The 216,287-nt window shown below is 34.2% G+C and overlaps 5 protein-coding genes across 6 annotated transcripts; 2 read left to right on the top strand and 3 right to left on the bottom strand.

Moving 5' to 3' along the window:
• Nucleotides 1–3,272: 3,272 nt before the first annotated feature.
• Nucleotides 3,273–14,821, bottom strand: LOC123562368 (biorientation of chromosomes in cell division protein 1-like 1). Its single transcript, XM_053525423.1, has 2 exons — nucleotides 14,731–14,821; nucleotides 3,273–6,784 (listed from the first exon to the last, which is right to left on the bottom strand). Exon 2 carries the CDS (start codon nucleotides 6,749–6,751, stop codon nucleotides 4,490–4,492), a length of 2,262 nt encoding a protein of 753 aa, XP_053381398.1. The 5' UTR covers nucleotides 6,752–6,784; nucleotides 14,731–14,821; the 3' UTR covers nucleotides 3,273–4,489.
• An 8,702-nt stretch (nucleotides 14,822–23,523) lies between these two features.
• On the bottom strand, nucleotides 23,524–38,310 carry LOC123556367 (U4/U6 small nuclear ribonucleoprotein Prp4-like; the record flags this gene model as incomplete). Its single annotated transcript, XM_053525422.1, has 8 exons — nucleotides 23,524–26,541; nucleotides 27,197–27,246; nucleotides 29,831–29,949; nucleotides 32,092–32,199; nucleotides 34,317–34,439; nucleotides 36,108–36,200; nucleotides 37,284–37,407; nucleotides 38,244–38,310. Coding segments are annotated over 8 exons (843 nt in total), but the record flags the coding sequence as incomplete, so codon positions are not given.
• Nucleotides 38,311–69,524: 31,214 nt separating this feature from the next.
• Nucleotides 69,525–87,155, bottom strand: LOC128549120 (core histone macro-H2A.1-like). Of its 2 annotated transcripts, XM_053525420.1 has the most exons (12): nucleotides 86,626–87,152; nucleotides 84,224–84,328; nucleotides 83,152–83,229; nucleotides 82,048–82,152; nucleotides 78,639–78,716; nucleotides 76,814–76,921; nucleotides 76,362–76,424; nucleotides 75,871–75,966; nucleotides 75,294–75,384; nucleotides 73,672–73,761; nucleotides 72,880–73,054; nucleotides 69,525–70,181 (listed from the first exon to the last, which is right to left on the bottom strand). In XM_053525420.1, exons 1-12 carry the CDS (start codon nucleotides 86,707–86,709, stop codon nucleotides 70,022–70,024), a joined length of 1,233 nt encoding a protein of 410 aa, XP_053381395.1. In that variant the 5' UTR covers nucleotides 86,710–87,152; the 3' UTR covers nucleotides 69,525–70,021. The 2 variants fall into 2 exon arrangements, with proteins under 2 accessions (XP_053381395.1, XP_053381396.1); XM_053525421.1 differs by lacking the exon at nucleotides 78,639–78,716 and having other exon boundaries at nucleotides 86,626–87,155.
• A 17,363-nt stretch (nucleotides 87,156–104,518) lies between these two features.
• LOC128548803 (uncharacterized) lies at nucleotides 104,519–130,902 on the top strand. Its single transcript, XM_053524286.1, has 4 exons — nucleotides 104,519–104,817; nucleotides 122,075–122,199; nucleotides 122,368–124,098; nucleotides 130,856–130,902. Exons 1-4 carry the CDS (start codon nucleotides 104,519–104,521, stop codon nucleotides 130,900–130,902), a joined length of 2,202 nt encoding a protein of 733 aa, XP_053380261.1.
• Nucleotides 130,903–150,391: 19,489 nt separating this feature from the next.
• LOC123556425 (uncharacterized) lies at nucleotides 150,392–186,151 on the top strand. The gene is made up of 7 exons (XM_053525419.1): nucleotides 150,392–150,439; nucleotides 156,434–157,007; nucleotides 157,221–157,379; nucleotides 159,778–161,007; nucleotides 161,784–161,862; nucleotides 165,676–165,759; nucleotides 182,131–186,151. Exons 2-7 carry the CDS (start codon nucleotides 156,447–156,449, stop codon nucleotides 184,821–184,823), a joined length of 4,806 nt encoding a protein of 1,601 aa, XP_053381394.1. The 5' UTR covers nucleotides 150,392–150,439; nucleotides 156,434–156,446; the 3' UTR covers nucleotides 184,824–186,151.
• Nucleotides 186,152–216,287: the final 30,136 nt, after the last annotated feature.

The following is a 216,287-nucleotide window of genomic DNA, read 5'->3' as shown; positions in this document are numbered from 1 at the left end:
ATTTATTATAAATTATTAACTTTAATCCTTTTTATATTATCAAATAGCAATGACTGTGAAAGCTACCTATTTACAAGGTTTGGTTTGCATACCTTTTCCCTACTGAATCTATCGCTTTTCTGTTCCTGAATCCCTATAAAATGAAACATATATAACACCCCCTTAATGCAAAAAGGTACCAAGTGCCTTCTTTATTCATATGCTCATGGTACCTTTTTGCATTAAGGGGACGATAATTGAAAATGAGTACCATTTGGTTTTCATATGTTTCAGATATGGCCATCTCAGGTAAAACAGTTTAGACATCCGGAATAGTAAAACGAAACTAAGTCTCGTCGCATTAAAAGACATACAGATGTTAGTCGTCAAACTACAAAATTAAAAATTAAGAAGATAATCTGTTTTAACAGATACGAGTCGTCTGTGTACTTTCGCTTTAACTTAATATTCAATTTCACTTATAATGCCGTTGATAATATCGTGTTTTTTTCCCCTTTTTCTCAAATTTAGCAAATGTTTCAATAAATCTACTTTATAGCAGTGTACATAATGCCCAGCTCTAGAGTGCTATTAAGACAGATAGAAATTAAACCAACATGCCTATTCTATACATTAACAAATCATTAAAGTTATATCTTGCCGACTCATCTAAAATACACTCTGAAAAATGTTTGTCAATAACATATCAAGACAACACTGGAATCGAACTATATAACTAAATATTTTATTTATTCTGTTACATTATATCGACATTTTGAAAAAATGTTCAATATAGCATCATATCTAAGGACAAATAAAGCTGAAACAGTGCTGGTGACCTAGTATTTTTATTTCATTTTTCAATACATCATAACATAATCTTGTAACACAGAACATTTCATCAAAATCTATTATTGCGAAAAATGACGAAACTGTCGCGAGCGTCTTTAATGTATAAAGTGCATCTATTGTATAATGAGTAATTCGCTCACTTTTCATGGTAGATAACATTTGTTTTAAATTGCATTTTTCTTTGAATAGATTCCAACATGAAGTTCTGCAGTTTCACCGCGATAAATTCAAATTATTTCAAAATACTCAAGTAACTTTTGAAGTGTTGTTTGCTTATATCTGTCAGCTATATATCAAAGCAACTACAGACTTAATAATATATGATTTTTGCAAGGTATCCTAATAAATAACAAAGAATATTGTTCAAAAGGGAGTAAACAGTTGCAACTATTTTAAAATAATGGGGAAAAAAAGCGTTATTCTTATTGCCTTTTGACCAATATCTTATATACTCATGTTTCTGACTTTATCATTTTTTTCAGTGTCATATGCATTCTCCGTGTCAAACTTGATGGAAAAAAATGAAGTCGCCCTAGATCTAGCTGTGGACGAGCTTAAAATTTAGTACAGATCTACTGGCAAAACGAAGTGCTGCTTTAGAAAATTTGTTGAAATACCCCAATAGTTATGAAATTGAATGACAGATCTATAAATGTTTTGTTTTTACTTTGTTTTAAATGTAGCATTCTAACATGTCTCGATTTGCTTTCCAGTTGAACAAAGAAGGAAATCAAGCTCTGTATATTCCGCGATAAACAACGGTTGAGGCGCGGACCGGTAAGAGCATTATGACGTAAATAATGACGTCAAATTGCCGCATGATGCCCGATCCTCGGGTAAATGAAGTAGATGAATCCATCCTACAACTTTATTTTTATTGAAATATGTCAACGGGCATGTCAAAATGAAAACAATCTATGCTTTCTTTTATTTATCGTCCAAACTACTAGCCTACTGTTCATCGTTCAGATGTTTCAGTATTAACTGCGCGGGCTAACGCCCTCGTGGTTCAATTCCTATGAACTCTGAACCGTGGTAAATTAGACTATAAACCACTCGAAGACCTTGATTATTTGATAAATAAACATCGGTTTTCTGGCTGTAACACAATCATAACAAATAATGATATTAAACAAATACAAAGTTTTCAGATATTGTTTCAAACATGTCTTACATGTAGGCAACTACAAAATAAATCTATTTTTTAAAATACGCATTTTAAAAAAATCCTAATTTTGAAGGGAGGTATTTACATAATATATCTTTCTGCTCCTGAATTATACATTTAAAGACACTGATTCTGGTATGCCAGGTATGTGGCCTATGGGAATGATAAGGTCTGCGTATTGGTGGTAAGGGCCAATACACAAGACTGGACCATTGATAGACTTGCATCTGTTTATTATAATAAGCTACTGTATAGCTACTGTGCAGTACATAAATTACAGGTGATATTTCTCACCTTCAGAGCAAATCACTTCTCACCTTTATAACGAGTTTAGAAAGCTTGATTGAATTAGGGCTAAATAAACAAAGTGATAAGATACAACAATGTTTTTTCATATTTTTAATATTCAAGTTTTTTAACATTTACATTTCATCATTGCTGTGTTTTTTTTGTTTTTTTTTTTAATCAAATATATAAAAAATGCATTCAGGCACATAACTTTTAAAAATAATAAATTATATGTGTATTTTGAATAATGATATCTCTTTATTGCTGGATTTTATTATACATAAAAGAGTCGTTATTTAGACAACACAAGGGGAATTATGCATTTTTAATATATAAAATCTTTCTGTCCATATTCCATTTTATCTATTAAAAATGCATCTGAACGCTTCTTTAATTTCTAATAAAATCCAGCAATTATCATTTCTTTTTCTGGTTTTATTTTGTTACTTTTGATAAAAAGATCATAATCATTGAATAAACAAACTTTTAATTTCTTTTATTAAATTTTAAGTAATTATTTAATTGTTAAGGAGTGAGAAGAATTGCTTCGCTATAAGAGTTATTATTTAATTGGTCGGGACATTACTCAACATCAATTAAATTAATTTTGTGTACATTCTAAAAAAAAAAAAAAAAAAAAAATACAGCATTCCAATCAATAAAATGCAAAACACAGGAAATAACCAATTTATCTGTAGGCAATAAAATTTATGATTCTCTGACAATAATTAGGCTACATGTCAAGTCTACAGGGGTTTTATTGACCCTTATCAGACTGGACCAGACAGGATCTTGTATATTGGGGATTAAAAAGTCTGGTATTTTTTATTTTTTTTTTTTTTGGGGAGGGGGGGGGGGGCGGGGGGGGGGTCACTTATATAGGAGATTTTCTTTGCCTTTAACAGAAGATAATTATGATAACAGTCAGTCTTTTTAAATGGAATAACTGGGATAGTTGAGGAAACATTTTATGAAAAGGCAATTGATTCAGGCTAGTTAGTGTCAGACTCTGATACTTGAGAATGGAATTACGAAAATGACACTCATGATAAAACAAGACAAAATATTATCCTTATAGCATTCCTTCCAGTAACAGGTGGACTAGTTGTATATTCCTGTTTTGAAATTGTAAAATTCTACATTAAAAAATGGTAAAATGTTGCATTTTAAGTTTTTTTTTCAGAATTCAAATTCTGAGCCAAATCAGGTTGATAAGTACATCCTACTAGCCTTAATAATTTGAGTTTAGGTAGGGCTGGGGATTTAGTGGTCCTACCCAAAACTTTTTTTTCAATTCTAAAAGAACAAATAAATGGTGCTTATTATGCCATTTAATAAAACAACATATGAGCAAATCAGGTTGAATGTACATACTACTCTCCTGGACAATTAGATGTAAGTAGAGGTGCTGGTTCAGGGTTCGAGGAAGTTTGAAGCTCTACAACACGAAACGTTGCATTTTAAAGCCATTTCTGACAGAATGTATAGATGTCGGTCTATGAAGTCCGTTATTACCTTTGGTAAAGGCGAGCTTTTTACGATGCGAAGAAAGAAAATTTCACCGTAATCTTGAGAAAAAAAGCCCTGGTTACGTTAAAAAGCAGAACTAGCATGATATTGCACTAAAAGTATGCTGTGAAAAAAGAATTACCCTTAAAAATACATATTTGTGCGTTCCAATTTGAAAGTACATGCAGTCTCCGGGTAACACAAAGCTTAAATGAATAAAATCTATATGCGATGACAACAAAACTGATTAACACAAAACGCAATATATGTTTGTTTGTTTGTTTTTGGTTAACGCTGTTTTCAACAGTATTTCAGTCATGTAATGGCGGGCAATAAACCTAACCAGTGTTCCTGGATTCTGTACCAGTACAAATCTGTTCTCCGTAAGTAACTGCCAACTTCCCCACATGAATTAGAAGTGGAGGACGAATGATTTCAGACACAATGTTGTTTATCAAATAGTCACGGAAAACATACACTCCGCCCGAGGATCTAACTCATGACCCCTCCATCCGTAGACCAACGCTCTACCTACTGAGCTAGGCGGGCGGGCCACAACACAATATAGATGATAAAGCAAAGATATCGATATTTTTTCTTTTCGTCCCAAATTTCAACGAATTAGAAAAGGCGAAATATTCAGATTTTAACACCAGTTTCCTCGTTACTGATTTGTACGAAGCCGTTTTTCTGTCAACTGAGTTTTGGCTTCTTTTGGTTAGTTTGAGATGAAATGTCGATTTCTTTCTTTCTCTTGCGCTCGACAGAAAACTTTTTAATATTTCTTTTCTCCTTTACTTCTTTGTTGTTCGATTTTCTCGCACTTTCTAGTCCTGTTTTATTCTCAACTTTCAAACTAGCACATTTGTGTGATCCCTCTCTTCTTTTAAGCTTCATTTTCATCTTTCTTTCTTTCTCTTTCGACTTTCTATCACTTTTCACTTTTTCTTCTGTCTCCACTTCCCCAATATCAAACCTTTTTGATTTGTCTCTTCTTTTCAGCTTCGCTTTCTTCTTTGTTTCTTTCTCTCCCGGTTTTCTCTTACTTGTCAGTTTTCCTTCTATCTCTTTATTCTCAATATCACACTCTTTCGATTCATCTCTTCTTTTCAGCTTCATTTTCTTCTTTATTTCATTCTCTTTCGATGTTCTATCACTTGTCAATTTTTCTTTCCCATTCTTACGCTTCTCGGATTTCTCTCTTCTTTTCAGCTTCATTTTCTGTTTTCTTTCTTTCTCTCGATTTTCTATGAATTGTACACTCTCAATTTTCTTATTTGCAATTTTGTCTGATTCCTCCCTCTTCTTCAGGTCTGTTATCTTTTCTACTTTTTTCTCTATCGATCTTGCATCATTTTCAAATTTTTCTTTAACATTCATTTTCACACTTGCACACGTGCCTCCATTTTCTTTTCTTTTCATAACCTTTTTCTTCTTTACAACGTTCCCTTTTGATGATTTACCACTCGTTTCAACTTTACTAGGCAAAACATCAGCTGTACTACTAAATGACTGCTCAGGATGATCTGACGTAACGTTTTCTGATGAAAATGTTAGATAGTACATTACAGGATTGCCCTCTTTGGGTTTTTCTGGAAATGTGTAACGTCTCCTTTTTCTTTGGCTATTAGATGGGCAAACATGTCTCACGCTAATTTTGCCACCCTTTTCCAATTTTCCGAGAGGTTTCGTCCTGAATAAATATGGAGTATCAATCCAAACAAAATTGCTTATTCGGCATAATTTTACCTCTTCTCGGCCCTTGAAGTGTTCATATACGGTGTTTGCGACCTTCTCAGGGTTGTCCATATTTCCGAGATTTATTTTTTGACCTTTCCGCAGAATGTAAAATTCTGACATTTCCATTCCGTCTTCTACCTGAGAGCATCTGTTCATCGATTCTTTCATTGATTTTACTCCTTCTATGTGGTTTGTTATGTAAATTATATGATAAAGAATGTCATTGTTTTCTCTTCTCATTTCAAAAGTAAGAGAAAACTTTGTTCCAGTTTTCTTTTTCAAAAATTGTTCATAATTTTTTGCGATAACCTTAGCCCTTTTCAACGGTAAGACTTCGTTCGGCTTTTCGTATGACCTGATAATGTTATCTACAAAGTCGGACAAGCTTTCTTTATCCCTTTCAGCAATTTGCTCCAGATCTATTCCAAACAAAGCAGCCACACCTTTTGGATTTCTCTTCACCTGGCGGTTCACATAACTACTCATGAAATTTATAAGGATATCATTTCTAGGACCTGGTGAAAATCGTTGAACATTTCGCATTGGTGTTTTCGTATATCCAAATGGATCAAGGAAAGTCAGACTAACTACCCCGCTTTTTTCCAGATCAGGAGGTGGCTCAAAAGTTTCGAAACTACCGTTAATGATCCTGACATGGATGGAAAACGGATGATCGGTGAACGAGAAGTACGTTTTGTCATCACTTTTTACTCTCCCATATCTGCACGACGGGTAATAACTTGCTATGAACCTTATTAGTAATATTTCAACATTACAGGTTAACTCTTTGTAATTCTCGTTATTACTTTCAATAAATATCAATTCAATATCACAACTGTCGTCAATTCTAACAGATTCCATTCTGTTAGATTTGCTAAGGCCTCTAAGTTCAGTCTCCGGATTCTTGCAAGATCCTTCCCATCCCCAGATAACATTGGGCATTTTCTGTTTCCTATGAGAGAAACCCAACGCAACCATAAGCGCGATCAGTGGTGATCCATACTTTTCTATTTCTGCAGGCCACTGGTACTGCGGTCCATATCTACCAGCTCCAGCAAACGCATCTATTATGATTGTTTTGTAAGCGTATTTTACCTTTTCATATTGAGTCTTTGCAATGTACGCTTGCAAATACTTTTTATACATTATTCTTTTCATTAGTCCATGTATGGTGTCTTTTTTGAAAAAATCTCGATCCATCTTTTTATTCGCCATGAAGAGCTGATTTTAGATCGGAATCAAAATCACCTGAAGAAAAGATAAAACTTCAAAATTTGAAAAAGCACAAGACGGACCTGATCATGCAGTAAGAATCACATGGACAGAAACAATTACCTTTAAAACTAGAAGTGTCCAACCATTACTCAAGGGCGTTCCAAACAACCCACACCTAGGAAAATAGATGAAAAAGTTAAAATTAAAACATAAATTTCACTTTTAAATAATTCTCAACTGAATCTGTTCTCATTAACGCAGCAAGTAATTGTTTTTAAGTCTAACTACAATTCGATGGCATTTTTATTATCTTTATTAAAATGCAATATAAAAGCCTAACCAAAGCAAACGCAAGCAGAACAAGATGGTCCTTCGTCACTCGACAGGCCTAACAAACTTGAAAGCAATCTCGTGTTAATTAAAGTTTGGAAATATCCATCTACATATTCTTGACATAGCGTTCAGTTGAGAAGAGAACACATGGTAATGCTATGATTTCAAATTAAATAAAGTATTACGTCTTGTGTATTTTTACAATCCCTTGTCAGCCGCAGATATATCTAATAGATCTTGCTTTAAACAAATACTGGAAAATACTACACGCTTCATCTCTTGTTTATGAAGCTCTAAGAAAATTACTGACCCCCCCCCCCCCCCACACACACACACACACACGCGCGCCCCCAGAATTCTCGAAGTTAATGGTGAAAACATTTAAAGCTTCACTCTCACAGTTGAACATACATCTGGAACCCTCCCCACTCCTGGAACAAAATTGTAGATCCGTCCCTGCGGCAACCCAGTTGTGAAACGAGTTAAGTTAAGAGGGTTTTTTCGGTTGAGTTGAAGTCCAAGGAATGTCCGTTTCGATGCGAAGGCACCAGTTCCCAGCATCCCGTGTATGACGATCTTGAAGGACATGAAGAGTGCATTGGATTATAATAAAATAAAAGCCTCTGATTTAAACCAGTTTTAGATAAATGAATGCATAAAAATTGATCTCCGGGCATCATCATTTCCTAGGGGCGTCTGTCCTCTTGTGCCTTCGGGACTCTTGGAACACCACCGGACCACTTTAAAAAAGACGGGGACGCCCCTGTGAATCGAGTCGTCTCCCTCTGTGTACGGTACAGTATGCAAGTTACGCTAGTAGGTCACCCTAATACAAATGCATCGGGTTTTGCGTATATTGACCAATATCTGTTGTTTGAACAGACAAAGTTTTGTTTATTGTGTGATAAGGCCAATATATAGCATACAGTAATCGAACGATAATTTGATATTTGTAAACAAACACAGTCGACCTTATTATTTACCAGTTTAGGTAAATCACGCATAGACGATATGGATTTGTTTCTCAAACTGAGACTCGATGAACGAAGTACTGTATTAGTGCAATGGGTTAGGTCGCTAGGTATGACACCCGAGGTCCGGAGTTCGATACTGGACTGAAGTATACTTTGTACCTTTTTTCAGCATAGATACAATGCCGGGTTTTCAAATGGCTTTAAAAATAATACGGTAATAGATCTACAGCATACACGGGTACTTTGTGAACGTCCAATTTTCACCGATGGAATGTAAGTACATTACCCCAACATTATACACTAACATACCATTCCATAGTTCGAAATGGCGAACATTGAAAAAAGCTTCTGATGAGCGATTTCATTATTCTGAAATTCTGAAAAGGACACAACTGACGATTCTGCAACAGATACAGCGGACTAGCCGGAAATGAAATGGATTTTACTGATTAAAATTTCATAGATATTAAAACAAGTTAAAACAAAATAGAAAAAATAGAGAAAAGAAATACACGTAATAAGATAAAAAAAGAGACGACAAACTGAGAATCAAACTGAAATAAAACAAACAAAGCAGAGCTACATAAAACGTTTCCTTAGAAAATAAGTGAGTGAGTGAGTTGGGTTTTACGGCGAATAGACACAAGATGGTCATACATCGCCGAGGAGAAGTCATATTGCAAACACCAACTGTAAAGCATAAACATTGATGTAAAAATGTAAAGCATATGTAAAAATATCCATGTAACCTTAGAAAATAAACCTCTTGCGAGTTTCGAACTCGTGTTATTTTAGCACTGCATTTGAAAACGGACAGCTTAGCCATCTGAGTTATTTCGCCAGTCAAGTAAGTGTTGATTTCTATTTGACAAGTATCGTATGAATTCCTATCTGCCGTGACATCTGACCAACCTAAATTATCTGTCTTAGACTCGCCTGACATTTTCGCACCATTTTTATTATCGTTCGCCGACTGAATAGAAAACGATAACGAAAACATTATCGGAAAAGTCGATTACGTCTTCATTTGTAATTCAGGATAACTTCGTGGTAAATCAGGGTTTTCTTTACAGTCAATACATTCAAAAGTACTTTAAGGCATCGCCACAGTCACAACTCAGTATCAGTTCATATTTTCAGGCAGAGTATTTTTCTCTTGAAAATTGCACTAAAGCCTTAACAGCTGGTCAAATTATCATCAACATAAGAAGCATATGATGATTTATAGTACATATGCCATTTGTAAAATGTTAGAGTCTCGTTTAGACCGAAAGTTTACCCCAAAATATTGAAATTTTATGTGCAGTCAAACTCCAATATAAAAAATATTACAAAGACAAAATTTAGTTAATTTCATAGTACAATATGTATACTGCAAACTCTTATGGATTTTTGTCGATATTGTTCCTGGTTATTGCATTAGACACAAAAAGACAACCCCATGTAAATTTAATTGTACATGCATCACTGACCACAGGTAGCCAGGTAAACCTATACATAATCCTATAATATCACCTGTTTATATACATGTAAATTATGTGTGAACAGATAACACAAATTGGATAAATTGATGGTGTTGGGATTTTTATGTATAATTCAGTAATCAGGTAAAATTTCAAAAAAATTTCTGAAGACTTTATTCTTCACAGTCTGCTTTACAATTGGCTGTAATTATCTTTGAAATGTATTGAATATATATTGAGTTTGACTGCACGTAAAATTGCAAAATTTTGTCATAGAAAAATATCGAATAAAGGCATAAAACAGGTAGTGAAATGCACATCCTTTTACTTGATAATGTTCACATAGATATTTAAAACATAATTATGACAAATTTATTGACTTTATTGTTACCACTTAATCATCTTTTATTTTCATGAAAATTTGCATGTAAAATTTTGAGTCAAATGGCCGCCACTGTAGGCGATGCCTTAAGGTACTTCCGCAAATTGAAATTAGAAATTCATGTGAAAAATCAGAATCCTCGAAACAGCTTTCGAAATGCAAGGACACAAAAAATATATGATAAAAGTTGAAAAGGTATATCTGTAGGTAAACTTGCGAGCATGAAAGCTACGTTGAACCCCATCTCCACAGTGCTTTGGAAGAAAATGAGTGAACATTTTTTGTGCAAAATTTCGGTATCGTATGTAACCTAAATTGCTATAAAATATTTATTTTCAAATCAAAGAAATGCCAAAATAGTGCATACGAGCGTTACTTTTTCAAGAAAATGTCGTTAAACATTCTAATGCGCAAAACACGTGCACAGTTTTTCTAAAATATTTCGCCGCCATGTTTATTTCAAGGAATTAAATATATGATTGTTCTTTTACCTCAGATTTCCTTACTGAAATATATATGCCTCCTTATTCACGGCTAGAGATATCCATTTAGTATAGTTTAGCACTGCCCGATCTCCTTAATCTGTTACCGATCCTTTACATTTAAAGAATAAACGCAATGTGTAATGATAGCTTTTCGCTTTACACACCACCTTTGGACAAGAAAGGCATTTCACTTAAAATTTGTAAGCATCCGCTGGCAAAATATTATTGAAAGATCGGAACTTTTTCTAAAATAAAGTTCAATTTCAATCATTTTCAAAAACTGGAAATATTGCACATTGTGTTGAATACATAAATAAAACAAAAATCCCCAAAATAAACCATTTTAGAACTTTTCCGGGAACTATAAGTTTCAGCCGAACAACGCATTTCAGGATGACACAAAACTGGTTTCTCTTTGTAAACAGTGTCAAAGTTCACCTGAGGGACATTGCTGAAAAAGTAAAAGTGCTTACTTGTTTCAGTTTTACATCCTGTAGAAAACGATAAACTTTCAACTTTAAATGCATATATGTTCTAAAATTATTCCAATATCAAAAACCGTCCGATCTTTTCCGTGAGAAATAAAACGAAGCAAATTTAACTATTTGTTTACACTTTAACCATGTGAAATTAAAGGCTTGACTATCACGAGACTCCCATGCATTTTGAACCTCGTGGTGAATAAACTGAATTTACTTTAAAGTATGGTGTCTCAGTTGAGCCAGTTATTTGTTAATTTCAGAGAACATACATTAAAGTGTGTGTGTGTGTGTGTGTGTGTGTGTGTGTGTGTGTGTGTGTGTGTTGTGTGTGTGTTTGGGTTTAACGTCTTTTTCAACAATTTTTCAGTCATATAAACGACGGTGTCTACTTGTAGCAGTGAGCACAATGCTCAACTTTATAGTGCTGCCTCACTGGAATATCACGCCGTAGACACGTGACATGATACCCTACCTAGTCACATTATACTGACACCAGACTGTCCTAGCACTATCCTCTTAATGCTGAGCGCCAAGCGAGGAAGCTGCTAGTACCATTTTTTACGTCTTTGGCATGACGCGGCCGGGGATCGAACCCACGACCTCCCGCTCTCGAAGCGGACGCTAGATACCACTAGGCTACCGAGGCGGTTCATACATTAAAGAAGTGCTTATGAGATTATGCATGTGTGCGCATATTTCAAAGTCTACTTTATATTAACGACTATAGAAAACAAGTGTGCACTCGGCAAATAGCAAGTCTATTATTTTCAGGTGTATACTGAACACTGATCCTTATGTTTGTACTCGTTATCCTTGGTTTCGTAGACAGTCTTAGTACTGGACCGCTGCTTCCGCTGTCAACACCGCAGTAATATAAAGTCAGTGTCCATTTCTATGCCGGAATTTTCAATACACATTTATTATCAGTTTATATCTATGAAAGTGTGAAAAAATATTATTGTTTAACAAAGAACAGTAACTTTTGAGATCTTTCTGATTTTAATCATCAGGTTTTCGCCTGAAAAGTTCAACTGATTGCATTTTGTTTGTTTTGTAGTTATCTACAATTGTATACAAATTGTATTACCTCCTAACATATTTGGCTGTACATTTTTGTCTGCGATTTATTCTCACTGCGTTTTTAAAAACATGCTGCATAAATTCTCTAATACCGTGTTCAGACTACGTTTTTAATCCTACATTAACTTGGGTTTATTTTTTAAACTCGTTTGCGTCCACACTATATGTGGTGTAAAACGTGAATTTTGTAAAGGTCAAGTGGTTTCTGTAATGTAGCATTAAAACTACCTCGGGAGGTGGTTTTAATACTACATTAAAAAATAATGCTACATTATTTTACAAATGTGAACGCAAATGTGGGTTACAACTGGTTTTACAATCCCAAATCTACAGATCTTACCTTTTGGAGGACGAATACCATGTGTTTCTCTTTTGTATCAAACAATTGATGCTGTGGCTGGCAAAAGTTATTGGACTGTTGTTGAAACAAAAACGTTAAATTGCGATATGGAGTCATGCTGACGCTCAAAATGGATAATAGATGGAATGAACAGAAATTCTTAGATGAACAAAGAAGTTTAAATATTGATGACCCCTTCTTGTTTCTGTTAGCCTCAATTCTTTGTAACCTTTTTTGCTTATTGAAAGATATTTGGTGACTTCCAACATCCAAAATTGCATGTCTGTATTTAAACCACATTTCTTTGCCTAGTGTGGATGCAAACTAGATTATTTTTTGATGGGTTTTGAATGTCAAATACCAATTATAGCCAATTAGTGCCTAATAAAAATAAAACCGTTCTGCTAGTGTGAACACGGTAATAGTGTATAAAAAGTCGATAGATCAAAACTGGTTAGTTTACGACGCATGAAACATCTAATAAGGAATCTCTATAGGCCTACACATCGAACTTGTCCCGGACCAGTATGCGGAAATACTGTGGCCCAATGTTTCAAGATTGTCTAAAATGTTTGCATATATCGTGATAAAGCAAATATTTCGATTGTTTTTATAATTAATAAATATAAAATCACGTATATGTGAGAAAGTTACGTTAAGTAATTTCGGTAGTTACCGCAAGAAGTTTCGAAAATTCCATTTGCTCCAAAGTTTCCTTGAGATAAGCAGCGTGTAAGTCGTAAATTCTACTGTAATAAATTAAACCTTTCTTACACGTGCACAATCCTTTAAACGAATTTTTGATCATTGCCAAATCTTGGTCGCATTAAGTCGGAGACTTTTCTTACAATTTTAGGCAGTTTGGTACACCATACATAGAAAAATCAGTGTGTGCACATTGCACTACTTTTATGTATGTTGAAAATAGCAATATGTACAAATGTATTTTCGTTTTAATACATGAAGTGGTCAGATTTGAAAACAGATTTTGTAATAAGTTAAGTTCTATTCAGTAAGACAATTCTCCTATGCACTAATTGAAACTTTGAACTAACTTTTGCCATTCATGAATTTTTAATAAAGTATTTTGAAAGGATTTATAATCTAACCAAAAATTTGGAAAAATACAGGTAAAATATCTGCTTTGTTTATTTCCAAATTTTAGTATCACTTTTTATACAGCTACTTTTAGTTCAGGTCTTGCAAACTGAGCTGTTTTTGTGCTGCGGAACAGCTGCATTTGAAAGCTTTGGTTCACTATATTTTCACACCTCAAATGAAGGTCACTCTAAATTCAAGATGGCGGAAGTACCTTAAGTAGTACAATTATTTTTTCACCGATAATGGTTTCACAACCCGATTCCCCTTTTCTCAATAGTAACATTTAACATGTTATTGTCAAAAATAACGTGCAAGAGTAGTATCTGTAAAATAATCAAAATTGAAACCATGACTGATTATTGTGGTGAGTCATCCAGTTTCACAGAAATCCACTCACCAGCTAAAAAAATAAGAGCCCGACAAGGAAAATTATATAGATTATGGTAGCATATCAAGATAATAGTGTAAACTTTCCAAGAAAACATTTCAGAAAAAACATGATCTTTTCTAGATAATCTGTTTGTTTCTTGAAAATATTTTAGCGCAACATTTCGCGTTAGGGCTTAAAACTGCCATGAGATACATGGTAGATATCACGATAATATTCTAAACTAAAAGAAAAGTTGTGCATTTTAAGAAAACTTTATCGCAGGTAAATTATTCTTTTAGAGATATCCTTATGTTATTGAGGTGAAGTTTTCAAGAAAGTCGAAATATCAAAATCATCGTCGATAGTTATCAAGATCTTGCTGATAAATCACAGTTGTTCGAACTTGTTTTTTTTTTTTTTTCATGATAACATTTTTAAGTACCGCGATAGCTAACTACATAGCCGTCTCAATGCAGAACTATGCAACCATTATGGATTTATGAAATACAAGTTATAAACGCATGAACGACCAAACCTTTTACAAAAAACTCCCAATTAGAAAATGTTGTACAAGGTACAGCTGTACCAATGAATTATAAAGGAAGTAAGTAGTGCGAGTCTTTCTTAATACATTTTTCTCTTAAAGCTTTATAAACGAAGAAAGTGCCAGAATTCTTTTTATTAAATCGCCTTTTCAGGTCAAAAGCAAATCCACTCAGCGGAATAAAAGTATTTAAAGTTCTAAATAAAAAACCCTATTAACACTTTTTTGAGGGGTGGGGGTTATTGGGTGGGCATATTGTGTGCTATAAAGTGCGAACCTCATAAGTTTACGCGGTACGTTACGAAACTCTAAACTACTATGAAGCAGTGCAATATGATAAAAATGTCATGGAAGATTTCTCGACAGTTTAATTTTGGGCATGCTGGTCCGCAGTCTCCATCATTATTTCAAGTAAAAAAATTTACCTGGGCTAAAACAATAATTCCTTCAAATGATCTTTTAAAAACGCACACGTTTATCAGCACCTCATATGATCATTGAACAAGGAAGAAAATAGCCCTTGCTTGAAATAACTGCGCAATAAAAAGATAAAAAACTACTTATGAAATTTATACCTATGATTCTTAAAGGTGGTCGATCTTATTTTGATGAAATAACGGACAACTTTACGTCTAATTACTCCTCAATTACGCTGAATATTAGACTTTCAATGTAGTTTTTCTATCCTGATTGTCCACCAAAAGTCTTTAAGCATACGTATAAACTTGATAATCATCCGTTGTCCAGTGAATATTAAGAATAACTATATACGTTTGTAAAAGTATCGTACAACTGTACAATTTTAATTATAATTGACCACCTTTAGCTACGTGTGCATTTTTTTTTGTTTGGTTATCAGCGGGAAACTTAAACACTGCATTAATCATCACGTGGCGATGAACAGAAAACAAAACCAAACCAAATATTAAAAGGATGTCATGATTACCCTATATCGCTCACCTTTTAAATTTGGCCTTGGAATCATCAAGATAAACATTCTGACCAAGTTTCATAAACTTAAGACAGTTCTGCAGCATTAAAAGGCTTTTTCTTCGATCTGAGTGTTGGCCTAGATTTTTGCCCCACATGACCCAGTTTAAAACCTTACCTAGGAATTATCAAGATTAACATTCTGACCAAGTTTCATGAATATAGGGTCATTAAAATGGCCCGAAGAGTGTTAACAGATTTTCCTTTGGTCTGACCGGTTGTCCTAGGTCTTGATCCCATATCACCCAGTTTTAAACTTGGCATAGGAATAATCAAGTTTCATGAAAACATGGCCATAAATGTGCCCTCTAAGGTGTTAGAAAGCTTTCCCTTAGAGTTGACCTGGTGACCCTGCATGACTAAGTTTCTATCTTGACCTAGAGATCACTAAGATAGAGATTTTGTGCAAATTTGTATCATATCAAAACTTAATTAACAGATTTGGCTCTTACATGGGTCAATAAAGGGTCTCAAGTCCGGAACCTACGCCTGTATCTCACGGATTCATCATGGAATCTAAGACCTATTCACGGGTATGAAACGTTGCCTGCGGCACAAAATGTGCCGCACTGAAACGAAGGCATCGCGCTTCCGACGGCGCAGGCATTGCGCAGGATGTTTACAAAAATAACGAGCACGGTGAGTAAAATTGAATGTTTTTGGTTATTGTCTTGTTACAGTAAACACTTTTTAGAAATCGGGGAATGCAGCGGGATGTAGTTATGTCTTGCCGACAAATCCATGCCCAGTTTGTGAAGATATATGTAATATTGTTATTTTGCGCGTGTTTTTCATCGGATACAGTAACGAGAAAATTACAAAAGCAGTGAATATTCCGAGTCATTTCACATCCTGCAGAAAAAGGAATGGTGTATTTTTGTAGTATATTATAAAAAGACATGATATCTGATCGATTGAGATAAAATACATGTCAAGGAAAAGGCATATCGCCTCGTTCTGCCGATTTTTCAGTCCAGTGCCGCAGGCATCTCAATGGTGCCGCAGGCATCGCGAGGGGCGCAGTTATCTTGAATACTATTTCTAGTCAGTAGTATGTGTAATTTCGACCACCTAACATGTATTAAAGTACAAAAAAAAAATCAATAACAATGTTGTTCCTCCAGTTATTGTGTAAGACAAATCTTCTGAACCCGAACTTTGTAATATTAATAGCTATTTTAAGAAGTTTGCAGTATTTTTTCTCGCTGTTTTGGGGAATGGGGCCAGGTCGCTTCCAGCTGGGAAAATCACGTCATTTTATATCGAACTGGGATTATTTTCTCCTAAAATAACAATATTCAATTACCAAAACATTACCATTAGTAACAATCATTGTTGCTTACTTCAAAGCAAGGTATGAAAACCAGCATTGGAGAACAAAACTGTCATAACTTTTGTCATTTTTCAGCCAGTTTTGATGTTTTTGTTTCAGCATCAAGTATTGTTGTTTCTATTTTCTTTACAGTTTTGGTGACTATTTTGATTAGCGATGAGCTGAGTTCCCCCACCCCCACCCTAACAAAAAAGAAAGAAAAACGAAAAAAAAAAAGAAATGGCAAAAAAATCACTGTTTTGGCTTTCCGCAAAAAAGGAACGAAACAAGACAAAAAAAATCGTAAAAACATGAAACTTCCCTTAAAACGATACTGTTCACAAATTTTATGTGGAAAAGAAGCAAATTATGAAGTTATCGAATGTTAAGTATCTTGTTAATTTTATATTTTCAGATGGATGTTCATTCAGTGTGTATTTAAAGGGAAAAGAAAATGATTTAGAACTCCTTATGGTCAGACGTCAACTTTATGTGTACAGTCATTGCACAGACCTAAATCATATTTGAACGACAAAGAGTGAGTAAAGTACGTTAATATTTTGTAGAATTTCAGAAATAATTAAAACAAGTTAAGCCCCTTTTTGGAGAAATTTTTCGAAAGATCTCAACTTCATTGGTTCTTTTCCACACAAAACTTGGGAACAGTAGTTTTAAATATTCTTCGTTCGTATTTAAATATCTTGACCTAACAGTAAATTTGGTGCTGATGTACTGTTACAGAAAAACATGGCGCGAGATGAGCCAAAGAAGTTTCATGTTTTTACGATTTTTTATTTGTTTTTGCGTTCCTTTTTTTTGGAACGCTGGAACGCAGTAATAGCGATTCTCACCAATACCTTATGTCTTTTCTTTATTTTTTTTTTGGGGGGGGGGGGGGGGAGATTCAGCTCACCGCTTATAAAAAAAGTACGCCCGAACTGTAAAGAAAAAACTCTTGATGCTGAAACAAAAGCAAAAAAATTGGTTGAAAAATGACAAAAGTTATGACAGTTTTTGTGCTCCAATGTTGGTTTTCGTACCTTGCTTTGAACTAACTATCAATAATTGTTACAAATGGAAATGTTTGATAATTGAATATTGTTATTTCAGGGGAAATAATCCCAGTTCGATATAAAATGACGTGATTTTCTCAACTGAAAGGGATCTGACCCCATCCCACAAAACAGCGAGGAAAAATATTGCAAACTTCTCAAAATAGCTATTAATATTACAAAGTTCGGGTTCAGAAAATTGTGTCTTACACAATAACTGGAGGAACACCATAATGGTTTTGCTTGATAAAGGTAGATCTATATTGAATCTAAATTTCATATTTAAAAACATGCACAATTACTTCATATTGTTTATTTGATGAGGACTTTATACATTTGAAGTAAATACCTAAAGATAAATCATTTTAGTTAAAGTTGTCCATAGGATATCTATTATGGAAAAATATTTTTTTTTTTTGGTACTACAGGGTTTTAATTGTATTATTTCAGTGATGAGACAACTCAGGCTACCGAGGCTGTATTCGATCCAGCTCCTGTGCGTCAAGAAGAATGCCAGCCACCAGTATCAACAACTTCAACACCAAAACAACGGAAAACGCTGAAAGCTAAACACAAGATTGGCTTTGAATCTGCATGGACATTGACCAGACCTTGGTTATACAGCAAACACGAATCGGATAGCAATGGGTCGTATGAAGTAATGTACTGTCGTCTGTGCCAGAAACACAAAACAAAGGGGCTCAACGGTAGTGAGGTTTGGTCACAAATAGGCTGTCGCAGTCTCAGGCTTGATAAAGTTACAACACATGAAAACTCGGACCAGCATCAGTCAGCAGTGAAACTAGAGACCGAGAGTCAGTTAAGTATTGAACAGTCTTTCAGTGATAGGACTCCATTAAATGAAAAAGAATTTGAAGCCGTAGTTTGTGCTACAAAAGTGGTTCATTTTCTTGTAAAACACAATATTCCACACACAACAGTTTATGAGGACTTTATTAAGTTTGCAGTGGAGGAACTAAAAAGCCCAGTTCTTGCTAATCTGTCTCACAGCAAGAATGCGAAGTATACAAGTCAAACCACCGCTGATGAACTTCTTTCTGCTATGTCACAGGATATTGAGGAAACATTAAGAAAGCGCGTCACATCTAGTCCAGCATACTCAGTTATGACAGATGAAGCAACAGACATTGCCAATAGGAAACATCTGGCCTTTTGTGTAAAATATGTAGATTCTGAAACAGGTGATGTGAATGTGGACTTTATTAAAGATGTTCAGGTTGATGATGGAAAGGCAGAGACAATTTTCAGTGAAACCAAGGTGCTTGTTGAGGAAGATCTGAAGTTTGAATCATTTGTAGGCTTTGGTAGTGATGGATGCAACACAATGGTCGGGAAAAAATCTGGTGTGTCAACCCGTTTGAAGGAAATTAAACCGGACCTTATAACTGTACACTGTCACAATCACAGACTTGCACTTGCAGCCAAGAACAGCTTTGAATCCATCAAAGAATTTAGAGACACTGACGAAGTGCTATCTGGTGTGTATAAGTACTACAAATCTTCAGGTAACCGGACACGATCACTGGAAAAACTTCAGAACATTCTAGATGAAAGTGATACTAAACGCATCAAACAAGTGGCACACACCAGATGGCTGTCCCATCTTGACGCAGTAACCTCACTCAGGGATACATATCCAGCAGTGCTGATGGATTTAGAAAACTGTGAACAATCCGGAAATGATCGTGTAAGGATAGGTTCTGGGCCATCTGCTAGTGGACTGAGTAAGAAGTTAAAGTGTTACCAAACTGTGCATATTATTCACTTCCTGTGTGATGCACTCAGACCTGTCACACAGTTAGCTTTAACATTTGAAAAGAACAGTGTTGACCTATCCGTCATCAAACCACGAATGGATGCTGCCGTCAGTACATTAAGAAAACTTCAAACTTCAGATGGAATCAGCTTGAAGAAGGCAGAGAAACTTATGACAGACTTTAACATCACCCCGACTGAAGAACAAATGAACCATGTGAAACAAGCTGAGCATAAATTCATTGACAATCTCATTGATAACATTGAAATGCGTCTAGAGAACATTGATATCGTTGACAGCATGGCTGTCTTCACTATGCAGAACACAGAATGCTTTGCTGGTAATGATGAAATTGAAATACTGGCCCATCACTTTGGATTAGATATAGATCAGTGCCTTCTAGAGTGGGACCAGCTGAAAAATGTGGTCAGAGACATTGATAAACTTTAGTAAAGACAATTAGCAGTTTGAAAAACACTGCTGGTGACATCTTCCCTTCCATTGAAAAAATGTGTGCAGCTGCAGCTGTCCTTCCACTCAGCACTGCTGAAGTTGAACGAGTTTTTTCAGATGTGAATAGAACAGTGACTGATATAAGGAATCGTCTGAAGGTTGAAACAACAAACAAACTGTTGCTAGTTCACAAAGGTGACAAATACCTTGACTTTGAAAGAACAGTCAGATTGTGGCATAAGCAGAAGCCCCGTAGAATTAATATTTAAGTTAAAGACTGCTGAAAACTAGCTGAATTACTTGATATGACTGTATCTGTACTTGAATACTGATAAAATGTGTGACAATTTAACTGTTTTCACTTTATGAGCTTGTGAATTTTTATGAATATTCTAAGCTTTGCACATTTAGCTTACCACTCTGTCTTTAAATTTTGTTAAATTTAAGGGTTTTGACAATTGACTGTTTTTACCAGAAAATACTCTCAATATTGTCCAATTATCTGGAAGTTTTCACAGTATCACAGTGCTTTTTGTATGATTTTTCAAAATAAGTCACTAAAGGGAGATAATAGAAACATTGTTAAGTTAAATGATAACATATTTGTTTGTATCTGTATCATAATGTGTACTATATGTAAATAATTCTTTTGATGTTTTGCAGTACATTTAAATACTTTAAAGAACTAGCTGAATTAAGGTTTTCACTTAAGTATCACAGTGCTGTTTGTAAACATGTACTTTTTCAAAACAAAGTTACTAAATGGAGATAATAGAAACATTTGCAAGTCAAATAAGTTAGTCAGTTAAGTTGAATGATAACATATTTGATTGTTATTATGTGTACTATATGTAAATAATTCTGTTGATGTTTTGCAGTACATTCTGAATACTTTTCACTGAAATATTGAAGACAAAATTGATACAGCTAATTTCATCACAATTAGAATTGCTAGATTACATTATATGAATGCTAATTTTGCAAAAGATATGAAATTATTCAACTGATTAAAGAAATGAACTGTATAATATTGTATTTGATTGTAATCCTTACTTCAATGCAAGGGAAGCAACACCATAATCAGGTGTAATTGTTCTAAAGCCCTCTCAAACAACATGTTAGAAAATGCCCTTCTTTCCTAATCGCGGTACGGATGCCCCCTGCCCCTTTTTAGTAGCACCCTGCCCTTTTTGAGCCCTAGAAATAACACTACCATTGTTATTGATTTTTTATTGTACTTTAATACATGTTAGTTGGTCGAAATTACACATACTACTGACTACGATGGTATTCAAGATGACTGCGCCTCTCGCGATACCTGCGGCACCATCGAGATGCCTGCGGCACTGGACTGAAAAGTCGGCAGAACGAGGGGTTATGCCTTTTTCTTGACATGTATTTTATCTCAATCGATCAGATATCATGTCTTTTTATAATATACTACAGAAATACATCATTCCTTTTTCTGCAGGATGTGAAATGACTCGGAATATGCACTGCTTTTGTAATTTTCACGTTACTGTATCCGATGAAAAACACGCGCAAAATAACAATATTACATATTTCTTCACAAACTGGGCATGGATTTGTCGGCAAGACATAACTACATCCCGCTGCATTCCCCGATTTCTAAAAAGTGTTTACTGTAACAAGACAATAACCAAAAACATTCAATTTTTCTCACCGTGCTCGTTATTTTTGTAAACATCCTGCGCAATGCCTGCGCCGTCGGAAGCGCGATGCCTTCATTTCAGTGCGGCACATTTTGTGCCGCAGGCAACGTTTCATACCCGTGCTATTGTTGTTAAAAGATATTTTGCAAGTTTATATCAAATCGAACCATAAATAAAGTCTGTATATGACTGCAAAAGCCGAAATAGCAAACTCTGGCCCTTCATGGCCCCATAACTCCGGAACCTATGAACCTATGAACCAGTTTTCGAACAGAACCGAAATATTACGCCAATACAAGTTGTATGCAAGTTTGATTAAAATCGAGCGCAAAATGTGGTCGCTATCGTCTTCACAAGAATTAGCGGACGGGCGGATGTGCTACGGGTGGTTACAAAAGCTCATTGTTACTACGTGACAGGTGAGCTAAAAACAACAAACAAAACAATAACTGGAAAAAACGGAAACCTACACTATGCAATATTCACGACACAATGTTTCCAGTTGGAATTCAAATCTTTAGGCTGCATTCTAAGTGTGATCTTGACTTTTATTTCAGGGCTCTAAGTCTTGTAAAGGATATGTTACCTTGTTATTTATGCAAAGCTATTTAAATATCCATCTGTGTATGAAGAAAAAAACAGATGTGATCTAAAGTGCAACTATGAACTTTGAGCTTGACGTTAATTTTTTGTCTTACCATGGTGAATGTTTTACCAACTTACTTAAATATCCATCTAATGTAGTACACTCTAAGTATGAACTTGACCTCGTTGGTCAATTGAGTAAAGATATTTTGAATTCCAACCAAGCAAGACAAGATTCTACACCGGACACGATTTTCAGAACACAACCACGGATGAACTGACCTCCACTAACGAACACAGATAATACTTTATGCACCCCTACCACCACAATTTTAATTGTGTGGGTATAACGGATAAAACTTCTATAGGATGAAGTAGCTGCCTCAATGCTGTCATGATCTTGGATCGATCTTCCAAAATCAATATCGTTTAATGCAACAATACTGCCTTGTATCGCTCACCTGTGCACCACAGATGATTCAGTTTCGAACCCAAAGACTACTCCAAAAACAAGACAAACATTATTTCTAGGTTCAGATCAAATGGAAAAAGTGGCACCTGCTCTCTTACCTAGTGTTTCACCACATACAAATAACTGTCTTAACCTCGATTTCATCATGACAAATTCTGACCAGATTTCACAGGTTAAAAACATGCCCACTACACATGCTACAGTACTGACAATGTTTCTCTTAACATTTGACCTAATGACAGCTTTTACGACCATGTCGCCCATTTCCGAACTTAGCCTTGATGAGGACAAACAAGCTTATCATGGTCAATGGCCCTACACATCGGTTCATCGCCAAGTACCTATACGCCAAGTTTCAAATCAATACCTTGAATGGTTATTATGTCCTTGACACAAGTGACCGACGTATTTGCCCTTGCTGTAACTTTGACCTCTGACCTACCGACCAAGTTCATGCGCTAAAATTCAGAGCACCAGAGGGGTTAATGTGGCGAGTAATATTCAACTATTGCACCCCTTAAATCGTCTCATCACCACCCACCTGCCTTGAATACCTTTGAAGGTGTGCTCTAGAAACAACATGCAAAGGTCAGAATTGACATTTGAACTCAGGTTTGTGACCTTGACTTTTGACCTACGAAGCAAGATCATAAGCTCTGCACGTCTCACCTATAAGTCTGAGGTCAATACCTTGTATGCTTACTAAGTGGTACTCTGGAAACAAAATATGATGGGCAGATTAACCTTAATGTAATCTTGACCTTTGACCTACCGACCTTTTTCATGCGCTCACGTCCCAAGCACGAGAAACTTAACCTGATTTTAGGGGTTAATATGGATTGTAGTACTCCTCAGATCTTCTCATCAGCACCCATCAACCTTGAATACTTTGGAACTTGACACAAACGTTTAGAAGATTTATTCATATTTTCTTACAAGTACATGTATTACAGTAATACTATCGTAAAGATACAGGACTGTTCTTTTTTAGATACGGGATACAAGCTTTTAGGTCATCTAAGCTTATTTTATCACTTCAAGTGCCACAGAGTAAATAATCTAGATGTAAAAATACACTTGCAGTTTGTGTGATCCTAGATCAAGTATAAACATTTAAGTCCTTTATGAATATATTTGAATAAGCCAATGGCTACATGTCTGACATTGCCCAGTGGAATCCAAACAAAATCTCAGTTGCTCAACTTCAGATGCTGAATAATATTCCTGCAAGGTTTCCAGACTATATGTCAATTTCTATTTTTAGAAATATGCAACACAATACTTAAGGTCCTTTAAGCTAATGTTTTCCTAAGTCATGGGCCATAACTCTGGTCGGTCTGAGTAAAATCCCAGAACAAAACATTTGATGATTCTAGGTCAAGTACATTTTTAGATATGCACAACAAATATTCGGACATATGGACAAAAGTAAATTTAAGTGCCCCTAACCCTTCCCTCCCCCTCAAAAAAATATTGTGTGGGTGTAGGGGAGCAAAATATGTGAAAAACACAAAATATTATCATTCAGATAAATACCTATTTTATTTTCTTATCTTTTTTACCTGATGTAATCAATAATAACTGATCAACAAAATATCTGTCTGATGAGGCACAAACCACATTAAAATACTGGAACAATGCACAACAAACTGCCAAGATGCAACATTTTTTAAAATGACATTTACATTTTGGAAGTCATTCGATCATAATTCATCTAACAAACTGAATCAAAAAACACTTTTGCAGAAACACAATCAAGTGCAGTTTTCACCCTTCATAAATAAATGCCATTTGATAAATTGAAAAGTGTAGAATGTAAATTTACAAGACAAGAGGGCCATGATAACCCTGAATCACTCACCTGAGTAACATGAGCCACATATTTCAAATGGCAAACTGATGCTAAAATATTAGAAAGTAAGTCAGTAGGTCAAATTCATGGTCACTGAAAGTCAGTTTTAAGATCGGTATGCAAAACTGTACATGTCATCAAAATTTCAAGGCTGTATCTTAAAAAAAACAAGAAAGTAGGTCAAGGTCACAGTAAGGTGACCCGTAATCACTTGGGTACATTAGGTAAATATAATAAAACATCCTAGGAATTATGATCTGATAAATTTTAAGGTATTTTTCCTATAACTCATATAACAAGTGACACCCAGGGTGGGGCCCCTTTTTACCCCAGGGGCATAATTTGAACAATTATGTTAGAGGTCCACTAGGCAATGCTACATACCAAATATCAAAAGCCTAGACCTTTCAGTTTCAGACAAGATGATTTTTAAAGTTTTCTCCAATATAAGTCTATGTAAAACTTGGGGGCCCCACCCCAGGGGCATAATTTGAACAATCTTCATAGAGGACCACAAGGCAATGCTACATAAAAAATATCAAAGGCCTAGGTCTTGTAGTTTCAGACAAGAAGATTTTTAAAGTTTTTTCCTATATAAGTCTATGTTAAACTTGGGACCCCTGGGGTTGGGCCTCTTTTCATCCCAGGGGCACAATTTGAACAATCTATATAGAGGACAATTAGATGAAGTCACATGCCAAATATCAAGGCTCTATGCCTTGCAGTTTTGGACAAGAAGATTTTTAAAGTTTTTCCTTTCGGTTGCCATGGCAACCAGCATTCTGCATGGAATGAAATTCTTTGAAAAATTTTGAAAGGGGACCACCCAAGCATTATTACTGTGAAGTTTGGTGCAATTCTGCCCAGTGGTTTTCAAGAAGAAGATTTTTTTAGAATATGTTGACGGATGGACGCCTGACTACTGACACCGCACAACGCACGACGGACATTGACCGGTCACAAAAGCTCACCATGAGCCTTTGGCTCAGGTGAGCTAAAATGGCTGCTCAGAGACCTGTTGTTTACTATTTCCTTGACTAAATCTTTGAAGCATTTTCTTATAGCTGGGTCCGTTTAGACATGCTGCCATATAAAGCATATAAGCCAACTGTAAACAGGAAAACACTAAATGCTGAAAATCTACCTTTCGTGTGAAGAAGAAATTATTCAAAAGTATTTCATTCCTTTGGCATAAAAGTTCAAAGTGTTCGTCTAAATGAATCATTCGTGTGGAAATCATTTTTTGAATTTTAAATTGTAACTATAACAGTGATGGAAAATCTACTTGGCATTCCAGAAACACAGAATATCCCTCAAAAAATATCAATTTGTTTTGTTTTGTTCGATTTAACTTCACACCGATTATAGGTGATATGGCGTCTTTCCAGCTTTACGTGGTGGAGGAATTTTCAGTCCCCAGGTACCTCTTCTGGCACTATTTCATAATGGGTGGGCACCTGAGTAGAACCACCAGCCAACCTTCCATGAGCCAGCTGAATGACTTGCTCTAAGGAAGAATTCTTCTTTCCAAATGAGGTTCCAACCCACACCGATGAGGAGCAAGTGATCTGAAGTCAGTGACCTTAACCACTTGGCCCCTTCAAATGTAATAAATGATTTCGCAATGTTCTTAAAGCCACTAGCACTATTATCTGTAACAGATTCAGTATTGTTCCAATAGTCTTTTGCACTCTAGGCTCTACATCATGTAATGTACATTGCCACATTTGCAATTAACATTTCTAGACTTGTATTCTTTGTACACTGTTTTGCTAGATTTTCCTTCTCTAGTTACATGTACCAGTATATATACCAATAACATTATAGAAGAATACTTTACAATGGGTTTGTGTTTTATTATGTCTGGCCCATTTATGTTTGGTACAAATAATTGCTAGCAGTTAAAATCTATCATAATCCACCTTTGACCTCAGAGGCCCACAGTTTAAAAGTTCTATCAAATGACACTGTTGCTATGTATTGTAGGTCCGGGGAAATGTCGACACCCATCACTTTCCCTTCATGTCCAGCAAGCGTTTTGATTGGTGCTCCGACCGGGTGTGCCCAAACCTGCAAACAAGATTAGGTCTATTTTTAGAACTGTGGTCTTTCCTTTCAATTTTGTTTACTCAAGGGGAGGGGGCATGAGGAAGGTTAAAGATAAGACCTACACAATCTAAGGTCATATACAACACTCCAGCTATTTCATGGTGAAGGAAGTGGGCATGTGCCCTAACGGGCATTATTTCAGCCATGGGCAGGTACCTAGATAGAACCAGTAACCTTCAGTAAGCCAGCCGGACTGCTTCCTCACATGAAGACTTCTACACCATCAGTTTTTGAACATGGAATTGTCTCCATTTAAATGCATTTTAAAGAAACTTTGTGTTCTTTGATTGTTTATAACTTAGCAATTTTTGCAATAATTATCTCCCTTTAGAAAAAATTGCAGCCATTTCTAAATAGGATATTTAGCAAATTCACAAAATCAGCATAAATTAAAAATTCTAACGATACTTTTTGTCTTCTGCCACAAATGTGAAAGTAACATATGCTACAACGTAAGGAGCTATATCAATGAATAAAATTTAATGGCACTGCCAAATTATGACAATACCGGTATTGTGACAGAAAAAAAATGTCTTATCTACAGCAGGTTTTTACTAGATTAGTATCAGGAATGTACACTTAAGGATTCTGGTAAAACTGTCAGAGAAACACCAACCTTGGCTGTAGAGTCATATGATGCTGTAACAAGATATCTGCCATGATTTGCTGAAAATAAATATCATAGTAATACTTTTAGCATAAACATCTATAAGACATTAAAGGGATGATACAAGTATGCAATGATTTTCCAACAAAAAAAATATAAAATGTAGTGGACACCTTGTGACGATCTGCAAATTCTGTACACTTCAAAACTCTTGAGAGGAGGAGGAAAGACGGTACATTGGTAGTGATAGAATACTAAAGAGCAAGAAACTGAATGCAACAAATTTTTTTTTTTGGTGTGTGTCAGGTTGGGGGATCTTTTTTTATTACTGGGGGTGTAATGTAGATCATTATGGACACGAAACATGATGGGCAGATTTGACCTTGCTGTGGCCTTGCCCTTTGACCTACCACCCTGGTTCATACATGTCTCATCACTAACTATCTACATACCAAATCTTGAATGGTTAAGTAATGCGCCAGAAACTAAATATGATGGACAAATTTGACCTTTGAGCTGAATTTGTGTTCTTGACCTTAAACCTACAGACCAAGTTCATGTTCTCTGCACATTGTCTCATATCTACCTACCTACACGCCAAACTTGAAGTCAGTAACTTGAATGGTTAATAAGTTTTGCTCTGCACATGAAAGATTTGACCTTTGGGCTTAATTTCTGACCCTGACCTTTGACCAACAGACCTGCTTCCAGACCAGACACAAAATATTGTGGACATGTTTTGACTTTTTAGCTCAATTTGTGACTATGACCTCTGACATACAGAGCAGGTTCAAGTACTCTGCAAAGTCATCGTCTAATAGCAATCTACCTACATACCAAGTTTAAAGTCAATACTTTTAATGGTAATAAAGTTGTGCTATGGACACAAATTATGACAGACGGACGGACATATTGACACGCTGTTACATGATACATCCTGTTTTTTCCAAAACGGGCATATAATAAACAAAAAATCAAGGAACGCTGGACTTAGGAGCTAGAGCAAAAAGTTAACTGAATTTTAAGGTTATACTGCACTAAAATAACAAGAGGACCATGATGGTCCTGAATCGCTCACCTGTCCCAACATGACCCAGTTTTGAACTGAGTATGACGTCGTTTTTTTTTCTCTATTATTTGACATAGTGACCTAGTTTTTGAGCTCATGTGACCCAGTTTTGAACCTGACCTAGATATCATAAAGATGAACATTCAGACCAACTTTCATACAGATCCCATGAAAAATATGGCCTTTAGAGAGGTCAAAAGGTTTTTCTATTATTTGACCTACTGACCTAGTTTTTGAAGCCACGTGACCCACTTTCGAACTTGACCTAGATATTATCAAGGTGAACATTCAGACCAACATTCATACAGATCCCATAAAAAATATGGCCCCTAGAGAGGTCACAAGGTTTTTCTATTATTTGACCTACTGACCTAGTTTTTGATGGCACGTGACCCAGTTTCGATTCGAACATTCTGACCAATTTTCATGAAGATCCATTCACAAGTATGGCCTCTAGAGAGGTCACAACGTTTTTCTATTTTTAGATCTAATGACCTAGTTTTTGAAGGCACATGACCCAGTTTCGAACTTGACCTAGATATCATCAAGGTGAACATTCTGACCATTTTTCATGAAGTTCTTGTGAAAAATATGGCCTCTAGAGAGGTCACAAGGTTTTTCTATTTTTAGACCTACTGACCTAGTTTTTAACCACAGTTGACCCAGTTTCGAACTTGGCCTAGATATCATCAAGACAAACATTCAGACCAACCTTCATACAGATCCCATGAAAAATATGGCCTCTAGAGAGGTCACAAGTTTTTTTTTATTATTTAGCCTACTGACCTAGTTATTGATGGCACGTGACCCAGTTTCGAACCTGACCTAGATATCATCAAGGTGAACATTCTGACCAATTTTCATGAAGATCCATTCAAAAGTATGACCTCTAGAGAGGTCACAAGGTTTTTCTATTTTTAGACCTAATGACCTAGTTTTTGACCGCAGCTGACCCAGTTTCGAACTTGGCCTAGATATCATCAAGATGAACATTCAGACCAGCTTTCATACAGATCCCATGAAAAATATGGCCTCTAGAGAGGTCACAAGGTTTTTCTATTATTTGACCTACTGACCTAGTTTTTGATGGCATGTGACCCAGTTTCGATCTTGACCTAGATATCACCAAGGTAAACATTCTGACCAATTTTCATGAAGATCTTGTGAAAAATATGGCCTCTAGAGAGGTCACAAGGTTTTTCTATTTTTAGACCTACTGACAGTTTTTGACCGCAGTTGACCCAGTTTCGAACTTGACCTAGATATCATCAAGATGAACATTCTGACCAACTTTCATAAAGATCCCATGAAAAATGTGACCTCTAGAGTGGTCACAAGCAAAAGTTTACGCACAGACGACGGACGCTGCGCGATCACAAAAGCTCACACTGTCACTTTGTGACATGTGAGCTAAAAATTGAGCCGCACCGTGAAAAAACCAAAATAGTGCAATTGCGACCAGCATGGATCCAGACCAGCCTGCACATCAACACAGTCTGTTCAGGATCCATGCTGGTCGCAACTGCACTATGTTGGTTTTCTCATAGTGCAGCTCAAATGGTAATTATACATACGTTGAAATTTGACTTTGCTAATGAGATTTTTATGAGCTGGTATAGTGTATACACATCGTCTCTGTCTTATGTCCCAGATTTTTGTAGTATTGTCCTCACTTCCTGTAGCAAGATGGTACCTGTAATAACAATAACTGATTTTTACTTTCCTACATTTTAAGAGCCATACGGCATCATTAAAATCACCCTATATTTGACGAAGTTTCATAATTTCTGTTCCTCAAGGGGCATGGAGTACATTCAGTTTTACTCTATACCAGCCTCCAACTTTCCACCTCTAACACTGTCATCTCAGCTCATGGAGATCACCGGACCCTTGAGAAAATCTCCTCCCAGGAAGAGGACCAGTTACTAAGTTACCTCTCTAATCTGGTCTTTCTGACTTACTGAACAACTACTGATCGAAATATTTTAAGCTTATAAAATGTATACCTGTTCAACTACATTGTACAAATTATCTTCTTAAAGAAGATAGTTTTTTTGTTTTTGTTGGGTTAAATGTCACATGGATATACTTATATGTCATAAGGTGACTTGCTAGCTTTTGACAGTTTCAAGAGACTCAAGGTGCCCATCTTGGCATAATTCAAGGCTTCAGCAGGCACCTGGATAGAACAACTAGTCTTCCGAGTAGGCACCTGGATAGAACCACCAGTCTTCCGTAGGATGGATGCCTGCCGCACATGAAAAATTCTTTACCCCAAGCATGATTTTCAAACACACAGCAATTGAGGGCAAGTGCATCGAAACCAGCAAGCTTAACCACTTGGCTACAGAGGCCCATCTTCATTGTACAAATCATTGTATATTGACTGGCATTAATATTTCAGCTATGAAAGAAAGAACTTTTCAGCTTTCAATTCTGGAGGAAAACTTCAGGTGCTGCTCAGGGAATTTTGTTCTGGCACGAGCGGGCATCTGAGCAGAACCACAGACCTTCTGCAAGCCACGTCAAAAATTCATACACCCAAGTTAGGTTTCAAACCCACAACAGCGAGAGGCAATCTATTTGAAGTGTATACTGTGTAATCATTTGATTTCTTTGGCATAAGATTTCATGGCACAGTCCAAAATGGCTATTTCATGTGGCTTAAACTCAAGAGTGTCAAAATTCGAAGTTAACATAGGAATTTTCTTCGTTTGTTGCAATTTAATTTTGTAGTTTGACATTACTTTTAAATTTATGGAAATATTGCCCCATTAACCATTAGCCTGCTGGCTTCAAGTGATTTTGCCTTTGCCACCAGTGCAGACCAAGATCAGCCTGCACATCCGTGCTGGCAGATCATGGTCTGCACTGTTCACTACCAGTATTCTGTTAGTGAATTTTCAGTGAACACACCTTCAAACAAGTATGCTCATGAGCAGAATGTCGAGCCCACCAGCTATCTAAGTGTGATCCTGACCTTAGACCTAGGGACCTGGTTCTTGCGGATGTTCATAATGGTGAACATTCATGCCAAGTTACATCAAAATCCCACCATGCATGAAGAAGAAATGCTCCAGAAAAACTTCAATTTGACCTTTGACCTCCAACTGTGACCTTGACCTTTGAGGTAGGAACACGGGGTTTGCACAAGACACTCCTTCTCATTGAGGTAAACATTCATGCCAATTATAAACAAGATTGAGCCATGCATGTCAAAGATATGGTCTGGACAAAATCGGATGGACAGACGCACGCACACATAAACAGACCCGCCAAAAGTGACGTCTAAGTTGAACTCACCACAAGCAGGCTCGACACAATAATAAATGGTATTACCCAAATTGAATGATGGACCAGTCCATTTTAGAAATTTAGCAGGGTTAGGGTTAAGATGAACCAAAGTAAAAGGAAAGTCCATGCAAGAACACTCTTAACCTCATTATAATATCCATGAAGCAGTTCACAAGAAAAGGTCATCTAAAGGGTTTTCTATTCTAAGCTCTCAAAACAGTGAAACTTTAAACAAAATGTTTCTAACCAAGTTTGGATTCCATCCATTAAGCTGTTTAACCTTTAGCTTGCTCTATTGCTAATCATTAAATCTGGGCTAAACAATTTCATTATTCAAAGGGGTATTAAATAAAAATTTACTAACTGAATAACGAATAGTGCAGATTATGATAAGCCTGCATAGCCGTGCACGCTGATCTTGGTCTGCACTGTTCGCAACGGCAGAATCACCTGCAGCCAGCAGGCTAAAGATTAAAGAAAACTGTGAACGATGCAAGCCCAAACACCTACTTATACATCTTATAACTAATACTCTTTTTACCCATCTGGAGCAAAATCAACTGCAAGGACAGATTTGAGATGTCCCTCCAAAAACATTATACATCTTCCAGTTCTAAGGTCCCATACTCTTCCATAAGCATCTAAACCTCTGAAATAAAAACAGAACAATTTATGTAAATGCGTAACATTCACAATAATTTCATAACATTAACACTGCTTCAGCATCTGCAATAATAAACCTATATAACCCATGTGTTTACAATTTTTATAAAATGAACTTGCACGGCTGTGATATTGTGTAAAGGCCAAGTTGTCCAGATGTCACAACTCTCTACATACTTCATATATGATATATGTGCATTTTACTTGACGTTACCCAGGCACTCCCTATTCCACACATCCAGTAATCTCCAGAATCATAACCTTTCGGTTATGTATGAAAATGCTTCTGCTGTGATTTCTGGTTATGATGGTTTTCATGTAAAAACAGTGATACAGGTAAGGAATTCTTACGTTTTCCTTCTAATATTACTATAAATTAAAAATCAGCGAATGCTATTCGATGCACGATTGAACAATGATTACATACATACTAGATTTTCCGTGCAGCTACTAACTGTTTGCTTCCTGTCAACTTCAGAAGTTGTACACATGATGACATTTCAGCGTTTCTGTGCCACCCATACCGCTTTTTGCTACTGTTTTCGAACATATACGTTTTCTTGTGGCAAATAGTCAGCGTCAGTCTATCAATGTTACACAAACGTTTCAATTTATCCCCACAAAAATGTGTGAGAGCGTTGTTTAGGACGAAAATATTGCAGTTTATAAGGTGTTATGATTCGGTTGATGATGTTATGACTCTTCAAAGGGGGTTATGATTCTTTGTAAAACAGTATCTGCTGAAACGGAATGCATGAATCGACATACAAACCCTGGTCCGATGACGCGGGGACAGTGTACTTTCGGTCCGAGAAGTGAACTCTGAAAACTAGCTGGTCCGTCGGACCACAAAAAATTCAGGTTGTTAAGAAAACAAACAAACAAAAAACAGAATTGAAAGACGTAGTTTAGTTTAATCATATTTTATTCTACATATTTACAATAACAGTTCATATATACAGCATAAAGAAGTAAAGCAAAGACGACTGGGCAACAAGTCTTTACAACATTAATGAATGCCTTCCTCTAAGATTTTAAACAGCAATGACAGACATGCTGCAAACACATTGCAGCTGAGTGTCTTTTTCAATTCCACGTCCCTTAATTTTAGAACACATTTTTTAATATTTACTTTAAATGTTGTTCTTTTTTTCTCTTTTTTGTATATGTGGTACTTTAAAGAAAGAAGTAATGAGAATTGAAAGTATTGAAATTTCCTACAATATAATTTCTAATATGAAAATTTAAAGCGCGACTTTATCGTAAAACAACTGAGATAATGGAAATGATATTATCAACAACAAATAAGACATTCAATGTAGTCATGGTAATCTGCACAACCATGGCTTAATTTTGCTTTTCATGACAGAAAAGTTTTGGATTTCCTACGGCAGATATTGTTAAACGTGAAATCATAACCCCCTTTGAAGAATCATAACATCATCAAACGAATCATAACACCTTATAAACTGCAATATTTCCATCGTAAACGACACTCTCACACGTTTTTGTGGGGATAAAATGAAACGTTTGTGAATAATTGATAGACTGACGCCGACTATTTGCCACAAGAAAACGTATGTGTTCGAAAACAATAGCTGAAAGTGGTATGGGTGGCACAGAAACACTAAAATGTCATCATGTACACAACTTCTAAAGTTAACAGGAAGCAAACAGTCGGTCACTGCACGGAAAATCTGGTATGTATGTAATCACTGTTCAATCGTGCATCGAATAGCATTCGCTGATTTTTAATTTATAGTAATATTAGAAGGGAAACGTAAGAATTCCTTACCTGTATCACTGTTTTTACGTGAAAACCATCATAACCGGAAATCACAGCAGAAGCATTTTCATACATAACCGAAAGGTTATGATTCTGGAGATTACCGGGCGTGTTCCAGTTGCTGTCTTAAACTGACGATTTTGTCATTTCAAAGATCTATAACTTCAGAAGTTGGAAACATACAGTCAATTAAAACAAGTGTTCAAGGAAGGAAAATCACAACTGTGAATGTAAGATATAAATTGTAGTTTAATAATTTCCATTTGTGTATGAAATGTCCAATGCCAGCCAGACAACAAAGAAACAAACAAACCTACCCGGTTGCTGCTAACGCTCCATCACACTGAAAACAGATATCATAGACTGGTTTACTGTGTCCTTCTTGATGTAATATCTCGTCCTGAGCTTCAAGATCCCACAGTCGCCATGAGTTATCAAAACTATAAATAGAATACCAATCATCTCTTTGACTAATAACCTCTCCCTCATTTCAAAGAATTACATGTTACTTTGAAAACAACAACCTTCTTGGTATGTGTTTCCATTCTTTACTACAAAACGTATGAAAAAATGAATCAAGTCATGATTTGTATCACATTCTTTCATCTTGAATTTCACAAATATTTCAAACCTCAGTTAAGGTAGTGGATCAATAATAATGATAATCTGCAACTTCAATGCGATTTCTTACTTTCTGTGTCAAATTTCAGCATTACTCGACCACAAAAGCACAATTCCTTTTCATTACAACCAGAAAAGGCCGAGATGACATACGAAGAGTGTTGATTATTACTGCCTGTCCACAACCTTCACTGAGTTTATGAACAAGTATGCAATAATGCCTTACATTTGGAGAATTCGTATTCGAATGGAAAATGTAGATTCTCATTACAGATCTAGTACAGACGAACTCCGTTAACTCGAACCTGTCGGGACCAACAAAATTCGTTCGAGTTAATGGTTGTTTGAGTCATTGACCAATATATTATAAAAGAACTTGGTTGGAATCTGATGTTTCGATCGAGTAAAGGATGGTATCTGAATTATAAATAGGAGTTCCAGCAAACAAAGTTTGACTGTACTTAAAATTAAATGGAACAGATAGAGTCAGTAAGTTTCCATATTTACATGTCTATTCATAACAAGTGTGATATCATCATAATGATGAACAAGAACTGTCAGAGGACAGCAACGCTCAACTATTCAAAGCTTTGTACTGAATAAATATTAATCGAAAAAGGGATAATTTTGTAGAATTGAAAACAGGTTATGGAACCTGCTAAAATACATACAGTCAGAACATGGACAATTGTTGAAGTTTCAATCATTCATTATGGTACTAATACAGCTTACTCAAAACTAACTAAAACTGCAAGTCAAAAGGCATAATTTTGTAAAATCAAAGTAAGTATGACCACACGCATGTCAGTCACTACAGTGATAGTGTGTAAATTCATCATTCCATTAATGTACTGAATACCACTTACATATAACCTTACAAAATTGCAAGTCGAAAGGCATAATTTTTAAAAACAAAAGTTATGGAACTTGCATGTAATCATAGACGATGCAGCTTTTTTACATCAAGTGGTACCAGAACTGATTTCAGTGAAATATACAAATAAGATATTTTTAAACACTAATAGTATAAAATTTTTGAGTACGTAATGATTTTAGCTTTTAGCCTATTGGTTGCAAGTGATTCTGCTTCTGCAAAAAAGTGCAAACCTAGATCAGCCTGCACGTCCCTCTGCAGGCTGATCTTGGTCTGCACTGTATCAGAAAATTTTCAGTGAACACCCCTTTGAATAATAAGTGGTACTGTCCAAATTGAAAAACTGACAATTACATTTTAGAAACTAATGAAAGAAAATGCAGTTGCTCATTCAGATTTAGAAGATACCCTTATTAAGGTAACCAGGGCACAAAGGTTATAACACAGACTTAGGAAACCAGTCTCAAAATGAGAGCATTTCATTGGTTGTTTCTGAAATGATATTAGTAATCGACCAATGGAAATGTTGCATTCCTAGACTGGTCCCCAAACTCAATTTAATAACACTGACTGGCTACAATTTCCAAGACATTGGTAAGGGAAAACAACTTACCAACATGTGGCTAAAAATCTGCCCGATGGGTGATACGCCAACCTTGATACTCTGAATGGTGCATGGCCCTCAATATCTGCCACAGGTTCATCTCTGAAATAGCAGTGGAGAATAAAAACAGAAATCACAGAAGAGTGGATAAAAAAGTTTCATCCTATTTCCAAATAACTTGTCTACTATTTATCAACAGTTTATTATTAAATCTTGAAAATAATGATGTCAAGTTAATTTACAGCTACCAGAATTTTTTGCTTATTCTCTGCAAGTACAATAGTGAAAGGTAAGTACAACCAACACTAGGCAAATCTGCTAGATGGTTTGCCTAATAGTATATGCCAATGAAGCTTACACAAACAATGGTGAGTAGAGAGTGACTTGACCTCAGCAGACTTCAATGTACAATCGTTAACTTTTCTATACTACTACAGGGCTCCAGATAATTTTTCATGCCATTAGTTTTTCACTTCTTGATTTTTTTTGCATTTAGTTTTTTCACTACCAAATTTTAAATTCAATTAGTTTTTTTTAAATTTTCAATTACTATTTTTTTTTGCAAAAAGTTTAACCTTTTAGTTTGTTGTAGGAGGGAGCGTGTTTATCATTCATTTAATAACGCTTGTTTTACCAATAGGCCATTTTCCATGACTGAGGAAATTTTTCTGTTGCATTTACTAAATGATTTAGTCCACTGTGTTTCACTGACTTTTTCTGACCAGAATCAATGACATTTGACGATCTCTGATACAATTCCATCCCTGATTTCTTCATAAGATTTTTTCGTTCTTGTCACAAAATGAATAATAAAAGGAAATGCGCTGTCAGTTTTTTATTTTTGCTCATCTTCACTTTCTTACTGCTGGCACCATATTCGCAATTTCTTAGAAGGCGAGATCATTCTAGCATGCTAATAACGGCACGGTTCGGGTATTATCGCTGACTTGCATTAGTGGTGTATTCATAATTCAACACCATGACAAAAACATCAATGTTAACATAATGATCGGAAGATGGTTGCTTGGCGTTTTTAGTGATTTCAAGGATTTTTGTTTTTAACGGCAGGTTTTGGAATTTAATTCACTACTGATGAAAATTATTCTGTTATAACGATAAAACGATGCTTATCTGGAGCCCAGCTACTAGTACGACTAGTCTAGAGTCTATGAGCATATAGCTTACCCCACAAGATTCCAGAGTTTGACAGCCCCATCCTGGCTACAAGACGCCATACAACACGCTGTGTCTTCTAAATCTATAGTAGCGCGAGGATGGAATACTATTGCACCTACATTACAGTTGTGACCTGCAAAAAGTTCATAGATGTATTAAACATGTTTGTTACATGAGACTTTCCTGTTTCTTTGTTTCTCAACAGTACTTCAGTTATGTAAAGGACTAAAAATGACAAGTTTATTAATACACATGTAGTTTGTTAGAATGGATTCTGTACCAGTGCTGCCAAGTTCTTTACAAAACTACTTCAGGACAAACAGAGAATGAGAAATAACTTCAGATACTTTATAATTCTTTTACATTATTGAGAAAAGCACGACCCCTCTTGGGAGTTAAAAACTTGAGATAATTTTTCTTATAAAACTATCTGCTGAGCTAGCATAGCAGGTTTTCAAAAAAACATGCGAGTTCTATGCAAACAAATGATTTTCAGGGAAATCTTGAGGAAAAATTATGAATGCAGTAGTGGACACTTCCTGTTTGGGGAAGAATTTATGTATTTTCCCTATCTTCCTGAATAGGAAAATTGTAACTTAAACAGTAACTTGCTTCTCGATTGAGAAGCAAAATCATTATTCCTTGATTTATTTCATTCGAAAGGCCCTGTGTGTGTAATATGCTTTATTGAACTTAAGACAATTTATCTATTTCTACTGTTAAATCTTTTTAGCACTCTATTTTTACTTGTTTACATTAAAGACATATTAGAATCAAAATATTCTAGTACAGCCATGTTTTATCACACCTCAATAATACCAATCTGTTATTTGCCATGCATATAATTCACTCAGACTGCATCCTCATGAAATTATTCTGCAAGTGTATAACTTCATAGTATTGGTTTGATATGACTGTTCAAACATGGTTCTGCATATATTAATTCTTAAATAATCCGATAATACTAACCTCTAAGTGTTCTTATCTCTGAACAATCTGGCACTGACCACAGCTTACACAGGCCTGACCTGTAATATATAAATACAGTTTTTTACAACACATAACTAAGAAGTGTAATCTTTTTAAGTTACTTTTTTTCCATATAAATTATTCAAAGGAAGAATCCTTGCATTCTTCTTACAATTATTGCAGAAAAAAAATGAATGCTTCAATCTTGCTGAAGACCCAACCATGCTTACAACCTAATCTTGCCAACAACTTGTACTCGCTGACAACCCAATCTTGCTGATAACTCAGATTTGCTGACAACCCAATCTTGCTGACAACTCATACTTGCTGACAACAGTCTTGTTTGACAACCCAATCTTGCTTTCTTCCAACAAACTGAATATCATAATAACAAGTTTCTGGAAACTAAATCTTGCTTACAACTCTAGTTTTATTTGCCTCTTGATAACTTGACTTAACAGGACAAAACAAAATCAATTAAATATTCTAACACGACCTGCAAATAACCTACATACGTGTACAGCAAAATTTATCTCGGGTTATTCTGCAATATACCACTCGCATGCAATGACGCCATCCGACCAGGGTGCGTAGCGCGGTCATAACAAGAGCTGTCGGATGACAGCGCGCTCGACTATTCGAAGAATTGATTGAAGAATGGGGTCAAAATATTTCCATAGATTTTCAGACAAAAGAAATTAATGGATTAAACAAAAAATTTTCCTGTATTTGTGGATTTCGATTAGTCTTGCACTAAGTGGCAATGTGTGACCATGATGGCAAATATGTTATTAAGTTATATGTTAGGCAAACACAGACTTGTATGAAAAGTTTAACTAATTTCCAAGTCCAAAAAGGGTCATAATTCAGTCAAAATAGTTGACAGAGTTATGTACACTTGCCTACAGATGGAAATCATGTTGATATACTAGTGTTAACAGTTTCAAAGCCACAGTTCAAATATTTTGACAAAAATGTCAAAGTCCAAAAAGGGCCATAATTCAGCCAAAATAGTTGTCAAGAGTTATGTACTCTTGCCTGCAGATGGAAATCATAATGATAAACAAGTGTTTAAAGTTTAAAAGCCATATGTCAAATAGTCTTGACAAAACATGGACATATATGAAAACAGAACCAATTTCTAAGTTCAAAAAGGGCCATAATTCAGCCAAAAAAGATGACAGAGTTATGTACTCTTGCCTATTGATAGAGACTATAATACTGAACAAGATATAAAAGTTTCAAAGCCATATGTCAAACACTTTACACAAAATATAAACTGGTACGAAAAACTTAACCAAGACTTCTAAGTCAGAAGGGGCCATAATTCAGCCAAAATGCTTGATGGAGTTATGTACTCTTGCCTACAACTGGATATGGTGATGGTAAACAAGTGTTGAAAGTTTCAAAGCTTTATCTCAAAAGACTTTGTCAAAATATTGACTGGTACGAAAAACTTAACCAAGATTTCTAAGTAAAAAAGGGGCAATAATTCAACCAAAATGCTTGATGGAGTTATGTACTCTTGCCTACAACTGGACATGATGATGGTAAACAAGTGTTGAAAGTTTCAAAGCTTTATCTCAAAAGACTTTGCCAAAATATGAACTGGTACGAAAAACTTAACCAAGATTTCTAAGTCAAAAGGGGCCATAATTCAGTCAAAATGCTTGACAGAGTTATATACTCTTGCCTATAACTGGACATGGTGATGGTAAACAAGTGTTGAAAGTTTCAAAGCTTTATCTCAAAAGACTTTGTCAAAATGTGGACTGGTACGAAAAACTTAACCAGGGTGTGACGCCGACGCCAACGCCAACGCCGAGCAATATGTTACAGAGCCAATGTATTTTCGTCTTTAAATATTTTTGTATTACACCGAAAATTACTTATCTGTATTAGCCCTCATATATGGAAAGTACCTTTTTTATGAAATAAGTGCAATTAATATATAAGCAACAATTTCCAAAGGGAAATAAAGAAAACTTTGTAGAATCACAGACACTTTGAGGTCAGCACCCATAATCTTCCCAATCCACTGCAAACCTTCAGCCAATATATGTTCGCCTTTTATAACAAACTGGGCACATGTATTGATCATACAACAACTTCTGTTACATTTTCAACATGTACTCTCAATGCTCAGAAAAAAACTTATTGCATTTGTAGCAAATCGTATTTTTTTAAAACATGCTGAATGTTTTACAGAGCATATTCAATGTTTGAGATATGTTCTCAGTGTATTTAAAAAGACTAAAACTATTTTCTGTTATCTGGCAGGGGCGGGAAAGGAGGGGGTTTGCCCTCCAAGTGTCTGTGTGTATAATAACACTTTTTATTCAGAATTTTGGAAACTTTGGCTTTTTTAACAAAGTCATTCAACTTAAGTTCAGTCATAGATACAACTAAATGTTGAATAACATTACCAACTTTTAGTAACATCTCGAAACCGATAAAGCGGGACAGATCTACCTATCATAAAAATCAATAAAACCAATAATCCGATATCATCGCTATCGGACGGATTCGTTGATTTCCGTACTAATTGTTGTTGTTGTAGTAACACGGGGGAAAAATCGATAATTAACATCTTTGGTCATTATCTGATGCATTTACAGGCGGGTGGTTTGCTAAACGATGTACTTGAATTGAATGAAGTTTTGGTAATTATTAAAGTGAAAATCAGATCAGATTCTGGGATATCCTTGCTAGAATTTAAGCAATTATAATATTTTTTGTTTCAAAATGAAGTTGATTAAGCTTTGTATTATAAATACGGAAGTCGAAAAATTATATAATACTTTATAAATTGTCAAATAAAAGTAATATTTAAGAATATGAATATGTTATCTAAAATATTTAGAAATCGTTACATTTTATACATCAAACACATAGATTTACTTTCTTTTTAATACATGAAACATCATGCTAACGTATATCTATGTACAGAAAAGAAATATTTACGCACAAGGAACTGTCTGTAAATAAAATAAATATTCAAGAATACGAATATGTTATCCAAACATCGTATATACTTCCTCTATACAAAGAAGTATAAAATACAATTTATTTTTATAGCTCTTTGCTCTATACGCGTTTTCTTTCACATATTACGAACATTAGAATATGAGCTTTTGATTCTAAAATATTTTCAAAATTCTAAACCACTAACGTTTTTCGATTTTCATCGCAAAAGGTAGTAAAAGCAGCAAATTCTCATGTATTTCTATAACATAAAGTTTGTCAGTAATTAAGTTTTGAAGCCTTCATAAGAAATATAGCATTTTTTTTTCAAGACATCTAAAAAGTATTTTATTGTCGAACGATCTGGAGGCCGGTCGCTTTAAAGAAAAAGAAATATAGAAATAAGACTAAATACTTAACCCTTACCATGCTGAACACGATTGGTTCTTCCTTTGAAATCAGTGTAGATCATGATCAGCATGCACATGCGTGCAGACTGATATGATCTGCACTGTCTGCCATTCAGCCAGTAACTTTTTGGTATGCACCCTTTTCATAATTAATAGTAATGTCCAAATTGAAAGATAGACAAGTTCATTATTGTAATTTAGCATGGTAAGGATTTAGTTTCTTATTTCGTGCCTAAATAGAAATATCATATTTGCGTGACATGAATAAGTACTGCTGAAAAATACTACTACCATAGTATACTTTAACTATAAATATATTGTTACAGAAAAAAAAACATTTAATAACAATAACTTCATCAATATCTCAATTTTAGAATAGCAGACTTAACTAAGTAATAACTTAAGATTTTTCGTGAAATTTGGGCCAGGTTCTTTACTCAGTAAATATTTACGGAAAAACCCTATTAACGATGTGAATTTTAAATTTGTACTGATTCTTCCTACTGTCATACGATTTATGAAATAAGGGTAAAAATCGTAAAAACAAATTTCATGAAAGAAAGGGAAAAGACTATATAAAAACAGAAGAAAGTGAAAAACATATATTACAACGCAAAAACCATAAAACAATAAAAATACCTCTCACTTATAGCAAGTGGGGTAACATATCTTTTATGACCCGCCTTGAAACAACACTGACCGGATATTGTTTACCCCTAAGCAATATTGTAATACACAATAAAAGTCAAAGGGTAATTTTAAGATATTTGTTACAATTAAATCAAATAATAGATATCGCAATTTTTTAAAACGAATAATTAAAGAATGTACTAAAAACATGCATTAATTTAAGAATACAGAATAATATATATAGTCCATGAGCCAGTCCCAGTAATTTTGGCCAGCGGTACCATCCGAGGGGATTAAAGCTCAATGCTATTTTTGGATAGGTAAGCATCTGACAATTCAGAAACTATGTGATAGCATTGCAGTGGTGGTAGCTTTTTGTGAGTTATTAGCCGTGCAGTAACCCCATCCCAAAATAGACTTTCATCAAACTTCTGTTATACATAAGAAGACTTTCTATTTCAAACTAATGGTTCTCTCTTATTTTTGACTATATTTGCTTCGAAATTGATAGACAAACAGCTCAGTTTATGTATTTTATGGATTTTATAGAACTGTTGTTGAACTATTGCCTCTTTAGCGTTTAGTGATTGCAATTATAGACACACATAGACCAGTGCTTAAACATAATTAAAGAACACAAATATTGTTTCATAATATGCAGTTAGAAAGGTATTTTGCTCATTCTTGAACTAATATGACAAGTTTAAATACATAGAGTATAAGGCAGTAGAATTCTACAGATCACAAAATCAAGATGTCTGCCATTGGCTGTTGGGGCTCTTGTAATTTACGGCCTATTAATGTGCGTTACCTACTTGTTTGAAATTAATTAATACTTCTATAAATGATATGGAACAGAAAAGTATGAATATCGTTAAATCAAAGCAATTTCTGAACTAGTTTTGATATGTTAAAGCTATAATTAGACAGTTATTCGCAGGCCATTAGTTTTTAATATCAAAGTCACCTTGTTGTTATTGTAATTTACGTGACAATACACATGTAGACGCAAAATACAAAATATGTTGTTTAAACATGATGTTTTACTATCTGATCTATCTAAAAGGTGCATACTCATGCCTACTTCTGTATCAGTGTTCTTATGCTTAAACAGTAAACATTTTTATGCTGCATAATACCAGATGGTACTTTTATACAGTAAAATACGTTACCATGAAATCAGGATTTTCATAATATTTCATATAAACATGATAAAGTGGAGTTTTGTTGTCATCATTGCTCATGAAATATTTCCAATTCTGCGGATGGTTTGGTATTTTTGACCAGAAAACAGAACATAACTGAGTTTTGTTGTCATCATTGCTCATGAAATATTTCCAATTCTGCGGATAATTTGGTATTTTTGACCAGAAAACAGAAGTGTTGGTGCAGTTCCATGTCGTTTTCTTTCGACAGACTAGATTGTTTTGGAAAAGTACGTATCTGCAACGAAATCTACTATGAAAGCATCGCCATCAATGATGCTAGATACATTTTCAATAGAATGGTTTGATTGTTGCAGCTCGATACTTCCTTCAACGTAGTATAATAGTTTGGCTTTGTCTGTATTTGTTTCCGTATTTAGCCAAGGACACAGGAAATTCTATGTCTACATCATGCGCGTTCAACAACTAATATCACGAATAGTCCAGACACATTTCTTTCAGCTTTGAATGGAAACATAATTTTTTCTACAACTGTCATCACTTTTTTACATCCGCATAATCGGCTTTGATTTTCGCAGGTTTCACTTCTTTGTGTGTGGATTTGTCTTCTAAAGTCATGTCTGTTTTCGGTTGTGTAGCTTCAACATACTTAGCTCGCATGTGCTGTGTTAAATAACACCTGTAGAATGAAGAACATTTTCTGCTGAAACTTATGATGCTTTTCTTTTTCTTGGCATGAAGGTTGATAGTCTGTTCCATAGTAAGTTTTACAGCATTCTGTGATGCTGGTACGGCTAGACACACTGAAGCCACGACCCCTCAAAAGCTTTTCTGCACAAGGGTGGGTTACTTAAGATTCATCATAAGGAACAGATAGGGGAGCGGTGGTTTAGTGGATAAGGTGTCGGCTCCAGGAGTCGTGGGTGACTTTTCTATTGACACCAGTACTGGTTTTCCAGGAAGCGGACTCACAGTGATACCAATAGGCTTGACGCTTTCATTACAATAGAGCTAAAACAAATTAGTATAAACTAACGGATAAGCAGGTAAATACATTGCATCGTTCAGATGATTGAACGCAAATGATAGTGGGCACAACTTGTGCCAGACTCCTATATGCACATCCAGGTCGTTGACATTTGCGGCCTCTATTAATGCCAGTATATAATGAATGGTATCAATAAAGTATATACAGAAGTGTGCCCTTTTCCGTGATGTCTCTCTCTGACACTTTTGAAGTGTTGGTACTTTTGAAAGTACTCTTTGAACGCTGCTTGACTTTCAACAGGTTTTCAAGGCTTGGATTGTCAGCAAGTTCCTTTACTTGTTTACATAAACATCGGTTGAAGGTCAAATAATTATGGTTGAATATATGTGTCATCTGTTAATAAGTGTCAGAAGATTTCTAACATTTAAACTAAGAATGATAGTGTCCCTATGAAGCCATGGTGTTCCAATGAGTATCTATTTGTTTTCTATTTGTTTAAAACCTAATTTTGAAACGTATTACAATATATACATGTAAAATTATGTTCTTGAACATTTATAATTGATTTGTACTGATTTCGGTAACACATATTATTGTAACGTAAAATTCGCACAACTATTGCAATGAGATGATGATTCACTGCATTCTAGTAAATATCTAGTTCAACAATACAAATTATGTATAGTTATTATCAAATGTTATAATTTTTTCCCGATCTGTGTAGGGCATTTTCGTCACTTAAGAAATTTCAGTTTTGTAACATTTTGGTAACATACAATCTTATACGGAGATTACATCATGGGAAAGTTCCTTCCACTGCAGAAAAAAAGTTAAAAGAAACACTATTCAGTCTGTACTTTCAATTGTATGAAGAGTCATAACATCTTGGTTATTGGGTTATAAGTACGAGTAAAATATCTATAATGGTGGTAATAAAATCACTGTTATGTAAATTACACTAATTTAGATGTTAACGTGTGCGTGAAAGAAATCTTGTTTTAAAGCACATTCAATTCATGGTTAAATAAGACTGTTAATAAACTACAGAATGCACTTTTTCTTAATCATTGTGTAACACTATTTCATCGTCTTAAATGTTTTTAGGAAACATATTAAATGTCCCGTAAATTACAAAAGCCCTAACAATCAAACGGCATTTATGTTGGAATAAAAAGCATTCAGTATGTACTTTCCGAAAGACATAATGTGGGATTCCTTAGGGAAGGCAGGGGGAAATGGTACCTCAAGGTCTAACATCTATCTGAAGAAAATTTAATTATGAACTGTAATTATGCTTAATAGTTGTCCATGCTGTTAAGATGTTCTTTATAATCATTATTCTAATTAACATTTATTCAAAGAAGCAAACACAAAAATGTCGAAAATTCAGGAAATATTTTATTTATTTGTTCTTAAATACTTGTTACAAATACATCAATTATTCAAACTGAATAACATATGTTCCATAATTCGTTTGTCTACATTGGATATATTTTAGCTCACCTGACCTTGTATCTAAGTGTAGGTATATAACATGATGATATCACACCAAAAACTACCGTCGATACATTGCTATCATATATTATCTTACTCCAGGGTTGTATACCTTTCCAAAAATCACTATGAGAATTAATCCCCCGAGATGGTATCAATCAACCCTATGGCTCATGTACTAATACAAAGAATTCGGAAAGAAGCAGAAATATCAGTTCATCAAGGCTATCTTTCAAATTAAAGTTTGGTCATATTATGAATAATAGAAAATGATATTTTTTTTTTTGTTTAAAAATTATTAAAAAATCCCATATGAAGAAAAAAAGATGACCGCGTCGGAGATCGAACCCGGACCGCCACGGCAATAAAAAAGTCTCCAGATCGTTCGGCAAAAAATAATATAGGTATCTGAAAGTTAATAAATTAATCATCGTTATATTTCTTAAGAATGCTTTGAAACTCAATTACTGACAGACTATATTTTACGGAAACACAAGAGAATTAGTTGCTTTAAGTATATTTTGCGATGAAAATTAAAAGCATTTGTATATTTATAAAGACTAAATCCTCCATAGTGTTATTTTAAACGACAGCGGATCTAGGTTTCGGCGTTTCTGAGTTCAACAATTAATTTGTTTTAAATTCTCTAATTACAATCTTTTTTTTTTTTTTGTCAATGTGAAGTTGCCTACAATTTATAGGCTTTGAGCTATAACAATTTGTACCGCCAAAGTCAGACTAGCAGACGACAATATTTTCCGTAACAGCTTCCGAGTACTTACGGATAACGGCGGAAAATGCCGGAATTTTTTAAGAAATGTTCACTGTACACACTAAAATGCAAAAAGGACCAAACAAACCATTATAAAATTTAAAACAAATTACACATAACGAAAATTTAATAATTTTTCTACCTTTTTAGGGGTATCGAATTTTTGATTTTTTGCGGAAAATATCTCATTTTATCTGTTATATTTGAAAAAGTCAGTTTTTTTTATCCGTTTCCTACAGAGTCTATATGAACTGAGGTGGGTCTATTTAAAGTCAAAAAGGACCAACCAAATATTAAAATATTTTTTTAAAAAAACATTCATACTATCCGGAATAAATTAAACTTTAATTTGTGGGGTATCGAATTTTTGATTACCGGCGTTTCTAAATGAAAATGACAAAATAGGGAGAAATGTGTTTTATTCTACAAACGTCAAATTTAACAGAAAACAAGAAGCAGTATTGAGGAACGAATTGCCCTTTCGAAGCATTTAACATGGTATTACATTGGTTGCGTTTAAAAATATAAACGTTTATTTTATATAATTTCATTAAATAATGTTTAGTGTAAAGAAACTGGAATATATTCTTAACGGTGTAAAACAAAAGGTAGAAACCTTTAATCAAGGTTTTAGGTAGAAAATAAATTCTTATATTGTAAATTATACTACTACAATAATTAGTTTGTTTATTAATGGCAAAATAACATCTGATTAACACAACTGTAGTTCATTACAATTATATTCTATGAATAATTATGAGATATTGATTATAGCTGAAAGCAATCATGGTACTACTCCCGCACTTTAATATAAAGGACATCATGTTTATATTATTGTTTGATTTTTATGGTTCTCATGCATCGTTGAACTCAGAAAGGTTGTTAAATGATAGAAGTTATGTGCATACTGTAATGTTATACAAGATTATTTTCTGTATTGAAACGTTTTAATTAAGAAAAATCACAATTACCAAACATGTGATCGTTTGAGTTATCGTGCGGGATTTATAGCTTAGACTTAAATAAAACAGTCGGCTGAGTTATTGTACAAAACCATGCATTAAACGGATAATACAGAGATATAGAATTACTTGTAATTAGTTGTATTCTTGTTTGCGACTACATTGATTACAACGCTACATTTGAATATCAAATAAAATCAATAAACGGATTATTTCGTGCTGCACATAAATTTACTTCGATAAAAAAGTAGACCGACCAAATTCATAACGTTAAAGTGGCGCGTAAGTTTATGATCTTTTAATTTATCGAAACATTTTGAGAGATTGTATGTTTGTAGTGGTAGATTGTACTTCACGCGCACCTGCTGAAAGGATATCATTTATACAGATTTTACAGGCTTCGGGCTCTTGTAAGTCGATTCCCGAGTTATTCAGACCATCTTTAATGAGGCAGACTAGCCCTCAGTAGGTAAGAGCTTACAGGAAATGTCTGAAATTCAGTTGTATTTGTCGGATGCTTTTGCAGTTTTGTTCGTTTAAAGCTTCCTATATATCGTATATATTAGTCAATGCATCTGCTTTGGCTCAAAATATGATGGCAGGTTCCATCTTACTGAAATATTGATCTTCGAGCTACCATCCTTGCTCATGCTCTCTGCACCTCATCTCCTCATCAAATACCTACATCCAAAATTTAAAGACAATACCTTGAATGGTAGATATGTTACACTACGGACACGAAATAAAACGGAAAAAAGATCTTTGGGCTCAACTTGAAACCCGGTTTATGTGCTCTGCACATTTCTTTATCGCAACCTACATACATGGAAAGTCTGTATTCAATACCTTGCAATTTTGTTAAGTTATGCTCTGGACAAGAAATATGAAGGAGAAGTTTTACCTTTAAGCTCAATTTGTGCCTAGTTTTCTCCTGGTCATATGGAAAAAAAATGTTTGAAACTTCTGACTCGATTTAGAATAATTTCAGAGCGGTCTTGCTTGGATGACCCTCTACAATTTTTTTTCAAATCATCTTTTGTCGTTAAAACATGACCAAAAAAGGGCGAGGATTTATTTTATAAGCTGCTCCACCGTTGTGTTAGCGGTCTTTTCTCGCGCATCTATGCATTTCATGACATTAACATTACTATGTGTTTTGTAACCTTTGAACAGCATTTGTTCTTAGCATGCTCGCTCAAAAAAAAATCCGCATGGTACCAAACTGCGCAAGAATTAACTAAATTGTGTAAAATAAATAAATCTGAATAATGTAACATAAGGACTATGAATATAAGATGTAAATGTAAATAATACTACTGAATGCATTACATTTAATAGTTACCACACATATTATGAGGAGTATTTTCATTTATCTTGCCTTCTACATGTTTCTTGCATTTCTATTGGTCAATAGACGTCACGTTGAGACAGTATATATTCCATATCCTGCAAGTACAGTTCAGATATGAATTTTGATTGAACCAAATGGCTGCCGCATCGCTTGAATCAAGTTGGATTACAAGTCGAAAAATTTCCTGCGGCCAGAAGTTATACCAGGCTAAAAAGTAACTTATGAGTGAATATCGTACTTGTTTTTTTTATCATACCATTACGCTTTACATAGGAAAAATAACTCCATTCTACATGTTGTACAAGTAGACGTATGAAATATATATTTCTTAATTCTGAAAGTTATTGTTTTGAGCAAAAGTAACTGTATTTTCCTTTCATGTATGACATAGCTTTTAGCTCAACTGGCCACATTCCTTGACTATTGAAATACTTTACTAGAGCTATCACAAATGTGATTCATGCCTTCACATGGACTTAATTGACATATAGAGCAAAAAAAAACAAAAACAACTCAAGACCATAATCCATGAAATTAAACAAAGAGGAATCTAAAAAATCCCTTATGCACAATTAGGTATCAATATTGATCACTGCTGAAAGTTTGAATAAATTATATGAAATAATGAATGAAGAATTCAGGTCACAAGACTTTCTCTATATATATCATACAGAGTGCCAGCTTTATTGCAATAACGGCGTTCCATAAATGCGATAAGCCAATCGCATATCGGTAAATTATCACGTGAAATCACCCAGTCTCCATGTGCTTTACTACTTGTTGCATTCCAATATACCTGCGGCCTCCAGGCCGCAGGTAATTACTAACTCCAGCGATAGATATCATTGCCGAGTTTTCTGGTGGTTTTCATTCTACTTAGTTTAGATACGTGAAGTTCGACAAACTGAGTTAGCCGTAAAAGCGAATAACTTTGTATAGCAGAGATTCTATGGAAACACGGATGCTGAAATCTTGTCTTAAATTAAATCATCGTTTGTTTGTTTGTTTGATTTGGGTTTAACGCCGTTGTTCAACAGTATTTCAGTCAAATAACGGCGGGCAGTTAACCTAACCAGTGTTCCTGGGTTCTGTACCAGTACAAACCTGTTCTCCACAAGTAACTTCCCCACATGTATCAGAGAAGGAGGACTAATGATTTCAGACACAATGTCGTTTATCAAATAGTCACGGTGAACATATGCCCCGCCCGAGGATCGAACTCGCGACCCCGCGATCCGTAGACCAACGCTCTACCTACTGAGCTAAGCGGGCGGGTACTAAATCATCGTAAAACAAAGGAATTGACATATTTGTTACTAGCAGTGTGTTGCAGGATCATTTAATCTACGTGCAAGATAAATGATTTAACAGGAGACGGGATGAAAGATGAAGTTTCAAGATATTTCTGACATCGTGAAGTCAGGTGATTTTAGAAAGGATGGAACAGATTTCTGATCTAAACCAGTTCATAACCTGTGTAAATGAGCTTCGCTCTCGACTGATGTGGATTTCCTTGACAGCGTATATCCCTAATCCTGTCACCAATAAGCAGTGTCACTAATAATATTAGTTTGACGCAGAATATCTATATATTAACAAAACTAATAAACTCACCATGGTATAATGAGTGGGTAACAGAGAAAGTTTCCGATACTAAATTTTTTATACTACATGCAGAAACGTAACGATTGTTTTTGATTTTGTTGAGTTTAACGTCACAAGAACACAAATACCATTAGGTGCGTTTTCAGGATTTTGAAGGTGGTGGAAGACCCCAGGCAGGTGCCCATCAGTGCAGTATTTCATCACAACAGAGCACCTGGGTAGAAGACAATCCTTATGTCAGCTGGATGGCTTCCTCACAAGAAGAGAATTCAACGCTCTGAATAAGGCTCGAAATTACATCGGTGAGTTGAAATGATTCGAAGTCAGTCATGTAAGGTCTACGTTCAAAAAAGCGAAATGACACTAAGTCTTAATAAGTAAAATAAAACAAAATAAAAATGGCGAACAGCTTCTAGGAATTCTGAATGCACAAAAGAATGTTAATCAATGGGATATTCATTCTATACATCTACAGACGAACTGTTAAAGATGTATATATAACAAATAATACTCAAAACACTCAGCTTTTATCATGGAATCTATTGCATGATGTTTTATGAAAGAAGTCACCTTTAAGACATTAATAGTCACCTGCAACGCGTTTCGGATAATAAGAAGTAAAACTGGCCTAACGCCCGACATAGGTTAAGTATTTTTTTTTTCAAATTGAGGTTACTAAAATGGTGTCAAGATGGAAGAATAAACCGCAACCTGTAGTTCTTTTCTGATTACTAACCTTTTTATAGACGATAAGTAAGTTGTGAACAACACGGTTTGTAACCGGTTATATATACTAAACAAAACAAATACATGTAACTTCCGCTGTACCTAATTACAGATATACGTATACATGGGTTAAATTATTCATATTAAATTGCATTAGTTTTCAATGTGAATTTGTGAGTGAAATTTTGTTTATTTAAGTTTACGGAAAACTGATAAAATGGGTGACCATATGTAGAAGGGATCGTACACCAGTATCACACATTAATACTTGGTACGGTCACCTTGATCATCGAGGACTGTCTGGCATCGTTCTCGCAAAGGGCCAACAAGTGTGTTGACTTCGGCCTATGAAATTATGTTCCACTACTCTATTAAGGATTGTGTAAAATCGTTGACATTTGACGATGGAATAGGGCGACGTCTAACACAATGGTCCAAATTATGCCACGGGTGTTCGACTGGATTCAAATCTGTGCTCTTGGCGGGCCAGTTATTCATAAATGCAAAGGTTTCCGTCGCAGTACGATCTGTTGCTTTTTTCTTGTTAATACAGAGTGATACTGGTATTACTTTGAAACAGTGGGATGACATGCCTCGCAACATTCCCATCGATCACGAAGAGCGATAACGATGCGCAATGCCTCCCGAGACCCAGACCGAAACTACAAAAATGATCTTGTCCAAGTACATAGCAGTCTGCATAACTTTCATTTCTTCTACGGTATAATCGAAGCCTTAAATCATTTTGATGAATGGAAAATATCGACTCGTCGGAGAAGAGAACGCTACTCCATGGTTGCCTTAACTAGCGATGGTGTATACGTGCCCAAGTACATATAACGTGATTTCTGCGATAAAATCGTGTCATAACATAGCCGAAGTAAGGACGACGCCCACATAGACCAACCTCGGATGTTATATGTACCATAGGTGTTAGCAGCAGTGGCAGTTTTGAAACAATTGCATATGTTGGTATGCATGATACAGTGGTCTTGCCCAGGCGTCGTGACGCGCAGACAGCAACTACGTGGTAAAACGTTTCCGACAGTTTCCAAATAGCACGGCTAGAACTTCCAACAACACTAGCAGTCTCATTTGCTGCCATACCAGCATTAAACATGTCAATAGCAAGTTCACATGAATTTGATGGAATTCTAGGCATACCAGAATGAAAGTAAACTAGATGAATTTCAATTTCTTTCAACGCATTTTTTGTTATTGAAAACAAAGTTCAAGGTTTGATTTTATTGATAGGGAGGATTATACTGGTTCTTGCATGCAGTAGGAAATCGAGTTCACCGTTTTCTTTTTGTTTTGTGTAATGCGTACAAGCCTGTTATACAAACTTCCCAGAGCGGCCAACTCTACAGCAGAAACCTCTCCACAACAGCATCATCAAAATTTCCCATAGCTGAAATTTACTATCAATTTAACCTCTATAGAGCAATAACCTCTCAAGAGAGGTCAATATCTGCTTCTCCTAAAGGGTGTTGCTCTGCAGAGGCTACACTGTAATTGGTTTCATTTGACACAAAACCCGCCCGAACATATGTAGGCTATTTGGCCGTTTGATATGTTGATTTCTTTTATAACATTAAAGTAGAATGTGTCTGTAGGACAAATAAGGAGAAATCAATCAAATGTTTGCAGTCTTAATGGGGTATAGCCTAAAAAAATTAAATAAAATGGATTCATTATTCTATACCATATACTTCTTGCGCTATGAGCATCACAAACAAAAAATCCACTATTTTGACTATTTCAAGGGTCATAACTCTGTAATAAACGCTAAAATTCTCAAGAAGAATGCCAAATGTGCAAGGTTACATTATGATAAAGACTCAAGCAAGAGTTTCATGAATTAACATTACATACTTTTTGAGTGAGGCACATAATTAGGTGAAAACGTGCATTTTTTGACTATTTCAGGTGCCATAACTCTGAAAATATGTGGTAAAGCCAGATGAAAAATAAGAGGAGCGCAAGTTCATATCATGATTAAGACTCATGCAAGGTTTCGTGAATCTATATCAAATACTTTTTTTTGAGCTGGGAGTGTTACAAGGTGGAAATGTGCATTTTTGACTATTTCAGGGGCCATAACTCTAAAAATAGGGGGCGGACACAGACGAAAAATGGAAGGTGCGCAAGTTCATACCATGAAAAAGAATCATGCGAGGTTTCATCAATTTATATCGAACACGTTTTGAGCTAGGCATGTCACAAGGTGAAAATGTGCATTTTTGACTAATTCAGGGGCCATAACTCTAGAAATAGGGGGCGGACACAGACGAAAAATAGGAGGTGCGGAAGTTCGTTCATATCATGATTAAGACTCATGCAAGGTTTCATGAATCTATATTAAATATTTGTTGAGTTAGGCGTGTCACAAGGTGAAAATGTGCATTTTTTACTTTTTCAGGGGCCTTAACTCTAAAATTTGGGGGGGGGGGGGGGGGGGGGGCGGAGCCAGAGGAAAAATAGGAGGTGCGCAATATCATATACTTTTTGAGCTAGATGTGTTACGAACTTCGGACGCACGGACGGAAGGAAGCACGGACGGACGGACGGACAGACAAGAGCAAATCTATATGCCCCCACAACTCATGGGGGCACAAAAATGTAAAGAAATTGAACGTTTCTTGTTTGATGTTCAATATATGTACTCGCGTTTACAGATTTTGCTGCTAATAACGTTTTATTAAATTTTCAGACAACCATCGGCTTAGATAAACATACTGACTTTTGTCAATTGCTGCAAATAATTTCATGTAAAGTATTACTGCTCGTTATGTAATGAAATAGTTCATTCATATCAAAAACTGTCTATACTAGAATTAATTATGAAGAATGTTGATATTATTATGGAAGCCCTGGAGGGACATTTTAAATTAATATTTAAAATTTAGAAATTATTAATTATTTTTTAATACTTAAAATTTATTACTTAATATTTAAAACTTATTATTTAATTATAAATATTTAATATGTAAAAGCGGAATACAAAAGAGGAGGGTATTTGTATTCAACGGTATTTTGCAAAAGGTGATTCTATGGAGAAAAAAGGGGAAATTCGTTGTAGCTACTTAAAGGTATTTGCTATATTCTAATATTAACAGTTATTTTTATTTGAAATATTCTCATGCATGTATAGTTACATTGTTCATGCCACTAATGTATGTAAAAATGCACCAATACATTTTGTCTGACATAAACTGCTAAAAACTGATAAAGTCATACTTGCTATTGTCTTGCGATAATCTTTAGTTATTGGATAACAACATAACATGTTTACAGTCACTGCCATTTTCCTTTGGTTTATAATGCTGCATTTTATTAATTTCTTTTTCTTTTAGAATGTGAGCATGGACATCGTCATCACGTTGGTGTTTGCCTTTCTCGTTTTAATGGAAGTGACTGCTGTATCAGCAGTTGTGCCAACACCATTGCCATTGGAAAATGGAAGCACCAGGTTAGAAGTGATTACGCAGTACTTTCATGCTGGCTTTAAGTACGCAGATATTGTTTTACTTCTCCTTTGTCGGCATAATATACGCATTGGTCTTCGTCAGTTAAAGCGAATACTTCGTTCTAATAATTTACGACGTCGCCGCGTCACGTATACTCCATTAGAAATCGTACAAGAAACAGTAGAAAAAGAATTGCAGTTTAGCGGAGATGGCTTAGGGTACCGAAGTATGCGGAAACGTCTGCAATATGATTATGATTTTAAAGTGAAAAGACATGATGTTATGGTGTTGCTAAGAAACCTTGATCCACAGGGTGTTCGATTGAGAAAAGCGCATAAACTTAAACGAAGAAAGTACGTTGTCCCAGGACCCAACTATGTGTGGCACATCGATGGTTATGACAAATTGAAACCATTTGGTCTGAGCATCCACGGAGCGATGGATGGTTACAGTAGAAGAATCATGTGGTTAGGAGTTGGTTCTACTAATAATAACCCCAAAACGATAGCAAAATATTACCTTGACACTGTAGCAAGTCATGGGTTAGTTCCTAGAATTGTGCGTGCTGACCGTGGAACAGAAAATTCTAAAATAAGTTTTCTACAGCCTTTCCTCAGGAATAGTCATAATGATTCCATGGCAGGATTGAAAAGTTTCATGTACGGTAAAAGCACTGCAAATCAGCATTGAACGTTGGTGGGGATATTTAAAGCAGCAAGGAATAAATTGGTGGAGGAATACATTGCATGATTTGAGAGATCGCGGACGAATTAATGCGTCAAACCCTCTTCATGTAGAATGCTTGCGTTTTTGTGTCACGGATGTACTTCAATCGGAGCTTGATCGCATTGCTGTTCACTGGAATTTGCATAATGTGCGACCGCAGAAAAATGTAGACACTTGTACTGGAAAACCAGAAATGTTGTTCAATGTACCAGAGCTAACAGGTTCTACTGATTATGGTGTTGATGTAGATATGCAGGATGTTGAAATTTGCCAAGAACTATACACAAAACCTAAGCAAGTATGTAGTGATGCTTTCAATGAGTTAGCTTACATTCTAAAGCCAGACCTACAGATGCCTGATAATGCTATTAAAGCATTTGAGTTGTATGAAGCACTACTAGATGCATACGAAGAACTAACAACAAACATTTAAATTACATGAAATTAGGGAAATTCTATTTCACTTTTTTCATCAACAGTATGTTAGCGCACCTTTTCACACATTCAATTGAATCTGTATGGTCCTCTTTTTTGCAAATGCTACCATTAGTTTAAACATTTCATTTAGATTCGTTGACACTGCTTTTGATGAAGTTTAAAACTTTGCTGCAGTTAATATTTAAGTAAGTATCTCATGTTTCAATAATATCTATATTCTGAGCATTTCTGTACAATTTACAAGTTTAGAAAGTGTTCGCATCGCGCCTGAGTTTTATAGACACAGTCACATCATACATTAATAAATTGTCTGGAATATGAAACTGATCCAGGAAAGATTGAAACATTGCACCATTGTACAAATACTTTTTAATGAATAAACATTGTGATTACATTATTTTCTTGGTTTTCCGAAAAATGTGAATTTTAGCTAGTTTGTTTTTTGTAAAGGCATGTCTTTTGCGTCTAAACGAGTCCAAAAACTTTGGCCATATCATTTCTACTACTTGATGGAATTGGTTCATACGTGTGTATTTATGCACAACAGCCCTTATGTTAAGAACGTCATACTGGCCTATAGATACATGCAGATGATCTTGACCTCCAACTAGGATCTTGGCATTTGCAGAAGACATTGTCTAGACTCACATCCCAGCTCTTAGGATCCAAGCGTAGATTTTGATTCCAACCCGCTAGAGTTAGAATCTCGGTGAATACATGAAAAATATGTAAAATCAAGCTGTCTGCTGAATGTTGAATTATTGGAGTATATGTGTCCTTTTTTAGGTAAAGTAAGGCTTCATTCATTTCTCATATAACATATACAAAAGTTAATCCGTCTCTAGTAGTCAGATATTTTGAAGAAGGAATCTTCATCAAGCCCCCTAATGTTTACACCGTCCAAGTATAGTTTATAACAAGAGATGTCCGAAGGACAGCGCGCTCGACTATACCAAGTGCTTGAAAGTATAATAAAACCATTCTAAGTCGATGAGGGGAGATAATTTTGACATAATGCTTGATAGAGTTACCTACCCTTGTATAGAAGTTGACTCATGAAATTTGCATAATATTAAAGTAATCTGTCTGTGGGCTTAGAAAAAATGTGAGGTGGTACGCAAACTTGTTTTCTAAGTACAAAGGGGGCATAATTTTGGCAAAATGCCTGACAGAGTTACTTACTCCTACCTAGAGGTTGAGGTCATAATGGTTAACAAGTTTCCAAAATATTTAATCAATCTGTCAATGATAGAGTCACCTACTCCTGCCTACAAGTTGGGGTCATGAAATATTTGAATCATTACGATAACTTTAACGTAGCAAACAGGGAATTATCTGAAGTCAGAATATGGTTTTTAAATAAGAAAACGGGCGTTTTCAAATATGTTTTTTTTCTGTGACGTCATGTATATATTTTATCCACGCTTGTCAAACAAAGGAAAATATACATACCGTTGTATTTGTTTCTTTTTACCATAAATAAATTCATATATGAGCCATGCCTGCATGTCTCACTTTCAAATACGAGTCAAGCCTGCATGACTCACTTTCAGAGTTGAGCCATGCCAGTATGACTCACTTTCAGAGATGACGCATGCCTGCATGACTCCCTTTCCGTCATACTGAGACATCCATGGATGACTTACTTCTGTAAACGAGCCATCCATGGATAAACTCATTAAAAAGGTTGCACCACGGATGCACACTTCTGTAAAAAACCATCCACGGATGACTTTTTTGTTTGTGCATCCTGGTTGACTCAAAAGGTTGCATCCCTTTATGAGGGATGCTCACTTTCAAGGTGACTCAAATAATGCCTGTTATAAAATTGATGTCTTAAAGTCAGCCAAATTTTGGGTCTAAAATTAAACCCACAGTCTTTTTTGTTTCCCTTTGGGTTTCAAATAAATTTTGGAAAATACTGAATCTAAAAATCACCTTTTACTCGATTACGAGGAGTTAAAAAAATCATTCCAAATTGGTATCAAAGTGTTATTAAAATTTTGGGAAGCAAGGGGGGGTGTTCAGGAAGAAAGTCAAAGAAAAAATTCATAGTTGATGCTTTTTGGGGAAACTTTTATGTCTTGCTTTTTTCAACAAATCTTTTTTTTTTGAAGTTGCAGAAACTTAGCTAAACCCGGGAAAAAAAATTAGTTTTGGGATCAGAATATTTAAACCCAACGGGAAATTTTATTGATAAAATGGAAAACACTTTGTTCAGGGGCAAATCAAAAATGCAAAATTCTACCTTTTTTGGGTTAAAAAGTGAAAACCATTTTTAAAGTTTTTCAACTTTTTTTTGGTTTTTTTATTTACTAACAACATACTTTTAAAAAAGGTGGGGTTAAAATGTTCCTCGTTTTCTTTCTTTTTTTTGTTAACCTTTCAGATCTGCCCAAAATGTTTCTTTAAATTTATTTAATCAATCACAAGTAGATGTAATATCAAATTTTTTTTTTAAATTTTGTTTGTAATCTCTGTGTAACTGACCACTCGAAAACCCCCTTGTTCAAAATGCAATTAAACCCTCTTTCTTCGGCCATCACAAAACTCCCCCAAAACTTCACCACAAACCCAAATTGCAACACCTGATTTTTTAAAAAAAAAAAGAATGATTAATATTATTTAAATTTTTTGGATATAAAATCATTCAAAAAAGGTTTTTTATCTTTTTGCAAAGATTTAGATACGGAAAAAAAAAATACTTTTTATAAAGCTTTTAGTTCAAATCAAAAGTATTAATTAAAACTTTTAATTTTATCCTCTTTAAAGGTTTTGGGGGCATTTTTGACGGGTTTATTAATTAAAATATAAAAAGAAAAGGGCTGAAAAAAAAGGGACTGAAAAAAACCCAAAACTTTTTGGAAAAACCATTTTCCCCCATGTTTGCCTTAGATATTAAAACCTTGAACTTTGCCCGGGTTTTCAAGTTTAATAGGTGCCCTTCAAATTAAAGGAGACAAACCATCCTATAAAAGGAAGTTTGTAAGTAAAAACGCCCTTGGGTTTGTTGTTTTTAAAATGGATTTCCCCCTAAGTGACCCTACCTTTGCCCCCTAAACCGGGAAAATTTTTGGGGCCCATCTTCTCAAGAAGGGGGGGTTAAATTAGATTTGTGAACTGATTTTTAAAAAGGATCGATGCAAAGGCCTTGTTTCTTTGACCCAGGGGCCCCAAAATTCAAAAAGGTAATTTCAAAAGGGAAACCAATCAACCTATGAAATTTAAAGTTTTTTGTTAAACAGTTTTTAAGATTTGCAAAAAAATGGTTTTTAAAACCCAACTACATTGACCTTTGACCTCATGCCCAGAAATTTTTTGGAGATAAACTTTCTAAAAAACTTAAAGGGCAAAAATTTTCCCAAATTGGGTTCTCAAAAAAACCGGGAAAATTGAAGTCCCCCGGGAATAAAAAATCTCCTGGAAGACCAAAATTTTCTTTTCGCAGTGCAACTTTAAATGTTTATTTACAAAATATCTGAAAGTGATGTATAAAAAATTTATTGTTTTTTAAATTTTCAAATGTTGTATAAAAACCCTTGGTATTAAAATTTGAATATACAAAAACCTACTGTTGTTTATTGTTAAGTAACATTTTTTAAAAAAAAAACCCAAAAGTGTCAAAATTTCACAAATTAACTCCCTCAAAAGTTTTTTTCTTTACCCGCCCGCATTTTCATAGGGATTTTTATTGGCCAATTAAAAAACAAAAAAGGGCCATGAAAAAATTTATAGCTCCCCTGATCAAATGACCAAAAGATCTTCGGGATTAAATTCTGCCAAATTTTTTTTTTAAAGTTTGGTCATAAAGTGGCCTTTAGGGTTTAACTTTTTTTCCCTTTTTAATTTGACCTTTACCTATTTTTTTTGACCCCCATAACCAAGCCCCCAAACGGGCCCAAAATTTCATCAAGTTTAAACCTTTTTGGCCAATTTCATAAAAGATCCCCAGTCTAAATTTGCCTCTAGATTTTTTGACAAGTTTTTCCCTTTGTTTTAAACCTTTGTTAATCATTTTTTTGACCCCAAATGCCCAGTTCAAAACCCTGACCTGGGGTTTTTTTTGACATCCATAAATTTCAAATTTAAATTCAGGTCTCTCGATTTTTTAAAATTTTACATTTGTTTTGATTTTGGTGACCGTTTTTGACCCTCCCGGCCCCCAATTTTGCTTGCCCTAAAATCTTAAAGATAAACTTCGGGAATAAGTTACAAAAAATTTTGCCCAAAATATGGCTTTTTTCAGTGTTTTCCCAACTTTACCCGTTTTTGACCGGGGAAATAGTTTTTTAACCCCTTTTAAACCCAATTTAAACTTGAACTAAAGACATCAAGTTTAAAATTTTTTGGGACAATTTTCTTTAAGAAAATTCAAAAATTGTGCTTTGATTTGTTAACTAGTTTTTCCCTTTGATTTGGGACCTAGTGCCCTTTTTTTTTGACCTCCCCGGGGCCAAAAAAAATTAAATCTGCCTAAAGATCATCAAGTTTAAAATTTGACCAAGTTTCATTAAGTTTAAGGCCTTAAATGTGGCTTATGAATTTTTAACTGGTTTTTTTTCTTTAAATTTTGCCCGGGGTGCCTTTTTTTCTTTTTTTAAATTGGGCCCCTAAAAGTAATCAAGTTAAACATTCTGCCAAAGTTTTCATAAGATATTACAAAAAAGTGTTTTTAAAATTTTTTAAATTTAAGCTTTACCTTTGATTTTAAACCCCGGGTGACCTAGATTTTGCCCCCAATTATAAACTCACCCAAATTTTTTCTGACAAATTTTTTCTTTTTGATTGGGCCAAAAATTGTGCCTTTGTTTTTTAACATTAAAATTTGGTTGCGATGACCAGACACTGGGCGATCACAAAAAAGCTAACCTCGAGCACTTCGTGCTCTTGAGCAAAAACTTAAAAGGGAAATTTTTAGTAACCCAAGGGGAAGGTTTTCCTTATACAAAAAAGAAAAAATTAATCTAATAAAAGGGCCAAACAAAAACTCTTTACCGGTTTGAGAAGGGTCAAAAAAACCCCTTAAAGAGGGTTTTCCTTTTGCCCTTTGATCGCTCACCTGATTTAATTTGAGTTTCTTTTTTCCCAATTTCAAACTGATGATTTTTTTTTTTTTGGGAAAGATTTTCCGAGTACAAAAAAAAGAAACCCTTTGGGGGGGGGCCCCTTTTTAACCCCAGGGGTCATATTTAAAACAAATTTTGGGGAGAAGTCTATTTAGGCAAGGGAACATTAAAAAATTTTTAAAGTTTTTGGCTTTTGGGTTATTTTTAGAAAATTTTTTCCCCAAATGAACTTCAAGAAACCCCTTTGGCCGGGGTTAAATTTGACCCTTTGGGGTCAAAAATTGAACAAATTTTGTAGAGGGCCACTAGGAAAATGAAAAAATGCCCAAATATCAAAGATTGGGCCCTTTGGTTTAAATTTTTTGAATTTTTTTGAAGTTTTTTCTTTTTTTGTAAAATCAAGTGCCCCCCTGGGGAATGATTTAAACCCAAATTTTTTTAAGGTCCACGGGCAATGTTTCTGAAAAAATACCCAAATCTTTTGGCCTTCGGGTTTTTATTTTTAGAAAATTTTTTAAGGGCTTTAAAAAGGGCCCCCATCTATGGAAAAAAAGGGCCCTTTTTAGTGAAAAATTTAATTAAAAAAAAAAGAGTAAAAAAAGGGCCTTTTTTGTGGGAAATTCTCGTTGAAAACACAAGTTTTTTTTAGGTTTTTATTTAAAAACAATTACGGGATGTGGCTTTTGGAACAAAAACAACGGGCATTCGGGAAAAATCAAGATAAAAAGATCCCCAACCCTTTCCCTTTAATAACAACATTTAAAAAGGGGGGGAAAGAAATATTTTTAAAAAACCTTAAACTTGTTTTAAAACTGGCACGGAAAGCAGCCCTGAACAAAAATATATTCTAGTGAAAAAATTTCGGGCTTTTTGGGCCCCTTTTTTTTTTAAAAAGGTTTTTCAAAAGTTTAAAAAGGGTTTTTAAAAGGTTTGCTCTGAAAAAAAATTTTTTAAAAAGGTTTTAAAAGGGTTTCACTAGGAGGCCCCCCTGAATCAATTTTTCCCTATGGGGGGGGTCAATTTGCCCCCGGGGGGGCTTGTTTTGGAAAAATTTTTGGGTTGGGGCCCACTAGGCAATGTACATGTGAAATATCAAAGCTCTAGGCCTTTTGGTTTTTTTTTTAAAATTTTTTTGAAGTTTTTTCCTATGAAAAAATCGGGTACCCCGGGGGGGGGTCAAAAATTCCCCCGGGGGGTCATAAATTTTGAAAAAATTTTTGAAAGGGGGTCCACTAGGAAATTTAAATTCAAATTTTAAGCTTTAGCCTTCTAGTTTCGGGTTTTATTTTTTTTGAAGATTTTCCTATAAAATCTAGGGTAAAATAAAGTACCCCTGGGGGGTCAATTTTGCCCCTTGGGGCATGTTTTAAAACCCAAATTTAGTAAAGTAAACTAAGAAAGGGGTTTACATGTCAAAATCAACCCTTCTAGGGCTTCGGGTTTTTTGGGAGAAGAAGTTTTTTTAAAAATTTTTCCCCTATTAAGATAAAGTGTCCCGGGGGCGGGGTCAATTTTGCCCCCGGGGGTCAGGGTTTGGAACAAACAAATTTTGAGGTCCTCTAGGAATGTTTAACACAAAAATTTTTTTAAGGCCTAGTTTTTCAAATTTTGAGAAAAGGGTTTTTTCCGGGGGTTTGCCTTGGAAACCCAGAGTTCGCTTTGGAATTCAATTTTTTGAACACTTTTGAAAGGCTTCCCCCAAAGGGAAACATTCCTTGAATTTTTGGTTGAAAGGGCCCCCAAAGGGGTTTTAGGGGGGAGATGTCGTTTTGTAGAATTTTACGGACAAACGGCGGTGATTGATCAGAATGTCACCCTGACCTTTTGGGCTCGGGTGAGTAAAAAAAGGGGGCCCATGAAGGCCCTGAAATCGCCATTTGACCAAAAGCCAAAAGAATCACCCAAAAATAACTTTCTGCCAAAGGGTTTTCAAAAAATTGATCTCAAAAAGTTTTTAACTAGTTTTCCTTTGTTTTGCCCAGTCCCCTAGTTTTGCCCCCACATAACCCAGATTCGAACTTGACCAAAGATCAAAAAAATTAACATTCTGACCAAGTTTCATGAAGTTACAGTATAAATGTGGCCTCTCCCGGTTTTAATATTTTTTCCCCTTTTTTTTGATCTTGTAACCTAGTTTTTGACCCCCCCTAAACCAAGTTTTAACCTGCCCTTTTGAATCACAAATAAATTTTTCTGCCCAATTTCATTAAAAATTGGTCATAAATGTGGTTTCTACGTTTTAACTGCTTTTCCTTTGATTTGACCTGGGGGCCCTATTTTTTTAATCCTACAAAACCCAGATTTCCCGGGGACCTTGGGGCCCATCAAGATTAACTTTCCCTGCCCAAAAATTCTTAAAAGTTTATATTTTTAAATTTGTGGCCTCTACAGGTTTAAAAAAAAAAAAGTTTTTTCCTTTGTTTTGGGCCAGGGGGACCTTTGTTTTTGACCCCAGTGACCCAATTTGAATTTGGGGCCAAGATTTCATAGAGAGTAATATTTTGACAAATTTTTCATTAAGATTGGGCCAAAATTTGGGCCCTTCAAAGAGTGTTAACAAGTTTTTTCCCTTATTTGAAAAAGGGTTCCCTTTTTTTTTGGCCCCCAAGTTTCCCAAATTTCGAAGTCTCTAAGTTTTTTATTGTGTGACCTCTAGAACTACTTTTGGGTTCCGTTCATTTGTGTGAAGTTTCATTAAACTGTTAAGGGGTTAGGAGAGATGGTGTCCCACAAGGAATTTTTTGCCCCGCCCGTTTTTTTTTTAAAGTTTAATAAAATAAACAAAAAACAAAAGTTGGGGGTAAATTTTTCCCGGGGCAATTTTTTTTTCTGAAGGGGGGAACCCTCCCCGGGGGGGGGGGGGCCCCCAGGGGCCCCTTTTTTCGTTGTTTTCGGATACTTGTTTTGGGGTTTCTTTTAAAAATTTTGGTGGGGCCCCGGGGGAGAGAGGGGGAGGGGGGAAAAAGGGGGGTTTTCTATTTATAATTTAATTTTTCCCAAAGTCCCGTAATTGGGGGGGGGGGGGTTTTGGGGGGGGGGGGAAAGTTTACCCGGACCTTGCCTTGTGTTCAACCGGGATAACTATTTTGTTTCCAAATTTTAATTGGCCCCCCTTTATTTTTTTAAAAGTGGACCTTTTTTTTGGGTAAAAAGGGTTTTTGGTATGGTTTTCCCAAAACCAAAGCCCGAATTTTGGGTTTTATGCCTTTTTATTTTTTTGGACCTTTCCTAACCCTCCCTTTTTTAAACCAAACATTTTTTAAAATTTTAAAGGGGGCCTTCCCCTTGAAGTTTTTGGCCCTACCCCCTTTTGCTTTTAAACCTTAAAAAATTTTATTCTTTTTAAAACCAGGGGAAACCTAGGTTTTTGCCTTAACGGGGACCCAAATTTTTTTGGCCCTTGCCCCCTTAAAGTTCCATTTTTAAAAAAACATTTTTTTCTTTTTCCCCTTGAAAAACCCGGGGCCCAAAAATTTTGGTGGGCCAAATTTTGGGGTTTTAAAAAATTTTTTTTTGTTTTTTTTCCCGGGGGGAACCTTTTTAAGTTTTTCCTTTTGGACCCCGGGATACCCCCCCTTTTTGAACCCCCCTGTTAGTTTTAAAAAATCAAACAAAAAAAATTAAAAAAAATAAAAAAAAAATTTTAAGTTCCGGGTTTTTTTTGGAAAAATTTGCAGCCCCTATTGCTTTTTAAAAAACCAAGGGTTTTTTTTTTCCGTTTTTTTGAACCCCAAATTTTTGACCCTAAAAACTTTACCCTAAAATTTCTTTTTTTAAAAGGAAAATTTTTTTTTTTGATTAAATTTTTTGAAACGTTGTTAAAATAATGGACCCCCTATGCTTTCACAAATTTTTTTTTGTTTTGGTTGGGGGGACCTAGTTTTTTCCCCCAGATGAAACATAATAGGAATACATGTATTAATCAGCACCTGACCTGAGATTTTGTTACAGATTCCGACGGGCATACAAGTTTTTGACGCATGTTTCTCAACATGTGTTTAGACTTAGAGTCATACTACATTTAGAGATTATTGTGCAGCTAGTGTTCTGTTTAGGATTTTACAAAACCGGACTAGAGTTAAGGTCATTGATTTTTTAGAAATACAAATAAAGTACGTAAACGCTTGTATTGCATTTATCTTAAAAAGTATGTCACTTAGAATCAAGAAACTTACCGGAATATTAGCAATTACGGTAATCTGTGCATCTGAGTTTTGTTTTATTTTACTTTGCAAGATCAGAAATATGGCCCTTGACTTAATCAAAATGGAAAAGTTTGTGCCCAATGTATATAAAATGTACTTGACCCAGAGTCGTAAAACATCAAAAAATTAATATATATCATATGACGTTGTACACCTGGTGTTCGGGGCCTCCGTGGCCGAGTGGTTAAGGTCGCTGACTTCAAATCATTTGCCCCTCATCGATGGGGGTTCGAGCCTTACTCGGGGCGTTGAATTCTTCATGTGAGGAAGCCATCCAGCATGCTTACGGAAGGTCGGTGGTTCTACCCAGGTGCCCGCTCGTGATGAAATAATGCACGGAGGGGCACCTGGGGTCTTCCTCCACCATCAAAGCTGGAAAGTCGCCATATGACCTAAACTTGTGTCGGTGCGACGTTAAACCCAACCAAAAAACAAAAAAAACCCCAAAAAACCTGGTGTTCTCTTTGGGATTTCACTCCACTTGGTTAGAGTTATGGTCCTTCACTTAGTGAAAAATACACATACAATGCTTCACAATGGTGAATCTGTGCACATTTTACTTTGCAGGATCAGAAATATGGCCCTTGACGTAGTCAAAAAGGAAACGTTTGTATCCCATGTATATAAAATATACTTGATCTGGAGTCACAAAACATCAGATGATTAATATATAGCATATGAAGTTGTACGCCTGGTGTTCTCTTTTGGATATTACTCGACTTTGTTAGAGTTATGGTCCTTCACTTAGTAAAAACTACACATACAATGCTTAATACTTCTTAAAAGTTTGTGTTGTATATGTCTTAAACATATTTCATACAGTGGCCGGAAACCATGTGCATTGGCAGGAGTGGGGAAGGGGCACATGTGTCCTATGGACACACATATGGTTCAAGTTATAATGTACGTAAATTTCATTTTGAAAACCGGATAATTAGATTACTGCATAGTATCAGTGTAAACATAAAATGAACATATTTCTGCGTATAACAGTACTGCATGATGAGGTAAAAAAAACAGTTTATAAATAGCTAGGTACAGTATAATGTTTGCTGTGTGTACCTCTGAATGCTCAGATCCTTTTTTGGCCAGGTTGGATATATTTAATGGGATAACAAGTTTTAATGAAATATGGGCATAGTCTATCTTTAATTGTTTGATTTAAAATTACTTCATAAGCTTTATGTTTAGTAAATTCTGTTTATAACTGTAGTATGTAATGAAAGTTTACCATGCTGCATTTATATTTGATTTATATGCCAATAATGAAAAAAGATGAGACTGTTCTGTTTGAAAATCAGGCAGGTATCGGCCAGAAAACTTAGATTACAGCATGGATCCAGCCACTGCCACTAGACCAGAAGGAAAATGCCTCTGTACTTGTTATTCTTTACACCTAGGTGCACTATGAGAACCGTGGTCATGGAAGGAATAATGTACACACCAATTTCAATCGCTCATTTCTCACCTAAAACGCAAAATTCGGTAAATTGGTACTTTGCATACTGAGCAAGTAGTAATTTATCATAGTGCACCTGGATTATGTATGCTGGCAATAAAAACAGTTGAGATAATCTCTTGAACAATCCAGTGATTGGTTAAAATTTGACAGTTGTCAGATATTGAATGGTTTGCTATAGTTTGACAGCAGTGTGGTGTGTCACAATGTGACAGTTGTAAGATATTGCAAAGTGTGAAACAGTTTTGAAGTTGTTAGATATAGCATGATGTTTTACAATATGACAGTTGTTAGATATTTGAAAGTGTATAAAATTTGATAGTTCTTAGATATTGCATCGTGTGTTATATTTAGATAATTCTTAAATATTGAATGGTGTATTATAATTTGACAGTTCGTAGTTATTGTAAATAATCAATTGTGTGTACTTATAATAGAAGTGTTTGCTTTTCTGCTATATTTTTTTACGGGGAGAAATCATTGTTCATATTAGAAGTATATCTGAAGCATCATTCATGTATTTTGAAGTACCGATAACTGCTGTTATTTTACGTTCAGAAACGGAACTGAACAAAAGATCTCTTGTGTGAACAATTTACATCTAACTTACACTGCATTGCATCCGACTTCGTTTGAACATTTTATGGTTTTAACGTTATGTTCATTCATATGGCTTTTCCAGTGGCGAATTACTGCAATGTTTCTTAATTTTAGAAACGGGCGAGTTGTATACTTTGCCTTTTTCTGTAAAACTTATTACATTAATCTCACTTGTTTTGATTCTAATTGCACGGAGCTATCGCTTTGATAAAAAATTATAGCTAAAACATCTTTAAAGTGCTGATGATTTTGCATATTATATAGACGTCGCAGTGTTTTCTTTTTAGCTCACCTGAGCTAAGGGTGAGCTTTTGAGCGTCCGTCATCCTTTCATTCTTTCATTTAAACATTATCTCCACATAAACCACCAGGCCAACTTTAATGTAATTTCAAAGGGACGTTCCTTGGATGATCCTCTTTAACAAATGTTCAGAGAATTGAATTTCACACGGAACTCTGGTTGCCATGATAAACTTTAAATAAATTTCTTGTCCAAAACCACATGGCTTAAAGCTTCGATATTTGGCATGTTACATCATCTAATGGTCCATTACGAAGATCGTTCAAATTCTGCCAATGTGGTGAAACAGATCCCAACCCGAGGTTCATAAGTTTACATAGACATACAGGAAAAATATATAAAGTCTTCTTGTCATAAACCACAAGACCTAGACCTTTGATATTTGGTATGTAGTACTGTCTTGTGGTCCTCTACCAAGATTTTTCAAATTGTTACCCTTGTGTTAAAAGAGGCCCCGCCCCGGTCCCAAGTTTTACATAGACTTTTAAAGGATGAAACTTTACCAATCTTTTTGACTGAAACTGCAAGGCCTAGGCTTTTGATATTAGGTTTGTTGCATTGTCTAGTAGTTTTCTACCACAAATTATTCCCCTTGGGCGTAAAGGGGCCTTGTCCTGGAGGTTCCAACTTTTACATAGACTTATATAGAGAAAAAGAAAAAAATTCTTCTTCATGCAGTTGTCTAAATGTTCAAGGTCTAGGCCTTTGATATTTGGTATATAGCATTGCCTAGTGAATCTCTAACAAGAGTTTTCAAATAATGCCTCTGGGAAGAAAAGAGGCCCGCCCTGTGGGTCACTTGTTATATAAGTTATATAGGAAAAATACTTCAAAAATTATCAGATCATATTTTCTGTACTGTTTAATTATAATTAACTGATGACCCCAAGTGATCAAGGTCACCTAACGATAACCTTGACCTAGCTACTGACCTACTTTCCTGCTTTTTAAGATACAGCCTTGAAATATGGATGATATGTACACCTTTGCACACCGATCCTAAAACTGACTTTCAGTGAGCATAAATGTGACCTACTGATCTATTTCCTTAATATTTAGCATCATTTTGGGATTTGAAACTTGTAGCTCATATTACTCAGGTGAGCGACCAGGATCATCATGACCCTCCTGTTTTAAAATAGACGAATGACTTGATCAATTATTTGATCGCTGGTTGTCGCTGACTTCGAAACAGTTCTACCTCACCGCTGTGGGTCGACATTTCGCTTCGGTTGTAGAATTCTGTTTATAACAGAAAGCCATCCGGCAGGTTTATGGAAGGTCGGCGGTTCTACCGAGGTGCTTTTGTCTGATGTAATACCATATTATATGTAACTGTGTGGGTGAGACGTTGAACCAATATGTGTCATGCCTATTGTTACTATAATTTGTCTCAGGGATTCACCTAGCGGGAACGGCTTTCATTTACAATATCCTGTAACTTTGGAACTTGTTTGGGATTATAAATGAGGGTTTATAAAAATCAACCATTTTAAGGTCCCTTATAGTGTTTTATTGTTCCACAGACCATTCCAAGTCGTTGCCCTACTTTGTTCCTTTATGTGTATTTATTGTGTTTGTTGTCTATTTAGTTATATTGTGTAGACGTTTATCGTCTAAACATACATCCATCCATCCATCCATACATACATGCAGGCATGCATACAAAAATACATACATAAATACATGTAGTTCAGTCGGGAAAAATATTTCGATATCGCACTGAAACACACATTTGTCCTCTTTATAAAATCCTGATGGAAACAGATCTGCGTAAATAGTTCCCGGACACTCAGTATACTACTCCTGAAAGTATCGGGCACAGTCATTCATAATGCCATATGAATGAGACATTATTTCAAGAGTACCAGAACTTGACTCAGTCGGTTAACCTGGTACATAAAATGGTTTTAATCGTTTAGTATAGCCTGATCAATGGAAAACAAGCTTTTAACCATGAGTATTCGTCATATTTACCAGGTATGAATCATTTCTCATACAAAATAATGTAATATGTATAGGACAATGTTTCATGATACAGGAATATTTGAACATTGAATGTTATGTTTAGATAATGTTTTGTCGAATTTAATCATACATACCATAAGCCTATCAATATAATGTCCACACTGTACAACAAAGAAAATGAAAAATAAAAGTTAAACGCAATTTAAAACAATGTTAATTTAAATATGATGTATTGCTTTCCATTAGTATGTATTGATAATCGACCTAGTATGATTATGGAGTTGTCAGCCAGTTTATGTCATTAAGGATTCAGCGGCTCCCTGTAGACCGAAGAAAGCCTTTTTAGTTAAAAATGAACTGTAAAATGTACGATCCAATGGTCATCCCTTTTCTTCAACTCTTGGCTGCTTTGTTTCACCTCAGTTATTTCGTCCTGATCCGAGCACTTCGACTTCAATCACAAATAAAGTGTCTATTTCATACAGACAATCTCCTTAATTCTGTAATATATGCCGTCACACTTTCAGCATCAAAGAGAACAAAGTAGACCTGTTTTAAAGAACTTGTTGAATTTGAGAAGTAGTTGTTGATTGCACGAAGTATTGTTTCCGCTGCAGTCAGTTTGGGAAAGCCAGCACTGTAAACATAAATGTAAAATGCAACTTTGTTATTAAGTGACATGTCTTTCAAATTTTTAAAGGTTTATATGAGTGAATACTTTAAATATTTTAATAATTGGTTTTATTCAAATTTTCTAGCATTGCTTTGTCCATCCAGCATGTGACAAACACTGAACTTCATGCCAAAAGGGCAGTTACACCAAACACAAGAAAATACTTGGGTCAACCTACTGATTTTTAACTTCGTAGAGTTATTGCCTTTGGTCAACAAATGCTCTCAAACGTTTCGTGGTCAATAGGTGAAAGTCGGGATCACTGTAACATCATAACTGCAAACAGATTATTGCCGGCGATCAGGAGATAACCCCTGTAGTTTCTAGGGTAGTATCGAAAGAGTAATTTTGAGATTGAAAACCATTTCTGATCGGTTACTGGAGAACTCTTAAATCTATGTCTTTCAATTGTTCAGGGAATGGTTGCCTGTAGTCAGTAGAGGACCCCTGTGGTTTTTGAGATCATTATGTCAACGGTCAACATCATATCGTAAAAACTCACATACTCGGCTGCCTCTGACAAGCCATTATATAGGCATATATATTTTCCAAAAAAATCCAACTCATTTTTAACAGAGTATCACTCTGCTGGCATATTAATTTTTCAGGCTTAAAGTTGCAAACAGAACGGGATATCAACCAATTACATTTGTGGTTTTGTTTTGCTCTCAGTTCAGTAAAAAGTCATTTGATGCAAGATATGTAACGTTACTATCTAAACCGGAATGTTTGTGTCTGTGCTGTGTTTTAAATTGATATACATTAATCATATAATGTATAATAATGCATATTTAAAGAATCATATAATCAATATTTGGCAATATTAGGTTAGTATGAGGGAGAAGAAAAAAACAATAGCTCGCTAAAGCTCGCCTTTCAAATTATTTCTTACACCCACCTACTAATTGCACAAGCCATCATCTAATAATTTATCTTTCATCTCTTCATTATGTATATGCATCATTTTTAGCAAGTACATGGAAAACTATCCTACTCGCCCCGTCGTAGGCGTCAGCGTCGGCGTCCTTCTGCGTCTGCATCTTGGTTAAAATTTCGATGTACTTTCTCTTTTTTTCTCCTTATTTCTGTTATTACTTGATGGATTTGCATCACACTTCACACACATTATCTGGGAGAAGGGGCATAACTCTCTCATCAATATTTCATTAATTATTTCCCCTTTTTACTTAGAATTTCAGGTTAAAGTTTGGTACACTTTCACTTTATCTCAGTTATTACTTTATAGATTCGATTAAAATTCAAAGTATTGTTTAACATCATCACTCACACCAAATGAAACAAGGTCCAATAATTTTTGATGAATTATGCCCCCTTTGTACTTGACTTTTCAGCTTGAAGTTTTGGTGTACTTTCACTCTGTCTCTGTTATTACTAAATGGATTTGATTCAAACATAAAATAATTGTTCGACATCATCACCCGCATCATATTACACAAAGGTCATAACTCTGGCACCAATTTTTCATGAATCATGCCCCCTTTTTCCACTCTAAGACCTATCATATGTCGGTGCGACGTTAAATCCAAAAAACAAAAAAAAAAAAAAAACAACAAAAATAAATCTTTCACTCTAAATCTGTTTTTACTAAATGGATTTATTTCAAACTTGAAATAGTTGCAGCACATCAATACCCACATTATTTGACACAAGGGCCATAACTATGGCACCAATATTTCATGATATGTGCCCCTCCCTCCCCCCCACACCCGATTTTAATTTGAATTTAAAGTTAATGTTGGCGCCCCTTCACTTTATCTGTGTTATTACCTAATTAATCTGATTCAAACTTATAATAATTCTTCCACCTTTTTCGTCCTCAAAAGGTCCTTAATTCTGAAATAAATATTGAATGACTTATGTGCCTTTTTTACGTAGAATTTCATTTTAATTTTTATGTTTTTGCACTGTATCTCTGTTGGTGCTAACTTGATTTTTTTTCAAACTTAAAATGGTGGGTCTACATGGTCGCCAACATCATATGACACAACGTTCCTGATGTTGGCACCAAACGCAGTGAGTTATACCGACTTTTCACTAGAATTTCAGGTTGCAATTGTGATGCACTTCTATTTTATCTCACCTATTTGATTGAAACTTCAAACAGTTGTTCCACATTATTAGCCACATGATATATCACAATGTCCTGGTGCATCACTTTTGCAGAAATTTCTATGAATTATGTCCCTTTAATAATTATTTAATGTTTTCACACACTTCTCTATCGCTGTTATTACTAAATACTTTTGCTATTGTCAAATATCCTTTTCCACAGTGGAATAATCAAACACTTTAGTGAAAGGTACAGCTTCCTCACATGTTCCCAGTTTCACTATCCAGGATCGAAATATTCGAGCATGCTGTCTCCTCTGACAGCTCTTGTTTTTCTTTCCGATTACATTAACCCTTAACCTGCTAAAATTTCGATAATGATCTTGTCAGTCTTTCAATCTGGACAGTACCAGTAACTGTTACAAGAGATGCAAACTTAAATCTACTGACTGAATGGCAAACAGTGCAGATCTTGATCAGACTGCACGGATATGCAGGCTGATCAAGATGTGCACTGTTCATAAAGGCAGAATCAATTATGTCCAGCATGATAAGAGTTAATTGAATATCTATTATATCGTTCAGTACTCACTGGCCACTACTAATTGATGGTATGGCAATGGATCTTATGTTGTGTTCCTCTGCTAATGTGAGAACATTTTTCGTCGCCGCATCGAGCATTTGTTTGGCATTTTCATGTCGCCAGCCAGGACTATGGACATGAATGACATATTTCGCTGGAAAGTTTTTCCCTTTACTAAGAGCAGCTGAAATAGAATAATATATTTATTTTATTATATTTATTTTATTACTTTGCTTTCCGGCTGTTTAAAAGTATTTCCTGCTGCAGCAGGTACATGATTGAAAATCATAGATCATAAAAATACTAACATTCATTTTAAACTATAATATGGGCCTGTTGACATGTTATATATTATCAAAGTACTGCATGTGACATATATTTAGTATTTACAGACAACAATATTTAAGTTTAAGATTTTTTTCTTGCATTTAATGCATTTTACGTTTATGAAATTCAAATTTGCAGAGAATCTTGGTCGTAGAAGGGTGTTGAAAAGCAAACAAAACGTCAAGGAAATCTCAGTTTATGATTTACAAATAATTGATAAGAAGTATCCAATATCAGTGATATCAGGAAATTTGACAGGGAGATCAACTGTTGCAGGTACTTTTTGGTAATGAAATATGTAAAAAGTATATCATATCCTCTGCTGTTTGGCAGAAAAAAAAACCACACGTGCCATAGGAAAGCTTTAGCATATTTTTTCCCTGTAATTGTATTATTATATTTATAATCTGATTGCTAATCAAATACAAACACATATAACAAAAGAAACGCTTTATTTTGTAAAAAGACATATACCTTTGGCTACTTCTAAAGTTCCGTGACTCAAATGAAGAGCTTTAATGTCTCGGAGAAAGTCGTCACCACCAGCTTTTCCTAATGCTGATCCTGCAATTAGATAACACATAAGATTTCATTCTATATGAGGTTTGTTTCGCTTAAGTTCAACAAAACGTTGGTCTGTTGAAATCTTTCTCAGTAAGTAAAACTTCTGTTTCAAGTAGCGATTTATACCTGGATTTACGGCCTTGGTAATTTTTATCAAGTATAAACTCTTACCGTGCAATACTCCGAGTAACAGCGCAAGTGCTTCAAAATTAACATTTTTTTTTTCAGCTTTAAGGACGTATGCTAGAATTTGGTGCGAAAATTTTCCCAATAACAGAATTTCTTCAAACTTTGGATATTGAAGGACAATCATCTAAGAAACAAAAAATTGCAATAAAAATCATAGGTCACCGGTATTGAAAAAGAGTTATCTGCCCTTGAAAACGGCGTTTCCCCCAAAAATGACGTTTTCAAGGGCAGATAACTCTTTTTCGAATCCGGTGACCTATGATTTTTATTGCATTTTTTTGTTTCTTAGATGATTGTCCTTCAATATCCAAAGTTTAAAGAAATTCTGTTATTGGGAAAATTTTCGCCCATCTCATATACAGGGAATTCTAGCGTACGCCTTTAAAGCCATGTTACATACCAGGATAATTTAAGAAATACAAAGCGGATGCAAATTCTATTCAAAACCTTTCCCTCAATGCCATTACCAATGGATTTCTGATTTTGTCTTCAAATCATTAGGAATGATCACGGAAACATATGTCACAGACCCAAAGTTTATTTCTAGATGGTACCTGATCCCCGCTTTTCTTTTGATTTTTATTCAATATTATTTGGAGAAATGAAAATTAAGTATACATTTAATGTACCAGGCATATAATAATTTTTTTATTTCATTTAAAGTAAAGAAATAATGTTATTTACTATGTATGCCTAGAAATGGACAAGATACTGAATATTGCAGTGACAGTAAAAAAGTTGCCTACAGGTGGAAAACTTTCGTACTGTTCTTGCATTTTAGTTGTTGGGAGCAGTGTTAGTCAACCACAGGAACAAAAACTATTCTTACTTTAATTTCAGTTATGACCTTGACATTTGACCAGCAATCATTGGTCAAGTATGCGACATATTGTCTGGTCACGAGGAACATTTGCTTGAAGTGCTAAGAATATCCTTCAACGCAAATAAAGTTACGGTATGAAAACACATTTTAATTGAACAGTCACCTTATCTTTTAACCGACAAGCATAGATCATGTGTTGACACATTGTCTCATAACGGGGAATGTTTGAATATAGCACTAAAACCCACCGATGCATTTAAAAGTTATGGATCGGATACAATTCTAACTGGACCTTTAATAGTGACCTTGACCTCTGACTTACTAGCGTAAGTCATATACATGCATAATTTACATATATCCCTTTATTCTCATACAAAGTTTTATGAATCTGGCTTGAATACTTTTTGGGACATTGCAAGATATATATTTGCAACCGGACAGACTGATAGAGGGCATTCCTATGGTCTCCTCTGGTTTTCCACCGGTACGGGACAAAAACAGTAAAGACCTAGAATATTACCAACAGCTCCCCTCGTTTCGAACGTACTGTTTGTTGGGTGAACAATGGCATCAGCTGTAATCTGGACTATATCACCTTGAAGTACTGTTACCTGTAACGAAAACAAAACCCCAGTGTATCGACGCTCTAAATCTGGTATTTAGCCTTAGACTTCTAATGCCTAAAATAAGCGGAGACACCTTTAAAATACGCCTGTTCTGGTATGAATATGTAAACTTTTTAGAAATTATAGAAACTTCAACCAAAGATTTTTAGCAAATATCCGTTCATGTAAATAGAGAATTAATCATTTTAAAGTATGTCTAAAAGTCAAGATTAAAATCAAGATTAACACGTACCAAAGATGCAAACAAATGTGTGTCAGCTCGAACTATTTATTTAGGGGCCTGTGTGGCAAAGTGATTAATGTCACTGATTTCGACTTACTTGCCTCTCACCGGGTTCAGAACCTCGCTTTAGATGTACTTTTATTTCTTTTGTAAGGAGCCATTCAGGCTTTCATATGAGCCAATATGATAAAATGGTGTTACTCCAAAATATAAAATACAAAATGTCTTATCTTTCACCAAGTCAATACCTTTTGCCCTTGCAAAAGTTCTTTCTCGTGTAGGACTTTGGAACCTCCAATCGTAACTTCCATATTCGATGCACTTTGTCCAGAAAGTCTGTGAACCTACAATTTAAACAAAATGCAAGAAGTATCAGCAGATATTGACCCGCTTACTGTAGAAGAATAAACGGATGTTAGTCTACCTGTTACAGAGATATTAGCGGATGTAGGTCCGCTAGGTTTAGAAATATGTTTATTAACTAGAATTATATGTAATGCATATTAAAGACCTTATATATCATTTTGATTTTACGAAACATTTCCAAGATTTACATGAGTTCTTTAATTTTATTATTTATAGCTTTGAAATCACAAAAAAAGAGCGTAAATGAAGAAACAACTATGATATAATATCTTAACTGTTCGAGAAATTTCATGCAATTCTGGACAAATTGAGAAACTTGTTCAAATAACAAAAAGCAGCAAAGATCAAAATGTTCTGACACACTGTAACAAACCTTTTGTTTGTAATCATCTCTTTCTCTTTCCAACCGTTTAACAGTTTCTTTCAAATTTCTATTCTGAAAGTCGAAACAATGGTAGAATTATAAGCCATATCTGTGTCTTTTATGCATCTACCGGCATCATAAGTATCAGATAACATCAACCGAAAATTGCTTTTATTAAATATTCACCGAAAACACGCTATATGCAGTAAGATACGCATAAGTAACTTTTGTTAGATAAAACTTATTCGTTCACTGAAAAGAAATCAATTTGTTAACAATTTGAAAGAATTATGAAGTGTGTTGAGCTTCTGAGGCATGCTATGCTGTCTCTTTATTTCAAAATAGTGTCAAATATAAGAAAGTAGGAATTTCAGTCAATCTTAAAATATTGCAAATAAAGTGCTGAGGCTACGTTACCTGTAAACAGACTTAAAATATAACGTAAAATAACAAATATATACTTCTGTGTCAAACCATTCACGGTCTAATTCTAGCTTCTTCATGCGTGACTGTAGATTGTCAGCTGTATTCCTGGTAGCTTTGACTTCGTTTAACTGCTCAAGTCTTTCCTAATCAAATGAAAATTACAAAATATTAATCAGTTACTGAATCAATTAAAGATGTTTTTCACAATTATTTCTAGCGGACAGAATTTTTTGTAACTTTGCATATTTATAGATTGATGTATGACAAGTTAAAATGAAAAATAAAAATAATAGGTACCCGTGCTTCTTTTTTCAATATTCAAAGTTTATTAAGAACACCAAATCGGTATTTTTGTCTGAAGAAACAGTACATACATGTCATAATAAAACTACTGCAAACAATTATTTATTCCAAGTTTCACTCTGATGTTACTGTTTATGCATCCGAATTAATAACACCACTATAACTATGCATAAAATGTCAACATATAGATATATTAACTCAGAAAAATTACTCTTGACAGATGTCGAAAGTATCTGAAACTGAGAAAAACACGAAGTATTTCTTAATGATATCAAAAATCTAGCGGACAGAATTTTTCCAAATTTTATATTATGTAAGCTAGAACTAAGACAAAAAAAAATCTAAACCAAAAAAATAATATCAACCCGTGCTTGTTTTCAAGAAAAAATAAAAAATATTCACTCCACCTACAAAAGTATTTTTTTATTACCCCACCCACCTAAAAATTATGAACATTTTTTTCCTTACAAAACAAATTGCACAATGTTATTATCAGTTCCTTAACCAATATTCTTACTCACATGCGGAATAATGCTCCTTTAAGGTTGCATGCCTCTAGGTAAAATACTTTTTGAGATACGTGCAACACAAGCTTTCACATCCCATTTACGTATATATTTGACCACGTCAAGGGACATAAATCTGTTTTTATTGAGTGAAACCTCAAATAAAAGCACTGGTGCACAACTTCGCATGCTGAATTTAATTTTTGTGTGGTTTCATGACTCTTGGCGCATATAATTTTGAGGTACATGCGACACAAATGTTTAGACCCTTTATGTACAATTTGACTATCAAGGGCCATAACTCTGGTCTTACTACGTGAAATGCGGGATGGGGCACAAAAAGTATAACAACATTTTTAGGAAGTGACATTTGAACTTGAAGGAGATATATCTACGTTAAGATTTTCTGGAATTTTATTTGACTTGGAGTCGGCTGCATCATTACTGGACGAAATAGTTTACTTTCAAATTGGCTGTCCACAATGTATTCGATTCGAGCACTTCCTACAACTACTCCTCCAATAAAACACCATCACTTTTAAAGATAAAATATGGATGCACGACCTATATTGTCAGTACATACGATATATTTTGCGCGAGTGCGCTGCATATCCGACAATTATGCACTTTCGGCGGCGAATTCTGAACTTTACAGTGGATATCGCTTGCTGCGCGATTGAGCTGCGCACAAAATATTGTGATGAACTCCTTTAATCTATTTCCGCAAATCAAATTAATATTACCTTTAAGCCGACAAAAGATCGTAGATTGTTTGTAAGTATGACTGCAAATGTTTTTTTTTTCTAGTTTGGTGCAAAATAGATCTACATGAGTCATTGTTTCTTAAAATTCATCGACGGCTCAGTGCAAAATGTGATCGTTGCACATTGCGTGGAATATATTTACTTTTAGAATTATAACAAAGATAACAATGTTTACAACATGAATAACAAAACATCGAATTGGCATGTCATAGTAAACTGATATTCGATGTATGAGGAAATATGGAATGTGAAATGTCAGTATAAAATTCCGTGAATTTCAAACCAACCTCCAATGTCTCTATGTGTCTTCTTAAATTTTCATTTTCTTTTTCCAGTCTTTTTATTTCTGTCTTGAACACTTCAAACTAAAATTCAGATTGGTACAGATAGAGAGCTATTCCATTTCTTAAACATTCTCTGTTGAATATCTAATTTTCTGTAATCCCTCTCTCTGCATTGTCGTGAAAATATCTTGCAGAAATTGAATTGAAGAAAATATGTCTAATCCAGCTACATGTCATGATTTAACCATATCTGTGATGTTTAGAAAGGCATTTATGCTTAAGCTTTATCACTATTTCCCGTGACAGATAAATTGTATCTTTAAAAGGTACGTTGTACATTTGTGAGAAAGAAACAAATATGGATACCACAATAAAACTTCATGAAGATACAGAAACAAATAAACAGCTATCATCAAACATTTGCACCCGCTCAGATAATCAAATTAGTGTTATAGTTTCATGTTCATGCCATATTAAGTGCACACGTAATAACTAGAGTTCTAGCAGCAATGTTTCAGAACTCGGATTCTCGATCTTGGAAATTACCGATGATTGGCTAATTATCGCATGCGCTCGTTTTAATAATTAGGTGTGCACGTTTTAGATAAATTGCGCATATATAAGCCAAATATTAAAACATCAATATCACCTATGTACAAACCTTAATTTTGGTCTACAAAAACATATGAACTTGACGGCATACATTTTACTTAAAGGAATAGTAATCGACAACATCAAACATTTTTGAAATATATAGGAACTTGAGATATAAATATATATTTCAAGTAAGGTTATTTCAATTGATATTTGATGAATGCTGTTTTTTTACGCATTTTATAGACTGTACATGTACAACGAAAAAGCACTCTCTGAATTCCTATAAATGCCACAAATCTTTAGACGAACCCATTTAAAATGTTAATGCATGCACGTTTGATGACTTACTTTGAAGGATTACAATTACATCATTTATCGGGATAGCTTGAAATCGGCATACGGATAAATCATTTTCATGGAACGGCAACGTTACTATCTTTCTAAAATTAGACCTGATATATAAAAGTTTGACATATTCAGTAATTTCAATTAAGTAATTATTATTTCATTTCAACATATTATAGATATATATTTACTCATTACTGTGACTGTGAGAAGTTTCATCAAAATCTATACTGTAGTAGAATTATTTTTCGGGAAAATGTTATCGTTGTGATTTTGTGATTGCCATTTAGCCAATAACTCCAATTTCGAAACCTCGTAATGTCCAAATTTCTCAAATCAGTTAAGCAAAGAATCTAAACAAACTGAAGAAAATGAAAATCGGTGTATTTTATAACTTAACCACTGGCAAAATATTTTTCTCAATACATAGTCTTAGAATGGATTAGGTAAATTAGAAAAGGTATGACTAAATTGTTATTAAGAATAAGAAATATTATTATAAAGATAATTTAAAATTTTAAAGAATGAAAATAACAAATTATGTTTTATATCAATCTCTTAGCTTTATATCTGTTTTCTCTTCGTGATTTTAACACAGCCCTACAAAGGGAAACAACTCAGCCAGAAAGTATGTATCATTAATAACAGCTTTTATCTACCTTAAGTTTTCTTGTTCTGTTTATAAGTAGGAAAGTCTATACTATTAGATGTTATTTTGCCGGCAATAAATTTCACGACTGCTGTTGATGTTATTCACTGACTCAAAAATCAAACACAAGACGCTAGCTTTTTTTCATTTGCCGAAATTTCTCAGAAGGTTCTAACGATTTGAAAACCAGGGTGTTATCAATGTCTACATTGTAGTACAAATTTAGATTCGAACGTGCAGAATCACCTGAAGGTTAAGGAGTATCAAAACATTGAAATATCTGCTAAACAAATAGCATCTTTACCAACAATCCTGTCCAACCGTATTGTACCGAACAAATTAATGCATGAATTATTCTCAAAAAGCTGCCCCCCCCCCCCCCGCCCCTTAAAATGAATGTCATTTGTAGCGAAATAAAAAATAATCACTTGCTGAAAACAACCTTCCATCTAATTATGAGAAATTTCTGCACGGCGATATCATTGCAAATGCATCAAAATTAGTGATATTCCGATTGTCGCTGACAATCAATTGTCGATCATTTAATGAGCCAAAGTCGCCGACATCGATTATGAACTTGCATAACCGATTATTTGACACTTAGGCTAGTTTAAAGCATATTCGTGAGTTATGCATCTTTTTGGTGGTATTTCCTCTTAAGGTTCCTTTCTTTTCCACTCTTCAAAGCGGAGGCAAAGCATGCTGCGTTCGATAAAGTGATAATGCAATCAAAGCTATATTCCCCTACCTAGGGAAAACTATACCACCAGTGTGGAAGAAGTTTGGATTCTACAAGATATGTAAAGGTGCAGCAGCGAAATAAAATAAAAAATAATGGGGAGTGTCGTTCGCCGATTATGCAGTAAATATCGCAAATAATGGTATCCCGCCCACTTTCGTAATGTAGGTCGATTAACTTCATAATTTCAGTCGGCATTGTACTTCTAGATATTTTTAATATACAGCTGTAGATGTGTAATCTAATAAACAAGAAGTAGTGATAAATAGAAAATTAGAAATAACAAAATGGAGAGCATTAAAGTTTGAACCAATAATAAATTGTGCAAATAGATGTTTTAGGTCTGACAGCATGGTTTCTGAGTCTCACAGACGTTTGGGTGCAAATCATATGAGTATGCCACATTATACCTCAATAAATAAAAGATGATTTTTAATTAACCATATTGATATCTGCATACAAGGGCTAAAACTTCACACACAAATATTACTCGTGCTAAATATATGCTAATACAGTTAGTCAAGTGAGATAATGGTTAATAAGTTACAGAAGGTTAAGTGTGAAAGTCCGTTTATTTTCTGATTAATCGCTCGGAAGGCCTTCCGATTATATCCGATTAATTGATTATCATTATGCTGTCCGATTATCATCACTAATCAAAATGACGATATGTAACAGTTCTTTGAAAATGATAAATTTTTAAGGGCGTTGAATTGTCCGAAACTGACCCCGTAATGTAGTCCCTTTTCAAAATTCAAAGTATATTTCAGAAAATTGACAATTATTATGTACAGTAATATACATGTTTTAATATGCTGTTCAATGATCATTAAAACAACCCTTTCTGTCTATGATTTGGTGTTGTTTGATTTTTTACTCAAAATATGGAGCTAAACGTTATTGTTTTTTACTTTATAGCAAGTTACTTATTTCATCTTGCCTTTTGTTTAAACATTCTAAAAACAATTATCAAAATAACAGAATACTTCTAGTCAATTTAAAAAAGTAACTTTTTGGTAACAAAGTGAGTCAAAGTGCGAAAAAGAAAATATCTTAACATCATACATCATTTTATTACACACCTTACTATCTAGCTCAGTCTTTGTCGTTTGTACTTCTTTCTTCAGATTTTCATTTTCCATTTTCAATTCCGACACTATGTCTGGCTTTGGTTCAGAAAGGAGTTCCTTATGATAGAAAACATGAATAGTATGAATGTTCCAATTTTGATAGGATAAAAATAGGTCAACATCTAATATGAATAACGAGATACACAACATACTATACAAAAAACAATCTTTATAATAACAATATGAAAAAAAAAACAAGTCACGATACTTGTAATAACAATAACTAAACATTGAATAACAATAACAAACACACAATCACAATACCGAAACATAAAATAATGGCTTATGTAATAACAAAATAGAGAAAAGTGGAAACTTCACAGATCGCCCAACACGACAAAAACGAAAATGTTGCAGGCTCGGTTTGATTGAGCCTGTTCATGGACGGTAGTGGAAATGCATGCTACCGTCCACGCTCTCTAGCCCCGGGTTGAGCAGAACTCAACATTTACACATCCTAAAAATACAATAAGCAATTTAGAGACATCCGCAGATGTATTCAAACGGCGGTGAACATGGAACCTTCAATGATACACGTGTTGAGGCGTTTAATTCCATGAAGAGCGGCGTTTGGTCTCCAGATAAAGTAAAGGGTTTGCCCTAAACGAGAAAACAATGGGCAGAACAAAACAAACTGGAATTTAGAAAGGGGATCTGAGGTTATGGAGCCTGCGTATCACAGGAACTGTCAAAAGACAAAATTAAAAAGCAGGCACCATGTCCAAGGGGTGATTATACAATATCCAAGGCTGTGAAAGCGGGAGTATTGGAACCACCCAGGCCGAAATGGTTATGTTGAGAAACAAAACAGTACCAATAACAAACCAGAAACAATGAATAACAAACGAAGTACAGAATAACAATCAGGACTTTTACAATAAGAGTGACGAAACATTGAATATGAATATTAACCATGCGATACCACTAACAAAATATGGAATTAAAGTAATGGCTACATTGAACTGACATGCCATAGTAAGCTGAATTTTTGGTGTCATATCTAGATGAGGACGCATGTAATGTAAAAATAAAACTGGAAGAATCCGTGATACTTACCTCCATTGCCTCTAATTGCCTTCTTAAACGTTCATTTTCTCTTTCAAGTCTTTTTATTTCTTTCTGAAACACTTCACACTAAAATTTAGATTGAGGCATGTGAAAACCTGCTTTAACATTACAAAGCTGCTGTCTAATTTCCATTTTCTCTAACTTATAACGGCATACATGTACTTACAGGGTTATTAATCTACATGTACAACATAAAATTTAAATACATGTATATAGCATTTTGAATACAGAACATTATTTCAAAGGTGGAACTTCTACATAAAAAGCAGCTTAAATACCCCTGTTGCACAACTGATTTCTATTCTGCGGTTAACTATTTTGGGAGTTGTTTACGCATGTAACAGACTACAAAACCAAAAATAAAAAACGAACAACACGTCTATATTCTGACAGAATGGCATTAATCTATCGACGTACATCTTTAAGGTAGTTATGCCCGTTTGATTAACCGGAGGTGACGGCGAAGCGTCATCATCCGAATAACGTAGAATAAAACCTAGACTCGGTTGACAGTTTCATTAATTTTAAACAATGTCTTAAAATTCCCTTGGAATATATGGAATATACCAAGCTGTTAAATGATGGGCTAATAAGTCAAAAACTAGCACATGGACGTATACATTCCAACATTTTATAAACGATAAGTTTAGTTACGGCTGTAAAAATGTTTCATTAAAATCGATATTATGGAATTAGACATCTTTCTGAAAATTTGCGAAGTCTAAATTTCTCAAATCAGATTGACAACAACTTAAACACACGATCCTGTTTTAGTTTTAACTTGTCGAGATTTCTAAGAATATCATAAGGTTTCGAAAAATCAGGTGATGAATCAAAATCTACATTGTATTACAATTTTTGATCCGAACCTGCAGAACTACCGTCTAGCAAATATAACTCGCAAATTGAATATTGTTTTTTTTCCTGCCTTTGGCTTAAACATTTTGAAAACAAACAATAGAACAACAAAATACTGCTTTGTTGCGATAAATTCAATACATTTTAGTAATTTTTTGGTAGCAAATTAAGAAAGAAGTTTTAGAAAGAAAGTATCTCATACTTTACTATCTAGATCATTTCTTGTTTTTTGTACTTCTTTCTTTAGATTTTCGTTTTCCGTTTTCAATTCCGACACTTCGTCTGGCTCTGGTTCTGAAAGGAGTTCCTATTAATAGAAAGTTATGAGTTGCATCAATTCCCTGTTTTTATTTTACCTGATACCAATTTTTCCTGAAACAGAACAATTAAGTTACTGGTTAAATTACGCATGGCTGTTCAAGTTCCTTAGCGTGGTCCATAAGTAAGAATGTTACCTCACAACAGAAATGGACGAGTACGAAAGTTGCTGCAAAATGCTGCAAAAGGAAACTCCACGCCATTCAAAACTGTGTACGTAGTACTGATAGAACAGGAGATGATTTACGATACTTGTGTCTTTGTTGTAGACCCTGGGAAAAAAGTCTGACTGGATACCAGGAATGTTGGAGAAATACATGTAGTGTCAAACCGGCTTTTTATTGTTTTATTTAGTCACCTACTGATTGACTGATCATGACGTCAGTGTATTTATTTAGAGAGTATTTTTATTGTTGTTGTTTCCTTCACCTACCCCTTAGGAGAACAGCTTCCGATTATTGACTAAACAGTTCACTACTGTAAACACCTTTACCACTATATACAGTCATATACTGATTAAGTGGTACACATGTATTTGCAATCAATCACCTCTGTTCTGATATTGATAAATGTCAGAAATGTACATTGAGATAAAGAAACTTTAAATGCAAGACACCTTTGGTTCAAAGGCCAGTTTTTTGCCTTATTGGTATGTGACATTTGTTAAGTTTTGATTATAATTATGCATATCAAACATTAAACACATAAATATTTAACTTAAAAAAATAATCAAAGTATAAAACATTAAAATATAAGACAGTGTTTATGAATGTTTGTTCCAGACGTACGAAAAAAGTTTATAGTGTTGATTTCAGAAAGAGGAATGGGCAATAGCAATGCCTACATTGAGATGACAGAGCCTTGTACTTTGAAAGAGCTGCAGAGTGTTACAAACTTAATACATAGAAACAACGACATAGTAACAACTCGATACACAAAATACAACAATAATAATAAATGCACAGCAATCCTTTACAAAAGCTAAAATAGAAATAGTGTATAAAACTTACTTATATACAGTACCAATAAAAGTAACACAATAAACTGGTTTACAAATTATCTATTTCTTCATACTTCCTCACACCTCTTGCGGGAATCATGGGCAGGTGCGCATCGATGATTAGTATAGAATTAAAGAATAAAAACTGAAAGACAGTTCTTTCAGCGATAGTAAGAATATGAAGGTGACAAATGTTGTTAAAATGTTAAAAAGAATGGAGTAAAGGATAAAAACAATTGCAGTTTAATTAGTAACTGAGCTTGGCCACTTCATGCTTGAAGGACCCAAGGTCAGGCATGGTTGCAATATTTTGGGATAACCTATTCAACAAGACTGTCGTATGGGTATAAAAGGAATATTTCAAGTAATCTGAACTGACATGGACTTGACGGAGACTTAAGGGATGCATGTATCTAGTTAACCTGGTAGGGGCTTCTAAGTAATTGGGGAGGGAGACAGCTACCAGGTCATGGTATATCTCATAAAACATGACGAGCTTGGAGTCTAGACGTCTATTCTCAAGCGTGCGTCAGTCAAGGGTGTTTTGCAATTAGCATAAATTAACTTCACAAAACAGTTTCTGGAATTTCGGTTGGAATAAAAGGCCTATAACCCTTATCATATACAATAAATGTGGCAAATAACAATGCCTACAGTATAATAAATCAATATTTAAAGTAAAATAAAAACCACACAAAAGGTAACCTTCTTTCTGGCGCATTCATCAAATTGAAAACGAAAGGAATTTTCAACGTGATGTGTGACACAAATTGCTTTCTTTTCTGCTCTTTGATTCCTTTCCCGCTTCGTTTTTTGTTTTTTTAGTGAAACTTACTTTTCTCGTTTGTGTTGTTTAGTCTCATTCCATTATTATGAGCCATGTCAGACTTTAAAAATAAACATTTGAAATTTTACAAATCTGAAGTAACAACGACATACACTGTCAACTGCACTCACAAAAAGCCATCACAAATACTCCGCGCGTGTGGGCGCAGAGATAAATTTGCTGAACGCTGTTGCGATTCGTGCAGCAAAACTTTAAGAAAATTATAAAGGTTCGTCTTATCGGAAAATGAAAATAATAGAACTATTAAACATATTGTTGCCAAAAACTGCTACAATAATGAACAGGGTCTTATTTTGTGCTATTAATCTTTTGTGAAGTTCCTGATATTATCTTGCATTATGCGTTCTTCACTGTATTAAAATGTCTCATTTACAAATGTTTAGGTATGTGATTTTATACGAATCGTGTTTTCACGAATAAATTCACTGACTTTACTTACGTTAACTTGTAACAGCAAAGAAGAAATTTCTTCTCTTGAAGCTAACCATGCCTCTGATCTGCCTTTAATTCCGTAGAAATCCATTTCTTTGTCTAATCTCAAGGCGGAATCTATAGCTTCAAAGACATTCTTTACAAGTAGTTTGTATTCGATCGTATCATAGTTGACAACTTCAGGTTCAAGCTTAAATTAATGTTTATTAAATCAACTTTGTTTTAGATTTTGCTTCATATACCTTGTAATTAATACTCGTATCGGAATCAGTAAAGACAGATGAAATACATAAATATATAAGCTAAATTTACAACGCTATAATTGCCAGTGTTCAACATTGTTTCTTCTTACTAGGAAGAACGCAAGATTGAAGACGCGGGTTTGTAAGTCCAATCCCCGGGAGAGGCGTATGTTCTCTGTGACGACTGACAAAAAGACATTGTTTCTGAAATCATTTGTCCTCTACCTGTAGGGTAGTCTGGCAGTTACTTGCGGATAACAGATCAACGTTGTACAGTATCTAAGAACGCTGGTTGTGTTAAATGCACGCCGTATGTATGTCTAAGTGCTGTGTTAGTAGCCAGAGACTGTTTCTTAAATCTCAGTCACTGTAACAATCATATTTTACCACCTTGAAAATGACATAAGTAGAACTGTAAACTCGAAGTGGAGTGGGGAAGCAAACAATTGCTGCATATTAAAACAAAAAACATAAAGTTAATTTATTACTTTAATTTCAAGATTCAGATAAAAACTTTTCTTCAGGTTTGTGAAACCTTGTGAAATTTTAAAAGTTCATTATGTATACTTTTAACATGAATGATAATGACAGATAACTCTTTTTTGGCTATATAGTTGTTATTGCTGCTATAAAACTATTCTAATCTTGTACATGTAAATTAAGTGCAAAATGCTTAATAAAAACTGTTTATTTTTAGTAAATACCCATTTTACACATTCTTTAATTACTTCAATTACTTATTGTAGCAAAATACAAGGGCAGTTTTCTTCAAACTCAACAAAGGCATTCTTATTGTGTCATTTTCACTAATATGTCTTCGTAATTATAAAACACTTTATTATCTTTTTAATAATTATTAAAACATTTTACTTTGATAGTTTAGAATATAAAAAAAAAAAAACAATCACACCACATAGTTTGTTGTTATAAACAATACAGTCAGGTAGTATATATAAACCAAACAGAAGTAATTCAAATTATTCATTAAGATCACTATCTATATAACCTATGTAACAGTGTTAAATCTAGGAATAATATAAGATGGCAGATAAGTTTTAAGATTTCTTTGAACGTTTCAATTTGAAGGATTTACATCAAGTGCTTCTAGATAATGACTTTAGGAATATAGAGGGTTTACTAGAAGTGACAAATTCTGATCTAGTAGAAATGGGAGTTGCCAAGTTAGGGTTGAAAAAAAGCTTCATAGGAGCACTGAAAAAAGTGTCAGGTAGGATTATACTCAACTAAGTTTGAAAAGGTATTATTTTACTAGAAATTTGAAAACATTAGACATTAAAAAAATCAGTTTCATAAAATTGCCGAAATGCAAGGGAAAAATGTCACATTTTATTTCTGATTTACATGTATAAACTAAAGTATAGAATTGCATGTCTGTCTAATTCTAGCACATTTTACAAGACTTAGTGCTTATTTCACAAAATTCATAGTAATGTGTATACTATTTGCCGCATATATTTTTCGCCATTCCTCACCACAAACTCTTTTGGCGGGGGATACCAATTCATCTAATCTGCTTGTTTCAAATTGAAATGGGTATACATGTATATCTGTAACTAATGAAGATACTGATGTGAAATTTCATTTATGTCGGCAGACGACTTAAGGTAGTGTAAAAAAGTACCTCCTTATTCAATTCCTACCATAGTTTCAATTTTTTTCCCCTCAATTTTTTCTAGTAAGTTTTTACTTTTCAAGACTTATGATAGATTTTTTGTACAAAAAAGGAAAAAAATATAATTTGTTATGCAATTTCTTGTCGTTTAAAGTGAAGTTACTACTTAAACAGTAGGGGTAGAGTTACACATCTGTAAAAATATTGAGTTACATTAGGTAAAAATTCTGTTTTGCTTTCACTCTTTAGATTACATACCGTGGAAGAAATTTAGGTAGGTTTTACGTCTGTCCCAAGGTTATTTTTGAATGAAGCAAACAAAATTCAAATCAGAAACATAGGATTCAACCTTATTTTTTCAGCGTTGAAATTAGAATTCAGTATCATTAAATCCGTTTACTTGAGGAACACTATATAAAATGATATCCACATTTTTATTTTGTGTTTTATAATTGTTTACCAATAGTGTGATGATTCTTAAAATTAAGATTAATGGTAAAATGAGTTCTCTGCAAACGTTTTATACAGCAGCTATCACTTTGAAATGTGTCTCTTCTTGAGCTAGAGGAGATACCGTAAGTTATACAAAAATTAGAAAAAAAGGGCACGGTAAAAGTTGTTAAAAAATTGCAAATCAGTGCGAAACACGGTCATCTTTTAGAATATACCAAGCAAATGCCATTTAGTAAACGTTGCTATTACACCTCTACTACCTTAACGTGGATTTTGGCACCATCTGAAATTGTGATGATTTTTGGCATAACTGAACGATAATGCATCCCCTTTCAAATGGAGCATTTTTAAATAAATGTCTGATATAGTTTTGACGTCGAAGCGCCCCCTAGCGGTAACAGTAAACTTGCGTCTTTCTCGCGTTGAACGCTCATGATTTTGACAAGTTGTATCCGATTCCACTGGTATAACGTTCATTTCACTCTACAGACATTCTATTTTATCTCGAATTTATTTTTCAAAAAATTTTAATAAATTGAAACGATTATTCGGTGCAACAGACCACAACAACCTATTCTGACGTCTGAAATTTTTGCCTCATCCGTAAGATAAAATTGCGAAAAAAGCATGTTTTTAAACGGTGAATATTTTTCATATTTCCTAATTTTGTGCAACATTTATAAACAAAATGATCAATGGAAAAAAATATGGGGGTCATCGCGTAAGATTTTTCGCTACACTTGATTCATATTAAATTTGTCGTTAGATTTTAACCTGGTTTTATGTCATCAGACAGTTTGTTTTTTGTTGTTTTTTTTTTTAAAAAGTCAATATTGCAGTCAGCGCATAAATGTTTCGGCCAACTTATTTCTAAAGTCAAACGAAAAAAAATCACTTTTTTCTTAAGGTTTTAATAGATATAACTTGTCCGAATATAGACAATTAATAAATCACATATTTTATTACGTGTAAAGTCATTATAATCAGTTTTGGCTTCCGTACAAGAATGAAGGAAATATGTATAATATATGCAAGGTACGTACATGTTCACTGAAATTGAGATATTATGATTACTTAAGTTGTCTCATACCCTTCATATATAAATATATATAAACGGCATTACAGATTCATGGTTTTACGGCCGACACCACTAACAGTCCGTTTTCCATTTTTCATTTTGCAAATACAGACAAACCTATAAACAAAGACCGATTTCCGGAAGAAGCTGAAGAAGGCTTTATTGACATAATAGTCCCATAGTTTTATTCACAGGTGTTGATTTTTTTTAAATTAAAGAAAATGTGCACTCTTTTATCTCTGTTGGTTTGTATTCACATGGTTGTCTTTGTTCAGAGGAAGTCTTTAACACATGTTTGACTGTAGGTGAAATTTGGAAGTGTGTTCGAATGTATTTGATTTGACACCGACCTACAGAAAATGAAAACACAGGCGTCTATCATTTAATTTTAGTGACTCTGTTTTGTATAACGATCAAAGTAAGTCTTCGTACGATATTCATAAATTATGTAACATCAAGAAAGGTCGTCATCCATAAGAATCAAGAACATTCAAGTCAGATCAAGTCAATATTTGAGCCTCGCCATGAGAAAACCAACACAGTGCGTTTGCGACCAGCATGAATCAAGGCCAGACTGCCATTTTGTGGTCGCAAACGCACTATGTTGGTTTTCTCATGGTGCGGCTCATTTATTGTCTGTATTCTGTAGGCAAATAAGGAAAACAAATTAACGCACGGAAAAGTTACTGCTGCCCGATTCGGTAATTTTGACAAAAAACGAGTGATTTCAAACGGCGCAGACTTGAGTTAAAAGATGACAGAAAAATACAGCAAGTGTTCCGTGAAAGCTTGGAAGGCGTTTCTTATAAAACCGGCGTGGTTGACACAACGGAAGTGAGTGAAACTGAGACAGAAGACATCCCGAAACTGCTGCTTAATAAACCCAGAAAACTGTCAGTTTCATAGAAATTCAACACTCCTATTCGAAGTACATGTAGAGACGATTTCCATTTCTAAAGATCTGTGATGAACTATGTAAGATAGTCATTCCATTATTACATACAGGAAAACTAACATCATGATTGTGGCATTATAGCGCATGACTAATGCAGGAAATTTCCAGAAATATATATTGCGTGTTTTTTTTTTATAAATTTGTTTTGTATATTCTTCAACTTATTATATTCTCTATTTTTTGTCTTATATACTTAGGCGTAAAAAAATGTTTGTTTCCGGTATCCCGACCTACCCTAAATTTTTGGCCCGACCCTAAATGTTTTTATGGCCTTGAAGAATATATTTTTCAACTTTTTAACAAAAAGTTGCAAAACTGCACTTTGTATGCTTTAAAAATGACCAGTGATGTTAGAAACCAACTTACTGATGCTTTAAAGGCATAGACCCCTTATTTGGAATAATTTTTTAACACAAAGATAAGTCTCCCTTAATAAAAAAAAAATCCAAAAAAAATTCCGACCTACCTACCCTAATTTTTTTGAGCATGTTACCGGAAACAAAGAATTTTTTTTAAGGCCTTATATATTTCTGACGTATTGTCGAAACAATTTTTTCCTATCGCCCATTGAAAATGAATGTTAAATTTTATCTTAATTGTTACCTCCCTTTATTAAATGACATAATCATATATATGACTAGGAGCTATGTTTGATAAACTCGGGCATACTGTATACATGGCATTTAATGGTAAAATATTAAGAATTGTTTATATATTTTTTTTTTTTTTAAAGAATCTCTGATATTAATATATAGAATGTTTGTATTAAGTCTTATATATGTTTTTATGTATCATACAGGCTTTTATGCTTTGTGTTCGTTGTTACAATCGAATAAATGTATAAGCCGTGGCAATCTTCTTGATTCCTAACCCTGGTCGGCCCGGGACACCCTTTTTAAAACGTTTATATTTGAACAGTTATTTCCCATGTCTTATACATATATCAACTGACATAACTTGTATTATAACACGGTTGAAGTAAACGTACGGTAATTGGTTTTAGAAAGTTAACATAGGTCAGTATACTTTCTCCTAAAAATTTAGTTCACCGACAAGATCCAAACAACTACTAAGAATAGAAAAATGTATGAATAAAAATGCATATATAATTTAATGTAAATTCAACTTTGATTAAAAAGCAAAAAGGATTGTTTTAAAAAGACATCTCAGTCAATATGTTCTAAAAATATTTAATTTGGCAGTCAACACTGGATTTTACTTGGATTTATAACGAAATAGAAATATTGAAACAAAAAACTTTTTTGTCAACTCACTGCCACAGACCACTGTGGCTATACAATTAACAAGAGTAAGCAGTAATTGTAGGAACAGTCAGCAACCTCAGACTGAAAAGGGTTTGAGATTGACTCCTTAGGGCTAGCTTTGCCATGTACAATTTCGCCAACTTTCATCAAAATCTTTCTTGAAAAAGAAATACTCTGGACAAAGTCATTCTTATATTTGCAAAATTGACTTTTGCCTTTAAGTGTGACCTTGACCTTAGACCTGGTTGTTGCACATAATATTATGTAAATAGAATTTAAGGAAGATCATACTATGAATGAACTAGAATGTGTCTGTAGGACACAGGGTAATTAGTTGAAAGTGCATTTTTTTGCTATTTCAGGGGCCATAACTTTAAAAATAGGGGGTGGAGCCAGCCAAATAATTAGAGGTGTGCACGTTTATATCATGATTAAGACTTATGCAAGTTTTCAACCATTTATACTAAATACTTTTGAGCTAGGTGCGTCACAAGGTGAAAAGTACACTTTTGACTATTTCAGGGGCCATAACTCTAAATATACGGGGCGGACCCAAATAAAAATTAGGAGATGCGCAAGTTCATATCATGATTAAGACTCATGCAAGGTTTCATGAATTTATATCAAATACTTTTTGAGGTAGGCATGTCACATGGTGAAAATGTGCATTTTTGACTATTTCAGGGGCCATAACTCTGAAAATAGGGGGCGGAGCTAGACGAAAAATAGTTCATATCATGCAACGTTTCATCAATTTATATCAAATACTTTTTGAGCTAGATGCGTCACGAACTTCGGACGGACGCACGGACAAGACCAAATCTATATGCCCCCACCACTCATGAGGGTGGGGGGGGGGGGGCACAAAAAGAAATACTCTGGACAAAGTCATTCAAGTATTTGACTTTTGCCTTTAAGTTTGACCTTGACCTTAGACCTGGTTGATGAACATATGTAAATAGAACTTAAGGAAGATCATCATATGAATGACTCTATGTGTGCAGGAAAGAAATATTGTACAATAATTCTTGACCAAATATTCCTCCTATGCATATGCTAGAATTCAGGGTGAATATTTCCCAATAATAGAATTTCTTAAAAAAAGATATGCAAAAAATCATAGGTCTCCAAAAAATGTTTTGTTTTTTTTTAAATATAGTTGACCAATAGTTTTTATAACATATTTTTGTTTCTTAGATGATTGTCTTTAAGGTAGTTCTGCATGTTTTGATCGAAATTTTTTCTACAATGTAAAATTTGATTAAACTCTGATTTTTCAAAACTTCAGAATATACCTGGAAAATTCAGCAAATAAAAAAGATAGGGTCGTGTGCTTGATTTTTTGCTAGACTGATTTGAAAAAATTGGACCTCATGCAATATTTCATAATGGAAGTCTACGGGAAAATCATTACTTTCATAACATTTTCGCGAATAGAAATTTTTCTACAATGTAGATTTTGATAAAACTTCTCACAGATGTAAATAAATATATGGTCTATAATTTGGTGAAATAAAATGTATAGGTCCGTGTGCTTATTTTTGAAATATTGGACCAAAATTAAAGTGGACCGAACATTTCACGCTAATTTTAAGACATTTTTTAAATTTTTTAATGTGTCATATATTTTAATATCATATTTTGACTTAAGTAATATAGCAACAGTGCCATAGTAATAAATTTACTCACAGGTTTCTATTAAATCATAAAATTATTTTCATTTCCGAATTTATGCTTTATTCTACGTTTTCCGGATAAATGACGTTACGCCATCACTTCCAGTATATCAAACGTGCAGAACTACCTTAAGTATCCTTGAAGGAATCCCACTTGTTGGAAAAATTTTTTGCCCAACTCGTACAGAGGGGAATTGTAGCAAACGTTTTATGTACAGTACACAGTTTGCTCCCTCTATTTCTACTTGGTATCCTATGGCGTTATTAACTAAATTTTTCCAAAAGGTAACATATCTGTTCCTGCTAATTAGTTTTTCTATTTTATCAATAAACAAAGCCTTAGAAATATCAGTATTATTACAGGTATTTCAGCACATCCTAACTTATCAATTGACTGCAAATACTGTTTTCTCCAGAATTTACATTCAGAATCTTTCAGCCATAAGCACTATATCACTGCATAAAGTAAACCTATTTCAACACCATATAATATTAAGCACATTAAGCAAACTGGCCTGAAAAAAGCTTTGATTTTAGCCCTTGCTTCCATGTTAATTATTGTCAGGGGAAGAAACTGCATAAAAGTCTGCAGATGATTATCTTTCTTTAACAACATCATGTTGTGAGATTTTTAAAACCAAAAGTTTACTATATCTCACATATTTAATGTTCTGAGAGTATATTTTACATCAAATCCTGTGGAAATATTATCATTCTGAGAATATTTCTGATAAGGGTTGTTTTTTTTAAAGTGGACTTCCGTTAAGTGAGCATCATGTGACAGTGAAAGAAATAACATCAAACATGATAATCAATAGAGTGTACATGTGAAGTATCACACAGTATTATGGTGTTTTTGTATGTAAACAAAAAACAGAACTGTAACAGAAAAGAAGTCTAGCAAACTAGATTATATTGTGATGGGTTTTAAATGTCAAATACCAATTTATAGCCAATTAGTGCCTGATGAAAATAAAACTGATCTGCTAGTGTGAACAGGGTATAAGTTTCTGATGCGGTCAGTGATTTGTGTAGTCATGATATTCATAAGGAGTTTGGTTCCAAGACCAGTAAAAAATTTGTTTTTAAAACTGTACTTCCTTTCTTCCTTCGATAAGTTTTAATGAAGACAAAACAAGTTAAGCTAGTTTAAACTTGTTCACTAACAAATAATTATGCCACTGTTGCCAGTAATTATGTTTAACTTCACTCCACCTTTAATATGATTCCATGTGTGAAATTTTTAAAGCTGTACATGTTAGCTCTATGATTTTTATAATAAATTTACACTTCTCTTTAATAAAAGCATTGCCCTTTTTATATCATTATCAACTGATAACCTGATTTAAAGATACTACCAATTTTATAGGAAAATAAGAATCAAACAATATGAATTAGAAACAAGAGAAGAACAGGCTTATATATATAGACTAGCCACTAGACTGATAATAAATATATTTCTATATTTTTCCCTTTTTGACAAATTCAATTTCATAGAGACAAAAGCCAGTCTATTTTAGAGGTTTTCACACAGAACTGATGTTGAAATTATCAGTCTAGTACAATCCGAAATGCTCTCAGAGAGATGGTTGGCACCTATGGCTATTAGAATACCCATGGATAATTTGGTACATCATGCCAGTGGTCAAGTGTTATGCTGCTGATCATAAATCTGTTTACCTAACTGATTTTCAATGGTGATAGTGAAGAACCATTCTCATCTAGAATAAACCATTTTGCTGCTTTTGAAATCTTGATGGGTCATCTTGCAAATATATTTATTAACAGTAATATGTTTATCTTATTTAAAGGATTATTCTAATCATTAAAATTCTGAAACTGAAGAATGGATTTTAAAAGTTTATTATAGCATGTACTTGTCAAAGACACATTTGAAATAATATATGTCGTTCAAGTTTATTCAAACGATAAAGAAACTGCTTTGTATAATATGTGGGGAAAAAAGAAGATTATGATCGCTACCATATAAAACTTTTCTAAGATGTTAATAATAAACCAAGACTTGTTATCCCAATGGAAAGCCAGTAGATATAGACAAAATTATGAGAAAGCTGTACCAAAATTAAAAGAAATACAAGGGTCAGCATACAGTTTCTATTCAGTGACCAAGCACCGTACTGCAGTCACTGGAGCACCAAACAAAAAAGACGTTTTATTTTCTTAACAAAGATTGCTAAAAGAGAAACAAAACTATTGAAGGTCGGTGCATATGTCGTAGTCCAAACTGGAATCTAGGCAGATCCGGAATCTGCCTAGACCAAACTATTTACAAGAAAATTCCAGTTTGGCCTAGGCAGATCCGGAACCGGTCTTGCCAAACTAGAATTCTAGTTTGGTCTAGGCAGATCTGGAAGCAATCTAAACCAAACTGTAATTCAAGTTTGGTCTAGGCCAAACTAGAATTCTAGTTTGGTCTAGGCAGATTCCGGACCTGTCTAGATTCCAGTGTTGGACTATGACACATCTATGGAAGGCTGATGCACCATTCTTATTGCCAAATATCTAATGCTAATATTCTTACTCATAATAAATGTGAAGATTTCAAATATCTAAAGTTTATAAAGCTGAAAGATAATGCTAATTGTCCATTGATTTTATGATCATGTTTCATGAGTCTGATCTGAAACATCCTCTACCATGTCATGCCAGCATCGGACAATGCATGTTAGCATTCAACTTTGTATGGAGGGCTGGTTCAGCATGCTAATTGCCGAATATAAATTTTAATGCTAAATGCCAATAACTTTATGCCAAATACATATTATCTAATGCTAAATGCCATTTTTTATTGAATTATATGTCATTTAACATTTTGCAATTAGCATGGCGTACCGTCTTTCCATATTGTTTTGCCATCGCATTTGACAATTATGACACAATGTTTAAGATCTAGCATTTGACATAAAATATTTGGCATGTGGCATTTTTCAAATGAAAGGGCGGAGTTATAATGTTATCTCCTAATGCTTTATATCTTATGCGGAATATCAAATGCTTACTTGTATTTAGAGTTTTAAACATTTTTAATGTTAAAATGAAGTATTTGGTAAACTGAACAAGCCTTCTATGAATTAAACTGTACTATTATAAACTAAATAGCAAATAAATTGGTCTAATAACATGTGATAACCCCCAGCGCTTAAAATTTCAAATAATGTTACTTTATAGTATAGAGAAGAATTTCTATCACCCCCAGTCCTCTCTACACTGGCGATTAATTGAACAAATGCATATACCTTATAAGAGATATGTAACTAAATCTTAATAAGTAGAGTTACATTTTCAACACCAAAACAATTTGAAACCACATATCTCTATTTAACATTATATTTTTCACAAATCAATTACTTTATGTTCAAGGTTTCAACATAAATATCGCAAAAGCTAACTTTTTCCGCTACCAGTTCAGGAAAAAACACATCTGTTCTACTTGTTTATTGTTCAATTACAATTTAATTTATTATAAGTTATGTCCATTTTATGACAAGCCATAGGAATGTGTATCTTTCAGAATTTCCAATCTAACTGCAAGTATCAATACAGAGAGATGAAAATTTATTTCTGGTAAAATTTTAACTCAGATGACCCCTGCAGTTGTAAATCCCAGCTACCAGATGGTCTCAATAAATTGCATAAACATATGGCAGTAAACCACTGATCTCTATCAGTTAGGCTGTGGTCAGTTCTTGACATTGATTGATAAAAAACCTAAAAAGAGGTTTGTGAATTTTCTAATTGCACTAGACTATGATATTGGACATAGGATATAGACTGGCTGAGTTCACTACATTCAATCATAAAATTGTAAAAAGATATATGTTAGTCTAGAAGCTAGTCTAGCTTACATAAACTATGAAATGCACAAAAAAAAATGTTAGTGATGCAAAGTTCGAATTGTCAAAACTATCACTGCATATAGTATAATTTTGTATCCATCAATTCAGCCTATTTTTACTGTGTGTCATTAAGCCAACTATTAATTTTACTTTTAGAAAAGAGAGTGCTACAGCCTGTTAATATACTTGACAGCGGTCAGTGATGACATTTTTTTCAAAATATTTTTCATAACTGATCACATGATTTTCAAACTGTGTTTAGAACGTTTTGCAAAATACCAGTAAATTTTTAATCATTCAAAATACACCTCAATAACTTTGTGCATAAAATAAATATAAATAAAGTAATCATAGAAATTATAATTTTATAAATGTATTGATTTGCATAAAGTGTTCCTTAAAGTTCCATAAGGTTTTAAGCTTTTGTTAAGAACAGATAATTTTATAAACAGCTATTCAAATAGATGTTATGCATAATTATAAGATCATGTGCAGTATTTCTAACCTTTTACAGTCTTAAAGGGAGGTAATAAAAATATAAAGAAAATCAATGCAAATTTTGCTCTACAGAATGGTAATTAAATCTTTGACAAATAAGAGAGAAAACAATTATGGTCAATAGGATTCAACACAAAATAGATACAATATTTATGTTCAGAAAAAGTGTCAATTACATAATTTATGAGCCTACATCCACTAGGTTGTTAAATTCTGTTGTATAAATTTTTTTTGCATGTAAAATATGCAGGAAAACATTCAGGCAAAGAAATGAGCTTGCTATAATGATTGAGTTACAGTACACCAAAACCCACAGGTAGAAATTAATGTGATGAATTAAAAAATCAAATATCTGAATTGCTTAACTAAGGAATTTTTAGATGAAATGAAATAATTTACTTCATTTTATAATAATAACAGGTTGTTTTTTGGTGCATTTTAAAATTGTTTACTGTGATGTAAATAAACCCAATAATAACTAATTAGATGATTTATCGCAATGTGACATTCTGTAAATTATACAGAGATGTAAACTAGCTATTTTTATTTTAAAGAGCCCAGACTGTCAAAAACAATAATTCTTTAACATTGGGTGTATGGGCATTTTCTCCAACAATTTAGGGGCTCAACAAAAAATATGTATGCCTTAGGCTACTGGACCCCTGCTAAATTATTTATATCCCGGTAATGTAAGTATATCAAAGAAAGCATGGAAGCATTTTATTTATCATTTTTTACATCACAATTATTTAAAGTTAGTGTTACCCGTTACAAGTTGTTCAGACCTTAGGTACATAATTTTTTCATTAAGCATGTAATAAAAAATTTCCTGAGGAAAACACACAAATAAAAATACTAAACTGATGCAGAAATTTGAAGTAATATTTTATAACTTTATAATAATTTGTTGAATTTATTTAATCACTACTAATAAAATTATACATATTTTTACAGAAACTGATCACTGAAATATAACTAAAATATTATTTAGTTCTAAACAAACTGAACAAATATTAATAAATCATTTTTCTGTGTTTTAACATAAATTATGAAGACACTAATTAATAAAAAAAAAAACATAAAAAATGCTTACCGCAATGCTACACTGTGATGACTGCTGACACTTTTTTGTGACATAAATGGATTAATTGGTAAATTAATTATAACCTAAAGTTCAAAATAACTCCTCCTACTGTCTTCTGATCAATATTTTGACAAGTGACTTAAGTAATTTATGACATGCAGGTGTTCAATAATGCTGCAGTGGATTAAATCCTTAACTTCTTGTTTTTAATCAGTGGCATTACCAGATCAAAAGAGTGTTTTATTGACCTGTATGTTGTATATTTAACTGTATACTACACAGGATAATATATCACAAATCTTCAAAGTCATAGTATTCCTTTGTTGTTTAATATAGAAAAATTAAAAAAAAAATAATCATGATCAGAAAAATTCTGCAACATTACATTTTTATATATCTAAAAATATTTTCTTTCAAAACCAAAATGACTGGTTTCAGATGATCATCTATGAAATGGAAATAAATGGAATCTTTGCAGAAATATTAAATTGTTTCTGTTTAATCTAGTCTTGACCAAATGCTACTTGAAGCTAATACAAGGTGAAATGAAACCGTATGTTGTCATTCTTAAACAATTAGAGTAACTAATGTTATAATATCTATGCTGCTAAAGATACTATACTATGTTTTCCCTAGGTGGCATGTAACACATCACTTATGCACAACAATTTATTTATTGCAATTTAAATTTTCTTCTCTATTTGACCTTTTCACGAATATCCCTGACATGTTCTATTTACCACTTTTTTCACATTTTTATGCATTACAACTAAGGGGGTTCATTCTTTCACACTTCTTACCAGTATAATTTAAAATATCAGCGAGAGGAGATCACTTTTTTCAAAGTTAGTAGAGTTAGAGATAAAAACATTCTTATAAAGTCACAGAAGGGGAGAACACAGAATTGCAAGCACACCTTTGACTATGATTTTTTCCAAACATATCAATATAAATTATTCACTTTTTTCCAATGATAATGGTAGTAGAAATAGCAATATCTGATATCAGTTTTTATTTTTAAAAAATCGAAAGAGGTATATTGTGTTGTCAAAATATAAACTAGGGTTAAATTGTGTATTTAGTTTCTGTGCAGTTTGAAAGATGCCTAGGGACTTCAGCTTCGGAACAAATTTTATGTGTTCAATACCCTAGCTATTTTGTGTGATTCTAATTTTGTTTTTGTTGAAATCATTTATTGTCACAAGACATCAGCTTTGAAAGAAGATTATATTATAGAGATGTAACATTTTCATAAAAAGAGTATTGTCAGTGCTGAATAAAATCAGGAAAATAACTCTACAGAGCAAAACAAAAAAAAAATGTTATTTGTATCTATTGCAGTTGCATGCTTTCTCACATTATTAAAATAAATGCTTGTTGATGGGTTAAATCCGCCAACATTTCACCTTAGTATTCCTATCAACACAAACTGAAAAACATCAAACTCATTAGATACAATCTTTTATGGTGCTTTCCTACAAGAATCTTTTAATAAAGATAATTTGTTATAGCTCAGTGACAGAATATAATAAAAGCTGGGTCCATTTTTTGACAGGTCAAATAAATTGGACAATACACCCATTCATCTTTTACATTGCTAAAATGTTTACTACCTTGCATCACGCTGCACATGCCTAAAGCTAGGAAATCTGCGCCCCCCCCCCCCCCCCCCCCCCCCCACACCTTCCAAAGTAAAGGACTGGTAAGAAATGTATTAGCTGCAAAAGTGTAAAAAAAATAAAGAATTGCCTTGATTTTATAGAGGAAGCAGTCCATATTTCTAACTCCACACGTTTTTTCACCTGTCAAGATTTGACAAATTTGAATGGTAATTGGACAAATCATTTAAGGGTTGAATAATGCACAATAAATATAACCATTTTATGTAAAGTCAGACGAATGCAACACTAGGTATCCCAAATAAATGTGATGTGTGCACTATCTGTGGGAATCTAAAAACTACACCTCCTATTAGATACTATTCTTTAAGTGATTATTAGTACATCATTATTTTGTTGCTTATGAAATAATATACACATTTTGCTCAATAATCTGAATAAATTCAGATTATTATTAATGTTAATGTATTTTTGAAGCCACATCATCCTTTTATTTGATTTGCTTAGTGGTATCACAAACCTGATATTAATTTTAGAAAACTAATGAACACTTAGCCTGAAAGTTTGAGTAAAAATTCAAGCAACACAAACTGATAGAAAGAATTGTTTTAAAGAGTTATATACATGGTTTATAGGCTGTTTAATTTCCATGTATATTACTGTACACTATACTGATAATAACATACACTGAATTTTGTGAAAGAACTTTATAAAAGGGTCACACAATATAAAATGTAACATGTCTTCATTTTGGTGCATTTGCAGTAATGTCCAAGTGCCGAATGTCACATAACTAGGTGGAACATAGTTTTCAGCAATTTTTTTTTCATTTCTTTACAAATGATATTCAATTTTAAAGGGGGACAAGTTACTTCTTTCTGACATTATTACATGTACCTATATTTATGATACATGATTTATTGTGATTTCATATTGATGAGCTTATATATTTTGTTCAGTTCTGTTCATACAACAGAAACAGCAAACAGCAAGGAATGGCTTTTTAGCTTAGTATGATCATACAATTTAGCGTATGTACAGTACAATAAGTCCTTTTTCCTGAGAAAAAATACACATGAATTATTATTATTTATTTTGACATAGATCACAAACATAATTAGATCACAAACATTATATAAAAATATAAAACTGCAGAAATTTGAATTACTGCTTTATAACTTTATTATTGAAAGTATTTAATTTCAACTAGTAAATCTTTTTACAGAAGAGAAGCATAGTGAGAAATCTGAGCAAGTGAATGAATTTTCACCAGGCCAGAAACTAAGCATAAATAGCTCATCAAAGACAAACACAATGTCTAAAGCAGGTAATTTATACCTTTTTTCTATAATTATAAGCGTAAAGATATAGACTCTTTTACCAAAATATTATATGTAACGACCAAGTGTGTTTAAATTTGTTGAAATGTTGACATGCAATAAGATAAAGATTTTATGCAATTTATGCACATACATTGTATATTGAAAAAGCGTTAGTTGTTCGTGAAAATGTTTTAAGAAACATACAAAATGTAGTTATATACAATACTGATTTGTATATAAACATGGATGCAGAACATTTCATGATTTCTTGATATATCTGACTAAATTTTACAAGTTTGTGAACAAAAAAAAGAAGACAAAGAACACTTTGTAGCATTTCAATCATTTATCTTGAAATATGAACAATAATCATTTTTATGTTTTAAACACCTGCCCGCCTCCCCACCCCCCCCCCCCCCCCACACACCACCAAATACTTGGTAACAGGGGGTGGGGAAAGTGTTAAAAATTGAAAAAAAAAAATACATACAGGGTGTCAGCAAATAAATTTACATATATTATTTTAATATTTTGACTCTTATTGGATGTTTTTCTTAAACCTTATATATCTACAACTTTTTTCATTTCTATAAATATTTCAAGCATAGAAAACACCATAATTAATAGATAATAGCAAACTTGAAAGCAGACTGATCCGGATAAATATATCTTATGAATTTTTCAATCAGATCTGTTGCCTCTTGACAATGTGAGTCCATTGATAGAGTGTCATTAGAATGAAGACAACTGCCCCTGTCGCAAGACATGAACTAAGCAAGTGGCTAAAAGACATACAATTAGATGTATGTGTCTACAACATAATCATGACAAAGAGATATAGACAAACTTCTATGGAAATAGTGCCATTGTGGTGCAAATTCTTTGTTTTTCAGTTATGTTTAAAAATGTTAATAAAACTGATATACTGCACGATAAAAGTTTATTTATTGTTTTTAAACATATAATCAAGAATTTTCTAATACTTACATTTGTAAATGTCTTTTACAGCGCCTTCCATTACTCCAAGAAGATGTGCTGTAACACAAAAAAAGAAAATCTCTCTTCAACAACAATCAAGAGGAGCAAGGTAATTATATTTATTACATATCAATAATTTGATGATCACATTTAACATGTGAAGGACTTGGAACTGAGAAAGGACCTTTGCTACAATAATGGACAATAATGCTCATAGCTAAAAAAGTATATGGCCTATATGAATGCTTAATTCAAATTAAATGTTGAGGATGTATCACCCTAAGACTGCAAACATTTGAATGTTTTTCCCTTATTTTTAGCTTCACTATTCAAAGAATAGTCTAGCTGTTCTACTCATCCTGGTCTCAGGGTCAGTGTCACACCTTGGTTAAAGTTTTGCATGCAAGTATATACAGCTATAATTTAAAGGCATATAACTTTGAATCTTATTTTACTTTTTCTAGGATGATTACCAACCTTGCTTGGCCAAGTTCCATAATTCTGACATGTATTTTAAGCAAATTATGCCCCCCTTTGCACTTAGAAAATCCTGTTCAAAGTTTTACATGCAAGTTACAATCTCCGCAACTAATACAGATATTGAATTGAAACTAATCACATGTGCCTTCAAGATTATAAAACTAGTTGAAAGCATCAAGTCCCATAACTCATGCATTTTGGTCAAATCAAATTATGTCCACTTTTGTGCTTAAAACTTTTGATATTTTAACGTTTTGGATACTATTTTCCTGCTTCTGTGACAATATTTTGAATAGTCCAGCTTGGCTGCCATACAAATAGCTCTTGTTGACAAATGTACAAGTTGGGGCACATGCCGTGCTCTACAGTCTTATTCCAGTTAAAAACAGGTGGTGATCTGATCTTCTCACACCAACACACAACATTTATTATGACTGAAATATTTAGATGCTGTTTCATTGAGATATATTTCTTTTTAGGCAGCCAGAAATTGATAACATCAATGATAGGTGGTGCAACATCTCCCTTTTCACATGTTAGAAGAAAGGGCATCAATATTTACACTGAACGTACCAAAGGTTTTGATAAATATCGATTACCTTTTCTGAATGAGATAAGTGAGAGACTTGCAAAAGATGGTCTGAAAAAAACTGAAATTGTAGGGGCGGCAGACTTCGAGTGACGCTGACGTAAGTGTGAGCTTTTAAGCAACAGTGCTAGAGATGCCAGTAGCCCATCTCTGTTACGTAATCTTGATAGGATGGAGTCGGCATACAAGAAGGTCAAGGCAAAAGCACTGGTGGTGCAAAATGCAAGAAATACTCAGAAGCATATACTGGCTGACACAATTGAAAAGGAAGAATTATGTCCGTATATGACTGAAATTTGGAAGAGCCAAGATGCTGTTGTGAAAGCACTGCAGAGAGTAGAAGCAAAGTCAAAGAAGCAAGAGTCATCATCATCTAGTGAAAGTGATGGTGAATGTGGTGTGACTGCAGATGAAATGGAAGAAGCAGTAAGGGTTGTGAAAAGGAAAAGAGACATTTATGACTTTGACGAGTAAGATCAATAGCAACAGATATCTATTCAGTGAGGAAGTGGAGTAGAGATAGATATGACTGACACTAGCAAATTTGAATGAATGTTGTAATTAATTTCAAAGTTTACATAATCAAAATCATGTAGTTCTTTTAGAAATAACTGTATAATAATAATAATGATAATGAAAGTAGAATATTTCTTAATCATCAGTTTTATGAACTGAGATAATGATATTATTTAAGTTGCTATTTTAGTTTCACAAAATCCAAGGAGGTATCTGTCTATATAAAACTTGCTCATAGGCTTCAAGTGATTAACAGTATCAATTTAGCTAAACAAGCATGGTGATATTTGATTGTTTGCACTTTCATGTTTCTAACATGAAACTGTTCAGTTTGAACAAATTCTATTATTGGCATTTTTTACACAAAACTGCATCATAATTATGTCTTTCAAAACTGCAAATTGTAACATGTTGACAGTAAGAATTTTTATAAATACGATATCAGCTGACTGAGTCTGCCTTTTTAAAATTGAGACTTGAAAGAGGATTTTTTAAGTAAATGCTATTAAAAAAATTAGTTTGAAGAAGGCATTTAAAAGCTCAATAAACTCTGAGGCTGTTTGTGCAATTTCTGTTGTTCTAAAATATAAATCCATATACACCTGCAACATTTTCAGTCACATACAGTTGTACTACCTGCTTGAAAAGCATTTAAACATGTCTTTTAAAATACAATCTGAAAAATATTTTTTATTAAAATGTTGATAACTTACCTTTTTTGTCTGTTCTTGATATTGTCGGAAAAAAACCGATACTGAACACAGCGACGATAAACATACTGTATTCTAGCAACAATTTGTCCGTGTGCCTGTCAAATGTTTCAGTTGCACTATAATCAAGCTGTAAATATAATCTAATATACTGATTTAAACAATTTTAATGGACATGAAGAACGATAGGATGATATTTCTACAAAGCATTAATTCCTCATCAAAAAAAGGATCTGCACAACTATCTATTTGTACATATTTAAATGTTGACAGATAATACTATTTGCATTTTTTGTTCATGGAAAGCCCTCATTGTATTTTGTGGTTTATAGCCAGTGTATTTTTTCACTTCTAGTGGAAATTGTCAATAATATCTGTGTGTAACAATACCTTGTAATTCTAAAAACTGTTTTATGGTTCCCACAATTTTACCTGCACTATATTTAAAGGAAAAAAGGAGAGGACCTGGTGATGCATGTCAACTACTACCAAAACACTCTTTGTTATGTGGATTTCTATCTGTTAAATAGTTTATTGTTTTTAGTATTAAATGATAAAATAAATCTCTCATCTTCTTAATCTGTTTTATATTGGAAAGTTTTGTAACCCCAATTATTGAGACCAAACTAGAACAATCAGATAAACAAAATAACCCCACTAAAACTAGTGGCAAGTCAGTTGTTCAGTTTTGTGACTTGGCAAAAAAGATAAATTATTCAATTTACTGTATTGAATAGCAGTAGATGACTTCTTATTGTCTGGAATATTACATATCTTATGGAAGTAACCTTGTGATGCAACATTTTTAGCTCACCTGTCACATAGTGACAAGGTGAGCTTTTGTTATCACCCTTCGTCAGTCGACCTTCCGTTCGTCCGTGCGTCCGTCAACCATTTCTTGTCTGCGCGATAGTGGTTTCATTTATGATTTTATTTTAACCAAACTTGCACACAACTTGTATCACCATAAGATCACGGTTCCTTTCTTGAACTGGCCAGATCCCATTATGGGTCCAGAGTTATGGCCCCTGAAAGGGTCAAAATTAGCTGTTTTGACCTTGTCTGCACAATAGCAGCTTTATTTGTGATTGATTTTTACCAAACTGGCACTGAACTTGTATTACTATAAGATCTCGATTCCTTTCTTGAACTGGCAAGATTCCTTTATGGGTTCCAGAGTTATTGCCCCTGAAAGGGCCAGAATTAGCTATTTTGACCTTGTCTGTACAATAGCAGCTTCATTTATGATTTTATTTTAACCAAACTTACATAAAACTTGTATCACCATAAGATCTCGATTCCTTTCTTGAACTGGCGAGATTCCATTATGGGTTCCAGAGTGATGGTCCCTGAAAGGGCCAGAATTAGCTTTTTTGACCTTGTCTGCACAATAGCAGCTTCATTTATGATATGAATTTAATCAATCTTGCACAAAACTTGTGTCACCATAAGATCTCGGTTCTTTTCTTGAACCGGCCAGATCCCTAAATGGGTTCCAGAGTTATGGCCCCTGAAAGGGCCAAAATTAGCTATTTTGACCTTGTGGGCACAATAGCAGCTTCATTTATGATTTGATTTTCACCAGACTTGCACACAACTTGTATCACCACAAGATCTTGCTTTCTTTCTTCAACTGGCCAGATTCCATCATGGGTTCTAGAGTTATGGCCCCTGAAAGGTCCAAAATTTGCTATTTTGGCTTTTGCAGCCATATAGAGACTTCATTTATGGTTTTATTTGATATAAACTTCCAAAATGTCTTCAACAACAATAAATCTTGGATTCCATGACAAATCAGATCCAGTCATAGGTTCCAGAGTTATTCTATATCTGATTACCTCCCCTGATTGTAATCAAAATGGATTTATATCAGTAAGTTCTTACAGGAAATTTCATTATTGTTATTAGTTGGACTGAGACAATCAGGGTAGATAACTACGGACTGATTTTATGTCAAATTACCTCCCTTTATTTCAAATTAAAATTGTTATATCTCCATAACTAATGAAGATACTGATCTGAAATTTCATTTATGTCAACAGATTTATTTGGCAGATCCTTCTTTTGTCCACTAACAATTCCCTTTTACGTTACTATAAATAGCTTATTTTTTGTAACTTTTTTATTATTGGCCGTAGGGAAAACACGAGACCAGTTTTCTGTGGTACAACATGGATGATACCTCCAAGTTTTAGGTGTATTTTAACATAATTATCTATACCTTGTATGTTTTTTTTCTTTTTGGTTAAATTTCTTCCCTTTATTGTTCCTGTCCTTTGGACTTAGATATTTTTTCTGAGGACCTTCTTGTCCTCAAGTGCAATGATAACAGGTGAGAGATATAGGGCCATCATGGCCCTCGTGTTTTTGTGGTCAACAAATATAATGATAATAATAAAATGATACTGAAATAATATTGTGAACAAAAATTATTTTGTTAGTCATGTTAATCATATTATGCCCACAATGCAGAAAGAAAAAGGTGCATTTCAGTTGTTACATCGCAGTTCTGATTTACAGTTACCAAAAGTTGCCTTCATTGACATATTTATAGCACACTAAAAGTTGGCATAACTAGTTCTCTATCCGCATTTTTTTCAATTCTCAATTTCCCCAAAACAATCCCCTAGGACAAACTGTTTCCAGACCGCTCCCCGCTCCCAACGCGTTCCCTGGACAAGACTCATAATGGAATGCATTTTTCCAGAAAGGACCACCACAGCATAATTACTGAAGGCATTTTTAATCCCTTCCCCCTTCCCCCCACCTTCAGACAGACCCTCCTGAACAATACTATGAAACGCATTTTTGCCCCTGACAGACCTACCTGGACAAGACTATGAAAGGCATTTTAGCCTGAAAATGCCCTCTTTGACAAACAATTTCCAGAACCCCTTGAACAGACACCCCAACCCCCTCCACTTAGACAAGACTATGGAAGCCATTTTTACCCTAAAGTCCACCTAGAATAAACCTTTTCTGGACATTTCACTTTAAAAACGCCCCCCCCCCCCCCCACACCCTCACCCCATCCTCCCCTCAAGACAAAAATGAGGAAGGAATTTTTGCCCGAAAACACCCCTTGGACATAGCGTTTCTAGGACCCCTTAAACAAGACTGAGAGGCATTTTTTACTAAAAGACCCCCTTGGACAGACCCCCCCCCACCCCTTGACAAGATGGAAGGCATTTCTGGCCTAAAAGACCCCCTTGGACAAACTGTTTTCCAGACACCCTCTTAAACAGACCACTCTTGACAAGACTATGCGAGGCTATGGAAGGAATTTTTGCCCAAAAAGACCCCTTAGACAAACTGTTTCCAGAACCCCGCTTGGACAGACCCCACTTGACAAGACTATGGAAGGCATTTTTGCCCAAAAAGACCACCTTAGACAAACTGTTTCCAGAACCCCGCTTGGACAGACCCCCCCCCCCCCCCCCCCATTGACAGGACTATGGAAGGCATTTTTGCCCAAAAAGACCCCCTTGGACAAACTCTTTCGAGAACCCCCCTTGGACAGACCCCCCTGGACAGGACTATGGAAGGCATTTTTGCCCCAAAAGACCCCCATTGGACAAACTCTTTCGAGAACCCCCCTTGGACAGACCCCCCTGGACAGGACTATGGAAGGCATTTTGGCCCCAAAAGACCCCCTTGGACAAACTCTTTCGAGAACCCCCCTTGGACAGACCCTTCTGGACAGGACATTTTTGCCCAAAAAGACCCTCTTGGACAAACTGTTTCCAGAAACCCCTTGGACAGACCCCCCTGGACAGGACTATGGAAGGCATTTTGGCCCGAAAAGACCCCCGTGGACAAACCGTTTCCAGAACCCCCCCCCCCCCCCGGACAGACCCCCCTGGACAACTGTCAGGAAATGCCCCCCTTGGACAAAAAAAAGGTGCCTTCCATGGGGGGGGGTCAGATATTATCTGGAATAGCCCATTTTTGCACTTTATTTCGCATAATGGTAGGATAAAAGTTAATAGATTATGGCATGATAAATAGAATAACAGGTTACTGTCTTTGGAGCCTCGCTCCTTCCAGGACCATATCTAGCCTCGTCTGTGAAACCCTTTCTCAAAAGACAGTAACCTGTTATTCTCTATATCTCGTATTGTACAGTACAATGTTATATAACCTTTTTATTCTATATCTATTTTATCTTACTATAATAATAGTTTAAATTAACAATGTTTCACTGAATATTGTATTCCTGCCTTTTCTAGTTTTTCCCAGCTTGGTATGAGTGCAAATATATATTATACAGAACAATGTTAGACCTTAAATAATCTTTTTATTCTATATTTATTTCACTTTATACGTAATATACGTAATTCATTGAATGTTGTTTTTTCTGCGTATCATCATTAAAAAAGTTTATGGTGCAACCTCCCTACAACAGCCATTTGGCAATTTGGGTGGTAATAATACTTGGCTGAGATATTATATGCCAACAAACATTGTCAGCAAGTTTGGTGAAGATCGGATGAAAACTGTTCGACTTAAAAGAGCAGACAAGGCTAAATTTCCCGTTTTTCGAGTAATTCAATGACTATAATCAAAGAGTGCCTGGTACAATTTGGCTGGTTATCGAAATTGGTCGCGAGGTAATGCCCACAAACATTGTTAGCAAGTTTGGTGACGATCCGACCAAAACTGAATTTTAGAGCAGGCATGTTTTGGATGCTTACCGCCCGTCCGTTGCCATTCATAATCTTCTCCATTTTGTTTCTTAACCGTTAAATAAAAACTGCTGACGTAGCTATTCAGACAGTCAGGGCTGATACCGATTTCTAGGTTTCGTCCGGAATGGCTTCTTTAAGCGACTTTTCAAATATTCCAACATCTGATGACCCTCTTTACTGTATTTTTAAGTTTTTGATTATTAACGAACGTTATAATATCTAAATAAGATAGCATTGTTATCCCTTGAATCATTTTTGTGTGTTGTAAACAAAAAAAAGCTCAAATTAAATCCAGATTTCAAGACGCATAATCAAACCCTGTACATAGAGCGCCTATATCCGATTCACATTTGGAACATTTTCACGCGTTTCGGGCTTTATCGTATGTTCAACATGGGACTGTTGAACCGTCCAAATACAGAAAATACAGGATTTTTTGTACGCGCGAGCGTCCAAATACAGAAAATACAGGATTTTTGTACGCACGTGCATTCAAATACCGTAATATATTATACGGTCACGTGTTGCAAAGGAACGTTCGCGACTGGATAGATAAAATAGGTATAGAATAAAACTGAATATTTGCATGCAGTGAATGCATCTCTTCGGAAATTGTAATTACAGGTTGTGTCCCTACTATCCTTAGCTGACCTCTTAACTGTTCAGTTGAACTTTTAATGTGTGTTTGGTTTAATTAAGCTGATGTTCAATTTATGGAAGAGTAATGAAATGAGGATATTCATTGTGGGACCTCTAACTCATTGTCAGGGTGTTGGCATTTTAGATTGTTGATATTTTTCTTGCACAAAAAATAATGGTGCATCGTGTTTATTTATTTCTAAATGATATATTTAACGCTAAAAGATGCTCTTGAGCCTGTTTCTTAAAACTGTAGGATTTTTTTTCAACTACTTAGATCAATATAAAAACAATCTTACAAAAATATTCAGTATTTGTATAACCTAAACTCCAAAATTTATTTATCGCTTCCCTGCATCATACTATCCCAGATCCTAGAATAGAGATAGCATTATTTTATAAATTGAAAGCTGTTGTCCGTTAGTATTGATTAATTATTAATCTTCACCAATATTTTCGGGCGTTTTCTTTATTTTACACCATATTTGTAACGGCATGTTCTAATCTCTGGCCTGGCCTGGCCCGATGAGCTCAATTTTCGACTGGACCGGGCCAGGTCAGGCCAGGCGAGGCCAGATTTTATTATACATAGAGAAATGAATGGCATAAAATCTAAATATACAATTACAATAGCAGGCAGTATTAACCTGCATTGTTTATCTGCTGCATGTCAACCAGTCCTCTGGAAAATCATTAATTAGCCGTCATTCATCTTATTTGAAATACAGATTTTCACTGAAAAAAATGGTGTAACTAAATGATAACTACCCATTTTTTTCTGTAATCAAATTATTTAAAGTCAACTTTAACGCTTGGTTTTAAAACTAATGGCTAATTTCATTGATAAGTTTACCTGCTGCAATATAACTGAATATTTACATCTCTTTGGGAATTGTAATTACAGGTTGTGTCCCTACTCTCCTTAGTTGACCTTTTAACTGTTCAGTTGAACTTTTAATGTGTTTGGTTTAGTTAAGCTGATGTTCAATTTATGGAAGAGTAATGATAATAATATTCATTAATTGTGTGACCTCTAACTCATTTTCAGGGTGTTGGCATTTTAGATTACTGATATTTTTCTTGCACAAAAAATAATGGTGCATAGTGTTTATGTTATTTCTAAGTGATATATTTCATGCTAAAAGATGCTCTTGAGCCTGTTTCACAAAACTTTGTAGGATTTTTTTCCCACATACTTAGATCAATATAAAAACAATCTTACAAAAATATTCAGTATGTGTATAACCTAAACTACAAAATTTATATATCGCTTCCCCGCACCATACTATTCCAGGTTCTAGAACGGAGGTAGCATTATTTTAGAAATTGAAAGTTGTTGTCCGTTCGTATTGACAGGTGCCACTCTTTATTTTACATCATATTTGTAACCTGAAAATATCTAAATTGACCAAAATAACATGCAAAGTTTACCAATGGCACAGTGGCGTAGTGATAAGTTTTCCGACTTTCACACATGTTACCGTGGGTTCAAATTCAATTCAGATTGTTTTCATTAAATCGATATAATGTCATTTCATTGATACTGGTTTAATTCTTACAACATTTTATGGTAATAACTTGTATGTAGAAGAATGTCAAATACTTGTGTATTTCTTTCAATAAATGAACAATAAATCACGATAAGTGATAATTTTCCTGCATTCTAAGTTTACAGAGGAAATTAAAAAAAAATGATAATGAAAATGGTCAAACAGGTGTTTTGAACTTACAGTCCCGAGATTGGTAGGTGAACGTTTTGTCAGCACAACTTTATCTGCATGTACGACCTGGCAGTAATGAAATGTTTATTTGGTTTTCAATATTTATATTTTTACTGCATCGCGATATTTTGGCAAAACAATGTCATGTTCACAATATTCAATCACAAATAAAAATCTCACGTATTTTTCTGTGAAATGTTTACCACATATGCACTACCGGAAGCACAACATATGATTTTAAGCAGAGCCCATTTGGGAATACATATATTGGATCCCCTCCCGTGTAAATATTGACCTGACCGATTGCTCCCTTTTCTGTAGATACTGAGCTGAATAATCTTTGCCTTTGTTGTAAGTACTTAGATGACCAATACTCCCTGTGCTGTAAATGCAGAACTGACCGATCGCTCGAAGTGTTGTAAATACAGAGTTGACTATCCGTTGCCTGTGCTGTAAATAGACCTTTATCACGGACACGGACATGGAAATGTAAACGTACATGTACTCTGTACTTCAGTCAAATTTGAGGGGCCATCTCAAAACTTTTACCAGTTCAAGTTGATATTGAAGATAAATTAAGGGCTTAGACTAGTGCAAAAGGAAGCTATTTCACATTTTCACTTTTTTTCTATTAAAATGTGCATATTAGATTTAGGAATTAAAACCTTCTCTCAAAGGGCTTGGTATGGAACTGATGACGTCAATTATATGTGAAATACTGTATAACGCTAAAAAAACATGTGTTATTTTTTTTTGCTATAAAATCAAAACAATAAATAAATAAATAAATAAAATAAAATAAAAAAAAAATAATAAACAATATCCACAATGGATAAACTTTCCATTATTTACATGGGCATGTGGAAGGAAGAGCTACCTCTATCACATAACAATTTGTAAAGTATACCGCTTGGGAAATGCTGAGTATTTTTCGAAGATCTGACATCTTGTCAGAGGAAGCTAAATATCTTACCAAAATGAGTTTCTATGCATTTCATTGTTCTTTTAACAACAGCACTTTGGAGATACCATAACTATATTGACAATTTGTTTATTGAATATTAATAAGAGACGAGAGTATAGTCCCTACAGATTCGTAAAATAATTAGTTCTACACAGGTCGGCGGTTTGAAGTATTATGGACAAGTGAAATATAATTCGACATTTTGAATACATGCTAATGTACTCTACTTATCGTGTGTCGCTTTCCCCGTAGTTTGCTAGCTAGAGCGATGTCCACCAAGCGATGTTTCATGCATTACCATTTAATGAAACATACACTCTAGAAGTTTTATAAACTACACTGCTCAAAATCACAAACTTTTAAGAATTCATCGAAGCAACCAACTTTTCATTCTATTTACCATTGATTTCAATGAAACGGTCGAAATTTCAAATACTGTATATTCTTTCAACATAATACAGAATTACATAATTTTGATAAACGTTCACATAAGTGAATTATTTGAAAGGAAAATGTCGACGGTCTTAATACTTGAATTTTACAGATGTTGATAAAATACATAGATAATCTTACACAAGTGAGATTTCTTTACTGAATTTATTCAACTATTTAATTAACATAATAAAACGCGAGGCTCGTGACGAGCATTTTATCTTAAAAGAAATAAGGCAAGTGTTTCTTCCTCGTTCTTATAATTAACAAAATATCTATTATAAATCATAACATTTTAGAAACCAGTCACGAACTTCAGTCCAGCCATGTATCGTGGCTTTCATCTGTTTAGTTTATAGGAAAACAGTACAGTTACTACATTTGCACTATGGACTATGCACTTTTTATAAAATCTTGTTGCGTTATTAGTGATAAAGTCATAGTTATAAAATGGTACCAATACCTCAATTTTCATTTTACCCCTTTCCTTGCACTCCAATAATTTAAGCCATTTTTATATAATTACATATTAAAATGCAATAATTAATGAAACTATGTTTATCCCAGTAAATGCATGTCGTACAAGAATTCAGACATAGTGCCGTTATAGAAAATACCTGGTTATTGATTACTAGCTTGGGGTAAGGTGGTTCTGGTCAACAACTTTTCAGATTGGCAAGTTTTCACGATAAGTAGTCTATAGCAAATTTATTTGGAGACCTAGCTTTGGTAGTGTTTGAGGCGCTAGAGTCAATGGCAATATCACTATTGCTAAAACATTTTTTTAAAAAATGTGTCTCTCAATGAATTTATATTAGAGTGAAACCTTGCCCACAGGTAGCTTCAAGAAAAACCAAGGCTCGAATTGTGTTTGCAGCCAGAAGTTCATTACTAAATGTGCTGTTCTTGAAAAACTCCACTGTGTGCAGTGATCTAAGAATACATTTTTACATTTAGGAATTTTGGAGAGTTGTGGTTAAAATCCCGATCGGAACTTTGCTTTGTTTTGGCAGTGTTGATGGCCTTAGGGGAAATGCTGCAAAGGTCAAAATATCACACTAAAAATAGATAAAAAAATCATTCAATAATCGGATCGTCAAGCAGAGCAGATGGTGTCCAGTCTATAGCTTAAGTTCGAATTGATAAATTGTCACCAAACTCTGTTTATAACAAGCTTCTGTAGAAGTTAGTGGGACCGCCTAAGTCAATGTCAATGTCGCCAATAACCCTAACTCTAGAACAGAATAGAAGGTTTTTCAATCAAGAAGATTATTCAATTAAAATGACTTGAACACGGTATAACATAATTATGGTGTGAAAAAAAATTCAGTTCAATAACTCGCAGTTAGATTGAAATATCACCACGAAGCTTACTAGGATAGAAAGACTTGGATTATATTTGGGGCCGCTCGAAGTAATTTCAACTACATGGTTAATACAAATAGATGAAAAACAGTTTTCGGCCAACAACTTCCGCTTGGAATGACATATTATCCATCAAATATGGTATATAATATGCTTATAACAAGTGAATGAAGTATTGCCATGCAATACAAAGTCCCCTACTGGAAGGCACCTAATTTTCTCTACTGCAGTATAACATAATGAACTGATATCTGTCAATGATGTATAAACAATATTGTACTATATATACAATATGTTATAACAAAACACTTGGATTAAAATTTATATATATAAAAACCTACAGTTGTTTTCATATTGAATTTTTTGGCTGATTATAAAAATGTTATCATGTAAGTTATTTATAGTAACAACAAAGGGAAATTAATCTTTAAAAAAAAAATCTATATAATATAAGTCCACAAGAAACTCTTTACCAGGTAGAGATAGGTCATAATACACCTAAAAAATGGATGTAACATGCATGCTGTACCACAGAAAAGTGGTCTCGATTTTTCTCTACCGCCAGTAATAAAAAAGTTACAATAAAATCTATTTATAGTAAAACATAGGGACGTAATTCTAAAAACAAGGGTGCCTCATGGTGGTGAACATTTGGTCCACGTTACATCAAAATCCCTCCATGCATGAAGAAGAAATGTTCCGTACAAAGTCATTCTTGAATTTGACCTTTGACCTCTAAATATGACCTTGACCTTAGACCTAGGGACCTGGTTCTTGCGCATGACATGTTGTCTCATCCAGGGGAATATTTGTGCCAACTGATATCTAAATCCTGCTTTGCATGACAAAGTTATAGACCGGACAGGAAAAAAATCCTCTTGACCTTTGATCTCAAAGTGTGACCTTGACCTTTAAGCTAGGGTACTGGGTGTTGCGCATGACACGTCGTCTTATCATGGGAAACATTTATGCCAAGTAATATTGTAATCCCTTGATGGATGACAGAGTTCTGGATCGGACAGGGAAAAACCTTATTGACCTTTGACCTCCAATTGTGACCTTGACCTTTGAGCTAAGGGTCTGGCCTTTGCGCATGACATGTTGCCTCATCATGGGGAACATTTGTGCCAAGTAATATTAAAATCCCTTCATGGATGGCAGAGTTATGGACGGGACAGGAAAAAAACTCTGTTGACCTTTGACCCCCAATTGTGACCTTGACCTTTGAGCTAGGGGTCTGGGATTTGCGCATGACACGTCGTCTCATCATGGGGAACACTTGTGCTAAGTGATATTAAAATCCCTTAATTAATGTCAGAGTTATGGACCGGACACGAAACAGACCCTGTTCATGCTATGTTAACATTTGACTGCTAAGTGTGACCTTGACCTTTGAGCTAGGGGTCTTACAGTTGTGCATGACACATCGTCTTATTATGAGGTACATTTGTGTTAAGTAATATTAAAATCCCTTCATAGATGGGAGAGTTATGGACCGGACAGGAAAAAAGCCTTGTTGACCTTTGACCTCCAATTGTGACCTTGACCTTTAAGCTAGGGTTCCAGGTTTTGCGCATGACACGTCGACTCCTCATTGGGAACATTTGTGCCGAGTAATATTAAAATCTCTTCATGGATGGGAGAGTTATGGACCGGACAGGAAAAAAGCCCTGTTGACCTTTGACCTCCAATTGTGACCTTGACCTTTGAGTTAGGGGTCCGGAATTTGCGCATGACACATCAACTCATCATGGGGAACATTTATACCAAGTAATACTAAAATCCCTTCAAGGATGGGAGAGTTGTGGACCGGACAGGAAAAAAGCCTTGTTGACCTTTGACCTCCAATTGTGACCTTGACCTTTGAGCTAGGGGTCCAGGTTTTGCGCATGACACGTCATCGCATCATGGGGAACATTTGTGCCAAGTAATATTAAAATCCCTTCATGGATGACAGAGTTATGGACCGGACACGAAATTGCGGACGGACGGACGGACGTTCTAACGAAACGGTCTTTATGTGACTCCCCCATTGTTCTCTCTATTGTTCTAACAGTCACATAAAAAGAAAAATAGTCACATAAACAGAACGGAATGAATGACATCAAAGAGAAAGTACCGTTATGCAGTCACTTAACCATCATTTCGCGGGCACGGACAGACGGACGGACGGACGGAATGACGGAAAAGTGCATTCCTATAGTCCCCGAAACTGGTTTTCAACCAGTAGGGGACTAATAAAGACCCAATTTGTGACTTTATATGCGACGCCGCTGTTTATTGAAACTGACGTGTTTCGAATTTTATATGAGAAATCCCCCAGTACATAGTACGTCACTCTACATTTTCATTTACAACTCCGTGTCCGTTGTAAAGGTCTAATACTAACATGACCGATAGCTTTTGTAAATACACGGGTATGAAACGTTGCCTGCAGCACAAAATGTGCCGCACTGAAATAAAGGCATCGCGCTTCCGACGGCGCAGGCATTGCGCAGGATGTTTACAAAAGTAACGAGCACGGTGAGTAAAATTGAATGTTTTTGGTTATTGTCATTTTACAGTACAAACTTTACAGTAAAATAACACCTTATCACTTTAAGTTTTCTTACGATACCAGTAGCATTTTCGCAAATCTTTAAAAAAATACCGAAGAGAACTATATACATTTCCCAGGAAATTTAGAACAATGTATAAGACAACGTTTGATACAAAATGAACAATGAAATAAGGCTAAAATAGCAGATTTTATCACTAATCCGATGAAACCCTTGTTTTTCAAAGTCGAAAATTTAGCTAACAATTATGCTACAGTAGTAACTAGTTAGCGCGAATATTAATATTCTTGCAAATTTAGAGTACATGTAAATTGAATCCTGATAGTACGTGACTGAAACACGGGAAATGTTTAAATAATCAAATATGTACAGTCGAGCTTAAAAAAACATCAAAGTTGATAATTTTAGTACACACACGACATCGTTTCTTGAGTCAGAACACGCGTCATGTGGTCGAAAATTTTACATTTACATAATATCCAAATATTATGATAACATTGTAAATGTAAAATTTTCGACTACATGACGCGTGATGTTCTGACTCAAGAAACGATGTCGTGTGTGTACTAAAATCATCAACTTTAAGTTTGTTTTTAAGCTCGACTGTGCATATTTTGTTGTTGTTGTTGTTGTTGTTTTATTTTTTAATCCACTGAGAACTATTTTGGTAGCAATCAAATGATTTTTTTAAGATTAGGTAAGATGACTTTCATGTCATGAATTGCATTTACTGGCAGTAATTACGACTTTGTAAATCATCAGGATTACATCAAATAAAACACAAAATGTACAAATTACTGAAATGTTTGTTGTTAGTTAGTTTTCCATCAAACAATGTCTATCATTCTTTAAACTGTCCTGAAAATTTCACAGTATCATCTTCGGACGACGGTAGTTTTAGTATTAAAGCGGAAAGACTACTGGGAGAGTTAGAAAATTTGTTAAGTGTATGCCTCGGGAACGTTGTGCCTAACTTCATCATTTAGACTCAGGTTCTCGTCTAAACGTCTGGATAAGTCGAACCATCTGATTTGCATTCGGCCATATTTAAACTTCGCGGTGATGAACTTTTTAAGAAAGATATATCTTCCTATACTTAATATATACGTCATATCACTTCATATTATTGAAATCGCGACAACAATCGCTGTTAAGAATTCTTCTGAAAGAAAGGAAATATATCGGTATATACCCCCTCCCCCCTTCAGTCAGTCTTTATTGCATTTTTAGACTTTTTTTAATTCTTGAGGACCATGTGTAGATATCTACGCAACTGCGTCTTTTTTGCGTATAGGTAGCTACGCGCCTGGTGGACATATACTTAACACTTTGGTGGCATTTCAAGGAAATGTTTTGTATTGTCATGTTCCACAGTGTTTACCCGTCAGTTAAAAAGTCTCTTTGAAGATACGTGTTCCCTACTTTACTTGTTTTTTTTCTGTTCTCTATTTATTTCCTTTGTTTATTAGTATTTATCAAAATAGGGGTAGTAATTCTTTTCATAAAGGTCAATGTATATTCGACAGCTTAGAAATAGAGGATATTTGTTTGTTTTGAGTGAATATGGAATATATCTCACTGAAAAGTGAGAAAATTTCAAATATTTTCACGAGCGCGTATTTTATTTATTTTATGCTTAATTACGTTGGAATGTGCATTTTGCAATAAATTTTAATCTCAGCGCGGGAAACAGACGCGTGTAAACAGGCATGACGTCAGACGTCAGACGTGTTGTGACGTTAGAAAGACGCACACAACATAAAGCTTAAGTTCCATTTTTTTAGTTGCATCACGTTATGAAATTTTCATTAAGTAAATTAAAAGTAATTTGAATATAGAAATTTACTATAAGTAACAAAGTGCGACTACAATTATCATCCTGTCTTAAGCAAATGATTTAAGGTGGTTCGCGGGTTTCCTACGAAAATTTCGAAGCATGAGATATAAGACTAATATTACGTCTGTATGTACTAACATATCCTGTCTTTCATTTTGAGAAAAAAAGAAAATTGTTCTGACTTCACATTTCTTTGAGGAGCGCCACCTAGCGGCATATGGATTTTTCAAGGGAAATCGCCGTTTTTCCTGTGATAATCGCATTAAAATTAATTTTATTACATTTTTTCAAACTCAGGAATATAGCTAAATTCAACGTTATTGTTTACATGTTGCGTTTTGTAAATTATTTCATTTGGAAAATGCTTAAATAAAGAGATATCCGAAGTAGGGGTGGAGAAAAATAGCGAAAATATTCGATGTATTTCATGTCCGTTTAGCCGAAATAAAATATAACGGAACGGTCAAAGTTCTTGATTTTCAAATATATTCTTCTTTAATCATTTCTGAACAAGAAAATAAAATAAAAATGGGAGATCTTCACGGCAGATTTTTTTTTGTAAATTTACTTTTTATTTGTTTTGGTAATCTAAATACTGTGACGTTGATACGTCATTTATGGTGTTAACGTCACACAAACGTTTTGTTCATTATGTCCTTTAAAGATAAAATTTTGTACAGGATGATGAAAGCACGTAAAAATGAAATACTTTTACTAAGTAGATTCACATTATTTACAGTGTTAAGTAATTTACAGTCTAAGTATATTATCTAGCAATATACTTCAATGTTAGTTAAACGGTTTCCTTAAAGACGCTAATTATTTTGTTGATATTGTTATGTAAAATGTAATTTACTAACGATTACTAGCCACGGACACCCTTGCCGTTTCTGTCAGGGTATTAAAATTTCAGGCCGTCTCAAATTCTTTTAGACTGTCTGCAAGAACAGAGTATACATTCACATGGATGTCTGAATACTGGCGTCGTAATTAGCATTGTGTGCAACCAATACGCATCTGCTAATTTGTTTTATCCATTTTTGAAACAGTTTTAGAGCTAACTTAATGCATGTAGACTTCACTGCAATCAATTTATGGTACATTTTTAAGCTGTGCATCTCCAACGCAATGATCTCAGTAACTCATCAAGGAATATATCCAGTCGGTGGTTGCTTGTAGACTTCACTATAATCATTTTGATATGCAAATGTTAAAAATAATCAACAGAAAAATCTGACATGGCGCATCAAAACGCATCAATGTAAAATCCTCATTCGATGCTTGCATATGGCAACATCTGTTCACTTTTCGCTCAGTGTCACGGCCATTTTTAGCGATGTTGCTTATTGCAGTCTGCCAGAGCTGGAGCGGTCTTCTGCGCATGTCCTGAAGGGATTATCAATCGGAGAGCAAGGCAAAAAATACGCAAATTATTGTACGACAGCATGCATTTAGTGTATAAAATGTATAATATACTGACAAAAGGTTAGAGTTAGTATTACAATGGTCACAAAATATGTACATTAAAGATAATTTTCATACAAATTGCTGGAATCCGGTATATACCGGAGTCTGTAATTTATACAGGCATTCTTGAAATATCCGAATTTATTCGCATCTGCGTCAAAATGCACTTTAAACTAAATACCAGTAAATACTTTGTTTTCAGCATTCTGGATAAAACATTTCAAAGTATATATAAATGGTGGTTTTATTTATTTTTTAGTTCTATCCGTCTTTTAAAATTTTTGAAACACCAAAAGAAATGCACTAGATGAAATCATAGTGGTTACTTTTTTTTTACATTACATTCAGCACTGGAATACCATACTTCGGTTTTGGAATAGAACCTTAGCCGCCGACATTATAATCGAAACTTTTTGTATGAACAACAGTGAACCATTTCGAAAGTGCGTTTCCTTGAAAACATCTGACCGAAACAGCGGGTCTGAACAATGAACGCATGCCTCTAAACTTTTCGCAAGCAGCCTCAGTTAAACCACTCTTCTTCCATCTTTCCATCCTAAAATATCGTCTGCTTCGACTGTATATGTTTTATATTATTTTCTGAATGTTTTGAAGCGAAATGAGTAGGATTTTTATTTTTGTTATGTCGTTTTGAAGCAGGTTTACCCTCAATACGGTCTTGTATTGTGCATTCACGTTGACCTTATAAATCTCATGCACTAAGCGGCACCAAGCTGAGCTTTATTCAACAAACCGTTTCAAGTTCACACCTATCTCATTTATCCATCATCTGCTTAGGATTCCATATATAATATATTTGACATGAATAGCCGAGTTGGATTAAAATCGGACTATATTGCTTACGACAGAATGAACTCAATTCTGGACAGCGATGATTACGTGCCAGACTTACCTCTTGATCGGACGTCAATGGATACACAGTTTAATCCTTACGGTATACAATTATTGGATATGTGCAAAGCGACAGGATTAAGGATATGTAACGGTAGGCTAGAGCCTAAAGGTGAATAAACATATTGTGGCTATAAGGGAAGCACAGTTATAGATTACCTTCTTTGTGAGCAATGCAATTTTAAATACATTCAATCATTTAAAATTTCAGACTTCAACATCTTTTCAGACCATGCAATTCTGGAATTTAAGGTCGTAATAAACTGTAAAAGCACAGAAAATGATAAAGGGAATTCATTTCAATATACAAAATGGTTCGCTAATAAACGAGATGAATTCAGACGAAGGCTGATAACAAGATTGCCAGAATTAAACCTTTTGTTGAGTGATTCGGAGGCTGTTGCTACCGATAGAAATACAGTCGATAGCACGGGTAACAGATCTGTAGGGATAATAAATGAAGAAGCCAAACCTTTGTTCTATAAGGAAGTTAGGTCAAATAACGTTAAAGTTCAATTTGACAATAATGATATATTGAAACGTTCCGAGCGGTTTGATGAAACCTGTCGTGTAAAAAAGAATGAGTATTTGGAAGCTCTACGATTGTTCAACGATGTGAAAACTGATGAAAATCGATATCAATTAATGATTAAAAAGAAACAGTATAAAGCCTGTATAAAAGACAAACGCAGAAAACATAAAATTGTAAGAATGAGGGAAATTGAGGCACTTAAGTCGAAAAAAACACGAGACTTTTGGAAATTTTTCTCAAAGAAAAATAATAAACGAGGAGATAATATCTCATTGAATGATTTCTATGAATATTTTAATAATTTATCTGATGAGATTAACGTTACAACTGATGGCGAAAGTGAAGATTTTTGTCGAAATGGTATTTCAGTCGATGATCCCGTCTTTGCAGAGCTAGATTCTGTCATTACTATGGAGGAAGTTCGGCAAGCTATTAAGTCTTTAAAGCGAGGTAAAGCAGGCGGAAATGACGGCATGATTAACGAATACTTTATTGAGACAGGCGATATAATCGGTTCACATTTGAGAGATCTGTTTAATATTGTTTTGTCCTCTGGCCATTTCCCTTCAGCATGGATGGAAGGATTAATTATACCGGTTTTTAAAAAAGGCGACGACAGCAATGTACAGAATTATCGAGGAATAACGTTAGTCAGTTCTATCTCAAAAATGTTTACCTCAATTTTAAATAAGAGGATGTCAGACTGGAGTAGGGAAAATAATATAATATCAGATTCTCAGTTTGGTTTTAAGAAAGGATTATCGACTACAGATGCAATATTTTGCTTACACAGTGTAATAAGTCACATGTTAAATAACGGAAAACGCTTTTACTCTACCTTTATTGACATGCGTAAATGCTTTGATAGCGTGTACAGAAACGCACTATGGTTTAAGATGTCCAAATTGGGTGTTGGTGGTAAAATGCTGACAATAATCAGATCAATGTATGAACACGTGAAATGTAGAATACGCCATGGTAAGGAATTTTCAGACTTTATAGAAATCGCAGTAGGTTTAAAACAGGGTGAAATATGTTCCCCTCTGTTGTGGTCAATGTTCATTGAGGACTTGGAATTATACCTGGGAACAAGACCTGGTAGTGGCTTAAATTTTGATGATTTAACGTTAATATTATTCTTATATGCCGATGACATGGTGTTGTTCTCAGATACAGTACAGGGATTACAGCAAAGTCTAGAAGATTTACACGTGTACTGCGACCGTTGGGGTCTTTCTGTTAATATAGACAAAACTAAAGTTATGGTCTTCAGGAAACGTGGTCCGGTGAGAGAAAATGAAAAGTGGACATACAATGGTTCACAGCTGGAAGTAGTCAATAATTTTAATTATCTGGGAGTAGTATTTGACTCTCATGGCAAGTTTAGCTTTAATATACAAATGCTAGTTGGTAAGGCGCTGAAAGCTATGAACTGCTTATTAATAAATACGAAAGACTTTGATTTTACACCAAGAATAATGTGTAACTTATTTGATTCATTTGTATCATCAATATTAAGTTATTCAGCTGAGGTTTGGGGATATACCAGAAATAAGGACATTGGAAGAGTTCATTTAAAATTTAGCAAGAGACTATTAAATGTCAAGGCAACATCGTGCAATGCAGCCATATATGGAGAACTAGGTCGCTATCCATTATATGTAAACCGATTTGTAAGAATTATCAAGTACTGGTTTAAAACTATTTACTCGGACAATTGTGTTGTAAGTAAAGCGTATTCCTTGTTATTGAGCGATTTGAGTAATAACAAATTTAACTGTTGTGCCAATATTAAGAAGTTGTTATATGAAAACGGATTTGGTTATGTATGGGAAACGCCTTCAGCTGTAAATCCAAATCAGTTCATATCACTATTTAAGCAAAGACTTATTGATACTTTCAAACAAAATTGGAGAAGTGAATTACGAGACAATCAAGTGTTGTATGTATACAATCACTTAAAGTGTGACTTTAAATACGCCGACTATCTCAGCATTATAAGTAATAAACTGTATAGAGCGATAATCACTAAGTTTAGAATTTCCGCGCACTGTTTGAGAATTGAGACAGGTCGATATGGCCAGAATAGAATAGACAGGAGAGAAAGAAATTGTGAAGTGTGTCAATCAAGAGACATTGAAGATGAATTTCATATGATCTGTTTATGCCCGGGCTACCGAATAATAAGGAAACGATATATCGATAAATACTTTTACGAAAGACCAAATATGTTTAAACTAACTCAGTTGCTGTCAAGTTCAAATGAAAAAACTCTAAATAAACTAGCATGTTTCATAAACTGTGCATTGAAAATAAGACGTAATGTATTGGGATAATGCTGACTATTATATACACATGTTTATAAATGTATATGTCAAAAGTTAATATCTAGCTAGAAATCCAACTGTGTACATTTTACCATAGCCCGCACTTTTTCTTACGAATTTTTACTTCGTAATGCAATTTATATATGTCTATAACTTCCGTTTAGTCTATATAGATCTTAGTAATGTGCGCGTCAAATATGATAGCTATAGTATATATTTTGAATAAGACTTTATATGCTTATTGCCACATATATTTGAGCTATTCCGTCTTTACTATTTTATGTACTGTGTACATGTTTTCTCTTTACAGAATACTAGTTTATATCAACATGTTACTTATACCTTCTTATTTCATAATGATTAAGTGTTACTTAATATGGACTATGTATTGTTGACCTTGTATTTGATTGTATCATGTTTTATGGACGAGGAGCATAATGCTCAAGTCTAAAATAAAATTTCTGTTCTGTTCTGTTCTGTTCTTTAATAAATAAAACACATTGATTTTATTTATTGAAAATATTTAATAAAGGTTTGAAAACAAAACAAAAACAACACATATTTATGTTTTTGCCACCGTTCAAAATATTCCTTTTTGTTAAGAATGTATTTCATTTTTGTCTGGAAAGCAGTTTCACCACATTCGTATCTTGTAAACAGCAGATTCGTCGTAAACTAGTCACTTGAAATATTGAAATCAGGAATGTCGTTCAGTTTTACGAACTTAAACATTTCATACAAAAGGTAAAATGAGTCGCGCCATGAAAAAACCAACATAGTGGTTTTGCGACCAGCATGGATCAGCAAGCTAACAGTTTCTCTGGAAAGCGAACAGCATGGACCCTGTCGAGACTGCATCAAATACGCAGCCTGGTCTGGATCCATGCTGGTCGCAAAGCCCCTATGTTGGTTAACACATGGCGCGGCTCAAATGTAAATTTGCAAATCACTGCTTTTATTATATTTTCTTGTCGGGGAATAATTAAAGAAACCTATCTTTGAAAATTAAGAATTTTGACAGCTCCGCGGCTAAACAGGTAAGACTTTTTCTACCCTCCCTCCACCACTTTACTAACCCTTGAATAAGGAGCCAGATACTCGAGTTATGCAAGATTAAACATTTTCATAAGAAAACTCAACCACTTATACCATATTCAGTAGTTATAGTACATGTTTTAGCGCGACATATTTATCTTCACAAGTGCCCTTTCAAAACCAGTCTGGATAGCTTGGTGTCCGCGGGACATGTTCCGTGTATTGTACCGTCAAATAGCGGCTTTGATCAACAGGGCGGCACACTGTGTGGGTGCATCAACCCAGAATGACCCTGATTAAGAACTGACCGGATTTTGCAATCAATTACTGTTTTATGATACTTCAATTGGGAACAGTAGATGAAAATTTGTTGTTTTTAGCACGTCGACGGTGAAGCTCCATTAAAGAAGATATGATTGAAAACGGTCAATTAAACGGTAATTATTTTAAAAGGTTGTAATCATTTAAAATGTAGATTGATTGTCACACATTTTCGATGCGCTCATTAGCCCTTTAAATATAAAATATTGAAGGTTTGCCCTTTGCCGATCGCAAACCAACCCATGAAAATTGACCAGACTCAAAATATTTTATATCGACTTTATCTACAAGATTTATTTTATTTCTTTAAGGATATCATTTATAAAAATAATAAGATAAACGTTTAAGCTTTAGAATGATACCAAATTCATTAAAATCGACCAATGTCTTGATTTATGATTACGAAGTCGCACTTTCCAAAAGCACATTCATGACGCGCCGATGCAGAAGTCGCCGCCATCTTGAAAATTTGAAAACGTACATCGGTATGAAAATAACCGATAACTTAGCGATTAAGTTATAAAAACTGATCGAGATTTAAATTAATAAACTAAAAATGCAAGGCCCTAGTTTAGTTTTCGTAAATAATTTGTCAAAATTATTTTATAAGGCCGAAATTTAAGATGGAAGTGCAAGGCCGCATGCGTCAATCAAGCCGAAATTTTGAGTTATTACTCGCAATAAACCATAGGTATTCACATTTATGTTTATATTACTGAATACTATGACGCGACGTCATAAGTTGGAGCTAAGTCATTTTTGGCCATACTTTCTATTAAAGAAGTTTCACTATCACTATTTATGAAACAATATACATCTTATGTAATATATCTTCTGAAACTAGAAACCAAGCTCTATTTCATTTTATAGCTATAAGTTAATCTAAATAAGCTTTTAACGATTTCTGTGGGCCTAAAATGACCTAACACAAAGAAATGCTGCTGTAGAGGGGTAAAGAGAAATTCCATGCATCTACAATAAAACAGACAGATGAAAAACAAAAACATGTCTGACGCTCATAAAATTTCCGTGAAATGAGCGTCTGCTATAAGCTACTGACGTCATACACGTAAAATAAAACAACGTAATCAGAAACACGTCAGATACACTTAAAAAGTTCAGACATGGATGTGTAGAGATTCAGTAGAAATACGACTTGTGGATTTAAGAAAAGTTTTTAATTCATACTTAATTCGTTTGTTTTAAAACAAAAATCTATAATATTTCACACAGGAAATATTATTTTGGTACTTATTCGGAATATGTATATATCTGACGTTTTACTTATATGTCAGAAATGTACATATAAATTTTTCATGTCTAGTACAAATGTCCCACGCTACTTGTAAAGACTAAGTATAACTGAAACAAACTTAAAGTTTTAACTTGATTAAATTTACAGGTAACAAAGTTGCGTTGTTTTTGTAAACAAAATTAAAATATTATTTCTTCCAGCTATTGATAATTGTATGTTTTAAAAAAAAATCATTCAGTGTATCACAAAGTTATTACGTTTTTTCCGTGTCCAAGTAAAATGTCCCATAGCGTACGTTTGTTTACGCTGACGTTACGATAGTTTCTTTAAAGGCGCTGCTGACACACCGACTCTTTTATTTTTCGGAAGGGCAGAATTCTGTCAGATCACTTTACTTTAATAAGAAATCAAACAAATACAACTTATAAAATGTATTCCAGATACATGTTAATAAATATATTAAGTTCATGAAATGCCAGAATTCCGAGAAGTTCGGATCCTACGTGTTAGAAAATGACGAAACAGACGGTTGGAGAGCTAACTGGAAGTCCGGAACAAACGTTTTCAAAAGCAAATAGTCAAATACTATGAGAATTCCACCACTACCGCTAAAATAAAAAAAATAATCAAAGAACATTTTGCGCTCATGCCTTTGTCGTCTGTAGTCTTTTATAATAGAAATTTCTTCAAGAACGCACGTGTTAGTTATTGTTAAATATCCCGAAGATGACCATCCTATAATTTTAGAAATACTTAAGAATCTTGAATTGTAAAGATATGTCCAGAATTATAATGATCCTGTCATTTGATCTACAAAAATATTGTACATGTATATGTTGTTTTAAAAATATTTATACTCGTTGACATTTATACATGATGTGCATTATGATACTAAGGAACAATTTACAAACTTTTAAGCTCGGAAAATATTTTAGTGTAAAAACATGAAAAAAAAAATAGAAATAAAAAACGAAAGAATTATGTTTTCTTGTTGTTATAATAAAAACATTCATGGAAAACAGAACTCATGTAATATCAACATAATATGATTTATAGAACAAGTAAATGCTCGAGTTATTTCCAAGCGTCATATGTAAGAAAACGACGTTTTTTCTGGCGTTACGCTTTTTAGCTCCAACTTATGACGTCGCGTCTGTATGATTAGATGGAAAAACAGATTCATAGTCATATGTATCGCAGAAACTTCCGAGCAACGGGGGAATGATAAAAAATAGTGTCAGACGATCTTATCTAGCAAATTTCACAGCATGTACCTTTTACATCGCATTCTACTTTCGTTTTCGCATGCCCAAAAACACTAGCAAAATATAACTTTTCGTGTCGATTTGTCGTCTAAATCTTACTGGCAACGAAGAACAATGGGTTTAATCAGAGATATAGGTACAAAGTCATTGATTACATGTAGATTTGACGAATTGTCTATGCTCTTAACGCAAATCAGTGGTACTTCATGAGGGTAACAGAATAAGAATGTTTGAAAGTATGAATCATCAGCGTCATCTTTAAACAAAAGAAAGGAAAGCACTTTCACAACATGGTAGGCATTACCTAAAGAATAATACAAAATATCTATCCCATATCTGAGATATGAGAATAGAGGGTATATTGTCATTATATGAATATCGGTCCATAGACACTTTTAGTCTTATCAATAAGTAGGGTATGCTTTGTCTCACAATGGTCAGTTCTATTAGGATGATTGTCTGTGGTCAATACAGGATGCAAGGTTATTAGTAGGCTGAAGGTCAAAGTCACAGTAAACTGAAAACTGAAAACGAAGTCTACTCAGTAACACATGAACGCTTTGGCCTAGAGCTGTCATTGAATTATTCTCATAGGGTGATTGCCTGTTGTCAGTAGATGAACCCTTATTTTTTTGTGATTCAGTAGGTCAAAGTTCAAGGTAAAAGAGACATCGACACTGAAACAAGTTTCTGCTCAATAACTAAAGAATACTTTAGCATACAGGAGTCCAACTTCATAGGATCATTGTCTGTGATCAGTTGATGAACCCTATTACATTGAGGTTCAGTAGGTCAATGGTCAAGGTTACAGTGACCTTGAGACTAAAAATCATTTCCCCGCAGTAAGTAAAAAAGGCTTCAGCAAACAGTTCTCAAACTCCATAGTATGATTATCTGTGGTCAGTAGATGGCGCATCTTGCTTAAGGGGATAAAGTTTCAAGGTCACAATGACATTGAGACTTGGAGGGGTAAATTTACTCAATATTTACTCAATTAGTAGAGAATGCTTGGTCTGCTGATTTTAAACATCAAAGGATGATTGCCTTTGGTCAGTATTTGACCCAAATAATTTTGATGGTCAGTAGAGTTCTTGTTTCTAATACATTTTTATTTCTATTTCACTTCACATTTGGCAAAAATTTTCAGATGGTCGAGCCAGCTGTTCTTCTGTCGGCTTATGGTAACCCTTAACATGCTAGACAGGATTGATTCTGCCTGAGCGACCAGTGTAGATCATGATCAGCAAGCACATCCATGCTGTCTGATTAATATTTTACTGTTCACCTTTCTGTCGGTATCGTTTTGGTAAACACCGCTTTTTACAGTAAATGGAACTATTAAAATTTAAAGATGGACAAGTAAACTACAAAAAGTAAGCAGGATAAAGGTTAAGAATAAGCACTTCATTGTTGTTGTTTTTTTTTTCTGAAGATAATTCTGGAGATAATTGTTAGTATTCACAAAAAAGTATTTGTGCATATTACTTATGGTCAACTTATTTGCTAATTCTTGTTCAGTAGACCAAATTTTTCCAAATGATACCGAAAAAAACATGGGGTCACCAGCCATCAAAATGTTACCCTTTTGTGGATCTGATATTTATATACGTTCTTGATATCATAGAATGAATTATTGATATTTATAAAAGAAACAATTTCTTATCATGTCAGGAAGTTCGCCCTAAAGAAATTATGACAACCAACGAGACATTGTATCTACAGTGTTCACAAATCTGTCTTCAAAACACTGGATTCAATGCACAGTCCGGTAATACAGACAATAGGCTTCATCTGGAGCTGAATGGACGGAAAACTGGCTCTGAAAAAGCTTGATGTTGTTAGTTTTTGTTTGCTACTCGCGAACACTGTCTTGTCATGTTGATAACATGTATTCTTCTTTCTTTTGTCAGATTACTAGATGTATAGGTTAGTCTCTCATCATGTTTACATTTTCTGTATTGTAGGTAACAAGTTAGATGCAGGTGTTAGATATATAGGTGAAGCTAAATGACCATTTAGTTATACTTTTTTCTGTGTTACTGGTAACAAAATGGATACAGTTTTGAGAGAGACGCAGCATGACACAAAAAAATGTTGTTCTCTTTGCCATTGCTATACTTTTCACATTAAAGGTATACAGCTCTCCCCAGCATTTTTATGTTGGAAAACTGTTTGAAACTATAAGAACTCTATTGTCAAGTACATGAGAAATTAGAATTAAAGCTTAGCTATAGTTGTCAACTGTATCAATGTTACGAATTTGAAGTTACATTTCTTAAACGGTGTATGTATCAGTCATTATTCAGTTATGAATTGAACAATTTTGCATAACATTTCAATTTAGGGGGCCCTTTATACCTGAATGGTAAAGGTCATTGACTTTAAAGCACTTGCCTACAGCCCTGTATGTTGGAAGCAAGGCATGGCTTGTAAAACATTTGTCATGTGAGAAAGCAGCAGGTCGGTGTTTCTACCTGTAACTGTAAGGGCAGATTCATGCAGCTGGCTTATGGAAGGCCACACTTTATACTTCAGGGCCAATCTCTGCCTGAAATCAAGGAAGAAAACGTACGTACTTGCTGAAATAATGTCTTCATTCGCTATCAAAAGCTGAAAAGCCATCAGACAACCTAAAATTGTGTAAGTGTGTTTATGTATGAGTGCATGGAGGGAGAGTCTTGATCAACTTTTTACTCGAGTTATATGAGAATCTGAAAGATGACTCGTGTTAAACTACGCATTCTTGAATAAAAGCCTTTGCTTTAAATTTAAAATTCTTGACAGGCCTATTAGAGTTTCAACTCAATATTCATTTTAGCTTGACTTTGTGAACAAATAGAAATTACTATTGCACTCATCCCAGTGCCTGTATCCATCTTTGGTTAAAGAACGTTTTTATATGCAAGCTGAAACTTCTTGAATACCGGGCCTTCCAAGACCCGGTAACTACTGAAAAAGGGACGATTTTCTTGTTACATTAGTTTCTTTCTGTTGACATTTTAATTTTTTAAGTAAAGTGATGAAATATATTTGTGAGCTACTTACGCTAAATACACCCTTACCGATAATCAGTTATAGGACATTGAGTAAAACCTCGGCTGAATCTGATCTTTGCCTTTGAACTAGCATGCAATTGATAACAGGGGAGATGTATTTGCTGACAAAATGGCAAGTGTCACAGAGAATGAAATAATTAAGAATTTTCATACCTAAACAGATTGATAAAGTTACACTATAGCAGTTAATTTCCTTCTTTATATTTAGCAGTTACGCGCATGTAAACATTTTTTTTCAGTGAATTAAACTAAAACCTGATAATTCATCGTGAAAATGGTCTAGATCTTTTTTTATACGATAAACGATATAACTAAGCCAAAAATGTAAATGCCAAACGGCTCATTATACCAGATTTCATCAACAGCATGGACTACTTACATGTAACACTGAGTAGTCACTTCCTGTTTGGTGTAATCAGTCCTGCGGGAAGGAATAAAAAAAATGTTTGGCTGTACACTAAATCTCACAAATTCATGTGTTTGAGTCTAACTTAAATAGGTTACAACACACTATATAGTTGTTCTTCTTTATTCTATTTAAATTGAAATATTTCCAATGGCTGCAACGCACATAAGGACCCATTTTAAATGTTTGAAACTTACATTTTCTAGAAGAACATTGTAAGTGCTGAATAAGAATCAACAGAAATGTTGGGGTAATGTTTAATGCAAGAAAACATTTTCAGTCAAACATACAAACTGCAAATTCAACAATAATGAGACTCCAAACTATATTGATGGTGTATGATATAAGTATCCAAAATTCTGTCTTGTTATCAATTCGTTATGACAATGCTGCCTACGTTTCAGACATAAATCTGTCGTGTGATTCAGCAACAATTGCAAAGAAAATGAGGAAAATAGCACTACAGAGCAAAATATTATTATTAATAATAATAAAGGTGAAAAAATAAAATAAAAAAAAAACACTGCGATCAAATCCGCCAATATGCATTTTTTCGCACCATTTTCCTATTTAATGTCTGTATGTCAATATGTAAATGTCACTCGACAGATAAACATCATTCTAGTCAATAGCAAATTATATTCTATTTTCATTTTGTAACTACACGTTTATCTTTGAGAAAAATCAAATTTCTCGGCAAACAAACTTTTAAATATGGAAGCATTCTTATTCCGAAATCTGCGAACTGTGCTTTAGTGTGCGTACAGTGTAACTTCAGAAAACTGAAAGACCTCCCGACCAGCCTAATAGTTGGGTATTTGGAAGTTTCTGGAATTCATAGTTTTCTAGCAAAATGGACTTGGTGCATTTACTTCCTCATCTTTGTCTTTAAGTGGTGATAGGAAACATTTTGTAGTATTCTACATAATAGACCGTCTAAACCTTTCGTAAAAGACAGCTTCCACTAAATCTGAGAATGCAGCAAAGATAGTAAGTCAAATTATGTCACAAAGGTTTTAAAAGCGACATATATACATAAGTGATCGGTTTGAAACTCGGTCTTAAAGATAAAAACAAACTGGCGAAAAGTCCGTACATTGTTCTCAAAAACTTATACAGTTTTGCCAGTCTACAAAGTGTTCAAGGAGAATGAAGATGGCATACAAAGAACTTTTCACAGGAACATGTTACTTCCGTTTTCTATCTGTCTACTGCTTCTATTTGCTATAGTACAAAGAAGTCAACTCGTCACATTAGACAACAAACGAATGTTCTAGCAGTGGGAGTTCATTTTTAGGTAGTTATGATAGTGATACGTCAGATATTTTTTACTTATGTCTGTAAGTCCTGTTAAAGTGCCAGCGGTTAGACATTCTGTTCTCCAGATGCCAGAAAATACTTCTGGCTATAACTTTTGTGGGTGTATCTGAATCAGGTAGTTATTTTTCAATTGTTCATCTTTACGAAACAAGTATGTCGAGAATGTAGCAGATGTTACGGGAGCACAGAGTCCATTGCCTTCCAGTTATTATCCTTCCGCACGTACTTCTTTGAATTTAGACATACATTCTGGTGCAGTTACATCTATTTCTGCTTCCTCACTTCATAATCTAAGTACAGATATCTCTGAGAATACTGTGTTAATTACCACCAAGACCTTTCAGAAACCGCAACAAGTTGATAACATTTAATGATTATGTAATGTATCCACAGTCTGCAAAAACAGATATAGAGGTTTTAGTTTTAAAATTAATAGAAAAGGGAGAATGTCACAGTATTTTCGTTCACAATTAAGATATCCCGTTTACCTTTTGTAATTTAATCAATATTGTTTTTCTTTTCCTTTTTTTTTTTTTTTTGGTTTTCATTTATGCATTGATTATAACATTGTAACTTACTTATGTATACCCTACTACTGTTTTGAAAAAGATGTGGTTTGATGAAGTTATATGCGTATGAGTTTTGATACGGGACAAAACTTGCAAGTTTGTTAAGTACATCAGAAAAACGTTGTTCATAAAATAACGTATGTAGAATATAGTGCTCATCGAGATACTATAACTGTTATGTAGTACTTTAGACATTAATATGAATTGAGGAAAATACTATTTTTACACTTAAGACGCCACATTTTTGGCCCAGTCTTAATGAAAACTGGTCAGAATATTTGTTTCCATGAAATCATTAGGTCAAACATGTTGACACTGTTATTGTGTGTTTCTCAGGTGAGGGACCTAGGGCCATCTTGGCCCCCTTGTATCTAAATAGTTTTGTTATAAATACTTTTCTCTCGTGTTGTCAGCGATTTTCATTTGTCATCGTTAATTAGTAAAAAAGTAAAACGATATATGAGCACGATCTAAGGCTAAACACTATAAAGCATTTATAAATTTATTTATTTAATTATTCAATCCAGAGATAATAAAAAACAAATGATAAAAGTTTCCATTACGGCACAAAAGCTGCTAATCACTATTAATCATTTAGAGTTATCGATCGTATTTTTCTCGGGATCAAAGATTTAGAAATTCTTCTGTTTCATGTAAGTTGCAATATATCTAAAACCACGAAAACATAAGCGAACTAGAACAGATTTATGGAAACATCTCCTGTCTATTTATAGTTCATAGTAATCTTTCTTCAAGTTTTATGTTTAGCATTCATATTGATTACCGCACCTCTAGACATCTCATATTTAGGTCTAGATGTTACCGGACCATTAGCCTCTGACTTAAAGACTTAAGAAAAAGTGCTCTACAGAGTAAAGAAAGCAACATAACCACCATTATTTTCTTGATGTTTTCACTTTAGCCAAGCAAAATTTGTTCTGGAACTGTAGATCGGTAAATAGAGCAACTATGGACTAGCGATTTACATAAGGAGTATTTTGTTTGTTTATTACATGTATACTGTATGTTATAGATCACTTTTTTAACCTTCTAAATGAAATTAAGTCTAGAAGAAATAGAGCGCAGCGTATTGAAAGCAATGACTTAATGCATAAGAAGGTCAATAAGTGAACTCTAACCTATTTATAGTTTAAAAAGGGCGAAACTGCATGTAACCATAAGCAACCGCCAATTTTGCAAACTAAATGATATTCTGAATGGACCACTAGTATGAACTGTGTAACTTCGCATAAAAAACAACAATACGTGAGTAAAACCTGATAATCTTTGGTTGCTGATTTGATGTTTAAACTAGTTAAACTATAGTACTCCTTATATTAATTACAATTCCATAGTTCGTACAAAGCCCACTCGATTTGATCAATAGGATGAGCTATGGGTCATGAGGTCGTGAGTTCGATTTCGAGTCCCCGTCATTGACACTGTGTTCTCTGTGACAGATTTATATTGTGCCTAAATCAATCGTCCTCTTACTTTGATACATTAAGAGAAAGAATTCGGCAGATTTTTTCGGAGAACAGATTGTACAGGTATATATTACAGGAACACATGTTAAGCCCGCCGCTATATGACTGAAATAATGTTAAAAACGGCGCTAAATCTGAAACAAACAGACGAAATAATGAACACTTTTGTATATGGCCGTTCCATATTCAACAAATGTTTGCTTAACTTATGTCAAAACTTGAAATCTGCGAAAATTTAGTTCTGATGTCATCACATGAATCTTTTAATGAATGATTGCCATCATATTTCGAATATAATCGCTTTTTCACAATTATTATAGATGTACCCTCTTCTTGATCCAACGGAAGAGAATAATATTTCTTTACCGAATAACACAAAAGTCCTGGTAGACAGTTGAATTATTGTCTACATATCGAAATGTTTGTTGTTTATTATGCGACGCCCGCTTATTGTAACTAAAAGTATAATGGACCCGCACATAGCTAGACTCAGTGTAACTAACCTGCTTAAAAATTTCATAATTGTTTAAGCAATCCCGTCTTTGAATTTTTTATCGCCACTGGAAACGTTACAATGCAGAACTGACACTTCTCTAAACGTATCCCTCTCCGACTCGTTGAAAATAACGCTTTGAAGACGGAGCACATATAAGTCGCCCACAGAAATTCATTATACTCAAATATAAATCAAAATAGTCCAGCACGATCAGTTTTTGTCAAAATTTCTTAAATAAATGCTGAACAATTGCCATTTCATTCCTTTAAAGTCCACATAGTCCTACCTTGTGAAGAAGCCAAAAGATAGAACTTCATTATACTTACAATAAGTGTACAGCTGCTTATTATGATGGTAAACCTACAAGTTTCATCAGTAACCTTAGAGTTATTGCTCCTGAATGTTTTGAAATTCTGACATTACTGTGTACACCCTTTTGTCAGGATCGTTTCAGTATCTCTTGGAGGTATTGCTCTTTAATTGTTTTATAATCCACAAATACCTACATTATGAAGTAACCAATATAGAAAGAGGCTGCGTCCTTCTGTCCCTCCGTCCTTCCGTCCTCCCTTCCGTCCGTCACACTTCGTGTCCGGTCCATAACTCTGCCATCTACAAAGAGATTTTGAAATAAGTTGGATTAAATGTTCACCATAATGAGACAACCCAGGTCCCTAATTTAGAATTACTTCCCTTTGTTGATACCATAAATAGCTTGTAATGATCTTTTTTATTATTGACTATAGGGTAAAAATCGAGACCACTTTTCTGTAGTACAACATGCATGTTACATCCAAATTTTAGGTGTATTTTGACCTTTTTTGTGCGGACTTCATTTTTAAGTTCCCTTTGTTGTCCCCCGCCTATTTTGAAGAAAAAGGGGCAATGAAATAGGCTGCGTCCTTCCGTCTGTCCTTCCGTCCTTCATTCCTTCCGTCACAATTCGTGTCCGTTCCATAACTCTGCAATCTATGAAGATATTTTGAAATAACTTGGAGTAATTGTTTCCAATAACTAGAGGTTGTGTCATGCGCAAGATCAAGACCCCTTGCTCCAAGGTCAAGGTCACGCTTAGAGGTCAGATATTAACAGGGTCTGTTTCATGTCCGGTCCTTAACTCTGTCATTCGTAAAGGAATTTTAAACTAACTTGGCATAATTGTTTACCATAATAAGACAACGGGCCTTTCACAAGACCCAGACCCCTAGCTCCAAGGCCAAGGACACATTTAGAAGTGAAAGTTTAACAGGGTATGTTTCGTGTCCGGTTCATAACTCTGCTACCCATTAAGGGATTATGAATAAACTTGGCATACATTTTCACCACAATGAGACAACGTGTCATGCGCAAGACCCAAACCCCTAGGTCCAAGGTCAATGTCACACTTAGAGGTCAAATGTTAACAGGGTCTGTTTCGTGTCTGGTCTATAACTCTGTCATTCATCAAGGGATTTTGAAATTACTTTGTACAAATGTTCCCCATAATAAAACGACCGGTTATGCGCAAGATCCAAACCTCTAGCTAGGTCTAAAGTAAACGTCACACTTAGAGGTCAAAGGTCATATACAAGAAAGACTTTTTCCAGAGCATTTTTTCTTCATGCATGGAGGGAGTTTGATGTAATTTGGCACACTTGTTTACCACCATGAGACGGAGTGTCATGCGCAATAACCAGGTCTTTAATTTAGAATTACTTCCCTTTTGTTGTTACTTAATAGCTTGTAACATTTTATTACTAGCCGCAGGGAAAAATCGAGACCACTTTTCTGTAGTACAATATTCCTGTTACATCCATTTTTAGGTGTTTTTGATCTATCACTACCTGGTAAGGGTTATTGTGTGGATTTTTTTTCAAGGTTAACTGTCCTTTGTTGTGACGGCTATAAATAATTTATATTGTAACTATTTTATAAATGACCGTAGGGAACACACCAGACCATTTCTCTGTAATTTAACATAGATTTTACTTTCAAATTTTAAGTGTAATTTAGGGAATCTCTTCCAGGAAAGTAGTTCTTTTGTGGGCCAAGAAAAAAAACTTACTTCCCTTTGTTGCTACTATACATTGCTTTTTCTTGAAACTTTTCAACCTGGTTGTTAGAATCGGATATGTCATTGTTTTGACTTACTGTCTACTAAACTTATACAGAATATATTTTACTATATCATCTTCATGATGGGCATATATTGTGAAATTCAGGCACTCTTGTTATTTTTAGCTCACCAGAGCCAAAGGCTCAGGGTGAGCTATTCTGATCAGTCACCGTCCGTCGTCCGTTGTCCGTCGTCCGTAAACTTTTATTTTAAACGACACCTCCTAATAAACCGCTAGGCCAATTTCATCCAAACTTCACAGGACTGTTTCTTTGGTAAAGCTCTACAAAAATTGTTCAAAGAATAGAATTCCATGCAGAACGCTGGTTGCCATGGCAACAGAAAGGAAAAAATTAAAAATGTTTTTCTAAAAAACCAGAAGGCCTAGAGCTAAGATATTTGGTGCTAAGCATTGCCTGCTGGACTTCTACCAAGTTTGTTCAAATCATGACCCCGGGGTCAAAACTGACCCTGCCCCAAGGGTCACTTGATTATGCAAAAAAAAATTAAAAATAAACCAGAAGGCCTATAGCTTAGATATTTCACGTGTTGCATTGACTAGTAGACCTCTACAAAATTTGTTCAAATCATGACCCCCGGGGTCAAAATTGACCCCGCCCCAGAGGTCACTTGATTTTACATTGGAAAATATTCAAACATTTTCTTAAAATAAACCAGAAGGCACAGAGCTTACATATTTGAGGTGTAGCATTGCCTAGTAGACTTCTACAAAATCTGTTCAAATTATGACCTCCGGGATCAAATTGACTCCGACACATGGGGTTACTTTATTGTACTTACAAACATCTTCAAAATTTTCCAAACAAAAACCAGAAGCCTTAGAGCTTAGATATTTGACATGTAGCATTGCCTAGTGGACCTCTACTAAAGTTGTTCAAATCATGACCCCGTCCCAGAGATCACTTGATTTTACATAGGAAAATCTTCATTTTTTTTTTTAAAAATAAATCAGAAGGCCTACAGCTTAGATATTTCATGTGTTGCATTGCCTGGTAGACCTCCACAAAATTTGCTCAAATCATGACCCCGAGGTCAAAATTGACCCCGCCCCAGAGGTCACTTGATTTTACATAGGAAAATATTCAAACGTTTTCTTAAAATAAACCAGAAGGCATAGAGCTAACATATTTGAGGTGTAGCATTGCCTAGTAGACTTCTACAAAATGTGTTCAAATCATGACCTCCGGGATCAAATTGACCCCGCCCCATGGGGTTACTTGATTGTACTAAGAAAAATCTTCAAAATTTTCTAACAAGAAGGCCATGATGGCCCTGTATCGCTCACCTGAGTACCATTGCTCAAAATGATATGATCAAGTTTTGACATAGAGCACATAGGCATACACATTTTAACAAGATTTGAATAAATTTTGTAGAGGTCCACTAGGCAATGCTACATGTCAAATATCTAAGATCTAGGCCTTCTGGTTTATTTTTAGAAAATTTTGAAGATTTTTCTATCTACAATAAAGTATATTTAATTTGAGCCCAGGATTCATGATTTGAATAAATTTTGTAGTGTACTAGGCAATGCTACATGTCAAATATCTAAGACTTATGCCTTCTGGTTTATTTTTAGAAAATTCTTGAAGATTTTCCTATGTAAAATCAAGTGTCCTCTGGGGCGGGGTCAATCTTGACCCCGGGGGTCAGGATTTGAATAAAATTTGTAGAAGTTCACTACGCAATGCTACATGTCAAATATCTAAGCTCTAGGCCTTCTGGTTTATTTTTAGAAAATTCTTGAAGATTTTCCTATGTAAAATCAAGTGTCCTCTGGGGCGGGGTCAATCTTGACCCCGGGGGTCAGGATTTGAATAAAATTTGTAGAAGTTCACTACGCAATGCTACATGTCAAATATCTAAGCTCTAGGCCTTTTGGTTTATTTTTAGAAAATGTTTAAAGATTTTCCTGTGTAAAATCAAGTGACCCCTGGGGCGGGGTCAATTTTGACCCCAGGGGATCATGATTGGTTGTACGATAATATAGGTACCTTGCTGCTTCACGAATACCCATCCATTTGATTTATGCCAAATACTCGACAGGGAACATAGAATTATTGTCATATTACAGCTCTCAACTAAACAATGATTTTCATTTTATATGCTGTTCCGTCTAATGGTAACAATTGCTTGTTACATCAGAAAATCAAACCAGCAACTATTTACAATAACACAATTGAAGGGGTCCGTGCAAAAAAGTACTTATCTCCATTTTTAGTAAAATAAAAGAACATTCCGCACCCAAAGAACTCCGCGAGCAGCGTATTCTTCTGTTTAAGAGTTAAAAATGTGGTATTACACGTATGCAACATTGGGTCTAACTTCACAAGTTGACATCAAGGAGTTCAGGGCTTTGCTTGCTGTTTCGGATAATAAACAGGACAGAGCCTAATGTACATAGACTATATCAGTAATTTTGAAAGTCATCAGGTATTTGAAACTAATATATTTCATTGATAAATTTAGGCAAAAATGATGCGCAAATCATGGTTTAACTGCAACAATGGTCCTAACTAATAACTAACAAGATTTTTTTTGTTATAAAAATGATATAGATAATGCAAACTACACGAAACTTGGTAATATGACTGTTTAAATAGTATAAAATCTATAGCTGCAATTATTTTTGGAAATATCACATTTCACCGAAATTGTACACAATTCCCAGCATTTTAACTAAATGGAGATAGGTACCCTTTCGCACGGACCCCTTCAATTTTATTAACAAAACAACAAAAGTAACAATTCAATAACTTAAAAATGTAAAATAGACGTACAATCAATATCGCGGTAAAACATTCTGAAACACCATAGAATATACAAAGGGGCCTCCGTGGCCGAGTGGTTAAGGTCGCTGACTTCGAATTACTTGCCCCTAACCGACGAGGTTTCAAGCCTGTCTCGGGGCATTGAATTCTTAATGTGAGGATGCCATCAAGCTGACTTACGGAAGGTAGGTGGTTCTATCCAGGTGACCGCTCGTGACGAAATAACGCACAAAGCTGGAAAGTCGCCATTTGACAATAAATGTGTCGGTGCGATGTTAAACCCAACAGAAACAAAAACGAAATAGATTATAATCAACATACTCGATGTCTCAAAACTAGGTCTGTGAACATTAAGTTAATGAGGTATTGCCTGAGGGGAAATAACATAATTAAGCATAACAATGTTCGTAGAAGAACAAGCATCCCATACAGAAACCAACTATACTATTCCATACAGGCTCATATTTAGGTACTTCTGCAGGTTCGGATATTTTATTTCTACAATGTAGAATTAAATTAAAGCTTATTAAAAAGTAAAATATACTTAGATTTTAATAAATCGGCAAATTAAAGATATAGGGTCTTGTGTTTGAATTTATGCTTGACTGGTTTGGAACTCGCACGTGTTTTCGTAATGGGCGTCTATTGGAAAACCTTGATTTTGATAAATAATAACATCTGTAAAAAAAGCCTTTAAAAGCAAAGAATGCAACCAAGATTTGCTAACAGGAATGTTTCCGCAATGTAGATTTTTATGAAACTTTTCAGAATCGTAAATGAGCAAATGGTATATAATATGATGAAATAAAAAAAGATATGTCCGTGTACTTGGTTTTCAGGTACTTGACAGTGATTTAAGCACACTAATTCCTAATTTTAAGACTGACTTTATTTGGATTTCTGTTTTGTGTTACAACATATTAATATCACATTCTATCTTTAGACTAACGTTTTAATAAAGTTTCCAAGTTTCTATTAATTCCTTAAACGGTTTTCGTTTCAGTATACCGATTTCCGGCTTTATTCTACGTTTCCTTGATGAATTACGTTTCGCTGCTACTTACAGTTTATGGAACGTGCAGAACTACCTTAATTCAATTTTTGCTCAAAGCAAGGTATTTGTATAAGTAAATAACTGAATAAAAGGCTGTACTCATAAAACTTAATTTACTCCTTTAGTCTTTTCGGCAATTAATTGCGTAGTTTTCCTCCCCTTATTAGTAATCTCCTAACGGATATAATGGTGAATTGAAAAACAGATTAATTTTTTGAAGCAAAGACAGTCTCGTGTAAATGAAGGTCTCATTTAATATTATCTCTTTTTCATCCAATTTTATTAATGAATAGTTATGCTTGAACTTGCTTTGTTGAGCTCACTGAAAACACGTAAAAATTTCTATTCTTTAGTGTTTGTTTCTTTTGTTTGTAATAAAGGTATCAAAATGGAAAGTTGAAAATTCACAGGTCGTTGAACAGAAAAACCGCGATATTAACATACAATAATTGTTCCTTTCTGTTAGGAAAAGGAAACTATTTGGTGGAATCATAACATGACGATTTTTGGAAAGAAATGAATATTCTTTGTTTTTGTCATTCACCGAAATTTCAAAACGTGATACCACCTTAATGTTTCGTTTTATCATACTTTATGTTCATTTTGACTACTGATTAAATTGACATAATGAAATGTGCCCGAAGTTCCGGAGCTTCATAGTGTCTTGAAATGAACTGAATTTAATTATTTAATTGATCACTTAATCTTTATAAAATAAATAATACTATTATATTTACCAATTATAATCAAGTCAGCAATCTAGGACGACACATAGGCCACATGAACTTTATCTTAACCATAATGATACTACAAGCGTATTATGAACTGATATTGTACTGATATGACTCTAAACCAAATAAAACAAACAGGCTACATGCTGACAATGAATGTTCAGAACGTGTAGATAGTGTACGGCACTTCTTTGTTTATTATACTTGTTAACTATTTACTTTTACTTACAAAATATCAATAAAGTTCTATGTAGTGTTACATTATTTTCTCATGTATATAAAACAACATTAAGACTTACATTACAATTACATACATCCATAATTATCAAAAAGTAAACATTCATATACCTCACAATAAAACATATTTATTTTACACAGCTTTTTAAAAAAAATTCCAATTTGCGACCTTAACATTTCTTTGTAAAACTGTAACCGGTTTAATCTGTTAGCAGACATGATAAAGGAAAGCTGGCACGAGGCAACTTGAATTTTAATTCAATGACCGATACATTAAAATACGTTTCATTTTCACATATCCTAATTATCATTTAGTATGCTCATGCTCGCGTAAAGTTTGCTATGATTTGAATTTTTCAAAATTACGGTTGCATTAAAATATAGAAATGGAGGAACTTCACAGGTCGCTCAACACGACAGAAACGAAAATGTTGCAGGCTCGGTTTGATTGAGCCTGTTCATGGACGGTAGTGTAAATGCATGCCGCCGTCCACGCCCTCTAGCCGCGGGTTGAGCAGAACTCAACATTTAAACATGCTAAAAGTACAAAAAAAAGCAATTTAGAGACATCCGCAGATGTATTCAAACGGTAGTGAACATGGAACCTTCAATGACACACGTGCTGAGGCGTGTAATTCCATGAAGAGCGGCATTTGGTCCCCAGATAAAGGGTTTGTCCTAAACGAGAACACAATGGGCAGAACTGAACACACTGGAATTTAGGAAGGGGATCTGAGGTTATGGAGCCTGCGTATCACGGGAACTGTCAAAAGACAACATTAAAAAGCAGGCACTTTATCCAAGGGGTGATTAAACGATACCCAATGCCATGAAAGCGGGAGATTTGGAACCACCCAAGCCGAAATGGTCATGTTGAGAAACTAAACAGTACCAATAACACGACATAAAAGTCGTGCTGAACGACCTGAGAAGATCGAAATATAACAGCCCTGAATGAATGTACGGGGAGACTTTTTACGGCCGCCACACGGCACAAACAACGCTGCTGTGATAATAAAATAGAGAAAAGTAGGAACTTCACAGGTCGCTCAACACGACAAAAACGAAAATGTTGCAGGCTCGGTTTGATTCAGCCTGTTCATGGACGGTAGTGGAAATGCATGCCACCGTCCACGCCCTCTAGCCCCGGGTTGAGCAGAACTCAACATTTACATTAAGACTTAGATTAGTCGGAGGGTTAATGTTAAACGTTTTGTATGATATTATACCACGGTCTACAAGTGTAGCATTGCTGTCATTACGATATGTAACGCAAATTACCTTTTTGATAAGGTCGATTTAAAAAAGCTGTTGCTTGTACCCAAACGAAAAAAAAAAAAAAAAAAACACTAAAAAAACACTAGCAAAACATCAACAAAACATATTTTAATATTTTGTTAGGATGTTTTGTTACTACAGCATTTAACAAAACACCAATACTCTACTTCCAGGATTTTAGGTGTTTAATATTTTGTTAATGTTTTCTTATATCAGTAATGTTTTATTGATGCTTTTTTTACACTTTGGAGAATGAAAACCGTTTTTTGTCTTGGAAAGTTGGACGTAATTAGTAAAATTTTTGGAATGGAAAATAGCATGAAAATTAATTTAGAAAGGTAAGAATGGTTGGGAGGTATTTCTTGTGAACATAGAATATTTTAATGGATCAGTATTTTTATGACCAATAATTACAATTAACTTAATTAGCAAATGGAATTAAAACATTTATTGTATTATGCAACTTGTATATATATGTGTATTCACCTTGCAGAAAAGTTCATTTTGAACTTATTAAAAATTTATTGAAATAATTATCATTACTTTTTCTCCTAGAGTAACACGAAAAAGAACATCACTAAGTGACAAACAGTAGTTGCATAGATTATATTGCATTTGTTTCCACCTGGCTATTAAGGGGTGATAAATTAAACTAATGCAGTATACATGTTGCTTGTCTCACAACAGGAGATTACCACAGACTGATAAGATCTTGCCTGCTTTATATTTAGAAACTCTACCAAGAGGTCAGCCAATGCAAAAGGTCGGTGAACTACTTCTGGGAGCTGTGCATGTACCACAAAAAGTAATCCTTAACATTTTTGGTTTATTTTATCAGAGTAATCTTTAATATTTATGTGTATCTAAATGGAATAAAATCTTACTCTAGTACAGAAATAGTTTCAACATCCTAGATGTATCCTTCATTTGCTGACTGTAAATGACACATTTGCCCAAGAATATCAAAATATCAAATCTAAACAGGAAGTTCTTTGAGAGCAGGAGCAGGATGGAGATATTTCACTTCAAAGAAGTTTATTTATATAGCTCTTTGTTTACTATGTGCAGTTTATATTTAACATGGAAGTTTAAAACTAATAAAAAAGAATATAGATGGTGAGTCAATATAATTTATTCATTTTCCAACAGTAATCTAGATTACCTGTAACTAGTAAGTCATGGATTCAAACTGGAAGCAGGTTGTTTACTTTTCGTTTGGGTAGCTTTCACAAATGACTTTTGCTTCACATATATTTTTGTTCATATGCTTTTGTTTTGCAACGATTAAGCAGCTGTATTTTCTAGTTTATCATATGCTTTTAATTTACTAAAAGGAAAAGTGGATATTTTTAAATGAAATTTTTCAACGGAGACAAACAATTTAAACCAGTAGAGTTATCTCCCCACGGTAAACAATGCTACCAGTCTGCTTTCCATGGCATTGTTTACTTCAGTCTGTAAATTCAGAGCATAACATTTTGCTTTAAAATCAGTGTTTTAACCTGTTTTTACTTATCAATTAGTCTATTGGTGTTGCACACATTTATGTTAAGGTAAATGAAAATTATTTATTAACAAAAAGAATTGTTTATGGATTATTTACTTGTTGTTATAGATGTTTGTTTATTTTATAAAATTCGGGTAATTAATCTAAAACATAACATATGAATAACTTCTCCAAAATACTCAAATTTATTAATTTAATCATGTTCATCCAAATAATTCTTTAAATCTATTAAAGAGTATAATGTGAGAAGAATAAAGACTGATATAACCCTCTATTTGCTATACATTTGGTAGAACTGGAAGCAGTTGGTGATCGTCGACATTTTTTTGGCCCCATTTTTCATCACAATATATACAGTTTAAATTTTAGGTCATTGACATACCCAATAATAAACCAATTTTTTATGAACATTTTAAGTTTTAAACTAAATCTATTTTTTCAGGTATAGCACCGTATGTGTATATTAAGTATGGCACACATGATTGAATTGGGACCTAATAAACATATTGTGTTCAAAGAAGACTTAATGAAACCAGCAGTTCAAAAACTATAAGCATTCTGGCATTATATATAACTATATATACATGTACACACTACCATAGTTGTATGTTTGAGTGAATGTGGGCAATTGAAAATTTTTCCACGAACATGACTAAATGGATCAATTTTAAAACTTATTTCCAGCAAACTCGTGGCAGGTTTTATAATTATCTCCTTTATATCAAGTCCAAATCAATATATATAATAATTGAAAATACCAAATTAAGTAATAACATGACAGTCAACATAACTTGAGGTGTAAGCGCAGGTAAACTAAGTTACTATTTATACAATATGGTAATGGTAATGGTAATGGTAATAGCAATGCATAAGTCCAACCTATTAATAACTACCCCAAAACATTTCATATCTGTCTGCCATCTTTGGAAACTTATTCTTTACCAACATTTGAAATCAAATTAAAAGAATACAGTTTCTTGAAAATATAACAAGTACTTGGTTAAATCTGCAATGTTGCCTGTACCATAAAGATGCACTACTTTGAATACCAAAAATTACCATGTATGATATTAATTTAATTTTGAAACTATAAACAAAGGAATAAACTAACGAAGAAACTGCTTTTATGGTTTAATATCTCTAGGTTTATTATATCTGCAGGTTTTGCAGTGAGACGAATGGTGGCAAATGATGGCTATGTGGCGGTTAGTGAAAAACTGTGGCATTTTACACCGATGGTGGCTAACATGTACAGAAAATTTCTCAACCAATAGTGACATTCAGTTGAAAGTAATAGCATATCTATAAATTACCTTTTTGATAAGGTCGATTTAAAAAAAGCTGTTGCATAGCTTTTCATCTCTTAAACGAATTGGTTTTCAAATTAGCAAGGTATGAGAGAGAAGGTTTAACATGTCAATTGATACACTTAATATATTGTTGTAGTTTATCTTCCTCTAACCGATATTTAATCTAGTCCAAGGTCATTTTGAAACTTTTAATCAATCCGTCGTACGTATATATTACTACCATGCCCGTTATTTTCACATATCATGTTATCGTATAGTACACTATTCAGTTGCTGTAATAATAAACGTTTGTATAGTCTAGGATAATACTTATAATAAAAACTAAGGTTTTACCTTGCCAACATTTCTATTTGCTTATACAACGGTGTATACAAAATGTTCTAGTCTATGAAACGGCTCTCGATCCTTGAGCATGTGTTTTGTTCCTACGTTAGATTGACATGAAAAAAAAAACTATTCTCAATAAAACATGCATTTGTATTTCAAATGTCAAACAATGTATTTATTCACATCTTTATCTGATGGTTCAGTTACTGGTTATGAGAGATTCGCTATGTAACGTTTTAAATTAGATCTGGAACCTTGGGATTAAATTTTGATGTTCCGCAAATAGAGCTTAGAAGTAATTTCAAGAGGTGCATCCAGATGTAAATGTACTATATGAAATGTTTCCAGTTGACACGAAAATGCACTTTATAAGCCTTCTTTTTGTGCTCGTAAACTGTTTCCTTGTTTAAGGAATGTAATTATAATCAAGTGTTTAATATTAAATGCATTTAAAGTGTTTCCGAATATCTAAGTATAGTGTATCATTGGTGTCATTTTATAACCGTGTTGTCTTAATAGCCGAGGTTATAGTCTAACTAAAATTCAGAGCCTTTGTCCTTGGTGTTTGATCCTGACCTTTGTCCAGTTCGATAGAGAGATGACAAACAGCGAAAAGAAATAAATCATAAAGTACGTGTAGATTGTATTAAAACTCTTAAAAGGGTACACTAAGAATGCCACGATGCTAGCTCTAAAATATCCCCATGAGCTTGAATTGATTGAAGTTGGAGACTGTCTATCCTAAAGTATTGTAGTTTCATTCATATTAAAATGGAAATCATTCCAGAGAATTAGAAGGAAATGAATCGTACATATAATCAAAGACTATCATCTGACTCAGGTTGATGTAAATGTAATATAACATCTTAATGTGAAACAAATGAGCATATGTAACACATATTGTATAAACAAAGTCATCCTGTGGTTGGGATGATATGGATAAACACGAATGTAAATAAAAATTGGAACAGACATGTCCTTGTATGACCTTGTCTTAAATTTCAGAGAACACGAATATAAATATACCTCATTTGCATTTTTCCCTTTTACCAAGTGTTCGACGTGATGTCATCCGGGTTCTTCGACCCAGCGATCGTCGAATAACATTGATCTACCGTTTAAAATATAAAAAAAATCATGACACACCCGCTTATGTGTATGGCAGTCAGATATGTTTCACTGACTAAAATATAGCGTTGTAGACGAACCAGCTCGTACACCAGTATATAAACTTCAGTCTTACATTTAACATATTTTAAATCCGTGATAATAAATACGTCAATCAAAATATGCATTTTTTTAATTTCAGCCCTGATCAAATCGTATATAATTAAATGTTTTGAACAAATGTTGGATTATTACGACCCCAAAGCTTTGATTTGCAATGTAACTTGCTAAACAATTTTGTATTATCACTCTTCGATCTTTTACACACTTCAAATGCTTGAACGTATAATCAATTATTAACGAAGCAAAACACATTTATATCCACAATATTTATCATTCTAACACGACCCGCAAATAACCTACATACATGCAGAGCAAAATCTATCTCGGGTTATTATGCAATAAACCACTCGCGTGCAATGACGATCCAGGTGCGTAGCGCGGTCGTAAAAAGTAGTTACCATTTTTCTAACACTTTTGATACTAGTATGTTTTGTTAGAATCGAAATAAGTAGTTCAAAAGTGTGATTTATCGTAGAATAACCCGAGTTTTTCGTGTTTTTTTTTAAGTTTTTCGTTCTTATGCGAAACAATATATCACTCAGGTACGGCCTTCGTGGTATATTCTTACGCATAAGAACTCAAAACTCTGGTTATTCTACGATAAACCACGTTTGGGAACTTATTATTTCTTAATTAATGTTTAGAAAATAGACTCATGCCGTCTGTATCATAGGAAAACAAGTCACACATAAGTAAACTCTACTTGAGTATCATGAAAAAGTATCACATCTTCAGAAATAAATATAATCGAAAACAAAAAACACAAGACGCCGCATTCGTGCTTTCAACCTACAACACTGTTGTTGTCGCTCCCTTAAGATAATCTCCCTACCAACTGCCATCATAAATTGAGTTGAGTATCAAAACCTATTAAATATATGTAACAACACTTTCACAGAAGAAAATCGCTTAGTCTGCATTGTAATAAATCAACTGATACCGAGCAGATCCTCTTATAGTCAAATCGAAATAGTGTGGATAAGAAATGAACATTTTCAAACTTTTAAATAAGTATTTCATTGCTAATGAAACGTTATTTTTGAAAATGAAAGAAATAAAAATATATAAAAAGTTTAAGTCAGATTAGAGATGCGACAAATCAAAGAAGTATGTTTACAAACTTGTATCGTAGAGTACGCAACCACCAAAATACATCGTGCCATGTCAGACACTGCACATCTAAGTGTATATCTCGTTTGCAAAATAAAAAAAAATGAAGATAATAAATTCATATTTATAAAAGCTAAGATTTTGACAAGACTCAAATCGACTGGACAAAGAGGTGATATAACAAGTTAGGCAAAGGATAACAATAGCACAATAATGACTATGTATCTAGTTATAATAAGCAGTTTTACAGGTTAAAAAATAATTTTGTTCTTTTAGCCACGTCAAAAAGGAACTGAGAAATATAATTGGTAAAAATAAGGGACATTGAGTATCAGTTTACCATTCAAGTACAGGGACACGTATTTTAAGTTTCGGTTTCAATTTTACCTTTATCTATATAAAAACGCGAGGTTATGAACTTTTATCATCTATATCGAGTGATAAAAGTATGAGCATGCGCAAATACTTCGTATGAGCTCATTGTGTGCCAATGACGGACATAACAATGGCTGAAATGAGTCCAGGTGAATGTTGAAAATTAAGGTAAACTAATTTTCTCAGTCTCATTTGTGCATTGTTTGATGTATAGTTGTCTTAATTTCTATGTGCGATATATTTTAAACGCAAGTAGGCTTCCTACTAGAGTTGAAATCGTCTATTTTTGATGAACGATATAATTGAAACGAAGATGACGATGTTTAATATAATTGAAACACAGGTTAACTCCTTGATAGGGTTGAAATCGTCAAGGGACAATTAAGTGAAGTTTACTCTACTTTGTTAAATGCATGTCTATATTTTTCGCAAGAGAAGAATTTTAATAAATCACCATGCTAATTATCTAGAACTGAATAATGTGAAGTAAATTAGTAAATAAATATTCGCATTTTAGCTCACCTCACCACAAGGTTCTCATACAGAGCTTTTATGATCATTCACCGTGCGTCGTCCGTTTGTCTCCGTTCGCCCGTCATCACTTTTGTTTAGACGACATCTCCTGTGAAATCGTGTGGAGAAAGTTGATGGCCTTGATTTTCTTTGGATAGCTTTTTTTTAAAATGTGTTCAAACGGATCATTTAGGTTGTAAATAGGGACCGCAAGAGCTACAAATTTTAACAATCTTCAAACGACATCTCTTCATAAACCTCTTGTCTGATTTTGAAACAATTTCACACAAATAATCTTTGTGATACCCTCTACTAAGACTTTCAAATTATACCGATTTGTCACGAAACTTAAATAGTATTCTTTAATGAGACTGCTGGTCCGATTTTAGAATAGGTTCACACCAACGGACCTTGTATGACCTTGTAACAAGGTCGTTCAAATTCTATAGCTTCCTTAAAATAAAACTGGTCCGCCGCAGAGGGCATGGTCACTTTTCCCTATATGTAGTTGAGATAAAAATCTTCTTGTATGAAACTGCTGGCCTGATTTTAAAATAATAATTCCACACAAATGATGCTTTTGTATCCCTCTACCAAGATTGATAAATTTTGTTCAAATCGTCGATAAATATGGCGTGGGCACTTGTCCCTATAGGTATTTAGTAGAAATTTAAAAAGCGTTTGGTCAGAAACAACAGGTCCGATTTTAAAATAATTTCACACGCCGAGTTTTCCTATGTTGGCCCTTTATGAAAAATACTCAAATTGTTCTGATTCATCAAGAGGGCGTAGTCACTTTTCCCTCTATGTAAATAGTGGAAACTGTAAAATTTTCATTGTCAGAAAATACTATCCCTAAAGAATACCCCAAAAAGTTTAGGAAGATTGTTTCGAAAAAAAAAGCCGCCAGGGGTGTGGTCATTTTCCCATGTATGTATATTATGGAAACTTTAAAACCTTCCTGCTTGATATTGTGTCTTAGAATCCTATGTTATAACTATCCGAACCTCTTACCCCACCTATATTTTTACGTATTTATTTCTATTTTCTTCTTGTCAGACATTTTTAAACATAATTTCATGCTTTCATTTAATCTTATTTTATAAAATGTTTGTGCATAAACTTCGTGTAACCTAAATCATACACAATCGACAAAACATCTTTTTTAACAATTTCCGAGGAGTAAAGTACAAGTAAATAAAACATGACATATAAAATTAACTTACCCGATATTTCCATAGGATAAAAAAGCAAGATTTAAAGGATACCGCAGGTTAAGTTTTAAATACATTCCAGAGAAGAGCGACTCGAGAATTTTAAAACGCGTGTAAACACCATTTTGTTAAAAGTGTATTGAATCATACGTCAACCATCGCATAAAAAGACATTCAACGTACTTCATGTACATTAGTATGAGTTTAAATTTTAAGATACTTCCGCAAATTAAAATTAGAAATTCATGTGAAAAATCAGAATCCTCGAAACAGCTTTCGAAATGCAAAAGGACACAAAAAAATATATGATAAAAGTAGAAAAGATATATGTGTAGGTAAACTTGCAAGCATGAAAGCTACGCTGAACCCTATCTCCACAGTGCTTTGGAAGAAAATGAGTGAACATTTTTGGTGCAAAATTTTGGTATCGTATGCAACCTAAATTGCTATAAAATATTTATTTTCAAATCAAAGAAATGCCAAAAATAGTGCACACGAGTGTTACTTTTTCAGGAAAATGTCGTTAAACATTCTAATGCGCAAAACACGTGCACAGGTTTTCTAAAATATTTCGCCGCCATGTTTATTTCAAGGAATTAAATATATGATTGTTCTTTTACCTCAGATTTCGTTTCTGAAATATATATGCCTCCTTATTCATGTTTAGAGATATCCATTTAGTATAGTTTAGCACTGCCCGATCACCTTAATCTGTTACCGATCCTTTACATTTAAAGAATAAACGCAATGTGTAATGATAGGTTTTCGCTTTACACACCTCTCTTGGACAAAAAAGCCGTTTCACTTAAAATTTGTATGCATCCGCTGGCAAAATATTGATGAAAGATTTGAACTTTTTCTAAAATAAAGTTCAATTTCAATCATTTTCAAAAGGTAGAAATATTGAAAATTGTGTTGAATTTATAAATAAAACAAAAATCCCCATAATAAACCATTTTACAACTTTTCCCGGAACTATACGTTTCAGCCGGACAACGCATTTCAAGATGACACAAAACTGATTTCTCTTTGTAAACAATGACAAAGTTCACCTGAGGAACATTGCTGAAAATGAAAAAGTGCTTATTTGTTTCAGTTTTACGTCCTGTAGAAAACATTCAATTTTCAATTTTAAATGCATATATGTTCTATAATTATTCCAATATCAAAAAACCATCCGATCTTTTCCATGAGAAATAAACGAGGCAAATTTAACTATTTGTTTACACTTCAACAATGTGAAATTAAAGGCATGTACTATCACGATACTCCCGTACATTTTGAACATCGTGGTGAATAAACCGAATTTACTTTAAAGTATGGTGTCTCAGTTGAGCCAGTTATTTGTTAATTTCAGAGCATATATATTAAAGAAGTGTTTATGAGATTATGCATGAGTACGACTATTTACTAATCTACTTTAAATTAACGACGATAGAAAACAAGTGTGCACTCAGCAAATAGCAAGTCTATTATTTTCAGGTGTATACTGAACACTGATCCTAATGCTCGTAATTTTCAGATGAAGAATTCGTTATCCTTGGTTTCGTACTGGACCGCTAATTCCGGTGACAACACCGCAGTAATGTAAAGTCAGTGTCCATTTCTATGCCGGAATTTCAATAGACATTTATTATCAGTTTAAATCTATGAAAGTGATAAAAATATGATTGTTTAAAGAAGACCCAAGATAAGAAAAGTTACATTTGAGATATTGCCGATTTTATTCATTAGGTTTCCGCGTGAAAAGTTGATTGTATTTGTTTGTTTCGTTAGTTATCTACAATTGTATTACCTCCTAACATATTGGGCTTTACATTTTTTTCTGCGATTTATTCTCACTGTGTTTTTTTTTGGTTTTTTTTTAAATGTTGCATAAATTCTCATATTGTATTAAAAATTCGAAAGATTAAAATTGGTTAGTTAACGACGCACGAAACATCTAATAAGGAATCACTATACACATCGATCGAACATGGCCCGGACCAGTATGTGGAAATACTGTAGCAAAATGTTTCAAGATTGTCTAAATATCAACCGCAGAAAGTGCCGAAAATTCCATTTCCACCAAATTTTTCGTGAGATAAGCAGCGCGTAAGTACATAAATTCCACTATAATAAATTAAATCTTTCTTATACTTCCACAATCCTTGAAACGAATTTTAGATCGCTGGCAAATCTTGTTCACATTAAGTCTGAGACTTGTCTTACAATTTTAGGCAGTTTGGTACACCATACATAGAAAAATCATTGTCCGCACATTGCACTACTTTTATGTACTATGCTGAAATAGCAATATGTACAAATTTATTTTCGTTTTAAAACATGAAGTGGTCAGATTTGAAAACAGATTTTGTAACAATTTTAGTTCTATTCGGTAAGACAATACTCCTATGCACTAATTGAAACTTTGAACTAACTTTTGCCATTCATGAATTTTTAATAAAGTATTTTGAATGAATTTATAAATCTAACAAAAAATTGGAAAAGTACAGGTAAAATATCTGCTTTGTTCATTTTCAAATGTTTGTATCACTTTTTGTACAGCTATTTTAGTTCAGGTCTTGCAAACTGAGCTGTTTTGTGCTATGGAACACCTGCATTCGAAAGCTTCACTATATTGTTCACTATATTTTCACACCTGAAATGAAGGTCACTCTAAATTCAAGATGGCGGAAGTACCTTAAACAGACTGAAAAAAAAACAACAATTGATGAGGTTTTGAAATCGGCTTCAAGTTGGCAGAAATTATGAACCTTCACCAAATAGTGTGATGCGAAGACATATATATAGTCACGCAGATGCTACACACAAAACACCCCATTGCAATTAAATCGCAAAAATTTATGGCCTAACATAGCACTAAATGAGAAATTCCTTTTTCTTATTATCAGTTTTTTATTTTGGAAAATGGATTGTTTTAAACTTCATTCACTTATAGACAGAAAAGTACATTTGTTCTTCCATGTTGGTTATTTTATAAAGATAAGTGATATAATCTTTTTTCTGTGATAGTATTATGTGATTTTTAAATTTAAACTTATTTATTCATTGATCTTGTTGCAGAGTAATACTTTCTAGTTATTCTAAAATTATGTTTTGTATTTATAACTATATATCGAGCATTGGACAGTGTTTTTAATGAATCTACATGTATACTATATCAACTTTATATTAGTTAAAATATCTTAATAAAATGACAAAACTGGGACGCATATAGTCCTTGAGAATGTTATCAGACCAACTGATTGTGTCGTTAACCGATTTTTGTTTTAAACAAACTGATACAATTTTGTCAGATAATTGTGTTATAGAGATAAAAAAAATGCTGAATACCAGTCTTCGATTTGGACAAGGGCAATTTCATTTAGTTTACGTTTTCGAAACCATATAATATACTGAAAAATAACATACAAATGATTATCATATTGTTTAAAAACTACACTAACATTTCATACGCTGATAGTGTTTTCCTAATCTTGATAATGTCTTGATATAATATATAGATATGCAGTTGAGACAATATATCACAAGTCTTACATAGTTCTTACGAATTATCCATACGTCTAACAAGACAAACTAGATACTGATGATTAACAAGTGTCAATACCGTATATCGTCTTGCTAAAAGTTAGGTTAATAACAGTAGGACTTGTGTCCTGTCTTATTTTTAATTACTATTTTAGTTTCAGCTTTAGCAACATATTTACCTTTCGACGCAGACAGAATCATAGTACTCCAGTACAAAACGTACTTGCTGTTTGTAAGTAAAGTTTGAAATCCTTCAGTTAATACAAGCATGATATTTCAAGGACAATAAAGCATGTTCACGGCAGATATTAAATTTGACAATTCTACAAGAATGCACTCATACTAGTGCGAATACAAAAAGAAATACAACTTTGAGAAATGTCAGGGGAGAGCTGTGTGAATATTTTACATATACTAAGCATTTCATCCCGTTGTATTTCCATCATGCCAATTGGAAGACTTTTGAAATTTGAATTATGTATTTGTTAATTTTAGACAAAAATACGCATTTGCAGAAAATGATTACATACGTTCCAGTTGAAAATTAAATCCATCAACCCTTTTTTAAAAACAAAATCTACCATACAAAGAATACGAAATCTGGCCTTGCCACTAAAGCTTCACTTTAAGAAGTATCTCAACAAGAAAGTTATCGCGCTGGGTTATAGAGGCAGAAAATAGCCTGTATCTTTCGTTAACGCACGGAACTTGCTTTTAAGGTTAACGTATGACCTTGAAATAGTCCAAATAATTACAAACTTTTAGAAAACTTGTATTATCTTACTTATTAAGTAACAAAACAATTATCTGTTGATCAGGTAATTACGGTTACTGACTGTTTATTTTCATTGTTGATATGGAATGCTCTATCTAACAAATAAGTATATATTTAATCTTTTTTAAGGTAAGCTGCAATCATGTCACACAAATCTCAACTGGAAAACAAAAAATACAGAAATTGGGTCCGTGCAGGACTTGGTTTAAAATATGTTAAAGAGGGATTAGAACCATTCTGCGAACATCTTGTTAACCAGCAGCATATTGCTATCTTAGATAAAGTTAAACGGAAACACAATCTTTCGGCAGTGTCATGTGGACTTTGCGATGTACCCACACTCCAGCCGGACCATCTCCAAACTAAAGATAGGCAGTGTCCTCTTGGTCAAAAGTACTGTAACTGCCTTCATTCACGCGGGAAAACATCTTGTCCGAATAATGTATGTGGTGCAATCTACGATGAAATAATTCAACTCCATGCTTTGACTCCTCCTGCCCCATACTGGAATAACACAGACGCAAAGAGGTGGTGTACCGAGCCATGGGCAATTGCAAGGTGTTTTGTGAATGCTCCAGGATATGATCAGAAAACAAGAGCAGATGAATTTGACTGTCAAGGCTTGCTGCACTTACTGATGAACAACATACAATTTCTACAGCACATCAAGTGTGTTATGACTGGGACAGATGTTTTCTCGAGGGTAAATTTCATTCTATCTTTTATACAATGTATTAACGCATATAGGATCCTTCGCGCTAAATACTCATTAAGGCTTTCCAATAATTCAGTTTTTAGAGATAAACAGGTTATCTAGTCTGTACCCAGGCTACGATAAAGGTCACGCATACAGTTGTTTCCAGGATGTTGCCTGTATATACTTCAGTTACATACTGCTTGTATTTAAATCATACAGGTACGCAAGTCAAGAAACGATATATTTCATTCTGACAGTATGGAACTAGAAGGCACAGAGGTTAACAGTTTTATAGATGATATGATAGAACTACTGGAAGATGAAATCGAAATTAAACACAGACAAGAATCTAAAGATGCTGTCAAAAATCTGCTAGAGGTAATAAAACCGGACAAAGTATCCATGCTTGTATCATGTTTTCCATTACATATTTTTTCAACAAATACTCTAAAGCAAAAGATGCATTCGGTAATTTAATATATGAAAATTTAGAAAGGTATTAAGGAAACAGTGTAAGCCGAATGAAATATTATTATGCGCAATAGAATAAAAAAAATATTGATGAGCTATTAATATAGACAGATGACCAGACGTTTGTCGTCCTTCAACATTTTTACTTAAATTATCTTCTCTTCTGAAATATCTGACCAAAACTAAACCGAACACGGTCTACAGCAGGTCCGAAAGAAAAAATTTAAAATGAATCTGTTTAACACTTTTAAACCCACCAGATGGAAAAGAAATTCGGTGAAAATGTTACAAAGACTGCTTTTCATGAACTTCTTTCATTGATATTGACAGCCACAAGCGACCGACAGTAAAACATACAAAGTCCTTCAAATGCGTTTTAGTTTTGTTTTGAACAAACCATGTGTATTTTCGATTTATTCATAGAAAACTATACAATAAATAAAACATAGCAACCACCTTTTGTCTACAACTTTTTGCCTGTTGTTCTTAACATTAGTCTCATTACAGCTGCAATTACTAAACTGGAACGAGGTCAAATATCCACTACATGTTTAATTTGGTATATGGTTTGTATATTCGGATATTTGCCTTATTTTTTGTCAGATTATCATTTTGAGTTGAAAATAACAGATATAGCTGGCTTTCTTGGCTTTATCGGACTTATTTTACATTTTTATACTAATCACAACTGCTCCCTTACATGACTCAATGTTTTATTACATAAATTCAAGGTGAAGGTCAGGTGGACTCTTAAGGGCCATTATGATCCTATCGTTTAACGTGATCATGATAACGCCGTATATCTGACTACATGAACAATTGCGCAATTATTTGAAACATTATTTAATTACAATTACTTCCATCTTGTTTAGTCAATGGTGAAAGCCTGTAAATTAAAATATAGAATGACACGTTTTATTCTTTAACCGACCACTATATTATATTTGTTATATAAGCACGCCATTCTAGTAGACAATAAACACATCTTACATATCAATAAAAGGTAACTATAAACAATCATTTTCAATAAGAAGTGTTTTTGTATCCTTATCTGGTTTTTTATTTTCTTTTAACAGATGAACAAATTGATTAGAAATAACTTGCTCCATGTAGTAAAACAGTCAATTTATGCGTATTATGTTAAGTGTCCACCCTAAAGTGTTGCTTTTGGACGTGTTACAAATAATTGTTAATTCGTTTATGCCTATTGACTGTCATAATGATAAAACTGACTTTTTGGATGCAAAAAATAGGTGCTGTGTATCCGTAGTGTCTCGATTCTAAGACTATGCGTAATATACAGTAACTCATTTGACATTATATTATTTACTCCAAATACTTATTGGAGCTGTTTAATGCATATGTTACAAGCATGGCAATTATCATTTGTACTTTTATATTGTTTGTTTGTCTCTAATGGCAGTCCTTATCTGTAGTATTATTGAATCTTATTGGTTCTGATTGCTGTTGTAGACATAATTTTGTGCACACTACTTAATTACATTTATATATGGTACTTATTTTCATTATTATTTTTTGTAAAAATATATTGATATATAGTACTTATTCCCATTAATATTGTTCTTACAGCTATAGGTTATGTTGCTGTTTTTCTGGACTTCATATATAATTCAAATAGTGCGCCAAAACTAACGTCATACTTTGACGTAATGATGTCATGTCACTGATGTCATGTAGTTAGACATATGTTTGTATACATTGATACATTGTATGTTTGCCTGAAGAAGTTTCTATATACGAAACACGTTGCAAACTTGAGTTATTTTCTTTCTCTAATCATATTAAACAATTGTTAAGATATAGGCACACTTGAACATTTTATCCTCAATCAGACAATCCGCATTTATGTCCGGCTACAGATAGTAGCAAACTACTAGTATATGCAAAATCAATTGTTCGATCATAAGCTAATCCTGTCATCTAATGTGTGGTGAAAATCAACAAATTCAAACTCAAATGTTGCATATTCTAATGTATCTTTTAGTTAATAAACTTTATTCACTGAATATTGTTATCAAATGCAGATGGCAAAGACATAACTCTTCTGCATAAATGCCATCTGAGTGATTAAATAAAATAAAATGAAATAAATTCCTTACTTATCCATACCAGTAAAATATTTAAATGCTTCGTCAGAAGTATTTTTGTTTGTCGTTTCCTCGATATGAATCTGTCTATAAATAAATTAGTAAAGATTAAAAATAAATTGATATTTTCCTATTTGTATGTAACTGTCTTTAGAACATTTCATCCATATTTTACATCTATCCACATTGTTTTCCAGCTAAAGCAGAATGATTTCATAATAACAACTTCAGACGAGGCCGAAATCCGTCGTGTTGCCATGGTTGCAATTAAAGAGAAGGAAAGAGAACTTGAACAAAAGATTGTTGACGCAGAAAATGAGCTAAGACTTACAGCTGCCGTCGGGAAACACGAGCTTGAAGGGAAAAGATCAGTTATTAAGTCTGAACTCGGGCAGATAGAACAGAATATCAGGGAAGTTTTGTTGAAGAAAGAAAATGAAATAAGAGCTACAACTGCCGAAGGCAAACACGATATTGAGGGGAAAAGTTTAGATATTAAATCTGAACTCGAGCAAACAAGACAGAAAATCAGAGATGAACTGCTGAAGAAAGAAAACGAAATAAGAATTACAGCTGCCGAAAGCAAAAACGATATTGAGGGGGAAGGTTTAAATATCACAGCTGTACTCATGCAGACAAGGACGAAAATCGGAACGGAATTGATGAAAAAAGAAGATGAAATAAGAACAACGGCTTCCGAGGCCAAACGAAATATTGAAAGGAAAAGTTTAGATATTAAATCTGAACTCGAGCAAACAAGACAGAAAATCAGAGATGAACTGCTGAAGAAAGAAAACGAAATAAGAATTACAGCTGCCGAAAGCAAAAACGATATTGAGGGGGAAGGTTTAAATATCACAGCTGTACTCATGCAGACAAGGAAGAAAATCAGAACGGAATTGATGAAAAAAGAAGATGAAATAAGAACAACGGCTTCCGAGGCCAAACGAGATATTGAAAGGAAAAGTTTAGATATTAAATCTGAACTCGAGCAAACAAGACAGAAAATCAGAGATGAACTGCTGAAGAAAGAAAACGAAATAAGAATTACAGCTGCCGAAAGCAAAAACGATATTGAGGGGGAAGGTTTAAATATCACAGCTGTACTCATGCAGACAAGGAAGAAAATCAGAACGGAATTGATGAAAAAAGAAGATGAAATAAGAACAACGGCTTCCGAGGCCAAACGAGATATTGAAAGGAAAAGTTTAGTTATTAAAGCTATGCTCGAGCAGACAGCAGAGAAACTTGAACAAAAAGGAACCGAAATCGAACAGCAGGTGACAATGAAAGGAGTAGAAGCAAAGGAGAATCTAGAGCAAAAACTCCAAGAATCAAAATTGGAGTTAGAGCGTAAAAATAAAGTTACGTTAGATAATTTAGAACACAAATACCCATCTCAATCGGAATCAAGAAACTCCAATACGGTAAGATTATCAAATAATAAAATGTTTCATGCTCAATTACACAGAAATATACTGGGTAAAATGTGTTTTTTTTTCCGTTTCTTTTTGTCTAGTTTCAGTAATGATTTGCAATTTCCTTTATTTATTGTTTACAAGGATTTTTCGTAGATAAAGTTATAAATAATTTTCTTTACACACAGTTAATGACTAATGTAGAACTGTGGCTTGGTTTTGTTAGAAGTTTAAAAAAACAATGCAGCTTAGTCGTTGTTCAAAATGAAAGGTGAACGACAATTATCATATATACTACATAACTTTTGCTAGAAAGAAGATATATATCCCACTCAAAGTCATTTCTTTTAGAAATTAGAATTGTTTTAAGCCGGATGATGTCCTCTCTTTTGTAAAAAACGACCAAAATAATTGTCTCTGATATGCACAGTTAAATATAATATTTTTGCGGAAATCGTAACAATGATATTTTTATAATCATGTTTTAAAAGAGCCGAGTCGAAAAGTTTAAGATGCAGCACATTTTCTTTTAAAATGTCCAAATAATAGAGCTGTAAGAAAATTCCAACTTTAGAGATACTATAATTTCGTTTATTTAATGTATGAAAAATTCCTTTAAGGTGAAAATTCATCTTGTGAGTTCATTATGTAGTGCACTTTTTTAGCCTTTTTTGCAGTTTTATTTTGTGGATTTTTTCTTAATGTAAATATCGATTCTGTGACCATAGCGGAATAAATCTCGTTTAAACCAAGGATAAAGGGGTTATTGAAATTATCTAATACAGGATAAGAACTTGCCAGATGATTCGATAACGGATGATACACACTCTAGACAAGAAGCTGAGAATAGCAAGAAGAAAGCAGGTAATGTCTTCTACAGTTGATAAAAACAAAATTGTATTCTCTGACTTTATATGCTGGTAATGTCTTTTTGTGTGATGTAAATGTTAGATTAATCGGTCATCGTTGTTGTTGTATTTAAAATCATTTATAGTCTCCACTTGTAACCTGAAGTCAGATTAGAGAGTTTGAACTGGTACGAGTGTCTTGCCTTCATTTAGTCTATAAGGTTCTGTAGCAGTAAACCTTCAACTGTACTCGTAAAACAATAATGACAAGACTTACATGTGGCGAGCAACTCGATTTATTGTTAAGATACTTTTAAGCAGAAGCTTATTATCGAACTTAAGGATCTATTAATTTATTTTATAAATACAATATTTAAAATCATTGCCAGAGTTGTTACTGATGTCGATAACGCAGTTATTTCAGCTTGTTGTTGCTGTTTTGATAGACCCACCCGTTAGTCATATCTGTATATAAATGGGTAAAAACGCAAGACTCGTCAAAATTGTTTTATTGTCAAAATGATTTAACAGTTTAATATTTCAAGGTGGTAAGTCACATTTATGTAATAATTCATAACCTTATTTATTTTCACATTCTATCAGATATGTATAAAAGAAGATACAGTAATGGTTATACAAAGTCAGTTTTCTATTAGAAATGAATATGAAAATGCTTTCATAAATCTTCTTTAAAGAATCTTACAGACATGTAACAGGTGGAGATGTAAAAACTGTAAAAATCTTGTAACTGATAGGACGGTTTCGTAGTTTTAAAACAAACGAATAATTTCCTCTCAACTGCTCTACAGGTTGTACTACAAAATATGTTATATAATATATCTGGTTTCGAAACGTATGAATAGTCATCGTTATGACATTAGAAATTATGATGGATCGATTTTCAGTTACATTGTATTTGTCTAATATCGCTGTTCACTTTAATGAGAATGAACATTCTCTTGGGGATTTTTCATTTATGTCGATTGACGTTATTCGTGACTATATAAAGAGAGACTGTGCAAAACGTTTTGGATACTCAAGCTAAAAACATTATATTCAGACGGTATTTATGGCAAAGTGATTTACCATGCATGACGACTATTATGTTTGAAATAATAACAATGTTATCAGTAGTTTCATTTTGTTAGTTTTAAGGATAACATGGTGTAATAGACTTAAATTTCACCAGAAGCGTACATATGACTTGATAATTTAAGCTTTAAAAATGTCAAACGATAGAAATAAGGTGCATATTGATAAGTTATATAGTGACAGAAGTTCTAAAAAATTTCCTTTAAATTACCTTCCCAAATAATTTTGGTTTTTCATGAGTTATCTCCTTGAAAACTAGAAAAAAAATGTTTGTTTTTTTCCTTTTCCCTACGGGGAATTTTAGATTTCTTGATATTTGTATCAGAATCACGTAATGTAGCTTTCTACCACACAATTTTTCTCGTTCAGAGTCTCATAATCAAAGAAATCATATATTTCCCATTGGCATTAATGTTAACTTTAATACCTATTATCTCCCCCAAAAACGATAAAATTTGAAAATTCTCTCGGTGAAAAGTTTTTAATTTTCAATGTCTTTAAAGAGACCAAATTTCATTTAGATATTACCACCCAGTTACAAGATATCAAACATGGCTATTACACCATGTCATGATTTGCAAATCAGGCAAATAATACGGGATAAATTGAACATACAATATTTCAGGACGTACGGACGGACTCAAGAATGGACGGTCTTACGGACGGAAGGACAGCAGAAACGCTATATGCCCCCGCCTTTGTGTCCAAGATGTGTTGGTTCTCAAATGTTTAAAACGCTATTTCTTTTGACCAGGATAGGAAAATTCAATTTTAACAATAAAATCTGGAAAAGAGATACCTTTCTTACTTAAAATGTAGCAGTATTTAACACTCAATGGACACAAATAAGTGTAAGTGGTCAGATGATAAACTTTTGATCATATCCATTGATTGACCAAATTCTGATGAACTATCATTTTAAGGATGACTAAACGGATTTTTTAAAATGATGATACATGTATATTAGTATGAATGTTGGCTGTGGTAGCAATTTTTCTGAAAATTGATATGTTAATTATATATTAAAATAGTTAGAAATGTAATTTGTGAACAATTATAAAACTAACGACAAACATCATTACGTATTATAACTTTCCAGTGCAGCTGATGTAACACTTTATACTGCAAGTAGCCTTATAGTGTCACCCCGAATTCGAAACTTAATTTCATCGTTACAATTGCAACGTCAAAGAAAGTGTAGCTCTACGTTTTGCGTAAAACCTCAGTTACCGATCATTTGATAAACAAGTTGTTGTAATCATTGTTGTTTTATTTGACAGAAGTGTACATAACATTTCAATTTAAAAATAATTGACAGAATAATGCATAATGATACATACAACAATCGTAAAATGCATTACACTAGAAATATGGCATGACATGGATAATGTATATGAAATAAAAGCCATGTTATGCTTGCCAATACCAGATATAACATAAAAACGATGATATTTTCCTTCTTTTTTGCCATTGTGGTCCCTAAGCAGCTTCTTTGTTTTGATTTCTGTGTGTCTAAAATAAAAGTTTAACACATACTGTTTAATACATACTGTTCTTTTCTTCATATACTATCTACTTTGTAAGTATTTAAAGTTATTTTAATATTTCCCAGAATTGTCCATTATAGGAGACGTATAACCATGAAGACATTTTTCTCTTCAAGGGGTGTTAACTTTAATGTAGGATTGTTACGCTTCATTCAATACCACCCTCCACTTTTACAGCGTTTGACTTCTTTCACTGTCTTCTTTCGGGATAAAATATTCTTATTCTATCATTTTTATTTAACATATGATAGGAGTATGCAGAACAATCTACATACCGAACCACAGAAGAACAGAAAGTATTTGCGAAATTGCAAGAGGAAAGAAACATTAGGATTATATATAGGCCTACTTGTCTAGAACTGCTATGTTATAATGCTTATATGTACTGGCCTAAGGCAAGAGTTGTCATTTTTTTGCTGATCACTACTTTAAACTGGATATTCAAACTTCTGTTAATAATATTGACAGCACTTTTATAAATTTCACAGTTTTAAGATACTTCTTGTTATTTCAAGGACATAGAAAGCATTTCCGGACTTTATTTCTTTTGTTGAAAACGTCTATTTCTTCCAAGCTGGTGGCTCTACCAAGGTACACGTGAAAGCAGTAAATGTCGCCATATACAAGACTTAAAAATGTCGATATTACTTTAAACTAAACCAAAACAAAGAACTAACGAAATATAAAGTGACTGAATATTACATAAAACAAAGATTTTTTATTTTTATTTAATATATATCATGTAAACTGAAACGTTTTGTAGAGTAGTGTCTCTTTGTATAAGTTAATTCTATTCATTTTGTTGGGTTTAGTGTTGGACCGACAAAATTATAGGTCATATGGCGGCTTTCCAGGTTCGATGGCGGAGGAAGACACCAGGTGCCCCTCCGTGCATTATTTCACTACGAGCGGGAACCTGGATAGATCCACCAACCTTCCGTAAGCCAGCTGGATGGCTCCCTCACATGCACAGTGAGGCTCGAACCGACATCGGTGAAGGGCAAGTGATTTCCGGTCAGCGACCTTAACCACTCGGCCACGGAGGTCCCTGTATAAGTTAAAATGCCGAGTACTCGTATACTAATACCCTGTATGAAGACATATAGAAAACTGACAAAGAAGTACTTTGTGTCCTACTACAAACTCAGTTTACAAGAGATTGATAATACCGCAATACTTACATTTTCCAGGAGGATCAGAAAAAGTGATTGATAAAACACCGGACTTCATGCAAAGACTTTTTAGAAGATTTTTCATGCCCAGGGAAATGAAAGGTATTTATTTTTAGTATAATAGTATTATTGTAACTAGATGGACCTTATAGTCTGACTGCATAAACAAATGCTGCATATCTTATAGAAACATAACTAGCACTAAGACGTTTACGTACAATAACTAAAACTACCATAGTATTCGATTTGTTACTAGAAATGTTCGGCCAACACCGTAGTTTCGTAAAAGCTGCTGACCTTGAAGTACTTGCACCTCACAGCTCTGTGAAACGATTTGCGATTAAAGTATTGCGTTAGTAACTACTTGATTAACAATCTAAAACTATATGTGTACTTCTGTTATATCTTTATCTGTTTTGTGTCTTGTATGAGGGGAACAAAGTCATCCAAAACCAGAACACAGAACAATACTTTTGTGAATCTCATTGATCGAATTTCTATGCACATACTGTATTTTATGTTATGTTGCGTAAACGTTGCCCTACCCGCTTATATTTTTACAACTGAGTTTTTACAACTGAGTTTTACCTCCTCTCTCACAAACATAAATAAACGAAATATAGAAAGGCACGGTTTTGACACTAAAGGAATGGATTTTTGATGGAGTATATGAAATATTGCTTCCCAAAAACTATAAACATTTTTTGGCCTAAATTGTTGCAATAAAGGTCAGTGAGCTCTAGGATCAAATAATCGCCAATGAGTGTAGAGTTTTGTGACTTACTTTCTCCGCGGTTACCACTGGTACACTAACATCCATGCAGAACACCCGCCAGGTTTAAATACCCAGTTACCTATAGAGTCTGAGTTTGTAGTTCTATGTTAGAAAGTAAAATTTTGGTCTTTTATTAGTACTCATGCACTATTCTTTTAAGTTGTAAATGTTTCAAAAGAAGCGACCTCGATATTTTTATGTTTTTCGTCAACAAATAGTTTGTACGAATATACATTACAGTACTATCTGACGTCATTTTCCAGTGTTGTTCATGTTAAGAGTTTCCAAAACATGGCTTAAATAGTAAATTAGTATGTTTTTGGCCAGTAACATTTTGATATAATCACTATTATATTAATTTGTTCAAGAATAGTAAGCCGAACCATTCCTGAGTTTTGTATAAAGAAATTATAAGGTTAGAATGTTAAGATGGAATTCAAAACATATTAAAAGGAATATTTAGAATGTTAATCTCTTACAACAGTGAGCTACGTTGTACCTAAAATATATAAAACGAAAGAGGCATATCAGATGAAAACCCCTGCTAAAATGAGTATTCTAGACGTGAAATTAGTGTACACGTCATTTTATTTTTAAGCCGTATGGGTAAAAATAGCCTTCAGCTTATTTATGAAACAGTGCTTAAACTGCACTATAAGAATACGTGTTTGGATATTTCAAAAATTATATAAGCTATTAGGCAATTTTGTGTATCATTATTATAAGTATTTATCGTAATTATCATCATAACCATTATTATACTTGATTTAATGAACGCCCTTTTCCTGATAAAACCGTCTTTACTAGGAAGAACAATTACTTGCCTATTAGGTAGTGTAGAAGAGACTCAAGAGCATTTTAGATATCCGGAATGTTGTAATTATGATTTCCTCTCTCTCGACTGGACTTTTTGTTTACAAAACACATTATTTCAGGTAGTTCTGCACGTTTGGATCAAAACTTTTTCTAGAATGTAGAATTTGATTAAACTTCGATTTTTCAAAACTTCAGAATATACCTAGAAAATTCAGCAAGTAAAAAGGATAGGCTTGCGTGCTCGATTTTTTGCTATACTGATTTGAAAAAAAATTGACCTCACGTAATTTTTCATAATGGGAGTCTATGGGAAAATCATAACTTTCAAACCATTTTCGCGAATAGAAATTTTTCTAAACTGTAGATTTTGTAAATAAACATATTGCCTATAATGTGGTGAAATAAAATGTATAGGTCCGTGTGCTTTTTTTTGAGATATCTGACCATGATTAAAGTGAACCGAATATTTCACGCCAATTGTAAGACATTATTTTGAATTATTTAACATGTCATAAGTTTTAATATCATATTTTGACTTAAGAAATATAGTGACAGTGTCATTTTAATAAACGTACTCACAAGTTGTCATTAATCCATTAAATGATTTTCATTTTCGGACGCCGATTCCAGGCTTTATTCTACGTTTTCCGGATAAATAACGTTACGCCATCACTTCCAGTATATCAAACGTGCAGAACTACCTTAACGTGTTAATTTACATCACACAAAATGTGCGTTGTTTTGGTGTAAGTTAAGTCAGACATTGGTGACGGTTATAGTGTTTGAGAATAAAGTTATCAAGATATATATTATTGATTATAAAGGTTTTTGACGGAAAATACGGTGCACATATAGCTTGATTGTGATTCCTATAACTCGAAGCGATATGTCCACCGTATATCCTATCAGAAACCTTTATTACGAATTTATAATACTGCAAATTTGCTTATTTGGTCTCAATAGCAACGATTTTCCTTAGTTTGATAAATCTTACTTTTCTTTCAATTCCCCACCTGGTGCCTCACTCCGCACCTTCTCTTGCGTTTCCGTAAGAGACGCGGAAACATTACGAAGATAACGTTGGGTTTGCATTTTTTGATTGAGGAAGAAATTGGACTTAACGAACTTTAAAGCTTGTTCTGTCCTTCTGTAGTAAAGGATAACTAAAGTAAAACTTTCATATTCGTTGAATCAGCTGTTCAGCCTCAGGTCACGTATAATTTTAGCCTGAACACGGAAGTAGAATTAATATGTCATGTTATGCATATAACGTGGCAATCTAGGAAAAATTAAATGTTTAGATGCCAGGTTATGTAAGTGCAATCAGATGATGTTATTAAACCTGCTATGGCTGAATTGAACCAGTAGTCATTTCAGAAAAATCAAAGAATAATAATAGAAATGTAGGTATTTCAGAATATGGCATATGATTTAGAATATCCCTTTGAGTGGGTCAATAGCTATTCAGCTAAATAAAAAATTATTTTAATTATAACACAGGGATATAAACATAGACATTTATAGCTAATATTAAAATGAAAACAAACCCAATGAAATGAATTATATATAAACTAACATTATAAAATAACTATTAATAAAGAGCAGTGTCCGGCCGTCCGTTAACTGGCACTTTAACCTGTGTTCTAGCCGTGCAGTAACCGGACACATAGCCTGACCTATAGGGATTTTCTAGCCGTCCGATAACAAATTTATTGATGACATTTTTTATTATTCTGTTAAAATATTTCACTTTAATTAGAATTAATTTAGATAATAATGTAATTCGTTCATGTAACCAATGTTTGTGTAAAAATGGCACTGCTCATAAATTTCTGTCATTTATCAGAAAGGTTCCATTTATGCTTCTGTTTTTATAATGTTTTTGCCAAGACGCTACATAAATTCTGACACCGCGAAAATGGCACCTTTCCCAAGATGCAACATAAACACTGACACCGACCGTACATTATGGCCATTATGTTGAGTAATTCTATTCTGATATTTTATGTCGGAAAAATGCCGGAAAACATAACTCGTACTTCTTTTCTCCTAGAAAATAAACTTTATTTATGGTAAAGAAAAACTCCTTGATTGATATGAAACCACCCTAAAGAAGGGTAATCATTGAATTAATTTTCGAATCGAGAGACGTCCGCCATTTTGTTTCTAATGTAAACTGAAAAATGGCCTTCCGCAACGGCCTATCAAACTCGATATTCACTTTCCGTATATACCGTCTGTTCAAAGTGGCCCGCTCACGGGATATACGGTTTTATATAACGTGCATGTTAAACAATAAAGAATCCGAGAAATTCATTTGCAGTATTATACGCATAAAATTAATAAATTTTATCAATTCATAAATTTAACAAATCCACCATCATTTGTTTACCTTCCATTGTCACTTGAATGGCATTTATCAAAAACAAAAACTTTCTTCCCTGCTGTACCAAATTATTTCTGTAAATAGAGCAAATTATTTCTGTAAATACAGGGTTAAATTTACCACTGTATGGCAAATTGGTAACTGCAACGGTAGCCGTGTGTTTGGATCTGTCCAATATGACCTCTCCCGAGCAAAATATGTCACGTAAGTTTTGATCTTTTGCACGATTTAACACATCTTTTTACATACACAATAAATATGTTTTCACTTTTCATTCTAAGGTGCAAATTATTCGATAAGAAAAGATCAAATTATGCCAGCTGAAGTTAGTAAGTGATAAAAACGTACAGATTATGGCAATTAAAAAACGAAAACGAAACTTTAAGATGATCTCATCAAAACTCTTGCATTGTATTGTCAGATAAAAATCAATAAGAAGAAAGAAGAAGCATTTTCCCATATCTTGTCATCGGTGTCTAAACTAAAATTATAGTATTTTTGCTAAAAAGTACCATACAAAGTCAATCACATATATCAAGTGTGTAATGGTTTGGATACAAGTAATTCAAAAAACATGTAATGGTTTGGAATTAGTATATACACCGTTTTGGACAGCAACTTAATTTACACATTCCTGCACGATAGATCGGTATCAAAGTTGATAAAAGCACATCTATCTCCTTCAATTATTTCTGTTATATCGGAGGTACCCTTTAGTATGGATTGCATAAAATCTAAAGAAAGACATTAACTGAAGTCTATAAAACTAAATATCTAAGGTACAAGGAAGAAATGTGTATAGACGAACAATGTGCCCACTGTAATTTTTTTTTTTTTTTTTTTTTTTGTTATCGGTGCATAGAATGTAATAGGTTTAATATCGAATTTATTTCTGGGAACATTTTCAAAATGAATCACTATATATCCTGCTAGGTAGGAAAAATTGACTTTAACAAAAAGCAGCGTAGGAACGTTTCAGTGCCAGGTTAGTTAGATATCAAATGTGTTCGTTTTCAAAACCCTGGATCCATTTATCGTCTCGAGGGTAATTTGATTTCATTTCTTTTAACATAAATATTCCTTTGTTTTTTATTCCTTTTGTCTGTCCGTCCGTCCGTTTTTCCACAATTTCCTTGGGAACACAATAGAGACCACATTTTGTAGGTGATTGTAATCAAATTTGCATTGCACTTGAATAGGCATATTATCTCAGTTTCTTTCGAAGACTGGCCAGATACCATTATGAGTTCCAGAGTTATGACCCCTTAAAGGGCCAACATTTGCTATCTTTTGCTTGTGAACATGATAGAGACAACATTTTGCAATCAACTTTTATAAAACTTGCACACAACTTGTATTGGCATAATATATCTGTTCCTTTCGAAAATTTTCCAGATCCGATCATGGGTCTCAGAGAAATGGTCCCTTAAAGGGCCAAAATTTAGTATTTTTGCTTGTGAACACGATAGAGACAACATTTTCTAATCAACCTTAGAGTTAGAGCCCCTTAAATGGCCATAACTTGCGAATTTGGGCTTGTGAACATGATAGAGACCACATTTTGTAATCAGCTTTAAAAAAACTCGCACACAAGTTGTATTGGCATAATACCTCGGCTCTTTCGAAACTTGGCCTGATCCTATTATTCGTTTCAGAGTAATGGCCACTTAAAGGGCCAAAATTTGCTATTTTTTGCTTGTGAACACGATAGAGACAACATTTTGCAATCAACTTTAATCAAACTTGCACACAACTTGTATTGGCATAATATCTCGGTTCCTTTCGAAAAGTGATCAGATTCCGTTATGGGTTCCAGCGTTATGGGCCCATAAAGGTTCAAAATTTGCGATTTTGGCTTTTGCAACCATATAGAGACTTCATTTATGGTTTGATTTGACACAAACTTGCAAAATATCTTCAACAACAATAATTCTTGGATTCCATGATGAATCTGTCAGATAAAATCATAGGCTCTGGAGTTATTTTATATATGATTACCTCCCCTAATTTTAATCAAAATGGATTTATATCAGTAAGTACTTAAAGGACTCATTTGAAATTTCACTGTTGTCATTAGCTGGACTCAGACAATCAGGGTAGATAACTATGGACTGATTTTATGTCAAATTACCTACTTTACTTTACTTTACTTTAGTTCAAATGAAAATGTATATATTTCCGTAACAAAATATACTGATCTGAAATTTCATTTATGTCAGCAGATTGATTTGGAAAATCAGGGAAGTTACATATCGACTGAAGTTATGACAAAGTACCTCACTTTATTTTTTATGTAAATGAATATACCTAGCAGCTTCTAATGAGATTATTTGCAAACGTTATTTATGTCTTCAATGGTAAGAAATTTCTACTATTACTTACGTTTCTAATATATTGTTGTAAAGGCTTGCACTTTGTATCTTCTACATAGATATACCAATGCATGATGACCTTCCCTGATCATCAGATGATGGGCTGTTCAAATCACTCTGCATACGTGGACCGTCGTCCTTCCGTCCATTAACAATTTCTCGCTATCTCATCTCCTCAGAAACTACTGGGGGTTTTAGACCAAACTTTGTCAGAATGATTTATTGGTACCCTAGTTTTTTCTCCCTAAAAATCATACTGGTTCAACATTTTTTTAGTGAGTTATGGCTCTTTGTTTATTTCTATAATTTACATAGATTTAAATAGGGAAAAACTATGAAAATCTTCTTGCCTAGGGCTTTGATATTTGGTATGTAGCATCAGCTAGTGGTCTTCTATCAAGATTATTCCAATTTTTTCCCTGGGGTCAAATATGGCCCCCACGGGGTCACATGGTTTATGTAGACTTATATCATGGGGCAAATGTTTAAACCTCTCGTCCAAAGGAATAGGGCCTAGGGCTTTGATATTTTGTATTTGACATCACCTAGTTGTCTTCCACTAAGATTCCTCAAATTATCCCCCTAGGGTCAAATATGGCCTCGCCCTGGGGGTCACATGGTTTACATAGAATTATATAGGGAAACACTTTTAGAATCTTCTTGTCAAAATCACAAAGCTTAGGGCTTTGATATTTGTTAATGTAGCATCATCAAGTGGGTCTCTCAGAAGTGTGTTCAAAATATCCCCCTAGGGTCAAATATGGCCATGCACTGGGGGTCACATGGTTCATATAGACTTGTATTGGGAAAATTTTTTAAAATCTTCTTGTCCGTAACCTACAACATTCAAATTTGGACCACTTGTATAGTTTTGAGTGGCAAAATGAACCTTGACACGAGTTGACCTTGATCTTGACCTAATGACCTTCTTTTACATTTCTGTAGCTACAACCTTCAAATTTGGACCACATGCATAGTTTTGTGTACTGAAACAAACTTTGACCTTGACATTGACCTAGTGACCTACTTTCACATATTTGAAGGTACATGCTTCAAATTTGGACAACACACATATTCTTAAGCTACTGCATTCAATTTTGGACCACATGCATAGTATTGTGTTTCGAAATGAACTTTGATCTTGAGATTGACCTAGTGAAAAACTTTCACATTTCTGAAGCTACAGGCTTCAAATTTGGTCCTTATGCAAATTTTTGTGTTCTGAATTAACATTTGACATTGACTTTTACCTAGTACCTACTTTCACTTTTTTCAAGCTACAGCCTCCAGATTAGAATTACGTTTTGTGTACCGAAATGAACTTTGACCTTGAAATTGTTCTAGTCACCTACATTCACATTTCTAAAGCTGCAGCTTTCAAGATTAAAGCACATGCATGAACCACATGCACAGTGTTGTGTACCTAAATGAAGTGTGACCTTGATTTTAACTTTGAGCTAGTCTTGAAATTTGGAACTTTGGAACTTTCAAATGGTAGGCGCCAAGATCATTCTGTGATCTCTTGTAATAACAATGGATTTATCTCAGTAAATATTTATAGGACTAATATGAAACTTCATTATCGGATGGACTCGGACAATCAGGATAGAGAATATTTGAGTGAATTTATGACAGAATACCTCCCTTTATTTATGTTAATGAATATTCCTCAACAGCATCTAATGAGATTGGTTTTAACCGTTATTTAAGTCTTTCAGGGTAAGGAATAGTCATGCTAGCACAAAAGTGCAGCATTTGAGCCTTAGATCCTCACACTTGGTATGTAATTTGGTCCTGGCTAGTACGTGACCCATAGGTCAAAAGGGACTGTTGCAAGAAAATATTAATTCTTGTGATATTTAAAATGTATGCCTATGTGAATTCTGTCAAAACTTGATCTTATCATTAAGAGGAATGGTTCTCAGGTGAGCGGTAAAGGGCAATCATGGCCTTCTTGTCCTATTTCTCAACTACTTGTTTAGAAGAGAAGTGAATGAGTGATAGTCATATTGCAAACGCCAACTGTAAAGCATAAACAGTGATGTAAAAATGTAAAGCATACCTAAAAACACCCATGAACAAAATGTAAAAAATATATGAGCACAACCTGCTCGGGCAAATTATCCGGGAGTCATACATTCCTTAATACGAATTTCGTTTGATACGAACATATTTCCAGGTCCCGAAGAGTTCGTATAAAGCGAGTTTGACTGTACCGTGGTTAATTTTTGGATTTACCATTTCTTGAAGTTTTTGGAATGAACTTATCTGCAATATCTGATAAAATAACAGAAAACCGTTCAATAGGATAAAACAATGGCAAAATTCTCCATCATTTTTGCATAAAGACTGATATGCTGCCAGTCAGCCTTATTAAATTTAAAATAGGAGGAGCCATCTGATGTTTGTTTAACAATACTTGATGAGATAATCGGGAAATGATCAATCCCATGTCATCTAACACTCTCCACTCGAAGTCAAGAAAAAGGCTTTGTTGGCAAGTTGACAAATTAAGAGAAGAGTAGTGTCCTGTAGCAGGATGTAGGTATGTTTTGGATTTATTAATTAGGAAACAGAGAGAATTTCTTTCAATAAAAGTTTCAATAATTTGACCTCTAGTATTGTTATCAGAACAGCCCCAAAACTCGTAGTGGCCATTAAAATCTCTCAACATTATAAACGGTTGCGGTAGTTGATTGATTAAGTTGTCAATGTTTTCAAGATTAAGTTTAAATTTAGGAGGGATACATTGTATATATTGAACAAAAATGTAGGTCGATCCATAGTTACATGTAATGCAACTGACTGAATAGTAGTATTCAAAATAATTTCTCTGTATGGACGTGCATTATTTATTAAAATTGATGCACCACCAAAAACCTTATTGAACTTTTATTGATAAAGTTATACGTTGAATAATTTTAAAGGATATTTTGTCACTTTCTTTCAAAAAGGTTTCACCTAGACATATCAAAGAGTGATTATATTTTGATAGAAGAAAGATAATTTCATTATAATTAGCTTAAATCCACGACAGTTCCACTGGATTATTTTATTCAACATAAATATGTTCTATCTGGAAACGTGGTATTCACACTATTCAGTCTTCTCAGGAGAAGTGATTTTAGTATTTTTTTTCTCCGTCAAAGGTTTAGGAGGTATGGCGAGAGGCTTAGGCGAACGTCCGTCCTCCTCATCCTCCATGTCTACATTATGTTCAAACCGGTTGTAGTGATTAATTAGATCCTTAGATGCCTTCCCCACTCCACCGGTATTTAGTTCAATTCTTTGCCTAGGTGTTTTAGTCACCTTTGCCGATGATGAAGTACTTGTTGAATTGTTAGATATATTACTTGTTCGTTGTTGTTACGGCTTGTAATTAGGGATGATTTTTCTATACATTTAATTGTTGTTTACTGGGTTCCGGAGTTGGGGCTGGATTTTGAGAAACGGTCACCGAATCTGTTTGAGTAAAAGCATCAATACACTGTGTTGTTTTGTTAGCGACAGATTTAGTGATTGAGGAATAAGTTTGTGCGAGTGATAGAGATGTAATAAATAAGTAATTTGGAAAAAGGCCCAAAGTACTAACATAGTAATTATAAAAACATTTGTTTGCCTTTTCCTCTAGCAACTAAAAAGCAACCCTTGTAAACATTAGTTTTGTTTTACCATTCCAGATGATTATTTATATCGGCTATTTGAAGAATACGAAAAGCTATTGCTCTTATCCGTTAGGCAGCTTCGCATACTCTTTGGTAATTATTTCTAAGATGTTATATCAGCAATGACTAATGGAAATTCATTGGAAATAAGCTGCTCAGTGTGATGATGCAATACAAATGTTTCATTATAATAATTCTAGTTTACTTTTTACAAAGGTAAGAACCTTTCCCCGATTTACAAAATTGATGTTGTAACTTTTTGTACGTATGTAGGTGTCGCAATAATCATTAGTTACAATGAATCAGAACTTCACACACTTGTTAACCGTGCTGATATAAAACGCAAAGTAAGGGTCTGCTAGTCTGTCTTTAAATTCATTATAGAGTTATGCCGTTTGCTCTAGTTAAGAAATAAGTACTCTTTGGTATGTTAGCAAGAACTTAATTTATCACTTTTAAGAATGAAAGGAAACTTCAAACACGTGTTAACTCTAATGATCCAACATGTAGTGCACAGGCTCCATGAATATCCTGCTAATTCAATGAAACTTTTGCCGCTACGTATATGGTTAACGCAGGTATCTTATGTAGCATCAGGAGATTGGAAATTTCTATATCTAAATCATACGTCTTATCAACATTGATGGCCATTTTATATTGTTTATGTCATTTATTCATTCAGTTAGCTTTCGTTAGTGACATAGCATTTGAATATCTAATCTTTGTTTCTCCTATCAAAATTGATATTTGCCCTTATTCTTTATTAGTAAACAAGCAAGTGAATCGTTTCCTTTAAAAAGCTCTGTTTTGAAATGCAAGACCAGGAGACAGGAAAGAAAGCTTTAAATGGGGCCTAACTGTGTCTTCATTAACAATATTATGTATTCTTGCACTTGCAGCCTATCTTACGTAGAACTAGGCATGTATGTTTGAACGAGGATAAATGTACACCACAGCTTTTCGTAGCCATTCCTCTCCCACTGGTGTTTTAAACTGGAAAAATTCACTGCTACACTTGAGAAAATTAATTATAAGATGGGAAATATATCTAATAGGAAATGCCACGATGTATATCAACTGAACCCTACAGTAGTGTATGTATGGATGTGAACATTATTTAAACTAGACTCAAAAGTAAAGAGATTTTAATATAATGTATTAGGTTTGTAAAGTAGAAGAAAGAAACAAACAAATATCCTGAAGGTTATAACACATTACATACTTGTTGTGCATTATTCTTTATAAAATTGACCTATTTTCAATGGCCGCAGTATACACCAGGACCCATTTTGAATGTCTATAACCTACACATTCCTGAAGAATATTGCCAGTGCTAAATAAAAATTAAAAAAAAAAAATTGGGAGTTCATGTTTTCAGTCAAATACACAAACTGCAAAATCAGCTAAAAATGAGACCCAAAAATATGTATGATGGTGTATGATATATTTTTCTATGAAAACTTTTGTCATGTTACTATTTCATTATGAAAATGCTACCTACATGTCTAGCATAGATCTGTTATGTGATTTTAGCAACGAAAATGCACAGAAAATAAGGAAAATATCTCTTTAGAGCTAGCAAATTGATGACTATTTGTATCAGCCATTTTGCGAATATCAATTTTCTTTCGCGTCTTTTTCTATTTAGTGTCTGTATGCCTTGGAACTGTCATTGAAAAAGTCACCACTAGGGTATAAACTTGTTAGCACAGACAAAAAGAGATAAGGTGTACAAGTCATGTCTTAAATGCTATGTATTAAACCTGTCGCTTAACTTATTTCTTGCGTGAGGTGGGCATCAATGTGTAGCGGACTGAAGCAATCTTCAGCATGGATCAATTACTCAGTTTATCACTTTTTTTCATGATCATCTGCAAGGATATGTATATATTCATTTCCAAAAAAAAAATATTGATTTCAAAATCATTAACAGTAAAAACCTTCATATTGATCAACATAAGAGTGTATTTCTTTAAAGTGTACATCCCTATTTATAAGAATATATGTTTATATATTTAAAACACTCTAAAATAAATGCTTGAAGACCATGCTTGGTTTGCCGGAATGTAACATTGTAAAATAAGAAAACATTTACTTAGAAATAAACAGTATTTCAAATTTGCAGTTAAAAGTGATAGTCAAAACCGAAAACATCTAAGGAGATTTAGTCATCCAAACCGGTGTATACTTGTTTTCCAAACCGTTACATTCATGTTTTACTACGAAATACGTTTTGTGTCCTTTTGAATCTAAAGTGCTTTGTACATATCACAGTTTATGCATAGTTATACTAGAGATTATAATAAAATATATTTACATCCATTTAGTCCAAATATTTCAATTTTACAGAAAATAGAAATAAAATTTTGGAATATCTCACCGAAAACTGGACAATTTCCGTGAATAAACAAGATATATTTATGCTAAATATTATTCCGATTGTCATATCAGTCCGGCAAGTACTATTTTATATCTTATCACGATTATTGAACAAAGTTTGGTAAATTAAAAATGAGTCGCTATCGATTCATGGATTTGCCGATCCTATTCATTCGTTCATTTCGCATGAACACCGAAAAAACCATTTCTTTTCTTAAATGCTTAGTACACTTTCGAGCGTAGTCTTCTTTTTCAAAACATACACATATTACCACGCAACACATACCTAAAATTTTTAACAATTAATAAGCATTCTTTTAATAGGCAATGTGAACTTATAAGTTAAAAGTTTATTGCTGCCTGAAATGCAATATAATTCTAAGATAAATATAAGTTCCATTTTGCTATCAGCAACACGTAAGAAGTACGGTTTTTTAAGTTCTGTTTTGACCTTTGACCTGCCTGTGACTTGGATGTGACAGTATTAAACATATTTCTGCATTAGACTCATATATAAAAATAAGCGTACCACTAACAGCCATCGAATGTCCCTTTTTAAAGATGTATAGGCGGCAGACTATACACAAATAAGTCAAATGCGTAGAAATTATTTTTTCTTTATACTTTTATCAATTAATACAATACATAAAAGACTTAAGACACAATGTCTAAACCAATTTAGGTGATTATATAAAACAATAGAGTGAACAGCGGTATAGTTTATTTGTAAATGCGTTCATTTGAACTTTGACCTCATTTTAAAAAATGTAGATATTTGCGAATAAAGAAACAGTGGAGTTTGAAGACCTAAGACGATCAATTTTTACGGGGCAAACTCAACATAATTTGATTATAATGATAAAATGTGCTGCGAAAAACGACAACGATGATAAGGTCTTACTTATTATGCCGCCACTACGGACAACGACGACGGAGGACCCGACCCATGGAGACCACATAGTCATAAATATACAACTTTTAATGTAGAAAAACAACATTTTAGTACAGTGTAATGACGGTAAGATAAATATCTTTGGCGATGCTGGTATTTGTCTGACCGATACACGGATGGACAGACAGAGAGACAGACAGGCAAAGCCAGACTTTATGACCAACTGCAAAGTTGTCGCATAATAAACTAGACTTCGTTCCGTTATGGGCATGATTTTTACATATTAATATAATTAACTTATGTTGAGATGTTCCCCTTGAAAAAATACTCGTTTTGGGTTTCCACAGTCCACTTTGTCTTAGTTCGCAAATATCTCATATTGTAATGTGAAACCCTAGAAGGCGACAGCCCTCTTAACATTTCATATTTGATTCTAGGGACCACTTTTATACTAATATCAGCAGACTAGTGCGGAAAGTAAAAAGGCGGTTATGAGAAATCATACGATAATTCACAATGATAAGTTGATGTGCTATATTTCTGTTGTGAGCTTGCATTTAAGATTAGATTACGGGTTTCTCCCCAAATGGTTAAATATCGAACCTGATCTGCTTATAGTGTTACTTTTCAAGGAAGGCATTTTTTTCATATTTTATCTCTGATTTTGAACTTGTACGTAAACCTCCTGTGCGCAATAAACATAACGAAATGGACACCCATTTTTCTCTTAAATAATTTCAAATATTTTACGGAAATATCACCATTAAAAGTCTCTTGTATTTTTCTTCCAATGCGTTAGATTTTGTTATCGTGTTAAGTGACACCATGTGTACAGAAGTAATCTTTTTACGTGTTTTTTTATGAAAAAAATAGGATATGTTACAAAAAACCTTTGGGTCTGCGATCTAAATTTATTATGTTGCTATATATTTTACAGTGTGCAATCACAGAAAGGACCACGAACGTTTTCCTTTTCAGATTGCCTATCCAATTAAGTAAAAACAGACCTAGGGCTAGACTTCTGAAACTGCAAAGTAAAGATGGTTAAATACCATTTCTTGATATGTTCAACTAAATTTTACAAGTTTGTGAACAGAAAGGAAGACTTTATTGAAATATGAACATTAATTATTTTGACGTTTTGTCCCCCCCCCCCCCCACCCCCCCCCCCCCCCCCCCCCCCCCCACTACTCCCCCACCAGTGACGCAACAAATTATTTCACATGATTTTTTAAGTAATCATTATAAACGTATACTTCAAAAATGGTCCTTGGTCACAAGGGGGAAAGTGTCAAAAATTGATAAAAAAACTACATACAGGGTGTTAGCAAATGAATTTGAGATAAAGTATTTTGACACTTATTGCATGTGTTTTTTAAACATAACATATCTGCAGCTTTATTCGTTTTTGTAAATATTTAAATCATAGGACAAAAGCTATAATAAATAAATAGCGGTCATAGAAAGTCAAGCTCAAGCTTGAAAGCAGACTGATCCTGATTGCCTCTTGACAGTCTAAGTCAGTCCATTGAGTGTCATCAGGATTGATACAACTACGTCTGTTTAGGGACCAAACAAATGGCTTAGACATATAAAACTAGATGTATGTTTCTTCAGGCTTAACATGACAAAGAGATATAGACGAACTTCTAAGGGAATAGTGTCATTGTGGTGCAAATGCCTTTTTACCTTTTGTAAAAGAGATATAGACGAACGTTAACTTCTATGGGAATAGTGCCACTGTGGTGCAAATGCCTTCTAACATTTTGTAGGACATTATGGCGCATCTAGAATGCATTTTAAGAACAACCTTTGCTTTGATTCAAACCAAGGATCCACTGTATCGAGCATCTTATACTGTAACAGAACTACACCAAACACTGAACAGACCTTGGTGCCTCCAGAACTAACACTGACACCCCAAGAACAAATACTAACGCCCTCACAACTAACACTGACATCCCCAGAATTAACACCAATTCGCCCACATATCTGAAACTTATTCCGAAGTCTACCAAAATACTAGTAAGGACCTCAAAATAACTTACACTGACACTCCCAGAATATCTACATAAATGTTGATACTAGCTATCGAAGTTCATTGATTCATTGGACCAGTCGGTATTTTATTACTACATGTATAATTATGTTGTTTCATTTTTTTCTTGTTTTGGAGTAACAAAAAGTACATCTAAATTTTTGCTAGGCATTTAAAAATATAGGCTAAATGTGCATGACTCTGTGGCGTAGACGCTATTACATAAGCACAACAAGACTGTGTCTACAGATAATTTAGGAAACTGAAAAACTAAACACACCATAAATGCAATATTTAGGGACCATGAAAAGAGCATCTAGAACGTGCCAAAATGTGTCATGAAATGCTGAAACCCGGGCTACCCTGAACCCATAGCGGTCTAGGCAGTCTCCTACATCCCTCCGCTACTACTGCATGCATTCAATATATAACTCTCACATAATGCCGGGTCAGTATTGTACATGTGTAAATACAGTATAGCAATAGATGTATAGAAAACAAACAATCGGCTATGATCAATGCATCAGTTATCATGGGCACTCTGGTAGAAAGAATTAAAGTACAGTTATGTGACCAAAAGTTTGGTTCCACTTTTTTTTTTGCTTTTCATTTATTTTTAAAAATGTTAATAAAACTGGTAATCTGAATTGTAAAATTTTGTTTATTCTTTTAAGACATTTTATAATAGACACACCTTAAATGCATATGCTTATTTCACTTGAAATACACATTTTAAATTTTTTAAGTAAAAATATTACTCTTAGTCACAAACTGCTCGAATTTCAAGAAATCGAATATGAAACAAATTTATTTTGTGACAGTTTGATAGGAATATAACTTATATATGAGTATTTGAAGCCATTATGTAAAAATTATCAGCTATTGAAGTCAAGAAATGGCATTGAAATTGGGCAAAATTCCTAGCATAATGTCCGATGTCATTCTTACTTTATAGAATATAGATATCTAACAAGTATTTATTGGCGTGATATTGTTCTGTCTAAACAAACATTTCAGAGCATTAGACAAGACTAAAATTTATTACACAGTTCGATTACTAGTGAATCTTTAAATAAAAGGTTAATCTGTTTGAAATGATAATGTTTATAGAATTCAAATGTATAATTGCCGTTTGTTTTATTTTTTGAAGATTTTCAGAAGAAGCTGGTCAAACGATATGAAAACTATGTCAAAATTGTATCTCCAGTGCCCCTACAACCTCATAGAAATAAGGGGAATGTAAGTGATGTGTATGTTCCTCCCTGGATGACAGTAGAAATAAAGAATGAAGGGTCTAGTGGGTGGAAAGAAGTCCAGATTTCTATGCATGAAATATTCAGAAATAAGAAAAAGCTCGCAAAAAATATCTACGTAATTGGAGACGCTGGCACGGGGAAAAGCATGCTAAGTAAAATGTTAGTGCATTGCTGGTGTATTGCTCATTCGCATAAAGAAAGCAATTTGGACAAGTCCTATATTCTGACAGTGGAAGAAATAAAGAGCTTTAAATTTTTATTTTATGTTTCGCTTCGACACTTTTCCGATTGTGATAGTATAGAAAAAATGTTAGAAAAATCATATTGTGATCCTGCTCTTGGAGACATTTTACAGAATGAATCTAAAAAATGTCTTATTGTCCTTGACGGTCTCGATGAATGGACACCAGAAAGTAAACATGATTTGCAATTTCTGACCCCAGGACTTCCAGGACGTGAGCTCGATGCTGACTATACCATTATAACAACTTCAAGACAGTGGAAATTTGATACACTGCAAATAAGTGATAGCGAAGTAGATACAAAAATTAAACTACGCGGAATAGATCTATATCAAATGAAATGCTTCACTGACAAAACAGTAAAAATGTTAAATGACAATTTTCAACAAAGCAAAAACGCAGAAAAATGTACAAACGATCTTAAAAGTAGACGGGTTTCCGATATAAGCCACATACCATTGATGTTGCAGCAATTAATTTGTCTATGGTTTGACGATAAGCTCAAAGAGAATTCGAAGTATGCTATATACAGTAATATGTTAGTCCTCTTTTTCGAATGGAATGCGCTTAAGAAAACTTCAAAACATCATGAATGTGAGATAATTACACAAACTCGTATGAACGATTCACCACTGCCTGACTACTTATGTGCTTTCAAGACCCTCCGAAGAAACATCAGTGTTATACAGTATCTTTCACAGTTAGCGTTCGAGACCCTGTTTGATAAGATCAAAGAAACCTCACTAACGTTCAGTAATTTAGCACTAGAACGCCTGAACATACCAAATGATGTTATAAAGAACTGTTTGGACATAGGTATTTTAACAGAAGAGCAAAACGTAAGATTGCTTGCAAGCACACGTCAACAATCATTATTTTCATTTTTTCATAAGTCAGTGCAAGAATACTTTGCCGCAGTGTATGTCGCTAGTCAGCTCAAAGAAATGTTGAAGTCGCGGAAATCATTTCAAAAGGATAGCGATGATCTTGTAGATGTCTGCAAAGCGTGCGTTCGAAAATACTTTAGCAGTTGCGAAACGGTTGTTGATATCTTAGATCAGTCAAATGTGTTAATTATGCTTTGTGGATTAGAACCACAGCTGCTGACATATGTTAGTGAGTATATTTATGACATAACACTTGTTGACAAATTGGTAGTTGAGGAAAGAAATACATTACCGGAAAAAGTCGTCTCATTGAATCATCATAATTTGATTAAAGATATTCAAACGTGCATTTCTATATGCATTGAAGAAGTTATGCCAAGTGCGAAAAATATTCAGACACCTGTGTATATTGCCGATATTTACGTTTCCCATTCAACAGATTTTCTACGGTATTGTAAGTATGTTATTATAAACAACGTTCTATCGATAGATATAGATATTCCTCGAGTCTGCATGAAAGAAACTGATTCAGTTTATCTTGCCGTGAAACATCTTGGAAAATGTGATCAATTGAAGGCAATACAGTCCAACAGTAGAGATGACAAGATTAATAATGAAATCACAAAAATACTTGATACAAATGTTTCCACGCTTGAAACTGTCAGTTTACTACAAACAAACAAGATAATCCTAACACATGTTGTTTCGATATTACCGAAAATGCAACGATTAACTTCGCTTCAGATGAAAAGTATTAATTTAGACCGTATTCAACATGATGTTTGTTTGTCGTTGTGTACATACCTGAATCAGACTACAAGTCTTCAGCAAATAGCGTTTAAAATTAAATGTGAGAAATACGACGAACACATGATAGACCTATCGAAACATAAACAACTTCAACATATTGATTTAATGTTTAGTTCATTCTGTATGGTCAGTTGTAACACTGACAGGCTAGAAACATGTAAGCTTAGTGTAAGAAGCGTTGACATAATGAATCAAGTGTTTAACATTCTATATAATGCAGATAAATTAAAACATTTTGAGCTGTCGGACTATTTATCTGTGTGCTATAACGAATCTGTTACTGAAAGTCTTATCAGACTTCTGCCATCATTAGTCAGTCTCAGTACTCTAACGTTACGGGACTTTACTTTTACTGACAATTTTATAGCACGTCCGTGTGATATGAAGAGTTTAAAAGAAATAACACTTAGATATGTACGAATGAGACTGACAACGTGGTGCAAGTTTATAGACAGTCTTCCTGCACTGCCACAAGAAATAACGGTAAAAACATCTGTAATGAATTTTACAGATGGGACAATATTTGGAAACAGAATTCGTGATAAAAAGGAAGCAGCTGCACGCCAGTATGTTAGAGAGAAAACGAATATATTCCGTGTGACACGTGATAAAACCTATCATTTTAATTTTACTACAAAGAATGTGTGACTCTGAATATGAATTTATCACAACGCAAATTACGATCACTTAAGTTGGCATAAATGTTGACAGTGTTTCATGAAAATAACGTTCAACATAACTGTATCATATCAAGCCAAGCTTCGTCTTTCTGCTTTTTTTTCCAAATGCGAAGAAAAGTATTTATATTTGTGAATAATCTATATGTATAATTGCATTTAACATAATCAATCTACATTATATACATGTATACACGAGTATAAAAAACGCAACACTACATATCTTATAGGAGACTCTTAAAAGCTGAAGTTACACAAAAATGTCTGCGTGGTAAGGCTCTAGCCATTTTTTCTACGCTCGTTCTTATTAATTAGCTCAATTAATTAGAAGCTGTAACAGTTTTCCGTACGACTTTCCATTCGATAAGTGTTTCATTACATGATATCAGAAATTAATTTTCATAGAGCGAGTATTAATGTTGAACTGTAAACAGGGCAATAAAGGTAAAAAAGGTAGGTAAAGGTAAATTTTATTTACCGTCGCTTTGTGAAACCGTTTACATAAGCTCAGTAGAGCTTTTAAGCGACCCTATTTTAAGAACAGTTAAAACCAATTATACCTTACCCCCAGCAATTTGCTGGTACCCATTTACAGCTGGGTCGACTGAGGCAATCGTGATAAAGTGCCTTGCCCAAGGACACACCGCAATGAAAGTAGCCAGGATTCGAACCAGGGGCCTTCACCTCCGTAGGAAAGCGTTTTATCCCTCTCGACCACTGCGTCAACATGACGCAATAACACAAACTATGGACCGGCGATTTATATAATATGTAAAGTGATAATCTGACATGGATATTGGAAAATTTGCTGTAGATCTAAAGATTTTTTGATCTCTACTTTTGTATCAAAGAATGCGGAGAAATGCAACATTTGAAAGTTATTTTTCAAAAGACAGTCTTTTACAGCATTGACAGATATGTTACTCCTATTGAACTGCTTGCCGGTAAACAGCAAAGACTTTTGCCCGAGGTACGTTGAGACATCAGAAGTTAATTCAAACCAAATAATTTTCCTAGGCTTGATTTTAGCAACACGAAATATGGTGTTGAACTTTTGATCCGTCAAATAACAAAAATCTGGACACTCGATTTATAGAAAGAGCAATGTTATTGGAGAGTTAGAGATTTCAACCTTCGCCTTTCCCTTCAACGTCTCTCATATATATTTGGGGTAAAACGTCACCGATATGCGTGTATTTTATTTATATCAGACGTTGCTACTAAAGTTTTCCATGTAATATCAAGTAGGCCTAAGACTTCTCCTTATTACTATGTGAAATAAAAAGCTTAATTTCAGGATTTCTGCTTATTTAGTTATTCGATTATCCATATATATAATTAGTCTAAATTTGATGCGTAACACTATCAACAAGTATGAGAATAATGAAGTTTTGTATGGCTAATGATTTTAACTAAATACATTGAATTGAACCTGGAAGTATGAAGTTATCAACTGATTTTGAGAAACTTTGAGATTTTATTCAAACTTTAACTTCTACGTCATATTTGTGTCCCCAGGCGGTATCGATTATACCAGATGGGCCTTTTTGTCGTATGAAGGGAAGTTTGGAACGTCCGGAGATGTGATATCACGAAAGTCAAAACTTCAGTCTTTTTTGCATCTACTCTGTCCACATGCTCTGCATCAATGACTGAAATCTGGATGGAGGAACATGGCATAATAGTCATTCTACCTGAAAAATGAATAATAACGCGCGATTATCATTTGATGGAACATTTTATTTTCACTTCCAAATAAAATCAATCCGTTTCTGTTTGACACATAATACGACAATTGCGTTTTGATTATAAACATAAAATGGTACTAATAAGACGGAAAGTTCTTCTGAAGTATCAGACGATTTCAGATCTGTGATATCATGATGCGAGAAGTTTCCTGTTAGCCCTATGGGATAACTCCATTCTTTACATGCACGGACCCAGCGCCTGGCAAAGGGGCATTGTGGGTCAATTCCCCCTTTGATTCTTACATTTTACGAAGAAAATCGGTCTTGAAACTCGGTGTGACCACCCCCCAACCCAATCCCTGAAATTGGTGACCCCCCTCTTTAAAGTTGGTGTCCCTCTAAGTAAAATTCCATGATCTGTACATGCTTTACTTATAAAGTAGTGTATTCAAACAAATACGTGTATATGCCCACATGATATTTTGTGCGACAATTTTCGTCGCCACCTAACATTTCTTGACTGTTTCGCTAGACAATTGGTGACTTCGCACGATTATAGTGTTCAGCATTATACACAGTCATATAGAGTGTCATGATGCCATATTGTATGATATCACGCGTCCTTTAAGGAATTCGATGTACAAAGTACCAATTCAAAGTAAAAATAACTTTAAAGAAAAACTATGAAATACTAGTCAACACCATGACGGATGAATCTGTCCTTTGTATTTTATGGTCATGCCTTTTGTGTTCAAAGTATATCAAAATTGCATTTGTAATAGTTGGTGTCTCATGTTTTTGTTTAAAAATATTAACTGTATTTTTTTAAGAACGCCTTCAGCAATAGAATACGTTGATATGATTATCAATTTTATTTCCTCTCATGTATGATTTACAATCGTGCATTGTATACTGACATTATTTCATATAAAACCTAAATGCACGGAGCAACACCAACGAGTTTTTACATTGTTCATATTGTTTCGCTTTTTTTATCGTAATCGCACTAATATGATTATATTAACTGAAATGTTTTTGTTTAATTTTCATTTTTAAAACCTCTTGTAAAAGTCCTGCCCTTTCGGACAATTGATATCAAAATGCATGAAAAAAAAAAACGATCATAATTACGGATAGATTGAATGGGCGGATTAAAAGAAGTAAATAAAATCTGAAAAGTAGATCCCTCGGAAGCACCGAAAACAAGGCAAATTGCAGACTCGGTTTGATTGAGTCTGTTCATGAACAGTAATGGAAAATGCAACACTGCCCACGCCCCCTAGCACCGGCTTAAGCAGTATTCAAATCTAAATGAGTTGAAATCAATGATCCCGAAGGACCAGAAAATATAACAACACTGAGATGAAGTCGGGGCGACTTTTTACGGCCGTCACACAGCACTTAACACCCGCTGTTGTGAAGTAAATAAAATCTGAAAAGTAGATCCCTCGGAAGGTTCATTCTAAAGTTTGAAATCTCAAGGAATTCTAATCGAACATCAACCTTATACGTTAACTTCGCAAGAGACGTTGAAGGGGAAGGCGAAGGTTAAAATCTCAAACTCTCTATTAACTATTATGTCACTTATTTTTCACAAAAACAGTGTTTGTTAGTTTTTTTACTTTTTAGGAAATAGTTATTACATCGCATTGAAATTTATTTCTGGGGTTTTGTTAAATTTTGCATCCATAAACAGTTGGTTTGGTAAAAATAATGACAAAAAAAACCACATAATTTGGCATTTCGCTTTCCGCCAGAATTGCATTAAGAGATATTTAGAACCGAAGGCAACCATTTCAATAGATATGACTGAGTATTTGATTTAGAAGAAAGCAAACGATATATTAGATGACTTTTGATCAGTTCTGCTCTGAAATATGGAGCATTTGTATATGATAATGTCTAAAATAGGAATGGTTCTTCGTGGCAATTTTGTTTTTTTTATCATATGTTAGCTGTGTTTGCTGAAATATCGACGGAAATTGTATCATTTTTCTATTCTTTTGTATGTAAATTGTTGTTTCAACTTACAAACTTGGTAATAAGAGCAGTTTTGAATATGACATTTATAACTGCAATGATACTGTCTGTCAGCCTTTTTCACGGTTCACCAAACAAGCATTATCAGTCGAACTGTATGAATAATCAGCTGTACGAATCGATCGATTACCTAAATACCGGTTTTAACTCTTTATTATACATAATGTATTCAATACTTCTGGCAGGAGACATTGAACTAAACCCAGATCCTATGATTAGTCACGAAAACTGACTATCGATACTTCAACAAAATATTCGTAGCATAAGAAATAAATTTGACTATATAAAAGATCAATATTTAGATATGGATATTTTGTGTTTTAGAGAAACTAAGTTGGATGCAAATATTCAAGATAGTACATTACAACTACCGGGCTTTGATTACATGTTCAGAAATGATATTACATGTCATTCTGAGGGTTTTCTAGTTTACGTTTCCGCCTTTTTAAGACCTACAAGACTAATTAATCTAGAAAATATACTTCCCGAATCACTTTGGGTAGAGATTAAAGATAAAAAAAAAACATTCATATCTTTTATGTACAATTTAAAGACCACCTCATTATACGGTTGAATTTTGGGACAAACTGAACAGATCTTTAGAAATAGCTTTAGAGTCAAAACAGAACTTAATAATGGTAGGCGATATATATGAAGATCAACTTAACATATCAAACCACAAGTTTCGTGACATAGTACAATTAAACAATTTGACCAATTCTATAAATTCACCCACTCGAACTACATCTAATTCCAGAACATTACTTGATCCTATTGCTGTTACAAATAATATTAATGGTTTTGATTTAGGCATATTTGAAACGTCGAAAGAAGTTAGGGACCATTTTGGGACGTACATATTGCTTAAAATAGATTTTGACTCTAATAAACCGTTTAAAAGAAGAGTTTGGAACTATAAAAATGCTGATTTTATTAGTTTAAATGACTTAATTCAAAACACAGATTGGTCCGATATAAATAACGGAAGTATAGACAATGCTTGTGATTTCTTTACTGCTAAATTTTTAGAACTCGCAAAACAATGTTTTCAAAATACGGCAATAAGGAATCACAGGAAATTTGTTAGACTGGTTAGAAAATTATATGATGAACAGAACTCAAAACGTTTTCGTCGGAACTTCTTCTTCAGAGTCACAATGTCTACATGGTGGGGTTCTTCAAGGCTCAGTCCTTGGACCTCTTTTATTTCTTATCTATGTAAATGATATAGCTATTCACTTTTAAGTATTACTAGACTTTTTGCAGATGATAGTTCTCTAGCCGTATCAACAAGTAACATAGATACGATTGAAGAAACTCATGACCTCCACAAAATTAAGTTATGGTCCAATCAATGGTTAGTGAATTTTAACCCTTCTAAAACAGAAGTTATGTTTTTCCTATTGTAATAGAAACCGCCAAAACTTATATTTTGATAATTTACATCTAACATTTGTTGAACATCAAAAACATCTCGGTGTTACATTTAGTAAGTACGGGTCATGGCATGAACATATCGCCACTATAGTCTCATCAGCCTCGAAAATTTTAGGGTCAATGAAAATGTTGAAATTTCAAATTCAACGAAAAACCCTCAATCAAATATATATATCTTATTTACGTCCAAGTCTGGAATATGACTCTTTGTTATGGGATAATTGTGCTAATTATGAGAAAGCAATATTAGAAAAAAATACAATACGAAACTGCAAGAGTTGTAACGGGTTTAATAAGATCAGTATCTATTCAAAAACTATTAAAAGAAATCGGATGGGCATCTCTTACGGACAGAAGAAAAATTCAGAAATAAATATTAGTATACAAAGGAAAACATCATTTATTGCCATTGACTTATCACAATTATTCCCCCTTTAGTCGAAAATGCATATGAAAATCAATATTGGTTGAGAAATAATGTTAATTATGTATCAATGGCGAGAAGAACAGAAATTTATTCTAAGTCTGTCATTCCTTCAGGAATACAACTTTGAAATGAATTACCTTTAGATATTAGAGAATCAGACTCATTAGCAAGTTTTAAAAGGGTTTATACAAACCACCAATTGTTCCATCATATTTTACAAGTGACGATTGTTCACCATCCGTACATCAAGCATGCATTCGAAACAACTGTAGTTACCTTAATTCAGATTTGTATAACAATCACCTTATCGCAAATTCTGCATCAAACTGAATAGATCTTTAGAAATAGCTTAAGTGTCAAAACAGAACTTAATAATGGTAGGCGATATAAATGAAGATCAACTTAACATATCAAACCACAAGTTTCGTGACATAGTGCAATTAAACAATTTGACCAATTCTATAAATTCACCCACTCATGTGACTGTGGTGCTTTAGTAGAAGATGCCGAACACTTCCTATTTAAATGTCCAAAATGCAACAATCAAAGGAGAAATCTTTTTATAAATACACGTCAGTTTCACCCTCTTAGCACGAATAAATTACAATTTGGTATTCATATCCTGAACGACGTTCAAAATAGGCTCTTATTTCGTCATGTACATCATTTCATAAAGGAAACTAAGAGATTTTGATAACTATTGTATTATTTTACTGTCTAGTTTTCTGTATTTTAATGATGTACATCTCGATAGAACGGACCACTGCTAAAATATTACATACATGAAATGCATTGGACTGGGAAGGTGTCATCTATATTGGATCTGCGGCAGTTGTATTGTATCTTTTTTTTTTCGCTTTTCAGTAATATATAAATGTTTTTTGTTGTTGTTTTTTTTTATTTTGCAGTACGATACTATATTTTCTTTTTTTCTTCAATTCTTGATTTGATAAGCGATTGTTCACATATATCACATAACGACAGTATTTCTAAATAACATATACATTTGTAGTCTGCTTTGTCAGTGGAGGGCCCCCGATAGTGTTGTTATAACTTCTGGCCCAACCCTTTTGTATATTAACATTGATGTATGCTTGTTGTATGTGTGTATATTGAATATGATTATATATAAAATAAAATATGATTAAACTAAATATCGAAATGTCTTCATTCTATCAAATCGACGTCTGAAATATTTCAAACGACGTCAGTAATATGACAGTTCTATTATGACATTTTTGAAACCGCATCTACACTAATTATTATTATATAAATGCTATAATATTTTCTTTACCATGAATGAGAATGACAAATTGTCGTTAGATACATTTTAAAGCGACGCCACAGTTGAAAGTGACGTCGCAAATGACGTCATGCTCCCGATATGAAATATGAACGAAAATATGGAAAAAATATTGACGTTTCATGGTCCGCTGTAACTTAACGGAGCTTTTTCTGTATGTAAAAATGGTTTTTGTTGCATTATCAAGTGATTGACACATATAGGTGTGAAGTAATATATTATGTTTTGTTATGTAAAATGGTGAATGTCTGTGTTTACAGTGAAACAGATCTTCAAGATAATATTTGTGGTATCACGTCAATAATATGTTTTAAAATGCGAAGATGAAATTTAATGAACTTCAGTCAGAAGTTCCATATTACCGCGATATCACACAATAACTCAGTACAATCTCTGATGATTTTATCTATATATATCTATACGTTAGATGTACAAGCCCACAAATAAATTTTGAAAATGATTTTTTATGATTTTTAATTGGTTTTAGACAATTTTAGACAAACTATTTTGGTAGCCTTAGATGACAGATAGCTCCCTGTGCTATGAAAATTAACTGAGCTGACCGATCGCTTCCTGTGCTGTACATACCTAGCTGACAGACCGCTCCCTATGCAGTAAATAATGAGCTGACCGATCGCTCCCTATGCTGTAAATACTATGCTGACAGACCGCTCCATGTAACGTTAATACTGACTTAACCGATCTCTCTATGTGCTGTGAAAACTAAGCTGAATGATCTCTATCTGTGTTGTAAAAACTGAGCTTACCAATCGCTCCTTGTGCTGTATAACTGTCAGAGCTGAAAAATCACTACCTGTGCTGTAAACATTGAGATTATCGACCGTTCCCTGTGCTGTAAATACTGAGCTGACCGACCGTTCCCTGTGCTTTAAACACTGCTTTGATTGGTACTCCCTTTGCTGTAAATACTGAACTAACCTATCGCTCCCCGTCCTGTTAATACTGAGCTGACCGATCGCTCAATGTGCTGTAAATACTGAGCTGACCGACCGCTCCTTGTGCTATTAAATCTGAGCTGGATGATCGCTCTCTGTGGTGTAATTACTGCTAAGAACATTGATTTTGTGTCTTACAAAATGACGGGGCGCTGTACATTCTTTGTTTACCTTCTGTCTGATAATCGTATTACCGATTTCAATAGATCTTATAATGTCTTAGCTTCATTTTGATGCCATACAAGAAATTCAAAGCACCGATGAGAAAGTTCAATTTTGGGGAAGGATGGGAGAGAATTGCGATAGAGTTTGTTGGTCCGTTAGGAAAAACAGGAAACAACAACCGATACATGATGGTTGCTTCTAATTATTTCACAAAGTGGAAAGAGGTCATTCCCCTCTCGAGTATTGAAACTGCTACTGCTGCAAATGCACTAATTGAGTTCATTATCAAGATTTGGTGTAACCCGTCTCCATTCATACAGACCAGGGTTCACAATTTGATCAAGTTATTTCAAGAACTTTGCAAGTTTTGAGGTATCCAAAAGACTTGAAATACTGCCTTCCGTCCCCAAGGTGAAGGATTCACTCCAAGATGGAGGTTTCATTGAAAGAGCAAACAGAAGTATGCAGAAATATTCTTAATATGCTAACAGCCTTTGTGTCTGAAAATAGAAATGATTGGGACAAGTTTGTACCTTTCTGCTTGATGGCTTATCTTTTATCTGGTGTCACACCTACGACAATGGTGTTTGGTTTTGAAATAAGATTGATTTAGTCCTCGGTAAACCTGAAATAGATCAAGCTGAAATGATATCCAAACATGAGTCAGATTAAGTTACTCAAGTGGAATCTAAATTTGCACAAGTACATGAATTTGCTCGAACCAGGCTTTCACTTTCAAGTGATGCCATGAAAAAGAAATACGATCTTAATAGTCATTCTATAAAGTATTCTGAGGGTGACCGTATCTGGTATTACAACGAAGAGTTGGTCGTAGTGGTAAACTAGTCCGACCAATGAAAGGTTCTTATTTGATATAAAATAAGTGACATCTTGTACCGTATTCAAGGTGGTTCTAGAGAGAAACCACGTGTTGTGCATAAGGACAAATTGAAGCCTTATGAAAGCAGTGATTAATTCTATACGTATTATGTGTTTTTCAGTACTGCACTGGTACTCTCTGTAACTCCTGTGGCACAGTGATACCAATAGACTCCACAGTCAACTTAACTCTTGATCTCCACACATGTGTTAATGAAATTATCGGTTATGTAAACACGATTCCTGTTAACTAATTCATATACGATTCCTGTTAACTAATTCATATATATATATATATATATATTAAAAAAGTCAGTAAAATCCTTGTGCAGGTATAAAATATATAAAAGTTCAATTTCCAAGGAATTAACAGCAGCGAACTTGTGTTTTTCAATTATTTTAATTCTTCACTGCAAGCACTTTCAATTGTACACATATCTTCAGGTAGTTTACATTTTGAAATAATACATTGACGTCACGTCATAACAAAAATTACGGGAAACGTCGTAAACAGACGTTGCGGCAAACTTCAAGAAAAATGTATAATACACTCAAGAATACCCTGTGTACATGCACACAAAACTTGAAACAGATATATTGTACCATTTAAAAAAGGGAGTTAATAACTGTTCTTAAAACATATTTATGCTCGATATATCAGTTAAGAAATAATATCAAGATGTAAATGCTGATCTAAGCGGTCGCTCCCTGTGTTGTAAATACTGAACTGACCGTTACGCATTTTGCTGTGAATACTGAGCTGACCAATACTATCTTTGCTGTAAGTACTGAGATGACTGATTACTTCATCTGCCGTGAATACAAAACTAATTCTCTCCATGTGCCTGAAATACTGGGCTGACAATTTGCTTCTTTTGTTGTAAATACTGACCTGATGGATTGCTCCTTGTTCTGTAAATACTGAGCTAACCGATTGTTACCTGTTCTCTAAATTCTGAGCTTATCGATCTCTTCCTATTCTGTAAATACTGACCTGATGAGTCGCTCAATGTGCTGTTGATATTAAGGTGAATGATCGCTGTCCGTTTAGAAAAAAACTGAGCTGACCAATACTCTCTGTTATGTAAATACTAAACTGACTAATACGCCCTGTGATGTTTATACTATACTGACCGAACGCTCCGTCTGGTTTAGAGTCGCCCCCTGTGTTGAAGTACTGAGCTGCCAAATCGTACCCTGAGCTGTTAATACAATGCTGCCTGATCAATCCCTGCACTGTAAATTCTGAGCTGGCCTATACTCCCTCTGCTCTTAATACTGAGCTAAACAATACTCACTGTATGGTAACTACAACGGTAGCCGTGTGTTTGGATTTGTCCAATATGGCCGCTCAAATACAAAACAATGGAACTTCATGTAAGTTCTTGAAGATATTTACTACGCCTTGCTATGTTTCGTTACCAAACTTTGTTCAGTAATCGAGGTAATGTCTAAAGAAGTAATCGCCGGACTGATATGGCGATTGGAATCATATTTAGCATACATATATCTTATTAACTCATGGAAATTATCCAGTTTTCGGTCAGATGTTCCAAAATTTCATTTTTATTACCTATTAAATTGAAATATTTGGACTGAATGGATGTAAATATACTTTAGGATAATATCTAGTATAAGTATGTATAAACTGTGATATGTACAAAACACCTAAGATTCAAAAGGACACAAAACGTATTGTGTAGTAAAACATGAATGTAACGGTTTGGATAACAAGTGTACAGCGGTTTGGATGACTTAATCTCCTCGGATGTCTGCGGTTTGGACTAACACTTTTAACTGCTAATTTTGAAATACTATTTGTTTCTAAGTAATGTCTTCATATTTTACAATGGTACATGTTCAAATATATCTTCCGGCATACCAAGCATGGTCATCAAGCATTTATGTTAGATTATTTTAAATACATATATAATAGGGATGTATATGTTGATCAATATGAAGGCTGTTACTGTTAACAATTTTGAAATTAATAATTTTTTAAATGAGTGCAGATTACCATGCAAAATATGTTAAAACTGAGTAAATGATCAATGCACGCTGAAGACTGCTTCAGTTCGGTACACATTGACGCACACCTCACAAGTGATATATACGTTAGCACTTGCCCAAATTAACATCCTCGTGGAAGCCATGCTCCATGGTCTGCCGGAAATAGGTAAAGCGACAGGATTAATATATAGTGTTTAATTAACACAAGATTTGTACACCTTATCACCTTCCTGTATGTACTAACAAGTTTATATCCTAATGGTGATTTTGTCAATGACAGTTCCAAGGCGACGCGCAGATGTTTATTTGTTTCTTTCTTCTACTTTACAAAACTAATACATTATAGTATGTCTTTATATTTTGAGAATAGTTTAAATAATGTACACATCCATACATACACTGCTGCAAGGTTCAGTGTCAAGAGGTTTTGATCTTACGAGTGCATCGTGCTATTTTCTATTTTAAAATTTCTTGTCTCGAGCATAGCAGTGAAAAAACATCCAGTCTAAACCACTAGTGGGAGAGGAATGGCCACAAAAAGCAGTGGTCAATATCAATATCCGTTGAAAATTCAATCGCACATGCCAAGTTCGTTCTACATAAGATAGGCTGCAAGTGCATGAATACATAATATTGTTAATTAAGCAAGATAGTTAGTTAAATAGTTAGGCCCCATTAAAAGCTTTGTTTCCTGTCTCCAGATCTTACATTTCAAAACAGAGCTTTTAAAAGGAAATCATTCACTTATTTGGTTACATATATACTGACTTCTGTTCTAGTATAGTTCTTCTGTTTCAGGCCTAGGACTGTTTATATGCATCTTGATGAGAAAAGGCAAATTTCAAGTTTGGTATGACCTGCAAAATTAGTTATTCAAATGCTATGTCACTAATGAAAGCTAACTGAATGAATAAATGACATAAACAAGTTCAAAAGGATCAACAATTTTGATAAGACGTATGATTCAGTTATAGAAATTTCCCATCTTCTGATGCTAAATAATATACCTGCTTACATACATGAACTTAACCATAAGTTCTAAGTCAATATAGCGGCACAATTTCATTGAATTAGCAGGAGATTCTTGGAGCATGTCGGATCATTAGAGTAAATAAGTGTTTAAAGTTTCACTTCATTCTTAAAAGTGATAAATGAAGTTCTTGCTTACATACCAAATAGTACCTGAGTACCAATCTAAACCAGTCAACAGTTTTTCATTTACTTGTATCCAAACAGTTACACACTTGTAACATGTGATTGACTTTTGATGGCACTTTTTCGCAAACATACTATACTTTTAGTTTAAAGACCGATGACAAGATATGTGAAAATGTTTCTTCTTTCTTCTTAACTCATTTTTCTGACGATACAATTACAAGAGTTTTGATAAGATCATTTAAAAGTTTCGTTTTCGCTTCTTGATTGCAATAAACTGCACGTTTTTATCACTTTATAACCTGAACTGGCATGATTTGATCTTTGTATATCGAATAACTTGCAACCTTAGAATGAAAACTGAAACATAGTAATTTTTTTATGTTCAAAGATGTGTTAAATCGTACAAAATATCAAAACTTACGTGATGTTTTTTACCTTTTTTGCTCGGGAGAGGCCATATTGGACAGTTCCAAACACACGGCTACCGGTGTAGTACAGTGATACACCTTGTGCTGGAAGTACTCAACTGACCGATCTCTTCATGAGCTGAAAATACTTAACTGACCAATTGCTCCCTGTGCTGTATTAACGGAGCGAACTGATAGCTCTCTGTGCTGTAAAAACTGAGCTAACTAAATGCTTTCTGTGCGGTAAATATTGTTCTGACTGACCGCTCCCTATGCTATAACTACTGACCTGAATAATCGATCCCTGTACTGTAAATACTGAGTTGAATGATCGCTCTCTAACTGTAACTGTAAATACTGAGCTGAATGATCGCTGTCTATGTAGTTAGACCTGAGCTAGCCGATACTTCCTGTACTGTAAATATTGTTACCGATTAAAGAGCGTTCAATGTAATGTAGATACAGAGCTGAACGATAGATCCCCGGTTTGTCAGTACGGTGAGCTGAATGATCGCTGTCGGTGCTGTAAAAACCGAGCTCAGCGATTGCTCCCTGTGTAGTAAGTACTGTCAGAGAAGAAAGACCGTTTCATGTGCTGTAAATACTGAGCTGATTGATCGCTGTCTCTGCTGTAAACACTGACGAGACCGATCGCTCCCAGTGCTGTAAATTCTAAACTGACCAATGGTTCCATATGCTGTAAATACTGACCTGACCGATTGCCCCCTTTTCTGTACATACTGAGCTGAATGATCTTTGCCTATGTTGTAAATATTTAGATGACCGATACTCCCTGTGCTGTAAATGCTGAACTGACCAATGGTTCCATATGCTGTAAATACTGACCTGACCGATTGCCCCCTTTTCTGTACATACTGAGCTGAATGTTCTTTGCCTGTGTTGTAAGTACTTAGATAACCGATACTCCCTGTGCTGTAAATGCTGAATTGAACGATCGCTCGAAGTGTTGTAAATACAGAGTTGACTAACCGTTGCCTGTGCTGTATACTAACCTGACCGAAAGCTTCTGTAAATACATGGGTATGAAACGTTGCCTGCGGCACAAAATGTGCCGCACTGAAATGAAGGCACCGCGCTTCCGACGGCGCAGGCATTGCGCAGGATGTTAACAAACATTTTACGCGCATGGTGCGTAAAATTGAATGTTTTTGGTTATTGCCTTTTACAGTAAAAATCTTTACAGTAAAATAACACCGTATCAGTTAAGTTTTCTTTTGCTACCAGTAGCATTTTCGCAAATTTTTAAAACTACCAAAGAGAACTGCATACATTTCCCAGGAAATTTAGAACAATGTATAAGAAAACGTTTGATACAAAATGAACAATGAAATAAGGCTAAAATAGCAGATTTTATCACTAATCCGATGAAACCCTTGTTTTTCAAAGTCGAAAATTTAGCTAACAATTATGCTACAGTAGTAACTAGTTAGCACGAATGTTAATATTCTTGCAAATTTAGAGTGCATGTAAATTGAATCCTGATAGTACGTGACTGAAACACTGGAAATGTTTAAATATTCAAATATGCATAGTCGAGCTTAAAAACAAACTTAAAGTTGATGATTTTAGTACACACACGACATCGTTTCTTGAGTCAGAACATCACGCGTCATGTGATTTGTTTTAATCGACTGAGAACTATATTGGTAGCAATCAAATGATTTTTTTAAGATTAGGTAAGATGACTTTCATGTCATAAATTGCATTTACTGGCAGTAATTACGACTTTGTAAATCATCAGGATTACGTCAAATAAAACATAAAATGTACAAATTACGGAAATGTTTGTTGTTAGTTAGTTTTCCATCAAACAATGTCTGATATTCTTTAAACTGTCCTGAAAATTTCACAGAATTATCTTCGGACGACGGTAGTTTTAACATTAAAGCGGAAAGACTACTGGGAGTTTCCTGTAATCTGATATTTGTTGGAATAAGATAGAGCAAGTTTATAAATATTTTACACAAAGGGAGGGATCCGCAACGTGAGTAACAGATTTTTAAAAATTATACTTATTTTAATAGTTATAAATATTTCGCATTTTTTTCAAAGATTGATGCATTTTTGTTTGTAACTTTAAAACGCAATTCCGTTTAACACCAGACTTCGTCACATTTTAAGTTACAAAAGATTTGTTATAGAATGTAAAATGTAACACGTTTGTTTTGCTCGTAGCAATTATGTTCTTTAGTAATAGCACTAGCATACTTGTAAGTTTCCGATTTTTTATGAAATGATGAAACTGTCAAATTTTATATATTTCAGGTGGAAATTTCAGCGCAGTTGAAGAATTATGCAAAAATGAACGAAACTTGGAAGTTTCAATAACTGGATTACATTTAGGACTTATTATATTAGACGTACGTCGCCATAATATGAAATAAAGATGATAAAACATGTGTTGATTACTTGATTGCAAATTACTTTGAAATTTGGTCAGATTTTGGTTGAAAAGGGGTTAGATTTAGGTTGGAAAATGGTCGGATTGCGACGTCTAACCAACGTCGGGATCCGACGTCTAAACGGTTTGTAAATCCAACCAAAATCCAACGTTAATCCGACGTCGGAGTCCGACGTCTATACGACATCTAAACGACGTCAAATGTCTACTGGGACACAAGGTGAACAAAATAAAGCTTAAGTTCCATTATATTTTTTAAGCTGCATAACGTTATGACATTTTCATTTAGTAAAGTAATTTGAATCGAGAAATATACTATAAGGAACAAAGTGCGACTAAAATTTTCATCCTGTAAATACACAGAATGGCAACTGGCTGTAATCTCGCGTGATCTCGTGTCAGAGCGTGAATCGGCGTTATCTTAGTAAAAACAAACATTGTCGAGCATAGAGTTACAATTTGTACCTTTAAAACTACATTTAAAATACATGTTAGCTTCTAAAACAACATTAGTTTAATGTGAAATAGTCTTAGACACAAAGTACATGTTTCTTACCATAAAAAAAGCGTGGTCATACGGTGATAATTAATTTACCGATGAATAATTGCTTTTGCATACAAAATGGCGCGTGGAGAGCGCTTTACTTCCGGTTAACGAGATCTTATTTAGTTGTCACGGGATGTTGGCGAGATTTGCTCTATGTACCTTTCAAGTTGCCGATCTATTTATTTTCATAGCTCTTTGCTTTAAGCAAATGATTTAAGATAAAACACAATACACAAGGGGGCGGAGCTATATATCTCTCACAGTGTGAAAATATATATTTGATACTTTCACAGTGTGAGTGATGAGATATGAAAATATTTAACTGATAGAATACAGTATTTTATTAGTTATTTTTCATCTACAGTAGAATAATAATATAGCATTTACTACTGTCATACCTATATCGTCATCTAAGTCGTCAGCATTTTAGTGTGACCCAACAACAACATGGCTGCGCCCATAAACTCGTTGATTGATTCTCTGCCAAATAAAGAGGATAAAATCGAAGTTTTATCTGATTTGAAGGCTTTATTGGGAAACATACCGCTTCAGACAATATGTTCTGTTGTTGTCAATGTATCTTTTAGCAGTGTCTTCGACTGTCTTTCTACAGAAAATAGGTTTGTTATTGTAAATTGCTTTGTCATAATTACCCCACCCACATAATCAGAGCTTTAACATAGATCTTAGGGGGAAGTCTCTTCACCCTCAGCTAAGATTGAAGCATAATAAGTGAAGTGTGACTAGCCGTCCGGTAACCAGACGCCTAGCCTGTGCTCTAGTCCAATAAGCTAGTCCAACAAATTTGATGTGATTCTGGGAAATACTGAAATAAGTTTTTCATATGGGCAATATATCCCCCACTTGTGTCAAACATTCGAAAGACCAAAATACAAATGTAGTGGAAGCAATTTCTGACGAAATTTTCCTCGCTGCCAACGTTTAACATGCTATAGGTTTAAATACTGATTATAAATATATTACATCTGTAATGCCGCAGTAGTTGACATTCGAAGTAACGACATGAAATAAGAAACAACACAACAAAATATTTATTATCTTTACCACAAAATTTCATGTCATATGCATCAATAACTGCGTGAAAATAAATCAGATATCATTCAAGAAACATTCATGTGCACTTCAAACAACAATAGTCATTCTCATCATGTGATGTCACATCACTAATTTTGCGGTATAGGTCAACAATTGTGACCATCAAACTATCATAGGTTAAAAAGCACTAAATATTACTCAAACATTGAAAAACTATTTAAGCCAAACTAACAGGAACACTCAAACGTCATAAGTGCCAATTTAAACATTTTATATTACCTGTTTACATTTGGCACTATCGGAACTATTCTTCTCAGGGTAGTGGACATACCAGATATTTTGAAAATAAACCACAAGGTCGCGGGTGTGGTCATAATTTATAGGAACTTTAAGAATTGTACTACTACTGAATATGTTCTATCTGATACTTATCTAACATGTGCATATTCCACTTCACTGTTAAGTATCATGGGTGTATTTTGAGGGGATGGTCGCGGGGCCCCCATCCCCTCCTCCCCCCTTTAAATCCGTCGAGTTTAGACGTTTTGATGTTTCGCCGGATACTCATATTTCATTCAGTTTTGTCTAGCTGTGGGATGTTACGTAAAATCTGGTGTTCTCTTACCTATGGGCGGGACTTAATTTGCATATTAATGAAGAAAACTGCCGAATGGCTGGTAGACAAACTTGTAAACATTGCAAGTATTTGCTTAATTAGTGGATTTTTTTTTTTTATTTTTGCAATAGATATGCAAAAATAATCATTGTGGAAAACGTAATAGCTTGCGTCTCCTTTCCTTTAATGTTATTATACGCCCGAGGGGACGTATTTTGGGATACCACAGGTGTTCATCTGGCTGGCTGTCTGTCTGTCTGTGTGTCCGTCTGTCCGTTAGCAATTTCTTGTCGACTCTGCTCTGTAACTCGTGAACCCCTTAAAGGATTTTAAACAAACTTGACAAATGTTCTCCACATCAAGACGACGTGTAGAGCGCCTGTATCAGGTGGCTCACTTTAAGGTCAGGGTCACACTTAGGTGTCAAGGTCATATGACTTTGTTTTGTGTCCTCTCTGTAACTCTTGACCTGTTTTTAAAGAAACTTTGCACAAATGTCCACCACATCGAGACAAGGTCAATGTCACACTTAGGGGTGGGGTCAAAGGTCATATAACTTTGTTTCGAGTGGAATATGTAACTCTTGAACTGCTTGAAGGATTTTAAAGAAACTTGGCACAAATGTTCACCACATTATGACGACGTGCAGAGCGCATGGCTCGCTTTAAAACTTTTGGCAGTATGTATAGCATAACTTCTCTCTGACGGACAGAAACAGGGAACAAGAGCTGTCCGTAAGACAGCGAAGAGCTGTCTGTAAGACAACATGCTCGACTTTTCTCAGTACTTAACTCTGAATTAGCGCTTTGCCAGTAAAACAATTCCAAGTTAAAGCGGGACATAACTCTGTCAAAATTCAAATCAGAGTAATGGGGATTGTTTCTCCACTTGTAGACTTTGATAGTAAAAAGTATTTTAAGTTTCAAGTCAAAAAGTTTTAATAGTAACAGAGATATTTGACTTTATCAAAGATTTTAACAAAAATTCTGAGTGAAAATGGGGCATAATTCTGTCAAAGTTCAAACTAGATTTATGGGGATTGTTTGTCCTGAGGAAGACTTCGATAGTAAATAACGATTTTAAGTTTCAAGTCAATAGCTTTGACAGTAACAGAGATATTTGGCTTTATCAAAAACTTAAATCAAAATTTCTAAGTTAAAAAGGAGCATAATTCTATCAAATATGAATTTCAGTTGTTATCCTTAATTTACGAGTGTGAACCTATATTTACGAGCGTAAACCTGGGTTCACGCGCGTGAACCATGATTTACGAACGTGAACCTATGTTAACGACAGTAAAGTCGGGTTTATGACCGTGAACATGGGTTTACGACCGTAAATATAGGTTCACGCTCGTGAACATAGGATAACGACCGAAATTCATAGTTCAATCGAAAAACCTAGTTTATCGATCGTTAATCTTTGTTTTTTCGACCGTGAATTGGGGTTCACGTAATTATTGGACAATTGGCTTCCCATAAACGTGCTACCCTCTGCAAAATGGTAAAGATTCCTTCCCGTTGGTGGTCACCCAATTATTATCGAATTATCGAGATGTATGAAGGTGTAAGTTGTGTCAAAGTAATTTAATAAAAGCCATTAAATTAAATTATCTTTGCTTGCAAAAAGCATAGAAAAGTAATTTTACTTAATCTCAGAAAAGCAAAGAAAAATAAATTTTGTTTTATTGCTTTTTAAATCACTTTGCTTATTGCTTCTCTGCATATTTCTTGCGTATTTTTACCAACAAGCACATTATACCTCTGCTGACCAGCCCAAATATGACAGTATTATTATGCAACCAGTTTTTGAAACAATAACACGGTTCAAATTTTGTTTGGAGCAAAATCTGAAAAATGGGAGACTTGCAAAGTTTTGAGAGTGCAAAATCTAGAAATATAATTATGTATGTATATAATTGGTCTATGATATATATCGGTTGTCCAATTAGCTCAGTTGGTAGAGCATCTGACTTGCATGCAGAAGGTCTCAGGTTCAAGCCCTGAATCCAGCTGCACATTTTTCTCTTCCTATTAGACATTTGCGAATTAAGTCTACGTGGATTGTGGACACCTAAGACGATAGATTTTTTCAATTTATTACCTATATTTCAAGCATACATCTACCATCTTATTCAGGAAAACACTTTGTAAAGAAAATAAGTAAAATACATTGTAGCTCTACAGAGTAAAAAAGGAAACAAACACAAGCCAAACAAACAAACTGAGGATTATTTGAATCCGCAATTATGCTTTTTTGAGCCATTTTCCTATTTAGTGTCTGTATGCCAATATATACATATCACCGGACAGATTCATATCATTTTAGCCCATTGCAAATTACATTCTATTTTCATTATGTAATTACATATGTATCTCAGGCAAAAACTTTTTTTTTCATTTTGTTTTTATGTGTCTTTTTCAGTGTATTTAATTTTTTTGATAATTTGCACTGGAAATTTATTTATAACAGCTTCTTAGTGGTTGGCAGGTATACTTAAAAATAACTTTTTCTTTTCAATCATTTGTTTTACTCAGATGTTCCTGTCTTCGGTTTAGTACGAACAATATTGATGGGAGAAAAGACACACAATGGCTATGTTGAAATTTTATGCAACTCTACTTATCCAATTATCATTAAATGGTAAAATGCTGGGCTGGTGGGCTTATTCCTGTTATGTATATCGTTTTTATCACTGGTAATGATTCGCATACAAGATTGGCAAAATGAAGATAATAAAAAGACTATTAATGACAATTCCAATGGGTTTATATTTCTATTCATGCATTGTATATGGCAATACAGTAACACTGTTGTGATACAGTACCATCAAGTCATCTTTGAAATGTTAATAAAATTTACAATGTCAATTGAGAAGTTCTAAACTATGTTAAGCCATGCAGAAACAAAAGTTCTCGAGCCTTCTTATTTCAATGGTATGACCTAAGGGTCTTCCATTCTCGAGTGAAATATTGGATTGAAAAGGTCCTTGATCTTCAGGTTCATTCTTTGCATTAAACCTAATATTAATTTCAACGAACCAAATATTAGGGATTTCAAGAAGAAGATTTATAATTATGTATGTTTCTAAAGTAGACACAAACGCATACTAACGCAATCGGTGACTTTCTTAAATGTTTCGTGACTCTTGAAAATTAAGATAGTGTTCTTTAATAAGCTTACTTATCCAAATTTTGACTTCTTGTCATTTATGGTAGTTCTGCACGTTTGGATCGAAATTTTTTCTACAATGTAGAATTTGATTAAACTCTGATTTTTTAAAACTTAAGAATATACCTAGAAAATTCAGCAAATAAATAATATAGGGTCGTGTGCTTGATTTTTTGCTAGACTGATTTGAAAAAATTGGACCTCATGCAATATTTCATAATGGGAGTCTATGGGAAAATCATAACTTTCCTAACATATTCGAAGATAGAAATTTTTCTAAAATGTAGATTTTGATGAAACTTCTCACAGTTGAAAATAAACACATGGCCTAAAATTTGGTGAAATAAAATGTATAGGTCCGTGTGCTTACTTTTGAGATATCTGACCATGATTAAAGTGAACCGGGCATTTCACCCTAATTTTAAGACATTACTTTGAAATGTTTAGCGTGTCATATCTTTTAATATCATATTTTGACTTTAGAAATAAAGCAACAGTGCCATTGTAATAAATTTGCTCACAGGTTTCGATTAAATCGTAAAATTATTTTCATTTCCGTACGCCGAATCCAGTCTTTATTCTATGTTTTCCGGATAAATGACGTAACGCCATCACTTCCAGTTTATCAAACGTGCAGAACTACCTTATGCAATCCATCGAATGGCCAAAATCATTACACTCTTTTACCATTACTAGAAAACCCTATCCACATCTATTTGCCTGATTAATTTATATAGAGTTTAGTATTACACATTGAACCTTCTATGACACAAGTATGCATGCTATGACGGGTTTTGGTTACCTTGAATATTAAAAGAGTTATACTAATATTATGAAAACAGATGCACAAGAGTGCATTTTAAGTATACTGACAATTATAAAAGGTAACGATAGAATTTACGGAAACACAGAGCACCCCGAAACAAAGCCAGAAGCATGCATGGCAAAATCTTATTTATTTAAAGTGATATATGAAAGGATAACTTGCAACTCGAAATGAAAACTTTAGTCAGTTTGCATTTTTAGGTTATTCTGCATACCTGATTACATTTTAGTTACAACTTTATTGTTGCTAGTTTTACAACTACATTGTAGTAACATAGTACAGTAGAGTAATCTAAGCAGAATAAACAGGCAGCCAATACATAACAACTTGCAACTTTATAAACGCCTTTCATATTGCACCTAATTTTGGTGGGCATATGTTTTTTTCTTGAAACATAATATCTTTTAATCTAAGCTAGAAAAGTACATATAGTTGTGTAACTGACATTGAAAGACAAGTTTCGTTTCTAAATGCCTTAACCATTCAAAGGGAGCCAATATTTGAAAATAATACCCACATTCCTATCATTTTGTAACACATTTTTGTTGTATATATATGCAATGCCGCATGTGTCAATATGTGTTGTCCACATACAATGTAGTCATACAGCTACAATGTGATCGTTTACGCCATGAAAAAATCATATTGGCAAACCGACTTTCGAATCAGGCAACATTTTGTTCCGAAATCTGCGAACTTTACTTTAGCATGTATACGTAAAATATATTCTTCAAAAATATTTCAGTTTATTTTAAAACGTTTTATTTCTGCATTTTTATGTTTGTAATGCAAACATGTGTTATATATTTATGTTTTGCAATTGTTTTGTTTTTTATAGAATTCTTGAGTCAGTTTTTATCTAAGTTCATTATTGCTCATTGTCTGGCGTGCGTCGGCGTGCGTCGTGCGTCAAAATTTGCCTTGTAAAAAGTCTAGAGGCCATATTTGTGACCCAATCTTTATGACACTTGGTTAAAATAATGTTGTTGATGATTTCTAGGTCAGCTTTGAAACTGGGTTATGTGGAATTAAACCTGGATCAATTTTGAAACGTGGTCATGTTTGGTCAAAAGATTAGATCAAAGGATAAGCTTGTGAACACTCTAGAGGCCACCCTTGTGACCCGATGTTTATGAAACTTAGTCAGAATGTTAGTTTTAATGATTTCTAGGTCAGGTTTGAAACTGGTTTATGTTGGGTTAAAAGCTAGGTCAGTGGCCAGTTCAAAGGAAAAGGCTGTGAACACTCTAGAGGCCACATTTGTGACCTAATCTTTATGAAACTTGGTTAGAATGTTAGTCTTAATGATTTTTAGGTCAAGTTTGAAATTAGGTCATGTGGAGTCAAAAGCTAGGTCAGTAGGCCAGATCAAAGGAAAAGGTTGTGAACACTCTAGAGGTCACATTTGTGACCCAGTTTTTATGAAACTAAATCACAATGTTTTTGATGATGATTTCTAATAAAAATTTGAAAAGCTTGTTAAAACTTCAGAGGCCACCAAATCTGTAACCAATTGTAACCAAATCTTTATGAAACTTGGCCAGAATGTTAGCCTTCAAGTTGATAATCTTTAGGTCAGGTCTGAAACTGGGTTATGTGGGGTCAAAAACTAGGTCAACCGGTCAAATCAAAGAAAAAGCTTGTGAACATTTTAGAGTCCACTATCTGATGACTCAATTTGTATGAAACTTGGTCAGAATGTTTGTCTTGATGATTTCTAAGTCAAGTTTGAAATTGGGTTATGTGAGGTCGAAAACTAGGTCAGTAGGCCAAATCAAAGGAAAAACTTGTGAACACTCAAGAGGCCACAGTTTTGACCCAATTTTTATGAAACTTTGTCAGAATAATTGTCTTGATGATTTCTAGGTCAAGTCTGAAACTGGGTCATGTCGGGTCAAAAACTAGGACATCCGGTCAAATCAGACACAATCAATTATTCTTCTTGGTTGGATTCTTTGCCTCCAAAGGATCTTTTTTTTAAGATTTTATTAACAATAACAACAACAGTCTTTAAGTGCCGTGCTGCGCCTGTGTAAAGTCTCCCCGTACTTGGAGTCAGTGTTGTTATATTTTCTGGTCCTTTGGAATCATGGTGCTAGGGGGCGTAAGAGGTGTTGCACATTTCATTACCTCTCATGAACAGACACAATCAAACCGAGTCTGCTATTATACTTCTTGGTTGCATTCTTTGCTTCTAAAGGATCTTTTTACAGATTTCATTGATTATCAAAACAGCAATCTTTAAGTGCCGTGTGGCGGCTGTAAAACGTCTCCCCCTACTTGGATTCAGTGTTGTTATATTTTCTGGTCCTTTGGGATCATGGAGTCCATTCAACAGATGTGCAATACAGTTCCACTTAAGCCGGTGCTAGGGGGCGTGAGAGGTGTTGCACATTTCATTACTTCTCACGAACAGACACAATCAAACCGAGTATGTTATTATTCTTCTTGGTTGCATTCTTTGCTTCCAAAAGATCTTTTTACAGATTTTATTAACTATCGGAAAAACAATTTTTAAGTGCCGTGTGGTGGCTGTAAAGAGTCTCCGCGTACTTGGATACAGTGTTGTTATATTTTCTGATCCTTTGGGATCATGGAGTCCATTCAACATATGTGTAATAGAGTTCCACTTAAGCCGGTGCTAGGGGGTGTGGAAGGTGTTTCACATTTCATTACCTCTTATGAACAGACACAATCAAATCGAGTCTGCTATTATTCTTCTTGGTTGCATTCTTTGCTTCCAAAGGATCTTTTTACAGATTGTATTAACTATCTCAACAGCAATCTTTAAGTGTCGTGTGGCGGCTGTAAAAGTCTCCCCGTACTTGGATTCAGTGTTGTTATACTTTCTGGTCCTTTGGGATCATGGAGCCCATTCAACATAAGTGTAATAGAGTTCCGCTTCAGCCGGTGATAGGGGGCGTGAGAGGTGTTGCACATTTCATTACCTTTCATGAACAGACACAATCAAACCGAGTCTGCTATTATTCTTCTTGTTTGCATTCTTTGCTTCCAAAGGATCTTTTTACAGATTTTATTAACTATCACAACAGCAATCTTTAAGTGCCATGTGACGGCTGCAAAAGTCTGCCCGTACTTGGATTCAGTATTATTGTATTATATGGTCCTTTGAGATCATGGAGTCCATTCAACATAATTTATGTGTAATAGAGTTCCGCTTAAGCCGTTGCTAGGGGGCGTGAGAGCAGTTGCACATTTCATTACCTCTCATGAACAGACACAATCAAACCGAGTCTGCTATTATTCTTCTTGTTTGCATTCTTTGCTTCCAAAGGATCTTTTTACAGATTTTATTAAAGATAAAAATCAATAGGCAAAAGATCAAAACGTGTTCTAAAACACTTATACAAATTTGCCAGTCTAAAGTTTTTAAGGAGAATGAAGATGGCACACAAAGGACTTCTCACAGGAACATGTTTCTTCCGTTTTCTACAATTATGTCTACTGCTTCTATTTCCTATAGTACAAAGAAGTAAACTCGTCAAAGCAGACAACAAACAAATGTTCCAGCAGTGGGAGTTCTTTTGTCAGGTAGTTATGATAGTGATACACCAGATATATTTTACTCATGTTTGTAAGTCCGTTTAAGGTGCAAACGCTTAGATGTTTTGTTCTACAGACGCAAGAAAATACTTCTGGATCTTCTACAGGTAGTTTTTTCAATTGTTCATCTTTAGGAAAAATATCTGTTGAGAATGTTTCAGATGTTATTGGAGCACAGAGTCCATTGCCTTCTAGTTATCATCATTTCGCACGTACATCTTTGAATTTAGACATATATTCTGGTGCAGTTACGTCTATTTCTGATCCTTTGCTTCATACTCTAAGTACAGATATCTCTGAGAATACTGTGTTAATTACCAACAAGGCCCATCAGAAACCACAACAAGCCGATAATAGCTGATTATGTTATGTATCAAAAGTCGGCAGAAACAAATATTGAGCTTTTTGTTTAATAGAAAAGGAAGCATGTCACAGTATTTTTGTTTACAATTGACATAAATGTGTTTATTTTGTGTTTTCAATCAGTATTGATTTTTTTTTGTTTATGCATTAAGAATTAGTATGATGAAATCAAATTCGGGGAACAAAAATTGCAAGGAATTATTTAGTTTGTCGGGTTCATTAGAAATTTTTTTTAATAAAATGACGTAAGTAGAATGTAGCGGATCCATCATTATAGTTTAACTGTAAAGTAGTACTTTAGACATTATTGTGAATGTTAATGCAGCTTATGAGATAGAGCATAAAACTGACACAATTTGGTGGCATACTTTGCATTTGTTACAAGTAACATAATATAACGTTACGTAACATTTTGACAACAAATAGGTTATATTATGTTACTTGGTGTTATGTTTGTAACAAATACAAAGTATGTCTCGAAATTGCGCCAATTTTGTGCTTTCAATGCATCTGATGACTTTATTATTTTAACAATTGCTTTTTTTTAGCATTCAATTATTTTTTTTAACATCAGAATAAATTTTACCTTTTTAGCTTAATTTTGTTTTGACTGATAGCACTTAGAATTGGAACATATGCTAATAGACGGTATTCATATAATTGTGTATTATATATAGTTGCATATGCTGATAGTACATCTACATGAGCATAAATTGTTATTCTTATTTTAGTTATAGCCATGTTTTTGTTTTGAAATTCCAGGAGACATTTTTTCAAAGCAGGGGAGAATGTCACAATGACAAATAATTTAATATAGTCATACCAAAACTAATCGATGCAGGAGAGAATATGAGAGAAAAAAGATTTGATTGGCTGCATACTTAATCTCACAAAATCACGTTTTAAGTTGATATATACATGTAACTTGACAAGATGTTCATCGTAGTAAGAACATGTAGTAATCTTCTTTCTAACAGTATTACAGCTTTTTACAGCATAATCTCATGTTGTCGTTTATCCTGTCCCTTGTTTACGAATTGTTTGGTTAAATTCCGTTTAATAGTGGTCCAATTTTCATGTAATACTATGATGAAATTTCCAGTGTGGAGGTTCCACTTTCTTCTACTTTATAGGAAAATCCTAATTTCGAAGAAATATTTTTTTTTTTCACTTTTAGTTTAGCTTCTTTGTAATATAAAGAGTACAAAGAACCTACTTCATCTTATTTTGTGACATCCCCAGATGTATATCTGCTCTACAAGAAGCCTCTGGCACAAAACCCATGACACACAATCATAGACCTGTCATGTAATTCCAACAAAAATGGTATTAGGAAGCGGATAGAGGTCCCATGACCGGATCTCTAGTCCCATAGTCTACAGGTACGGTAATCAATATCCAGTACTACTACTGTATTACCAATATTGTAATAACTGGGTGAGAAACTTGTTCTCAAGAAGTTTTCATTATTACTTTTTTGTAAATACTTTTGTTATAAATAGCTTACACTCGTGTTGACTGCGATTTCCATTAGTCACTGTTAATTAGTCAAGACGTAAGACGATATATGAGCACGATCTATGCATAAAGAACTAAAAAAAAACATTTATAATTTTATTTATTTAGTTATTCAATCAAGAGGTAATAAAAGAATTTGATAAACGTTTTCCATTGCGGCACACAAGCTGCTAATTACTATTAATCGTTTAGAGTTAACGATCGTATTTTTCTCGGGATTAAAGACTTAGAAATACTTCTGTTTCCTGTCAGTTGCAATATATTTAAAGCCACGAGAACATTTACAAACTCGAAAGGACTTTTTAAAAACATCTCCTGTTATTTATAGCACATTATAATATCCTTTCTGCAAGTATCATTATCAGTTCATTTGTATTCATATTGATAACCGCACTTCTAGAAATATCTAATAATAATATGGGTCTAGAATGTACCCGATCATTAGCATCTAGAAATCTCATATTCGGGTCTAGATGGTACCGGACCATTAGCCTCTAGAATTCTCATATTCGGGTCTAGAATTTACCGGACCATTAGCCTCTGTCTTAAAGAGTTAAGGAAAAGTGCTCTACACAGCGAAAGAAACAACAAAACTGCCATTATTTTCTTGAAGTTTTATGTTTAGCTGAGCAAAATTTATTGCGGAACTTTAAACAGGTCAATAGACTAGCAATTTATATACGGAGTCTTGTAATTACCTTTTTATTTCTTATATTATGTATATGTTATAGATCACTTTTTAACCTTCAAATTGAAATAAGTTTTGACGAAATGGAGTGCAGTGAACTGGAAGCAATGACTTAACGCATAAGAAGATCAATAAGTGATATATAACCTATTTATAGTTCTAAAAGAGTGAAACTGCAGGTAACCGTAATCAGCCACCACTTTTGCCAACTGAATGGTCCTCTGAATAGATTCACTAGTAGTACTGCGTAACCTCGCATTATAAACCAATAAGTGAGTAATAAGCTTTGGATGCTGACTAAATGTGTAAACTAGTTAAACTATAAGACTCCGTATATAAACTGCAAGTCCATATTTAGTAAAAAGCCCACTCCATTAGAACAATATGATGGCCTATTGGCCATGAGGTCGTGACCCCGGCTAAGAGACTGTGTTCTCTATGCCTATCAGATTAAAGACATTATGCCTAGAATCAATCTTCCTCTAACTCTGATTCGTGACGAGAAGTTGGCAATTGTTTGCGGAGAACAGGTTGGTACTGGTACAGAACACAGGAACACGTGTTAGGCTAGCCGTTATATAACTAAAATAATGTTGCGAAACGGCGCTAGATATCAATTAAACAAACGTACTAACGAACAAGTTGGAAAAAGCCGTTCCTTATTCAACGAACGTTTACATAACTAGAATCAATCTACGAAAATTTATTTCTGATGTAATTATAGTTCGACCGTGTGTTTTGAGCAGTGACGGAATGATACACTTTTTCAATTGTGTTATATTGATATTCGGTCCATATCTGGCTGAAAAATCTCTAACGAGTAAGTTGATATGTACGTTTTGTTAACCATGATCTTGATTATATTGCTGGCGCAATCGACAGAGCGTAATGATTGCAATCCGTGGGGTGCGAGTTCAAGCCCAGAATACGGCCGTATTTTAATTCTAGTATACATTATTTTTTCTTTGTTTTAGTCAAGAATCTTTGAAGACTCTTTTTAGAAACCATTTAAGATATTTTGATAATAATATTTCACTTATTTTTTCATTGTTTCAATATTTTAATATATTTTGCTATACTTTTATGTCACATAATTCCGCTGTCACACGGCTTGAACCGATAATTAACGCGCTTTATACTGCGAGTCAATGGCACCTTCCACCGATTATCTGTCTTCTCCTCGCAAAATGAATGAACTTTTGTTATGATTTTGCGAGTATCGTCATATTTGTAACGCGTTGAAGTCATTACACGGTACATAATACTAATAAGCAAGATTGTTGACTAGTTAACACATCATAAACTATTTCATTCAATGAACTTCATAATGTTCTCGTACAATGTTAATTGAAAACAAACAATCAAAAGATAAAACGAGATGTAAACTTAACAAGGCTCGAACCTCGAAAAGCAAATTTAAAAAGTCAACGCCATATCCTTTTGGCCATGCATTCATTTACGTTTATTAATAAAACTATGTTCCTACCCTATTTTGGCGAATCAACTGTCATGCATAAATTAGTCACTGCTCAAAAAAAACGTGGTCGACCTATACATGAACCTTTTAATTGTTGCCATCAGATCTCGAACAAATTGTAATAAGTATTAACCAACAAACACGAATTATTCAGTTAATGTATCATGACAATAAAAATAAATGTTCACATTTCTCTAAGATTTTTATTTTAAAATACACTGGTCAAAGGACACAATTTTGCTAGTCGACAGTAAATTTCTTATGCGGTGTATCGCGTGTTACCGTAGAGGGATCGATCCTCGTCGCTTCGCGCAGGATCGATTCCCTTTTAACACTACCCATATTTGTACTGATCTGCTAGACGTCGCGGTTCGGACAAGTTATGTGTATGCTTACTTGGCACAAGGAAAAAACGTATTCCTCAAGAAAAATCGAAGTCAGACGCTCTGTGCACGTGCCATAGAACACATATTTTAATTCGATTCGGTTTATCGCGTGTTACCGTAAAGGGATCGATCGCGAATTTCGCTTTGCGACGAAAATCGGTAGGAATCATATATACATACATATATACGCATAATGTAGGCAATTTTATCAATATTCATCTGGTTTACATATTTCGTACCACTTGATAACAAGTTTGTATGGAAGCGTCCTGGTGCCAGCAGAGAGATTTAAATTTGTCTTACGTACGACTTACTATCTCCTACGTAGGAGTTAGTATCTCCTACGTAGGAGATATTAAGTACTACGTAGGAGTTAGTATCTCCTACGTAGGACTTAGTATCTCCTACGTAGGACATAGTATCTCCTACGTAGTACTTAATATCTCCTACGTAGGACATAGTATCTCCTACGTAGGACTTAGTATCTCCTACGTAGGAGTTAGTATCTCCTACGTAGGACATAGTATCTCCTACGTAGTACTTAATATCTCCTACGTAGGACATAGTATCTCCTACGTAGGACTTAGTATCTCCTACGTAGGAGTTAGTATCTCCTACGTAGGACATAGTATCTCCTACGTAGGACTTAGTATCTCCTACGTAGGACTTAGTATCTCCTACGTAGGAGTTAGTATCTCCTACGTAGGACATAGTATCTCCTACGTAGGAGTTATTATCTCCTACGTAGGACTTAGTATCTCCTACGTAGGACTTAGTAACTCATACGTAAGGGTTCCTATTTTGGGGCGCTACAGCGTTCTGTGGTCCTACTCGCGTTTCCGGTACATGTGTTAATTGAACATTGCTGGTTGACTTTTTAATTGCGTGCTGATAAATGGCATTTATTGCAATATTTGATTTATTTTCTAAACTATTTACATTCTTGTATTTTATGTGTTGTGTCGAGAAGGGGCTTAAATAAAGAACTTTTCATTGCAATCAGTGAAATTATCTTATAACCACTGTTTCTAACCAATAACAAAGAATGAATTTATATAGACCTGATTGCATGCCACGATTATCAATGTTCTATAACATTTCGTTAGTTTCAACTAGTCAATTATTCTTTTATCTAGTCACTCTGATCAAACAAAATTGTAAATGTTATTTCGCATGAAATTAGCTCTTATATTAAAAAAAATAGCCTCTACTGTGAAGAGCGATAAAGGGGAAAAAATCATGTTTACCAAGTTACTCGTCCTTAATTTCTTCTCTCTAGGCATACACTTAACAAAACAAAGGATAACCAGATTTAAAGACTGAAACCTACAAATTCCGTGATATTCGGTAATTAAAAGATTTTACTATCAAAAATGCTTCACTTTATTTAAATACTATTCTATTCTTCCTCTTTTTCACAACATATACAATATATAGAAGATACACACACCATGTAAAAGAAAGCAAAACCGTCGGACCACAAGTTGATTTGACATTAGTTTTTCGGAACACTATAGACTCGCATCAGTCGTTAGAGTCATTAAATGTAAAGCACTTTCCTCTCTGATACCACTTTCTGAAAAAAAATCAACACCTCTTACCTCTGACTCTAACGACTGGACAAATGCGATCTGAGCTAGGCAGTTTTCATCCCAGCTATAATAATCACCATCTCAGAGATCATTGCAAATGTGTTCATGATGTAACATAACCCTAGCTTGATCGACTCCAGTGCCCTGGATCATAGTATATCCTTTATGACCTTCACAGTCTGTATAATGAAGTGCTTGCCAATGAGTACCTTTTATTACCAGATGAATGGGAGAGGTGTTAAAGAACTTTATACCTTAATAAACTTCATAAATGTTTCATCTATAATATGCAAATAAAGTAGAAATGACTGTTTGAAACAAAAAAGTATCAATAGTTTATTATCATGTTAAATCATGCTTTAGATGCAGTTACAGTAATTTCCTGTAACTAGTTAATGCTTGACCTGAATGTAGAAAAAGAAAATTGAACCGTGCCATGAGAAAACCAACAAAGTGGCTTTGTGACCAGCATGGATCCAGACCAGTCTGAGCATCCGCAGTCTGGTCAGGATCCATACTGTTCACTAATGGTCTCTCTAATTGCAATAGGCTTTAAAAGCGAACAGCGTGGATCCTGACCAGCCTGCGCGGATGCTCAGGCTGGTCTGGATCCATGCTGGTCGCAATGCCACTATGTTGGTTTTCTCATGGCCCAGCTCAAATGATGATAACACCTAATAAATATTGATTATTAAAGGCACTGTCCTTGAGATCATACGACAACAGAAAAAAAGAGAAA

The sequence above is a fragment of the Mercenaria mercenaria genome, chromosome 15 (genome assembly GCF_021730395.1).
Source record: "Mercenaria mercenaria strain notata chromosome 15, MADL_Memer_1, whole genome shotgun sequence".
NCBI lineage: Eukaryota > Metazoa > Mollusca > Bivalvia > Venerida > Veneridae > Mercenaria > Mercenaria mercenaria.
This window is presented reverse-complemented; position numbering and strand designations above follow the sequence as displayed.

Bases quoted from the DNA above. Each gene is read 5' to 3' on its own strand.
- LOC123556425 (XM_053525419.1), top strand. From the start codon at position 156,447: ATGTCACACAAATCTCAACTGGAAAACAAAAAATACAGAAATTGGGTC. The intron at 157,380-159,777 runs GTAATAAAACCG...ATTGTTTTCCAG, and splicing joins CTGTCAAAAATCTGCTAGAG to CTAAAGCAGAATGATTTCAT. The intron at 161,863-165,675 runs GTAATGTCTTCT...TACATTTTCCAG, and splicing joins GAATAGCAAGAAGAAAGCAG to GAGGATCAGAAAAAGTGATT.
- LOC123562368 (XM_053525423.1), bottom strand. From the start codon at position 6,751: ATGGCGAATAAAAAGATGGATCGAGATTTTTTCAAAAAAGACACCATA.
- LOC128548803 (XM_053524286.1), top strand. From the start codon at position 104,519: ATGGAGTCGGCATACAAGAAGGTCAAGGCAAAAGCACTGGTGGTGCAA. The intron at 104,818-122,074 runs GTAAGATCAATA...TGACATGAATAG, and splicing joins GACATTTATGACTTTGACGA to CCGAGTTGGATTAAAATCGG. The intron at 122,200-122,367 runs GTATACAATTAT...TTAAAATTTCAG, and splicing joins TACACAGTTTAATCCTTACG to ACTTCAACATCTTTTCAGAC.
- LOC128549120 (XM_053525420.1), bottom strand. From the start codon at position 86,709: ATGGATTTCTACGGAATTAAAGGCAGATCAGAGGCATGGTTAGCTTCA. The intron at 76,425-76,813 runs GTATATATTTGT...TTCGACTTTCAG, and splicing joins GTGAATGGTTTGACACAGAA to AATAGAAATTTGAAAGAAAC. The intron at 75,967-76,361 runs GTTTGTTACAGT...TTTAAATTGTAG, and splicing joins GAGATGATTACAAACAAAAG to GTTCACAGACTTTCTGGACA.